Source organism: Diceros bicornis, chromosome 3, assembly GCF_020826845.1.
Source record: "Diceros bicornis minor isolate mBicDic1 chromosome 3, mDicBic1.mat.cur, whole genome shotgun sequence".
NCBI lineage: Eukaryota > Metazoa > Chordata > Mammalia > Perissodactyla > Rhinocerotidae > Diceros > Diceros bicornis.
Window position 1 is genome coordinate 87,248,022 of NC_080742.1, and position 220,502 is coordinate 87,468,523.

Sequence of the window (220,502 nt, forward strand, 5' to 3'; positions counted from 1 at the left end):
AACTGGGAGCCATCTCTTTGCGCCTTGGAAACTTGGCTTTGGGGTCAGTTAAGGACTCAGCATCGAGAATCAAACAATTAGGACCACCCTTTAAAACCCCATCTGTGACCAGATAGTCTCCCAACATTCAAGTGTTTAAGGGTAATTTGCTATGAATGGAGAGGCCACCCCCACCCCCAGCAGTGCTCAAGGCCTGAGAAAACTTCCAGAAGGTATCAAAGGTGCAAAGAGGGCAAAATTCTTTGGAAACTTAACTGCCCGTGGGAGTGTTTTGTTTTCCAAAGTGCAGTGTGACCCCCTGGTTACCCTCACAAATGTCCCTCCAACCTTCTGCCTACCAGACCCCTCTAAAACCAAACCTGAAAAAGTCGTGTCTTGGGTAGGCCTGGGTAGTGTGAGGAAAGATTCAGCAGCAAACAAAGGTTGATGGTCGTCTACAGAAGGAAGAATCTGGCAAAATGAATCTGGCAAAATTGTGAGAGAAAACACAGCTGGTGGAACCAGAGGAGAGGGGGCACGGCTGTGAGGGTGAAGTGTGAGGTGAGTCTGAGATCACGGGGCTGGGTTCCAGGCCTCCTCTCCACCCTGCAGATGGCGACAGGAAGGTTGTGCCGGGTCTGGAGGCGGGAGGGGGCCTCCTCTCCTTCGTCCTTCCATATCAGGAAGGAGGCAGCTGCCTGGCGAGGCCAACATTCCTGAAACAGAGATGGGACCTCTGGCCCCACAAATGGCAGATTTGGCCCCCTGGGCAGAACTGAGGGCAGAGAGGTGTGAGGGTACAGGGTGGGGAGTCTCTCTCGCTCTCTGCCTCCAAAGTTAAAGTCAACTAAAACCATCACTGTCATCAGATTCACCCACCCACCATCCACCTCCTACATCTCTCTCGAGATCCAGGGGCTCTCCAGGCCCCCGCCAGCTCCCTGACACTCCTCTGTTAGCAAACAGCCCGAGAAAGACAACATGTATTAAAATAAAATTAAATAAAGAAAAAAAAAAAGGAGAGACCAGCATAAAATGTTACAACAGCACAGAAGAAGGGCTGAGATGATGGACTCGCCTCAGCCAGCTTCTTGGAGTACCACAGAAGTCACCCTCACACTGCGTCGGTCGGTAGTCGGTAAGGCACTAGGAGGGAATGACGTGAAATCAAGACTGTGAGAGCTGTGACGGCGGTGCCAAGGGACACAGGGAGGGCGGCACTCTCGCTCACACCCACATGCTCGTTCACGCTCGCTCGCTCACGCTTACACACCTGGACCACCACATTGGTACATGCCTTCGTTAGATCACTACTTTTTGTGCAATTACATTGAGGAATAGTCTATTGGTATCATTGGAGTTGAACACAAAGTAGAAAACAGGGTGCAGAGAGCTACATTCTACTGGGGGTGTCGGCGATGGCCGCTAGCCCTATGCTACGGGACTAGGGGTTGATTCAAAGAGAAAACAAATCTTCAGAAAAGAAAGAAAACTAAAACTTGCAACACACAATATTAACGACATTTGAGGAATAACATTGCTTAGGGATTTATCCAGAGTGCTCAGAAAGAGAAAATGCGCCCTCTCCCAGGGGGGTCTTCCTTGCCCTGGCCAACACCCCCACCCCCACGCCCGTCAGTCCTGACGAGTGAGCCAGAACTGGGCTTTGCCAACCCCTGACCAGCCCCCGAATATCAGCCTCCTAGGCCACGGCCTGACCTTCCAGAGGGCTGCTGACCCTTTCGAGTTCTGGAAAGATCCCTAATTCTTATGTTCAATAATTAAAAATCTATTGGATTTCCATATCAGGTGTCCCTGACAGCAAATTCTTAAATGTCACTTGCTGCCATATGAAAATAATCTTTGAAAAGTTCATAGATAAAGTTCTTCAAAAACCGGGCCCCCCCACTTCCAGAATCTTCCGTTGCTCTCTTCTTCTCCTTTCCAGTTTGGTGCAGAATGGGTTCGTGAGCTGTGTTTTTTGTTACTGACGTTTTCTTTTTTTTCTTTTTCTTTTTTAAAATAAAAAGCATAGATTTCCCCCTCCTTAATCCCTTCCTTTTTAAAATGTTCTCTTCTCTGCTCTCAATCCTCCCACTTCCTAGTTCAAGTTTCATTTGTGTCCCGTCCCGTCCCCTGCCCCCCTCCCTGCCCCGTTTGCATTGTTTGTGTGCGGCATCTTCAGTATAAAAAGCCCAGCTCCCACCTCGGTCCCTCCTCCTCTCCCTCCTCCCCTCTGGCCATCCTCCCCTCCCCTCCCCTCCCTTTCCAGTGCTTATATGTAAGGGTACTGGTTGACCTTGGCAGGGCTCAGTGGGTATCCAGTGTAGACGGTGGAGGCTGGAGAGGCGCTGATGTAGGTCTGGTGGGCAAACTGGGCTGGATACTGACTTGGGTGGATGGTGGGTGAGGGCAGGACCCGGGGGCCCATGCTCACGGGGACCTGGTGGACGATGCTGGCCGGGTAGGCAGTGTGCTGCACGGTGTGACGTGCCGAGCCTTGGGAGGCCACCAGGTGGGCCACGGTGCCGGTGGAGCCCAGGGCTGCGGGTGCTGTGTAGGTGTAGAGGTGGGGCTGGGCGGGGAGGTGGGCGGTGGCAGCCAGGTGGGGGTGCACAGTGCCGTGGCTGGGGCTGTTGTGCGGGAAGGAGTACGGAGCCTGAGCCATCGTGGGAGTGATGTAGGCCTGCTGCCGTCGGTGGCTCCCGGCGCGGTCTGCGGTGATGTGCTGCTGAGCCTGGAGGAGGAGAAGCACCAGGAGAGGCTGCATTGGGGGCTGGACACACAGGAGAGGAGGGGGAGGAGGGAAAACAGAGAGGAGAGGAGGGAGAGGAGAGGAGGGGGAAGAAGAGGACTGGAGAGGAGGGAAAGGAGAGAGGAGGAAGAGTAGGGGAGGAGAGAGAGGAGAGGAGGGAGAGTAGGGGAGGAGGGAGAGCAGGGGCAGGCGGAGGAGGGGAAGAGGGAAGGGGAGGAGGGAGAAGAGAGAGGAGAAGGGGGAGGAGGGGAAGGAGGAGGGAGAGGAGGCCAGAAGCGGCAGGAGAGACGGAAGACGCCTCCCTTGTACGCTGGGAAAGTAAAAGTTCGCTTGGACTGAGAAAGGAACGCTGTGTCCTGCCGCTCCGCAGCTGAAGACACACAGATGAAGCCAGCTGCACAGTTAACAGGAGACAACATCTCCCAAGGACATATCACAGCCGCGAAGTGTCAAAAGAAGCCCCTCTTTGAGGGATGACTGTTGTCTCTCTCACTGTGAAATCATAAGCTCTCAGAAACTTTGCTGTTTGAAATTCTGTTAGTACAAATGAGACAGCCCTCTGTTACCTGGAGAACCTAAGCCACGACGACACAGAGACCCCGCCTCAGTGCTCATCCTAGGAGCACCGCTTCAGATGAGGGTTTCTGAGCACAAATTCCCCGTTTATCTCACTCTGGAGCTTCTAAGGAAACAGGTCTGAGTCCACATGGCAGTTCAGACCTGGTGTTGACCCCTTACACATGGGAGACTCTGCTTCATTGATGCTCCACCTAAATGCCACCCACCGCCTCCAGACCCTCTGACTCTTTCCCTGGGTTTGGGGTTTCTGATATGTGGCCCCCTCATGCAGTGAATCAGTAAACCCGACTTTGTGGGACTGCATGTCTGTCCCTGGTGTCCTGGCCTCATGGGGCCAGGATGCAGTTTTCTCCTTTGCTGGCCTGAAACAGCAACATGTGGGCCACCTCTTTTTTAAGCTCTGGCACCATGTCACTAAGCACATCATAACAGTGGACAAGTCAGGTGTCTTTGGGCTGGCTCTCTGTGAACCAGTGATTCCAACTTCCCCAAGGGTGATCCACGGTGGAAAGGAAACACCAGAGGTCACCCAGGGTATTTCCTGCCACCCTTAGAGGGGCTGTAGCTCTGGGAGGTGGGCGAGGGTCTGCCACAGAGACCCTCTCTGAAGCCGAGGAAAGTGGGCGATGAAGTGACGTGCTTGGCTGGTGAGACAGCCATTGGGTGGGGCTTACCTGGCTGAGATTGAGAGGCTGCTGCTGCTGGAAATGCGGTCCTGGCCGCTGCTGCCGGTAGGCAATGGCTCCAGACGAGCTCCCTGAAGAGTGACCGCTGGTGGAGGTCACATTGCTGGAGGACTTGGACTTGTAGGACGAGTGGTGACTGGTATTGACTGTGTGGGAGGAGGAACAGGTCACAGATCAGTCACACGTCCTCAGCTGCCCAGAAAACCCTACCCCTCTAGGGGACATCAGTGGTCTTCCAGGAAGGAACACATTCCTGAGACTGGCCAATCACAAATCAGCCTCATCTTCCCCAGACCCAGTTAAGATTCCGCCTTGACGCTGGACTGGCCACTGGGCTCTGGCTTGTTCTACTGGTTGGGAGCAAACCTTGCTGGACTTTACTATCTGGTGACAGTGAAAAGCATAAGGAGAGTCTAACAGAGAAAAGAAGGAGTTCTCTGCAGCTCTTCATGTCCCATCCAGGGCTGCAGCGGAGGCTCTCCGCTGAGACACAGAGACGCACAGTGACAGGTACAGCAGGACACAGATAATCGAGTTTCATAAAAAGGACCACAAACATCCTACAGGAAAAAGCAACAACTAGAATAAAACAAACAGGATAAGGAGGTTTACATTAAATCATTTTAGTCCATTTCAGTGTTGCGTGATCTGCGAATACTGGCTCCCAGCAGAGTGGGACTCGTGTCTCTGTGGGGCGGTCAGAGGACCACCACACACGGCACAGGATGTGGCAGACCCGAGAGTTATTGCTCACCCGCCTCTCAGTGTCTCTCTAGAAATCAAACATTTCTCTCCTGAAGCCTTTTCTAGCATAGATGAATGAAAACCAGGATGGAAAAATCCACAGGCAATAAGAAAAAGGCCTTTGGTATAGGGAATCCTCAGCAGCCAGAACACTGCGCTGTCCTTCCACAGACTCCTCGACTCTAAAACTGTCCACATTTGAGGGAGCTGCCCAGAGGAGGGGTGTTCAAGAGAAGGAGAATATAAGGTGTCTCATGTCAAGGGAGAATTGGCAAGGACATACACAGGACGCCAGAAGACAGCTCTACTTCTCGTGTTGTTCAGTATCAAGAGTTCAGAAGATTTATTGGGGCCTGAGCGTCTCTGGGAAACACACAAGCCTAATGCCATCTCAACTGGGTAGCCACAGTCGCTACTGTGAACTGGGTACGTCTGACTGTTCTTGGGGATCGAGGATGCTGAGTATTAACAAAGCACACGTCACAAGGACCAGGCCTTGATGGAACTGGGTTGGATCAATTCTATTACAAACCTCAGAGTGATGAAATCAAAGTCAGAGAGGAGATGCCTGAGGCCAGAGAGAATGTTGATTAACTGTTGATGGAGAGAAGCGTGAAGAGTGAAGGGAAACCAGACACCTAGGGCCAGGAGATCAGGGCACACGGGGCAGTCGGGCAGTCGGAGAGGAGTCTCCCTGCCCCCACAGGTAACAGCCCCCTCGAGTAAAGGGAGAGCTACCTCACTGGGAAGGGAGAGGGCGGGTCCCAACAGAGACCTCTAAATCTGACCACTCGCCCCGGGGGCCTCCTATCCCACCCACTGAATCAGAACCCGGCGGGGGGTGCCCAGGAATCTGTATTCTTAACAAGCTTCCCAGGAGAGCAGGAGCCAGCCAGGCCCTGTGTGTGTAGCTGACCTACACTTGGGAATCAGGGCCCTTTGCTCAAGCCAAAGCTGGTTAGACTCCCAAAGCCCTCCAAAATCTGGGGGCTGGAGGGAACTCTGGGGACCCATAGTAGGATAACTGGTGGAAAGTTGCAAACGCTGGCTACCAGGAGAACTTCAGCTTCTCTCCTTCATTCAGCCACTGTGCTACCGCGTTGGAGTCAAACTCCTTTCTGCTCTGCATCAGATCATAAACCGTGCTTGCTGTCTGGCCCGCGCTGGGGATGTCATCTCTCTGCTCCTATTTCAAGTCTCTGGGCATTTGTGGTAACTATATTTGAGGGAGAAACCCTGAGCTTCAGGTATCCAGAGCTTGAGTCTGCAAGTGAAGAGATGTGCGAGTTGCAGATGAAAATGGACATGACACAGCCCTCCATGTATTTCCTGCTACCATCATCATGGGGACAGGAGATGGGGGCTGGGTCACAGCTTGTCAAGCTGTCAGAACAGGAGACCCGTGTATAAGGGAGGGGGTTCTGAAGGGGACCAAGGATTAAAATAATAATCTCCTCCTGCAAAGACAAATCAAGTGACAATGGAGTGGAGCAGAAGGCAAGAGCAGAACGTAGAGCTCCTGCTGTGTATCTGGAGCTGTGCGGGCCATGACTGAGCTCTCTGGTCAAGCTGTGCCCAGCTGCTCTCAAAGATCTCCTGCCCCGGGAACAGCCCTCGGTTCATGGGCTGGCCTCCAGTGGCCCTGTCTGCACTAGGTGGGTGGGAGAGTGCTTCAGAGCACGGGTGAGCCCTGGAGCCAGACCCCTGGGAGGGCCAGCCCCACGGCCTCGGTCGAGTTAGTCAACCTCTCTGTGTTTCCATAATCTTATCTGGAAAACTGGGAAAATGATAGTAACTACATATGGAGTCATCATGAGGATTACATGAGTTAATGTATGTAGGATGCTTAGTATCTGGTACGTGTTAAGCTCTTAAAAGTGTTAGCTATTGTTGATGTCTTTATTGTTGAGCCCAGCTCCCTGGCTAAAGCTGATGCTCAAGGAACAGGTGCCTGCTCCAAGCTGGGACAACCAAGTCCTGTCTCCTGGAAATGGGAAACTGGGAGCCTGGGAGTCGCTAGGTCAGGGTGAAGCAGTGCTCCAGAAAGCAGGCATCAGGCTTCCAGTGGCCCAAGTCCCAGGGGTTCTGGCTCCTGCCCTGCCTGGGACCTAGCTGTTGAACTTTCCCTCAGCCCTGTATCCCTCTAATAAATTCTTTATTTGTCTTAAGGCAGTGCAGAGTTCATTCATTCATTCCAAAAGAACCCTACCTAACCCAAGAGGTCTGAGAGGGCTACGTGAGAAATCCTCAAGAATCCTTCCTGAGCTGGGAGCCACAGTGGGGGACAAGTACTGTGAGAAAATGGACTGTCACTCGCACAGCATTCATTCTGACTTGAGCGGGCTCAGGGAACCCCTGGAGCTCCAGCTGGGGTGGCTGCAACCATTCGTATCTTGGCCTATTTGGGCCAACCGGGCACCAGGACGCTGAGGAAGGCTGCTTTCCTGGTTCTTCTAGCCTAGGATGATTTTACAGCTAACAGTGTATCTTAGGGTTGAGAAACACCACAGGCTGGGGACGGGCAGGCACCAGAATGAAGTGCCTTCCTGCCTCTTATCTGTCACTAGAAAGACTGTGCAGCATGTTCTCACAGGGGAAAATAAATCTTTCTTTGCAGCAGAAAATTGTACCATGGGGTTCCCCAGAGACACTGACATTAGTTGCTTTAGAACCTGTAGACTTACTGAGAACGACCTTCCTTTTTTTTGTTTTTTGCTGGAAATATCCCTCAGAGATTCTTGGCCATCCCAGTAATCTTTTCTTTTACTTCAGATATAACGCAGTCTTGTGGAAACGCAGTGGGCTGAGTGCTCAAAACTGCCACCTGTCACACACAGTGCTAGGGGCTGACGATGGAAATGGTCAATGTCACCTGGAAGGTGGAAAATGTGGCTCCACAAAGCTGTCCTCTCTTGTTGCTCACCTTTGTGAAAACTGCTGTGTTATGCTGGCCATTTCCTCACCTGTCTTAACTAGGGGTTGAACAAAGTGGTCTTAAAGTTTCAGTGACTCTCGCCACAATTTTGTCACCTTCCACGGAGTGGCGCCAGCACCAAGGCTGACAAAGCCCCAAACTGGAAGATTTCTAACTTGCGGAAACTTGGCCACTGTCTCATGCATCCTCCATTTCATTTTAAAAGGCCAAAAGAAATTTAGCATTAACCACATTTTTTTTTCTTTACCAATTCCTAGACGACCTGCATAAGGCCTAGCATAAACCAGTTCTTATATACCAAGATCTTGCATGTCAGAGGGATCATGACTGTCACAGAGCTCCCCTGAGATGTCTTGGAACATGGGCATCCCTGATTTACAAAACTCACTGTCTCATCCTGTAGATCCACAATCCCTGATCTGAAATCCCTGAGGACGTTTGAAATTCAGAATTTCAAATTTTAGAAAGGTAATTTGGTACGTATCCAATACATTAGGTTACCCCACAGTGGAGCCTTGGGCACCACTCTATAATCAAAGACACAAATATTTCAAAATACAGTGATATTTCACTAAGTGGCACAGATATGACCACGACACAAATTTGGATATGACAAAGAGACTACGAGCAGCCTCTCGTTAGTTCAGGTCAGGTTTTACCAGCAACTGAGTTTGCTGTAAACTTAAAATTTGGTTTTCAGAGCTTTTTGGATCTTGGACTGCAGATGAGGAAGGAATATTTCCTTCTCTTCCTGCTCAATAAAAGGGCTGGTCTTCCCTAAGGAGTTCAACAACACAGTCTCGAGAACTTGACTGTTAATTAAGCAGGAGAGCCCTTCACCCCGAGCTGTGTGCATTTAAGGCTGCAATCTTTATAACTTGGGTACGTGAAGGGCTATCTGAGGACTTGAGGGCACATGGCAAGTAAAGATTTACGGGGTCAATTTCCAGATTCTCAACTTTCAAATGTATCTTTTCCTAACCTGATTTACCAGTACTGGGATCCATGGGTTTCCCTTCCCCACCTTCTCACTCACATTCACACTTCTCCCATTTTACAAAAGAAAGGCTTTCTTTTTTCTCTCCTGAATGTTAATATGGTGCACTGCCTCCAGGTGCGAGAAACCTAAGGGGCGCCCAAATGGGATATATCCAGAATGGACAGCTCCCGAGGGAGAGTCCCTTGAGAGCAAAGACAAGCCGTCTTTAGTAAGAAACAGTGAAGGTTGTCCAGTCTTATTTTAATCAGGCTACAAACTCTTTGCAAACTCCCTACCCTACCCATCCATTCATGAGATAAAATTCGGAAGTGAGATGGTTGTCACAGGGAGACTTTCTGACAGAGGTGACGTCAGCTCTGGCTGTCTGGGTGCTTGCTGGGGCACACGGCAGCATTTCCACGTACTGAATGAGTTGAACCTGTGGCTTCAAGGTTTGATGAACATATTTAAAGTACTTAAATTATGATACAACATACAACATGATAGAAGTTACAGCCCTTGCAAATATTTAAACTTAAAAATGCGTGATGGATATAGTTTTCAACAATCATTTAAGGGGTATATGAGCAGAAAGGTTAGAGGGCCACCTCTCTAAGGAATCCTGTCTCCTGCGTGAACTACTCCTGTAAGGAGCCTTCCAGGTTCCTTTGGTCCTGGAGAGTGTTGCTTCCTGCCAAGGTTTCCACTAAAATACTTGCCTGGGTACAGAAAGAGGGTTTTGGGAGAGAGATGTCCATCCTCATGTCCCACACTAGGCAGGCTGGCCTATGGCACTGAGCTGGAAAAGTCCCTAAAGATCCCATCCTGAATTCCACTCTTTACTCTCAGTGGCAGGACCGGAATCGCCCATGTCTAACAGGCGATGTCTACACATGGCAACCACCCCAAGAAGGTTCCAAGGTCTCTTGTAGAAAGTGACACAGGCAGGGGTCCTTCCTGATGAATAATAGCTTCTCACATGTAAACAAATCTTTTTGGCAGTTTGTATCCCTTTCCTTCTAAATGCTGCAGGGCTGTTGTGAAGGTGCTAACTGCCTGGATGGGCTGGTAAACAGTTTGTGGAAAAAAAGCAGAACGTGCAGATTTCTTCTGGTTTATTCCCCAAATTCTTCCACTAGTGAGCACAAGCAAGGAAGACACTGAAACGATGCTAGTAAATCTGGGATGAGCGGCTGAATTTATTGAGAAGGTTAAGTTCTCAGCCTTTACTCTAGGGGCCAGTTTTCAGGACCAGCCTTCATGGGGTGGAAGGAGTCCTTTGAATCAAGCAGCACAAGGAGAAACACGCTCGCTAGGATCGCTCCTCCCGACAATGAGTTCTGAGGAGACGTCGAGACGAGTCTGCTTCACCTCACCTACCAAGACTCAGAGCAGGTTCTTCCCTCACAGGAAGCCCCTCAACCACGAGGGCTCCTCGGAAGGGAGTGATGCTGAAAGTCGGTCAAGAACCCCCCAAACAGGGTGTCATTCCAGACAGCGGATAAGGAACTGGGGGGCTTTTATTTAATACTTATCAACCTGGTTAGAGGAAGAGCCATCTTAAAGGCAGCGAGGTATTAATTATAGAATTAAAAAATGAAAACATTGCTTATACAATGTGATGCTAAGCAGAATGCTACCTTGGCTACTTGAACAAATCCTTGGGTAAGGCTCTACAGCGACCCAGCACGTATTAGCCCTCACACAGAACTGCTAGCAGCAGAAAACGAGAAAACTCATCTCCAGAGAGACGCTCCAGGCCTGCCCTGGCCCCAAGTTACCTGGCACCAGGCTGTCACACTCCACCAACACTTCGCTGGCCTGGGTTTTCAGGGGTGGCACGATGATAGTTCGGGGGTTCCCAGTGCAATGACTCTCCAGGCTCCCCTTGGTATCAAAGGTGTTGGCGTTGTGCCCAGCACGGTGCTGCACAGAGTAGGGGCTGGTGTTGCTGGACGAGTCAGAGTAGGGAGAGTCGTGGACCGTGACACAGCTGATGACGTTTTTTCTCTGCTTGGAGACTGTGCTGAAAACGTAAAGGGAGAAATGAAGTGAAGGCTATGAAGTGAGACACCAAACCAGCATTTCAGAACTGGCTGTGTGAAAAGGCCTTCTCTGTGCTCTGGGGCAAGGGAGGGAAGCAGAGAGGCAGAAAGGGTAGGAACGTGACATGCACCACAACCCTAACAGGGAGGTGGGGCACACAAGTGTCACCTGTCTAACCAGTAGCAGGGGGCAAGTGAAGATGGGAGAAAGTGGCTGGAGCTGGGCCCACAGGTGCTTATGGAAATTGGGGTGTGAGAAGCCTCCAGGCAGGCCTGGGCTCTCAGCAGAACTGCAGGGGAGGCACCTGTAGCCTAGAGCGGTGTGGCAATGCCTCCAGAGCCACCAAAAGGCCACATCTGAGCAAACAGAGAGCCCAGCAATACCCCGGCAGCCTGAGGCCCCGGCTTGGGAGGACATGGCCGGGAAGCAAACAGCATAAACTTAGGCTCGAGGCCTGGGAGAGCCAGCAACCTTAGGCGAGGGAACGGAACACCCCAGAGGAACCAGGATGCCATGAGAGGGAAGGAAGAAAAGTGAGGTTCTGTGGAGGCTGCACAGTTCACATGTGCTGAGAGGGAGATCGGAGCTGGAATTGACACCCTGGGCCATCTCTGCTGGGAGAGTGTTCTGTGGGAAGACTTCGTGGTGCAGCTCCCAGGCCTCTGAGAGTCCCCTCCTCAGGGGAGGCCCAGCTCTCCTACAGCTTCCCCACTGCCTGGGCCGAGGATCAGGGAGGGACAGCACTGCATCTAGGTGAGGTCGGAAGGGGTCCGGCCGGGATGATGCCCACGAGGGAGATGCTCTGAATTGCTGGTCTTCATCCTCTAGGTGAAACTTAATACGCCGACAGGGGGGAACTGGCTTTGGATGGCTCTTGGCCAGCACATTTTTTTTCTGAGATATTTATGTTTGTGTGGTTACTTTGGGAACCAATTCTGTCTGCCTTCAAGCTCAGTTGAGAGGCTGGTGGGATGATGGATGTGGAATTTGTTGCTTATGGTGAAGGTTTTAAAAATGGGTTTTCATCTATTTTTATGCACTGATCATCTATTTTTAAGAAATATTGATTGCCTAAGCAAGATGGTCAGTTTCCAACTCATTTGCTAAGAGAAGAAGCTGGTATTTATAGATATCGTGGCCCAGTGGAGCCATAACAACTCCCCGAGGTGTCTTACTCAAGGTCACACAGCCAGCGACAGGCCAGACTCTTTCCCAGATTGATCCCTGCCACCCTAAGGGCAGCGGAGAAGTGGGCAAACTCCAGAGGCCCAGGCAGCTGGGCAGAAGGTAAGGGAAGGACAGCAGGGCTGCTACCCTACAAAAGGCAGAGGGGAGGGAAGCGAGCCCGCAGGAGGCCTGGCCCCCCGTGCCCTGAAGCCTGCCATTCCTGACACCTGGGCCAGACAACTCTTCTAGCGGCTGCACATTCCATCCTTGCTGGTTTAGGGTAGAAGCGTCCCTCCCTCACCATGTCTGTGGGTGAGAGCACGGGCCCTGCAGCCAGATGTGTAATGTCAGCATGTGCTGGGGTGTGGCCTTGGGCAGCTATTCAACCCGAGTGATTCAGTCTCCCTATCAGTAAATGTGGATGATAACAGTACCTCTATCAAAGGCTTGTTTTGAGAATTAAATGAGAATATACATGGAAAGTGCTCTGAACAGTGCACAACACATAGTAAGTATTCTACAAAAGCTGCCATTACTATCATTAGTTGTGTTACCTCATTTAACATGTGAAAACAGGTTTGCAAGAAACATATCTAAGCAAAGTGAATTCTATCAAGGCACAAACTTGCTGGAAAAGTTTCTATTCTATGAATAAACCAGAAGATATGAAAGAAATTAAAACTCATCAGTTACATATCTTGGAGATCTTTGCTAGGTGCTACAGGGAATTTTTGTACAAAGAGATATAACACGTGTCTCTGCCCTGGAGGAGACTGAAATCTCAGTGGGGGACTGTATAAAAACATGACAAGTTAAACAGTAAAAGCTTTGAAGTTATCAGTTAAAGAGAATAATGGATGTCACAAAGCCTTCCGTGACGAACTGTCAAATGAGTTGTACAGATGATAATTGTTAAGAACTCAAAAGAAGGTGAGGAATGAATTGACTGCATATATTTACAGCTCTTCAAGTTAACTTTGATAAAACAGATAAATTTTAATTAATAAAGACCTATACTTCCCACTTACAACAGTTTAAAATGAAAAAAATCCATATGTGTGTTCCTCAGAAAGCTAAACATAGAGTGACCACATGACCCAGCACTTTCACCCCTAGGTATACACGCAAAGGAGTTGAGAACAGGGACTCACACAGACACCTGTACGCCAATGTTCACAGCGGCATTACTCACAATAGCCAAAAGGTGGAAACAACTCAAGTGTCCATCAACAGATAAATGGATAAACAAAATGTGGTCTATCCACACAACGGATTATTATTCAGCCATAAAAATGAATGAAGTTCTGAAACATGCTACAATATGGATGAACCTTGAAAACATTACGCTAAGTGAAATAAGCCAGACACAAAAGGACAGATATTGTATGATTCCACCTACATGAGGCACCGGAACAGGCAAATTCAGAGATGGAAAGCAGACTAGAGGTTAGCAGGGGCTGAGCGAGGGAGGAATGGGGAGTTATTGCTTAATGGGTCCAGAGTTTCTATTTGGGGTGATGGAAAAGTTCTGGAAATAGCGGTGATGACTGCACACATTGTAAATGTACATAACGTCACTGAATTGTACACTTAAAAATGGTTAAAATGGCAGATTTTATATTTTACCACAATGTAAAAAATTAATGTAATATACCGAAACTGATTGAATTATACACTTTAAATGAGTGAATTGTATGGCATGTGAATTATATCTCAATTTTTTTTTTTTTGGTGAGGAAGATCAGCCCTGAGCTAACATCCATGCCAATCCTCCCCCGCCCTTTTTTTTTTTTTGTGGAGGAGGATGGGAATGGATATTAGCCCAGGGCCAGTCTTCCTCAGCAAAAAAAAAAAAAAAAAAAGCAGAGGACTGGCATGGATGTTAGCTCAGGGCTGAACTTCCTCACACACACACACACAAAAGTCCATATGCTTATTCAGAAACAAAAAAGCAAAATGGGATTAGCAACTGGGTGGGGGTTGGGGGGGCATTGAGATCTGTCACAAGAACTAGAAAGTGAGGCACCAGGAAAGGTCACTGAGCCTAGAAAGTAGGGAGAAGGGAGCATTGGAAGGAAGAAGAGCTGTCTTAAAAAGACAAAGACAAGCGAAATCTGCAGCTGTTTTCTGTGGTGGGTGGGGCTGGGCAAAGGGAAAGGACTGCTCTGTGACTAGTCTGTTGTGTATTAAGATATTAAAGGGAACCCCTTGCAAAAAGTGCTCCCAGGACCAGGGAGAGGCCTGGGAGGCTGTAACCATGCAGCTCCCAGGGCCCGAGGGGACGCGGGGAGACTGTGCTGCCCTGCCCTTCACTCTCAGCTGTGGTCACAGCTGTCCTGTGATTAAGTAACACGAACGCACAGCGCCTCAACTGGTCATCTCACGAAATGCAGACATGTTCTGACGCAGGTGCACGATCTGCAGACGGCGGACCCCACACGAAGAACAGAGGCTGGCTCTCAAATGTGTCCTGGGAGCTGGTGTTCTAGCCCTGCCTCCGCTGTCCATTTATTGGCGTGACCCTGGACAGTGGCCTGGATACTGGTGTGACCCTGGATGTCCCTCCAGCTCCAACCTGCTATGAAATCCATTAGGGAGAGTGGCATTAAAGGATCCATTCTGCGAGTCCCTTAAAGATTTATTAAAGACATTTAAAATAGGATTTAGTTTATTCCTAATTTGGAGAGGAAATAAATCCCTTCGGTAAGTGTACCTTACTTGGAGACCCAGACCCTGCCAATTCCTGCTGACCATTATCTTCCTTAGGTTCTGGGTAGTTTAGAAAATAAGGAAATGAAAAATACACACACACAACACTAATTTTGGCCAACCTGTAATAAAATTCAAATTGGACATATTTGGAATTCTTCACTCAAATTTGGAAATTGTGGAGAAGCTTTAGCTCACTATGAGTAAGAATTTCCTGACAACTGGAACTATTTGAACATACAATGGGCCATTTCATGAATCAGTGAGCTTCTTGTCACTGAAGGATGGCTTTCTGGCAAGAGCCTTACAACAGCTGACAGCTTGGTCTAGATGACCTGTGAAAATTTAGGGCCATCTCCTAATGGAAATCCAACAGGTAGTGAGCCTTTCCACCAAAGAGGCTGAGGAATCCTGCATGTCAGTGTCCTGACATCTGTCAAGGAGTGTGGGATAAAACCTGTATAAACTCTTCATGGGTCCCACCTCTTTTTTTGGAGCTGGGATGTCCCTACACCTAACGAGCAAATAGGTACAACAGTCTAATGCTGATTTATCTACCTTTTTGGATTTACATGTGACAGGTTTGGAAAAGGTGAATTAACTTGATAGGTCTGTTTTTAATCTCTTCTATCGTTAGAAACCTTTGTGCTCTACCTGAATATACTATGTAGATTAGAGAACAAATGGGAAGCTGTTAAATGAGTGAATTTAAAAATGAGCACACATTTGACGTTACTAACTACGGATTCTTTAGGCTCATCTGTATTGATTCTACCGAGATTCATTCCACTATAGTGTCTAATTACTATTGATAGCTTATCAATCCCATTATGAATTGGTTAATGGAAGTGCGAGAGACAGTGATATGAGTAGAATGAGAAATATTTGCTTAAATGGCCTTGACAGAACATTACTTCTGAATAAAGAACAAAGCTGTCAGAGTTCACAATTGCACTGTGTTGTCATGGCGATAGATGATTTTCATCATTTTAAAATGATAAGAAATTCGGTACATGTGTGTGGTGATGGGTTGTAATTAGTATTTTGGTGGTGAACATGATGTAATCTATGCAGAAATAGAAGTACAATGATGTACACCTGAAATTTTTACAATGTTATAAACCAATGTTACTGCAATAAACAAAAAATTAAAAATCAATCAATCAATCAATCAATAAAAAAAAAAAAAAAGAAATAAGGAGCTAAGAAGTAAAGAAATCAGCCCCAGTGGAGAAAACACTGACAGAGGATCAGACACAAACCTGTGACCTCTCCCTGTAGGGCCCTGTCTGGAATGTGTTTCTAATTTCTATTTCCCAACCTCAGTCAATTTCATCCTTCAATTCCAGGGTCAAAACTCATCTCCACCAATAAACGTTCCGTGACTTATTTCACTCCTCTGATTCCACCGTCAATGCTATCCGTAAAAAATACTACTCTTCTCTTACTACCACACTGATTACTAAACACAGGTCACATTTATTGGATGCACAACAACTCCTGTTCAAAGTGCTTTTTGTGTTATCTCCTCCAATCCTCATAGCAAGACTCTGCGGTAAAGAATGATTACAACTCTCATTTTAAGAACAACAATCTTCAGATGAGGAGAGCTCAGGTCACTTGCTTGCTCAAGGTCACACAGCTAGTTAGGGGCAGGGGCAGGTGTGAACCAAGAGCTAGCATTCCTTTCTTTTTTTTGGTGACTAAGTATGGTCTTAGTTTTATTTATTTATTTTTTAAAATTTTATTTTATTGTGATAAGAACACTTAACATGAGATCTACGCTCTTAACAAAGTTTTAAGTGTACCATACAGTCTTGTTGACTACAGGTGCAATGTTGTACAGCAGATCTCCGGAACTTATTCATCTTGCTTAACTGAAATTTATGCCTGTTGATTAGTGACTCCTCGTTTCCCCCTACCTCAGCCCCTGGCAATTGAGATTCCACTCCTTGATTCTATGAATTTCACTATTTTAGATAACTCATGTAAGAGGATTTTTGCATATTGCACAATTTCCTTCTTTTAAAGGCTGAATAGTATTCCATTGTATGCATATGCCACATCTTCTTTATCTATTCATCTGATAGACATTTAGGCTGTTTCCACATCTTGGCTATTGTGAATAATGCTGCAATGAACATGGGACTGCTATTATCTGTTGGAGGTCCCAATTTCAGTCTTTTGGATAAATATTTTTGAAGTGAGATTGCTGGATCATATAGTAGTTCTTTTTTTATTTTTTTGAGGAACCTCAATACTGTTTTCCATAATGGCTGCACCAATTTACATTTCCACCAACAGTGCACAACGGTTCCAATTTCTTCACATCCTCATCTATACTTATCTTTTGTCCTTTTGATAATAGCCATCCCACAGGTGTGAGGTGATACCTCACTGTGGTTTCGGTTTGCATTTTTCTGATGATCAGTGATGCTGAAGACCTTTTCATGATCTTGTTGGCCATTTGTATGTCTTCTTTGGAGAAATGTCTATTCAACTCCTTAGCCCATTTTTTAATCAGGTTATTAGTTTTTTTTGCTATTGAGTTGTTTAGAGCCAGTACTCACTCTTAATCACTATGCTATACTATCTCTTTTACCCCACCCCTGCTACCCACAAGCACTGAAAATGTAAACTAACTGAAACTCCTTCTTCTGGTCCCTCCAGGGGCATGATCAGTGATAGTGGTCTTCTCTAAGCATGGGGCATGGGGTGTCCCAGCTGACAGAGATGAGAGCTGTTGGCCTGGCCACCCTTCATGGGGCATGTACTGCTCGCTGCACTGCTTCCATTAGAAATACACAGCTGATTGCTTTTAACCAGCCCTTCATGTGAGGAGAGGGACCAGAAGCCGATGCCTCCAGGCCAATGTGCTCCTTCTGATGTATAATGTAGCTCCCAATTTAAAGTCACTAGTGAGAACAAAAAAAATCTACATTTTAAATCTGGTGCATACATTCCATTCAAATTATATTATCCACACATTTATATCTATATGCATGTCTCTCTCAATATACACACACATAGATACATATCATCAAGGTCATTCTTTTACATGACTACCTTCTAGAGAGAAGTCAGAAATGGCCTGGAAGGAACCATGAGTCGTCACCCACTCCTCACTCCATCACACTCAGCAGAAGCCGGAGTTCGTTCTCCTTCCGTCTTCTTCTGCAACCCAGCCTGCGAGTTTGCCTCATCTCCCCTACTCAGGTTAGGGCCACCCACTGAGCGCTGCTCTGCCGTGTGGTATCTAACCCTCTTCCACCCCCTCCTCCCTCTGCCCTGCAGAAGGCAACATAGGACACGCTGCTAAGTAAGGACAGTGTGGTGCAGCGTCTCTTCTTCAAAATGCACCCTCTTAACCTTACTACTCAAACCATCTGAGTGTTTTGAACGAAGCCCTGTACAGAGGACGCCGACTTGACAAAACATCCTTCCATCTCCTGAGATGAGTTTTATGACTGAAATTTTGTGGGGTGTGCTGTAACTTAAACCTGAGAAACAAAGCCCCTTCAAATGATACCGCGTGTCTAGCTTCCTTTGTTTCTTCACTCAAGCTTGAATATGACACCTCTACAGCACAGCACGATGGTGGCTGCCAGTAGCTTATTAACCAACAGCAGAAGTGGGGTGAGCGATACAGCTATAGGTAGCAATGAATACGGATTCCACTTTGAGTTGACTTTGTCCATATAAAGATAAATGAGCGAGTTCTTCCCTCTGTGAAGTGGATGTTAATTTTTCAGGCCAAACCCTTCTAAGCAGCAGTTAATCAGTTTCCTGACTGCGCCTTTACTATAACAATTTCTCTAGATTTTCAATTTAGCATTAAGAAGAACATTTTGGGTCAAAACATTTTTAAATAAACGTTTTAAGAGTGATCCAAGTAACTGTTTTACTTCTAAAACATTAAGTGATATTTGTGAATCCATTTTCTTAAAGTTCACATTTTGGTACCATGAGCTGTAATACCCTGAGCAGCTGCTCACACAGGCAGTGATGCAGAATGGAGCAGTGTGCTGATGTCCACGTGAAACAAAACCCGTCCACCAGAAACATCCAGATAACGAATGAATGAATGAAGTAATGAAAAATGGAGACTGGGCAAAATGATCTCTAGCTGATCAGCTGAAATGAGCCACTTCGGTCACACACTTTGAAAATTACCCGCATGACCGAGGCTTGTAGGATGTGACCAAATGGCCCCTAAAGGGCAGTTTCAGCACAAGGCAGGTCTGCAGAAGGGTCTGAATGGTAAAACGTGCATCTATAAACTTGGTCCACGGCGATTCCAAGGGAGAAAAGATGGCTTATTCAGCACGTGTAGACAGTCAAACGCTCTTCTCATCAAAATAATTTATAAATATTTAAAATAAGATCAGTTCTACCACTTAATCCTGGGGGATCCAGAAAAGTAACTCTTTAGTTTGTTTTCTGCCTTTAGGCCAGTTCTCTAACCATGACCATAGGCCCCCATAGTCCAAAAGCAACTCATTGAGAAAAAGGAGGCTGCTGGGTCTTTCTTGGCCTCCTTACTTTAAAAAATCTTCTCAAAGACTCAGAAGAGCTGACTTCTGCCCTTCTTGCTGCTAGAGCTCCAGCATTCTGATGAATGCCTGGCACCCTGTCAGCAGCTAGTGTCTGACACCCTGGACTCCCCACAGCCCTGGCCTGGTGCCCACACACAGTGGGTGTGACCATGTGCCTGGGCATGGCGGCGATGGTCAGAGGAGGAGGAGGGAGAAAATTTATATTTCTTGAATTAATGACTGAAGAGAAATCAGTGTTTGCCAGTGATTAAGATGGCCATTTCTTCAATGGCATGGGACCCGAATCCCAATTCTGCTACTTAGAACCTTTATCAATTTGGGCAAGTCACATACCTTTCCTGGGCCTCAGTCTCCTCATCTATCAAATGGGACTAGAACTACTGGCCTTGTACACCCCATCAAATGATGCATGAGCCAGTGCAGGTGAGGACACCTGGTGAATGTCATGGTTCCCCTCCCCTTTAATTCACTGGCTTCCAGCTTGCCCCTCATGCTCTGGAGCCTCCTTACAAGTAGGGGTTGCTGACCATCTATCTGCTCTGGCAACTCACGGGGCCACAGGGTGGGGTCAGGAATAATACTTTTGCCTTGGCATTCCTCTAAAAATTCTCAGCTATGTCATCTGGTCCTGGAGATTTAGTGACACCCTCAATTAGGTCTAAACACGTGGGTTGACCATTATTTGTCTCATGTCGGCTCTAGAAGACACTGGTGATGGAGGCGCTGCTGTGCGATCCCACGCCCCCATCCCCGTGAGCATCATCAGCTCCCTGCTGTGTGAGGCTGTCACATTAGGGGAAGTACTGAGCATTTCTGGCAGAGCTACAAGGCTAGCCCTGGGCGTGAGCAGCAAACAGGAACTGAGGTCGGGAACACAGCAGATCAGAATCAAGATGCTCAGGGTGTAGGAGAAATCAGGTTTGGGAACAAGAATGATCAGGGTCATGGAGGGCGGTCTCTACTGTTCAGACTGGAGCACTGACCGGCTAGAGAAGCTTCCAGATGGAGAGTGGCCGAGAGGCACCCCAGTGGGCTGTGCTTGGGGGCACGTGTTTGTTTTCCCAGGACCAATGCTTTCCCATGAGCTCCTTAGTGTCTCCTGACAAAGCTGACCACCCCCATCGAAGAGGAGACCCTCAAATCCCCCTTTCCATTCGGAAAGTCTGTTCGTAAGTCCCATTCTTCCTTGCTCTCCCTCTCTCTTTGATCACTGCACCACTGTGCGCTCGATCCTATCCCACCTCTGAGGCTCTGCCCTCCACCTGATAAACAAATGGCAAGCAACAGGATATATTGGAGCATATGAGGAAGCCATTTGGTGTAAAACTAATTCAGCCTGAGCTTGTTTTTCCAAAAGGGGCTGTTGCCTTTTAACATGCATTGTATATATGCTTTAAGCAATTAACATGTCCCAAAGACAAGAACAAATGCCCTTAAGACAACGATCCAACTTCCCCCACACTGGCATTTCCTTAAGGATAAGATTTCTCCCTATGCTAGGATTTGACTGCTGTGCTCATCCTGTGGCCACCCAACTTGAGACAACAGGCCTGCTACCTGCCGTGCCCATCGAGACAGGAGATCTGATACCTGCTGTGTCCATCAATCACTGTGCTGACAGGGCAATCTGACAGGGCACTCTTGTGACTATTGTAAAAGGGACATTGCAATCATATGTGATACATGCTCTTTAACGGTATATAACCGCTCTGTACACCCCAATTCTTTGGTGCCCTTCCTTCCTTGGGGAAGGCAGGCCCCGAGCTATATGGTCCTCAAATTTGGCTCATAATAAACTCATCCCAATTTTGATTTATAGATTGATTATGGATTATTTGCATCCACACACCTCTCTCGCTGGAATTTGCAATCTTACCTTCTCTGCTGTTGGTCCACACCTGGCCAGACCTTTGGCCTTGAAAGGCCCCCTCTCCTCTGCTATTTCCTCAAGCTATTTTCCCTTCGAATCTGCACAGTTCTCTGCTGGTTTTTATGGGACTGATATTCTGTTTTGTGTTATAATGATTTGTACGTGTCTTATCTTGCTCATTATCCTGCAATCTCCCGAGGACAGAGACTGTCTACCTTATTTATGTAACACCTGCAGTTCCTAGCACAATATCTTACACTGGTGGGGCCAATAAATATTTACTGTGTTAAATTTTACGATAATTCTGATTTCTAAGAATGAGCAATCACATTTCCCTCCCGTTTTTTTCTCATTCCAAAATGTCGTCACAATAATGTGACCACATTACACAGTGGTTTCTCCATAAATAAAATAGCTACTGGTTTCTGTTTTATCCTACTCAGACTCAAATACGCTTTCCTGTCTTCTTGGGTCCTAAAACACTTTTTTAAGGCAACAATCATTTGATCTCTCCAGAAAACCTTATCATCTCATTCTGTGAGCTTCCCATCACAACTGCTGACAGTCGAAACCCTGCACGATTACTCTGGTCTCAGCCTGCAGCTTCCTCCTTTTGGTGTAACGTCTCTGGTACATTTCATTATCCTGGGCAGGCAGGCAGTTCCCTGCACTTTTCATCTGACGAAGCTCTGGTACTCAGGAGCCCAGTGTCACTATTTGTGGCTGCTCCTCACACGTGCACCTGCCCATCAGCTCCTTCCCTGCCCTCCCCTAAGTGGTCTCTTAGAGTCATTTACAACAAGGTCTTCACACGCTGCCAAGTCCTCAGTTCTGTCTCTCTGGGGCCAGGGGCCTGCTGCAGAAGTCTGTGCCTTGGCTTTGCTTTGCGCTCCCAGCCCTGGCTGCTCTGGTTGGTGGCGAGACGACTCCTCATCCTCCTTTTCCTCAGGCATGCTATTCAGTTCTCTCCTGAGCACGTGTCAAGCCTGCGTCATTCCAAATCTCATATCTCAAAAATTATATTCCAATCTAGTCAACTGTCAGATGTTTAAATTGCTTTTGCTTTTTTCCAGTTGTGGCAAAGGGCTGTGTGAGGCTGCTCGGCTCATCTTATGCCCAATGCTACAAACGTGTGGACTGGCCGCTCCAGGCCAGTGGCCAATCTGGGGCTGGGAAGAGCCTTTCTCTTTGGGAAGGGCTGGGCTGAGCCCACAACATTCCTGGGCTGGGGGGCATGAGGCACTGGGGAGGACAGAGTTTTGTCTCAACTTGGGGCTCTTATTGAAAAGGAAACTGAGGCCAGTTCTGGAACAAGCAGGTGGGGAGTGAAGCACTGAGCCTGGTCTCCCCAACCCTGTGGCCCCTCTGGCACCCGGCACGATGCTAGGCCCAGAGGTGCTCCGTTGCATTCTTCTCTGAGGCACAGTGATGATCAGGCTGAGCCATGAAACAGGGAAAGAGGACACTTGAATGAGACATACACTGGCCCTATCACCAAAGAACGAAACAAGATACGGAGTCCATTATAAGGATGGAAGGGGACGCCCCGTGCAGGAACAGCTATAGTGAGAATGTTTTAATCAGTCTAGCTGTACATTTTGTAAGGATTTCATGTGCGGGGATTTACTACCCAATCAAAAGGATTTGTGATTACTAATTAGTAACATTGTATCCAATCAAGAATTAATAATCAGGGCCTAATTGCGAATGTTAAGCTTCGCATCTGGTCACAGGAAGCTTGCTGGAGGGTAGGCCTTTCTCCTCTGGCCCTCGGTCCCAATGCGGGGAGCCAGCAGGTTGGGGTCGTGAGGCTTTGGGATCTACAAGGCCCCGAGGCCCCTGGGGGTGCAGAAGGCCAAGGGAGCGACTGTTGTGGAGGGAAGTTCCAGGGGCTCATGAGGAGCCCAAGCGCACACCGCACTCTGCTGAAGCCTGGCTGGAAAGCGTAGAAGAGGCTCTGGCACCAGGATTAATAGTCTTGCAAATATAATAAATATTCCTTCCTTCTCCTCAGGAAGCACACAGAGAGTAAAATGGGTTCTTGCCACTTTGGAATAAATAGTAACGCTCTCTGGGTGAAGAGCCAACTGGCAGTTTGAAAGATTGGGTTAATCAGACACAGGGAAATTTCTGATTAATTGGACAATTACTTCAAATTTTGAGAGAGCCAAGGCGATGTTAGAGAAGTATTCTGACCAACTGGGAATAAAGTCAATAGCCTGAGGCAGAGATTTTTAAGCTTGAAACACACCGGCACTGTGAGCCTGCCTTTTATGGTCTCAAGTCCCCCAAATGTCTAGGGCCTATAACTATTTTTTAAGACCAAAGCGATTCAAAAGTACTTTGGCTTTGAACAATTATGGAAAATCTGTTTGACACTCCCTTGAAATCACTTTAGGACCCTAGGACGTGGCAAAACCAAAACTGAGTTGCCAGGAGAGAGGAATCATCATGTCTGATGATAGAAAGTGGCCCAGAGCCACAGACAACTGTCACTGTGCGTCGGCAGCACACGGCGCACCCCGTCCTGCTCCCTCCTGGAAGGCTGAAGGTGGCATGGCCTCACCTGGTGGGGGCGTGCTTCTGTTCCTCCTCCTCATCCGTGTCGCTGCTGATGGTGATGACGCTGACCGTGGGGCTGGGCGTGTCGGGAATGACAATCGTCTGCCGCTGCCGCTCCCTGGTGGTGCTGGAGGCCCCGTCACCCCACCCGCACGTGACGGAGGAGCTGCAGGCCGGGCTGCTGTGCACCAGGGCGCAGCGGGGAGGCGTGTTCTCCTTGACGCGCTTGGACCTCTGAGGGGAGCTGACAGCCTGTGAGGAGGACACCTCACAGGTGGAGACGTTTCTGTAACGACAAAGCCACACACACTCACAGAGGAAGGCCAGGCCCAGCAGCTCCTTCCAAGGAGCCCAAGTGTCTAGAAACACCAGCTTTGCCAAATCTCCGTTAAAAAGCCAGAGGGCCAGGGCACTCATATCACTCTGTAACTGCAGAAGTGGCCGCCTCTGGAGCTCTTTCTTTCTGTTAGTCACTACACAGATGGGGACAGCAGCCTGGCCTTCCCTGGGCTCTGGTGTGGCTCCATGTGCCTGCTCCCAGCAGGACAGGGCTCTAAGGTGGGGGAGACAGGTTGTGCCCAAGGATGGGGCTAGTCTTGTGGGGCAGACGCAATGCCCGGGATTTCAGGGGTGTCTGCCCCAACGCAGCCCTGTCTTCAGGGTCAAGCCCCAACTTCCCGAGTTCCATCTTGTCATCTTCCCAAACATACGTAGGTCTTGTTCTGGAGGGAGCTGGAGGAAACGGTACTTGCCACATAAAGCTTTGGTTTCTTCGCTAATGGCTGTTTTACTTATTCAACTAAAACTCTCATCTCTTAAGCGTTTCTGGATCTAACATTTGTGACCTTAAAGTTTAGTTTTTCCTCCTTCCTCCTCTGGGAAACGGACATGACCACGGAAGTACCCAAGTGTGTATAATGAAAAAAAAAAGATTTTTCTGGATTTTGTCCCCGAGCCTCATAGGAAGCTTATTAGTCTGTTTGAATTGTAATGAAAAATTGGGAAAACTGCAAGAAGAAAGGTGTGCTTAAAAACGGACCTAAATTTTAATCTTGATTTTGATGGACTCAAAATTCCTTACCAAAATAGCCAATGTAGTTTCCGGTCATGTTAGGGAAAAAATACATTACCTCTTCCCCTCCCCCGCAACCCCTCCCCACCGACTCTTGCTGACCTTGCTCGTATTTATACAGTGAGAGAACAAAGCCAAGTTGCAATGAAACTTAAGACTGATATGTCTCTAGAGATTCTAGCACCTTCTAGCTAAAAGGAAGGCAGGAAGATGAAAATTATTCTACAAAGGTGGGTTTATTTAATTTCCAATCTAGTTACTGTTAGATACGTTGCTTGTTCCTTTTTGGGGGCTGGTAATAAATTTTTCCGATACGATTGTTCCACTGTTTGTCTGTACCATAAACCTAAGTATTTGTTACTGCCAGTATCTTATAATTTTGAGATTATGTTTTCACTACTCCAGCAGTTAAAAATACCTCCACTTGGAGTGTTAAAGACAAGTATGCCTCGCTGCACCACCCGACAAGGGAGACCCTTCTGGTCTTTTAGACTGTTTTGCCTAAGGCATTGGTCTTAAAAATAGGCAAACGCATAACTTTCACTATAATTATACTGATCTTGAAATGCACTGGCAATAAGCCTTCATAAAGCCAGCTGGGTGGTGAGTGGGCACCAGAGAGGGACCTGGCAACAGGCTGGGAGGCTAAGAGTTCCTAATGCCCCTACTTGCCAAGGTGAGGCACGAAGATGCTAAGCTCAGCTCAGGCTCAGCCCACTGTTCTGTGTGACCTCCCACCTGGCTGGGCATGACAGAGCAGAGGATAGAGATGGTGGCCTCTGTTGCCACCCAATCTAATAATGACATGGATGTGTCATCACAGGGCTGCCACAGATTTGAGACGCATTTCCCCAAGTTGTCAGAAACACCCAAATAAGGAATCTTTAAGAAGGATGACAACTTTAGGGAAGTCAGCTTTTGTATTAATTTTTGAATGAGAATGAAAAAAGGCAGGCCTAATTTCTGGTGCCTGTATTTTATGTACTGGACTCCTTCCTCTTGATTAACCTATCCTAAATAAGGATTAATTGCCTCCAAGGCAGTGCCACTGGACAGAAATGTGGGAGCAATTCTGCAGCCGCACAATCTTGATCTCAAAATTTTTTCTTTTGATTTGGAAATCTCCTTTTTTTTTAAAGTCAAGTTTATTAAGGTATAATTTACATATAGTAAAAGTCACCCTTTGGAAGTGTTTGATGAGTTTTGACAAATGTACAAGTAACACCCAGCCACCCAGATACAGAACTTCTTCATCACCCTGAACAGTTCCCTCCTGCCCCTTCCCTCCTACCCTGGTCCCTGGCAACTCCTGATCTGCTCTCTGTCCCTATAGTTTTGTCTTTTCCAAAATGCCATATAAATGAGATCATACAGCATGTGGCCTTTTGCTGATCTTAATTTTTAAGAGTTCATTGAGATGAGACCGGATTTAAAGGGAATGGGAAAGATTATCCTTCTGCTGGTTAACATCTGGGATTAACCAAAGTTATTGCTTATATTTAAGCAAGCAGCTAAATGAGTTATATTTCTGACTTTACATTCCAAACAAAGCACATTTCTCTACTGTTTTTTTAAAAAAGTTATTATGGTTTCCAAAGTGCTACTTCAGAGGTGAGTCTGAGTGTTTTCTAGAGAAGTGGAAGGGGATGGAATCGCTCAAGGCCCAGGTACTGGACGCTGTGATTCCAGGATCCCACCCTTTGGGTGCTGGCAGGGCTGGGAGGAGGTGAGGCAAGAGGCGGGGCACAGATGCCAAAGTGAGTTCCTTTTTCAAATCCTAGCGCTAGCCACACCATGCCAGGGATCCAGACCACATGCTGACACTCCCCTCCTGGGGTCTCTCTCTTCCAGGGCGACTCTCACCACCTACCTCGCAGAGGACTGGTGCTGCTTACTCTTCCGGGAGGAGGTGGTGCTGGTTGGTTGCTGCCGCATCACGTGGGCCACGCCCACATTCAAGGGCTGGGCTGCTGGAAGGGTCACATGTCCAGTCAATAATGCAGGCTGTTGCATGATGGGATTGTAATGGCTGCCATGAGCATGTGTGTTCCTGGAAGGGAGATGGGAAAATAAGGCCCCTTATTAGTTTTATAAACACAGAGCTTCTTTTTAAGATAAAGGTTCCTCCTCAATTACAAGGCAAATTAAAACTAAAAGTTGGTTCTCACTAGCCCGTGGGGTTGTTGAAGAGATGAGCCCAGCCAGGCGAGCTCCTCCTTTGCCAGGTGCAGTGAAGTTGAAGTGCTGTCCTGATGGACTGGCAGGAACATACACAATTTGTTGGTGGGTGGGAAAGAGGGCATTGCAAGTGGGAAGAATGCCAAGTATGCAGGTTCAGCTCAAGCTCTGGGGAGAGGAGATAAATATTCCCTCCAGCTTTTAAAGTCTCCAAACAGGTGACTGCGCTGAGCATTTTATTTTAGAATTTACCAAGTGCCTTCAGTGGGTTATTCCAATCTGTGAGGTAGTCCAGATATCTTAGTATTTTATACCATTTTATAAACGAGGGAATTGTAGTTTATGTAAAAAAAAACTTCAAAGACTGGGAGCTGTATGTTTCTGGCGTTAGGCAGTGTTAACATTCTTTTGAATTCTCTCAGTGGCTAGCACAATGCTCAGGCAGGTAGCAGCTGATCAATTAATTATACACTTGCTGACTGAACAATCAGATTAACTGAAGGTTGACTAGACATGTGTAAAATTTGGTATTAAATCAAAATTAATAACAGTCAGACACATGTTGATATGGAAATACTGGCAGCCGTTATCCTGAAAATGGCTTATGTTCCAAAAGTTCTTATGATCTGGGTTGTATGAAGCTCAAAGATTTGTTTTCCCACAGAAATATTAAAAGTGGTGATTAATTCAGAGACTTGCCCATAAAAGCCCATTTAACACATAATAAAATTAAAACTTAAAGGATAATTCATATGAATTTTTAAAATATTATAAATTATCTTTGCAACTTCGGGAAAAGGATGAATAGGGAAAAAGTAGGCAGGCACTTTCGTAAAGATTTTGACAGAGTCTTTTGGACATTTACATGGACTTTAGAAATTGACGTTATGGCTTCTTTACTTTGTTGTTGCTCTTTCTTCTGCAGACTTGGCACAAGTCTAGCGTCGGTACTTCTCTTTTGTTTATTAGCCATCATTATGGATGCTCTTTGGCCCACACATGAAATGGAGAAGAGACTGGAAAGAAAGTGTGTTGACTTTAAGTGTTTTCTGTGGTAACCAAGTAAGGGAGGAGAAGGGGAGAGGAAGAAGAAAATATACATGAGTGAGTATGTGAGGACTGCTGAGATTAAATGACCTATAAATGCTGAAAGCAAAGGAAAAAAGGAGTACAGCATGTATGGTCTTTTAGGAGAAAAAGCGGTTAGTAAAAAACAATTGGTCAAACAGCTTTCCACTTGGTTGCTGTTCCTAAAGAGCTGGAGAGGGAAGGCGATCTCACTGAGCATGAACCAGTGTGATGGAGGAAGCGAAGGTAACAGATTTATTTATTGTCTGTCATGTACCAGGCACTGGTATAGTACATGTTAAATACAGGCCAAGTGCTTTGTATTGTATCTTAATTTAAACCTCCCAACAATCCTATGAGATACGCATCATCATCCCTACTTTATTGAAGAAGAAACTGAGGCTCATGAAGGTTAAGTAACTTGCCCCAGGTCATGCAGAGCCAGGACTGAACCCAGTTTTACCTGGTTTGAAAGTGCTTCCAATGAGTAGGGTGGACTTGGGGGGGTACTGTTAGTGGGAAGTGAGTGGGGCTGTGGGAAAGAGCCTATGTATTCTCTTTTTTTTTACAAGTCAGAAAATTAAATGGAGAAACAGAGGAGGCTGCAGTTGAAGCCTGACTGGAGGCTTCTATCTCCACCCCTCTATGTTTTACTGAAAGCTCTCAATTCACAATAGCCTTTTAGGTCAGAAAAGGAGCTGCAGGGGAGGCTCCAGGGTTGGAGTCTGTCAGAGGGTGAGGGTTGTGACCTGCTTGAATGTTTGGGCTGAATGAGAGGCAGCCCAGAGGGCCATGGAAAGCTGGGACAACGTAGAGGGTTGCCACTTAGCTCTGCACTAGTGAAGGGGGGCACTGTGGTGGTGTTGGGATGGGGTGGGTGGGAGGTACAGGAAAAGTGGAAAGTGGCCATAAAAACAATAGAGCAAGGTGTCAGTGAGGAAGCCGGTGAGTAGGATGGGGTGGGGTGCTGGGAACAGACGCAGGGGGGATGGCGTGCTGGTGGCTGTCAGCTGGATGCCTCTGGGGTCTGTGGAAAGTGGACTTCAATCTATAAGATATGACTGTTAACTGAAGAGAGACACTCAGCAAACATGCCAGAGCTTACCATTCCAAATAAACCCCATTCTGTCAAGCCTTCCTCTGGGAGGTCTGATACGACTCCAGTAGGCCCATGTCTCAAAACACCTCGAGAACACTTTCTAGAATTGCTTAGCAGCCATGGGGACTCTTCTGCATTCTTTCACTGGTGACAAATCTTTGTTTTCTGGGAGTGGAATTTAATTCTGAGAAACAACCAAAAATCATCTAGAGCCAAGTGTGCTGAATTACATTGGTGATCAAATGATATAACCGATTTTGGGGTTGAAAATGACAACTGACCATAAAGTAATGAAACTGATTTTCCTGTGTCCTGGTATATTTATTTAAAAATAACCTCTCATCACACTGTACTCATATTCCACATATATTCTTTTTAATTTAAAAAGCTTTCTACAAACCAGGGTATTCAGGTACCGTCTAGCCTGCAGCTCTCTGGGTCAGCGGTGGACACACCTCCCACACAAGCCTACTTTCCTGCTTACCTCCAGTCGGCCAACTGCTGGGTGCCTGCCATCGTCTCGGGAATGACAGTGGCGTGCTGCACCGACGTGTGTGTGGCCACTCCAGTCAGCTGCTGCCACGCCGGGGGAAGCAGGATCTGCTGGGTCCCACTTGGCCAGGCCTGCTGTAGAACAGAGGATGTTTGCAATCACCATGTTTGCAGTCACCATGTTTGTTAATCACCTGATCAGCCTGCATAAGTCAAGCACTTATTCTGTGCTCGAGGTTGTGCTAGACCCTCTGATGGGTGTGTGAATGGAGACCTGGTTTTTGGCCTCAAAAACTAAGTTAAGGGGAGATAAAATTAACATATATGAACTAAATAGAAGATAAGTACAGGGGTAAAGAGTTGTATGGAAGGGCTTCATTCGTGTTGAAGAATGATTTATTTACAAATTTGCTCTAATGAACAATGCTCAGTGCTTCTAAAAGTTCATTTGTTGATTCATTCTGGCACACAATTATGTGCATGAGATTGAGGTAGTTAAATTGGGCCATACAAGGGTAACTCCTTGCCCTCAAGAAGTTTTCCATCTAGTATTCTTTATTTAATAGTTTACTTTTTGTTTATCAATTAGAATCTAGAGTTCCAACTTGTATTATCTTCTGACTCTAAGTTAACCTAATTCTGAGATCAGCAAATATCTGGTACTTGCCTGCAGCTGAGAGCAGGCAAGTGTGAAGTGAAATTCTTAGCCGGGACCTTAAGCTTAATTAAGAATTACCTCAACTCCTCAGAGAAAAAAATGAGACATAGAAAGTTACAGCTTGATTCTTCATAAATATTAAGCTTTTTATAAGAAATCTAAAATGAACTTTCTTGATTCCTCCTTGGATAGATTTACTGGTGTGTGTGTTGTGTTTTAAGCTCTCTATATCCTCAATCACTTTTCTGCTTGCCCTTGGTTATTAAATGATTCAGACTGAACACAGTTGTCCAAAGTTGGACACTTAAAAAAATGCCATTATGGTAAAATCCTCTTGGGCAGGACAAGAATTTAAAGATTTGGGATCTTAGTTCTCTCTCTCTCTTTCCATCAGGCTGGATACGACTAACATTGGGTAATTTATATAATGTAGTGCTCCACCAACTGTGCATATGTTTAATGTGTGTGCAAAGAAGCACTCTGTAAATGGATTACAAATTTGAGTCAAGGCTTAATAAACAGTGATGTATATAAAAACAGTATAACCATATTTTAGAGCTGGGTGGACGGTTCACCTGGTCCATCCTTCTCATGCTGTAGATGAGGCCCAGTGAGATCTCCTATACTTTGCTGATATTGCCTGTTTGCTTACTGATCTGTTTTGATATAGGCAGAAAGTTCAGGGACCACACATTATAAAGTAAGTGCTTAAGAAATATTTGTTGATAAAATTAAAGAAGCAATTCTACCAAGGCAATTAACAATATTTAATTGTATTTCAGGTTTACTGAATTCAGACACAGTAAGCAGAAAAATAATTTAATTGATTAAAACAGTTATGAGCTCAAAATGTTAAGTCAGTAACAATTTTGTTGGCAGTAAGATTTCTACTGGATTTTATCTGGAACTCATTTCAGATCTCATGAAAAGCGTGTGTTTTGACAAATATCATTTTTAAATAATAAATCTTGATGTCAAGCTAAGCACATCGTTTTTTTTTTTTCCTATTTCCCTAACATGGATATTAACATTTTACCTCAAAGGGATAGAGTGAAAGACTGTTTTTGACCTCTTTCACTGACTGATATGTTCAACTCATTTGAGACGACACATCATCAGACATTTCTGTAATTTATTTTATTACTACTTTATAAGATTGGAGCTAATACTTCTTGATGCATATCGTGTGCCAAGCATAGAGCTATGACCATAAATAGATCTCTTACTTCATCTTAATACCCGCCCTTGAGGTAGGGACTATTATTTCCTCCCATTTCTCAGATGAATAAACTGAAACAAAGAGAAGTTAAATAACTTGCCCAGAAATATGGTAAACTAAGCATATATACTTATTGCTCTTTCTCTCTAAACCCAACTAAAATGATAGTGAAGAAAAAAAAAATATATATATATAGATCCATAAGGACAAAGAGAACCCGGGAGGGACAACAACAGTTAAAAAGCCAGAAAAGAGAAGGGCAATTACTGAGTGAGCAGACTGAAGGAATCTAACGTCGTCTTATTAAACCATGAGGTTCCTTCACCCCAGTGTTCCCAGATCCCTGGTATGTAGGCTTATACCCTCCCCCCACCCCGCTTCCCTCAAAGCAGGAAGCCAAAGAACTCTCTCTAGGGAAACTGGCTAATCTAAGTGGAAAAACCACGGATATATTCGAGGATCAGGGGATCTGCCAATGAAAATACTGGGCTCACTCCTTATCAGCCTATAGAGAAGCCCACTTTCAACAGTCCCCTCACTACCCTCAAGCTTTTCAAATAGTTTTTTAGTGCTTCAGTCTTAAATATGAATGAACAGCCAAGGATCAACAGATATTAAAGGAAGCTTCTAAAATGAAAGAGACTAAAACAAAAAAGAAACTCAGAGGAAACCAAAAAACAGTGTAGGAATCACAAGAAAGTTTCCAAAAATCTAGAATTAATGTCCTCACTGAGCTAAAAAAATAATATATATATATCTCCATGAAACAAGATGATATATAGGAATATATATCTATATATCCATAGCTCTATTCTGGGAAGAAGAAAGAACTCTTGGAAATGAGAACTATGACAACAGAAACTTACAATTCCATAGGAGGTTTAAAAAAAAAGTTGAGAAAAAGCTCTTAGAAAGCACAGTTTATAAAGAGAGAAAACAGCGGGAAAAAGATATGAAAATCATTACATCAAGTCAGAAGTATCAACACCTAATTAATAAGAATTACATAAAGAAAGAATAGAGAAAATAGAGGGGAAGAAATTAACAAAGGAAAAATAAAAATTTCCAGATTAAAAGGGCAAATAGGGTGTCCAGGACAATGAATGAAAAAAGACCCACAAGAAAGCATGTAGTTATGAAATTTCAGAGCACTATGGACAGGGGAACTCTTAAAAGCTTTCAGAAAGAGAAAAAAAATAACAGACACTGAACTTCTCAATACTATGCTCAGCACATGAAACACACAAACCTCTTATACCTCTGGAAGAGTTTGGTGTTGCATAATAATAGATACAGAGGAAACTAACCAATGAAAAGATGAGACAACCATTAACTCTAGGAAAAATAAATTGTACAGGAAAGGAAATAGAATCGTAGTATTTTATGAAGCTCAGCTGAGAATTATATTATATAATATTGATAATACTAATAATGTAAATAATGCAAAGTGGTTGAATAAAAAAATTATATGGGAGGAATGGAAGAAAGGAAGAGTGAGTGAGTGAAGGAGAGAGTGCACATGTGAGTGCCCTTGTGTGTGATGGGGGTGGAGTGGGTTAGACAGCTAAGTCTTCGTCCTCCACAGTAGGAAGTCAACTGATACCTAAAATGGAAAAATCAGTGAAGCAGTTGAAGCATGTTATTTGGAAACATCGAATTAAGTAACAAAATAAAATGGTTAAAAATTATTGTTTTTGGGGAGTGGAAATTGGGAACGGCATAGCACAGGAGACTACTATTTTCTTATAAGTTTGTGGTGGCATTTAACTTTAAAAATTATGTATATGTATTACTTTGAAAAAGAATTAAATTTAAATTAAAACATAACTTTTCCAAAGTCCTACAGCCAGTAAGTGGTGGGGCTGGCATCTGAATGTGGGCGATCGAATTCCAGAGCCCATGCTCTCAGCCAATACACTCCCTCTGTTTATGGAGATGATACACAAAAATGATGGCCCTACTCAGGATCAGGCATTGGTGGTAACTGCATAAAAGTGGTATGAAAAAGTCTTCCTTATTCATTAATATCAGGCACCAAGCAAGACAGAAGCAGACAGCAAGACAGAATGGTTAGAAAACTGGTTGCTGAAAATGTTACCAGATGAGGTTTTGAGTGAGAAGCATTGAAGTTTTGTATTTTGAACAGTTTAAAGAGTTCAAGCCAACAGTCTGTCTCTAGGGAAACATTTAAAGGGGTTCAGGTGATATGAGGTGATTGGCTAGAAGAATGCAAAAAACTTCTTCATGGAAGGGTGGAGTCTACAAAATGTGGCAAACAGAAATCTCTACCTCTTGGGGAGGCTCTGAATTTCTCTTCCAGTCTTGCTAGTCAAAGGGGGTTTTGGATCCTGTCATTTGAAGAGTGAGATAAGTTCAACACTGTCGCAACCTAGAACTGTACTTCCCATTTTTTCAGCTTTACCTACTCACTCACGATTTCTGATGGTGGTCAAGATGCTAGCTTGGGCGTGGAGCTTGGGAGGATAGAGGTGACAGCTCCTTTTAGGCAGTACCGTAAAAGCTTTACTGCTAAGGTAATCCATAAAGATCACTCTCATGTCATTGAAACAGGAGGGTGGCATTACACCCTCTCCTTCCACGCGAGCATCCTCCGGGTGCCCTAGACAGACTGTTTCCCTTTGAGGGACATGTGATGCTGCTAGGAGGTGGGGAGGAAAAGGTCAAAGCAAACAAAACTAGCATGAGGAATGGATTCAAAAGACTCCATCTCTAAACTTTCACAAATAAAACCCTTGAAAAGGTTTAATATTTAGATAAAAAGAACAGTGCCAACTTTTTGGATATATTTAGAGTAAATAACAGTATTTGGAGTGCCTCTGGCTGATACCTATAAATTTACCCCAAGAAAAATGAAGGCATCAGTTTAAATGTATAATTATTGCTTTTTTATAGCCACCATACTAGTTTTATAAGTTAGCTTATTTTTGTCCTTTGAAGGGACCATTTAAAACTATCTAGGAGAGAGCGCCACCTTCGTCTAACATATGGGCATAGATTAAGTGACAAGCAGAGAGAGAGGAAAAAAACAACCAACAAACATAAAGACGCAATTGATAGCGGATAGGGCAGGAAGTTTTTTACTTAATGTATCTTAGAAGTCTCTGCATGTTAAGACACACGGGTCTACCATGTCCTTTATAATGGCTACATGGTGTTCCATTTTATGTGCACATCAATTTATTTAACAAATCTCCTACTGATGAACATTCAGATTGCTTCCAGCAGTTCCCTGTTATAAACACTGCAGCAATTAAAATCCTTGTTCACGTATTTTTTGTTCACTTTCCCAATTACAGCTTTAAGTTAAATCCACTTGGAGATTTGCAGCACTCTAGAGACTCTTTTTCATGTAAGCAAAAAGTACAGCTCTTCCCTGCTATGATTAAAAGACTGAAACAAATTCAGAAATGCTGAGCCTATTGGTTTCCACCAAACTGAACAATGAATGTCTATTTTAGCAAATAAGAAACGCTAATTATTATTTCTTTCAGAGATGGTTCCTGGCTTACTAGGGCTAAGTGTGCAAACACAAAAAAGGATCTATAATTACTCTCTGAGGTACGTGTGAGTTCTATAGGTTTTGGCTCACAGAGGAGGAGCACTGGGAGACTGGTCTGGATTTCTGCCCCTCAGATAAAGTAGGAACAAGCTACTTTGCCTCTGGAGTGAGCTGTAGTTCTTTCTCTTTCTCTTTCTTGGCCCCTTCTGAACTCTCTACTACCAAACTGTGCAAAAAAAGGAAACTAGAAGGACCAGCGTGAGAGGAAGGAGTAGAAGGCCTACTTTAAATGCAGAAGGTTTTCTGTTTACAAACTTTCAGCAAGACAAAACTGTGTGTGCCACCGGAAGCTGGTGTCAGTGGTCACTTGCAATGTCAGTTTCGACATAAGAACAGAGATGAAGAATGGTTACTATCAACCTGAAACAAGCTGTTCCAGAAAACGGAAGAGATAATAATATCCAACATATTTTGTGAGACTGGTGTAACCTTGACACCCAAATCAGATAAGGATTCTATAAGAAAGAGAAATTATATGCCATTTCTCACTTATGAACATAGATGCAAAAATACTAACTATGGTATTTATGAACAATCCAGTATTTAAAAAAGCATACAGGGCCGGCCCCGTGGCTTAGCGGTTAAGTGCGCGCGCTCCGCTGCTGGCGGCCCAGGTTCGGATCCCAGGCGCGCACCGACGCACCGCTTGTCCGGCCATGCTGAGGCCACATCCCACATACAGCAACTAGAAGGATGTGCAGCTATGACATACAACTATCTACTGGGGCTTCGGGGGAAAAATAAATAAAAAAAAATTTAAAAATGCCAATTGTTCCTAAAGTAAATATAAATTCAATGCAAGTCCAATAAATACAAACCAGAGTTTTTTTGTTTTGGAACTAAAATTCTTATGTAAGAGTGAAGTTAAAATTCATAGGGAAAAGTGAAGGAACAAGAATGGACAAGGAAATTTTGAAGAACGATATGGGAGCAGAGCCTTCCCTACCAGATACTGAGATAAATATTAAAGTTATAATCGTTAAGACAATGCGATATTAGAGAGGCCAGTGGAATAGAATAGAGAGCCCGGAACAGACTTACGCAATTTGACTACATTAAAATTAAACCCAGGGGCCAGCCTGATGGCATAGCAGTTAAGTTCACACTTTCCGCTTTGCCGGCCCAGGGTTTGCCGGTTCGGATCCTGGGTGCAGACCTGCTCACTGCTTATCGAGCCATGCTGAGGCGGCGTCCCATAGAAGAGCTACAACTCTACAACTGTGATATACAACTATGTACTGGGGCTTTGGGGAGAAAAAAGAGGAAGGCTGGCAACAGATGTTAGCGCAGGGCCAATCTTCCTCAAAAAAAAAAAAATCCAAAACTTCTATTCAACAAAAGACACCATAACTAAAGTTTCTTTGGGAACACATTGAGAAAAGCCTTTGAGAACCTACCTTATTTATAAATAACAACATCTAAGTCAACATTTAAGCTGTCCTTGACGCCCAACAGCAGAAATGATTACACAGAAGCAGTATGGCATGGTGGTTAAGATACAGATGCTGGCATCAGACTTTTTGGGTTTGTGTCCTGGTTCTATCACCTAATTGCTGTGTGACTTTGAGACAGTAATTGTGTCTCATTTTCCCTATTTGTCAAATGGAGACAAATACTTTACCGTGTTGCTGTTGGGATTAAATCAATTAACAACTGTAAAGTGCCTGGCATAATGACAATGTATTTGTTACTAAGGTTCCAGTCTCACTAAGGATTGATTACTACTATCATTGCATCACTGTGTTACCTTAAATTTCCACAACACTTTACAAATTCTCAACCACTTTCACCTCTGCAATCTCACTCTACCATCAGAGCACCTATGTGAACACATAATGAAGGTTGCAGCTCACAGCTTCTAAGATCCTGGTTTTTCAACTATAAAATAAAGAGATAGTCTCTAAGGCTCCTTTTGGCTCTTAAAAAAACCAATTCTATTTTACAAGAAAGAAATGTGAGGCAAAGAAATGTTAACCGACTTGCCTTAGGTCACAGAGAGTTATTAGTAGAGTCAGGATTAAAACCTAGGTCTCCCATATTAATTTGCATTATAGAAATTCAATAATAATAATTTCCCCAGACTCTTCCTGTGTCTAAATTTCTTCTTGGAAGTGTAAGCTAGATACTTAGGAAGGTAATTCACCTGGGGATCATTCAGAATATTACTGATATATTCTAATGACTCGAAGTACCTAACTCATTGCCTGGGAGGGAATTAGCGGAGATATATCTCTTTTGTGAACAACATTAACGTGGATAATGGCAATACCAGTAATAATAAAGAAAGAATTACCTGGGCAAGCAGACCTGGTTGGATCTGAAGAGGCTGAGCTCCTGGGGCTTGAGTGACAATGGGAACTGCATTTTCCATTCGCACGGAATAGCCCGCATGCTTAGAGGGAGAGGCCTGCAGTCCTGTTCCGGACAAAGGGCAAGGGAGAGAGGGGCGAGGTGAGTGATGAAGAAAGCCTTCCTAGCCAGCTGTGTCAGCTCTCAACTCCCCTTCGCACTGGTTCCCCAGCAGGTACTGCCTGGTCCTTTGGCTGTCTCCCCTTTAGTTTCTAACTTAAATTAAAAAAAAAGCACAAAAAAACAACCTTGAATGTTGTCAAAGACTAGAAGGTCAAATTAAGGAGTCTGTAAAGCCAACAGTGGGACAGTTACGCTGACAAATTACAAAAGGAAAACAACCGCTTCTGACATCAGGAGAGATCTGTGTATGTCAAAGCTGGGGTGTCGGGGAGGGAACATATGAGCCGGTCTGGAATTGCACTGACTCTGAAACTGAGCAGCCACACTCATGCTTCCACCACGGGGTTTGCAAAACCAAATTCTTGAGCTTTCTGCTTACATTGTAACCAAGTACACAGTCAACCCGAGCTTCTTAGAGTTTTCAAGAGAAGGGTGTTGGGGTGCATGGCCAAAGAATCATTTAGGGTGGACTGGGAGGTTCTTTCCAGACAGATATACATTCTTCACGAGAACTGGGACTATGTTAGCTGTCAGAGACTGGCAGTTTTCTATAGATAAACCACACATGGGCTATTTCATGCAAGGAAACGTAGGAGCTGACATCAGCATAACAATGGGAGCACAAACAATGTGCTTAGACGAAATCACTGGCAGGTGGTGAGAATAACAACAAACTGACTTGGCGCTGAAGCCCAAGTCCTACTGTTTCTAGGCTGGCCACCTCAGGACGCGGGTGCTCAAGTTCACTGATGCCAGTGCTCCCACGGAAAGAAATGAAGAGGGCCTTATTCCAGGGAGGTCGGCATGACAGAACACTGCCAGCGCCCTGGAGGTCGTCTGGTCAGAAGTGGGTGCGAGGCTGTGTCTGCTCATCCTTACCTTGGAAGCCAGGAGGACACACGATGAGAGCTTGCTGGAAGGGGTCAGGCCGGGCACAGATCTGGGCTGCTCCCGTCTGCAGGGGCATGCTCCGCTGGGCCACTGCAGCCATGGATGCCGCTGAGGGCTGGTAGAGTGCAGAGTGGTAGTTTAGTATGGAGACCTCGGGATTGGCTAAGGAAATAGTGGCACTGGTGGAGGTGGGAGCCTAAAGGAATGATGGGGATTAAACAAAAATAAACAAAAATAAAAAATGAGGGAGGTGGCATGTTGGGAGGCACAAATCTAAATCAAATAAATGAACTCAAAGAAGAACAAACAAACAAAAACCAAGAGCAAAAAGCAAAAACAGAGGGGAGTGGAAATATAGTTGAAAAGTCTCAGGGAAAAGCAGGCACCTGCAGCCACACGAGACACAGAATCACCTTTGGTGCTTATACTCAGGCCTGTTCCTATCATTTGGGGGACAAGGACGAGAATGCAAACGGATGCCTGCATACCATAAGTCTAAATACTGCAAAGTTAAAAATTAGGCTAGAAACTATTTATTTTCTGCCCTTCTACTTTGACAAATACACCTTCATAACAACCTGGGAGGCCAGGTGTGAGTTCTGGATTCCTGGATTCCTTGGCTCTGCACTGAAGCATGGTGATGGGGGACAGCTGAACCCCTGCCTTCCTTCTCTCCCTGCCCCAGCTCTGTCCTGCAACTTGAGGGGCTTTGGGTGCACATACATGGACCTGCCAGCCCACATGTCCAGGCTCTGTTCACACTTGCCTCCCCTTGGGCCGGGTGGTGTAGTCCACCCTTGGGAGGATGAATCCAGGAGGCCTTTGCAGGCCCGGGCTCCCAGGTACCCAGCACTCAGCATGAAGCACACGTACTGGAGGAGGGCCAGAGTAGGGCCTGGAAGGGGCCCTCTTGCCCAGGTCTAGGGGCAGTACTGTTTACAGATACCCTTAGGGGGCTGCAGAGCACAGTTATTGCAAATAAATATGCTACAGAAATAGGCAGGGAGAGGGACCCGCTGAGACTGGGGTTACTTGTTTGAGGTCGGTGCATTCTTAATGCTGGTGCTCAGCTACTAAGGCTGGAAGGCAGAGAGAAAAGATGCTAGTGGGTCTAGAGAATTTAAATGGAGATGGCTTAGACAAATATAGAAATTATGCCCTCATTTCTCTTTCAGAAAGAGACATCATTTGAGACTGAACTTCCATGTGAAGCAAGGCTGCAGAAGAAAAACAAATTCTAATTTGGGAATTCTCCAGTTTCACTCTTAGTCTTCTTCACACTGATCCTTTAGCAAGAGAGGTGGAGGTTACCAATGGCCTCTAATTCATCATTGTTTACAAAAGGTTTTACCACTAGAGTTTACAAGGACTAAAGAATAAAGAGGAAAAGAGCCACAGGATATCTTGGACACATACAAAAATAGAATGTCAGGAGGGGTATGTATGTGGGTCAAATTTGATAAAAAGAATAAGGTCTCGCTTTACATGTTTTTTATACTTAGATTTTACGCTAAATTTCAGTGCAAAGCAAATGAATTTGTTTGAAAGTAATTACTAAACTATGTGGCGTACATGTTTGGATTTTAAGATACATATCATAACAACAAGTGTCTGTTTTTGCAGCACCACCACCGGCCTCCAGGTAGTGTGATTGGGAACACGTGTGCGACATGTCTGGGTCTGTGTTTTGTTATTGATGACATGATTTGCATTTCCTCTCTGTTCTCTCCTTGGCCCCATCTCTCCTGGAGGCTTCCCCACATGCACATTTCCCGCTGTCTGCTCAGACTCCACATGCCAAAGTCCAGACTCTCCTCAGGTCTTAGTGCCTCGGGGCTTCCCTCTTTGGGGCACCAGTATCCTCTAGGTTCCCACGCCGGCTCTCAACTATTCCACCTTTTGGTCAGTCACTGGTTCTGCTGATGCTTCCTTCGAAATGTCCCTGGAACCCACTGACTCTTCAATCGCTACTTCCTTGGCTGAGGCCTTCTTCCCTGGTGCCTGGGATCTGTAAGTCTCTGAATAGTGATGATATGGCCTCCACTTCTTCTCTTCCAATTCTTCTTGGGCACAGAGGCTAGAACATTCTTTCCAAAAGACTACTTTGTGCATGTCATCACCCCTGCTCAAAAATCTCCAATTACTGCCTAATGAACTCTGCACATGCCCCTTGGTTTGGCACTCTTTCTTTCCCACGGTTTGTCCAACCTTTCCTTCTAATTTTTCCTCTGTTCTCATGCTTTTGGCACCAGCCAGATAGTCTGTTCACTGTGATGGGGTTCTGGTGATGAGGAACAAAACCATGGTGATATTTTGTCAAGAAGCTCACATGTCTGGCTGTGGATGCCTTGGCCTGAGGGTTGGGCTAGGCGCTGGGAGGGGATGTTTGTTTCTTTGGACTGTAGTTGTTAAAGGGCATTAGCTCTTCACCCTAAGGAAAGCTTTAAGGACAGCAGATTCCAGGCGGCCTCTCCTACAGTTTAGGCAGAGGGAGAGAGGAGAGGCTGAGAAGTAAAGCTAGGTCTTAGCAACCCAATGCACTGCAGGAATGGCCTAGGAAAATGGGGTCAGCGACCCTTCAGTGACAGGAGGGGACTTGTCAAAAAAGAGTGGATGTATTCATTCATACTTCAGGATTAGAACATATACACTTCTCTCCTTTGGAGGTGTGTGTGTGTGTGTGTATACACACAAGAGTGCTGTTATTGCAGATTGATATTAAGACTGAAAAAAATCTAGGGACACTTCTTTGGGAGAAATGCTAAGACTGGAAGATGGGAGTAAAAGTTCCAGATTTCAGAGGCAGCCTGAGCTAGGACTCAGAGATTATTCATTCAATATATTTCCTGGGTGTCATCCATATTTCAAGCAGTGTTTTAGGTGCTGGATTCTGCTAATTTTCTGCAAAAGGTTGGAAATCGGTGGGAAGAAAACCTGTTTCCTGGTCCCTTTTAGTTCCAGCTGCTGGGATTCTGGTGACAGACTGATGAATTGATTTTCCCCATGACGTGGAGAAGGGACAGGTTTTATATGTCCAGAAAGGACATCATGTGGACCCAGCAGTGTGGGGACCAGGGGGAGGGGCCTGGACTGGATGAGTGCCAGCATCCCTTCCAGTTCTAGAATTCTTTACCAGGTAGATGCCAGATATAAAAGGATCATAGCATCTCTTTTACCTTTTTTCCACATCAGGACAGATGGAAGCAGTAAGAGGTACCATCTCAGAAACAACTGCCTTAGTGAGTTATTCCTGGGACCTTTCACTGGGGCCAGCAGTCAATCCAAAGAGGGCCTGGGTCTCTCAAAGGAAATAACCTTGGAAGCAAACACTTTCTCAGAGTTGAATATGACAACAGAGGAATTTTGTTTCAGGAGCAATTTTGTCTTCTGACTAGGTTTGGTGGGAAAATAGGAAAACACAATTCCTGATGCTCACGCTGTCAGCCCCGCCTGTCTGCCCCTCTGCTCCCCACTTACCTGGTTGTGGACAGTGTTCAGCTGGTTGTTGAAGGTCATGGTCAGGTTGGTGGACGTGCTAGGGGCCACATGTGTGATGAAAGGGGTTTTGCTCTGGTTCACCGTGTCATACATATTCACTCGTCGCTTGCAAATCTCCATGTTCTGGAAACATGATTTGACGCTGTTCATGTGAAAGGCAGAGACAGAGGCATAAGGGAAATAGAAGAGAGTAATGTGGGATAAAGGGGAGGAAACGGAGAGAGAAAAGCAGAGAACAGTTAATCTAGCAAACAAGACAACTGGGGAAACTTAACTTTACGTCTAAATTTCCTGGATTTCTCATGCAGAGTCTGCATTTGCAAGAGTTAACGTTATTTGGATGAATTTTCCCCACTGTCTTACTACTTCTCCCATCCTGGATGGGTGAAGGTGCTCCATAGCAGTGGACGTGATAGCTCTCACTGCATTTCCTCATATTGCTAATCTGCCTCCAACTTCACTGCTCATTCCCAGCTTTCAATGTGGTTTCTGGTCCATAAACAAATGTGTAAGCTCTCTGACTGGGAACATTTACATAGCAGCTTATGACCTACTCCACCATTCCCAAAGACAACTCGTAGCAGGCATCCTTCCCAGCTACTTTGGGGCACCAGCTCCATCTAGGGGACAGCCAGGGAACTACCCAACCCAGTACCAAGACTCTTGTCACTTTCTCCCCACTGGAATTGTACGTGTGATGAGAACAATAATATGAATAATTAAATAGTGGCTAACATGGATTGAGAGCTGTGGTAGCTGTTTGCAAGCACTCTTTCACTCAGTCCTACAACCACCACGAGAGGGAGATCTGATTGTTGCCCTATTTTACGAAAAAGGATGAAGTTTAGATAGGATGAGCACTCTGTCAAGGGCAAGAGCTAATTACTGGCAATCTTCACATATACATATGCATCCTCTTTAACTTCCTTCATCCTTCCTATTTCTTTTCTAATTCTTGCCCAGTTAGGTGAAATAAAAATTCTCTCCCTCCTTTTCTTCCATCACATTTGTGAATCAAAACAAAACGCTAATTATGCAAGTATAAAAGTGTTGCTGTTAGCTGAACCTATTGTGGTAATCACTTCACAATATATGTAAATCAAACCATCATGCCGTACGCCTTAAACTTATAGAGATGTATGTCAATATTTCAAATAACACTGGGGGAAAAAAGTGTTGCTGACACTAGCATCAAGGAAAAGGAAAGACACAAGTGGCCTCGATCATTCAAGTCCTTGAAAATCCAACACAGAGTGTCCTCCAGAATTTACACATTGTTTCTCATTCACGTCTGTGTCTTCTTCTAATTAAACTTACTTTTCCTCAAATGCTAATATTCAAGATAATAATACAGCATGTAAATTTCAATTTTAGAGACATTTTAATTATAAATACTGTAATAACTAAATATAAATAAAATAATAGTTTTCTACTATTTTAAGATTACAAATGTGTACTATAGGTATGCTATATTTGGGGCCAAGCAGGTGCTCGTGGGCCATCCCAAAACATCCTTTCCATGAAAGATGTTCCAAACTGACTTAGACATGCTCAGTGAATCCTCTTTCCTTCAGAGTTAATGACTACTTACATTGGCCACACAATGCACATGAAATAAACATTTACTGACCGATGACCCTGGAGAGAAAGGAAAATGTATTCTATGGTAACCAATAGCTAAAAGTACTACTAATAATGCGGGTAATGCCAACGTGTTTTGAGCCTCTACTAAGTATCAAGCACACTGTGAAGTGCTTTCACATGGAGACTGAAGGAATAAAACAATAGATTTTATATTCTTTTTGGAATGTATTTAAAGCATTCAATGGTTTTGTGACAATTTAACCCAAAGCTTTTAGATTCAGAATTTTCCAACTGAAAATGTTGAAATGGTCTGAGTTTTGAGTTTCAGGAAGAAGCAAGCACTTTCACTTTGGGTTAATTCCATGAGAATGGTTTTTAACGAATGTGTGTGCTAGAATCCCGGTATGGAGAAATGACTGAGGTCTCTTTTACCTATTAATCTAGATGTTGGGTCACCTCTAGCCCAGCCTCAAGGGTAGAAGACTTCAGCAGGGCGGGCCTGGAAGATTCTTCTAGCCCTGGAGTTCTCACGGTCTTCCCAGCGAGTTCTAGGCACCTTTAGGGATTAGGCCTACTTTCAGGTAAGCCTATGTGTGCTCAAAGACCTGTCTTTCCTTCTGAGGCCCATTTTCTGAGTTCTAAATCACCAGTGATCCTCTTGGGTCCCACACCAAGTTCTGAATTTAAGCTGATGCTCATGGTCTCCATGCTCAGTCTTCACCAAGTACAGTGGAGCATTCTACTGCTGTTTCCTTACAGAACCCAGAGATGGACAGGCCTCTGAGGCCATTCAACCATGCCCCCAACTTTACGTGGGTGACTGTCTCACCGATTTAGTGCAGATGGCTAACGGAGGCCCTCTAGAGAGCACCCCTCTGTCTCCTATCCACAGCTATTTCTCAATCATCCCACTTCACCCATGAATATAAAAAGACTGACCTATGGGAGCCCTATCCAGTAAATTGCCAAGTCTGCTTTCCTTCTGTGGTACAGACTGACACCCCCTTGATGTCCCCCTACCACAACCAGAAACAGAAAAAATCCCACAACGAGATTTTGCAAGGGATGGGTCCAAGTTCCTTCTTTGTACTGGAGTTACAAACATGGCTCTAAGTTAAAGACACATTGTCTGGTTGTTACAATGCGATTTGACTTGCTTAACATCAACTGATAAGGAACAGAACTAAAATAGAGGAAGCACCATTGGTGGTGGGTGCCACTCACTCATTTCTTGTATGCTGGTTAAGGTCAAATCCAGCCTTGAGACTTAGGCCCCATCTCAGTCTGGCCACGGCAGGGCCAACCGTGATCTGCAAATGTCTCTTATCCCCAGTCTCTTCTCAGGTATTTGCTTTTCCTTCTGATCCTAACTAAAATCTGGTGCTCTCATGAGCACACTGCTTCTCCCTGCAGACATCCAGAGATGTGACTATTCTTTCACATCCCACAAACCTCGGGGTTGAGAGGCTGAAGTGATATCCCTCATTATCCTCTGTAATGGGCTGAAATGTGTCGCCCAAAAATTCATGTTCAAGTTCTAACCCCCAGTACTTCAGAATGTGACTGAATTTGGAGATGAATTTTACCTCTCTTTAAAGAGGTAAAATGAGGTCATTAGAGTGGGCCCTAATCCTATTCCTTATGAGGAGGAGGAAATTAGGACACACACATGTATAAAAGGAAGACCATGTTAAGACACAGGGAGGAGATGGCCATTTACAAGCCAAGGAGAGAGGCCTTAGAAGAAACTCTGTCAAACACCTTGATCTTGGACTTCTAGAAATGTAAGAAAATAAATTTCTGCTGTTTAAGCCACTCAGCCACTCAATGGTACTTTGTTACTGCAGCCTCCACAAACCAATACTCCCTCCCATTCTCTTGCCACCGATGGCCTTTTCTCTCCCCCTCATTCACTGAGGCCTGTGCCACTGGCTCAGTTCTCCACTTTAACCCATTCCCTGCCCGCCTAGGGAGACTTTGGAGGTCACACTGATTACCTGTCAGTCAACCTGGCTTCTCAGTTCCTTCTCATCTCCAGTGACCTGCTGTCAATTCTAGCCACCCATTCCCTGGACTGTCAAACCGGAAACTGCTCCACTTCCCTAAACCACAAATTCAAGCACCCCATCCCCCAGCCACATTTTCATGGATCTGGCTCATTCGACTATTACGAAAATAACCAATCTTTGAGTTGATCAGACCATTCAGTCTATTTGGACCCCTCCTATCTTCACTTCCTTTCCCTTTCAGCTAAGCCTCCAAAAGCTGTCATTTTGGATTACCATCGCTCTACTGCCAACATCATAAGTCTGTCAGTCTGTCTCTTTCTTTTAGCAGCCTTGCAAAACTCCAACCTGGATAAAGCCAACTATCTGTTTTCCCCATGCCTTCACCTGGGGAGTTCAGTTACACCCTAAACTATTCACGTCCAACCACTATGCTCAACAATTCTACTGTATTTCTCTGTTCAATTTGCTCTGCCACCTTTTGCTCCAACTACCTAAACTTTTCTACCCTTCTTAAACCACCAACCACCTTGCTCTCAACAAGAGGAGACAGAAGCTGTCTGAAGAACTCCCTCAACTTTCCGCCGCTAAACCAGCACGCCTGCCAATATCCGCGTGCCCCTCTTCCATCCACCCTTCCCTGACGCTGGCCTATTCCTCCACCTGTGCTCCCAATCACAGCCCCTCGTGCTGTCTCAGGAATCGTATCTTCTGAGCATCTTTTATCTTTACTCTCTCTCTCACTTGTTGCCAGACACTTCCCATCAGCATTTTACATTGCTCAAGCCTCTTCCCTGTTAAAATCTTCCTTGGGCCCTCCCTCATCACCCTTCAATTTCTTCTCTTTCACAGCCTCCCTTCTCAAAAGGCTACTATCCATTTCTTCACCTCTCCTTCATTCTTCCAACCGGCTCAAGTGGTTTCTTCTACCATTCACTGAAACGGCTCTCACTAAGTTACCAACAACTCCCAAGTTGCCAGATCTGGTGGGCATTTTTTCCAGGCTCATTTGACGTGATGGTGCAGCAGCGGAGACACCTTTGTTAAACACAACTCAAACCAGCCATTCCCTTGCTTAAAAGTCCTCTAATGACTTCCCATCGCTTAGGATGAAGACCACAATCCTCACCACAGAAGGCCTGTCCCCAGCTCATCCTGGGGCCTCATCTCTCCCACTGCCCGGGCTGCTGTCTCCACACAGCAAGGCCCTTTCTGCTCTCGCGGGCCTCTTCACCAGTTACCTCTCCCTCCTCCTTCAGTGGTCACTTCCTCAGGGTCTTCCCTGCCCTGCCCCAAGCGAGCGCGGCTCCCTTGTTACCTGCTCGAGGCTCCCTTGTTACCTGCTCTCTTCACACCCTGTACTTTCCCTGATAACAGCCTGGTTAGTTGACTGTCACTTGTTTAGGACTCTTCTCGCTCCTACTGACCGTAAGCTCCAGTGGGCAGAGGCCGCACCTACTTTGCTCCCCACTGACCCCAGCACCTGGCACGGCACACAGCACGCTGAATGAATGAATGAATGAACGAACCCCAATCCAAACTAGACCGGGTCCACTCTGGAAGGGTTCTGGGAGTGACCTGTGGCACTACAAGTGGCTTTGCTTCATGGACGCTGCCATTCTGAGCACCTCCCTTCACGCACAGACCCCCAGAGTCCGGCCCCCCAGCCTTGCGCTCTCCCATGCTCCACCGTTGCCTCTTTTGTGGTGTAAAGCAAACTGAGACCCAGGGTCCCAATCTGGCCGCCACCTGTTTTTATAAATAATGTTTCATTGGAACGCAGCCTCCCTCATTTCTTTGTGTACTGTCTACGGCTGCTTTCAGCTATAACGGCAGAGCTGAGTGGCTGTGACAGAGACTGCACGGCTGCAAAGCATAAAATATTTACTATCTGGGGCTTTAAAAAAAAAGTTCATTGACCCCTGGTATAAAGCATCGAGTGGGACACCTACTGTGTACTATGGGGAAAATCGAGTAAGTGTGTCATGGTGACAAAGGGGTGGTTCAGGGTTTCGATCGGAGTGATTCTCTTATCAGCATCTATGGTCAGCATCTTCTTTAACAGGTCGATGAACTCCCGCCGGTCTGCCTTCTCTACCAACATGTCACTCCCTTCCAAATCCGTTGTCATGTTCACCTGGAAGCAAGTAGGGACAGGTTACCAAGACCCCACTGTGCCTCCCCTCTCCCCGACTTCCCTTATTCTCCGCTCTGCAACTGCACCCTAATCTCTCAATCTCCCCCTCCCAATGCCCAGAAGGCTGTGTCTGCCCCGCTGAAGGCACTGCCACATTATTACTCCCCACAGGATGCGGCTGTTCTCTCTGCAGGAAAGGCAGAGAGGAGGCCAGGCATGGGGAAGGGAGAGGGCCGCTGCTGGGACCTGCAAATATGTCTAGGGGATAGGACACACACTGCTCCCGCTTTAATCAGTTACGTTGAAATGCACCTCACATCACACCTCATTGAAAACCACCACAAGAAGAAAAGAGTTCTGCAGGTTGGCTGTACAACAATATGAGTGTACTTAATACTACTGAACTGCACACTTAAAAATGGTTAAAATGGCAAATTTTATGCTACGTGCATTTTACCACAATTAAAAAAAAATAACCACAATCAAGCAGTAGAAAATAAGAGGCAAAAATGTTTATTTAACCTGCAGAGGGAAATGTAGAGGCCTTAGTGCCCTCTTCCTGCATCTACCATTTATCAGTCTTGTAGCCCCCAGAGTTAGGGCCAGAGTTATTTAATCCCTGTGTTCACTGGGGTCACCTCGGGCCAAGATAAGCAGGATATCTGAACACAGGATTTTCCTTCCAAGAGCAAGACTATACCAGGATAGCCTTTAAAAGACTTGTTTTGTGGTGCTTTCTATATTTTCCAAGACATGCTCTGGAAAGCAATTTCAGTTTTCTCAGACAATCCAAGCTTCTAATCAACTGACAAGTATACTTTACTCAGAATCATGATTTTTGGTTACACTCATCTACAGGAAGAGGTGTGCTAAGTGTTTATTGGCCTATGGGTTTATTTCTCATTGCTTTCAAGAAAAACTCACTCTGGGTTGCCCTGATTTAGACTAGTTTTTACACTGAAAATAGTTGAAGTTCTAGAATTTTCTCTGGGCACAAAGGTAAAAGTCTGTGGCCCCTTAGTGAGCTGAGAGAGACTGTGTGCAGTGGGTTGAATTGTGTCTCCGCAAAAGATATGTTTCAGTCCTAATCCCTAGTACCTATGAATGTGACCTTATTTGGAAACAGCATCTTTGCAGATGTAATCAAGTTAAAACGAGGTCATACTGGAGTAGGATGGGCTCTAAATCCAGTGTCTGGTGTCTTCATAAGAGAAAGAAGAGGGACATTTGGACACAGAGGCAAGAGGAAACACAGGGCTAAAGGCCATGTGAAGAAGGGGGTAGAGACTGGGGGATGCAGAGACAAGTCAGTGAACACTGAGGATTGCCAGGGGCTACAGAAGCTAGGAGAGAGGCACAGTTTCTTCCAGGAGCCTTCAGAGGGAACATGGCCCTGTTGGTACTTTAATTTTGAACTTCTAGCCTACAGAACTGTGAGAGAATAAATGTCTGTGGTCTTAAGTCACCCAGTTTGTGGTACCTTGTTACGGCAGCCCTAGGGAACTAATATACTAAATCGTGGGCATTAAACTCAAATGTCCTAACGGGTTTGAATTCTTCTCATGAAAACATCAGTAAGACAGGCCAGTACTATTTTACAAATGGCAACCAAGAAATGGAAGCCATTTTTAAAGAGCTGGTGTAAGGTTTTAAAAATGTTTCACAGGGCCGGCCCTGTGGCTTAGCGGTTAAGTGTGTGCGCTCCGCTGCTGGCGGCCCGGGTTCGGATCCCGGGCGCGCACCGACACACCGCTTCTCCGGCCATGCTGAGGCCGCGTCCCACATACAGCAACTAGAAGGATGTGCAGCTATGACATACAACTATCTACTGGGGCTTTGGAGGGAAAAAATAAATAAATAAAATCTCTAAAAAAAAAAAAAAAGTTTCACAAACCAAATGGTATTCTTACTAAGGCTGGTATATTATTGTTTAAGGCTGAGGTCAACCACTGTGGTTGAGTAACATGGATTTCTACCCCATCCTATATTACTGTTGCAGAAGTCTTGCTGTGCTTGGTTGTTAAAGGGCTAACATTGCATACTCACCCACAGAGCTTACCTGGGCCATATCATCTAAACAGTTGAAAATGTACTTCCTTGCTTCTTTTGACTTAATGCCCGTCTCTGCTTCATGGTCATCTGGTGTCTGGTCAAGAGAGGCAAAAGCCGATTGGTAATGTGAATTATTTTCTAGTCACTGTGACTCAAGCCCTCAAGCTTCTGCTTCTCAGGCAGACTTTTTTCCCACCTTTCAGAGAAGGAGACTTTGATTCTTCCTAAAGTGACCTGCACACTAATTACTTTCTCTCTTCAACCTCCACACTAACTCATCCCTCTTTCTTCCTTCCATCCTTCCCACGAACACCTATTGGGGGCCTCCTCTGAGTCAGGTCCAGAGGATTTTAAGATGAATAAGATATGCCACATCCCTGATAACCCTACATTCTTCCCTAAGTTTAAGGGATAAGGTAAGATTCCCTATGTGGAAAAGCAGAAGCCCTTTTCCACACGTTTTAAAATTTTAATTTAATTTTACTTAACAAACCCTTATATATAGCTCTCACTATGTGCCAGCACTATTCTAGAGCACATGAACTCACTGAATACCCTTCACAACCATGTTGGGTAGGATGATTAACACCCCATTTTCCAGAGGGAGAAACAGGAACGGAAAGCTTAAAGAGCTTGCCACAGTCACATGGCCAATGAGGGGCCGTGGATTCTGGGCCGTCCCTCTGCCTGGGCCTGGGCTCACACATCGGTTCCCACTTTGGCCTTGGTCTCGGAAGCTGCTGTTTCCAATTACCATGGGTTTTAGGACTCATCCATGATCACAGGTGATTGATCCCCCAAATCTCACTCAAGGACAGCAAGCATGTCTGGAGCTGCTACGATCCAGGCTTTGACCCCAGGAGCAGCTGGACAAGTAGGACTGAGGCTCTTAACTGAGACACAGAAGTGAACCCTGCCTGGCCCGGCCTGACCCACCTCCCGGGATTCTGTTACTGGACCTGACCTTGAGCCTCTCACCCTCACAGCTGCCGAACACCAGCCTCTCCCATCCACAGCCTAAGAGTGCTTGCTTAGCTCCCAAATCGCTTTTCTAAATCTCTTACGACTATTGGCCACACATTATCTTTAAATCATATTAGAATTTGGCTGTGGTTTCTGTCAAAAAACACCCACCCACTCTCTTGCAAAAAAAGAAACACCTAAAATGGACATAAAACATACTTGAGGCTTGCATTATTTTCTCCTTCCCAGGAAAATACATTAATTTTAATTACTAGGCACAGATCAAAGAGAAAGCAAAATATGTTTCCGTTAAATAAAACCACCCGACTCTCTGCTGTGCAATGATGTGCGACACCGCCTGCCGGCTGGGACCTTCAGACTCCTCCCCCGCCTTGGGATGCCACGTTGCTCAGGTGTTTCCTTTGCCTGGAGGGCCAAGCTCAAATGCTCTTCCAGGACTCTCTGCCACAGGCAGTATGAAAGACTCCCTCCTCTTGGCTCCCACTCTCTGTTCCTACCAGGAACAGGGCACTGCTACGGGGAGTGCCACGCGTGTTCAGTCTCCCTCTGGACTGGGAGATCCTTGAGGGCAGGGGTGGTTCGTTTCTCTCTCTAGCACAAACCAGACAAGTCATCAGGGTTTACTGGATGAAATCCCGGGAGTTTAACAATCAGAGCTTGGGACTCGTGCTTTGCAGGCGGCAGCAGGCCAAGCAAAGCAGTGTTTTTGCACACGCAAATTCATCCATACCTCCCACCTATCAACAATAGTCGCCCCCCCACCCCCCATGTTGCTGTCTGAATCAAGGTGAGATCAGGATCAACGTGCTGATGTCAAAAGCTCCCCACTAATCGGACAGTGCCCTTCCTCCCTCACCTCCCAGGCGCTGGTGAGAATGGAGGGCACGCTCTTCCTACCTTCAGCCTCCACAAAGGATATGGCGAGTCTGTGTCACGGTTGAAAAACCTAGTTGTCTTTGTCCCTGCGCTTAATAAATATTCAGCTGGCAAACCCTGTGTTTGTGAAATATACCGAATCTGCAAGAAAAGATGAGAATGAAGTCAGGGCTTCTCCTGTCACTGTGCATATGGTACACTACTGCCGCTAGTGCCTTTGAGAAAAAGGACAATTTTATAGGGAAAGAAATAAGTAATCAAAGAAAAAGGGAAAAGAAAGAGGAAGAAAGAAAGAATCATGAGGTTAAGAGAAGCAAGGTTCGGGAGGCAACATAACACCCCATACCCCCATGCACATGTCATGCTGTAAATGAGGTGCTAACCCGGACAAAGAATGCATGCTTGCAGTGAGTAGGTGAGTACCTGTGCCACCTCCACTTACCTGATCATACTCTGAAGCTCCTGGATACAGTGGCCAGCCCAGGAACAGCTCTGCAATGACACAGCCCAGGGACCACATATCAATTGCCTCACAAAATGGTAAACCAAGAATGATCTCAGGGGCCCTGAAAAGGAAGAATGGAAGAAATCATTAGCAATTTGGAAATGCAGGCAGCTTTCTCTATATGAATTCTACATCAAATCCTATCTTTCTAACCCAGGGTACCATTACTGACCCCTCTGAAGGGCCTGTGGTTCTTGCACTGTGCTTCAATGAGCCCTCCGTTCTTGGACTTGGTTCTCCCCATTAGCAGGGAGCCCGGTCAGATGGCTGGCTGAGATGAAGGGTGGTCCATGGCTCTAGAACAGACCTACTGGGAACCACATCTATTGGCTTCATTGCCATTACACTCCAATCAGATGAGCTAATAGCCACTTTAGAGGAACTTGGGAGTTATCTTTTATAGCTGAAAACCCAGGACACCAATCTTTAGAGAATGCCTGGTTTTTACAAAGGAATTCTGAAATATTGGTGTTCTATTTTCAGTAATATACAAAACAAGTTGTCTCCACCCAGAACAACAGGATTAAATCCCATATCTGTTCATGCCAATGATTCTTTTCTTTGGAGTTTGTATCACACTTTCCCAAGGAAACACTGTTTTTTTCATTAGATTCTAAAAAGTTAAGTTCCTAAAAAGTTCTCGAATACACTTATAAGAACCCTGTTCATGAAAACAGCCTGGGTATCAATCAGAATTCCATTATAACCCCATCTCTGACTGTAGGAGTCATGTCCCTTCACACGAGAGACAAAGTTCCATGCTGGAGCTTCTGAAGGAAATCACCTAAACTCAAAAGGAAATTTCACATGTAGTTAGTAATCAAAACCAAAGAGACCACAGAGTGCATCTTCTTTTCTAAGAATTTGTCATAATTAGGTAGGGGTACGTTTTGGAGAAAACCAAGTTTGAAGTAGAAGATATGAACACAGCTTATGTTTTTAAAAAAATGTGGCTCAAGGCACCCTGCTGATAAAGAAATGCACTAACCCAACTTCTGTGTTCTCCGTAAATGTCCCAGTTGATTAAGCAATGCAAGAAGACGCCACTCTCCCACCTGCTTTCAGCAGCCTAGAGTGGGAGTGAAGGGAGCTGGGAGACTTTCCTGATCTAAGTTATCTTCACCCATCTAGCATGAGTGGAGGGAGGAGGCGTGTGATCCAAAACACCTCCCCTTGTCTCAGAGCTTCTAGCTGAACTTTTCCCTACTTAGAAAGCATCTCCCCAGCTTGCTGCTTTAAATTTGATCTACTGCAAATCTTTTTTCTCTATATAATAGTATCGAAAAAACAAAACAAACAAAAACCAAAATGTCTTGTTACAAAGTCTTCTGATTTTTCAGTCTCCAACTCCTTAGAGCTGGAGATTCAGCGCTGCTGCTGGGTGCTTCCAGAGCACCACCGTCATCGGTCTGGGCAGCAAGACATACCTTTCCTAAAATCCAAGACTGGGGCTTCCCAGGAGAGAGTTACTGCGGAGGGTGGGGGAGCAAGTTGCCTCGGCACTACTTACTGGGTTTTGCCTGTCCCTGTCCCCTCACTGCTGGGCATCTTCAGCAGCCAGTGCTCTGCCCGGCACTTTGCTCTCTCTTTGGTCTGTGTCTCCTCCAATCCTAGTTGCTGACCGTTCTGGTGGACACAGGAGGCTGCTCTTGCCCCCGGCCCTGATAACTGAGGAGGCCTGTGGTTGTCTTACGACACATCACTGCTGGAGTGTCCTGTGTCATGGGGCCTTGGATCCCACAACTGGCCTAGGTCACTGTGTCCAGCGCTGCCCACACACATCAGGGCTTCCAGAGTCACCTGATGACTGTGTATAATTGATGAGATTATTGCAGGTTGCCTCTAGCAATGCAATCTCTCTAGAGATGATTCTGGTTTATTTAAAAAACCATATCTCTTGGAAAAGAAGGGAATATCTGAAAAGAACATTACAGAGAAAACAACACACCTTTATTACATGTGTCAGAACCTGCTTTTCCTTCTGATCTAGAGTCAGGTGTGTCCACCTGCCTCCTCTCATATGCAGACTCAGGCCTCTTCCTGGGAGAAGAGTTCTGGTCCTGGTTCCTGAGAAGCCCCCCTTTAGCAAGCTGCTGACTCAGGATCAAGCACCTCTGCACCTCTGTCCCCGTATTCCTGTGACCTGTACCTTTGCTCTTTGCAGCCTGGACACTCCAGTCTCCAGGTTGGGTTTTAGGAACAGGCTCATCTGGTTCCAAGGGGACATCTCTGGACTTGACTATGGGCTGTCCTTCCTATCTGGTTAATCAACTGGTTCTCATGCCCCTACGCGGGCTGTTTGGAACCTCTGCAAACCCATTTCCCAGTTTCTGTTCCTTGATGATGTGCAAGGCAGAATCCAACAAATGAGGCCGTCTGTCACACAAAGGGCACTTCAGTGATGTTCTCTGGCAAGAAACACCAGACATGGGCTTCATCTACTGTATGTTACATGAACAGGGCCTGTGAAAATTGCTCTTAGTCTATTTTCCATTAGAAAATGAAATGGCAGCCATTCATGATACCAGGATATGTACAGCAGAGTATTTTTCTTGCTGTGATCATAATGAACAAATGCTCAAGTGTCAGGCTAGATGGTTGGGAGATGAAACAGAAGGCACAGTCCTGTCCCTCTAAAGCATACGTGACAACTGAAGTTGATTATGAAACGTACACAACACAAACACACAGATACCAAAGTAGAGCTAATTTAAGGACACGAACATGCTCTAGCACCTCCCATTTAAAAAAATAAAGCAGAACACAAGAATAAAACCAAACCCAAAACAAGATCAAGCCTTTCCTTAATCCCCTCAACTCCCTGCAGCTGCTGCCCTGTTTCTCTGCTCTCCCTCAGAGGCCAAATCTCTGAAGAGGAACCTCCGGCAGTTTCCACCACTTTGCCTACCATCACCTTCTCACCCTCCTCTGACTGGACTCCTACCCTCTGCTCCACTCAAGTGCTATGTTTGTCAAGAGCAGCAGTGACCACGTCGTCATATCCACTGGTCAGTGTCTAAGCTCTGTGACCCAAGAGCTTTTCACCCATTTCCTTCACACAGTTGCCCATCCCCTCCTGCTTTGAAACACTGAGTCTTGGTTTTCACGACACCATACACTTTCATATTTGTCCTGCCTCTCAGCTTGTGGCTTGTCCGTTTCCTTGGCTGGCTTGTCTTCTTCCAACTGCTACATGATGGCAAAGTCCTAGGACCCTTCTCTCCTCTCTTTCCATCACTGTTCTAGGTAATTGTTATGGGTTTAATTGTGTTCCCCAAAAAGATACGTTGCAGTCTTAATCCCCGGTACCTCAGCATGTCACCTTATTTGGGAATGGGGTTGTTACAGGTGTAATTAGTTCAAATGAGGTCATACCAGAGTAGGATGGGCCCTTAATCTAGTATGACTGGTGTCCTTATAAGAAGAGGGAAATCTGGACACAGATACAGAGGGAAGAAGACCGTTGGAAGACAGAGGCAGATACTGGAGTTATGCTGCCACAAGCCAAGGAACACTTGGAGCCACCAGAAGCTAGAGGAGGCAAGGAAGGATCCTCTCTTAGAGGCTTCAGAGGAAGCATGGGCCTGCCATCACCGTGATTCTAGACTTCTAGTCTCCAAACTGAGAGAATAAATATCTGTTGTTCTAAGCCACGCATTCTGTGGCACTTGTTTCTGCAGCCCTAGGAAACTGATATAGTAATCGTATCCACTCCCACAGTTTTAAATTATATTCCTATTTCCAAATGTCTATCCCCATCTTGGACTTCTCTCAGCTCCAGATCTATGTTCTGACGGCCTGACATCTCCAGTGGAATGTCTCACCATCACATCCAACTTAGTATGTTTACAAGGGAACTCGTCTCCTCTACTCCCGCGCCCCCCCCCCCCCCCCCCGCCTCCCCAGTAAACATATTCCTCCCTCTGCCTCCTTGTTTCACTAAATGGAATTACCACCCCTATCCACCCCTCTTCCCCACCTGCAGCTACTCATGCTAGAAACCTGGGGATGACCTCTGATTCCTCTCTCTCCCTCATCCTCCCACCCCACCCATCAATATGGCCAGCTCTAAAGTTGATCTCAAATTGGCCCCTGATTCTCCACCTCCGCTGCCACCACTCTGGCCCTGGACACCCTGGAGCGTCCCGTCTGGCCTTTCCACTTCATCTTCCCTACCTCCAATCCCCTTTCCACATAGCTGCCAAAGTGAACAGGTCATACCTCCCTTTGCTTTAAGCCCTCAGAGGCTCCCCACTGCACTCAGAATGAAATCCAAATCCCTCCATGGCCCAGAGGGACCCCCACAGTCGGGACCCTGCCCAGCTCTCCACCGTCATTTCAACCCACTCTCCTGGCTCAATATGCTCCAGTCCCATCAGTTTCCTTTCAATTTCCAGAATACCTAGGCTCCTTCTGGATCCAGAGCCTTCACGCAGTCTTGTTGCTTCTGCCTCGGATGCTCTCTCCGCTGGCTCTCAGATGGCTGCCTCCTTCTCATCCTTCAAAGCTCACCTAAATTGTCACCGCCACAGACAGGCCTCCCCTGACACCAGTTAGTCTCCATCTACAGTGCCATAAATGTCACTTTACAGCACTCTCCCAATAACCTGCTCGCTGTCTGTCTCCCCCTGCTGAGTCCACGAGGGCAGCACAGTGCCTGGCATTTAGGAGCCACTCAATCAATAAGGATCTGTTGATTGAATAAACTTTTATTAAATATAAGAAAGTGCTAAAATATGTGATTCAGATGGAAAGTTCTAAGGCAGTGCAAACAAAGGAAAGTAGAAGGGGTAAATCTTCATGAAGGAATGGAAGCTTGGCATGAGGAGGCAGGATTTAGTGTGAGGAAGAAAGGCCTCCATACGGGTGGGAACCACAGGAGCGGAGGCCCAGAGATGGGCGTGAGCGTGCGGTCCACACCCACCTGTGCAAGGCACTGGTGCAGGGCTAGCACTGAGTGTCGGAGGACACCTATCTGTAGGCTGGTCACAAAAAGAATTACAGCAAAAAAGCCAGAGAGAGTAGCAGGGGGGTTGGAGGTGGCACCAGGATAAGGCAGGGACTGCAGGGCAAAGACCTCTGAGATTCAGGCCTCTAGAGCCCCTCTCTTCTTAATTCTCTCTTGAAGCCAGGACCCTGCTCAGCTCCCACTGCTACTAGCTCAAGCCAGTGGCTTCAACCCAGGCCTCTACTGTAACCCCCTACTGTCTCCTGCCTGTAATTTCAACCTTTTCCATTACACCCTGAAACTCTCCCTCATCCCTGAGGATGTGTCCTTCTCTCTGCACAAACGATACACTGACCATATTTCTGACACGGCCCGCCCCTCTCCCCGCCCTCCTTCCTTACTCAAACATATACTGCCCACTTTCTCTGTGCTGGTATACCAGGTGATGAAAATATAAACATGAAGAACCAGATTGGTCCAACAAATATTAATGGAGCACCTACTGTTCTAAAGGCATGTTTGCATATCTGCTCCCTACCACACCTTCTGAAGGGCAGGGTCTGTGTCTCACTTATCCTTGATCCTCAGTCTGACACACGGTATATGCTCCATAAATATCTGCTCAACACCTAGCCCATGAGCTCCTGGGTAAGGAACGCCTTTCTCTATCTGGCCCCTCAGCGATCCTTGGGGGTCTGGAGACCATTCTGCTGTGATCTTGCAGATGCCTTGTTCCCTCTTCCGCTAGTCCACAAGGCTCTGAGCTCCTGGAAGTTCAAAGTCAAATCTAAAATCTGTTTCTTTTTATTTAGTGCACCTGAAGCACGTTCGATGGTTGCTAAGGCAGGTCTGCTCTGCAGTGAAGAAGAAACCTTTCTCACCAATGGTTATTCTAAGCCAGAATTTGATTCAAGCTCCACTCATTCACCCACTGATTCGAATAATCAACTGCCATTTCCCAAGTGTCTACTATGTGCCTGGCACTGTGCTGGGTGCTAAAGATGGAAAAATAAACCAGACCCTATGGCTTCTCCCGGAGAGCATGATCTAGCTGGCAGCAATGGCATGCCAACACATGACGTGCCGAGTGTGTGCCCAGTATGCGAAGGAGGGACTAACTGAGGGAGGAAAGGCAAAGCAGGGCTTCCCAGAAGTATGAGCTGAGTCTCGGTAAGGGGACAGGGGAGGGTGGCCTCCAGGCACAGGGCAGGGTGAGTGCATGTCCCCCTCAGCCCCCATGTCTCTGCTGTATCTCCAGCGCCCAGCACAGTGCCTGGGGCATGGTGGATGCTCACTGCACATTTGTGGAAGGAATGAATCTTTCTGTTTCAACCCCACACCCACAGCAGGTACCAGTTTTCCCTGAAGCTGGCACCATCTCCTTGGCAACACCTCCTATGACAAGAGGCAGACTACCTGGTCTTTCTGTTTCGAAGTTTACATGCTTTTAAAAAAGTCACATTCTGGTTTCTTCCATGGGGGCTGTTTCTGATCTCAGTCCGGTCCCACAGCAGGTAGGACTGCTGGCTTGGGAAACAGCTTTCCTGTTGGGCTCAGAATGGCCTAGGTTCTGTTCATGACTCATCCCTCACTCGCCACCTCACAGACTCATCTTACAGAGTCTCCTCATTGCTATTTTTGGACATCAAAAATACTTTAAACATACGTGAAGTGTCAGACAAAATTTGCACCTAAGAAAGAGAAGGATCATTCCTTTCCAACATTTCCAGAGCAAGACACTGAAAATTCTATTTTTCTATAGAAAGAGAATAAACAACTGTCATTTTCGACACATCAATTATTGAAACTTTGATATTGTGCTCCACTAGCTCTCCTTACAGCACACGCAGCTGACAAGGTACCCCCCAGAGCACGTCCAGATCATGTGGCCGTGCAGGGGCATGACTTCCAACAGAGGTGCGGCGACCACACAAGTTGAGTGGGAATGACACACACTCGGGAGCCCTGTGCTCACGGGCAGAACTCAGCGCCAGCAGGTTCCAGCTGTACACCTACTTCCTGACGCTGGTCTGAGGATGAAATTAAACAGAGCATCATAGGAACACCCAGCACAGGACCTGGAGACAGCAGGCAACCAACAGATATTAAGTCACTTATCTATAATATCTCTAAGTCCATGTGACAGCAATTAAAGAAACAGAGCAGCCCTTTTCCTCATTTTTAAAGCCCATTTTCCTCCTTGTAAGTTGAAACATTAGGAAAACTGTTTAAATACATTAAAGCACATACATTAAACATTTGTTTCATTTATTTATATAAAAAAGGTACAAAGATTAATATTAATGACCAAGTCCCTACCATGTAGCTTTAGAAAGAAAACTGCCTATCCACATCCCCCACCTCTTCCTTGCACACGGACACACTGCCCTAACTCTGAATTCCCTTTCATGGTACAGTCTCTTGTTCACCCAACCTCCCCGGCCAAGTATAAGAGCAGAGTCAATGTCCGTCTCATGTACGCAGTCCCCTAATGAAGCAAGTGCAAGGTTCACAGCCACTCCCAACTTGGGCAATAAATTTGCAACACTAATCAGAGCACAGGAAGAACTGTGCATTTCTGGAAAAATGTTACTCAACTTCTCCGAGTTTTTATTTCACCATCTATAAAATGTGATTATTAATCTCGCTCTTTTTCTTGTCTCTACAGCAGCTTATGAAGATAAATTATGGTCAGTAGGATTATAAAGCAGTTTGAACTCCTTGGAAGCAAGACACTCTATTAGTCCATGGCATTTCATAATCACTGATATTATAAGGTGTACTCGAATTGAACTGCAGTGAAAAAGCCCGTTCCCACAAATATATGTAGATTGAAAGTAACCTCGGTATGGCTGGGGCAGAAGCAATCAAAATGTAAAATTGTATTTCAGATGGGTTGTTAAATCTTATGTTTCCACTGCAAAAATAAGGAGACTTGGAAATGCTGACATGAGCTCTGAGCCACTATTTGAGCTGGAGACCAGGAGTGGGAGACAAGGGATTACATCAAAGCAACACAGGACTTGAGAAATGGCAGCAGAAATCTGGGGACTAGGAGGAGGCTATTTTAGAGAAATTGGACCCAAAAGCCTAAGGGATCCGCACAGAAGACAACCTGAAGGGTGAGGGCTGTAGAGTACCTCGGGGCAGCCAAATGGAGACAGAATACAGCCTCTGACTGTGGGTGAGCTACTAGGAAAACAGGGAGCAGCATCCCTAAAAGATGGACTCATACCATGTCTGGGGGACCCAGGAAGGCCCAGTGGAGATCTAAATGTGATAGAGTCTGGCTAATCCACGGCCAGCCTGGGATTTTTGAAAAAGACACAGCTTCCTTGGCAAATAGGAGATATGAGAGAAATAGCTTTGTCTTCGACTAGGGTACTAGGTAGATGAGAAGAAGGACAAAGGGGCCCAGGGACAGAGCTCCGGGAATGAAACACAGGGTTAGGTTGGCCAGGAGCACATTCATTGTCTCAGTTTGCACTGAGCCAAGGTGATAAGGAGACTGTCCTTGTAATGGCCTAACCAAACACCATGCACCCTAAGATCTCTAGACATGTTCCACGGTAGAGTATTTTTGCCTTGAATAAGCTGAAGATGACATCGTGGTGGAGAGCTGCTGCAATGGAGCACGGCTTGGACTCCAAAAGGAGAGCTAGGAAAGACACCACACTCTGCCTGTGGGTGGTTCTAGCTTGATGTTACACATGCAGCCAAACTGTTCTACCTCAGGGGCCAGTGCTGATGTCCATATAACTGTGTGCTGATGAGGATCATTTCAAGACCCTCACTGGTGGTGATTCTGTCATAATTGAATATCTCCAGCTATGGCCAATAGAAATCTTCAAGACATCAGAACGAATCATCATATCCATATGGAAGGTTGATTAAATACAATCGCAGTTTGGTCTAGATGCTGACATCATTCTCATGCCACACTTGGACAGTCTCCCAAAGGAAGCTGGCTTCCTTGATTCAACTGGCCATTTCCAGGATAGTGTGAGAATCAGAGTGGCAGATTTTTTGATATGTATTGGCAATGAACATCTTGGCTCTGAATAAGATTTTCCTGGTGTACACTAAAAACAGATATAGACCCACCTGCTGTGCTGATCCTGGGTTCCCAGCACTGCTTCAAATCTGCAAAGTGCAGTACCAAGATCTAACTCTCTTGCTTATATACCAGAAGAAAAGGTTAGATCTAGAACTTAACTGATTATAATCTCCAAAGGCTTCTAATGATGTTGGTATAAACTGGAAACCAGTTCTGAGATGTCCAGAGCATATTCTCATGCTAGCCTCTAAATGCCTTGTAAATCTCAACGAGAGACGTTCCGAGAAAGAACCAGCTTGGCCCCTACAATGGGTCATTTCAAAGATACTCACACACCCCGTAATTCTACAATTCCTTACCCTCTTGACATGCGTTGTGCCTACTTTACCCGTCCCCAGCCTGGTGGCCCTGTACCTCCCAGTCTGGTCTCTGGCACCTTTACCACGAAGCCAAGGGTTGCTGGAGAAAGCCTAGTCTTGCTTCCCACCACCCTATAGGACTATAATATTACCAGGCTCTATGCTCATACTTTTTGCCAAAGTTCATGCTGAATAAATGTCTGTAGAAGCATCCATCAGCCAGGGAAATGGAATCACAGGTGTCTGCATTTATCTACATATACCGATTCTTTTTACACATCTACTGCTCTAGCTTCTTTTTTAAAGTTTTCCTTAATCTTTATTTTTTTTTAATTATGAAAGATAACATACAAAGAAGTGCACAAAACAAAAACGTACAGCCTAATGACTTACCAGAAAGCAGGGACCAGTGTCACTACCAGCCAGGTGAAAAACACAACGTAGTCGGCATCACAAAACCCTTCTCATATTCCCCCCCTTCCACCATCCCTTCTCCGCACACGTGGTGACATGCAGCCTGCATGGGTGTGTGTGTGCATCGGTGGCATGGACCCCAAGCCTCAGCTGGGCTCTGCGCCCTCTGCCCAGATGCAGGCTCCTGAACAGGCGGGCTAGATGGGAGTTCCAGCTCAAATTGAGAGGGGCTTGGCACAACGGCCTGGAGCTGGGAAGATGACCCAGTAGCTGAGAGAGAAAGGAGACAAAACCGAAGACATTCTTTTTAGTTCCTTTTGTTGATTGCTTTTCTTCTGCTTTGTTGTTAGTCTGCTGACTGAAACTGAGGGTTGGAACTGTGCATTTAGAGCTTCCCTGGGAAGCCTGCCGATACCAGAAAGGACAAACCCAAGTCACACTGTCACCTTTCAGTTTCCTGGGGCCACTCCTCTCTTCTCTGCACTGGGAGGGAATTTGGAATTTCAATTCCCGTGGATCAACTGCAAATGCAGCCCCTTCCCTTTATTCAGAGTGGTCATTCCCTTTATTCAGAGTGGTCATTCCCTTTATTCAGAGTGGTCATACGTTACCTACCAACAGAGTGACAATGAGACATCAGGCCGGGGAAAAGGCTGGCCTCTCCCACCTAACTGATTAATTCCAGGCTCACCCTTGACCCCGGATGAAAGCACACTAAGATAGTATTACTGACTGACTTGCAACTTCATTGATTTAAATGCGACACTTCTCATCGGTTAACATTTAGCCTTGACTGGCTCATAGTGAGTACTCAAAAACTTTGTTGGATGAATGAATGAACCGAGAGGCTGAGGAATCATGCTACTTTCCTGCCGGGGTCCCCAGGCCAGCACTGGAGAGGCCTTGGAGTTCCCAACTGTTAGCAAAGATGAGGCTCATCCTTGGAGAATTCCTTGGAGAATCAGCGCCATCTGCTTATGTGGCTTGTGGGACTGAATCGTGAGGCATTCATTATGGCTGATGGCCTGGGATAAGAGAGACAGGGACTAAAGATGGAAACCTTCTCCTTCTTTGAAAGGGAGATGCATTCAGCGTCACTGACTGGAGACGTACTAGTTGAGAGAGCAGAAGCCAGAAACCCGAGATATGAAAAAGAACCCACCGAGTAAAGATGCCAAACACATATTGGAGGGTGAATTTCCATTGCAGGCACAGGGCTATTCCTACATTATCAGAGGAGGCCTCCCTCTTTGTACTGCGCTGTTGGTAGAGAATTACTGAGAAAGAAGGGCCAAAGCCCATTAATATGCTAACTAAGCAAGTTTTCAAATGAAGCCAGAAGCCATGTTGGCAGACGGAGCAGGTTTTGACCCAGGAAGTACAGGACACGTCCTGTCTCCAAGCAGGCAGGTGTGAGCAAGGTAAGGGGAGCCAGGTGGATGAGGCTGGCCTTGCTCCCTGGGGGAGCGCATGCCGTTCTGGCTTTGCCAGGAGACCAAACCCACAGAAGAGGACTGAGGGCACAGCCTTCACCCAGTTCTACAGCACTAAACATCAAGAGTGGACTTAACCATGGCCAGATAGGACCTGCCAGGGTCAAGACAGCGGGGAGCTCCCCTGGCGGCTGGTTGGTTGTTCCACAGGAGTTAGGCACAGGAGAGTTTTGCCAAACAAAATGGGCATAAATTCCAGGACTCCAGCCAAGGGCAGCTTAGTTAGGGAAAACCCTCCAACATTCAACTTTTCCTAAAGGAGTCGAAAAAACACAAAAAAACAAAAAACAAAAAAACCAACCAAAAACCCTATTTACTTTCTTGTGTCTGTTTGGGTCATGGAGGAAAAAATAGGCTGGCTCTTCACAGCTCACTCTAGAGGGCGCTGAAGTGCAGCAGACACATTTGAACTCCTATGGGACAGAGGGATGGAACCCACTGGGGACAGCCGCTGAACCTCACTGTAAGAAACCCACAGCAAGCCGTAGGAAAGCACAGAAGGTGTTTTTGTCAGGGGAAGGGGAGTAAGCTGTGCCCCCAGATGAGGATACCACTGTCCCATCTTCCCATAAACTGTTTTTCTCATCCTAACAATGGGCCTCTTTTTAATCCAGGAGCCGGGACTCTTGGATCTTGCCTTTGGAATGGAGCAGCCTTCAGTAAAAGAGATCGAAATGTTCATTTCGTTCTCTTGAGCACAGAACACTGCTCAAGCCAAGTGAGCTACCAGAATGTGGAATCAGGGAGTCGCCACACATCAGCTGGAACTAAGAGGAAGAGTAAAAAGAAAGCAAAGGAGGGAGGGAGGGAAGAAGGAGGAAGGGAGAATACAGGGTAGAACCCTCTAGACTCATCAGAGTGGCCGGGACGAGGCCACTGGACACTCCCAGGCGTCCCCTCCCTGCCTCCCCCAGTTGGCCTCTTTGGAGAGCATATCTTCTGGCTATGTCTCAAGACTTCAAGGCTTTCAACTCAAATCCTGCCTCCTCCAGAACTTTCTCTGACTGAGGCTCCCTCCTGTCTATGTTCCTATGACGTGTACTGTACCATTGCCGATTCAGCTCTTTCACGCACCCTCGCACTGATAGTTATTATTATTTTTTTTTGTAGATGATCAGCACTGAGCTAACATCCATGCCAATCCTCCTCTTTTTGCTGAGGAAGACCGGCCCTGAGCTAATCCTCCTCCTTTTTTTCCCTTTTTCTCCCCAAAGCCCCAGTAGATAGTTGTATGTCATGGTTGCACATCCTTCTAGTTGCTGTATGTGGGCCAAGGCCTGAGCATGGCCAGAGAAGCGGTGCCTCGGTGCGCGCCCGGGATCTGAACCCGGGCCGCCAGCAGTGGAGCGTGTGTACTTCACCACTAAGCCACGGGGCCGGCCCTGATAGTTATTATTTTTTAAGATGAGAATACTCTATAATCAGCTTCTCAGTGAGACTGGAAGCATCTCAAGGTGGCAGACTGTGTATTATTTACCTCTGTACACCTCGCAGCACCCAGCACAGCCTTGGGGCGGGGGGCGGTCCTCTACAGACATTTGTTGTCACGCTTCACACTCAGGAGCTGCAAGAGGCCACGGGTTTCACTACCTTTCTTCCCTACCACCAAGCACTGGGCAAGAACATAGGAAATGCTCGATACACAGTGTTTGCTGAACTGAAGTGATTATCTGAGGAAGAAGTAAAAAGAGCGATTACTGTTTGTTTATGTATCTATGTACGTCCGTATTTAAGAAAAGAGAAAGGATAGGGAGCAAGCAAGTTCTTTCTAAGAAGTTATTCTCTGATAATGCAGATTTCTGTGGAGAAATCTGAATAGAAACCAACAAAGCTCTATTCATTTTTAATGGGAGAAGCTTGACATAGGAAGTTTGTATCTTTAAAAAATACATAAGGGGCTGGCCCGGTGGCATAGTGGTTAAGTTCACACACTCCAGTTCAGTGGCTTGGGGTTTGCAGGTTTGGATCCTGGGCGCAGACCTACACACCGAATATCAAGCCATGCTGTGGCGGTGTCCCACATATAAAGCAGAGGAAGACTGGCATAGGTGTTACTCAGTGACAATCTTCCTCAAGCAAAAAGAGGAGGATCGGCAACGAATGTTAGTTCAGCGCCAATCTTCCTCACACACAAAAAAACAGTTAAAAAAAAAAAGTTAAAAAAAATAAGCTGAGGAGTGGTGAGTGAAAAAGGAGAAACTATCTATCTGGAGAGGAAGAAAAAATAACAAGTGGAGATGAGAAGAGAAGAGGCAGTTAAGGAGATTTTTAAAAATTCAACTAAAAAAACTACAAGCAATTATATGGACGTTTGAAAGAGTGGCAGCGATCACTGGTGTGAAGTTTCTTTATTGCCGAAGAAGAAAATTTTAAAATATCACTTAAAGCGACTGAGCGGCTGCTTGTCACGCTCGCCTCCGTAGAGCGCCAGCTAGGTAAGTAGGTCTTTGTCTGTATGTATTTAGACTTGCCCTGGATCCCCCATGAGATCAAAAGTTCCTTGAGGAGACAGAACCTATATTTGCATCCTAAGGAAGCACTCAGCTCCTGAGTGCAGCCCAGCTGCTCTGCATACAGCAGGTGTTCAACCAGCGTTAACCAACTAAACGGAGCTAACCAAATTCTGTCCCCACTCTGAAAGGCTCTGACACAGAACTGTCTAGTTCCTTTTCATTTGGCCTCAGACAGAGTTTGTTTTTCAAGAAACAAAATAACCCCAAATACCCCAAAGACTCAACTCTAGATGCCATTTTGAGGCTAAGTGAAACAATCCTGCCTGACTCTTCAACGATGCTAACTTGTGTGAAAATCAAACAGAAGTCTTCCTTCTCCCCTCTTCTGGGGTTCCCTGGCTTTACAGAGGCCAATAGACTTCAGATGATCACACAGCCCAAAGTTACCGGCCACCACCGGGGACTCACAGTTCAGACCAGGAAGTCAATACCGGAGGAGGGCCATGTGGAGGGTATAACACCGAGCGTTTCAGGTTGCACAGTGGAAAGGCTGATGAAAGACACACAACACACATTCTCCAGCCTTGTTGTCTTTTTTCCCCTGGGATTGGGTCAATAGCTTAACTGTGAGTGAGCATCGTTCCTTCGCGCACCTTATCGTCTGGTTAAACGAATGACTATTCTGCAAGCCGGAGCTTAGGTTCATCATCGGTTCCGTCATCCCTCCTACTGAGCAGCCATGTCTCACACATTTCTCATTGGCCTGTCTGCATCACTGGGGACCATTCTCAGGACTGTCTTGCTTGGCAGGGGGTGGGTGGAGTAGAGGGAGGGAAAGGAGACTGCAGGGGTATCTTCTTTCCCACTGTGTTTCCCAATACGTACTGTGTTCAATATGGACAAATATATGTGTAGCCTCTGTATTTACCATTAATACTGGGATAAGGTAATTAGCGACTAGATTCTTCTATGGGAAGCAGCGAAGCATTGGGGGGGGGCGGGGAGCAAAACCCCAAACGGAAGAACAGAAATGCTAAAAGCTGGCATCTACAGGTATTATTCAAAAACAATATGGGAAAAGGCAGAACTGTATTTCCTCTGTTCTTCTAGGGGGAAGTTCAGAAAAAGGTCAGAAAGAGAACAATGCAGGCCATCTATCACAGCAGCCTCTAACCTAGAAAGGTTACTTACATGCTGCAGCCTCATTTCTCAATTCTGTAATTACCACCCCCCCTCCACAGATCGCACGCCACCTCGCCGCCTTATGAATTATACATTTCATTTCCATTTACCAACACCCTGACTCGGTGACCACTGCCAAGGTGGAGTGGGCGGGGGTGGGGCGACACCAGCCCCTCCCCCAGGTGCACAGCAAACGCTCCGAGGCCCCGGAGAACCGGCACACGCTGGTGGATTCTACTTGTGTTGACCTTCAATTCCCAGCCTAAGGTTTTGTTTATTGAACAAATAAGCACTAGCAACCAGCGCGAATTTTCCTAAGGGAAATCACATCGGGGCACCTTTCCTTCCCCTTCATGTTTTTATTTGGGTGAAATCTGGTTAAAATGAATATGAAGGGTGGTCTTGAAGGAGGCAAAGAAAATGCGCAGCCTGAGTGTGTGTGTGTGTGTGTGTGTGTGTGTGTGTGTGTATGTTTGGAAGCATCAGCAGCACCCACTCAGTCCTGCTGTTTGAGTTGGGGTGGGGAGACTGGAAAGAAGGTTCCAGAAATGGATACTGTGAGGAGTAACCCCTCTCCCTGTCTGATGCCTCTGACTAACTAGCAACCTTCTTCTACCAATTTAGAGGGCCGCAAGGAATCTCTGGGGGCTATTTGTTTTCACAAATGCTATTAATATATCAAAAGGGGTGTTACTCTTTGGTCTGGGTGCTACTTCTTGGGGATTTTCCTTTCAAATCTTTAAAAAACAGGTTAGTAGAGAAGTGTCATCTCAGGAAACTGAGAGAATATGAGAACAAGGAATACCCCATGCAGCAGGCAGAGGGAAGCAGTAATTGAAAGAGTTTCCTTGAAAAGCAGATGGTACACCTGAATCTAAAAGGTGATACAGGTCGAATTTTTAAATTTATTTTTAAAAAATGATTTTAGACACATTCAGGGAAGACAGTTCTAAGATGGGCTATAAAAATAAGATATTTAATTTCTGAGGTTGATCTCAAGAACACAACAGTAAATGGGATGAATATTCGGTACGAGTCACTACGACATAAATATTATTCCCTTAGATTTTTTGAAAAATTACTTTCAGTGTTGGATCATTTGTTTAAAGAGGATTTACTGAGAGTCTATTGTGAGCACAGCTGTGACAGCCAGCCTCCAAGACGGCCCTCAAGGATCCTCGCCTCGTGGTATTCAACATCCTCGTGTGGTCCCCTCCCACACTGAACAGGGCAAACCTGTGTAACCAATAGGATATTGCAGATATGATGACATGTGACTTTGGAGACTAGGTCATAAAAGACGTTGCGGCCCCTGCCTTGCTCTCTGTTGGATCACTCACTCTGTGAGAAGCCAGAGGCCATGTTGTGGGGACACTCAAGTAGCCCTATGGAGAGGCCCACATGGCAAGGAACTGAGGCCCCCTGCCAACAGCCAGCACCAGCTTGCCAGCCATGAGAGCGACCCACCTTGGAAGATCCTCCAGCCCAGTCAACTCCTTAGATGACTGCAGCCCCAGCTTAACTGCAACCCTCATGAGAGAACTTGAGCAGCACTGTTCAGCCAAGTTGCTCCCAAATTCCTCGCCCACAGAAACTGTGAGATAATACATGTTTATTGTTGTTTTAAGCCACTGAGTTTTGAGGTCATTTGTTATGCAGTGATAGATAGCTAATACCCACGTGTGGCCATATGTCTGAGAGAGGAGGGGTCACGCAAAAGAAGTTTGAGATTTGTTCTTCCAACAAGCCTTAGTCAGGCATCTGCCTGGTGCCAGCACTGTACTAGACACTCCATCTGGTCCCTTCCTTCCCTGCAGGGACAGGTACTCTGGATGGGAATCACTTAAACACTCCCTTAAAAAGGTAGGTGGCTCAATGAAAATGATGCCCGAGGAGGACTTCCAAATGCCCAAAGGCAGGAAGGCCTGAAAGGATGGAACAAAATTTGCAAACGGCTATCCCACAGGGAGCATCCAACACAGAGACACAAACTATGTGGCCTGCCAAGAATTAAAAAATTTTTTTGAATTCGTTATTAATGTTTAGAAATCAGGTGACAAAAGTTTGCATTTCCAGCTTCCCCTGAAGTTCTGGCAACTCTGGGCTATATATCTGTGCTTGGCAACAATTAACTTGGGCTGAGAAGTGCTGCCCCTTAAATGGCGCACGTGTGCCATATGCTACCTCACCAGCTCACTGCCTTCACCTGCCTGGCCCTGCAAGCATGGGAGTTTGCAACACCTAGGAGAGCTAAGCAAAATTACTGTTTTTAGATGTATATTGGGGACTTTTGAGGCGAAGAAAACTAGTTTTCTTTTATTAAACAAAAAACGTTTAGTAAACAGCTACCCCAGAAACAAGGGACACCTCAGAATTCCTAAGGAATATAAAACAATTATTCCACTGTACATTAAATAGCACGAACTTTAATAAGAGAGCTCCCACATTAAGTTCAGGCCATGTTTGTTTATGAAGGTCTTCATTATAGAAGACCTCAGCCGAGAGGAAGTGCAGTGCTGGAGTCTCACTTTGCTGATTTGGCTTCTACTATAACAATAATTTAGAATAACAGAAGAAAGGAAGGCTCTGGCGCCATAACTCAGTGAATATCTGTCGGATTCTTCCCTCCTACAAGATACAACAATATATCCTTTTTTGGCCTTCTCCCAACTCTCCATTTGAAACAGGATTATAATCAGTTTTCAGAACGGCTTACTCAGGAATTAACTAGCCAACCACTGGATAACTGATTCTTGAACAATTCTACACAGTCCTTTGCAATTTTTAGAAGAGGAATGTAATGTTAACAGCATCATGCTCTTAGGAACATCCTTCCTAAATAGTCAAGTGCTGGTGGTGGTGGGGGGGGGCGGCCCTTGTGCTTACTTAAAACGCCGCTCAAGGGCTTTATATAACAGAGCGGGAGAAAGACACTCTGGCTGCCTCCCGGCTCCCACCCCGTGCTCAGGGAACATTATTGAGTGATTACATAGTCAACTTAATCATCAGTATTTATCAAGCTCCTAATGTGTTCAAGACTCTCCTAGAGGGTGATACAATGTCATGGTTTCTGTTCTCAAGAAGCTTAGCATGAGGTGTAGCTGTACAGAAAGATTAATTCAGACAAGGAGCATGTGTCAGATGCCAGCTAAGTTTACAGAGAGCAATCACTGTCTTGCACTCACCAAATATTTACTGGGCATCTACTATGTACTGGGCACTGAGTATTTGCCAAAGAACAAGAAAGACTATCTCTGCTGTCATGGACCTTGAACTCTGGTGGACTCAGTCCAGGCTGGGAAGAACAGGGGAGGATTCAAGGAGGTAGGATTTAACAAGACTGTTAGGGATGGGCGTACTTAAGAGAGTCCAGAGAAGGGAGAGGGCCTGCAGGTTGGAAAACAGTACAAGCAAAGGGGCAGAAGAACACAAGGAATGTTCAAGAGAACAAGGAAGGGCCGTGATGGGCCAGGGTGGAACGGGTAAGGGGCAATGACACCAGTGCAGCAAACATGAGCTTTGCCCTTCCTGCCCCCTGGCTTGAGGTAAGACAATAAGCTATTTTTTGATTTCTTCACTCAGAAAGTGCAGACATAGGGATGTTTGTCTCTAAACATGAGAACTGGAAAATGCGGGTACTGAGGACTGTAAAATGGACAGTGGGTTTAGAGACTTTATGGGACCAGTCACACCTCCCACACTGCCACCACATCCCGTGAAGGTCTGACACACAGACCTAGGGAAGGAGGCCTCAGCCTCCGTTAGAGACGGTGGTAAGTGAGTGAAGGAAATAAGCCACCACTGCTTGTAAAGGCACAGCCCAGAATGCCTGACCTGTGTGATGGAAATCCCCACGTTCTGTGTGGCGTTAGCAAACCTTTTCCACCTGTACAATGTTTTTTCCTGCCCAAAGGTGGGGGAAAGCAAACCGTGCTCCCTCGGCCCCCAACACTATGTCTTTAATAACGAAGGGACAGTTTCATGTACGTGCAGCCTAGCTGACAAAGATGCAAAACAGGGTCCCAATGGCGCAGAGACCTGATGGGCCCACATTCACATAGGTTTAATGACACAAGATACACATAAAAGTTGCTGCTCCACAAATGAGGCTCTTCAAGTTAAACATCATTAAAAATACATCTTGGGAACTGCTGACTGCATTTAGGAACAAGTGGAGTCCTTGCAAGTGGCTCTGTTATGGACTGAGGCTTCACTGAGCCTGTCATCTGGGCCCACTGGCCTCCCCTATGAAGCACCCAGTGCTGTCTCCAAGGGAGGGGGGACAGCAATTAGCAAGAAAGCAAAAACTCGGACAGGAAGGACTAGTCTTATAAGTTGCAAACTCTTATAAGTCCAACAAAAAATTCTGATTTTTTGAAAAGCTCGCTCATCTTGATATTCCTGGTAATATCCACTCTCAAACCACTCCTTGGATCACCCATCCAGTATTTATTTTGGGCAACAGTTTAAATCAGGAGAAAAGCTATTAATAAGTTAAACAAAAGCTGTTGAAGGAATTCCCTGTGAGTGGGAGGTGGGATAGGGTGATTTTACAAGTCCTTGCCAACACCATGCTTTTAGGATTCTATTAATGCCTTCCTTCTGATCACATGCAATTACATATTCACAGGAAACAAAGAGCAATGGAAGATAGGAATTCACTTGGATAAGAAAGTGTCTCTAGGAATGAGGGTCTGGAGCTGAAGTACTGAATTCTAAGCACCCACAAGGTGCAGAGTTAATTGCAATAACCACACTCAGTTAAGGGACCACAGTCACGATAAATGCAAATCAGGGTAATGGTGGGGGGAAGTACTGAGAAGGCAAACAAATCAAGAGCAAATGAAGCAATTTATGATAAATAAGCAAATATCAGTCTCTCCTTTGGAACAAAGGAAAGATTTATCATAAATTAAGCTGTGAGTTGCAGAACAAAGAAGGGTAGTAGGGAGCTCACGGGAGACCCCCTCCAGGTTGCAGAAGGCGAGGGAGGAGAGACCCGCAGAGCAGGTCTGTCTCCTCTGTGGCAGCGTCATCTGATCCCACACAGCAGTCTGCTTTGCTTTTGTTCCAAACACTTCCCTTCCCTTTTCCCCTTCCCTCCTCCTTCTTTTTAAACAGCACTGCTTGTCCCAGCTCTCCCTTTCGTTAACACTCTCTCTCCTCTCCACTGGCAGACTGCTCACATGCAGAGTCTACACAACCTTCCTTCATTTCCAAAGTAACCCACAAATCCAATTTAAAATGTATGATTAGATTTGTATTTTAGAAACATAACTATTAATTGATTATGATGATGATTTTAGAAAGAGCACTCTCCTGACAGGTCCCTGGAGAACCAATTAGAACCAAGAAGGCTCAGGGGCAGGGAGGCAGGAGCCCAGCAGACAATTTAATGCTGGATGGGGAGGCCCACCCTAAGGAAACTAGAGAAACTGCTCTCACCACCCCCACTGACCTCCTTTGCAGATCCACTGGCCTTTTCCTCAGTTCCCATCTTCCGCCTCCCCTCTCTTTGATGACAGACCCTGATGACCTCCAACTCACTTTCAAAATCCCTGTAGGTGTATTCTGTGTTTTGCTGGCTCTGTACTGATTTCTCCCACCATTCTTCTCTTCCTTTGCTGGCTCCTCTTCCTTACTCGGGACCCCTGTCCCCCTCCCATGGCACTGGCTCACCGTCAGGCATCAACAGTCAGCCAGCTGCGTCCCTGGCCCCAACCTCTCCTTGGGTTCTAGATCCATATTCTCAAAGGCTAAAGTTATCTCCATCTGGACGCCTCAGATTGAACTGTCACCTTCCCCCCTCCAAAATGGGGCTCCTTTCCAAGCCTCCCCAGTTATCCCAGCAGAGCCATAATTTTTTCATCTCCAAAATTAGGACCTCAAGAGTCATTTTTGCCCTTCACATCTTCTCCTATTGCTCAGGTTTCCGTTTTCTTTTCGGAATGTGCCTCAGTCACTTGTTCCTCTTCGTTCTCTACACTCCCATGGCCTCACCCAGATTACTGGGCGGTCTCCTGGCTGGCTTCTCCGCTTCCAATCTTTGCCCCTTTCTATTCCTATCCACAGACTGCAGCCAGACTTGTTTTCCTACAACTGCTTTCATCCCACCACTTCCTTCCTCCAGAACCAATTTGCTTATCATGTGAAATCCAAATTCTAACTGCTTCCCAGGCCCCACAGCAGCCATTCTCATCTCGTTATCCCACAGCGTTTCTCTCTACGTTCAATTCATAACTTCCTCTTCTTTCAGGCCTGAATCTTCACTACTTACGCCATACTTTTGTGTGTGCTGCCGTCTATATCTGAAATGCCTTCTCCCTCTGCTACTCAAATCTGAAACATCCTCAGAGTTCAGTTCCACTCCCACCTCTGTTAGCAGTCCCTCCATGCCTCACCCAAGCTTCTGTCCTAATCAAGAGCCCCAGTCTGCGCTCTGCCCCTCTTGCCCACTGCCACTCCCCAGAAGGTAATATTACACCAGCCCAGAGTCTTCTGTAAGACAACGTTTTCCTTAGCATTGGAGGTCATGCTGTTAGAGTGGCTCAGGTTGACCCAAATGTCCCTTCAGACCTTGTCTATTCGATTTTCCACTTTACTGGTCCAAATCCTCAGGCCTTACCTATGCTGAGCTTTCAGACCTCACCTTCAGCTTCCTCATCTCTAGACAGAAACAGGACCTGCACAATCTGCCTTCAACCAAATGAGCCCTGGCCACAATCCCAGCTTGCTAGACCCTCACTCTTGTTGGTTCCACAGTCCTATCTCTACCCAAGATTCAGTTGCAATTCTTCCCCCACAAACTTCTTTGGTACATTCCAGAACTCTCTTCTTTCCTTTCACTCACCTTCCATTAAACTCAGTTGTTTCTAGGTGTAGCCGTTTGAACTCTCCAATTAAGCTGTAAGCTCCCTGCTGAAAAAGGATGGCATCTTCTTTTCTTGCACACTCATATCACTGAACATAGTGTCATATAATAGGTGCTCACCAAAACACAACTGGTTGACTTATTTTGTCTCACACCATGCGACTGGCTACCATTCTTCTAGATGCCCTTTAAGAGTTCTGGACCAGGGATCAGGAGACCTGGGTTCCACATCCCACTTTGCCACTTACTACTTTGTGTTCCTAGTTGAGTCACTTAAATGTTATGAGCCTTAGTTTACTCAGCTGTGAGATGGTAGGAACGATTCCTACCTGATCACCCTATATATTGGCGTAGAGATCAACTGAGTGTCAAAATATGTGAAAGACTTAATTATAAGCTTAATCCACTCATTCACTCAATCATTCAGTGTATGCTATAGAAATGACCAGGCTATTAAGTGATGGTGAACCAAGCGTTTTCAATTCCACTGAATTATTTTCATTGAATAATTTCCATGAGAAATGGGAAAGCAAACACAAAATTTTCCTCCTAGAAACTAACTTAATGCCAATACTACTGAAAAGTATCTATTTTATTTTATTTTGGTGAGGAAGATTGGCCCTGAACTAACATCTGTTGCCAATCTTCCTCTTTTTGCTTGAGGAATATTGTCCCTGAGCTAACATCTGTGCCAATCTTCCTCTATTTTGTATGTGGGATGCCGCCATAGCATGGCTTGATGAGCTGTGTGTTGGTCCATGCCTGGGATCTGAACCAGCCAACCCCGGACCACCGAAGTGGAGCACGTGAACTTAACAACTATACCACTGGGCCGGCCCCTGAAACATACCTATTTTATAAAACAAATACTAGAAGTTTTGACAGGGGAGAGACTTTGGAAGCATAGCTTTGGCTTATTAATAAAGGATTTCATCCTAGTCAGAGATAAGAGATAGAGTTCTGATGGGTGAAGTTGGGAGACACTTCCAAGGTGGGATAAAATCTTGTTTTGTCCATTCCTAATTCCAAGTGCTCATTATTGCAGCTGCTTTCTGTGATCTTCTTCTGGCAGAACCCCAGTAGGTTGCTAAAATGCTTGCCGATTTTATACTGGAAGGCCAGTCTCAGGTCACGGCACGCCAGTCTTTCTCAAGAAGGGTTCTTCATTTGAACCACAGAACACAGAAAATTATCTGAGTGACTGTCACCTAGCTATGCAGCAGCCCAGGTATCCAGGAGAGAAACTGATTCATTACACACACTGGTGAGACAGGAACCAGCCTAATGAGACAGGGCCATCTGCAAAGCCCCTGGCCTAACAAGATAAGGCCCCTAACCAATTGGCAAGCTAAGAGAATCAGACAGAGTCCACCAAGAGCCACATTCCGCAGCCTCTGGACTTTCCGGGGCTTATGCATGTGCCCTAGCACCCAGGAGTCCACTGAAGGTCACCCTAGCCCCATTAGCATAGTAAAAATCACACTCAGGGGTGGAGAGCTGGCACGCTAATGATACGCGTGTCGCATGTAGTAGCACGCTAGGAGACAGCGCAGGCGCAAGCACAACCCCGCCTCTGCATGCCATGACAAGGCACTCCTCCCCAGCCTTTGCCTAATAAAAGCCCCACAATCCTGCTCCCTGATGAGCCGGTCACCTGCCCCTTTCCTTTCCACACCGGCTCCCTTGTGCCTCTCTTATGCACAAGCTAATAAACTTTTACTTTCCTACTCCCATTTGTTGTCTCTCTTGATTTCCATGGAGGGGGGGGCAACAAGAGCCCAATGTGCTGGTAACAATGGATGTCTTAGGGCAAAAGGGCTTAATTCTCCCCTAGAACCCTGGTTGGGGAAGGCTAGATGCTCACCGGTGGACATACTTCTCACTAAGGCTAACAGCACATGGCTGACCAAAAACAATAGGGCCCCTGTTTCTTTGCTACCACCAAGGGCAAGGGGGCCAGGAGGGACTTCACTGAAGAGCACTACCTTAACGAACTCAGTCCACATTTCCCTCGCCGCCCTCCTTCTTTCCTGAGAGGATCCCGTTTCCTAACCTTTTCCCTGCCGTGCATCACAATCAGGCCATTCAAACCAAACTCTCTACTCTATAAGCATGCTCAGGTAAGCATATCACGCAGCTGAAGATTTAACAGGCACAATTTAACAACATTCAATTCTTTCTGTACTCAAGTCATAAGCCATCTTTTTCAAGTCCATCCTTTTGCTAGGTTCTCTGGGCCCAGGTCAGAGCTCTGGTCAGTAAACCCAGCTCTGACCCTGGGCTGCGGTTGCAGCTTTGGAGTCTAGACTGAGACTCTCTCCTGGGCTCCTAGTGTCCCAGGTCAGGCCTCTGGTTAAAATGATCGTGAAGTCACCTCCATGTCATCCTAAAGCTTCTGTAGCAGGAATCCCGTTTTCTCTTTACTCCCTGTCTTTGGCCTACACCTCAGACCTTCCTTCTGGGGGTGTGTCTCCAGCCGGTGCACTTTTGGTTGGCTAGAGCGGTTTTCTGTCTCTTTCCTGCCCTTTCTCTCAGTCTTGCATTTATTCAGTTCTCCCTGACCCCTCTTCATACTCCATCGTCATTCAGGGATGTAGCTCAGCTTTACTTGGTTCAGCCTCTTCTAAAACAGACCTAGTTACAGGGCCGGCCCCGTGGCTTAGCGGTTAAGTGCGCGCGCTCCGCTACTGGTGACCCGGGTTCGGATCCTGGGCGCGCACCGAGGCACCGCTTCTCCGGCCATGCTGAGGCCGTGTCCCACACACAGCAACTAGAAGGACGTGCAACTATGACGTACAACTATCTACTGGGGCTTGGGGGGGTGGGGAAAGGAGGAGGATTGGCAATAGATATTAGCTCAGAGCCGGTCTTCCTCAGCAAAAAGAGGAGGATTAGCATGGATGTTAGCTCAGGGCTGATCTTCCTCACACACAAAAAATAAATAAATAAAAAAATAAAACAGACCTAGTTACAGCTTCACAATACATTCCTGCATGTTAAAAGCAACACCTATCCTCAGCTCTCTTATCTATAATTTAAATATTGAGAGTCAGAGGTGCTTGCTCCACAGATCAAAAATCACCTTCGAATGGGTTATTTTGGCAAGAAAACTTTCTATCAAATACAAACGGTTCACTGGCTGGCAATACAAACTTTACTGGAAGGGTGTCCCACAGTTATAGAAGCTCATATCTGGTTGTAGCCTAACCATTCATGGGCGCTTATTGTCTGTCTCCTGGGAAACCAATAAGGGGAGGCAGTGGGGAGAAAGTAGCATTGGGGAAAATAGAAAAGCCTTTGGGGTTTCAAACTGGCCATAGCAGACATATCAGAAAAGTAAAAACAATCAATTTTTTGACTCAGAGCAAACTCAAATAGAATTTGCATGACCATAGCTGAATCTGCCTGTCATGTCTACCCCAGGACATTTGCTCTTCCCTCACACATCATGATTCAGACTATTTAAATCCTCTCTTTAAAAAGAAATGAGAGAGAGAAAGAATAGAATTAAAATCATTGTTTGCTCTCTGCCTATGAGGCACAGGGACAGAGGCGGATCTGAGGTCAACCCACACAGCCCCATCATTTATTGCCATATGGCCTGCAGAGCCTTGTTATGTTCATGAGTTGGACCTTGCACCTGTAATCGCTTTTTCTCAACAGCCCAGGTGTTTCCAAATCCTTTTTCAATGGATGAATTCATTTGTGATTCATAGTTCTTTAGGCTAGTGCTGAGAATGGAGTGGGAGCCACCTCTTGCATAGTGCTAGCCAGTCTAGATACATAACAAGAAAAGAATTATTCCAAGAAACAGAAGATATCTGAGTTTCCCTGGCAGATCCAGTGACAGAGAAACTCACAGGCCCCAGATCTTGGCAGGAGATAGGAAGAGGTTTGAGCACCAACAAGGGGGAGCTGCGCACAATGAAGGGAAACAGAATCTGAGAAGTCCAAAGAACATCAACAGGGACGTTCCCCTCCCCAATCTGCTCTTTCACATTCCCAAGGATCACAGTTTCTAACAGACGCTCTTTATTCTGGACAATACCGGCGGTGTGGGGGTACGCTGACACTGGCTGGGGTGGGGTGGGGCTGATTTGTAATATTTGTGGACTTCTGTGGTATAAATACTGCCCCCATGGCTAATTTCAAACCACCAACAGTTTAATTAGCTTGTAAAATTCCTGATTATTTAACAATCAGCTCCTGCAAGCTGGTACAAGCCAGCTCCAGTGCACTGCTGCATAATGCACACTAGAAACCGCAGAGTACAACCCTAGACCCAACATAAGAGTCTCTTCTACAGAATCCCTGACAACTGTTCATCAAACCTCTGGTTAACCCTCCATTGATGAGCTGCTCGCCGAGTGAAAATCTGCTTACCCTCGAGTTCCCAAGTGTGTCCACTGGGGGAGTGCAGGGTAAATCGACCTGTCTGTGGCGCCTTCCACACGGCAGCCTCTCCACATCTGAAGACAGTCGTCATGAACCTTGAGGTGTTTCTTCTCCATGCTAAACCAATATCCTCAGATTCTTCATCCACCACCCTTCACATCAAAAGTAAAACTGCCCCTCAGCAATAAAATGAACATAAAATGCCCCATGATATGTGACCAAAATATGATACAATGAGACTATTGCCTCCCTTGTTCTAAACAGTGTATTTTTCTTACTCCATCCTAAGACTGCATTAACCCTTTTGACAGCCATCTGATACTGCTCACTCATCCTTACATAACTGTCTCCCCCAAAGTCTTTCCCCCATCCCAAAATCTTTTAATACGCTCTACAATTAATTCAGGTTTCTCCCATTAATTGATTTTTTTTTTTAAAAACATGCCATGACTATATTATTCTTACTAAATGTTATTAGTTAGCTTGGCTCATGCTTCTGTCCTACTGAGATCTTTTTCAACTTTGATTCTATGATCCACGAACTGAGTTATTCTTCCAAAATTTGTGTTACCCACAAACTTGATCAACAAGCCTTTTATCTTTTCATTCAATTCACTCATGTAGACAGAATCCTGCAGTACACTCTGAGAGACCTCCCATAGGTGGAATAATTCTTTTATTTATTTATTTATTTATTTTTCCCCCAAAGCCCCAGTAGATAGGTGTATGTCATAGTTGCACATCCTTCTAGTTGCTGTATGTGGGACGCGGCCTCAGCACCGCCAGAGAAGCGGCGCGTCGGTGCGCGCCCGGGATCCGAACCCTGCCGCCAGCAGCGTAGCGCGTGCACTTAACTGCTAAGCCACGGGGCCGGCCCTGGAATAATTCTTTAATCCATGCTCTGAGTGTGGTCCTCCCACCAGCTAAAGTCCGCCCAACTCTACCACTGTCCAGTCCACATTTCTCCATTCTGCTCATAGAATTTCAAACACTTGTCGAATGCGGAGCCAAAATGCAGAACATACTTTTAGCAGAAAAGCACTACATAAAGGTAAGAATTTGCCCATTCTCCCTCCTCCCCCTGCAGATCTATCCCTCCAAGAATGTCACGTAGAAAATAAATGGGAATCATCTGGCATGCCTTTTTCTCAGTGAAGTCACATGGGCACCTTAGGATCTTTCCATAGTTTCTTATAAACCACTTGCCAAATAATCCCTATTAGTCTTCCTGGGAATCAATGCCAAGTTCACCACTCAGGTCCTGACCTGGGTTCCTGCAAATCTTGCTCTAGCGCTCTCTCCTGTACACTACTGCCAAACCAAGTTTCCTAAAACGCAACTTTGCTTATTTTGCCCTGTCATTCCAGGCATTCCTGGCATCCTAAGTCTTCTCCCTGACTATCAGGGCCCTCTGTCATCTGACGCCACCACCCCACCTGGCCACCACACCACTTAGCTCTAGTTCTGGTAGCCTCCTTCCCATCCACTACCAGTTACACTAATTCCTGCTGACACCTCCCTCAGCCCATACACCCTGTCCCTGCTTTCTGCCTTGCTAATCTTCAAGGTGCACCTCAAGCCCCTTCTCCATGAAGCTTTTCCTCCCAGTTCTGCTCCCTACTGACCTTTGCCTTCTTGATACAGTATTCACTTAAACGCTTCCACTCACGTGTTCATGGAATAACGGCCTTTGCCACCTGGATGACTGGACTGGAGACCACCAGGTTCAGCTCTCTCTTTAGCTCTGAAGGGAGAGGACACCCACAGAGGCGGCAGCACCGTGTAGCTGGAGAGCCACAGGACCTGGGCCTGGAAGACAGCTCTGCCACTTAGGATCTGGATGACTTCTTGGGCTCCTTAACTGCCTGAGGTCCAGATATGAGACTATATTGAAAGTTCTTTAGGAAGTGAAAAGAGCCAGCAGCTGATGGCTAACAGTGTTATTACCACTACCCCTTAGCTAAAGGGTGGAGACCCTATAATGACTGGTGGGTAGAGAGGGGCTTAAGGCAGGCTTATCTCCACACTGTTTATATGCATTAGGGACCCAACAAACATTAAATAATAGCTTCAGGTAAAACTGCATTCAAGAGACATTAGAAACAAACAAACAAAAACCATGTAAAAGCTAAATTCAACTAGACTCTGGGGTAAAATTTAACCTTGAGAGATCAGCACTTTCACATTCCCAACCTTTGAAGCTTAGACACAAAGTAATTGATAGGAAGCAACTAGCCCAGACACCTCCTAAATTCTATCTCCAGGTTTCTCTCAAGCCCACTCAAGCTCGCAGATCTTCGTTCCACGAGTCCTCTGTCAAGCAAATGTCACAGCAGGCTGAAGCGGCATGCCCCCGGGGAACCTCTCTCCTCACACTTGGTCACTTGCTTCAGTGCTGTCACTCCTTCATGCCGAACCACCCAGACTTTCCCTGAACTGAAAACACCCTTGCCTTAAGCTCACCCTGCCTTCACCTTCCATTTTTTCCCTGTTCTCCTTTCTCGACTACTCCAATAAGCATTTTCCCCAGAAACTCTCTCCTTTATTCCTACAATGTGGCTTCTGTCTTATTGCTGTGTTAGAAAATCCCTTTAGAGGACAGTGAGCGTCCCCTCTGCTGGTCTCTGCTCCGGCAGTGAAGTGGGTCTGAGGCTCCCTGGTGGCCCTAGATTTTTCTGCTGCCCCTTTCCCCTCTCACCCATGACTTAATCCTCCCCTGGACTTCTGACTGCTCTCTCTTTCTGCATAGTAACTCATCCACAGCACAAACCAACACATCTAATCTCTGGTCCTAACTGCTCCCCAATTCTATACCTTAATTGTCCACATGAACATCCTACTAATACTGGATATTTACCACACACGAAACAAGCAGCTTGGAACCCCTCCTCTGATCTTATTACAGGTACCTGTTCCCCAGCTTGTCATCAACACCACATAACAACCTTTTCCAAAGGCTTAAAATTCCTTTCCCTTGGTCACCCTTCCTCCTTCTTATCTCACATTCGAGACTTTATGAAACCCAGCAGATTCCTTTTCTGTAAAAGATCTGACTTTGCTGTGTCTTCCCCATTTTCTCAGCAGATGCCCTAGCTATGCAGGCACTGACCTAGTTCTCCTGGCTGGACTCTTGTCTTCAGGCTCCTAGCCACATTAATCAGTCCATCCATCGCTTAGGCACACTGTTATTCCATTACCCACTTACCAAAAATCTACAATTGCTCTTCATTCTCATCACATTACCAAACGCATCCCCTTTAAACTAGTACCCAGGACTTAACTTTCTTTTACACGCATAGTCATTCCATCTGGGACACCCGGTGCCATCTGCTTAGCTAATCTGACTCTGTTGCTCATTTGTTCAGGATCAGCCAGCACCCGGTTCAGTATAAATACTTATGATGTGACCTGTTCTTCTTGAGCTTTAAGAATGTTCTTCAGTTGTTCTGTTTCCAACTAGACTATCAGCTCGTTAAAATCAGTAAGCAGATCTACTTTTGTTTTTTAAACATTAAGATGCACAGACAGTGCTTCCAATACAGCAATTACTCAATATGCTGCGTCGAAGGGCAGTGACTGTTAGTAGCCAGAAGCCAATTTCTATAAGGGCTAGCAATAACACACAATCAAAAATACATCAAGAAAAGGATAGTGATGACATGCTAAGCGTGTTTCTGGAGACTGCAATTTTTCAAAATAATTCATTGGTATACACGAACAGCAAATATTTATTTATTTATTTTTGGTGAGGAAGATTGGCCCTGAGCTAACATCTGTGCCCATCCTCCTCTATTTTGTATATGGGACACTGCCACAGCATGGCTTCATGAGCGGTGTGTAGGTCTGCATCCAGGATCTGAACCTGTGAACCCTGGCTGCCGAAGTGGAGTGCGCAAACTTAACCCCTACACCACTGGGCTGGCCCCTGAACAGCAAATATTTTATCTGTTTGAGCCCTCCTTCCTTTAATAAAAAGGTCAAGAAGAGTACTAGTTAAATCATAATTTTAAATCGGGTGGGAATGCCAAGCTATTCTTTAACCTGCCACCCAGCGACGATGGGTTCAGGCCTTCTGAGACTTGAGAAGGGGCTGACTACGGAGTGCCCTCCGCCAGACGGGCTGTCACTAGGGTCACACAGAAAACCCATGGCTCGCTGGAACCATTAAGGACTCTCTGGCACTTCTTAAAAGTCAAAGGTCTGGTGGTGAAATGTCACTTTATGTACTGGCAAATATCTTCCTCCTTAAGGTTTTTTTTGTAATTTTTTATTATTTATTTATTTATTTATTTTGTGAGGAAGATCAGCCCTGAGCTAACATCCATGCTAATCCTCCTCTTTTTGCTGAGGAAGACCAGCTCTGAGCTAACATCCATTGCCAATCGTCCTCTATTTTTTTTTTCCCCCCCAAAGCCCCAGTAGACAGTTGTATGTGATAGGCTGCACATCCTTCTAGGTGCTGTACGTGGGACGCGGCCTCAGCATGGCCAGAGAAGCGGTGCACCGGTGCGCGCCTGGGATCCGAACCCGGGCACCAGCAGCGGAGCGTGCGCACTTAACTGCTAAGCCATGGGGCCGGCCCCCTTCAGGTTTTAATTAGACAGATAAGACACTACAGAATGAATTGTCCCACTGAGTAAATAACTTTCTACGAGCAGGTAAGGGACTCTTAGAAAATGCAGTCACTCTTTCAGGACGCCACAAATGAATGCAGTCATTTGTTAAATGGCACAATAATACCATGAGACACCTTATTTTTGGTGATATGACATGCAATTATTGATTGATCCCTGCTGTTCCTCCTTAAAGTGCTATATAACAAAAACATGTTAGATAATGTATTAAACAATTTTATAAAAATAGAAACTAAATTAAAAAAATCTATATTTCTATTCTAAATTCAATTGTCTTTCATTTAAATTTTTATATATAGTTGTAATCATAGTGCACGTTCGATTTGTTGTTCCTTTGTCACTTGATAGTTTATAATGACTTGCATAATTTTGGTCTTTATTCTTATAATTCAGAGTCCACCATTAGCATAATTTTGGTCTTTATTCTTATAATTCAGAGTCCACCATTATTAATATTCCATTTTTCAAACTTTTATTCTTCTTTGCTCATTTGCTGATTTTGGTTGTCTCTAATATTCAGTTTTTAGAAACAATAGTTGGATAATCATATATACACATACAGCTTTAAAAAATTAATTATAATTTTAAGGAATGAGATTATCAGGTAAAAGGATATAAAAATATTTATGGCTGTTGGATTGATTTGCTAAATTGACCTTTGGAAGGACTGAACAAATATATAGTTTTAAATTCAATTTTATAATTTTTCATCTACCTCTTGCGCTGAGTCACCGCTGCAGGATCCTAAAATAGGATCTGCCATCTCAGAAAAGGCATTGACTTGTTGGCTTTTATAATAAAAAAACAACAACAAAGAATGAGCTCTTTAAAAAAAAAATTGCCATATTCCCAGGAAAAATTTGTACAACATCTATATACAATACATCTGTATAACATACAAAACATATTGGTTAACTTCCTTTACACATTAGAACAATCTGGTTTCACATGTAATAAGTAGTGAATACAGTCTATTTTATTTTGGGTTATCTTTTAGGTAAGAGGAAAGAGAGCATTTATTTGCATATGGTACACATCAATTAAAATCAACAACATGTTCTGCAATGATAGTCAGATAACCTCAATATTAACCAAATAAGTCTAATTAATGTTAAATGTTGTGGGAAACAGACATGATTTACTTTTTATTAACCAGGTGTCTGGTGAGGAGACATCCCTCACTTGAAATACCGATAAATGTGCTTTCTCACATTTATTTTTCTAACCGACTAGAAGAAATTAACAAACAAAATCAATTCTGTTAGAGTTTAATGCCATTAATTTTGTGGTTAAAAGTTACAAATGTTATTCAGATTTTCTGAGACTGTCTGGTTAATGTTAAAATTACACATTAGACTGGATATCTATTTTAGATGTTTTATTTAGTTGAGACAAAATCCACCTTTGAATCCAAGTGGTTAAAAATGGTGAAGTAAAAGAGGGCTCATGACTGTCTTTTATTCCTCTAAATGTAACTATTTACACTGATTGGGTTTTGTCTATATGCCTTTCAAATGTCAAGATATTTGGAAAATAATCAAATAACCACGGAAGAATTCAAATGGCAGGATCAATTTAACCGGTGCCTTCTTATGTAAGGTAGTGAATTTACAGAAGGGCCAATTCAATTTTCTTATCAAAAACAACAAAACCAAGGACATGGCCTTAAAATCCCTTCCTTTAAATTAATCCCTTTAGCTAACAACTACATTAAAAAATTGAGGGGTTATCATTCTGGGTAGGGAGTGACCTTTCCAGAAGAATCACAGAGCCCTCCTTCCACCCAGGCGGCCACAATCTATCCCCTAGGCCAGTGGGTCACTGTGTACTCAGCTTGCTTTTAAGTCATTTAACAGGATGAACCATAAACAGAAGCCATGATCTCTCACTTTGAGGAGCTGGTGATCTGGCAGGGGAGATAAAATCCAAGAAGGGAGATAGCTGTACTGTGATTTCACATATCCAAAGACAGAGGTAATATTAATAAGTCCACTTTTCTTTTGTAGACTGAGAAAGATTTTAAAAATTGTCTTCTTAAATTTAGCCTTTCAAGACTCATTTATGAATGAAAAAACAAAACTAACAGGTTCTCCAAAAATTAGCTGTTAAGTATGGTTTTTACATGGATGAAATTTGGCAAATGGAGAGATGATCATGAGACCACGTAAACGCAATGGGAAATTCCTAGGTCTCACTGAATTGTTTCATGAGCAACAATACTATCACAATCATGAAAAAACTGATGAAGTAAAAAGTACTAAAGCCTAGAATAATCAAATAGATTACATCTCACAAAAAACTTTAATAATGCTAGACTACATCAATTATGATTAAAAAAAGACTGCAAACATTATAAATGTGTTAGTATGGCTTTTAGAGGAAATGGATTAAATATAAAGAGCTATTGATGGCAGTCATATGGCAGTGAGGTCAACACCGCAGCCAGGCACAGGCATACCCACGGCTGAATTTTAAACTGGATAATTAAGCTTTATTTACTTCTTGTAACGGCCATCATTTTAACCTTTTATTTACGGAGATGCCAAAACAGAGAAAAAGGTAGCACAATTAACAGGTTAAATTTATTTTTCACTAGATATACTACAAGATTTGGTTTACATTACTCTCCAATTGCTTTCAGACATTTGGAAAGTAAGAACCGATACAATGAAAGCTAAACATCTTCAACTCTCATTATTGATTGGAGACACGGGCCTGAGAAGGTTCATAAGTCACACAAGAAGGCTGTTCTTCCACATGTGGACGTCCTTCATCACACGGCTGGTGGAGGGGTAAAGGGTCTAAGGGTTCCTCAGGTCTGCACCCTAAACTAAGATTCTGGACGCCCCTGCCCGGCTCTACGAGCATCATGTAATTATCGATCATTCCTACTGACTACAGCAAAGGAAGAGGATCTAGCTGCACCTCTGCATTCCTGAGATTCAAAACGGATTTTTCTTCAGCCAAGTTTAAAAGCTTTTAGTTTTGATCACAACTTGAAAAATAACACTCTTAAAACCTACAATTTGAAAAGTGAACCAAAAGAGTAATTTGCGACAGAAAGAACATTAAGATATTTTTATAATACTTGAAAACAAAGTATTACAACTGGAATTCAGTGAAGTGAAATTGGCACGTCAAACAATAATAGAAGATTATAAAAGTAAAAGGTAGAATAATTAAAAGAAATAGTAATTATACCAAAGACAGGTTTATAGAAAACAACACTGGTGAACTTTGTATTTATAGACTTACTTGAAAAGAACTGCTAATATGACATTTTCTCTAATATTGTGATTGCTCTGCACCTATCTTTATGTCAGTCTCTATAAACACCGGAATGCAGATCAGAAAATTAAAGCCGATTAAGAACTATTTATATGATCTGTATGTCAAAATGGATTAGACTCTCTTATAGTACTTTCAGCTGAGAATAAAGTTTTAATGAAGTGACTTCAATGCATGTATTAGAAATGGGCATTACCAAACTGTAGACATTGAGTGCTATAATTCAGATGGGCAATGCAAAGAATTTTTAATTACTCTCACTTGTTCACTATTTATAGGTCTAGTCCAAAATGACATATTTGAATTTCAATATTATAATATACTGTTCTGGATTTTTATAAAAAGATTTTTAATAATTTCTTATAGTTGATGTCTATAGCTCATTCATTCATTCAATATTTATCCAGTGACCACAGTGTACGCTGGGCATTGTTTTAGATGCTAGAGATAACACAGTGAATAAAATAGACACACTCCCTCCAAATATCCCCGCCCTCACGGAATTTACATTCTGCCTCATATAACACTTTAATGTTAACAGAATTGATAGCTACTGATTTGTGATTTGAAAATGAAATGTTACATTTATTTAAGTTGGCATGAAATTATAAAATATCTTTGATATGGGAGACCAGTGAAGTTTATAAGAACAACTGGGATGGTTCTGAATATGTCACATTAACTAACCATTACCTACTGTAAAAAGGTCAGCTCAAGTGCTGACTTCAGAACAGGAGGACTTCAAAAAAATCATTAAAAGTAACATTTTTACTAATTCTGGGGATTAAGATCACTAAACCAGAATCACAATTTATTTAATCACTGTGGGTTGTCCTCTACATGACTACCTCATCTTTAACTCCTATTATATTTATAAAGAATTTACACTTTTACCAGTTTCAGTCATGGTATGATTTAATATTTTATAACTTAGCATCCTCCTTGCAAAAAATAATGCTCGTTGGAACAAAGCCCATAGGGCAAAACTTACCAGCCGCAACAATTAAGACAAATATTTTAATAGCAATAAATCTAGAACAGAAAGTCCCAGTGGTTAGAACAGTGGTGTTTAGAAAAGCAGTGGTTGGAACACTTTTTATGAGAAAATAAAAGTGGGGGGGGGGCGGGGGGGGATGGCCACTAAATTATATTAGAAACCTACAGTCATCCCACCTGCTCTGGAGCCCATGGAGAGGTGAAGAGTGGGCAGAGGATGAACTGAGAACGCAGAAGCCTGTAAGACCATCAGGTGGAAACACACAGAAGGAGCATGTTGGCTAGCAACAAGTGAAGATAGTGGTGGCAGGCTTCTGACCTTGACAGTGATGTACTCTTGTTCTCATTCATATTCTGTCAGTTTTCTCTCTCTCTCATACAGGAAAAGTCAGTCAGGCACCAGTGCTTCTGAGCACACTGCCAAATCCCCCTTCTCTGAGCAGCAGCCCTGACATCTTCTGCTTCTTGTTGTTAAGACTAAACGGAGGAAGAGGAGGGTTGGGGAAGTCCCTAGGTCTGTGTGGGCTCCTGGGGCAGGGAAGGCCTCCTCACATTCTGGGGGAGGGAGAGATATAGGCTGGGCTGGCCCCAGATATTTACCATTTGAATTCTCTGTCTCAAGTGGGTCCTCTCGATCCTTCTGCCTACAATGGCAGTAGGTATCCTGAGTTAGTCGGTTTTTTAAACTTTTATTTCCAGAAAATTGTCTGGCACAGGGCAAAGCCCATTCATAAAAGGTGTTCAAAAACTTGCTGACTTTTGGTTTGGAGATCTTAAGTATAGAGTAGAGAAGCTAAGACATATACAGCCAACAATAATAATGATGCCAATATTGAACATTTGTGTGGCACTTCACAATTTATAAGGAGTCTTACACTATGTCATCTGACCCTCAGAGCTGTGCTGAAGAAGTCTGCTTATCAGCTCAGCGAGGTCAGATTTCACACACACAGTGAGGGGAGATTTTTGTTTTTAATCTTTTAATCCTTTTCCATTATCCCACGCATAAAGCAATAAGAAAAATTAAATGCTAAACTGTATGGTATTGATTAGGGAAAACGGTGACTTAAAGGAGAGATCCATAAGGGCTGAGACAGTCAGAACCCATCCGAGGATGAGACGTGAGCAGTGCCTGAACAAGCGAGATTTTACAGAGAAAGTGCTAAAGAGAAGGCCTCCGTCTGTGGACAGAGCAGGAACAAAAGCAGAGATGGGGCTCAGACTAGCTGTGTGGAGAGGAGTGACAGCTGACTCCAGGCAGAACGATCTAGACCAGCCTCAAGTATCAAACCTGGCATGGAACAAATACTGGCTCCTTTCCATGAAAGGAAGAAAAATGAACACAGTAATCCTATTAATCAATTAGTCTTCTGTTTTCAATGTCAATTCTCAGAGAGAATTAATTACTTCATTAAGTGGGAGATTCTCCCTTGATTTAGGTCATTAATGAATATTACTAAGTAAAACTTGATTTGTATTTCCCAAACTTTGAAATTCATACCCTTGATAGGGCTTAGCATCAAGATGAGAAAGCGTTGCTAGACATGAACTTGAGGCCCCAGCCCCAGCCATCACGTTCCCCCCACCCCTTCTCTGTGAGAGCCATCTAACTGAACTGGCCTTTAAGCCCAGATGCTTGAGCATCTGCCCCCATCAGTCTTAAAGTAACATTGGGATAAATGCTCTCGTCTTGACTGCATTTATGCTGTGTCTAATTTTAGTTTTATTGTACCAAAACAACTGACATGGGTTTAACTGCTTTATCTGATGGATGTTGGTGCATCAGAAAGACAGATGCTTGCTCTTACAATTATTAGCCTGATGTATTCTGACTAATTTATGGAACGAGATAGGATATGTCTTCTCCAACAACACATCCTGCTCAGTGATGGTATCATCACCAAACATTTAGAAAGGGCTGGTTATGTTCAAAATATTAGCTAACCACTGAGAGAGGTGTGGCGAAGTCCCTGGCCTCAGGGTATGGACAGGTTGTGAGATAGGACACACCTCTACATATAAACAACACTAGAAGTTAGGGTGTGACCAGTTAGCTGGGGCTGATTTGAGTTTTCTGGAAGGAGCTTTGAGGTAGACCCCCAAGCTAGTGGTGTGAACTAGAAGAAGGGCAGGGTTTCTAGTCCCGGGGACAAAGTGTGCCAAGCCAACTCACAGATAAGACTCAAAACGATGTATCTTCTTCAATGATGCCTGAACAGATGGCTGTAATATGCTCCTAAGTGGTTTTCCTACACGCAGTTCCTTCCCCAGTACAAATCACTCCCATATTAACTTTCCTAAACCATACCTCTAATCAGATCAGCCCTCTGATCAAGAGAACCAAATACACACTATCCCTTTACAACATGGTCCTAAGGTAACTGCACTCATCCTTGTTTATTCCTCTAGAGCAGAGGTCAGCAAACTCCTTCTGTAAAGGGACAGATAACATTTGCAGCTTAGCAGGCCATATGTCGCAACTACTCATCTCTGCCAACATAGCACAAAAGTAGCGACAGACACCCGGTAAAGGAGTGGATGTGGCTGGCCTGTGGGCCATGGTTTGCTGACCCCTACAGAGGAATCCCAAGGCTCAACATGCTGAACCTTTGGCTGCTCCCCTCCAGACCTTCTAGATGAAAGACTAGTCTCCTTACCCGGAGTCTCCTCACACTCATTATTGACTGTCAGGGTCCTACACTTTCTTCTGCCCACCTCACAGGCCCCTTCACCACCGCACCTCCTGCTCTCCCAAGCAGCCCCTTCAGCAGACTGTGGTCAGCTGCCCACTGTGTGCCAAGCACTTGCTAAGTGCTGGGTATCCAAAGCAAAAGGCAGGCTCCTGTGTGTGAGCATTAGAATCTAGTAGGGGCGACGGACAGGTGGAAGACAATTTCAATAGAAGGAAGGAGCCAGGTGAAGCTCCCCTCCTCTGACTTGCCATAGCACCTTTTCTCCACAATGAAACACCCTGTGCTTCTGTATTCACCCCCTAGAGTCAAGGCCCCTCAAGAGGAGATACCTCACACAATCCCTTGCACACAGTGGGTACTCAAAAAACACTTACTAAATTAAATTTAAATCAATAGTGCCTTATGTTTACCTGACAGATAAACACAAATTTCAGAACCTTAAAATTTCTCAATGTGTAAAATAACTATGTTAAGACGAGAGGACAGACTACTAAAGAGCGTGAAGGTAAAAGAAACAGGCAATAAATAGGAGATAGAGGCTGACAGACATTTTATATATATATATAACAACAACAAACATGTGACCATCCTTCTAGCCAGGTGAAATGACTTTTATTTAGTGGACAGGCACCTATGAAGATGACACTCAGGAGATGTGGCTACTCCAGCAGATGAGTGAAGTCTAAGTGGGCTATGGAGTCGTCTTACGCACACCATATTCTTGGAGGTACTGATCTTTAAGTTAATCACCTATCAAACCATCTTCACGGGGCACTGCTAGTTATGAATGTCCTACACCTGACTGGGAGAAATTTCCATGAGAGCTTGCTAGAAGCTTTAAAAATTCCTAGCCATTTCATAATTTGTCATTCAGGGAATGTTAATGTTTCTTTTTGTATTCCCACTGAAGCTTGAAATTAACATGGCTTTTTGTTTATTTCTTCATTTCTGCATCCTTGTCAGCTCATTTCAGGAATGCAGTCTGTTAGTTGACTGCTGCAGAGCCAAATAAAAAAGCCTGAAGACACTCACACATGGACTAGCAAAAGGCTCTGCATGCAAGTGCATTTGTTTTCTAAGCTCTCAGAAGTAGAACGTTTAGCTTAAAATAAATATTTAACACCTAGACACCTTTATCAAGAATCATTTTGACACGGACATTAGTCTTTTTCCATCCTCAAAGTCAGAGACCCTGGGGAGCAAGCTTGCTGCAGATTATGCCAAGGAAGAATGTGTATGGGGTATGAGAGGGTGGGAAAGCAAGGGTGAACATGGAATTTTCTAAGGGTACACCATCTCTGAAGAATGCCACTTCCTCTCCCCAAAGACTCTTTACGCAGGGTTTAGCATAAATTCAGCATTTTCAAACCACTCCGCTCAGAGGCAGGTCCCAGGGAAGCTGCCTCAGGTCTGTTTGTGTTGGATTCCAGCCTGCTTCCCGAGGATCTGCCTCCAGAAGGCCTCCTCCCCACTGGGAATCCTGATTTACACCTCAGCTTAGCTGGTGCCCCAACAGCTCCGGCAGGCAACGTGGGGCCTTCACAAGGAGAGCCCTCCCCCGGCTGAAGCACTTCCAGGGAGAAGTCTCAGTAAGATTGGCCTTAGGTACCTAACATTCAATTTACGTTGCTGACTTAAATTTCTGCCCCACAAGGTGCCTTGGGTGTTGAGGGGACATTGGTTTACGAGGGCTTCTGTGGGGCCAAGGGATAGACTGTGACAGACACGGGTATCGAATGTCCCCAGGAACAGGATAATCAGGGACTGTCCAAAATGGCCTTGAAGAAATGCCTCAAATGTGGCAAATCATCTTGACTTCATGTGAAGATCGACCAAGAGTCTTCAGGAGACAGAACCTTTTCCATGTTTGTGGGCGTGTGTATGTTTAAATGTGCTTCCTGAACTTCCCAGCAGGGACAAGAGCCATCTCGCAACACAGCCACCCGATACAGCTCGGAGGATGGCCTGACGCTGGCTCTGGGTGTCGTTTTAAGCCCGCTTCCACAGTGTCTCTAGCTTGTCATGAGGCCCAGGACCCCAGCTAGACCACATGGCCACTGCGTCACACAGCACCCCCCAGCCCCGGGGTGCCTGCCCCTAAATTTCCTGTGGAGAGGATGATGATGCTATATTTGTCCTTCCTCTTGGCTGACGTTGACTCACTCACTATATGATAAAGCTGCAATGAGTCACTTTAATGATAAAGCCTCTCTTCAATCTCTATTTTGGGTCGACTTTACACTTTGGGGGAGCTGGTAACACACCTTTTCTAATATAAATGTACAGGAAAGGCCATTAAACGCAGCTCTCTGACGGAGTCTACAAGTTTTAATTGGGTCAATGTCTTAACTGCCACGTCACATAACATCTTGAACACTAAACTTGCAAAGTTTTCTCTGTCTTTAGCTTTTAATCCGTCTCCTCCTTGGCTTGTTTTAATAATGGAAGCATGCGGCCACCCCAAATGAGGACTGAGGACTGGATGCAGGTAAATGGGGAAGGGGGAGGAAGCGTTCCCACTTTTCAGTCCTTCTGAGTTGTCTTTTTATTAAAAGCTGATTTCGAAACTCACAAAGTTTCACCACAAGTGAATCTGCAGAACACCAGGCACCTCTACATAAAACAGAAGCACAAACCCCCGTCCACAGCCCAAAGATTTCTGGATTATCTGCCATTTTACATAATGAGCCCCAGTGTTCCACCCACCCTCCCATCTCCTCCCACATTAGTGTGGATGATCAAGACGTGACTATGAAAAACTACCTCCAACAGTTGCTAAACACCACGTAAGAAAAAGCTATTTTCTGTAAATCCAAATTAAGCTTGTTCGCTTTACGTGAAAATTAAGGATACCATGACTACTATCAGGGAGCACATTTAAAGGTCCTCACATGAGAAGTCCTGGTACTCCAGGGAGAAAAGGTTCTCACTTTAAGGAAAGTCATGAAATGCAGCCTGGACTCTCCACTCGTCAAGTTCACTGCAGCAACCACTACTCCTGGGAGAGGAAGCCTGAAGTTCTCCAAGCCGGAATCTCCCCAGATTTCCTCCTCCAGTGACCCAGTGCCCAGTTCCAGGACAGCTCTCCCTGGACTTGGAGCTGCCCCAGACCACAATGGCTGGGCCTGGTGGGCTCTGTTCCTTCTAGCCCAGGAATCACAATGCAGTCCTTCAGGTCTGGTTCCTTCCCTTAATTTGCCACCTCTGTTACTGGCACACAGCTTACGCCACTTTGGTACAGATCTTGGGAAATGCTGGGGCTCATAGTTAAGGCACTGATGTGGCTACTGTCCCCGCTTCCACCCTTTACTTGGTGTAGACTGTAGGCCACATTGCTTCCACCCTAGAAGGAAATCACCCTTTACTGCCAATTGGCATTCCAGGCCCTTATAATTCAGTCCAAGTTACCTCTCCACTCTCATCAATTACCACACATGTTCACACTCACTCTCTCACTCACTCATAAAGCATCCCCCGAGGACGGACAGTGAGTCAAGCATTGTGCTCAGCACCAGGAACATTAAATAACACCTATCTCTAGATGAGTTTCCTCAAGAAACTCATACTTGAGCAGGGGTAGCCAGACCTATAAACATAAACGTGTAATCAAGTGCTAGAACGAAGGGTTCTGTTGGAGCGCCAAGGAGGGAGATGTCAATTCTGCCTCCCTCAGGGCCCAGCGCAGATGCTGCCTCTGATGGGAAGCTTCCTCTAACCACCCCTGGCTGTGTACTTGCTCCCTCCTCTGGGTCCCTTTGGTGGGCAGAGTAGTAATGAATGTGCGTCATTGACTATGGCCCCCACAAGAATTAATATTCCTCGAGAGCAGCAATGTTTTTGCTCATCTCTGTGTTCTCCGTTGCAACCGGCACCCCGCATTGTACATAGCAAATGCTCTCTGTATGTTTATTGTTGATTCAAATGCAACTAAGGGTAAATCTTAGAGTCAACAGCAACCTTCCAAAAGTATTGCACTAAGACACCATGTTCCTTTTTCTTCTGATGGGGGGAGAAGCGTGCTGGAAGGCTCCAGTGAGGATATCTAATGGTTGCACCCAGCTCTGCCACTCATGAGCTGTGTGCTTTCCAAAGACTCTCCTCACCCCTCCAGCCCCTGGTCCCCTCATCTGTAGGACAGCAGAGGGCCCCCTTTCCAGAGGCTGTCACGGCATTAGAGGGCGACAGACTGGGAGCGGGGTTGGGGAGGAGAGGTCGAGTCCTTTCGGGGAGGTGACATTGCAGCAGGAACCAGACTTGCTGGTGGTGGAGAAAGGAGGATGGGCATTTATGCTTAGAGACAAGGCATTCTCGCCACTAACACACATTCCTTTAAGAAGGTCACTCACTCATTAACGAACAAAACCTTGCTGTCTGTGCAATATTTAACATTACCCAGGAGGGCCTGGCTTTCAAACCCAGAGTCTGGACTTTGACCATATCACACTCATCTGTTTCATATACACACATATCAAGATAAAAATACTATAAGACAGTGTATTAGCTATATGTTGTAGCACAACAAATCACCCTAAATCTCAGTGGCTTAAAATAACAGTTATTATCTCACAGTTTCTGTAGGTCACAGATTCAGTAGTGGCTTAGCTGGTGTCTGGGTCAGGGTCTCTCATGAGGTTGTAATCAAGATGATCTGCTTCTAAGCTCACTTACATGACTACTGGCAGGAAGCCTCAGTTCCTCCCTATGTGGGTCTCCATAGAGCTTCTCAAAACATGGCAGCCAGAGCAAGTGATCCAAAAAAGAGAGCGAGACACACACAGATAGGTAAAAAGACAGACAGACAGACAGACAGACACACACACACACACACAGATAGACACATCAAGAGAGAAGCTACGTTAATCTTTTATAATCCAATCTTGGGAGTGACACACCATCATTTCTGCCAGATTCTATTGGTCACACATATCAACCCTGGTGAATACCAGGAGGCAAGGATCATTAGGGACCATCTTGGAGGCTGGATATCATAGCCATATTCTGGCCACGGCATTCATACTATCTTCATTACGATTGTTTATTTCCTTTCCAGAGTAAAATAAATAGATACATAGATCCATTATCCTGTATTACAAATACACCAACAGATTTTTTTCTCTTGTGGTTTCGAAGGCTGCAGATGCTTTACAGAATACTTGTGAAATATTTAAGAGGCCAAGAATCTGGGGAGGGAGATACATACATACATATATACATAGAGAGAGAGAGAGAGAGGGATTTATTTTTTTACTGTGGCAAAATATACATAAAATTTACCATTTTAGTGTACAGATCAGTAGCATTAAGTACATTCACACTGTTGTGCAACTACCATCACCATCCATTTCCAGAACTCCATTCATCTTGCAAAACTGCAACTCTGTACCCATTAAACAATAACTCTCCATTCTTCCCACCCCCCAGCCGCTGGCAACCACCACTCTTTCTGTCCCTAAGAATTTGACTACTCTACGTACCTCATATAAGAGGAATCACACAATATTTTTCCTTTTGTGACTGGCTTATTTCACTTGGCATAATGTCCTCAAGTTTCATCCGTGTTGTAGCCAGTGTGAGAATTTCCTTCCTTTTTAAGGCTGAATAATATTCCATTGTATGTATATAATATATTTTGTTTATCTATTCATCTGTTGATGGACACTTGGCTTCCACTTTTTGGCTATTGTGAATAATGACGCTGTGAACATGGGTGTTCAAATATTATTTTAAACATGTTAAATGTGTAAACATTTTCAACAACTCATGTTACTGATACAGTATCATTTCAAGACCTTAGCGGGCAATATTCTTGCTTTCAAGTTAATGCTGAGGTTGGGAAAGTTTAAGTAATGAGGGTAGATCTTCTCCAGATCCTCTTGGGCTGGGCTGTCGTCCACCTGGTTCAGGTTGGGGCGTGGCAACTCGGTGAGTGTCAAGAATGATCGTAAAGAAACTCAGGTTTAACTCTGCTCAAAAATGTTATATTTTTGGTTAAGTCTTTAAAAAAATAATATTCTATAGTAAAATATACATGTTCTTTCAAATCCCAAACCAACAGCTCTGAGTCAAGTTTACAACAGATGCTGACTTAGAGCTGCCACAAAGCAAATAATTCTAACCAAACTTTGGCTCTTATAAAACTCAGTTAATAATTCTAAACAGCTGGGGGTGGGAAGTTTAAAATTAAAAAGTCAATAAGGAAAAGTTCTTCCGTCTCTCCATCTCGCCTATGAAACTATTCCTTTAGTAGGCCATAGCTACCCACCACTGAGGTGAAGTCAGGCTACACGCAAAGGGGAAGTGAAAGACCCCTGCCTGGAAGAGCTTTTGAAGCCCAACTATCCAAAGCCCTGGGGCCATTCCACAGAAGATGGAGCAAGTGTATAAAGATGTAGTCTACTCAACTAGGGTTTAACTAAGCTGCCAAAGATAATGATTAAAACATAAGTGATTAGTGATGAAATTTTATATATTTTTCAAAACTCTAAATGGCTACCATTTTTTAAAATTAATTCACAACATTCAACAACATATTTATTGAGTATTTATAATATGGCAGGTATTGTTAGGTGCTTGGGATAAAGGATACCTTTGTGAAGAAAACGGACAAATAATGCTGAACACAGAACATTCAACGTTACTTAAGAATTTTGGTTTTAATTTTAACTAAGGGTATGGGTGGTAAATTACCCCCAATCTTTATCTCAATCCATCCCATCCATGTGTCAGGTCCACCAACAGGCACCCCTCACCAGGACCAGCATGCCAGCACCTGGAAAGAAGACTATTTCCCTGGATTCCTAAATGTGCAAACCTCAAGCAGTATAGGGCGGGTCTAATAATTTGCTCCTCCTGCCCCAAATTAAATAAAATTCTGGCTAAAACAGCTTAGATTTGTGCTTAATAATGTTCTGAGGCAGTCTGGGGGCTGGTGGATGGATGGGTGGGTGGGAGAAGAATCCAGACATGAGATGAAATATAATTTCCCACAGAAGGGGCAAAGGTCGCTGGGAAGAACCAGATCTAGCATCCTTCCTAGCTGCACTCTGAAAAGCTGAGTTTGAGCACATCCAGGGGTAAGTCTGCCCTTGTTCTCATCAACACGGGTTCTTGTCACCCCCAACCCACTGTAAGGTGCTGTCAAGGTCGGCAGAGAGAGCCCAGTGGACCTGGAGGGACAGTCCAGCGGGCCACCATGTGCATATGTACACACACACAAACACACCTGCACACTCCATCCGTCTCAATGCCCCAGAAGCCTGGCCAGATCCAGCCTGGGTGAGGGCCCCTCCTTCTCAACCATCATGTCTGGTGCTGATGACTCGCTCGTCCTCAAGGTGCTCCTCCCTGGCATTCTCTTGGCTCTTCAGGCTCCTCGCATTTCTCCACATTTCCAGCTCCTCTCCTTAGGCTACCCCAATAATTGGGAGCAACTGTCAAGTAAATGATAACTTGACCTCTCTCTGTCAATGTCAGAAGCAGTTGGGGGCAGCCAGAAACTGGAAGAAACAGGAAGGTATGGAAGAACTGGCTTCTTACTCTCTCACCTCTAGAGGCTGGGTCAGATATTAAGGGCAAGAAGGTAGGAGCTGATGGCTGCTGTCTGGTTCTCTTCCAAGGGCTATGTTGGGGCATCTGCTCCTAGCTATAGGTAAATTATCTCACAGGGCTGGTCTCCTATTTATCTTCAACTACCGCCTATAATTTTAGATTCAAATGCTTCCCTGAATAACACAGTATGGGATAATATTTGTGTATCAATCATTATGTCTCTGTTGACTACTATTTTTAACATCAGAGATGAATTCCCTTTCTCTCTTCCCACCTCCCACCCAACCAACATCCAGATAGCAAACTTAAAAATACTAATGTTAATTACAAGGAGATTTCTGCCTATGTGTATATTTAACATTACAAGTACAGAACCTGGAAAAAAAGTTAGTGAAAAGGACCATTAACTCATAAGACTTTGAGGTACTTTCAGGAGCTGATGTATATTAAAACATACCACAACTTTATTTCTAGTTTTATTAAGAGTTCATGTCTTATGGTATCATTGCAAGTCAAACCCCAATATTCGTAAGGCAAATGAAGAGAAATTCTCAAAAGGAAAACATTCCCAGGCCAGCCCCGTGGCTTAGCGGTTAAGTGCGCGCGCTCCGCTACTGGCGACCCGGGTTCGGATCCCGGGCACACACCGATGCACCGCTTCTCCAGCCATGCTGAGGTTGCGTCCCACATACAACAACTAGAAGGATGTGCAACTATGACATACAACTATCTACTGGGGCTTTGGGGGAAAAATAAAAAAAAAGGAGGAGGATTGGCAATAGATGTTAGCTCAGAGCCGGTCTTCCTCAGCAAAAAAAAGAGGAGGATTAGCACGGATGTTAGCTCAGGGCTGATCTTCCTCACAAAAAAAAAAAAAGGAAAACATTCCCAATTGCCAGTTGGTGACCCAGAGCAATAGCTAAAGATTAATCTTGTACATCCTGGAGATGCTCGTTAATGAAACATTTGCCTGGGGTATAAAGCCAGCCATGGACCCCGTGGTCTGCTCCTCAAGAGCTGAGGAGGTAACGGACTGCTGTCAGGGAGGCCGGCTCTGCTAAGGGGAAAACTTACCAAGTCGGGCACATGCAATCAGAGAAAAGTGGTCACATTTTAATGGTGTAAATGGGGCTGCCTAATTCAATCGCCACAACGAAGTTCAAGTGAAAAATAGAACCTTGAAGTTCTCAGGATTAAGGTTTAGCCAGCGCAAGTGCATCATCTTGAAGTTACTTATGTTATACACTATCCTATGAGAACGAATCGGCTTGCTATCCAATGAGGGATGAAAACAAATATTTCCTGTGAAACAGCCCAGAATTATTTTCACACAACATCACTTATACATATTAGCTAAATTGGTGAAGGTACCTATTTCTCTGCCTTCTACAGGGGAGCTGTTCAGAAATGTTTCTCACCTCAAGAGCGCAGACTGGATTTCACCCCTGTACAAACCCACCCATCCTGCCTGTTCCCAGCTTCCTGCTGGTCCAAGGCTAATGTTTGACCTCACACTTAGCTATGTGTCTCAGAACTCCAAAGTTATGGCTTGAATGTTGCTAGAGAAGAGTCAGGACTAATTGGGGTGTAGATATTTCTAACTCTGAAATTAGAAAAAGAGGAGGAGGAAGAAAGAGTTGGGAGAAATGAGCAAGTTATCCTGAGAGACAGAGAGCTTCTCTGATGCGGTCAGGGAGGAGGCAGCACAGGGCACTGGGGGCCCAACGCCAGGAACCCGAGGACCAGGGAGCAGCAGAGACAACACATTTTCAAGGGATGGCAGGGACAGTGCTTTGGAAAAGCTAAGCCCAGAGGGTGTGCAGAGCACCACAGAACACTTGTTCCCGGTTTAAAGGAACAGAGACCACAATAACCCAAGGTCCACCTGCTAGAGAACATCTGCCTACATTTAGTGTCATGAGCACTGGACATGGAGTCAGGGGAGCTGGGCTGCAGTCCTGGATCTGGTCCTGCTCACTAGTCAGGGTGGAGCAAAGGGGCGAGAGCAGGGACACACACCAGGCCCTCAACGAATGCCGGGCCCCCTACCATCCAGGTGTCTGAACTCAGCCACACAGGCCTTCCAACCGCTCCTCTTCAGCACCTGGCTGAGGGCCTGAACCTGGTATGCGCTGGACATAAACATGTCAAACAGGATCTGCGCTGAAGGAGGTGGGATTAGATTAATTGCCAAGACCGCTCTCAGTGCACAAGGCTGGGACTCTGTGGGAAAGGTTCTCTTCAGACAAAAGGAAAACTCCCCTCCTTGTTATCACAGTCTGGTATTGGCTGTATATGTGGTTGGCTGCACAGCCCGGTTTATATGCCCCTATAGTTCTATAGTTTCTATTGTGCAAACATCTGGCACTGTTGCTGATAAAGCCGAGCAACCAACAACGTGGCAGTTGCTGGTGATTTAGCACTCAGATGAGCCCTTCACCATTTTAATTAATAAACTTCAGCGTGCATGTCTGTGGAGGGAGTGCCAACGAACTTATGTTCTCTTTTTATACAATAAGACAATACTAGATAGCTAATGTAATTGAGGCTTGCTCTTTTGAGTTCTTTTCTTTCCCCCAGCAGTAATATGTTGCCTGGAATCATTTACACTCTGACCTGGCACCACTGTATGGAACACGATTTATGCATGAGAAACTGGACTAAAATGAAAGTGCAGGCGTCGGGAGAGCTGGCAGGTCTGGGTACTGGCTGCCCTGACTCTTTCCTGGTTCTGTGTCCTGGGGCAAGGCAGGTTCTCAGTTTCCACATGTGTGAGTGGGGATGAAACGGAGCAGTTCTGATGATTAAATGAAATAGTATACGTGATCATGCTCTGTAAAGTATAAAATTATATTTATATATTAAAAACAAATAATGAATTATAAACTGTGCCCTATGAAACAAATCCAGACAGTCTTTGGAACAGAAATATACTATGTGGTACACTTATTTCTCCTTTCAGGAAGGGTGTTGAATCTATGATAACTAGGTTGCATAAAAAGAGAAATTTAAAAAAAATTTTTCTGGGGGCTGGCCCCGTGGTGTAGTGGTTAAGTCCGGCACACTATACTTCGGTGGCCTGGGTGTGTAGGTTCAGATCCCAGGCGTGGACCTACACCACTCATCCAGCCATGCTGTGGTGGCAACCCACATACAAAATAGAGGAAGACTGGCACAAATGTTAGCTCAGGGCTAATCTTCCTCAAGCAAAAAAAGAGGCACACTGGCAACAGATGTTAGCTCAGAGCGAATCTTCCTTACCCACAAAACAAAACACTTTTTCTATTAAAAAATAAAATTTAAGAAAGGTGAAAGGTTTTTAATGTACCAACATGCATATCTACATACAGACAGTTTTTTTGTTGTTGTAAATTTTAAATAAACCAGTGCTCAGAGAAATGACCAATTTGGTGCAATTCCTAATTACAAAATATCTAAAAGAGTGTTTGTTTTTAGTAGAGATATATAAATTTAATTACATTTGGAGCTCAACTATTTGGCATCATCAACTACCTAGAACTGATCCAGAACCTGGAAGTAAACTCCAAAAGGCCTTTGAGCACCACAAACAGGTGTCCCAAAGTCCACACATGAAGCTCATGCACGCTGGCCCCGGGGAGTGCGCCAGGCCCTCTCCAAGACCCTGCTCCATGCAAACACCACTCTGCGAGGGCAGAGCCGTGGAGCTGGCTCCGTGCCCCCTGCAGTGATTCCACATCCTGGACAAGCACGGCAATCCTACTAAGGTGCAAAGGGCGGGGGCTCTCCCTGTGGTGGGGACCATGGCCTGGACATTAAGGGGAACTCTGTCCTCAGCTGTAAAATAGGGGGTGTGGTCAGAGCCACAGGATAGTAAATGTACTTTCACTATTATCCTCCAACTAAGAAAATACAAAATGCCAAAAAGCTATGGCAGCCAAGTAATGTTTTTCGATATATTAATCACAACAGCATCTATATGCATAAGAAAAAATAAAAGTTGTGTGCATGTGTACCAAACATAATTTAGTCTACACACATTATGTGGATGGAGCATAGAGATTCTCTTACATTTGTGATAAATGCCCAGCCTGGGCAGGGAAGCAGACACCACGGGCTTACAATTCTAAAATTCCATGAGTTAATGACTCGCTCAAGGTCAGAGGTCCAGCCCAAGGATAGCATCCAGGTACTTTGGCTCTTGAGCCAATATTTTTTCATTACCTCTAACAAGTTTGGTTACTTTACTCTGCAGCCATGAACATCACACTGGAGGGGGGAAGGGGCCAGCACACTGACAGCCGTGAGCAGAGATGGCTGGACCCTGCGAGGACCAGAGACCAAGCGCTACGAGACAGTGTGAAAGCTCTAGAGGCAGGAAGACCCGGCTCTATCACTTAGTGCTATGTGATCACAGCCAGCTTCCCTAACCTCTTTAAGCCTGTCTCCTCATCTGTAAAACAGAGATAATATCCAGCTGCAAGAGTTGTGCAGAATAGAGATAATGTATGTAAAGTTCCTGGCACGTAATAGGCACTTAATAAACGGCAGCTCAAGTTATTATTTTAAGAACCCAATGAATATAGATAACAGGAGCCTTTTAACTTTGGAGCAAAGAGAATCAAACATCTAAATAGAATACAGAAGTGCATCTCTACCGTTGAGCACATTTCATCACACTCATAATGATAACCCTGAGGGATTAAGAAAAGGCTCCACTGGAGGGAGAATACCCTTTGGTGGAAGGAGCGTGTGTCTGGGAGTCAGACACGTCTGGTTCAAGTCCCAGGAGCACTGCTTACCGGCCTGTGCCACTCAGCAACTGGTTGTCTGAGACTCAATTTTCTCATCTACTAAATGGGGATAATAATGGTTGCCACGAGGATTAAATGTAGGCCCTTGGCCTTTAGCAGGTGATGATTAAATGTCAGAGCCATTCCCCCTTTGTCCTCCACTCTGTATCAGAAGGCAGTGGTGCTACAGTGTCTTCTCGTGAGATTTCTGTCCAGAAAAATGAAAACATTTTAAGTATGGTATTAAAATGGATAAGTTTTAGTCACATGGAAAATTTATATACATAGGATATCCTTTATTCTTCAATATTGTGTGACGCATGTAACCATTTCTAAAAATATCTCCATTCATCAGAGACCTAAAATATAGCATCCAGCATGCAGTAGGCACTCAATATAAGCTTGCTGCAAACTGGATACATGAAAGGAGTGAAAATCCAACTCTAACAAAGAGCAACTTCTATGTGCATAAAGAGTGCAGTCTTTCTTTGAAGTAATCAATTCTAAACAGAAAAAAATCTGGAATTGAAAAAGCAGGAACATATTTTTCCTATTCAATAAATAATCAAGAATGGTTAAGTCTAAGTGTTCTGCATTACTCAGTACTTTAGCTTTCTCAGGTTTCTCTTTTGACTTGGCTGAAATAGACTATTTAATTTCTAGTGAGCAGAAATTCATTTGATCTTCCTGACTCAAAACAAATATACTCAGTTAAATCCCTCCTCCTACAACCCTCAGTCAGTCATACTCCACTCTCCCAGAGACATGTGCACTCACACACTCCATGGACACAGATACGTGGTGAGAGAGAGGTTCTGTCACTTAGCCCAGTGAGGAACACCCCCATCTCTACCACAGAGATAACGTGGACTGACAGTGACACATCCCAGCCACACTCGGCTCAGAACTCCATAGGGTGTCCACTCTCAGGGCAGGACCAAGGCACATGCTGAGGGGTCATTCTTGCCCTAGTGCAGGACCACCTCCTGTCTCTGGAGCTATGTAGGAACTACATTCTGGTCTACCTGGGTCTCAAAGGGCCACATGCCAGGGTTCAGTGGTCTGGACAAATCTACCATTACCTGCTGGCCTCATCATTCCTCCCAACCATTCCTGTAGGCCCAGAGCTGCCCACTGGTCACACAAGAACAGAGACAGACGGTAAAACGTGAGGGATGGGGGAGGTGGTGTCTGCTTTGGTTTGATGGAAAGATGTCGGATGAGCAGAGGAAGGTGGAGGATGAGGGCTGGGAGGCACAATGAGCGGGAGGAGGGCGACGTTCCTGTGTCAAACCCCAGGGGGAGTGACTGGGAATCATTTACGGGATTGGATGCTGCCACAGCAACACGAAAAATTCCCTGGAAAACTGCTGATCAATGGTATTATCTGCTTCAGCTGACAGTTACAATATAAAAATTCACCCGTTCACCCCATTTCATATGGCCTGCCATGGTGACCAGCATTTCTCCTAGCTAGCTGCTCCTAGACACACCCCTGCCTCTGGCTGTGAGGGTCGCCATTTTGTCAAGAAAACAAAATGCGTGTCTATAGCTCAGTGCACAGACTTCACTCACAAACACCATCTCCATGAAAACCTAATGAAAAAGTAATAAAAGTGAAATACAGTTTATTAATATTCATACTGTCTCCCACAGCCAGCAGCCACATGTGTTCTATCATTAGAGGAGGAGGCTGCTTGCAGCCCGGTTCCCAGGAACAGCGGTCCTGGCCATTAAAGTAACCATCACAGCGGGCAGCCCCAGAGCCGAGGGTAAGGCCTAAATATAACTGCACGACCATTAAGAGGCTCAGGGCCACCTTTCATCACAGGCTAGCTGGGTGGCCTTGGGGCTGGAGCCACCACACTGCCTCCTGGGGCCACCCCAATCATGAAATAGGGCTGATAATGCCAACCCAATTACCTGAGGTCAGTGCCATAGGGGAGAAAAGCTTCTGTACTCATGATATAGAAATGGATATATCTGAGCTTGAGGGCATTGAAAAGTTTTTCAAGAGGCCAGAGGAAAGCAAAGAAAAAACAAATTGGACTGTTCTATAGAACCATTTACAGGACAGTGTGTGACAACCAATACACACTTCCAGGAGGAGAAAGAACACACGCTTAAGAGAAAAATTCAGGGAAGGGAGATTTACAAATAGTCACAAAATACATTCCGCAAAAGAAGTTTTGGACAAATTACCCAAAATCACGGGTAAGTAAAATGGGGAGTAAAATGGCTACAGAAATAGAGTTTAATAAAATCTTATCCCACTTAACACAGCTTAACTTTGACCACGGTGATTTCTAATTTTCCTTACTGGATTCTCCCTGAGGGAAGGGCCCACTTCCGACTCATCATGGCACCCTGCCTTGCTTATAATGGGTGTCCAATAAACGTTTCCTGAATGAAGGGGGAAAGAAAAGTAATAACAAATCAGGATCTGGAGAAGAGCAGACATTTTATGAACGTTAAGACTCAGGACAACTGGCCAGAAGGGGAAAGTATTGCAGACTAACAGGCACCAAGGCAAGGAGAGGGCACCTGGAAACACACTGATAATGCAATGGTTGTTGAACTTTGGTTGGTTTTGTTGATAGCAGGGGAACAAAAGCAAATATGTAAATATACATGTGGTAATATGCAAATTTCTTTCTCATCTAAAGGCCTGTGAGAATAAACTATCATTATCTACGTGGAATCCAGGGGTGGGGAAGGCGGAAACGCAGTCTTGACTGATTAGGGAGGATAGTCATGAAGAAACCAAACAAAACCAAGGTACTCTGCACTTCCTCTAAATGGTAGTGCAAAGAAAGGGTGTGACACAGAGGGGCACAGATGTAAGGAAGGGTGAATAGGGTCGGAGGAGTCAAATCCGAGACTGCAAGGAACACTTGCATTTCCAGGAGGCGACACTCCACAGGTGACACACTTTCCCAGCATTTTCCTTTTCAGAGAGGTTAATGTTTCTGGGCATTTCCAAGGACCAGGCACTGCCCATGTGGATTCCATTTACTCCTCACACTTAAAAGACGGTGTAATTAGCCCCAGTGTAGGGACCAAAGCTGAGGCGCAGGACGGCTTAGTAACCTGCCCACGGACACACAGTGAGTAAGCTGCAGACCCAGAGTTTTATTTCAGGTTTGCCAACTCTAAAATCAACTATACCACATGCTTTGGGAATACTAGAATATCCTAAACAAAATCTTTTTTTTTCCCAAACAAAGATTAGTCTTCCTTATAAAACAGAGAGGGAGAGAGGGAGGGAGGAGAGGAGGACAGGGGGAGAGGAAGAGAGAGAGAGGGAGAGGGAGGGAGAGGGAGGGAGGGAGGGGAGAGAGGGAGAGGGAGGGAGGGGAGAGAGGGAGACAGAGGGAGGGAGAGAGAGAGAGAGAGAGGGAGAGGGAGAGAGAGGGAGAGAGAGAGAGGAGAGGGAGGGAGAGGGGAGGGAGAGGGAGGGAGGGAGGGAGGGAGGAGAGAGAGAGAGAGAGGCAGCGCACCACAGAGGCAGCTGGCCAGGCTCTGCGAACTCCTGGCGGAACTCCTGATTCACCGTGCATACTGCACCTGTTTTTCAGGTAATATCAGGTTCTTCAGAGCAACACCAACCTTTACTTTTACACACTGGTGTGCCCAGGGGCCTCAAAGAGAGCTAAGATAAAGCTGCTCCTTCTGTTGCCAGGTAAAGGAAGAAAAAAAAAAACGAACCAAAATTTACTTTAGTGTTTCAGCCTAGCATCAGAAAAGTATAAATCATCCTAAAAAATTTGCTTTTGTAAGGATTTTTGAATCAGCTCTTGTAGCTACTACACAAATACAGCTCTCAAAACTACTCATATTCTAGCTGGTGTTTTTTAACAATTCAAGGTCTCATGTACAAATAAACCAAAAAGGGCCTAAATCTCAGTTCCCACTAAAATCTCATCCCATTCTAACTTCTCAGCCTGAAAAAGCTTTTTCCTTTTAAAAATTTATTAGGTGATCTTCACATAACATAAAATTCACCATTTTAAGGTAAACAATTCCGTGGCATTTAGGACATTCACAGTGCTATGCAACCACTGCCCCCATCTAGTTCCAAAACATTTCCATCACTCGAAGTAAAACTCCTTCCCCTTCAGCTGTTTCATCTCATTCCTCCCTCCTCCCAGTCCCTGTCAACCACCAATCTGCATTCTGTCTGTATAGATTTATCTATTCTGGATATTTCATATAAAGGGGATCATACAATATGTGACCTTTTGTGTCTGGCTTCTTTCACGCAGCCTGATGTTTTAGACGTACTTCCACATTGTAGCATGTATCAGTACTTCATTCCTTTTTATGGCTGACTAATGTTCTACTATGTGGATATACCACAATCTGTTTACACATTCATCCATTGGTGGATATCTCAGTTGTTTCCACCTTTTGGCTATTGTGAGTAATGCTGCTATGAACTTACGGGCACAAGTATTTGTTTGAGTCTCTGTTTTCAATTCTTTTGGGTATATACCTAAGTGTGGCATTGTGGGGATCACATAGTGATTCTATGCTTAACTTTTTGAGGAGCTGCCGAGTTGTTTTCCACAGTGGCTGCACCATTTTGCATTCCCACCAGCAATGTATGAAGGTTTCTGAAAAAGCTCTTTTAAACATATCTAATATACAAAAAAAATTCCTGAAGTGATTTTCACTAACGCTGACCTTTGCGGCTTATGAAAGGCTTCGGGAATTCGCATTAAGAGCTTTTCTTCAACAGGCCTTGTGAACTCTCTAATCCTCAAACTCCCCTATCAAGTATGGAGAATACGTTCATCACCAGAATGGACACCTGGGACATTTACAATCTAGTTAGTTGCTCAGGACACAATTATAAAACAAATCTAAGTCCAAAAGTTCCGTCAAATGCAAGGAGGCATAAAACACAGATTTTAAATGCAACCAGAATTTATAGCAGATGAGAAAGATGCATGGAGAGCAGAATGGCTAAAGAAAGATGAACAGAGAAATGAAACCTGAGTAAGACCTTGAAGGATGGGTATAATAAATAAAAACAGTAACTGGCGAGGAGCGCTTAGCACCACAGCCCGCCATGATCCAATCCAATGTCCTGCCTCATCCATGGGAGGCCCCGGCTCTGGTAATGGGCAGTACCTTGGGCAGCAAACACCCCAAGTGGGAGGCGCTGAAGAGCTGGGATCCTTCACCTCCCTCACCAGCACAGGGCACTATCTCATCTCCCAAGCGCCAGAGGGAGCATATCTCTTGCAGGTGAGCTCCCCTCCTACCCACTATGAAAGGCAATGTTGTCTTGTTTAGTTAGAAATATTCAATTTCTGTGGCAAAACAAACCCAGCAATTCTCATGCTGTGCAGGCAAAATGGAAAGCATTTAAGTGTGGTGAGTCCTGCTTGCTAGATGGAATGAGGGATAACATGAATATGTACACTGGCCCTCCCCGCTTCCTCACCTAGAGAACGCGACCCTACTTGGGCTGTGCGTGCCCTCCTTCCTCGGCTGGAAGTTAGACTTTGTGCTGAGAAGTTTTACGCAAGAGGAGGTAACACTGGGCGCGCTCGGGCCACGGCAGGGCCGGGGTGGGGGAGCGCAGGTCCCTCTGCGCCACGCACAAGGTGGTCCTTCCCAGCGCAGAAGCCCGCGGCACTGGAACTTAAGCGAACTTATGAAACGATTGCTCTCTACCCTGGCATCGCAGTTATCTGCATCCGTCCTGCTTACGTTGTCAGGAGTAAGCTCTTGCGGCCAAGGCTGACCCGTGCCTGAACCCACTGCGGCCGGCGCGCCTGGGACCACGAGCGGACGTGCGGCACACGCCGGGGGACACGCGTGCGCACTGAGGCTGTCCACCCACGCTGCCTGGTCTCCACCCCAGACTCGTTCATCTCAGAGCGGGCGCAGGTGCCGCCCTGTCCAGCGTCAAGGACACCACGTTTCACTGCCACCAGGACAGGGAGGGAGCAACAAACAAAACCGAGCCGTATGCAAATCCAGTGTCCGTGCAGAACCAAGCACGGGACTCCGGGCGTGACAGGAAAATGAATCTCTCAGCGGCACTCGCTAGACGACAGGACGCCCGTCTTTACGAGGGTGGAGAGGGCAGGAGGCCAGAGAGGAGACTGCCCGGATCAAACACATTCCTGAGCCTGCATGCGGCACGGGCCTGTCTAGAGGGGCTAGAGGCTGTCCCTCTGCATCCGTCGGATTTCTAGGATGCCTCGGCACAGGGTCTTCAGTGTCCCCAGGGCACTCAATGTCCCCAGCTTTCTGCAGTCGGGCAGGAATTGCCTGGACAGGGTGGGACACAGAGGCTGTACTTGTGGCTTGGCCACTAACACGTGGGTGACCCTAGGCAAGGCACTGACCACAGAGTGAGATGGGGACAATAATGCTGCCTGAGCTACCCGCAGAGTTATGATGATGGTCACACAAAACCACGTTCCTGGAACACTCAGAAAATGTGAGTCACCATCATCACCAAAGGCCGGGTCAAATACAAACTGTTATGTTTAGTTCAGATAGGGAGCTATGTATCCAACTCTTTAAATGGGGTTGTTTCCTATGGGTAAATATGCACTTTATTCTCTGTAATCTGCATTTTTACCATTAAACCTCCCACCCATGCCAGCCTATAAATAATCTTTCTTCTCAACTCGTTTCTCACGTGAGACTTTCTCACCAGAACTCCCCCTCACAGGAGCGAGTCCGGCCCACTCGGCACTTCTGCTAGTTTCTTTGGTGCCTTCAAGTTCCTGAGACTTTCGTCTAAATGGGTAAGCCCATAAGAGATGTTCTTTCCAAACAAGCCGCAGCACATTGCCCAAAGCCAGGGACAGTGTCCCCTCGGTGTCTGTAGTGTCACACATACAGTAGCTGTTCCATAGCACTCGCTGAGAAGAGCTTATAAAGTAAAGCAATGAGATGAAGATAGGTCTTTCTATACAAACCATGACACAATAGAAACATGAAAAGTTGGAAAAAAAATTTTTAATGACTCATTTCTCAAAGAAAAATCTATCTTCAATCTTACTGTTTCTGTCAGGGCCAGCAGAAACCTCCTTTGGATCTGCATGGCCCCAAACTGAGAGTCACACATGAACATATCTGTTGCAGGGCAGCCGTGACATCTGACAGTAAAGCAATTAACTGGCAACACTCTGAAAGCTAAGCTCCGCTTCACCGTGTCCCCCAGAGCCCGAGTATGGGATGTCTGGAGACTTCTCACCCACTGCTGGTGTGCCCACCTGGATTAGCTCGGGAGAGCCCTGGGAATACAAAGTAGAGGGAAGAGAAGGAAAATGAAAATCCAGGAACGGAGAGAAAGGGGCGGGTCGGCAGGTCATGGTTAGAAATAATATCTTTACAGTCTCTACTATGTGCAAGACACAGAGGGGCTCTGTGAAGCTAAACACGTGCTTCAAACTTACCCAGACCCTCCCAGTTCCCAGGGCCCGAGTGTGGGGCATCACCTAAGCCTGTGAGCTGAGGAAATGGCTTGTCAAGGAGGTTCAGAGAGTCCTCCCAAGTCACACAGTTGGTGGGACACTGAGACCCAGGTCTCTGTCTCCACGTCACTTCCCTAGATAAAGCTGGTGGTGTGGCTAGTCTTTTCAGGTCGCTGTAAAACGGTTGAGAACATCAGCTCTGGTTCTTTCATGGGGACTAAAAGCCAGACCCTGGGCCCAGGAAGTATATAATTTCCTTGGAGATCAAGTGGATGAATGAATGACTAACAAGACAGATTACACTAAATCCAAATGTTTTGAGAAGGAAGAGATCACTTCTGGTTGTTACCAATTCGGCAGGTGAGTTTCATGAAGGGAGTGGGGCAGGGCTGGATGTGGGGGCCTGGGTGGGACGGAGGGCAGGGGAGGCATCCTGAGCCGAGGGAGCAGTGCGGGCTCATGGCAGGCTGGGCGCTGAGGTCACGTGGGGTGAGGGGTGGGCTGGGGCCTGCTGAACAGGACTCTGAATTCCAGGTTAGGAACTGGGATGTGGGAGCCAGAGCAGGGAACAGAGGAAAGAACAGAGAAGGAAGGAGCTTTAGGGAATGTCTTCTGAGAAAGAAAAGGGAACATTTAAGAGCCAGGAAGGATGATCCCAGTGCCCCTCAGAACTAATGCAGAGAGAGCAGCCTGAGGGGCAGGATGGGGTGGGGAGAGTGGAAGACGAGCAGGGTGGTGTGGCCGTGAGCTCAGATCTGCAAACAAACGGACCTCTCACTGCCAGGAGAGTTCCAGAAACCCCATGTCTTAAACCGGCTGCTCTGAGCCACACAGGACACCGCGAGATGACATTTACACGCTGTTGACTTTCTCGTTTCCTCCAAGGAAACAAGTGAAAAGCTCCTGTCAGTGGGGAGGGGAAGGAAGGAACGGCTCTGTGCCCAGCGTGTGGCCTTGGGCCACAGCCCAGTTACTGGGGGCATGGCCCAGGTCGTGCTGCTGCGAACCGGCCTCGTCAAGCCTGGGATCACTGCTGGGGATGGGGGCCCCTCTCCAAGGCCCGTCACTTAGGACGTAAACAAGATAACCCACTGCATCCAAAATGGCACTCAGGTGCCCTCGCTCCAGCAGGGGACAAAAGACCGTTCCTGCAGAAGCTGCGACTTCTCTGCAATACAATAAGCAGGAAAATTCCCTCAGATGGGAGGTTGGCTGTAGGAAAAAGCTGGTTTGGGGAAAACTATGTTGTTTCACACACAGGTGCACTGGCCATGGCCATGACAACGTAAGAGCCAAGGGCAGGACCCAGTAGACGCAATAAGTCTGGCTGGCTGAATTCCAAGAAGACTTAACCCTCTTTCTGGACTTTCAAAGTCTTGGCTTTTCAGAGGTAACAGTTCGTCACTTCTCTGTTTCTAGTGGTCACTGTCCTTAACTTTCAGAGGACAAGTCCACAACCTACACACGAAACAGCACAGAAAATAAGGAAACTGTGTGACAGCAATGCACCATCAGCAGCTGTTTATTCCCCAGAGTTGTTTTCATAGGTTCCCCTGTCTGGCTGTTTCCAGAAATGATTGTTACTCTACTGGCCATCCTGTGACAGGATGAACAAAGATATCTCTTTTACCCAAACACAACACAACAAAACAAAAACAGGAAGAAAAACTAGGCAAGATAAGGTTGAAGGGTTTACTATTATCAGCAATTTCCTCAGAGGTCTTTAGGGGTAGATTTTAAAATTTTATTTTTAAAATATTTATTTAATTTTTTGATGTAAGTTCTATGAGTTCTAGCCCATGTACAGATTTGTGGTACCACCACCACCACCATCAGGACTCAGAGCAGTCCCATCCCCCTAAGATGTCCCTGCTGCTGCCCAGGGTGGCTGTTTGACTTGCACAAGTGAGAATATCTGACTCTCGGGGCCACATCTATTTATAGTGTGGGGGCTCACACTTAGTGCATTTTTACTTGTCAATATAAGTTCTAAGCTACAAAAAGAAGACTAGAAATCCTTCACTGGAAGTCAGTCCAGTGGCACCAACAGTTTGTTCCTCATGTTCTAGCCAAAAAACTTTTATTTTATAGTCCACGTTTACATAAATAAAATAAGGTTGTGACTGGAGTACACTTCCCCAGTCCATGAATCAGGACCAGAAGGGGCTCCAAATATGGGGAACCCTATAAACCAGTCTGCTGCCACTGAACACATACACCCAACACACCACACATACAACACACACCAACATCACACCCAACACCCAACACACACCAACATACACGCTGCCTTAGGGGAATCTTTAAGTAGAGTCTTTTGCATCACCCCAGTCTTGGCTCCTTGACCCTTCTGAGTTCAGCAGAGATGGCGAGCAGATGCAGGAAGTCACGGCAGGCGTCAAATGCCATATAACTTCATGAGGCTTCCAGTACACCGTCCGCCACTCTCCTGAGGCTTCTGGGCCCAGCCAAAGACTGCAGGACTGCACAGCTTTACTCAAGTATGCCAGCCGCAGCAGGATGGTGACGGCCCATGTCCTCAAGTCAAGAACAATCACCCGCCTGTCTCACCACACCAACATAGTTCTGTCATGTCCCCCTCCCAGTTCAGGGGAAGAGATGTCACTCCTCTTCTCAAATGTTAACCCCTTCACTGCTGCACTGGACACTGTCCCTTCCTGACACTGGAGGAAATGCACTAAACACACTCCCAGCTGTTCATTTAGCACCTACTGAATGTGAAGTAGACTGCTGGGCCTCCATGTGTCTACAGAGAGGAAAAAGAAATGATACACGATCCAAAGAAGCTTGGGGATACTGGGGATGTCCATAGCTAATAATGATACCAGGCCAAATAAAATAAACGCTAAAACAGAGGCACGTAAACTGTGAAGGGAGCCCAGGTGAAGTGAGATGGTTATTAATGACATAGCGGCCAGGTGCCAGGCCAGGTGCTAAGTGAGTTACACACATGCAGCCATCTCATTTCGTCCTTTTAACAACCTCAGGATCTGCTGCTATTTTTCCCTTATAAGAGAAAAGAACAATGAGCCTCAGAGAGGTTTCAGAACTTGCCTAAAGTCACACAGCGATAAAGTAGCGGATCTGGAATTCAAACCCAGGTCTGTCTGCCACATACAGTAACAATGGTGAGAATGACGTCAATGATAAGAGTGGTAGTGAGAATGATAACGGCAGCTAACATTTACTGAGTGCTGACTGTGCCAGGCCCGTGTGGAGCAGTGTGTGGTTAGTCCTATCCTTGGCAGGAAGCCTTTGTTCATTCAGATCATAAATATGAAGATGAAGTTACAGGACGTATCTAGCATGTCCGTAAGGCCTTAAAAACAGAAAAGCAGGTAAGAGGTTAGAGGCCCCGAGGACGGCCTGTCTTCATGCCCTCCAGGTGCTCCAGTCAGGTCTCGCTGTGCTCGGCCTCTTCTTCATGCTGGGAAGTCGTTTCTAATTTTCTGCGAGGGTATAATGGGACGTGACAGATGTTGGCTGATTTCAAGGAACTAATCTGTTAAAAGCCGAGTCAGCTATCTTCAGGTCTTAAATTGAAATCTCACAGGCGGAAAGGCAAGACGGGAATGAACATTTTTGGTGAGATGTGTTTGCTCCCCAAGAGGCTGATGTTGGGGGCCCCCATGATCCAGGGTTTGGAGATGCCGGATGCCATGGGCCCAAGGTTTAGGTAAACAGTGAAAGGACCTGTATGAAAGACTCTAAGAAACTGGGCATGTGATGGTTTCTGGTGGGTGACAGTGTGAGTGGGGCTATAAACACATGAGGCCACTGATACCATTCATTCATTCATTCGGCCAGTCAGTCATTCACTCATTCAACAAAGCAGCCTCGGGGAATGGAATCTACAACATCTGTTGAGCATGAAAGCAGAGAACACGGAAGATGAGTAATTCACCTCCACTTCCCTCTACCGTTTCTCTTACAAACTCCTATTTCAGGCACTCAGGCACCCCCCACTCCTGCTCAGATATTCTCTTTTGGAGCCCAGACTACCTCCCACCTCCAGCTGCAGGCTAGCCAGATAAGAATTCAACTTTGAATTCTTATCCTATAGTTCTTCCATTTGCCTAAAAAGGCATTTTCTCATTATTCCCTTTCCATTTAAAAATGCCACACATGTAACTAGTGGGGAGGACAAAGATGGATGCCCTGGGCACGGTGCTGTAGCTCACACTTTGGGGCTTTTGGGGGCGCATGTCACATTCCCTCTGATTTCAACCGCAGACGTGGTGGTCTGCTCTGTGCACCACAACACTTTGCTTTTCTGCTTCACCGCCTCCCCTGAGTCAGCTCAAGCCCACCCAGTCCTTGCACAGCTCGGCCCAAACAAAGGCACAGGAGAGTTAACGCCCTCCAGGGCCCTTAACCTGGGGAGGGGGGTGGTGGTGGACCACAGCCCCAGCCACCTGCCTTTCAGGGCACGATCCCCTAGAGGTAGAACAGAGCAGCCCCCTAATTCCTTACAGTATCACTCTCCTATTCTCTTACTCTGCTTCCTAAGCTCTTCTCTCAAATAGACTCCCTGCACCCAAGCCCTGTCTCAGGCTCTACTTGTGGGGACACCCAACCTAAGACAATTGCTTCCACAACATCACCATCTCCATGTCTGCCTAGGAACCAGGGGCACAGCCCGATACCAATACCAAGAGCCCTGATACTCCATCTGGCTTTAAGACCCCGTGAGCCAGCAGCTGATGGGGCCAAGGGAGACAGAAGACTCTAGGCTAGTCTTGCTGGCTTGCAAGGCTGTGGCTGGGAGCTCAACCTCCTTCTCTGGGGAGCCTGGTGAAGGAGTGGGTGAGTATCAAGAGATCCAAGGGCAGGAAGGAGAGGGTCCATTCCCTGGGGAGAGCACCTGGGACTTACAAGTGGCTCAAAGAACCAGAGAGAACGGGCAAAGCGATTCAAGGGCGACACACTTTGCCTTCTTGGTTTAACGAGAGATGTCTACCGTGGGCAGATGAGGACAGCAGAGCCTGGCACGCTCAGCCCCTGGCTCCCCAGGGACAGCTCATTCCATTACAGATTTGGGGGCAGAACTGCATAGCTGAGGGCACTCCTACTCATTTCTTGAAACCTCAGCACAAAGCACAGTGTCTGGCACATCTTCGGAATTCAAACAATCACTTGTTCGATGCATAAATGAGGATTATAGCTCCAAACCCAGCTGTGGCGACAGGGAGAGCTCAGTAGCTACTTAGCTGTAAGTGCTACATCTGTTGTAAATTATGCAAAAAGTCACATATATGAACGTCTCCTCTGCTGTTCATCTGCTTTCCTGCTCTCACCCAACTCCAACCGCTCTCCGCCTAACCACCCAGTCACTCGCCAGTCCACCAACCCACGTAACCTCTCCTATCACACTCGCCAACTGTTTTTGAATCTTCACTGTCACCACCATTGGGGTATAAGGGGTTTGGCCAAGTAATCTAACAACTGGGCCCCACGGGGGGGCGGCTATCAACACTCAGATGAAAGATCAACAGCTCGATCCCAGGCTGTTGCCATGGCCTCGCTTCTCCCATCTTCACAGGGCATGTAGTACACTCCCCCATGGGGCAACAGACTCTGGAATCCAAGCCATCTAGAGTAACAGTCCTCAAAGGATAAAAATAATAATAAGTAATAAAGAGGGAGGGAGGAAACTTCAGGAGGTGATGGATCTGTTTAAGGCATAGATTGTGGTGATGGTTTCACGGGTGTATACTTATCTCCAAACTCATCAAGTTGTACACATTGAATAACGTACAGCTTTTTGTATGTCAATCATACCTCAATAAAGTAGGTTTTTTTAAGAAAAAGAATTAGGGGGCTGGCCCGGTGGCACAGTGGTTAAGTTCACGCACTACGCTTCGGCGGCCCGGGGTTCGCAGGTTTGGATCCCAGGCATGGACCTACATACTGCTTATCAAGCCATGCTGTGGCAGGTGTCCCACATATAAAGTAGAGGAAGATGGGCACAGATATTAGCCCAGGGCCAATCTTCCTCAGCAAAAAGAGGAGGATTGCAATAGATGTTAGCTCAGGGCTAATCTTCCTCACCAAAAAAAAAAGAAAAAGAAAAAAGAATTAGCTGCAGAGCTTGTTTACATGTATGTCACCTGGTCCCACCTCACCCCCAGGGAGCCTGTTAGATTTCTTGTGTGACCAAGGAATCTCCATTTTTAACAAGCACCTGGATGACAGTGGGGCAGGAGGGTCCTTGGATCATACTTCGAAAACAACCAGTTTATACCTGGAGCCCAAGAGTGGTTTTGGCCCTACTGTCCTCAGGTTTGGGGACATGTAGTGGCAGCTCTGCAGCAAGGCAGAAAACTGGGCCAAGTTTCCAAGGTGTTAACTCTGCCTCCGCACCTGGGCCCTCCAGGGTGGCTCCTGTGATCTGTGAAGGTGCACGGTATTTCAACGTCTTTGAAGGTGTGCGTGTGTCCTTGCGGGCATGTGCTTGTTTGTTGCGTGTCTGTGTGTCTCCCTTCATGTGGTGGGCATCAGCATCTCTGCTAGAGTTGAGCATTAGCTTCTGTCACCAAGGTGCTCACAAGCACGCCTATGTCTGCATATGTCATGCACGGGCTCGTATTGGGCTGAGTGTGTGTGTGTGAGTGTGCATCTGTGCGTGCAGGGGAGACTGGAACACCTGGGCAGAGATAACTCAAATACACACAGAGGTTCCCACTTCAATCATTTCATACTAGAGAAAATTTTCATTTCAAATTATTTCACCATACAGCTCGTCCTGGAGAGGAGAAAGGGAAAACTGAAGATAAGCTAAGAGTCCAGATAACTTATTGATTACTTCTCCTCAGAAAAGAAGTTGCAACTCTAAAAGCTTTCACATATTTATAACTGTCTCCCTGGGTGAATGAGATCGTCAGTGGGTTGAATATTTCACTTAATATCCTCAAGTGTAAACTAGCACCTTTTCCTGTTGTATCTAGTAATAAAAGACAAATTAACTTAAAAAGCTAATGCCTGCAATGCAATTGCTTTCAAAGTTGTTCTCAATCAAACCTAACTCCTAGTCAGGTACCTTTTATACTTTATAATCTGCACAGCTATGCAATTTTTGAAACTACTTATGTTTAGGGCTTTATAAAGCCATGCCCCTTTTTGAAGTGACTTAAGAGTGAGGCATTTTGGAATATGCCATGTTCCCTGCTGATGGGGGAAGATCATGGAGGGTTCCCAGTCTGAGCTAACGAGGTCAAGGTCAACCCACAGGTGAGGAAAGTGTCCCCTGGCTGTGACTGAACCACTAAGTCTGGAAATTTGTCTTGTAAACACAGGCCCTGGTCATAATGGGATCCAGATGCAGGAGTGTGGATGGCTCACAGTTAGCTGGGGATAGGCAGCTCCAGGACTGGACCTAAAGTCATCTCTCCTTCCAGAGCCTACGACTCGAGAGCAGTGGTGGGATTTGAAACCAGGGTCTGAAGAGACCAGAGCTTCAGAAGTGTGCCTTACAGAAAGCAAAGTCAATGAATAAAAGAGCGAAACAGACAAAAACAGTTCTCTTGAAGTCAATTCTGTAATCAAAGCACCAGAAAAGTTAAAAGCACTAAAAGTGTTCACATTTATACTGGGGGGGATCCCCCATTATAATCCAGGGCCTCTTCTCTTTATTCTTGAATAACTACTATTGTCTCCTAGCCTCTGGGTGCCCCCAACTTTTCTTTTTTTGCCATTCCAATTGATTAACTTCACTAACATCTTTAACTTCATTAAATTTCTCCTTTGTTAAATCCAAGCCCCTCAAGCCTACCTCAGAATTCTCCACTGTCAGACCTCACTCACTGAACCCTTCTTGTCAGCCCTTCCAAGCATCATTCCTTCCTTCAACTCCTTCCAGGTGTCACTGTGGTTCCCCCATCCTCCATTATTTATTCCAATCTCTGGAGTCCCCAGGCTCCCCCACCCTCCATCTCACATTTCCTTTAAGACCTACCTCAAGATTCCTTCAGTATAGCTCTCGCTCTGTAAACTTTCCCTATCAACCCATCTTGCAAAATCTTTCACTGACTTTGAATTTCTTTAACTGGTTTTTCTCATCCTTGGTTCCCCAGAGTCTCAATAAGTATCTGCTGAGTGATCAAATATGCACAATATCAAAGCATCAGAATTACACCCTAGGCAGTCTGTGTCTTTTAATCTCCTAAGGGGGCTGTAAACCCCTCAGGATTGGAGATCATGCCCTATCTTGTGCTGTTCAGTAGATCTACCACAGGACACACTGATGAGGTATGTAGGTAGGTGTGTAGGTACCTGATGAATTGAACTGAATTAAAATATCTCTCTACCCCCACCTAAAACAACGATGGAATCAAACAGAAGACAGTCTCTGCAACCAAAAGAATCAGGGAAGGTTAGAGTATTCTGGAAAAGTAGATTACTGGCCATTTGTTATGTCCTAAATTTTTATGCCCATTTTTTTTGTCTTAGTAATGGTCTTAAGTGTTTCAAATTAAGTCTAGACAAGAGCATTCTGAATAGCCCAGAAACAAAAAAATCTACACATTTTAATCGCTGACTATCCTTTGCCTGAATGGCATGTCTTTTCGTTTGTTCTTCCTGAGAGTAGAGCTTAATGTTTGGTCTTGTTTTTAGTTTGCTGGTCATGCTGATAGTGGAAATACCCCAGCATCAATGTACTACTTGCTCCAAAAACACTTGCATCAATGTAAAATGAAATAGGGAAACGGCAGGGACTTCCAAGTGAGGTAAAAGAAGTAAACAGGATGACCTACAATGCCATTCCTTACAGGTGAACAACTGAAAGGTGACACCATTAAGGAAATCCCTTTCTCCCATGAGCAGTGTTTCTCAAAGAGTGGCCATAGGGCCATCTGCACAAGCTCACCTCCAATTCCCTGTGGTGAATCTTGGTCTGTGTTGCGGGGAGAGGGGCGGCGGCCGTACTCCTCTGGAGATTCTGGGGCAGTGGTGGGTCTGGGGCAGGACCTTGGTGAAAATGTGTTCTTAACAAGCTGTCCAGGTGACTCTCATGCACACTAAAGCTTGAGAACCGGTGAGGTTTGACAGTTAACTACGTAACTGACCTTCAAGTTGGAAGGAAATACTCACGCACCAGACTTAAACTGAAAAAGAAGACTTCGTTTCCTGAAAAACACACAATCAGGCTTGCCTCACAGAATACCTACAGCAATATACCCCCAACCTTGTCTAAGCAAATGCCTAATAGCTGGGGAAACAGTTCACTCCCCGCCACACCACCTACTTTTCCAGGCCGAGGATAGGAACATCTCTTTATGTCATACTGTTTCCATGTCACTAGGGGATGAGGGTGGGATGAGACATTTAATACCGTCCAATTTAAAACAGAGAGGGACATGTAAGTGTTTTCCCCTTTGCAAGTGAGAGGGCCCCAGGGAATCACATGCGCAGCCGATATAGGGGGACGCTAGGGGAACCAAGCGCTGCCGACGCTGGATCCCCAGTGGGGTGACTTCTCTACCCCAGGCAGTTCAAACACAGGACATTCTTTCAAGATGTAGCTGAAGATGTCTTCCTTCTCAGACTAACAAAAGACAACTGAGGAGCTTTTATCCGCTCCCCCACCCCCATAAGAAGGCAAAGCAATCGGGAAAATCAACTTGATAAATGTGGCCTGGAGTTGGCTGTCCCACATAGCTAGGACTAACGCAGACAGAGCTGGAGACTGTCCTCAAACACTCGTCTTGCTCTGTATGGTAACAGAGTACTCCGAGGTTCAGACAAGGCTGGGGGACAAACAGGACGTCCTGACCAATTTAGAGATGAAGCATCATTTCAGGCAGGAAAGTTGGGCTGGCTTTCATGTTGACTGTGCCCTTGAACGCACAGCTGGGCACAAGGGGGCCCACCATGAGGACCCGAAGGACGCTGGCCTTTCTGGCCAAGGTGACCATGAGGAGGAAGAGGTTATCCTGCTCAGAACGCTAGGCAGCCCGTCGCTTACAGGCTAAAGAGAGGGGGTAATATCACACTCAGAGGGAGGGAAATGGGGGTGCAGGGGCCCAAAGTGGAGGACGGGGAGAGGAGAGCTAATGAGAGCCCTGGGACTGTCGGCAAACGAGCCTTCAACACCTGCCGGAGGTGCTTCTCCTGTCACCCCGGCTTCCTGAGCTGGGGTCCCTGCACCAGGGCAGACACGAAAGCACAGTAAAACTGGAGAGTCCATCTGCAGGAGACGGGTGGGGAGTGTCGCATGAGCACAAGGAGGTGAGAAGACCAGAGAGCTTAAGAATCCCCAAGTTGACTTCCTTGATTCATCAAGTTTTGCTCTAAGTACATGTTGCCTTTTACATAGAGTTTTTAAGTCTTTTTACAAGTTGCCATGCTCAATTTTTAGTAAACATGAATGAAGCCAGTATTTGGTCACTAAACAGCAATTCAGGATAACTAAACTATAAAAGCCCGAGCGGCCCAACTTCCCCGCAGTTCACCTTAAATTCAGGCCAAGACCTAGGAAGAAGTACCTTTGGCATGCTGAATTGGCACACCTAAATATAAAGTGACAACAGCAGTGGAGAGCTGGCCACGGCAGCGCTATCCCTCAGACGGCCTGGTGACCGTGATGACGCCACCCAGAGCTCGCTTTCAAAGAAGAGCACTATCTACAGAGGACCCGTGCCGTCCCAACCACCGCCCATCCTCCTCCTTCAACGCCTCCCTCTGCCTTCAAGCCCAGGCTCCCCCTCCCTCCGTGGCCACAGCACTGGGCTCAGGGCTCCCCTCCCCACTCAGCTCTGAGGAGAAATGCCTGACTGCAGAGCAGAGGGACAGAGAGCAGACCACCGAGGTCTAAGAAGCGAGCGAGTGGAAAGGCAACAGGTGAGCAGGAGTTGATCCCTCCCTCCGGAGCCTGGCAGGGAGGCAGGGGCAAGCAGGGGCTCCTCCGCAGAGGGGGAAGATGCTCGCACACCTGAACTTAGTGTGAAGGGAATGGCTGGTGAAGGACAGAGGTAAGACCCTAGAAAAAAGCTGTGGTCGCTCAGGAAATGCCTCCTACAGGGAGGGCAGGCCAAGCAGGGGAGAGAGCACAAGCGGAGGGGCCTCGAAACGTGTCTGAGTTAGGATTAAGATGAGGAAGGGGAGAGGGGCAGGCCGGGATCTGTGTCTTGTGGCTACAGACCTCCCAGGGAAGGAGGGTGTAAGGTCAGCTACCAAGACCGGTGACCCACAGCTGAAGGACGCGGCGAGGAGCACCGGGCAGGAGGGGTCTGCAGTGGTCTGTGCGGAGCCGGCCGGGGCGAGCGGTGAGCACACTGGGACACGAGGTCAGCCTCAGGAACGGGGGACGGGCCAGCCGTGCTGGCATGGCTCTAGCACATGTTCCAGCCCCTTCTCCATGGCCTGGAAGGAAGCGTGGAGAAAGCACATCCACCATCGGAGTGTCAGGGCAGAAGCGCTCAGGAACAGATGAGTCTTGGGATTCTGGTTTTACTGCCCTCGTGTCAATCTCTTACATGTGTATCAGTCCTATCTTCTCAGGGGAGTTTTAGTTTCATTTCTTGCCAACTTCCATTTTCACCGGTCTTTTCAACATCAACTCAAACAACCCACCGTAACCTCCATAGAACAGACTCGCTTGCTTCCCATTTCTAGCCACTCCTTCCTGAGTGCCGAACACACGCTGGACATCGACCAAAGCACTTAAACTGATCACAGCATTCCATCATCCCCACAGCTCCACAGGCTGGTGACCAGATTTTCCCAGGTTATGGGTGAGGAAACGAAGGTGTAGAGAAATGAGGCAACACGCCCAAGTCGCACAGCCTAGCGAGTGAAGGGATCAGGTTCAACCCCAGCTTCTCCTCACTCCAAAGCCAGTGCTCTCATCTGGGTCCCCCCAGTGGCGGTTCTCAATCCTGGCTGTGCACTGGAACCCCCAGAAAAGCCATAAAAAACCCATTTAGGACCCCGTTCCCAGAGATGTGGATGCAGTTTGTGCAGACTGGGACCCAAGCCAGCTTATGTTTTAAAGCCCCCCCAGTTGATTTTAATCTTGTAGCCAAGGCTGGGAACCAGTATGCTAGAGACACCAGGAGGGCGAGTGCCTAACCTCTGCTGTCGTGGCTGGTCCCGGTACCCAGCACTGTGCCTGGCACATGTAAGAAGTGAAATAAATCCCTGTTGAATGAGTGAAGGGATGAAAGCTTTGCACTTCCCTACCAAGGGTACTTCAATCCTTCCATCATCCTGACCCCAAACTTGGAGTTCGCTCACCACAGGAGCAAGCTGATTGGCTCCCAGGCTGCAGTCTCTCCCTTCTTCCATGCCTCATCTACAGGGATGTACAAGCCGTCTTCTCAAAGCATCGCCTTCATCCTGTTACCCTCTGTTGTTCAAACGCCTCAGTGCTTGCTCCATGTTTAAGGATACAATTGCAATCCCTTAGTCTGCTATTTAATACTCCAACAAACTGGTTCCAACCTATCCTTTCAATACCACCACCCACAGATCCTCTATTCTGGCCAACCGGGTGTTCTCCTTGTCTCCTATGTGGAGTCTTGTGCGTTCCTGCTGGAGTGACTTCAGGAATGCACGTCCCTTTCTCTCCTCCGCCTGTCTGGATCCTGCCCTTCCTGGAGGCTCTAACTGCCCTGCTCTGCCTTTGCTCTTCACCCCAGCCTCCAGGAATCCCTTCCAACTCTCAACATCTATGCCAAGACTCTTACTTGGCACCATTCTTACATGGCTTTTAATCATCATTTCAATGTGCACATCTCAATTTCCCAACTAAATTATGATCACTTGAGGGCAGCAACTGCAGGGGTAGAATTTTATCTGCCCCCAGTGACTAACACTGCACATTCTCTGTGAATGCCACTGGGCATTCAGTGTCTCCTGTCTTGGTGCAAATGGTCTTACCTGTAATATCTGGACTGCAAGTAGGTGGAACACACAGCCTTGGACACGTGACTGGCTGAACCAAAGTCGATGACCTTTACTCTGTATGGTTGTCTAGATGGATCTACCAGCATGATGTTTTCTGGTTTGAGGTCAGCATGGATAAGACCTAGGCTTTTTAGTTTCATCAGGGCTGTGGCTACCTGCTGGAGGACCGGGCGTATGTATTTGAGGGGCAAGGGGCTAAACTTGTTCTGCTTCAGAAAGTCATAGAGGTTCTGCTCCAACATCTCAAAGACCAAGCACGTGTGATTCTTGTGCTGGAAGCACTCATAGGCCCGGACAAAGTTGTAGTCATCAGCACTCTCGGTGCTCAAGCGGGCCAGGATGCTCACCTCAATCTGACCTTGTCGGGCGTATGACGGGTGGTTCTTCAGGATCTTGATGGCCACAATTTCATTGGTGCCCCGTTTCCAGCACTTGACCACTTGCCCAAACGTCCCTCTGCCTAAGAACTCTAAAACTTCATAAGTGTTGGTCATGGAGCACAGCACCTCATGCTGGACTAGCTGATAATCACCTTCACTGTTGGAGCCACTGTTTTTGGAGGTGGCAGTCGATGTGGTGGCAGTGGCTACAGTGGCCCCACTTGCATTATTCTGAATCATGGGGGGATGCTCTTCAATGATCTGCACGCTGCTTGTGTTCTCAATCTCCTCACTCTTACGCTTGAGTCCACATTTTTGGTAGGTATCAAGAAGGCTCACAGTGCTTCGACGCATTAGGTTATGTGGTCCGCCGAGGACCTGCCCAGTGACAGAAGTGCTACTTGCTGATGTTACGACTATGTGCCCGGTGCTTCCTGGGAAGATGATGGTCTGCTCGTAAGGTAGGCTTGGGTTTGGGATTGGCAAGGAGGTGCTGACGGTTGTGGTGGCTGGCTGAGAAGGTGGTATGTTCTTGCTCTGGCTATACACTTTGCTGTGCGAGCCGTACCCAGTCATGTCCCAGTTGGAACTCGGCTCTACTTTCAGTTTCTTCACACTACAGAAGGCACTTGATTGAAGGGTGTGAGGGGAGAAAACTTGCACATGTGAGGCCATACCTACAAGAAAAAGAAAGGGAAAATAAATATTTTAGTCACCGTTGCATGAGTGAACTTAACAGACTCATCTCAGTTCTGACCAGTGGCTTGGGTCCTACAGAATATTTTCCTCTCACTTCAAAAGAAGGTTGCAGAAGTGAATCTATTCCACTCCGAAACACATTCTGGTCGCTCAGTTTGTGGGGTGAAGTAGTTCCAGTGTTCCACCTACCACCATTAGGAGGGTGGGAGACTCGTAGAGTACAGCCAGGAATACAGTCAAGATCTGGATACAGAATTAGAATACTAGGACTTGTTCATTATTTATTTTTTTATAGATATCATTTGTGATAGACACGGATTTTTCCTTAATTCTCACTGCATTGCAATCCTACTAAAACGAAAGACAAGATCAGGCGGCCCAGTTAACTGTTATATTCTTCATTGTTCCACATGGTCAGCTACTCCTTGTCACAGACCCTGTCAGGTTCACTTGTTTGAGGAAACATCTTCCCACATAAGTCCAGTCACAGAGCCACTCATGATCTACTAGCTTCTGCATGAACCATATTTACCCCCTGGGATCTTAGTCATCTTAAATGAATTCTGTAGAATTGAGTAGACCAGCAGTTGGTCTGATGTTTTCATTTAGACAGTCTAACATTATATTAGCCTTTTTGGCGGGGAGTGGGTAGCACAATTCATGGGCTCTAATTACTCACTTTTCTGCTAAATTTATCTAGAAAGTACTATTTCATACCAACATCTCACCCACAATTTATATATCCTCAGAAATCTATAAGACCATAATTCTGGAATAGTCGTACAATTTATCATTTTGGTGATACTGAAAGAAACAAAAATTCATAGAAAATATATTAAGGAAAAATACTAAGACGATGAGGAAAGATAAGTTCTTAAAGGTGAAAGTACAAACAAACATTGCCCATCTTCTAAGCTGTAGTTGATAAACATTTCTTATAGTAGCACAAGGTAAGTGGGGTTTCTATCAAGCAGCGTTGGTTTTTAGCCATCCTAGTATCTGTGTCTTTCTGACCCCTTGGCATTACCTAGAGTGGTTACTTAACATTTTCCTTTTCACCCTGTCACCCATTACCCTAGTCCACCTTCTCTTAACAGACAACCCACCTTCCACTTTGTCCAGAAGCCCGAGGTCAGCAGCCTTGCTTTCCACCTTTATTCTCTTCATTTTAAAATATTCCTGAATCAACATCCATTCTCCATCCTCTCTCCCTTCTCTCTGGTCTCAGAGGAAGAGGTGTCTCTCCTTTCCAACACTACAAGTTGCCCCTATTCTCATGATTTATCCTCTCTCATTTTCTCCTGAACTTCATGCTCCCTCCACTGTCCTCTCTTTCTCTTACAGGTTTCAATTTCTCCCTGTTAACTGGATCCAAGTCCTTAGTAGGTACTTAATATTAATAAAGTTTTGCTAAACTAATCAATGACTTAATCTTTGTCTTCTGCTGTCATGTGCATGTGCACACACAAACTCCCAACTTGGAAGGCAAGAGAAATAACATAGTCTCCCTTTTAATTCTTTCCTTCTCACCTATAATCAATGGTTTATGCTCCCTTTTCTTCAAGATTCACTCCTTAATCCTTCTCTTCCCACATATACACACACTATGGGACTATGTTCTTAAAGGTAAACGACTTCCTAATTGCCTAATCCAATGGCCTTTTTTCAGCCCCTATTCTCCTTGACCTCTCTGCAACATCTGATACGGCTGACCACAACTTCCTTCTTGATGCTCTTATCTGTGCTTATGTGAATCTGTAACCTCCTCCCCTAGTGTCTGATTGCACACTCGGGTGGTTCCTTTTCCTCTTCCTCCTTTAAAATGTTGGCATTTCCAACGTTTTGACTCTGCTCTGTCTGGAAGATATCACCCATTCAGTTTAAGCTGTCATACCTATGCAGGTGACTCCCACATGTTTCTCATCGGCCAGGCTCTCCCTTGTAACTTCCAGTAATATATTTCTGCCTCTTGCTACATCAAAGACAATCTTCCAAAGCTGAACTCCTTATCTTTTCCTAAAAATCTAGCCATCTCACCCTCCACCCTAACATCCCCATTTCTGTTCATAAAATATTTTTCTAGTAACTTGGTTCCAAAACTGTGGATTTACCTTTGATGATTCTTCTCTGCCTCCATGGACAAGAAGGTGCCAATCTTATTAATTTCTCCTTCCTTCAAAATGTCTCTTGTATTCATCTCTTTATTTCTGTTCTTGCTGCCACTTCCATAGTTAAAGCATTTATCTAGCAGGACTAAAACAAATAAAGACATCTGATATACCTGAGCACTCTTTCTTCCTCCAATTTGCCCATCTTCAACCACCAAATTAATCTTTCTAGGTATTTCTAAGCGTGTCACTCCTCTGTCCAAAAACTTGCAACGACTCCTTAGTGTCTAAAAGATAAAGTTGAAGATTCTTTAACTTAACACCATCACATTTTGATTTCAACTACCTTGTTGGCTTCATCTCCAACTATTAACCTTCCTCAACCTTCAACTCTAATTAAGCTGTTTGACTCACTGTTTCTAGAATGTCTCTTATACTTTCTATCTCCATACTCTTCACCATTCCCCCATCTGGCATGCCTTCACTGTTCCTCTCAACTTATCCAAAGACAAGACAATTCAGATCCCTCTTCTTCCCAGACCACTCCAACCTACAGTGATTATTCCCAACCCTCTGTTCCTACGGCACTTACCATAGGTATCATCCATCTGGCCACAAATTGCATTTCTGCCTTGCAAAATCTCTTGTCTTATTGAAGTGAATGACTTATCTTTTATGCCATCTAACTTTTTACACTTTTACGTCACGTTTCCATAACCAGACAATATTCTGGGGGCAAGAGCTACAGTTTATACCTCATACTTTTTTGTGTTTTCCCCAGTATTAAGCTGAGTTTATTATACATGGTAGGCACTCAGGTGATGGAATAAAGCACTCTTTTTTTTTTTTTTGTGAGGAAGATCAGCCCTGAGCTAACATCCATGCCAATCCTCCTCTTTTTTTGCTGAGAAAGACTGGCCCTGGGCTAACATCTGTGCCCATCTTCCTCCACTTTATATGGGACGCCGCCACAGCACGGCCTGACAAGCGGTGCGTGGGTGCGCGCCCGGGATCGAAGCCATGCTGCCAGCAGCGGAGCATGCGCTTAACCGCTACGCCGCAGGGCCGGCCCCAGAATAAGACACTCTTTAACTCGCCAGGCCTCCAGGAGAGCTTAGTTCTCTGGCTATAGAGCAATTACCAGTCACAGGCACCTATGGAACCTGGCCTCGCTCTAGAAAGTAAAGAAAAACCTGCCAGCACTTTTCCACCCAAACCAAGACTTTTTTTTTAAAAAACAAAAGCAGAGGCTAGGCAGCTCTTGTCCTGGGGTCATCACTCATGCTCTGTCTGTACTTCAGCCTGGACATGCTCTGACTTCCCAGGGGCAGCCTCGGTATGTCTAACACCTGACACCTGCTCTGAACCCCACCTTGACGCTGATCCCACAGATCTGACAGAGGCTTTCTTTCTTGTTTGGTTCCTGAACTCCAATGTCTACCTGTGTAATATGACTACACTTCTGTATACATCCTTCTGCCTGACCAGACTATTTTGGCTTGCTTATTCAGAATCCACACTTCATCTGTTTTTTCCTCCTGCCTTTTTTTGTTCAATTCAACCTCCCTTAATTCCATGACACAGAAAATGATTTTTCTGTATTTATCAGTATTAATATCCATATTGCTCTACATGTTGTACACAATATAGAAATGACCAATCCCTTCACTTTTAGTAACTTATGCACTGAAGAGGCAAAGTGAAACAAGCATTTCCTTTATCCTTCAGAATCTAGCTTGCCCCTTACTCCTGGATCCTCAAGTACTTGGGGTAGGGGGAGGGTGTGGAGGGGTCAGGGGTGGCAGTAGAAGAAATACGCTGATCTTACATAAAAGAGATGTGGCTCTATTTTCTATTTTCAGTGTTTCAAAAAGATCTTGGTGGAAAGGCCATGGTGTAGAAATGGAATTTTACAGAGGGGAAGCGGACGGCTTATGACTTATTTGTTATTGGGATGACAGCCAAGGGTCATAAAATTATGGAAATCATCACTGGCTACCTCTGGTGACCAATGCCCAGGATCAGAGAGGAGGCCTGCATGGCTAGAGAAGCCCTTCACCACACCAGCTGCCTCAGACTCTGGCCTCGCCTGGTGTGGCCACTGCTGCTCCTTTACAAGGTCAACAGCCACTATTCCAAGAACTAGATGCAATTCCCAGTACAGTCTTATTTTTTTCCCCAACTTTATTGAGATATAAGTGACATATAACATTGTGTAAGTTTAAGGCGTACAATGTGATGATTCAATACACATTTATATTGCAAAATGATAACCATAATAAGGTTAGTTAACATGTCCATCACCTCACATAATTACCTTTTCTTTTTGGTGGTGAGAACATTTAAGATCTACTCTCTTAGCAACTTCCAAGTACACAATACAGTATTATTGACTCCGGTTACCATGCTGTATGTTAGATCCCAGAACTTATTCATCTCATAGCTGAAAGTCTGCTAATATAGCCTTATTACCTTTATTCCGTAGTGGAGGCCATTTTGCTCTGGGAAGCAAAATGCTCAAAGAAGATATAGCTAAAGAAAGTCTTCCATAATAATTATTATTACTATTATTATTTAAAAATGTCTAAAATATAAGGAGTAAAACGCTGCTGGTGGTTGCACAGCTTAATCTTAAAATAATCCTGTGACAACAACCAAATTTATTTCTAACCATTTCTCCTTGAAAGTATTTTTCTGGAACTAGCCCTCCCGATTGGTTCAGCTCTCAGCGAGTGCAGCCCACATCTTATACACTGTATTTGTTCAGATGCCCCAGGCCGGGGATGAGGAAGGGGATGACATTTATGTTTTCCACTCTGAAGGAAGAGCTAAATGTTTCCTCTCATTTCTTTCTCTATTGGCCTCTGTACTCTTCAAGGCCTGCTTCCCTCCTTACGTGTCAATTTTCTTTTCAGAAAAGGCAGAGGCTTCCTGGATCTTTTCAGTTTGATCCTTCAGCAAAATCTCAATTGTTTCTTAAGTCATCTCTGCTCTTCCTCTTTGGCTCTTGAACACAATGACGAGGGTGGGGTGTGAGCCCATGGGGAGCCACATGAGGGTCCCGGGAGATCACTGTAGAATACACCTGGAGTAATCGTACCTGCTCCCTAAAAGGGCCACAGGGCCACAAAAGCCTAAGCAGCCTCCCAAGATAACGCCTGACAAGGTGGCCGCATCTTCATCCCTATGGAAGCACAGCAGGTCACCACAGACTAGAACTCAAGCTTCTAAAAGGCAGCATCCCTGTTACCATGCCACTCTGTCCATAAGCTAGTTACAGCCATCAGCACTGAATATCAGCTCTACCTTGGAGCTTTATATGCTTGTTTTTTTTTTTTTTTGAGGAAGATTGGCCCTGAGCTAACATCTGTTGCCAATCTTCCTCCTTTTTTCGTTTTTTTCCCCCCTCCCCAAAGCCCCAGCAGATAGTTGTAGGTCATAGTTGTACATCCTTCTAGTTGCTCTATGTGGGATGCCGCCTCAGCATGGCTTGATGAGCGGCGAGTAGGTCTGCGACCAGGATCCGAATCGGCAAACCCTGGGCCGCAGAAGCAGAGCGCGCGAACTTAACCGCTACGCCACCGGGCCGGCCCCCTCACATGCTTTTTAATGTTACTGACACAAGTTTATGTGGATGTTATAAAAGGGATCAGTAAAAACCATTTAAAAACAAATTTATTAAAATTTAAGACAACTTACATCATACAACTGTAACATCTTCCTTGCGTATGGCAAATGAAAAACAGCTCCTATAAAATGGACATTAAAATATATCCAATAGTGGGCAGAATTCAAGTCCGTTATTTGTAAGAAGTCATTTCTTATTACCACAAAGAAGAAAGAGACTGTCTCTTTCATGCCCCAAACAAATCCAGGTTCCCCATTACTTGGGGTGCATTTTGACAGCATGTACGCTAAGGCAATGCTGGCACTGGGCCCTCTTTTGGCTACTTTATTCAAATGCTCATTTTGCATTTTTTAAAAAACACGCCCATAAGTCTGCATTCAAAATATTATTATTATTTTTTGTGTGTGTGAGGAAGATCAGCCCTGAGCTAACATCCATGCCAATCCTCCTCTTTTTGCTGAGGAAGACCGGCCCTGAGCTAACATCTATTGCCAATCCTCCTCCTTTTTTCTCCCCAAAGCCCCACTAGAGAGTTGTATGTCATAGTTGCACATTCTTCTAGTTGTTGTATGTGGGACGCCACCTCAGCATGGCCGGACAAGGGGTGCATTGGTGCGCACCCGGGATCCGAACACAGGCCGCCAGTAGTGGAGCGCGCACACTTAACCACTAAGCCACGGGGCTGGTCCCCAAAATATTATTTTTAAAACATTTGCCTCCTACTCTTTGTTATAGATGCTATTTATGTCCATAAAACGCCTTCATGCTTGACTTCAAACCCTATTCCTCAGGATTCTCATGACTCTTCAGATTTTAAAATCTTCAGCACCTAGTACATACCAGGCTCTGGGCTGGATCTTTTACCCGGACAGGGTAGGTACGTCTGACTTTGTCTGGGACAATCCGGAATTACCCTTGTTATGTCAATACAATTAACAATAAGAGCACCTGCCTCACTTTCATTCTCACAAGGGTCCTAGTTTGAAAACTATGAAGTCAAGTGATGGGTAAAGGCTCCTATGATAAGAGGAAAAACCAGACCCTGACCCTAGAAGTTCAAACCTGGGTAATTCTACGTGCCTCTTTGTCTTGATGGTTTAATGAGAAATTCATTTCTCTAGAGTTAAGAATAATTTTTTCCACCTAAAGAAAAGAAGAGCTAAAATTCTTCATGATCTTTCTGAGGTCTTAACTCACAAGATTTTTAAAAAAGTCATTTGTTAAAGGATTGGCTCATTTAGTTCATTTTTTCCCCCCACTTATTTGCTTCGTTTCTTGATAATTTCATATTTCACAATTAGATGAACTAAAAAGTTGCTTCACATCTGAGTACATTTCCTTTCCATTTCACCACCCCAAAATTATCTACTGGAAGATCAGACTCTGGTGAAACTACAAGGATGAGTGAGGGTTCAACTATATCAAAAAAAAAAAATTAAACTGAATTTAATTTCACTGAATTCTATCAAAGCTCGAGAGAAGGAATTATAAGTAAAATAGTGGCACCATTTTTATCAGCATATAAGGTTTAATTCTGGTTTGGCAGATGTGAAATAGATTATCACTCAGAATCCAGTTACATTATTTAAAGAAAACAGAACCATGAACACCTTAGTTTAAGAGGTACCAACTTCCCCACTTCCCAAAGTCCTTTGGACACACACTTCTACTGAATAATGACTGCTTGATAGAAAATAGAGATTTTTTTTTTTTTTTTTGGTAATCAAGAACTCAAAGGAACGATTAATTCTCATACCTAGCAGAACGCTGTATGTATCTTATATATCATATTATGTGCATAAGATATAGTAAAATTATAGAATATATGTCAAAAATATATGAATGTTAGAAATATGCATCTGAATGGACATTTTAAAACAACTAGAAAAGGGTTAATCTGTATAACCTCTGATTACCCTGTATAACATCATAATTTGATGGCTCAGGAGGTTCAAAGTACTAGAAAAAATTTCTTCATTGACATACAAAACAATATTCATAAAATTTTAATGATAGTCATCCTGCTTATCAAGTTATATTTCACAAATAATGCAAAGATAATTTCAAATTAGCCCATTTCTAAATGATACATTTCTAAAATGGTGTATACTAAATGTCTATGGGGCTTTTATATCATTTTCAATCAAAGTCTATTTATCCACTAGTTGTGTAATGTTAAATGTACAGTATATTCCACCAGAGCACAGTTTAGGATCAACCACAAGCTCAACAGAATTCTTTTGTCAATAATGACAATGATAATACTACTGATTGCATTAAGGGTCTTCTATATAAAAAAGACTGGGGTTGGGCACAAAAGGAAACACAAAGACATCTAAGACATCAGCACTGCCCTAAAGGAGCTTAAACTCTTATGTTGTTGCCAAGTTCAATGCAAATTAAAAAGGAAACCAGCAATTCTAGGCAACATAAGCAACTTGCCAAAGTAAACACAACTGGAGTTCAGAGGCAGGAATCACTATGGGTTGTGGTTAGGCAAGGCTTGACAGAGGAGCTAAGATCTGAGCTGCAATTAGAAAGATGGGGTATCTTTTGAAAGGCAAAAGCACAGTATTCCTGATCCTGCTAACTGTGTGTAAGCAAGTGGTGGTGGTGGCGCCCATAGAGCCAGCGCTATGGCCTCTGCTTCAGGCTTTGCTTGGCGACAACAACCTAGGAGCATTTACATAGTAGTAATCTATTAACAAACACTAAGCCAATAAATAACCACCAGTCTACACTGTGTGTACCAACAGCCTACTTATCCAGAATTGTCACCTTCTGATAACTTCAATTTTCTAGAAGTAACTTTTATTTTTTTATAGTTTTATTTATTTATTTATTTTTTTCCCCCAAAGCCACAGTAGATAGTTGTATGTCATAGCTGCACATCCTCCTAGTTGCTGTATGTGGGACGCGGCCTCAGCATGGCCAGAGAAGCGGTGCGTCAGTGCGCACCCGGGATCCGAACCCGGGCCGCCAGCAGCGGAGCGCGCGCACTTAACCGCTAAGCCATGGGGCCGGCCCTAGAAGTAAATTTTAAATAGTGAAAAAAGCTGGTGTGAAGCCCTACCACTAAAGTCATTCGCTTTACTCCTTGAGCCTTCACTGGTCTTACTGATTGTCATCTAATACCCAATTAACAACAAGTTGTGGAGGGACTGTCGTCATTGAGTTTGCTTTCTGTGTCAGGCTCAGGTGCTTACAGCCCACAACTGTAAGCTAAGGAGCATTTTCCTTGCTTTACAGATGAGTAAATGGAGTGTAGGGAGATGAGACAGTTTGTCCAATGTCACTGGGCTACTACCAGCAGGGTGGGAATTTGAACTAAGGGGTCTGCCTGACTCCCAAATCCGTGCTGTCAAACATTGTTCTTCACTCTTTAGGTTCTCAGACTAAATGCACCAAATAAGGAAACAGGCACAATAACAATCACGGAAAATTAAAGCTGATACCTGAGAAGGGACAGATGGGAAGTATGGGGCACACCTGACTTTATACCACCTGTAAAATAATGGATACCCACAACAATGATCCCAAGTCATCTATCAATTCTGTACCCTCTGGTTATGATGACATTTGAGAAATATAACCATTTGAAATTGTTCAAATAAAATAAATTTACCTCCTTAAAGAGGTAAACTTCACTTATCTGATGCATAGTGGCACAGTGGACAGAGCACTGGTCTTGAGTAAGATGATCTGGGCTGTCACAGCAGTCCAGGGGTGAGTTAATGAGGATCTGAACTAAGGAACTGCCTGAGAAAATAGAAAGGAAGTAGCAGAAACATAAGACTTTGCAGAGAAGAAAAGGCAAGACACACTGACAGATGGGATGTAAGGGCAAAGGAGAGAGAGGAATCAAATACGTCTGGGGGACTGAAAGGAACAGGGATCCATGGCTGGCGATGGGCAAGATGGGAAGTGGTATTAAAGTTATTTATCTCTGGGGGATGGGAAAATGGAATAGGTTTTCAACAAGTTGAATTACAAGCACTGCCAGGATATCCAAGTTGAAAAATTCTGTGTTCAACTATTCATACTGAAACTCTGAGGCAAGGACTTGCTTAATTTACCAACGTTACAGTGTCAGGAGATGCTGGTCATTGACAGTCAGCATCTAGTTCCCACTGGCTGAGTTGAATCTCGAAGGAAGATAAACCATTTTGACAAGAGAATGGAAATCAATAGGATGGGCTAAGCTTGCCCAGGATTAATAAGGGGGGCAAGAGGACAAGGTGACCCTGAACCAGGTCATGCGTAAGGCCAAAGGTGAGGACATAGCCAAAAATACTGCTAAACAAAGATCAGCAGGACAGAGTGACAAATATACCAAAAGGAAAAAAGACTGAAATCAAAGGTTCATATCCCAAAGAGACCAAGAAAGGAACGGTGATGTGATTGTGAGAGCAGAGTCCAGCTAGAAGAGCTCTATTTTGGACAGATTTCATTTAAGGCATTAGTAACAACAGAGAGGAAATGTTCTATATGTACCAAGAAAAAAACCAGGAAAGGAGAATGGGTGAGAGGTCACGGCTGGAGACGCTGACCTGAGGGCTGTCGTCAACACCTAGATGAAAATGGAATCCATGTGGGTAAAGCTGTTTCCCAGGAGAAATGGTGTAGAAAGTAGAGCAGATGGCAAATAAAGTAATCCTTGGGGGCAGAGACATTGTCAAATAGTTTGAGGAGGACAGTATGAGTCACAGGGAAAAGGCAAGGATAAAATGATGATAAACACAATTAAAGGATTGATCTAGGAGAATGAAAACAAAGAGCTCGCTGGGCCTGGCTGGGAATAAGCCAACAGCCCTCTTTTCCCACAGGGTCAGGAGGAGAGAAAGAAGGGGTGCCCTCCTGGGAAGAGAGCCAAATGCACCATGGTATACCCCTTGCTTTCCCAAGAAATGTGATTCTCTTAAGGACTTTCAAAATCTTTTATGTCATCTTCCTTGAATCAGCAAATTCTACCGTAAACTGTATTTCTTCAATTGAGAAAACATCCTTTTCCTACCACTTGCAAATTCTCCACATATCTATCTACCTACTGGCTCGTTACTTGTCAAAATCAGCCGCCTTCCATGTTCAGACTTACTTCTCTTTCGGAAAGTTGCTAATCTCACCTATAACACCTTTAGGCCTCTCTCCAATTCACCTTTCTATGACTCCACCATGTTGCCTTGAACTAAGCCATAAATCGCTAAGGATGAACCAGCCTTTCACTGCAGTGGGTAAGTACATGTAGTCCATAAACTGATTACCTAGAGGCCATGTTACCAAGTGTTGATAATCAATCTGAAAATTAACAATCTAACATAATTCTGGTGAAGAAAAGAATGATACCAATAAGACATGTGCTTTTCAGTTTCTTTCTCCAGGAAATTGGTGGAATCAATGAAAAGAAGACAAAACAACTCAAAAACTCCTTTTTAAAACAATATTTGCATGAATTAAGAATCTTAATTATTCAAAAAAAAAAAAAAAAAACCTAAACATAGGTGTATTAGTTTGCTAAGGTGGCCATAATACGGTACCATAGACTGGGTGACTTAAACAACAGAAATCTGTTGCCTCGCCGTTCTGGAGCTGAAAGTCCAAAATAAGGTGTAGGCGGGGTTGGTTCCTTCTGAGGACTATGAAGAAAGGATCTGTTTTAGGCTTTTCCATGGAGTGTAGGTGGCTGTCTTCTCCCCATGTCTCTTCACATCGTCTTCCCTCTATGTATGTCTCTGTGTCCGAATTTCCCCTTTTTATAAGGACACCAATTGTACTGGATAGGGCTGACCCTAATGACCTCACTGCAACTGGAGGAGCTCTGTAAAGACCCTATCTCCAAATAAGGTCACATTCTGAGGTACTAGGAGTTAGGAATTCAACATGTGAGTTTTGGGGGAGACACAATCCAATAGGCTTAAGGAAACCAAAAACATTTTATGAAAGTATAATTTCTCAGGATACACAGTCATGATATTCCAAAAGAACTTGCTTTGTTTTTCCCTCCTTGGAGATAAGACATTTCATTTTGTGATTTCCTTATATTTTGCCTCAAAGGATCTATGAGGGCATTTCAATTAGTCAAATGTTATATATGGAAACAGGCAAAAGCAAAATGATTATTTTAAAGCCTCTGTCAGGGCTTCTGGAAAGGCCACGCAGGAACGTATCTGTCATGTTTATTACAGAGGAATAGTTGTAGTCACTTCTGCACAAAGAGAACTGGCAGTGACATGTTAATAACACCAAAAAGGGAAAGAGCAAACTAAGTTTCCAGTTCTGATTCTGAGCGGTCAAACATTTCAGAAGTAGAACATAAGTAAGCTGAATGGACAAACCAGCTGTGGGCTGGGCGTGGGATGGGTAAGGGTTAGGACGTTTCCTTCTTCAGGTCCACTCCGGTGTTAACAAAGAGCCTCGGATCAGTCTTTTCTCACGTCACTCCAGTTCTCCCCTGCCACCTGCATTGTCCTTTCAGTGCAAAGCCTGGAAAGGCTGTGACATTTTCCACCTTTGCAGTTTCCTTCCAATTGAGGATCCCAAGAAGATAACCTTTTAAACAAACTTGGTGGGATGAAAAAGGCAAACATCCACAAACTATAAAAGCAAAACCAGCTATACTTCTGGTTTCAACCCAGATGAATTCCAAGTAAAGACAGATTTTTCAAAGATCTAGAAGGCTGCTTTGTCCCTGAAAAGGTCTAAATAGGTGGTTAAAGTTTCAACAGTACTAATTTGCAGGTGTTTGAGTCACAAATCTTTACAAAAGCATTGTCCCCGAATCTTTTGGCCATTCCCAATCACTGGCACACCAATCCTCCTCCATTCGCTGTTGTTTCAAAATTATTACTGACCACTTCAAGACAGCAGTGAGCTGGAGCTGGAGCAGGTACTGAGGGGCTAGATATGTGTCCGGCAACACTAAGGTGCCTCAGATTGAATTTTCCTACCATTTAGAAATGGTTTATAAAGCCCAAATCAAGACTAAAAATCTGGTAGGCTTTTTTCTTCTTTTATGCAAAAAAAGAAAGTTATTCTTAAATGCCTGGTACTATATTGGTAAAGCAAAATTGTGTTTTACTTAACCCCCACCCATCCCATGCCCGGCCCACAACTGATTTGTCTTTTGAGCTTACTCAGGTTCTCCTTCAGAATTGTCTGGACACTCAGAATCAGAACTGGAAACCTACTTTACTCTTTACCATTTTGGTGTTGTTATTACTATGCCACTGCCAACTCTTTTATACCAAAAAATTATGTAAATTCTGTTACTCTTTGTTACCCTATTACTCTGTAAATTCTATTACTGTATGTCCCCTCAAAAGATACGTTGGAGTCTCACCCCAGTACCTGTGAATGTGACCTTATTTGGAAATAGGGTCTTTGCAGATGGAATTAAGTTGAGGCTGTTAAGGTGAGTCCTAATCCAATATGACTGATGTCCTTATAAGAAGAAAAAAGAAAAAGACAGACAGGCACACAGAGAGAACTCCACGTAATGACAGAGGCAGAAACTGGAGTGATGCAGCTGCAAGCCAAGGAATGCTGAGGATGCTGGGAGCCACCAGAAGCCAGCAAGAGGCAAGGAAGAATTCTACCCTGTCTCAGCGGAAGTATGGCCCGGTGACACTTTGATTTCAGACTTCTAGCCTCCAGAACTGTGACAGAATAAATTCCTGTTGTTTTAAGCCACCCAGTTTGTGGTACTTTGTTACAGTAGCCCTGGGAAACTAATACACTCTGTAATATAATTCAGGATGTATTTCATTGAAAAAACTTGTTTGCACTCAAGCTGTGATAAAGGATTTATAACAATCGCAGAGTCACGCTGGCCAAATGGCAGACTGCCCTTACAGCCTGTCTTCACTGTCTCTTGGTTGAAAAGCAATAGAAGCATCCTGAGCCTTACTCCCACATCATAGTTCCGATTCTTGCCAAGGGGGCTAAACATCTCCTCTCTTCATGCAAATATATTTGTTCGTCGTGATCGACGAGTGACTTCCAAACAACACAATTTCTTAGGAAGGCATATGAAAGTTTAGTCTGTCCTCACTGGCTACATTAACACTTAAGGAGTCCTGGGACGGCATTTCCTTAGACCTGCCCTTTCTACACCTCAACTTCTTGCTGTTATACAAAGAAACCAGGACAAAGGACCATCACCTGCATTGTGCCCTCAGCGCAAAACCTGTTTGCTGCCACTTGTTCTCATGTTTATGTATTGCTGTGAACGTTTCTCTCGTAGGCTGCTGTTATCTACCTGCAAAGGAAACTCTGTGCAAGATGTCATACAGATGCAACGATGCCTAGCATGCCAAATGCATATAACTCTTTCCCCTGGGTTCTCTTCCAAGACAGGATTCATTCCACTCTCCTCTTAAAGCACAGAAATACATCCTTCTTACTTGATTTAAACGGCAACTGCTGTTTACAACAGTAACTCCACATTACAGCTCCTGTGTTCCTTGGAGACTGTCTTCATTACTCTCAGTTACCTTTAATTGACATTTGACGGAACTCAATTAGAGATAGCTTTGGGAAGGGCAGAGGAAGTGCCACGCCCACAGCGTAAAGAGAAGAAGGAAGGGTGGGAAGACCAAGCCAAGGAAGGTGGGGGGGGGGGGGGGAAGCAGGCAGGGAGGCTGGGAGGGAGGGAGGGAGGGGAGGAGGAAAAGGAAAAAGAAATAGAAGATAGGAGAAAAGAGAAAACAGACAGTAAGTGAAATGGTATTGGGAGCACACTTAGAATAATAAAGGAACATTGTAATGTGCTTTGTAAACTATAAAGCACAATAAAAATGCAACACGCTATTATTTACAATATTTCAGTAGGTATTTGTGTGTTAACGTTGTGGATGTGAACACCAGTTGGTACAAGGATCCCTTGGCAGTGCAACCAGTAGCCCATTCCAAGCTGTGCAAATTAAAGTGGGTCCTTTGGTCTGTTGCAAGGACATTTTTATGCCGTGAGTTGCTGTCATCACACTAGTCCTGGTGTTGTTATGACCCAACAACTCCACGGTGCTAGGCCACCAGCACACAGCTAAGGGGAGGTGCCTACCCTGATCATACCGGATCTTGCAGTGGGGCGCCTTCCTCCTGGAGCACAGCTAAGATGTCAGATAGCTCACGTGTCCTGCTTTATAACACGTAGGATGGCATTTGGTGGCACAGGCAGTCTCCAACTTAATAGTGGTTTGTGTTCTCAGAGCTCACTTGAGATTGTTTCTGAGTTCCCAGTAACTATGTTAGACGGGGGCTCTGCCCCTTGCTGGCGGCATGGTCTCAGCAAGTGATGCAGCCTCTTTGTGCCTCAATTTCCTCACCTGTAAGATGGAGACAGTAGTAGTATCTCAGAGGGTCCTGGTGAGGATTAAATGAATTAGTTTATATAGAGCACTTAGAACAGTGCCCAGCACAGAGCAAGCCCTAAATCAGCGTCCAATGAAAGATGAGGAGAGCGAGGTCAGCCTGCTCACCAAGGCCTATCCAACCAAGGCCAACACACTGGCTCTTTGCGATGAAAACTAGTGCTCACAGTGCTTAGCACAATGCCTGGCACATAGGAGGGATTCAGCATGCTATTTCTGAATGACTGGACAAAGGACACAGAAAAACAACGAAATGAGATAAGGGCTCATGTGTACTTATCGCAAATGCTATCCCCCAAGGAGATGCAGGTTTGGTCAGGAAGAAAGCAACTTCCAACGATTCTGAAGAGGATGGCTGGGACACTTGAAGGGCTTCAGAAGATTCAGTTACAGATTCTATATTTTACCTACTTTACCTTAAAAATGTATGAGTTTCTTTTCCATGTAACACATTAATCCAAAGCACTACCTTGGTCATAGTTGGGACTCAGTTTCTAAGGACAACATGCTTATTGCAGATTTCTATCTACTGTATAAACTATGATCTAAACTCTTGATTGAGCGCTTAGAAAAAACTGAACACTCCTAATACACGTGATATTTATTTTTAATAAATTATATGTTCTACTTTACTGTTATAGTATGTTTACTAAAAACACAAAAATAGAAAATTTAAAGGATGAGATAAAATATACATATTCCAATATTTTATTCTGTATCCCAATAAATTGTCCTGAGCCCTTCACTTTGAAAACCCCTGTTATAACTCAGGTAACCCAAGCCAAGTAACTTAAGAGTTAGTCTTAGACCTGTGATTGACCTTGGCCAATAAAAAGCAAGTGGGAAGTGTCATTTCTGGGCAGAAGCTTCTCAGAGCCAGTGTGCAAGCTGCCTATTCATCCCTCTGTCCCTCGCTAAGGTAACCAGCAATGATCCAGGGAGCAGGAGCTCTTTAGCCTAAGAACTGAATGAGGAAACCAAGGAGCAGAGACCCCAGCTGACCCAAAGTGGACAGGCAGCATGACGGTGAAACAAACCTTCGTTGTCTTAAGTCCCCGAGATGTGGGCGTTGTTTGCTGCTGCAGTACAACTTAGCCCACCCTAACTAGCAGTCATTTTCCTGAATGCTGCTAGCCCTAATGGGTCTGATTTAATGAGGTTTAATGTCATTATATTTTGATGTTCAGCATGCTCACTCATCAAAACCAGAGCACACATTTCCAGCGACAACTTTAAAAATTCTGAATAGTTCAACCCCATGTCTCCCATATTTAGGCATCACTTCTGTGCCCTGGGAAAATGCTGAGTGAGATCAATGTGTCAAATGACGGAACAGTTCCGGCCCTCACAGCTACTATGATTTCAAGTGTGCACACTCTCATCACCACCCAATAACTCTCTCGAACAAGTGGAAGGTATAGGATCATCTGTCACAAATGCCTCTTGTTTGGTTTGGAAACTTGAAGACAAACAACTTTCTGGTGACCCAAATGGGAAGCTGCTCTTCAAACTGACCATAGGAGTTTGGCACTGCTGAATTCAGGCTTATGTGCCCTAACAGGAGAATCAGCTTATGCCCTGGGCTGCTGTTTTCTCTGGGGAAAATGACCTTTTCATACCCTGCCCCCAGCTGCATGATGCAATGGTTATGTTCTCAGTAAATATGCAAGTTCTGACATCATAATAGCCATGGGTATTACTCACAAGCCTGGCAGGGCACACTCTGTACCCTCCTTATCACTGAAGTCAGCAATGGGTTTAAAAATAGCATTGCTCACACGCCCAGGGTACCACTGATTCATTAATGACCGAACAAACACTACTCTGGACTCCTTACTTACACGGGCTTTTACACCGAGACTCCTAGAATTGAGGCACAGCATATGTCATTTTCCAAGTAGGCGTGCTATATTGTACTAATTTATAGAGCTGCAGATGCTAAAAGAAGGAAACTTCAGAAAGTACAAAACCAGGATTTAAGATGCCCTCTTATCTGTGACTCAAAAATGATCAACCTAAAATGTAATTAACGAGAGTATCTATAAACTTTGGGACTATAATGTGCTGAGCACACCAGAATAAAGAGGGATGGTGTTACAGTGAGAAGGGACAGTCGTCTGAGTGAAGTCTATAAATAAGGGTCAGATGTTTCCTTGTTAAGGGGGCAAGCGAGTATTTGATGCTAGATGCCTGATCCAGGTTCTTTAGAGAGAAACATCCCTAGAGGAGAGAATGTTGTCACAATTTATAGGTGTCCTTAAAAGCACATATGCCTTTGCTCAAATTCTGTGCTCAGTAAGCAATCTCTAATCTCTTACTGATTTCAGAAAGAACCTTCTAACTAGGGAGGAAATGCCCTTGTGTACGAATGCCTAGCCTCTCTGGGATGTTAAGATTCTCTCTCTCTCTAAATGATTCAGATTGATCAGTCTTCTATAAGCTTAGTTAGTACAAATCAGTCCTTCAGAACCCAATAATCTTTGATGAATTTATGACATCAAATTTCCAAATCTGCTGAGCTGAGGATTCTAGAGGCCATGGTGAGCATGCAGAAATATCTGCAGAGTGCATACCTTGTTCACGCAGCACCAAGAGTTGTAGGAAGGCTGCAGGCATTGTGAAAACAGCACTACTGCTTTTCAAGAGACCAACATGACAAGACGGGTAATGTGAGAAAAGATACCACATAAGGCAATGGTTACCGTTACCGATTGAATGCTGCAGGGTGTGGAGGCAGGAAGGAGCCCAGGAGAGAGCAGCCCAAGAGGAAGAAGGGGTAAGGTGAAGCACAGGGGCCAGGGGACACACATCAGGGTTAGGGAATAAGATTAGGTCTGCTTTTATTTGTGGTTTATAAGCCATCTACTTCCCATAGGACCTGGGGTGGTTTGCAGATACAACACAAAAATAAGATAACTTAAGATAAAACAGGACCAAAGTCATCTGAAGGGAACACAACGGAGAATAAAGATGCGAGCGCAGATGAGGGTCCTGTGGGGAGAGCGGCAAACGAATGTGGAAAGATGGGCTGCAGTCAGGCATGGGAGGCCTTCAGCGCCTGGTTTCAATTGTATCCTGTAGGCAGCGAGGAGTCGCAGGAGGTGTTTGCGAGGGGAGGAGAGGATTAGTTGGGGATCTGAATGGAAAATGGACTCGTGGGAAGGGCCTAGAGGATACCCGTCCACCTTGGAGATGCATCTTTGAGAGGAGATCCCGCAGGAAAGGTAGTGTCAGTGGGAATGTAAAGCAAGAGACTGAGAGACAAGAGACTGAGGAGCAATCTAAAGACCTTGGCAACTGATGGGGGAAGGGAGAGGGCAGGAGAGGAATTGTGATAACTGGAAGTCATGGTGACAGACAAGGGAAGGCCGGTCCCTTTCGGTGCCCTCACTGACTTGGAGTGGCAGAGGAAGGCACGCCCTGGTGTTCACGGCCAGGCCTGGTGGATGGTGGGGCCTCTGAACAGGGGTGCTCACAGGGGTGCGGCAATTCTGCTGCTGGAAGGAGCTCGGACAGCCAGGGACCAGGTGGCTGCAGTGCTTCCCCGAGGGAGGGAACCCAGACAGCAGATGCAGAGGGCACAGACTGCCCCCCTACCGCCTCCCGATTCTCAGTGAGTGTATCACCCAGGCCAGAGTTGATGTGAAACTGAATCAGCTCTCAGCTGGTTCTGAGTTACTGTCTTATGACGATGCCCTCCTGCCAAAGCTGGGAGGACACCATCAGATAACATAAAACCTTAACCCCTAGGCTGGGGGTCGGGGAGGGACAGGGACCTATACCTCTTGAGTGAGAACACACAGCAACCCTTATAGAAGTACACTGATCAACTGAAACAATGTAGCCAATGAGGGCACCTCTTGTTACACATCAGCTATTGATGGAGAACATCCGAATTTATGCTTTCCTTCTGACGGCTGGATGCGACGAAAGCTCCCTGGTTCTTTCACCAGCATCCAATACTCTCCATTTACTCCTCCAAATGAGCCAAGTGGACCCAGGGCTGCAAGTCCTCTCTGTTGAGTTCTCAAAAGGTGGTGGTGGCAGAAACCTCACTGCCTGTCCTACACCTCATGGCGCTCAGCTGCTCGCCTTGCGGTCTTGACCCTGCCGGCCGAGCCCTCTGCATTCTTTTTCAGTTAAGCAGAAAATGAAGCTATCAGCTCCATTTCCACTCTCTCTGCATGAATCCATTTCCCTTTTCTTTCTTGGCTCAAACTACATGGCTCATACAGGATTCCCACCAAGTTCTTCACTCTTACCTTGCTAAATATTTTTATGTTCTAAGAAATGCTGAATCTAAATAAAAGGTGGGAGAAAGTGTGAGAATACTTATTTTAAGGGGCAAATGGAAGTATAAGAAAGGTAACAGAATAAGCCTGTTGATTTGTTTCCCAGCTTTTACTCCCACAAAATGCAAAGAATGACTGGGGTGAGGGGACCTCTATGGAAGTGAAGTCAGTAGCCTCGGAATCTGTTTTCCACACTTACTCACACCATAAAATCCCATTAAGTCACCAGGAATTCCTTGGAGGATAAGCTCTAACACCAGTTAGTTCAAAAGTAGAAACCACTCTGCAATTTGCTCCTTTCCCTGCTCTTCATCCAAAGCATGGCTGAAAATTGCCAGGAGTCCGCTTTTCCCTGGACTGGAGGAAAGTGAGCTGACTACGGCCAGAGGCAATAGCACTTGGAAATGTGGACGGGCAGCCCAGGGCCCTGCAGATCTGGCCTCCACCACATGAGGGATCTGGGGCAGGAAGCTCTTCCTTGCCCCAATGGTCCCGGGCCACACGAAGTGATTCAGAGCTACGGGATCACAACTCAGCCATAAAACAGAAAACAAACGAGGAACAAGATGAGCCTCTTTTTAGTTGCAGGCTAAAATTTGGGGAAAGTTATCAGAACAAAGAAAAATACTGTGGTTGCTGGGGAGGCCAATTTCTTGCTTCTCACAGGGAATCTTCCCTGCTGCTTGAGGAGCAGAGCCACACCTGCCCAGAGACTGAATGTCAGTGCAGAAGGAAGGGGAAGCTGCACCTTGAGTTACTCCACCAGTGACAGACACCAAGTCAACTGTGAGCTAGGGCAATGCAAGCTGGCCCCAGCACATGAGTTAGAGACAGGATTCGAGTTTGTGGAAACCAGTCTACTGTCCACACGCTCCCCCTGGGCCACAAACAAGACTGAAGAGCTCATTCCAAAAGGAATGAGAACATTACTGGGTCAACTGACAAAACTGGGGTACGAACTGCGGTTAGATAAAAGTACTGTGTGAGTGCCAACTTCTCTAAGGCTGGTAAGTGTACCGTGTCATGTAGGAGAGCACCCTATTCTCTCCCAGGAAACACACATAATCACCCCTAAGGAAAGCAGTGCTGTCCACCAGAACTCCATGTGACACTGGAGATGCTCCGTACCTCTCTGGCCAGCGCAGGAGCCACTGGCACAGGTGGCTACTGAGCACTTGAAAGTGTGGCCATTGTGACTGAGGAACTGACTTTTACCTTTCATTTAATTTGAATTAAACAGCCACTTGTGGCTAGTGGCAACTGTATTGGATGGTGCAAAAGTAAAGGGCCATGACGTTTACAACTTACTCTAAAATCATTGAGAAAAAGAGGCATTTATATATATAACTATATATGTGTATGTACACAAATACACACATGACAACAAAAAAGAGTGAAAGGGCACGCGCGCAAGGGCATGCCGATGACAAAGCAAGTGAGTAAAACGATAACTGGCGAATCTGGGTAAAAGGTATGGGGCTATTTCTTGTGCTATTTTTATTTTTGCAAATTTTCAGTAAGTTTAAAATTATTTCCAGACAAAACGTTTTTTCAATGTATGAGGGTGAATCATTAATTCATTAATCACTGACTCTAACAGGGTCCAATGGCAACTTATTTGCAGGTAGGAGGTTGGAATTAGGATGTTCAGGACATTCCAAAACTTTGAACAGACATCGTGGATCTCACAGAATACTCGATGTGCCCTCAAAGCTTTGCTTGTCCAAACCCACCACTTGGTGCTTCTTTCCAGCAGCAGGATCAAAGCTTCTCCTCTCCCCCCATGGACCTTCCCACCTCTTTCCACTTGATCCCTGGCCTAGATATGTCCACAAAGGGCTGGACTGCAATGGCAGGTCCAGGGCAGTTTTTTAAATAACAGCTTTATTGACCTATAATTCACATACCATAAAGTCACCCTTTTAAAACGTACAGTTCAGTGGTTTTACGTACATTGAGTTGTACAATCATCATCACTATCTAACTCCAAAACGTTTTCACCACTCTGAACAGAAATCCACACCCATCAGCAATCACTCCCATTCTCCCTCCCCAGGCCTTTGGCAACCACTAATCTACTTTCTGTCTCTATGGATTTCCCTATTCTGGACATTTCATAGAAATGGTATCATACACTATGTGGCCTTTTGTGTCTGGTTTCTTTCACTTAACATAATTTTTCAAGGTTTATTCACATTGTAGCATGTGTCAGCATTTCATTCCTTTTTATTGCCAAATAATATTCCGTTGAATGGACAGAGCATCTTTGTTTATCTGTTTGTCAGCTGACGGACATTTGGGTTGTTTCTACTTTTTGCCTGTTATGAACAAGGCTGCTGTGAACTTGTGTACAGGAGTCTGTGTGGACAAATGTTTGCATTTCTCTTGGGTGTAGACCTGCGAGTGGGACGGATGGGTTGTGTGGTAACTTTAGGTTTAACTTTTGAGGAGCTGCCACACTGTTTTCTATAGCTCCTGAAGTTCCCAAGAGTCAGGCCATATAGCAGTCCCAGATAGAGCCCACAGAAGGCAATTCTATAGAAACGGCTGCCCTTCTGTCATCCTGTGAAATACCACAGTCTACATTCAAAGCAGGAGTCAGGGTTTGTTTGAGTCGAGGTAAATAAATTAGAGAAGCTGTGACTTGCTCCGTGCCAGCAGCACGCTTAGCCTTGTATCGTCCTGGAGAATGCGCCAGCACCTGGCATGGCAGACAAGGTCTGGCACATCGTGCGCTGGTGCCAGATGAAGAGGCTCTCTGTGCACAGCACAGCTGCAGCAGGATGCAAGCTAGCACTCTCTCCAACTGTCCCCTCACCGTGGCAAAGCTGTCTGTGCTGCTGGTCAAAGCCCCGGGTAGCGTTCATGCTATCACTCACAGATTGTGCTCCTAAAAGCGCCTGCTGAGAAACTGGCAGAGAGGAAACCTGGAGAAGGGAGAGGGCCATGAGAAATCCAGAGCGCAATTAGACGAGGAAGACATCAAAGAGGCTGGTCCTCTGGGGCCTGTCGCCTGTTAGTCCTGACATATTCCAGCGCAAGGACTAAGACCGGTACACACGTGGACTGAAGCCCAGGAAGGCGGCCAGGCCCACCGCCGATGCAACTGGTGATTCAGTGTCAGGCAGGTGGCCCCTCTAAGCTGGCAGTGAACAAATGCCTGAGCGTCATGTTAGGGCCCTGGACTGAATTCCTAAGCAGAAGTGCAAATTCCACAGCTACACAAGCAAGTTTTGAGGCTGGGGTGATGGCCTGGTAAGAGAAGGGTGACTTCTACAGAGAAGGGAAAGAGAGAAGCTCTGGAATGGCTGCCTCCACATTCAGCTCCTTTCACAGCCCTGCAGAAACCTCTGCTCCATCACAGACTGAGAGGCCCGTGGGTCCCCTCTGCCATTCTGAGCTCTGTGCCTTGGGTTGTCCCATTCCCTGGCAACGTTTCATTCATCTTTCACCTTTCCCACCTCGGGACAAACTCTGTTGCCAAACCTTTTAAAATAAATTGTATTCCAAAGGCAAACTGGTGTCTATTTAATAGAGAAACCTCAACCACATTTTTGTGTTGTGTTGATGGAGAAAGGGGATGCAGGTAGCTTGAGATCCTGAATACGTCCTACCTCAGACACAGTTGTCCACCTGGCTCCAGTTAATCTACACCTTCCAGACCATCCCTCTGTCATTTTCCCCCTTAATCCCATGAATATTTAGCAGTTCAATATAGCTCTGACTTTCCACAGGTAATTACTCCTGTGCATTCATTCTTTCAGTCATCATTCAATAATTATCCATTATGATCATCATTAGTAATTTCTTGGTGTCTGTAATATACTTGCCTTTTTTATTTTTGTAAGGAAGATCAGCCCTGAGCTAACATCTGTTGTCAGTTCTCCTCTTTTTGCTGAGGAAGATTGGCCCTGGGCTACCATCCATGCCCATCTTCCTCTACTTTATATGGGATGCCGCCACAGCATGGCTTGATAAGCGGTGTGTCGGTGTGCACCCAGCACCCGAACCTGCAAACCCTGGGCTGCTGAAGCAGAGTGTGCGCACTTAACCACTGTGCCACGGGGCCGGCCCCCAATATGCTTGCCTTTTGAAATCATAGATATCTGGGCCCAGCACCTGGTATAATGGAAAAGTCTGAGGAAACAAAGACGTGAACACAGACTTGATTTTTACGTATACTGTCTCATCCAACCCTCCCAACAAACCCGTGAGGTCGTTATTATTATCTTAACTTTACAGAAGAAGAAAGACACTCAGAAAGACTAACGGGCTTCCTGCCCAAGGTCATAAGCTAGCAAAATGACAGAACCAGGGTTTAAATGTATGTCACTATTAGTCTAAAGTTTGTATGTTTTTCATTGATAATGTAAATGACAATATTTTAAGCATCGTATACCCTCTTTCAAGCATGACATGGTTATTATTTGTAAAAAGAACAGTGGAATAGGGGTTAGAAAATCTGGTTTCAAGTCTGGCTTTGAGCAACTCACTTAATCATTCTGAACATAGGTTTCCTTGTCTGTAAAGAAGGCAATGTTTCCCAAAGTGTGCTTAGAGTCCTGTGAGCTGTTAATACCTATTATAGAAAAAGAAGAAAACAGATTGAGATCAAAACAGCTTAAGAAATGCTGGATTAAATCAAATTAAGCTGTCGTCTTTATTGTATGACTTCTCAGAGCCTTTAACATACTAGCACACACTGTGAATTTCAAGAGGGCCACACGATATACTCTTTGGTTAAATTTATTTATCAAGGAAAAACCTTTTTTTCCACACAAAGCATTTATGGTTTTTTGTCAGGATAGGAGATTGGAAAATATTGGGTAGGATAATCCCCAAGGAATCTCCTAGCTCTAATAGTGAATAATTTTCTGATTTATCTCATCCTGCCAACTAGGTGGCACACTTTCTGAGGGTAGAATGTGCTTTTCTACGAAATTAAGAAGATGGCAGCCAGGTAGAGGCAGGTCCAGATGTTCTGAGGAGCAGGAGGCAGAGACAGCTCCAGCGTGGACAGTCGTTCCTATAATGGACTCATATAACCAGAGGTACCTTCTACCCTTTTAAAATAAGTAAGCATCATCCAAATGCAACCGGGCTGGCTTTGTCCTCCAAAGCAAATTTCCCGGGCATTAAAGAGATTTTAAACTGTCCTGACTGACTTAAGAGGAGGAATCAATAATGTCTGTCCACAACCCTTCAAATCCACCTCTCAGGAAAGGCCAAGTCTTTAGGGCAGATCTGTGGCTCAGTAGTTTCCCAAATTGGTGGAGAGGGTTCTCTGGGGGACAGTCCAGGCAGGACTGCCAAGGCCTTCACTTCTCTGTAGGTACCTTTTCCCCAGGTGTCCAGGAAGAAGGTTCCCTAACTATAGAGACCCTGAGAGGCTTCTGGGAGGGGCAGGAGACCCCACCAGGCCTTGAGGGATGGTTTGGATTTGAATCAGCAGAAAGAGGATGGTTATACACACTAGGCTGGAGGATGGAGAAAGAGGATGATGGCTGCAAAGGCAAAGGAGCAGCAGCAAAGTACAGAACATGTCTCGGGGACACTGAGTACAGCTCTGAGAACAGAGAATTATTTCCAGGTCCTCTTAGAAGCTTCAAGGGTTTCCCATAATACTCCCTTCTCTTTGAAACAGACCCATGATTTTCCTTGGGACATTTTTATACATGACTTAAAATTGCCAGATCACTCATGGAAATATGTTACTCATCTTGGCAGTGACACTGTGGAAAGACGACAACATTCTCAGATATATCTCCATGTGGTCCTCAGCCCCAACATCCAGATGCTCACAGCACAGGATGGAGGATACCCTGGTGCAGCAACAGCAAAAAAGCTGTACAATTACCCCCTAAGTCCTCCATCTGGAAAAAACAAGACTTAGAAATAGCCACTGCCCCCATAGATTCTGCCAGAGCTCACTTCCAGACCTAAGCTATCCCCTGCCGTTCCAGGTTCCAGATTTGGGCTCCAGGATCAGAATGGCTCAGGGATCTGTGCCAAGAAGAGCTCTGGACAAGACATAGGGGTAGAGTTTAAGACTCAGGATACTGCGGATTCAATGTCTGGGCAATTAGTTGTAGATGTCACCTAAAAAGTTACAGACTTTTGTGAGAAACCTGGGAAGAGGAACCAACATTGATTGCATGCCTATTGAAAAGCCAGGCACAGTATCTAGAGTATAATAAGAACTCTTACAACTTAACAACAAAAAGAGAACCCAATTTTTAAAATAAGCAAAGAATTTGAATAGACTTTTCTCCAAAGGAGATATACAAATGGCCAATAAGCACATGAAAAATGCTCATCATCATTAGTCATTAGAGAAGTGCAAATCAAAACCACAATGAGATACCAAGAGAACTGAAAACATATGTCCACACAAAAACTTATACACAAATGTTCACAGCATTACTCATAACAGCCAGAAAGTGGAAACAACCCAAATGTCCATCAAGTGATCAATGGATAAACAAAATGTGGTACATCCATACAGTGGAATATTACTTGGCAATAAAAAGGAATGAAGTGCAGATACATGCTACAACATGAATTAATTGTGAAAACATATGCTAAGCAAAAGAAGTCAGACACAAAAGACCACATATTGTATAATTCCATTTATATGGAATGTCCAGGACAGGCAAATCCATAGAGATAGGAAGTAGACTAGTGGTTTCCAGGGACTAGGGAGAGGGGAGAATGGGAAGTGACTGTTAATGGGTATGGGATTTCTTTTGGGGGTGAAGAAAATGTTCTGCAATTAGACAATAGTAATCAATACTCAACTTCGTGAATATACTAAAAACCAATGAGGTATATTTCAACAGGATAAACCTTATGGTATGTGAATTATACTTCAATAAAGCTGTTGAAAAAAACAGGTACAATGGTAGATGTTTGATACAGATCATCACCCAGTGAAGCTGAAATGCATATTCTCATCTTCTTTTTACAGGTGAGGGAACTTGGTGAGGATCAGCTCATTGCCAAGAGTTGCACAGCCAGCCATGAGACGGAGGGAGGATTTAAACTTGAGTTGCTGGCTCCAAAGGCCATGTCCTGCCCACCTCACCATGCTGCTTCTCGCCAAGATGACAGCCAACCAGCAACTGCAGAACGGTTCCTACAGAAAAAATAGCACACCCTGGACAAAGAATCACTGACCGAGATAAAATGCTAGTGTTGGGAGTCGCGTTAAAGGGCATCTCCGCAAATCCCTTCATTTTACAGATGAATAAGTAGAATTTCAAGGCAGTCAACTGACCTGTCCAACCAAGGCAGCAAGGCTGGTGGGAACATTCACCCCTCTCATGTTACAGAAGACAAACAGGTGTATTGTTCACTGCGATTAGTTAGGAATCAAAAGGCAGATGGAGTTCACCCAGTTGGGGGACGCAGGTCAACAGGTATTCACCAGCCTTCAAACACGCCAGCCTCACATCCAGATCCAGCCAGAAGATCACTCAGCCAGTTATAGCTCACATTATTCTGCAGTTTCCCTGAAATCTCTCTCCCGACCCCAGGAGTGCTCTGAAAAGTCCCACCAGGGTGCGACTGTTCCAAGGATCCCTCGGAGCTTTTGAACTACTTAGCAGGAACAGGGAGTTCTGGATTTAGCCTTCAAGTGTGAGAATAAAGGCCAGGGAGACTTCGGAAAAAACTTACTCCCCCCTAATCTAAGGCGACTCCATGGGGAACCACTTGAGAAGGGAAGGGAAGGAAAGCTGAAGCCAAAGGAATTCACACTGTAACTATGGGGTCCTGAGAACTCTAAGCTGGGGGTCTTTTTAAGGCCTGCTTAATGTCTCCACAGGGATGCCCAGTCTCAAACTTAAAATGGCCCAAATCAAGCTCATTACCCCGTTCTCCATCCCACAAAGCTACTCTTTCTTCTGTTTTCCCTTTCTCCCATGACTATACTATCATTACCTTTCTCCCAGTGGCCCGAGCTAAAGACTCCGCTAACCTTTCACATCCACCGCCAAGCCGGGCAGTGGCTGGGTCTGCTGGCTCTAACTCCTCATCCACCGGAGGGCTAGAGTCCACCTCCTCTTTCGCATGCTCACTGCAAGCACTGTTGTAGACTCAACAAATGTTTACTGAATCCAGAGGTCAATCCCACCCACTACTAGTTAAGCCCTTCACAGCAAGTAGTAGCCAACACTATTTAAACACAGAAAAAGAGGAGATGGATGACCTCACATGAATAGGTCATAGAGAGGTTATTAAATAAAAGATAGAGCCAGGAAGAGCAGAGCAGATGGGGCTGTGAGCGCTCTTTACGTGTATTCTGCTGGAACGGAAAGGCACGCTGAGACGCCGGAGCTGCTGACTGCATCTGCAAATTATTAATTATTTCAGTGTAGTCCCTCTGAATTCTCCATCTGCTGACGGCTACTACAGTCAAATAATTACATTCAAATGGAAAAACCTGTGACCTGTAACTTGTTCCAGTCATACCAAGTTAGACACCCACTGTCCCCTAGTTGTGCCTCGTGCACCAACCACTGCCTGGAGCAACCTCGGGCTCCCTGGCCGCCCATCCAAATCAAGGCCATCCTTCAAAGACCAGATCAAATAAAGCATCCCTGGTCATTGGGGCCTCAGGGCTTTCTCTTTGTGCCTCTCTGATGGTGTTCATAACATATTACCTTGTACCACTTGACATCTTTTGTTGTTTTGTTTAATCTTGTCTGCAATGAGTTTAGAAGTTCTTGGAGAAGAGAAAGCTTGTGCTTCAGTGGGCTAATACATCATAACCATCTATATGCGCATTAGCTACTATTAGCCATCACTGCTTGTTAATGTCCCCTGAGTCCTCAAGCATGATGCCATGCACATGGTACAAGCACCAAATGTGCTGAAGGCTGACGAGCAGGTTTCCCTCAACCTCTTTTCTCTCCCTAACCTCTTCCCAAACTAAAACCTCTGCCCTCCAAGATCCAGCAGTTCTGGCTGAACATCCACTTGCTCCCCGCTCAATCTGGGGAAGCCACCTCTGCCTTCCACGACACCCCTACGTTGGGTAGAGTCCAGGCTGCCGGAGTGAAGGGGGCAAGTGGAGAGGCGGGCACCGTTCTGACATAAGGGGTCTCCACACGACACCCCTCATCTATCTCGGGGTTTAGAAAAATCATAAGACTTGATGAACCATTTACTTCTCTGTGAAATCAAAATAACTAAGTAGAGCCGGAAAAAGAAGCAATTTTAAAATTATACTGGGCACTGAGCCAAAGCCAGTGGTGATACAATGACAACAGTCATTTGTCCAGGGCTGGCCAAAACATTCACAGGGACTCGTTCTTTTCCAGTGTGAAACTGCATCTAATAATGTTGGGCTTCCATTTTAGATTCTGAAACATCCCACGTGCACTCTCTCCAAAACAGCATCCTCTGGTCACACATTCCACGTAGCAGGCGTCCACGTCCACGCAGGGGGTGGGGCAGGGGCCTGAGCTCCAGCAGCTTTTACCAGGCGTCTGCATACGACAAATCTAGTACAAAAACTCCAAGGGCGCCCTTCCTGCCTTCAGAGAAGGAGGTCTCATCTGGACACCCCCGCCCTCCTAACATTGGGAATGCAGGTCCCTCAGGGTACATCAGGGGCCAACGCACACAACCTGAAAACCAACTTCTCAGTGCACCTAGACCCACAGAGCCACAGCCCCAGCTTCCCCACCTCCTCCCCACATTCATTCATTCGCCCCATCTCTCTACTGAGTACTAAACAGTCTAAGATAATTTGGGCTCTGACAAGCAACGGCAAAGAAAGCCCTGCGTTAAGCATCTTTTTATAGTAAAGCATCTAGAAAATTCTGCTTGTGTTCTTTACTTTTACTCCCACCAGAGCCCTATTAGCTGAGGACAGGACCACACACAAGAGCACTGGCAAACCCATGGTGACCAGTTAGCCCAAGCTTCCCGTGAGCTCACTAAAAATCCAGGTACCTCAGTTTTCTCCTTCGGGCCCTACCCCACTGCTATCCTTATACTCTAGGTCCACACTGTCCAGTGTGGTGGCCACTAGCCATGAGTGGCAATTTAATTAAAGTTAAATAAAATTAAAAATTTAGTTCCTCAGCCACACTAGCCACATTTCAAGTGCTTAATAGCCCCATGTGGCTACCATTTTGGAGAGTGTGGATCTAGAATATTATAATCGGTACAGAAAGTTCTATTAGACAAAGCTGTCCTAGATGGTGAAGTTTAAACTTATAGGCGGCCAATTTTTAAAAAGTCTATCACCTCGTGGTATTGAAGAAAATATATTTCCAACCCTAAAGGACAAATTGCTTTCTCGAAAAAACCCAATGAGGTAAAAAGTCACCTCAGAGCCATGTCCCTCAGACAACAAACACTCACGTTCTTCAGAAGCTGGTCTGCTTGTCTGTGCTGCTTCTCTTCTTTCTACTTCCAGAACTCTCGGCCTTACATCCAACTCCCACACTCCACTGGAAACTTTAACCAAAGCATATGAGTGACGCTTATTTCTCTTCTGGAGTTTATAAATCACTATTTCTCCACAGGTCCTGTATTAGTTTGCTGGGGCTGCTTTGACACAGTGCCAGAAATTCAGCGGCTTAAACAATATAAATTTATCGTCTCACAGTTCTGGAGGCCAAAAGTTCAAGATCAAGTTGTTGGCCAGGTTGGTTCCTTCTGAGGCTGCGAGGGAGAATCTACTCCATGCCTCTCTCCTAGATTCTGGTGGTTTCTGGCAATCTTTGGGGTTCCTTGGATTGTAGAGACATCACTTTGACCTCTGTCTTCATGTTCACATGAAGTTCTCCCTGTGCGCACGTCAGTGTCCAAACTTCTCCTTTTTACCGGGATAGGGTCCCCTCATTCCACTATGACCTCATCTCAACTAATTACACGTGCAATGACCCGATATCCTAACAAGGTCACATTTTGAGGTACTGGGGGTTAGGACTTCAACATATAAATTTTTTGTGTGTGTGTGAGAAACAATTTAACCCATAACAGGCCCTCAAAGCCTCCATAAGCAAGCACTCCTCCTGGCCCACCATCTGTCTTCCATGATTCCATTAATCTGAAAAGATCTGTAAGAAATTACTAGCTACTTAGCTTTGTGGGAGCAGGTGGTGACCCCAGGCAGAAGCTTATGCCACATAAGGCTATTTCTATTCTACACCATGTCAATTCAAGCCCACTCTACTAGATTTAACAAGGTCTAAAAACAAAAACCTGGACTTTGACAGAAGTACGAAAGGAAAACTGTCACGACTATCACTGTCACAAAATATGGTGCTGGTAAGTTCCTACCTGTTCACCTAGTGGAACTGCCTCATTGTACAGATGTGTTCTCCAGGTAGGATGGCAAACACAAATGGGAAAAATCTCTCCAGACTCCTTACCACGGTCACGTGGTTGTCACGTGATCATCATACAAATCACTGCCTCAGCTCATCAAATGTGATCACAAAGAACGGAGAGTCACCCACCAGCACAGTGCACCCAGAAAGGTGGTCTGGTTCACGGCCCACACATCTGAGTTGTAAAATACATGAGAGTTACATATAAATTCAGGCAGCATGGAACAGAGAAAATCAACAGGCTTCAGTGCTAGAAAAACTGGTTTGAATCCCAGCTTTGACACTTACTAGATGAAAGATCTTGACAAGGTAATTAACCTCCTTAAGCCTCAGTTTACCCATCTGTAAAATAGGGGAGCATGAGATCCACCTCATTTTACATTAAGAAAGACCTATTGATGGCCACCATTCTAATAACTAACATTTACTGAGCACTGACAATGCATTCATGCCACCTCCCGAGTCTGTGGAGTAAGGCACCATCATTATCCCCATTTTTTGAATGAGGAAACTTGGGCTTAGAGGCTAGAGCCAGGTCTCTCTGACCGCAGAGCCACACTCCCAACCATTTCATGATATGCCTGGTACACAGGAGGAGCTCTATGAACGCTTGTCCCCTCTGCTTCCCACCCCGACCTCCTCCTCGGGTACTGTACACACAGTTTAACAATCCATGCTGTGCTGCCATTTGAGGAGACCACTCCTCAAACCTGCATGAGGATGGAAGGTCATCAAAAGTCATTTAGAATAAATATCGCCTCTATCAGGACACAATTATCTCATTCCCGAAACCCTCTTCCATAACCTCTTACTACAGAACATTCCTGGCAGCCGGTGGTGGTATCACTGACCACTTCCCCTCTTCCCTACTGTCCTGCCCCTGTTACCTGCTCATCCCCACCCTCCATTCATACACATGAGACATTACCGTGGAACTGAATGGCCTGGCTTTCAGCTTCCCCACTCTTTTTAACTAGTTAGCCTGTATACAGATGATGCTGTCCCTGGGTCAATGGTGGTTTCTTGGTTATGGCCTCATGGTTTTAACAGTTAGGTTTTGTCCCCGGGAGTGATTAAATAAAGACAGATATTAGCACAGTTTTCCACCCAATTATCCTATTTACGAAAATAGAACTCTCCTCTGTGAATGTCTCAAATAGAGTCCTTAATTTCTACAGAAGATGTCAACCTTACCAGGTCGATTCCTAAAGCCTCAGTCAGTGAGCTAGAATACAGCATGGTAGGCAATGGAATATAACCTCAGACCAGCTCTTCCTATATGTATAGTATTATATGAGTACATATGTATGTATATGTGTGTATATGTATACACACACACATATCTATACCTATTCACACATACACACACATGCACGCACAACGCACGCACAAGTTAAAAGAAGTAACGGTTATAAAGACCATCAGATGGACAATCCAGCAATTCTGCTGGGTGTTTTGGGTTCTGGCACTGCATCAAACCACACCAGGAAAAGGCTAGAATTCCATTCGCTGAGCTGCATTTTGATGTTACGCCTTGAGCTCCCATCGAGGACTGCTGTGAGAAAGAGCTATAAGAACCCAGCTGTCATTCGCTGGGGATCTTGAACATCCTGATCCTGAGACCACTCAGTTCTCCCTGGATGAAAATCCACATGCAAAATTTAGTTTAAAGGAACTAAAAAACTCTTTGCTTCTATTGAGGACTTGGAATATCTTCCTTCTCTGGCAGTAAGAATTACTGAAGTGGCCACATTTGCCCCTTCTCTTTGATCCTATGAAGCTCAGAGACAATGAGCTTCTCTAAAGCTTTTGCTCCGCTAAAGCAATGTAGGGGCCTCAATGTCTGCATATCTATGACTCTTTTTCCTCCTGGCTTTGAACTTCTATATTTATTTGTATTTTTCCTAGTCCTATTCTTAAATTCTTCTTTGTATTACATTGGTTGTTATAGTATATGTGTTTATACTGTAAAACAAATCAATTTGTAAAACAAGGTGAGGTATAACTAATTGAATAGAAGTCAATTAAAATAATTACCATAGTAAACATAGACAAATTTAGAGAATGCTATAGTTAAACATGACACAATCAGAGTAAAACGTAAAAAAATTAACATTGCAGCAGACACTATAAGTTGCCTTCTTAACAGCCATTCCCACTTTCTCCTCTGGCAGAGCCTTGATTTGGTTCCAATGTCACCCCCAACACAGCCACCACCTCCAACCACTTCCCACCTTCCCCCTCGTGACTCAGGAGCCAATCCTGATTAGTGGAAGATAACCACTTCCTGTGCCTGGGAGTCACTGATCTGGGCTGGGCATGTACCCAGCTCTACCTAGAAGAAGAGAGAGGAGAACAGCTGGGGCCCTTCAGGGAAGATTTCCTCGTCTGATGAATGGTTTATTTGGATGGATGGATGGTCCGACGGACAAACATAGACTTCTGCTGGGCCGACCACATGTACTAATTTTTAACATCACTAAGTGCTAGGCACTGAATTGCACACTTTGGGAGATATAAAGATAAACGAGAAACGACAAAGGGGTAGGCAGATGTCATAAGAACGGCAGCAGTGCTGAAAACACTCCTCAGAACGCCGCTCTCCAGATTCTCCCCGGGGCCACGGGAGCCTAAAAGGTTACTCTGATGCACACTTAGAGAAACTCTACGTACGTGTCAAATTTTCCACCACTATACACAATAGCTCTTGCTCTTCAACAAAAGACACAGAAGAAAGAGAGGCATGGAAGGCAGGAAAGCTCACGCCCCATTTCAAAGGTATACCTTGTGTTTTCTCTGGGCTCGGTAAAATTGCTTCCATGTTTAAACGTGACTGCTCTCAGGTCACCAATGATGCTGCCTTTTCCATTTGCTTTTTCTCTTCAAGACACTACACACGCATGGGCACACACGCGCTTAGAAACTATTTTAAATGTTCTGCAACCCACCCCCTCGCCCACCCCTCCCACACACAGACACGTCGTCTTCTGGCTGAACAGGGACTGCAGTCCAGCTGCTGCTGCGCCTCCCTGGCCCTCTCCCTGCTTTGCTGCCCCCAGATGTCAGCTGGTCCCCCGAGTCTCTGCTCCTCTTGCAGTCTCAAGGACACCTACACAGATGGCCCGGAGCCACCTGAAACGAAATGCATCACAGTGCTCTTCTCCACTCTCCCGATGATCCTGCACATGGCAAAATAAAATCATGTTCTTTTACATACTAGTAACCCCCACTGCCAGGCTCTGCAGGCGCTCCCCTGGTGTGAGGTCTGTCTCGTGCCTTGTCATTACTCGAGGTGTCTGCATGTGATTTTCTCACCTCCACACTCACCTCTCTCTGTTTTGTACCAAATCATGTCCGCCTCCCTTCTAAACTGCTGAAAACCCCAAATCTTCCGGAAGCACCCAAAGCTAACTTCTTGGGGTTAGGACCACTACACCCATATTCCCTCAGGACTCATATCTTTAGGCTTCTTTTACTTTTGAGGACACAATTCTCCAAAGCCATCTTCTGTAAAGCAAATCCTATTTCTCACTGACCCATATTTCCTCACAGCAGGAAAAAAAGCCAGTAAACTCTGTCGAAGCACGTGGAGAACGGGCCGCACCTGCTCTGCTGAAACGTGAGGGACTGTCCTTTGCCAGACTTTCCAGGCTGAACAGCCTCTAACTTCCAACATTAGCCCAATGCCACTGCTATGGACGGAACTTCTACAAGTCAGATTTAGTCACAAGGGGACCTGGGTGGCAAACAAGGCAGAAGTGAGCACAGGTTTGTCCCCACGTCCAAGTGCACGTCCCACAGAGATGTCTCTGTCTGTGCTTGAGAGAAGACAGGTGGGCATCTGTCCCAAGGTTCTTCTGTCCCTTTTAAAGTGATCCAGAGCCATGGAGGTGTTTTCTATTCTGCACTGAGCACAGGGCTTTTCACAGAGTAGGCCTCCGATGCTGCTGAAAGACTGACTTCTGAGAGGAAGTGTTTGAAACAGAGGCTGCCTCCACGGAACAGAGGGTAGCAGCAGCCACAGGCACGCCCTCAGAGAAGCCTCTGGTTGAGGCCAAGTGGCAGGTAACAGAAACCCAGATTCCAAAGGAGCTCAATCCAAGGGGCTGCCTTGTCAGCTGAACTGGAAATGAGAGGAAGAACCACCACGGGAGCCTTCCTGTGCATCCTGCCTTTTGCTGTGATCAGCCCGGATTCTCTGTGGATGAGGAGCACGTGGCACTCACCCGAGACTAGGCACGTAGCAGAAGACAGACAGATTAGTGGAGAAAGATACCCGATGTCATGAGTGATGAAGCAAATTCTGACTTGGGACCACGCAGAGAAGAGAATATTTCTCGGCTCAGCATGCATTTTTTCCAGCAAGACACAAAAAGCCTTGTGCATCACAGCAGCTGGGCTGCTTTAAAAAATTTTGAGGGGGAGCACAATAGGGAAAATGCAAAAGTAAAGCTTACGCACGCCTATGACTCTCAATACTTCTGAAAATGACCACTTTGCGAGTTGAAGGACGGGATAGTTGTGCACCTGTGCATGCAGGCACACACATACACACAGACACCAACACGGCCCCCAGCCACCCACCCTGATCCAGCACAGCACAAGCAGTTAAAAAGGTGAACCTGCTCCTTTAATTAAGCCAATCATGAGATGGGAAGGAGCCAGCTGAGAAGGCATTAAAGCAGATTGCCCCATTTAGGGAGATATGGTTCTTGGAAACGAAGACTGGCACTCTTCCTAGACTAAAGGTTGCACTGAACAACCAAGGAGCAGGAGGGCAGCAGCCCTGCCTGTTGGGCTTCCACCTGACTTCAAAGACAGGCGCCACGCTGGAGCCAGACGTAGACACACAGAGGGAAAGGGGGAAGCGCTCGAGGCCCCAGGCTGCTGTCTGCTCTAGTTTAGGATCAAGTCCTGGTTATCTTCGCGTCTACTTCTTCCTGAGAGACACCCTTAGAAAGTGGGGGAAAGCTGTGAAATAGTCAGGCCTGAACTGAAGGGCTGGACAGCGGAGATATGGTACATCAGGCCTCTGTCCTTTAACTTCAGAACCATTTTTAGAACAATAGTTATTCTATCTAAATCTCTCACAATAGAAGGAGCACAAACGATAGATGTTCAATAAATGTTGTCATCTAGCTTTGGGTGAAGGAAACACCCAACTGAACCTTCATTTTGCATTGATGGAGAATGGAACTGGGTGTATCAGAATCTTTCTGTGGAGGTCATGAGAAACAGAACTACAACCACATACTTCAGATATAGTCTATCCTATCAGGACTATTACATTCTCTCTCAGAAGAAATTTTAAAGATCACCCAGTCTAACCATCCATGTTATGCTGGATCCTACTCTCCAGCAGTCCCACCAAAAGGCGATCATCTTGAATGCCTCCAGTACCAAAGGAATCTGTTCCTCAGGACTGCCCATTTGTGGAGAGATTTCAGCATTCTAATGTTCCTCCTTCCAGTTTGATTAAATCTGCTCCCTACGGCTTTCAAATCATCGGTTCAAGTTGGATCCACAGCTACCTTTTCTTTATCTATCTGCCCTTCAGATATTGCTTCTCTCTCATATAGTTCAATTCTCAATTACTTCTTTTCAGACAAATGGTTCCTTACAGCAAACGCACATTCTTTTGAACCATGTTCCATCTTCCCCATCTCTCAGGCCCAGACACTCTAGGGAAATCAATCTTGTCTCAGTTAACCAATGAATTAATGAATCAGCAAATTTATCAATCTCTCTCTTTCTAGTCCCAACCCAAACACACCTAATAATATAACGGTAATAATCAAACTAAAAGTCACATACTTTGAACAAAATTGGGGCAATATAAAACTACACTATTGTCAGCCTCTAAATCCTTAGACAGTGCCCAAAAGTCCCCTGCAAACACACACACACAAAATGTCACCTATTTCTATAATTAAAATATCTTTCTTCATACACTGATAAGAAAAATAATCATTTCTTATTCAATATTATTTTTCTGACATTTCTCTTTTCCTACAAAATATATGTATTTCAACTATGCTCTCTTTTTAAAAATTTTTTATTAGACTTATGTTTTAGAGCAGTTTTAGGTTCACAGAAAAACTGAGCACAGGGTACAGAGATTTCCCATGTACCCCTTGCCCTCATACATGCATCAGCTATGCTCTCTTAAATATTCTTTGAGGCTAGCTTGAGACCCAGTTCTTAACGGATACTGCTTTTTTCCTATTGTTAAATGTGACCTGTGTTCACACAACTACCTTACAAAAGAAATTTTGGAACACAGCCCTTGGTAAACCTAGGACTTCTTAAATATACATGAGCTGATCGAGCTGTTTCAAAACGCCCTGTTCCCAGGCCCAGAACACCTTTACCTAATTTCTCATCTCTATATGTTACCAAGTAGTCTCCAATAACAATAGAATCTAGGGCTTAAAATCATCCTCCTGAAAAGATAATGAGTCTCCTAAACATATGTACCAGCAACTTTCAGTCATTCATTTTTTTTTTTTAATTTTATTTATTTATTTATTTTTTTCCCCAAAGCCCCAGTAGATAGTTGTACGTCATAGCTGCACATCCTTCTAGTTGATGTATATGGGACGCGGCCTCAGCATGGCCGGAGAAGCGGTGCGTTGGTGCGCGCCCGGGATCCAAACCCGGGCTGCCAGCAGTGGAGCACGCGCACTTAACCGCTAAGCCACGGGGCCAGCCCTCAGTCGTTCATTCTAATGTAAGAAAAAGTAATGTTGATCATCACAAACCATATATCATAATGAAATTATTTTTACTAGGCTAGTATTATTTTTACTAGGCTATTTACTAGGCTATTGGCTATTACTTTCCCAGAACAGGGGGAAAAACACTAATTACGTTTTGCTTAAGGTAAAATAAAAATTAATTTACATATGCAAAACCACATTTTCGCTTTAAAAAGTAGAGGTGGCTTAGAACTATAACAGATCCAATCATTCATTCAATAAGCATTTACTGAACACCAAATATTTGCCAGGCACTGTGGCAGGCACTGGGGATTTAGAATTGAAAGCCCATTCCCTGCCCTGATGAAATCTCACCAGAGTGGGTGGCAAAGGAAACTACACATAGAAATCAGCAAATCAAAGCCACAATGGGATACCACTTCACACTCACGAGGATGGCTACGAAAAAAAAGATACACAAATGCTCTAACATGGACGAACCTTGAAAACATTATACTAAGTGAAAGAGGCCAGTTGCAAAAGACCACGTGTTACATGATTTCATTTATATGAAATTCCACAATAGAAAGTAGATTAGTAGTTTCCAAGGAATGAGGGGAGGGTGGGACTGGGGAATGACTACTAATGGGTACACGGTTTCTTTTTAGAATGATGAAAATGTTATAAAATTAGATAGTGGTGATGACTATACAATTCTGTGACTATCCTAAAAATCACTGAATTGTACACTTTAAATGGGTGAATTATATCTCAATAAAGCTGTTAAAAATACATATGAAAATCAAGAGTCTTCATATATACAAACAACAACCAATTAGAAGACAAAGAAAGACTTTATTTATAAGCATAAACTTGAGAGAGAGAGAGAGATTTATAAACTATACACAGAAAACTTAAAACATTACCGAAGTACACAAAAAGAGAACACATGGAAGGAAAACAAGATCTTAGATAAGAAGACTCAACTTCATAAAGTTGTCCATTCCCTGTAAATAATTTATAAATTTAATGTGGCCCCAAGGGAAATTTTCTAAAATCAAGTCATGTTGATTCTAAAGTTCATATGGAAAAACAAACAAGGAGAACAGCCAGGAAAACTCTGACAAGGAAGAGCAATGAGGGAGAACTAGTCCTTTCAGATATTAAAAGATAATATAAACTTCAATAATTAACAACAGACCAACCAATGGAAAAATATATAGAGTCTAGAAATAGACCCCTAAGCCTATAGTAATTTAATTTATAATAAAGTAGACATTATGATACTGTGGGAAAAATATAAACTTTTTAATAAATGGTGTTGGGACAATTGAGTATTGGAAAAATATAAAGTTGGCTCCAAACCTCAGAACACATCCTAGTATAAACACCAAATGAACCAAGATATAAATGGAAAAAATGAAATGACAAAAGTACTAGAAGGAACTTTAAAACTTGAAATAGGAAATGTCTTTCTAATTCTGACTCAAAATACAGAAGCCATATACAAAAAGATAAATTTGATTACATAAAATTAAATAGACTTTTGAAGGGCAAAAGACACCCCTATAAGTCAATCAAAGCACACATGACCAACTGGGAAAACATATTGCAACTCATCACAGATAACATATAACAAGCTCTTAGAAATAAAGACAGACCAACAACATAGTAGGAAAATGTCTAAAGTTCAAAACACAGTTCACATAAAAATAAATATAAAATGACATTTAAACAAATAAAAAGAGGCTCAACCTCACTTATAATAAAAGAAATATAAATTAAAACTGCATGAAAATACCATTTTTCACCTACCAGCAAAAATCCAAAAGTTTCACAACAGATTCTGTGGGTAAGGCTCTAGGGAAACTAGCACATGCATATATTGCTTGTGTGTGTGAAACAGGGTACAAATCCTAACAGGAAGAATTTGTCAACATCTTTAAAAAATTACAGATGTACTTACCCTTTGACTATACAATCCCACTTACAGGATTCTATCCCACAGATGCACCTGCATGAGTATGAATGACCTGTACATAAGGTTACGCATTACAGATGGTTTGTAAATAGCAGAGAATTGGAAACAATCTAGGATTATGTTAATGTTCCATAACCCATGGTATGTCAACAAAATGGAGTACTTTGTGGCCATATAAAGACTGAAGATAATTTCTATGTACTAATATGGAGAGAGGTCTAGAATACATTGTTAAGAGAAAAAAGTTAAGATATAGAACAATATATACGGCACACTACCTTTTGTATAAATAAAAGAGTAAGAGTACACACAAAACACACACACACAATTTGAATCTGCAAAATGAAAGATTCAAACGGGTTAAGCAAGACACTAACAAAAATGGTGATCTAGTAGGGAACAAAGAGGGCAAGACTTCACTGTGTATATCTTTCTATAGTTTTTAACTTTCAAACGTAAAGAAATGTAGAGAGAATAACTTAACAAATTCCCATATACCTGTCATCTAGATTTTAACATCTACATAGTTGTGACCTTTCAGTCATGTAAATGTATTACCTATCTCAAAAAAGTTAAATTTAGGGGGCTGGCCCAGAGGTGTAGCGGTTAGGTGCGCGCGCCCCGCTTCGGCGGCCCGGGGTTCACAGGTTTGGATCCCGGGCATGTACCAACGCACTGCTCGTCAAGCCATGCTGTGGTAGTGTCCCACATATAATAGAGGAAGATGGGCATGGATGTTAGTCCAGGGCCAATCTTCCTCAACAACAACAAAAAAAGCTAAATTTAAAAATTCTTGAAACTGAATAGAAACAGAAAGATATGCACCTAACCTATGTCAAACTGGTGCCACAGTCACTCCCAGGAAGAATTTATTTTTAGGGACTTTGGAACACAGTTTTTAATTATATATCCTTAGCTGGATGCATTCTAAGGACAAGAGAAAAATAACAAAGATGTGTTAAACTTTCCTCTGTAGTTTCAGTATTTGTAATAATATAAATATTGGTATTTTGAAACCTTATTCTTACACTTACAGGTTAAAGAAGAAATCAAGATTTTCTGTAGAAGAGAAAGGAGTTACAATGATAAAATTGAGGAAACTAAGTGACAGCACAGGCAAATTAAAATGAAACTGAACCTGTCAATCTGAACTCAATTTTTAACAATATGTATTTTCTAGCTCTATCCACTGAAATTCCCTAGAAACAAGTCACCTCTGTAGCAACAACCACCCCTAATGCCCAGATTGTGATCTCTGATACCACTGTCCAACACCACTGAAAAGTCCAAGATGAGCCTGGGGCATCTTGTGCCATTTGGCAAGAAAGCTTTTTGAGATTATGGAGGTCCTGGCAAAAGGTCACAGGAGCTGGCTGAAGGGGTCCCACTGCCTGAAGTTGTAACAAAAAGATTAATGATTAAAACATACCAAATCAATACAAATTCATGACTGTATAACGATAAAATTCTTAGAGGCAGAAAAACTCATTTCCCACTATCTGAAATGGCTATTACACAACTCTTTACTTTGAAAATTAATGATTAAAGGGAGAGTATTAGCAAAGCTCTTGCCTTCCCAGTTGGAACCATTACTTCAGGGTAACCAGAGAGCCCCAAATCAAAGAGGGAAAGCTCTACTTTATACAAGAAATTAAAAAATTAGAAAAACATCATTTAAAAAAACCTAATGAACCTATAAGTCCAGGTGAGAATTATCTTTTGGTGCTAAAACCATTCAGTAAATGGTCTACATGCCAAAGTTACACCATACAGGTCACTTTTTGGTCTCAAGGGGAAAAAGGGAACTGGACAAAGGAAGGTTCAGGCTGCCACAAGCCTTATCCTGGGGGCTCAATCTTAGCTTCACTAACAGTGGCTCATGGGAAGGTCAATTAAGTGCAGAGAATCACCTCTGGGGTATTCTAGCCAAAAACGATGAACCTGAACCCATCAAGCCCTTAGATATAGGAAATTCAGGGGATGGAGAATTGCTCAGTGCTGCCCTAAGGAAGCAACCCCACACATCTAGAAGGTGAGAGCTTCTACAGGCAACCGGCTCATTTCTTCGTGAAAGACTGTGCCAGATTGAGACACCAAAAGCAAGTTACAATCAAATGCAGTGCGTGGTCCTCAATCAGATACTGATTCCAACAAACTAGCTTCAAAGGACATTTTGGGGCCAATTATAGAAATCTGAATATGGACAAGCAATTAAATAAAAAGAACTGTACTGAAAGACAAGATTAGAAACTGTTCACTGAAAAAAAGTAGATTACAAAACAGTAGTATAGCATTTTGGTTAAAAAAAAAGAATCTGTACATATATATGCAAAGAAAAAGACCTGCAAAGTATAACAATCATCTCCAGAGAGAGAAAAAGAGAGTGTGTGCGTGTGTGTGTGTGTGTGTGTGTTTTGCTTGCCTTTATTTTCTAACCTTTTATAGCACAAGTGGTGTTTCTATATTTTTTTAAAAAAAGAAGTTAAATAAAACTTTAAATTTCACCACCGCTAATCTACAAAAGGTCATAAAAGAAAGAACATATTATCTTTCTAAAATATGCTAAGTGGTCTGTCGATCTACAGCATGCAGGATTCTTGGAATGACTTGGGAACAATCTCTAATTTGGAACTTCATTGCTAAGACGATTCTCTGACACATCAAAGATTTCTTCCCCAGACTAACGCTGCAGAAAAAAACTAATACTAGTTAAGGTCTCAGAGGGATGGACTGATGGTTTAAGAGGAGAAATTAAAGTCAGTTTCTAAAAGGGGTGTCAAAATGCCGCCCCCAGCACACTTTGCCCCCACCTCCCTGTGTGAAAACACCACCAGCAACATTCACCAAGTCTCTCGGAGAAAAGGGAGACCAGCAGACTTAACGCAGCACTCAAGTCCCAGGGAGAAAACACTGGACTAGATATATCTGTTGGTGGGATACACCCTTTGACAATACAGACACAAATTCACACCCATTTACTAACCCACCTATCAGGAGGACTTTTCCTCTTTAATCATCACTCTCTATTTTAGAAGATATACTGAATGCTCTGAAAGAGTGACTTTTTCAGGTTTCTATATGGTAGCTTCATACAAAATCTGTATGAACAAAACTGTGCTGTACAATCATTCACCGCTTCAACAAGTTTTAGGAAGTGTCTACAATGTGTGTAGAGAACAAAGACACAACCACAGACATGTTCCTATCTTTGAGGGGCTTGCAGTCTAATGGGCGAGGCAGGTGGCAACAAACACCCCTGAATAACTGGGTACCTGAAAACTGTCATAAGGAAAACGACAGAGTGCCCTGAGATCAGAAGAGGGGCGTCTAGTTTACACTGCAGGAAGTGACATCTCCCTTATGACCACAGAGTGGGTAGCAGTTGGCCAGGCAGAGGGGCAGGAGAGCATTCCCTGAAGCAGGGCAGTGGGGACAGTCACAGACCTAGAAGAGGCCAGGGAGGGGCAAAGACGGGCAGACTGGCATAAAGTGAGACTGGAGAAATAAGCCATGATGTTCAGGATTTGGGAGTTTATTCAAAGTGTGATGGAAAGTGGTTGGACGTCTCAAGTGGGAGAGTCATCAGATCTAATTTACACTTAGTATCACCTGGGAAATCAGCTGGAGGCTCAAGAATGGTGGTGGGGGTAGGTCAGGAAGGCAGCCCAGATAAGACACTACATGGGTCCAGACTACAGCCTGAGGGCCAACCAGACGAAAGCCTGTTTTTGTAAATAAAGTTTTACTGGAACACAGCCCCACCCACTCACTTATGTTCTGTCTACAGCTGCTTCCAGCACGACTGCAGAGCTGAGCAGTTGTGTCAGAGGCCATCTGGCCCGCAAAGCCTCAAATACCTACTATCTGGGTCTTTACAGAGCAAGGTTGCTGACCCTGGACCAGGGGAAGGCAGTGGAGAGAGAAATGGATAGGTTCACCATACCCAGTTGGTCTTCATTCTTCACGGATTCTGTATTTGTGAACTCACCGACTTGCTAAAATTTATGTGTAATCCCCAAATCAATACTCAGAGTGCACTTCCACAGTCATTCCCAGGCATGCGTGTCTCGAGAAAAGGGCTGCCTGATGCACGTGTTCCCAGCTGAGGTCAAACGGGGTCATGCCCTGCCTTCTTGTTTCAGCTCTTAACTATAAGCAAGTATACTTTCCACAGTCTATTTGGTACCACGTCTTTTGCATTTTTTGTTGGGGATTTTAAAATGACTCCCAAGCATAGGGCTGAAAGGCTGTCTAGTGTTCCTAAATGCAAAAAAGCCATGATGTGCCTTAGGGAGAAAATACATGTGCTGGTAAGCTTCGTTCAGGCATGAGGACAGACAGTGCTGTGAGCTGTGAGTTCAATGTTAATCAATCAACAATATATATTAAATGCGGTGTCTTTAAACAGAGACACACATAAAACTAGGTTATGTATCGATCAGTTGACAAAAATATGACCATAGGCTCACAGGAAGCTAACCTAGGAGCAATAGTTCAGTATTCACTAATTCAGTGTTTGCAGCAACTTTATAGAACACAACCATGACGAAAAATAAGGATGGCTATATTTTGCAGGCAAAGTCAATAAAATTGGGGGATGGATTAAATGGGAAGTAAAACAAAGTCAAGGGTGACTCTCAGACTTCTGATGTGAACTACTGGTCAGAGATGACGCCATTTATGGAAATAAAGAATTCTGGGAGAGGCACATATTTCAGAGGGTTGACTGAGATTTTTGCTTTGTACGTGTTAAGTTGGAGATGCCTGTGAGACGTCCAAATAGAGATGTTAAGAAGACTGTTGGCTTTACGACTTTGGAGCTTAAAAAAAAAGTCTAGGTAAAATGTAACTTTGGGAGTCACTGCTACACACAGACAGTGTTGAAAGCCCCTGGAAATGATCTGTCCCCTGAGAAGAGACGGCCCAGGCCCAAGAGCGGTGAGGAACTCGGTTCCTTCCTGAATGAACAGGTGGATGAATTTAAATCTTTATCTGAGTGGTATGATTTGTTTAATATAAAAATACTTCGGGGAGGAATGTAATCTGGTGGTATACACCTAGAACCCAATAAATGTTCATACCCCTTGACCCAGTTAATTCTGCTTCAGAGAAACTTTCCTTAATTCAGACGCACCTTAATGTTACCCTAACAGTGAGAAATAATTCACGATAATAAAACTAGAAATAACCTTAACATTTGGGGAATGTTACACTGACAAAACTATTGATATTTCCCTCTGTGATTTCTTCTACAGATTCTATGCTTAGAAATTTCAACCTCTCCAGAGGTTTAATAAATATTCACTTCTATTTCTTTCAAGCATTTTTTAAAAAATTGATTCTTTAGCTTTATCTACTATAATACACACTGCTTCAGGGTAGGAGTTTTCACGTTTTGTTCATTGCTGTACAGCCAGCACCTAGAACAGTCCCTGGCATACTGAATGTGCTCAACAGACTTTTGTTGAATTTAACATTTTAATCATGTAGAATTTATGTTGGTATAATGATGTGAGGTGATAACATCCATTGAAGTTTTTTGAATTGCTATTACACGGTCCTTTCCCATTTGTTACTCAGCCTTCGTTTCCCCACGGCTTCCTGGCATCTCCTTCATCATTTATTAAATGCTCACAGACAACAGGGCCTTAAACCCGGCTCACCTGTTCCGCCCCTCTGATGGGTCTGTCAAATTTCATGCCAAATGTGAAGCTTTATGGTTTGCTGTAACACGTGGTAGAGCTAGCCCCCTCACTACTCTTATCTTTCAGACCTGACTGTTCTAGCCCCACTAACTTATCTTTCAAGAAGACCAAGAGAAATCAGTTTCTCAAATTTTAAAACTATTTATTTAGATTCTGATTGAAACAAAGAATATTTGCATTTGGAGAAGCACCACAGAAGAACATATTTACAAATTCCACTCCCTTATCTAGGAAGGGACTTGTAGCTCTAGCCTGGCAGTTAGGGTACGAGCTCTGGATCCAGGCTGCCTGGGGTCAATCTCAGCTCTGCCACTTCTGAGCTGTGGAACCTGCCTGTGTCTCTGCAGAACACAACGGAAGCAGAACCTACCTTGCAGCATTACTGCAAGGATTCAATGAATTAATATATGTGAAACCTTAGAACAGAGCTGGCAACTGCTAGGGCTTGATAAGTATTAGCTGTTATTAGTATCTTTTCATAACATTTTTTTCTTAGAGGTCCCAGTAAGATTATTCTCAGATATTTTATCTGTTTTGCTGCTCATAGGGGGTTCAAAGCTTGGCTGTCCTTTGCTACACTCGTCCCACATGTCAGCCACTGGACTACGTGCTTTACACTCACTAGGTCACGTGATCCTGTTTGATGAAGAGGAGGCAAATGGGACAGCAGAACCTCGGGGAAATGTGTGTTGGTGACATTAACACTCTAGCACCATCAGCCCCCACCGTGGTTGCCGCTTCTCCAAGGAGGATCCCAATCGTGCATCTCCTTGTTATATGTTGCACGGACTACTCCAACTCACCTGTGGGGAGCAAGGCAGCCTCTCAGTCAAGACAGAGCATGCTCAGCTATCAGGTGGGGCTCAAGCCCTTCTTACCAGTTACTGCTTATGTTATTTAATATCTCTAAGGCTCAATTTCCTCTTCTGTAAACAAAGAAAATCAGAGCTCTTTATGTTAGTTAATAATGATATATTATTATGAGAATGATATCTACCCACTCTATTCGGGGATCCCAGGGCCAAACAGACTGGTTGGCTCTGGAAGAACAAGAGAGAGTAGCTCCGGCATTTTCCAACAGGCTCTAGAGAAGATGGGCTTCCTCTCTCCTGGAGCCAGAGGCAGGAAGGCTGGAGGCTGGGTCTGCACAAAGTCCTGTGGCTTTGGGAAGCTATGGCCACAAAAGGCGGCAGAGCAACAAACAAAGCTGATGCCAGGTCCCTACTCTCACTATCCAGGGAAAGTTTTAATCAAAACAAAAATATTTACTGATTTTTCATTCTGAATGCATTCCTCTACAACAAGGGTTCTCAATTAGAAATGCAAATTCTCAAGCCCCACCCCATACCTACTCAAACAGAAACTCTGAGGGTGGGGCCCTGTGACCTGTTTTAACAAGCCCTCCAGGTGACTATCATCACCAAATTTGGAAAACCACTTCTCCAAAACAGTTCCCTACACAAACACACCCAAAAGAGAGTTCCACGTGTACCTCCACCTAGACCCTCACACCTACAAGTGTAATAAGGCAAATACATAGCCAAGATACACGAAGTCAAAGAAGAAACAGGGAGGTGAAGGAGCCTGGCTGTGGGTGGGTGAGTGGGCAATGACAAGTGGGTGGAAGCAGAGAGGTGCGATGACATCAAGGAAGGTCAGCAGGAGAGGCTGTATATGTCAGTGCCTGAAACAGACAACACAGAAAAGCTGTCCAATTAACTAGGCTCTCTGTCAAGTTTCATTGTGGGGGGACATACGGGTTATTGAGCTACCTTAGCAAGCAAGAGGAAATGGGTGAGTTTCATGAACTATACTTTATGGAGCAACCACAGTGTAAGATCCAGATTGAGTGGGGAAAGGAGAGCAGAGCATCCAGGCAACAAGCACCAGCCATGACTTGTATCAACGGGAAGCATTTCAAGCTGCCTTTGTTGTCCAAGTCTTTACAGCAAGAAGTCCCCTTCTCAGCACTGCCCTTAGAACAGCAGAGCGGGGGCTCCAGGCCTGGACTCCATACTTTCCAGGCCCCAGCCACATGGCTCCTGGGGAGAGAAGTCCCCAGGGTCACAGGCTGGGCACCCGCCCTCCTCCAGACCATGCTCGTGGACCCTGGGACCCCGGGAATCCCTCTCCAAAAGGCCTCACACCTGCTTCCAGAACTTCCCCAGGGCCTGTGCATGCAAGCTTTGGTTATGTCCATGAGAAAGAATGACTCTAAACCATACCTTGGGAAATCAGCATTTTTTTCCCCAAAAAGCCGCTTAATGACTGAAAGGTACTCTGAGGTTCTGTGAGACTCATCGCGATTGTACTGGCTTCTCTTCTGTGATTTTTTTGTTTTTGTTAATAAGTAGCTCATGGTGACAAGCTGTGAACTTTCTCAGGGAAACATAAGGAAGAAGTTCCTAACAGAAGACTCTGTAAACACTGAGCTGAGGGCATGTGGCCTTGGTTTCCTTGGGAAAGGGGAAACCCTCCCTCCAGACGGGCTCTGTGAGGCACTGTGGGCTGCGAGGGGACCCAGGAGAAACACAGCCGAGTAGCTCCCTGACAGGTCTGGGGAAAAAGGGCAGTGACTCTGACGGCCCTGCAGGAACCATCACCCCTGGAGCTCCATCTGGGGCACAGCTCAGTGAAGCCCCACTTAGTGTTCTGAGGCTTTTACGCACACTGCCCCGGGGGACAAGAACCCCAGCTCTTACTCCCCCAACTCTCTAGGCAACGTTGGGGCAGCCTCTTCACTGTCCTGGGCCTCCGTTTCCTGCTGTGTCAAAGGCTGATACTACTTGTGAAAGACTCCACTGGGGTTATACCGTGACCCAATGAGATCCTGAGATACTGTGATACCAATGTGGAATGTGAGAGAGCCTATAAAAAGAAGAGATTCTTTAGAAATATCTTTAGAATATTCAGAATATTCTTTAGAAATAGAAATATCATGGTATTGCCAAAACCAGCAAGCTCTCCTGATCCCTGCCATAGGTATGAGGAGGACAGCGAAAAAGAACAAATACTTATGGACCCCTTGGGTCAGGCATGCTGATAAGTGCTCTACACATGTTCTCCTAAGCGACCCCAACAACAGCCCAGTTCCATCTCCATGGTGCTCACACCTCCCACTACACCACAAGGCCTTCCAGCGTGGCTCATCCTCTGGCTGCCTCATTCCTTCTATTATACCCAGGCCAGGAAAAATTACCTTATTCAAGTATCATTTTGATTATATTGGTCTGCTTCTCCACACCGTGAAATGTCTCCTGAATTAGAACCCCTTTTAAACCTTTCAGCAACTGATCCCAAACACTTACCGTTCTCCTCTGCTGGTCTATTTTGCGCTTACCATTCAAGCCAAGCAAAATCTACTTTGCAAACGAATTCCATTATGCACTCTGCTTATTCACCTTGTTAAGCCAGCACAAGAGCTTTGTCTGTTTCTGCGTCTCTTCACATAGGAATACCTCATCTATCCGACATCCTCGGAAATAAGCTGATCCAGAAAATTGATCTACATAGATTAACTTCCCCTCTTCCAGAAACTTAACCCGTTAAGCGGCCTTAAATCCTTTTTGGAGTAAGTCCCAATATAATTAAATGAAAGACTTTCTTTATTTTAACCATTTTCTAATGGCAACATTTCTGTAATCCATCAGAGAACCTCCCAGTCTCTGTTAACAGAGTTAACAGAACATAATGAATATCAATTAATCTTTTCCTGATGGTACAGGTCATAGTTAATGAATGACAGTTATCATACCGCATTGGAGCTGCAAGTGTAAGGGGTTCAGGCGACAGAGCTGCAGGCACGGGTGTGCATGGGTGCGCGTGTGCGCGTGTACGTGCTCTGTCTCTCTCCCCCATCTGTCACGAGCTCCCCTGAAATCCACTTTCCTGCAGAAGCTCCTGCTCTCAGCCTGGATTCCACTGAGAAGGTGCAGTTACACAGAACTCGGGAGGGTGTAACTTGCTGCCTTTCTGCACAATTTCAAGAATTTACATGCTGGTTTTTGTCAGAGCTCTATAAATTCTTCATTAGAGAAAAAATAAAATAAACACACCTCCAAAACCAGCAACATACCAGAGTTTTCCAAATCTCCTTACTGTGTGCCTTTTTACAGGATTCCAGGCACACATACCACTAAAATTTGCTTCTTTAATGCTATGAAACTAGAAGTTCTATAAAGAACTGACATGATGGATCCCTTTCCTTATGATATGCTCTTGGAAAAATCATTTTATACGGTGAATAATAATTCCATAGGTAGAATCAATGAGGTAATATTGATATGGAGGAAAATGGTAAAAATACAGGAACAAACTTTATTTCATCAAGCTGCAATCTGTAACTGCGTGAACCAAAAGTGCTTTTCCACCCAATGTTACGGCAGGTTCTACAGCGATCTTTCACCGAGGATGAACAGCACAACCTGGGGGAAATGCCCTTGTCCACCCATATATAAGCTGTATTCTTTCTGTGACAAGAAAGGTTTTATAAAGTCTACAGCATCAGCACATGCAAGAGTGAATCAATCTTAATTCTGTTTAAACAGTGGCATTTAATTAATCAGAACCTACTAGAGCAAAAGTTAGGCAAAAATTGCTAGAACAGACCACTTTCAAAAACACTACAAATCTCTTCAATGCCATTTTTAGAAATAAGTGGCCGTGAAACCACAAAATTATTTTGCAGTTTTAAAGGTTTGCTGTTTTTTTTTTGGAAAATTATTTTACTAGCTTACTTTCTAACATCAAAGTCACCCACCAGAAAAATCACAAGTTGAATGGCTTTGTCCATCAAATCTTTTGCCTTCTCCACTGGCTTTAGACCCAAAACAGGGAGGAACAACCACAGCAAAGCTCACTTGTAGCCACTCTCATGAACACCTCGCTCACTAGTCACAGGGAACCTGGAAAAACAGGTCTGGCTTTAGCTGACTCAGAATCTGTTAAGAATTTGACAAACTGTCCTTTCTAAACCTGGATGAACCGATACTACACTGAATCATCAAGACTCTCCTGTGTGCTCTCTCTTCTTCTTTCAAGAGTAGTTCAACTTTTTATACTTATGTCCGCTGCATTGTTTGTCAGATGTGCAAGAGAGAATTAAGGTTCTACAGAGCTGGAACTAGAGGGGTGAAATTCAAAGTGACCAAGCAGATTCAGAGTCAAGTGGAAGATGTTGGGGTGAGCGATGGCTAGACACGCATACAGGAAAAACGGAGACTCACGACTGAGGTGAAGGCAAGCTAACTGAGTCCCCACGCCAGGGCAGGTGTCATGTCAGTTATGACTTAGGTACATTAAAAGGAAGAGTCAATTCAACAAATATTTATGAAGCGCCCACTAGGCCTCAGGAACTTCACAGCCACTGTGGGGAATACAAAGAAGAATCAGATTTGGTTCTCACCCTGCAGGGGTTCCAACCAATGATGCAAGAACCCTGAAGTCGTTTTTCTTGTGTACGCTGTACTAATGAGACCATTATTAAAGAACTGTATTCAGTTTTGATCACCACTATTTTTTTTATGTGTAGAAACTACAGAGAGTTCAGTGCAGGGAGAGGACACAAAACAGGCTCTGTGAGGAAAAAGCTATAGAGACCCAATCATTATTGTCAAGTATATGAAAGGTTTTAGAGAAGGGAACTGAGTAAAAGAAAGCAGGTTTCAATGACAGCAGGAGAGATTTCAGGCGAGCCCAGGAATTTCTTGACAATCAGGTTAATAGAATACTGGAATTGGTCACTGAGGGAGTTTCTAGTGTGGCCTTTTCCTGGAAAAAAAATTTTTTTTTTGATGAACTGACAACTTCAAGTCCTGGACGTCTACCTTCCCGAAGGCAGGCGGGAGAACTATGTTTCTCCCAAGGTCCTATCTTGCTCTGGGCTCCATGCTCCCGAGAGAAAGAGCTGGGTTTTCTTCTTCCTCAACTCCCTGAGCATCTGCTGAGTGACCACTCAATCTACACCCTCACCAACAAGTACCACAGAACTATCTGAAACACAAGATCTCAGCCAAACAGCAAAGCCAGGAATTAATTCTCCAACAGCCACATATGATGCCAGGGTCCATTCACAACAGAGCCTGTAACGCTCAATACCAAAAACAAAAAGTCTCCCGGCAGCATGTGCAAATTAGCAATGTATTTGCATTTACAAGGATATAAAATGTAAGTAATGGAAGAGGAAGACGGATTCTTCTGCAAATCAGAGAAGATAATTTCTAAGGAAATTTGTAATAGGTATTTTCTACATTCAGAAATACTTTTCTTGATTCCAAATAAAGAAAACATTTAAAGAGAAAATAGGGAAATGGGGTCTTCCCTTTACACTGTAGGAAACCACAGTATGTAAGAATTAAGAACCGGCACACACATACACAAAAAAAGCATCCCATCTTCAGTCAGAGACGGTCCAGAGAGCCCATGTTTAGTTTTGATTTTCACTTCCCATACTCTCTGAACTCCTCGAGGACAGGGACCCTACATAAATGCTTGTTAAATGAATGCTTTAAAGATGTGCCCTGTCTGTAAAGCAGGGGTGAGAGTGCCTACTTCGTGGGTCTATTAGGAGGACACGTGCGTTAATGCGGGCAGAGGGTGCAGCATAATATAAATGGGGACTAAGTCACAATTATCGCTATGAACTTCAGGCACCTCAGTTTCTTTTAGAGGAAAAAGAAAGACCTTCCCATACTCCAGGTTTTCAATTTTCTTTTTTCCTCCCAACAGAGTATTGCTATATGAAATGGAACTATTAAGAGTTTGGGCCTTTTGAGTTCACAGTCTATCTGTGGCTATATAAAGTCAGCTGGCATTATTCTGAATCCCATCTTTGATAGCAGCCAGAAGTGCGTGAATTGTCATCATAAGACTATCAGCAAGCACTGGCAGATTACGTGTTCAGAGAACAATAAAAAATGTTCACGTATCATGCCCTCTTGATCATCGTTACTTTGTTCCATATAAACCTCAAAGGTGGTTCCCCAAGACTGGTCTCTATGGGAGGAAGGAAGGGGGAAACGAAGAAACATAAAAAATAAAATAGGAAGAATATGAGCAGCTGTAACTTGCAGAAAGCACCAAATTTTCTTTTGTAGGAAAATTATGTTTAATGCATGAGGAGCCAGACCCTGGCTTGTGGTTGGGTGGGTGTCTTCCCTCTGAGGAGGTCCTTGGTGAGCCACCTCTGGGGGCTCCCTCTCTGGCCTGCCACCTGGGAGAGGAACGGATCCTGGCTAAGGGCAAAGGTTATCGTTCATACCTGGGGATACTTGCCCAGGGGCACAGCTGCAGCCCGTGACACTCTGCTCTAACAGTTTGTTTCCTCATTTTTAAAGTGGCATAGAATGTGCCACTATAGAAGAAAAATTCTCTACCTGAAACCATCAGAAGCTCAGTGGGAATAAAGCATCTGGAAAAGTCACAGAGGGGGTCAAAAAAGGCTCTTTCTTCTGTGGCCATAGGGGGTTTATTGTTGCTGGTGCCCAAAATGGAAAAGGAACAGCAGGAGATTAATAATTGAAATGTTGCTATTATTGGTTTTCTAAACTATTTGTGGGTTAGTCTTTCCCTGGAGTCATCATGTCTGTAAGCAGCTCAAAAGATAGAGGGATTTAACACGTCCTGAGAAAACGTCTACTACAGCCAGGGACTTAACATACACTTGTTTTCAATGGGGTCCTCAGACAATCCAGTAAGACTTAAAAAAAAAAAATAAAGCTCAGAGAAGTTAAGTAACATGCCCAAAGGCATACAGCCAGATTCAAACCCGAGATTTCTCTGATTCAAGTATTATACCATACCGTCCGGAATTGAGGACACAATTCATGAGCCTTGATTCACTACTCAAATGCAGTGAGAACGAAAACAATATTTATACTTACTCATTTTAAAAATATAAAGCATAAACACAGGAAAAGATATTTTAGAACATGTGTCATCAAATTCTTTTAATGGAAGATGATTCAGAATCCATTTCTTGGTAGGTATCTTGGTAGGTGTCTTCAGGCCCATCTGATGATAGATTTCAGCATTATAGTTTTGGGGAGCCTCACTGTGTAAGCCAATACTAATCGACAAGGCACATCTCAGGTACAGTGGAACAGAAACAACTTGGAACTTAGGGTCCTCTCATTCAGAGCCCGTGGCAATACAGACCTTTGAGGCTGGCCTTTGCACTACATATTGAAAAAACCCTTGCTAAGCAAGTTGATGGAGTAAACACAATTGCAAGGCGAATATTTAACCTTCTAAAGAAAATAAACCTTTTTAAAGAAGTTTAACTTCATCAGTACCAAGCCACTGAAAACTATGCGCTATTTGTAAACCTATCCTTAAAAGCAAGTTGTGGAAGACTGATTACACTTTGCTGCCCATTAATTCGTATTATCAAACATTCCCTGTTTCAAAGACAGCACTTCTCTCTAAATATCCAGCAGTTCAGACTGCTCCACTAATGCATTCAGGCCTTCACCCAGTATCCCAACCGGGGGCAGCTGCACCCCGTTTAAACAAATGAGTACACTCCGGAATTCCAGCTGAAATGCCTCACCTGTCATTATACTTCTCCCGAGGAAAACCCCATGATCGATTTTTTAGTAGCTGGAAAACTATTAGAAATCACTCTTCTTGGAGCCTTCCACAGGAAAAGCCCTGCCTCTTCAGGACACACAGGGAGTCCATGTGTTCTGACTGGGATGTGGTAAAAATCAGGTTCCCTGAATCCAGCAGATGTCGCCAAGGCGGGAAAAAGGAGGTCACTGGAGTCTTAGAAGCTCTCATGACAGTAAGTGAATGCACGTTCCAGCAGCACAACCCTTGATTAGACAGGTCACCTGTCTGTTCTAGAGCATGACCAACAGTCTCTTTCAAAAAGACCCAAGGCTGGGCTTGTGCAGAGTGATGCTGGACTGGGTGAGGAGGGGCGAGGAGAAAGACTAGGAAACGAATGATAAAGATGCACAGAGAAACTCAAGGAGAAGCGAAAGCTTTAAAGGGAGCACGCAGACAAGACAGAGGGAAAGAAACCCAGGGCTGAAAAGGTGACCAGGTAGGTCACCTAGGGCAGGGAAGGCTTGCAAATAAAACCAGTGCGCTCCGGAGACCTTCCAGATCCATGATTATTCTGAAACCATAACACCTTACACGTCCACAGTGCTTTATCTGGTGTAATACACTCAAAGAATACAGAAGTAGGAACAGGAGTGCCAAGTCTTCGCCTCGGGGGCATGGCCTACATTCCATATGGATTTTGAATGAAAGGAACAGGAGAACATCACAGTTCCCAAGATGGCTTTCCACAGAGTTGACAAAATACATCCCGACCCACATACCCAGCCCCTTGTGAAAGGGAAAGCAGCCGTTGACTATAGTTCTGAATTCAATGCCAAGTTCCTTCTCTAATGCTCACCCTGAGTGTCCAGCAGAGGGAGTCTCAAGGAGGTACTTAATAAAGAGAAAATTGTTTCATTTTAACACTCCATAGACAGTGGGAGCATTGACTGTAGCCCCCTCCCATAGACACAGACGAACAATGAATGCCCGACATGGGTTCTCTGGGCCTGTTCACAGAGCCACTGGCTCCTTCTGGTCTGTGTAGTGGAGTGATCAGAAATTTCGTTTTGTTTTGTCGAATGGTTAAATGGACCTTGTGTTCTTCAGAATCAAAGAGGAAAGCCCCTGGAATAACATCTCTCTGTTGCCTTCTAAACAGCCCCTTTGTTTCTGAGAGAGTCTGAAAAAAAATATTTACAGTCTATAGGTTATTTACAGCCTCGTTACCCAGGGCCTGACTGGTAACTTTATTCCATCCAGAAACCTAATTCATTTGGAGCCCTAGAACTAATAACAGATTTTCTTTTCAGATAAGTTTTTTTTTAAATCTGCTTCTTATAACAGAGATAAAACTATTAATGCGTTCCCTGTCTCACTCGCCTCGACTGTTCTCCGGATTTATAGAAGGATTAAAATCTCCCCTCCGCGCCCCTCCTCACCGTTCCACACAAACCCTTTCCCCTCCTTTGCTATTTCACCCACAGAATATCTGAACAAAACCGAAAGAAAGCCAGATGGACTGACGCTAAAAGTATGTAAAGCTGCTATTTCAATGATTTCATGAGAAAAACATTTTCACGATTGAAATGACTGGAATATCAGGCACACTTTGGTTTAAAATTCCTCCTACTACAAGCACACAAAAACACACCGAAGTGTAAAAACTTAGTTGATTCTGGGTTGATTTCTGGCTGGAAGCTGACAGAACTGACTGAAGAGAAACGAAAGAGAGAAGGGAGAGTGAGGCGAATGCGGGGCTCCCGTCTTCCGTTCTCTCCTTTCTTCCTAGAGACAGTCACATCAGAAGAATGACCCCACGCCAGGTGAAGGTGCACACGGCAGGTTTGCCCAGACCGACGGAGAAAAACGTCTTGGCCGCCTCCCCGACTTGAAAACCTAAACTACATCTTCCCTTACACACGCTAATGCGGGGAGATCGTAGCCTATTTCATTGTTCTGGCTGGGTCTGAAATGCACTTTTCCTCTCTGCCCTCTCTCATCACCTAGCCCGAGACGTTCCGATTCGACAGCCCCCCCAAACCAGAGGCTCGCCAAGAATAAAGGAGTGTGGGGTGGGAGAGGAAGGCAACGGAAAGGGGAGCTGTGAAGCCAGAGTGCAAAGGAGATAATCCTAATTTTTTTGGAGGGGGGTGCAGGATCAAAGCCAACCGCATCACCTTTATTTATTGCAAATAAATAAAAAGCACAGTCATGGATCTGTCTCTTCCCAGGCGCCCCCTCCCAATCTCTTTTCTTCGGGCAGTAGCCCACCCTCGCACCCCCCGCCCCCCTTCTCCACCCTGGAAATAAGATCCCGTGAAATTCCGGATCCTGGTCGTTTCTGGGCAGGGGAGGGGGCGGCGGGGAGGGGTCGGAGCCGGGGAGAGCCCGGGGGTGGGGCGCCGGGGCTGCGGGCCGGGGGTGCCGGCGAGGGGCCGCGGGCAGAACAAAGCTGCGGGGCCGGGCGGCCGGGGCGCGGGGGCGGCGGGCCGGCGCCCTTACCTTCGTACACGGGGGCCATCGGGGCCGGGGTGTCCGCGATTCATGGCAACGGAGAAGGGAACGCGGCGCGCGGTCTCGGCCCCCCCAGCCTCAGTCGGCATCTGCCATCTTGAGCCTGTGTCTCCGCTCTCGGCGCAGCCCGGGCCGCCAGCGCCCGCATCACCGCCTCGCTCGGCCGGCGCGGGGGAGGGGGCCGGGCGCCCCGCCGCCGCCGCGGCCCGGGCCCTGCGCGGGGGCTCCGGGGCGGCCGGGCGGGCGCAGCGGCCGAGGCCGAGGGGCCGGGCGGCCGCGGCCCCCGAGCGGGTCCGCGGTGGGGCTGAGCCGGGGCGGGCAGCGCGCGGCCAGTCCCCGGCCGGGGCTCAGCTCAGCATGGCTGTGCGTGGGGGCTTCGGCAAAAGTTGCACGGGCGGCGGAGGAGGGGCGGGCGGAGGGGGGGCGGGGCGGGGCGGGGCGCGGGCGGCGGGCCGGGCGCGGGCGGGGCGCGGGCGGCGGGGAGCGGAGTCCGCGCGCAATCGAGCGCCGATGGCACGGATGCGAGGCGGGGAAGGCCGAGCGGAGGGCAGGAGCGGCGGCCGGGGCGGGGGGATGGAAGGCAGCGAGGGAGGCTCGGAGCGCAAGGTGTGCGCGCAGTTCGATTCCGATTGGCAAAGGAGAGCCGGGCCGCAGAGGGAGCAGCCAGAACTTTGTGTGTGCGCGCGTGCCGGGGCGGGGAACCGACTAGAGAGGGAGCACCGGCTAGTGGTGTCTCGCCCATCCCGCACCTGGCTGGCGCTCCCCGAGATCGGGGTGGAATGAATGAAGGAAGGAAGGAAGGAGTGGGCGCACGCCGTCCTCGCAGTGAGGCGTGAAGTCCATTTGAGGCCAGGGATGCAGAACCCATTCCGTGCGCGCTTAAGAAATGCAGCACCCGGTGGTCGCCGGGTTCCTGCGGGAATCGGGTTTCCACGCTGCCCTCACGTCTAAGGTCCTGAGAGCCTCCCCCTCCGTTACCTACTGTCTCACCGTCTCGGTCCCAGGCCTCTGCTGTCCCCATCACTCTCTCTGATCAGGGCTTCAATTAAAACATTCTCCAAACTCTCCCTAGCCTGGAGCCTCTCCAGATTCGCTTCTGCTCCCTCCTGGGTTCTTGATAGGATGCCCTGCCATCGCCTCCAACTTAAGAAGACTTGAGTCTCCTCTTAGTGTTTTTAAAACTGTGGGTCGTGACACATTAATTGGTCATAAAATAAATACAGTGGATGGCAACTAGCTTTTTTTTTAAAAAAAAAGAAAATATTAGGATCAATTGCCCTTCATAAGGGTGACTATCGTTTCATAAACTTTTGTTTCAGTTCTATATACTGGACAACTGTCCTGGACCATGATGTAAGTTGTATTTCCTACTGTGGGTCATACGTCAAAAAAAGTTTAAAATCTATACTTTCGGGGTGTAAAATAATGATTTATAACACTGTACAACTTTCTTAAAAACAAACCCATTATTTTCTCACTACCTCTTCTCCTTCCCAACCTCCATACCCCATGACCCTTCCCCTCCCCAAGAAAAAGACAAGCCCTTTCATGCACTTAATAGTTTTGTCCCTTTCATGCACTTAATAGTTTTGTAAGTGGCTCATCATTTCCTCTTCATCTCAGGATGACCTTGGCCTCTGCCATCTTCCTTGCCCCCATATTCAATGCTACACTTCCTACTGCTTCTCTGAGCCTAATGTCATTCACATTTGCAGAATCCTAGCTTGCTGTTGCTCAAAGGGGCCTCAGAGATCGTCGGGGCCAGCCCTGCTTAGAATTGAAAAACTGAGGCCCAGAGATGTGAGGTATATTGCTCAATGCCACACAGTATTAACTTTTAGGGTAATGTCTCTTGGCTACCACTCTGGTGTTCTTTGCTTCACACCATTCATTCATTCCTTCCTTTCCATCCCCCCTACCATCCTTCACTGGGCTCTGCCCGGTTCATCCTAAGCACTGCCAACTTCATAACACACAGTTCTGACCATGCCAGGCTCCTGCCAACATCCTTCAAGGACTCAACGTCTGCATGTAGGGCTGAGTTTCCTAGCTCCTTGGCTCTTAATCAAGGCAGGCAGGCCCTGACTTACCTTTCCAAGCCCATGAGTTCAGCAAGTCACTGCCTCTCCAGCCAGACTGGTCTACTCGTGGTCCTCTGCCAGCCTTGCCCATCTGTGCCTTTGTGTCTTTGCCCAAGCTTCCCCTTTCCCACCAAGACTGCCTTCTCCATCTTCTCGCTTTAACCAGATTCCACCTGTGCCTGGCTCATTTCCTCCACAAAATAGCCTGAGGTAGCATGAGAGTAAGACAGACGTGGGTTCAGATCCCAGCTCTTCCGCTTAGTAGCTGTGTGAACTTGGTCAAATTGCTTCACCTCTCTGAGCTTCAGTTTCTGCATCTCGATTATTAAAAAAATAGTAATAAAAATAGTAATGTTCTTCCCTTGCACCTACAAGTCTCTATCATGACCTTTACCTTATTGGTATATAATCGCCTATTGTCTCTCTACCCCTTTCCAGTGCTGCCCAATAGAACTTTCTGCAATGATGGAAATGTAGCCGTTTGTGGCTGTAGAGCACATGAACTGTGGCTAATGTGACTGAGGAACTGAATCTTTCATTTTAATTAATTTTAATAGCCACATGTGGCTGGTGGCTACCATACTGGACAGAGCATCCCTAAACTGCAGCTCCACAAGGGCAGAAACCATGTGATCTTGCTTGACATTGTATTCCCGGCAATGAGCACGTGCCTGGCGCCTGGCAGGTACTGCACCAATATTTGTTGAATGAATGACAGCTGCCATTTATTGCGTGCTCACTTGTGCCAAGCATGACACTAAGAACTTGATGTCAGATATTTTGTATAGTCCTCACCACAGCCCCTAGGTGGGATTACATTAGAGATAGAGTTTGTACAGGGTGCTGGCAGATAGTAGAGATTCAATAAAAGGTGGTTATTATTATTAGCAAAACCTCCCTGTGACCAATCCAACTGATTTTTGTCTCCTCTTCCTCTAGGCTTACAGAACAGTTCCTGCCTGTCACACACACTCTGTTGTCCCATGGCACACCCCGCCGGAGATGGCTGACTCTCCTCTTCTATATAGCTGCCCTGTCCCCACAACTGGGTTGGTAGCGTCCTAGGGCAGGGTCCATGACATGTTTGGATGTCCCGGCTCTGGCTTCCACTGACTAGTGCTTAGGAACAGCCTCTAACTCCAACTCACGTGCTGTCTGAGTGATTCTTGGCAGTCTCACTCCCTGGAATACTGCTCTGTCCTCCCCAAATTCATATGTTGAAGTCCTAACCCCCAGCACCTCAGAATGTGACTGTGTTTGGAGGTAGGGTCTTTAAAGCGGTAATTAGGTTAAAATGAGGTCATTTGGGTGGGCCCCAATCCAATATAACTGGTGTCCTTATAAGAAGAGATTAGGACACAGAGACACACAGACGGAAGACAATTTAAAGACAAAGGGAGAAGGTGGCCACCTGCAAGCCAAGGAGAGAGGCCTCAGGAGAAACCAACCCTGCCGATGCCTTGATCTCAGACTTCTAGCCTCCAGAATTGTGAGGAAATAAATGTTGGTTGTTAAAGCCACATGGTCTGTGGTACTTTATTATTAGTCAGCCCTAGCACACTAATATACCCCCACAGAATGTGAATTAAAATGAAGAAAGATCACTAGTGTGAACTGAAAACACCCTGAGGGTGGTCTCCTTCTCTTGGGAAAAAACCGTCTCAGGCATGGAAATGGAGTCCCATGACAGGAGGACAAGATGGAGCCAAAGAGATAAGACCCCCTGCCCCTTCAGACCACCATGACTGAAGTGATATCTATGTGATGCCCAGCTTCAGTAAGAAACCTTCAGTTGAGCTAGCACACTTGGCATCATATAGATGGAAAAATGTTATTTAAGTGAATTTAGTTTTCTCTTCATGAATTGGTAGATTGAGTACACCTATTTGTCTCCATTCCCTCCAGTGACTGCAGTCAAGTAAGAGCAGGATATAAGCCTAACTGTGGAATGCCATCAAAGGAGAGCGTGAGAGCAGGAAGGGAGAGCATCTGAGACAGAGCCCCGAGGAGCACCAGCATTTGAAGTACAGGAAGAGGAAAAAGGACTTCTTGTGGAGGAGAGGGCAGGGAAGGAGGAGGACAACCAGGATGGACTGTACCTGGACGTCCCAGGGCAAACACCACTGCAAAAGGAGGTGTGATTAGCAGTGCTGCGTGCCAATGAGAGGTCACATAAACACGAGCGGGAGGCAGCCATTGGATTTAGCAACAAGAGTTACATTAGTGACTTTGGAGACTAGTTATGAGCAAAATGTAGGGTTCTTAAATTCAGCCTGAAAAGAATGTGTAGTGTTGCGATAGGTGGAGGTGGGGGTGAGGAGAATTAGGGAGTTGCCAAAAGAGGGCGCTAGAGAGTGAGTGTTCCAGGTAGAGACGCGCGACTGGTCACCGGGTGAGACAATGAGATGGGTCCAGCAGCTCTCACATTTGCCTAGATTAGTATGCATTGTATTTTATTTATTTAAGAAACACATTAGCACTTAGATGGTGTTCTAAGAGGTTTACAAGTGTTAGCTCATGTAATAAATCCGATTCTGTGCACTACCTGGAATTCTAGGTTGCCAAAAGACCATTTAACTTTGCTGTTCTATGAGAAACATCACAAAGGCAAGAGAGCTGGAAAGGAATTAGTCACCATCTATGCCAGGTACCTCCTCTTAATTTGCCTTTCTACAAAATGGCCCAAGTAAGATCTTTCTCAGGGGTTAGTAGAGTAAACACGGGGGAGTTTTGACCTCATTTCAAGTTCATTTTGCTTACAGGACAAGTGACAAAGGGTCTTTTCTTCATTTATGCCTATAGTTGTGAAAATGCACAACATCACAATGCCTTCAAGGCCACAAGATGGAGATGTTTCTCTTTGGGGAGTATATATTCAGGTGCATGTCTTGCTATTACTCTCAGGGTGTTCGTAGTACAATGTCAGTGCAGGTTGTATCTTATGCAAACTTGCTGTGAGTTGCTCCCGTTTTCCTGCCTGGTCCTTATTTCTGTGTCAGAGCCTGTGGTTTTGCCTTTGGAGGATGTGTCTTTCGAGATCATGCTTCTCTTTTGGTCTCTCGCTGTGTGTGTGTTTTCCTCTCTCTTTTTGACAATGTCTCATTTTCTCTTTCTCTGTATCTTTCTATCTCTTCCACACATTATTTCTTCTCCTCTCCTTTCCTCTTTTTTATGATTCTGTTTTAACAAGTCATAATACAGATCCACATTTGTTTTATTCTTAAGAAATTATTTCATATTTCTGCTTTAAAACTTTTATCATCATAAATGATATATTTTTTAATAGACTGATGTTTAATAATTACAGGACTCCTTAAACAAAAGCTTCAGGGACAGGGCGTTACATTCACAGAGGAAGAAAGAGTAGATATTGCATTCAAATTAGGAACCATAGGAGCTGTGGCTTTAAGGACAAAGGGTAGAGCGGGCTTGGCAGGGTGAAGGGAATCTGACTGTGGGAATGGCAGTCTTGGAGAAATTACACTGGCAAAACCAGAGGAATAGGGAAACATCATTCATTATCTGCTTCTCCTCCTAGAAGAAAAATGATCAGACACCTGAACAGGGATATAGGAGAGGCAAAGAGAGACCGCAATGGCATTCAGCAGAAAGGAGTTAGGGCAAAAAAATGCAATCAGTCTATGGATGTAAAAGAGGCTGTGAGGCAGATGCCCAGAAGGTAGGGTGATTTTGTTGGAGGTTGCAGGAATGGCACATTAGGACAGATCTGTACATGAGAAGCAGTTCAGAGAAGCAATCCATCCCTGCAGAAAAATTTCTGTGATGAGAGGAGATGGGTAATAGCTTGGTTTGCCTGACATGCAGTCCAGGCTGAACCTGGACAAAGTAGGCAGAACGGCACAGAGTGAAGTCTCCAGCTTGAGAGTGGATGTAGAAAGAAGGGTAGACACTGAGAGCTTTTTTAAAAGCCTGAGGGTCCTGTTAAGCCAAGTTAAGCCTAGCTCAGTGATTAATCAGTGGGCCTGTGCATTTCTGTGCTGTGTAAAAGTTCATATGGTAAAGTTTCCTCCCACTGGCATGAAAGAGCTTGCCCCTATGTGGCAAACCCTGGAGGAAGGGTGACCATAATGGCAGAGGGCTGTTAGGACTGACTCTTTGCTCTGATGCTGCAGCGACTGCATTGATGCCAAATCCAGCACCCTTTTTCATCCCCTCCCCTGCTTGATCTCTAAACAAACATTAGTTAGACATTGTTAATCCCTTCATCCTTCTTGAATCAATACCTCCCTGGACTTTTCATAACAATGTACTTTTTAAATTTCCCTTTAACTTTTCTGGTTATTCCTTCTCTCTCTTTCACTAAGAAATTTAATTCATCAAATGTTCAATGATTGCTTACTATGTGTTAGATTCTATAGCAGGAGCTGGGAGTATTAAAGGGAATAAGCCACAGCCCCGGCTTTCAAAGAGCTCAGGTTCAAAACCGCCGGGTGAAGAGCACAATACATGATGAGGGCAGCACTAAAAGGATGCACAGGGTCAAAGGCTTGTGCAGAAGGACAAATGGCAAGGAGCAGGTTTATAGGGTGAGAGTGGGAGGAGATGGCACATCTGTGCCCGGCAGCGTGAATTCTGGCAGGAGGACACCTAGTAGAACAGTGTGTGTGTCCAGGATCTGTAAGAGGTCAGAATACTGCTAAACACAAAGAGCAAGGCCCAGGCAGTGGTCGGGGATAAGGCTGGAGACAGAGGCAAAGTTTTGTATGCCAAGTCAAGGAATTTGTGCTTTATTCCAAACTCACCAGTTGTGACGAGAAAATGAGTTCAACTTTGAACCTGTTGGGTTTAAGGTTCCTATGAGATATTCAGCTAGGGATGCTCAATTGCCAACTGGTGTAGGGGGCTGGAGCTCAGCCAAGAGTTTTTAATGGGAGATAGAAATTTGGCTGAGTCCTCAGTACATAATGGGTGGCTAATCCATAGGAGTGAGGAGATCACACTGGGAGAGGTTACATGGTGGCATTTCTCAAAGTATGGTCGTTGGGTCACCTGCATCAAGACCCCACAGGGGTTTTCTAAAGATGTAGATTGCTCAGGCAGAACCCCAAGCCCACTGACTCAGGAATCTCTGGGAGTGGTGCCTGGGAAACTGCATTTTAAATTTACTCCCTAGGGGATACAGTTATAAGAGAGAAGTTCAACAGCCACTTGTACGGAACAGTCACTGGTGTGAGGAGCTAAGAGGCTAAAGGATAGAACTTGGAAGGGGGAGACCCAATCATTTAAGAGGCTCTGTGGTTTCCTCTAGGGTTAGAGGTGCCAGCCCAGAGTCCTGACATCTTGGAGATGAGCTAACCTTGGAACCACTGACTTCCAGGCTTCTTGTTAAGTGAGAGGATTGAGGTCTTTATTAAGCCACCTTTAGCTGGGAGTCCCATTACTTGCAGCTAACAGCATCTTAATTAATATAAGGAAGAATTTAATTTTGTGATTTCCAGATAGTGTTTTATCATAGTCCATGTGTAGATCTTTTAAAAATATTCAACAGCCTCAAAGTGTAATTTTTAAAAAACAAAGGATCTTTTGTCATAGAATTCTGAGGATCTTCACTGTACGTGTGAGATGAATTTGAATTTTTACAGAATTTCTTTTAAAATACGGCAGAATCTTCAGCTCACATTCCATTTGCCCTAGGTGATACACTTAATCAACATTCAGAAACTGCTGATTTGCTTATCTTTTCTTTAGGAGACATATACTGCCTGGCTGATTTGAGCTAGTTTGTCTGGTTGAGTTGGATGTTTAAATAGAAAGCCAAACAACAACAAAAAGTAAGATTTTGAAAAAAAACTCTTGAATTCCCTTGTGTTCTTTCGACATTACTTCATTGATTCCAAACTTCTGAATGGTAAATCCTGTGTGAAACAGCCACTGAGAGGGGAAGGTGTTGAGTGGCAGGGAGGGGTCAGAGTTCTTTCATCAGTGAAATGGGCTGGTGAATAACAAGATGGCACCACTGGATGCCTGAGTCTGAGCTTTGGGCAAAGCCAGGGCCATAACTGGGGATGGCCAAGAAGACCATGTGCTAGAAATGGGTTCAACAGGCATTAGGTGTGAGACAGACCCTGCTCACCCTTGCAACCTGGTCCCCATCCCCACTGTCCTCCACTGCACCCCATTTTCCCTTACCCAGCGTTCGTAACCTTTTTTGTTCTGTGAACTCCTGTGGCAGTCTGGTAGAGCCTGGGAAACCCTTCTCAGAATAATGTTTTTAAATACAGTAAAAAAATACATAAGTTAAAAAAGAAACGAATTATATTGAGATACAGTTACCAAATACATGTTTCTTTATTGATACGTTAAATAACAAGATCTAACTGCAGGTCCCACAGTTACAAAGTAGTGATGAGTATAAACAATAGTTCAAGAACCTGTAACAACTGTCAATACAATATAAAAATATCTGTGACTTCCACTGGTAACAAAATCACAGGTCCTGCAATTACTTGGGTTGTTGGTTGCCTACAGTCAGATCTGAAGGTTTAAGGTTAATGAAAAGAAAGAAGTCACTTTTTTCCCCATCCAGGTTCACAGATCTCCTGAATTCTATCCATACCCCTGTGGATAGGGGACTCCAGGATAGGCATCTCTGCCTTTATTCTATTCTGCTATTTTTGCATAGTATTTATCATCTTCTAACATCGTATATTATTTACTTATTTTTTTAAGTTTATATTTAATGTGTAATTCTCCTTATTAAAATATAAGTTCCACAAAGTCAGGAGTCTGTGTCTATTTGTTCACTGACGTGTCCCAAGTGTCTAGAACATGCCTGGCACTTACTGGAGGCTCCATAAATACTGCAGGCATGAATATGCCCAGAACGCATCAGCATCAGAGTCTAGGCAGGGAAGCAAGGAGTTCTCTGGCCTTTTCTCTTATTTGCCTTTCTCCCCTCTTCCTTCTCTGTTTTCTATCCTTTGTCTTTTACCTTTACAATCTCTCTCTTCTTTCCTTTCTCTTTTATTATCCTCTTTTCATTTCTCTCTCATTCAACAAGTATTTACAAGAATACCATTGTGACAAGACAGATCCAGACCTGGGACTCCAGAGCTCATCACCCACTGGGCAGTGGCTAAGGACATGGCCCTTGGAGTTAGGCCAACCCAAGTTCAACATCTGCCTCTACATTGCACTTGCTGTCTGACCATGGGCACATTTCTTAACATCTCCGTGACTTAGTTTCTTTTACATCCTTTAGTCATTCATTAGTCAATCACTAGAGGGCTTACTATGTGCCTGGAGCGGTGCTAGGTACTTGCGGTCTAGTGGGGAGAGAGACAAGTAAACGCACAATGACGTGCTGTGACAAACACTCTGATGGACAAAGGAGAAGTGCCATAAGCGAGTAACTCTTGAAATCCTGAGCGCCATGAAATTTGGTCTTAGCACCAAATTCAAGGACAGTCCATTAGCTCCAAGTAATTTCAAATAAATTCCTTTTTTTTTTTTTGGCATTTCTGGAACAACACAAGGGGAATTCAAGTTCATAGTTCATGACAAGAATTATTAAGCCTCCCTTTACTCCACCCCGGACTTTATTTCCTTCTCCCAGTCACCCCAGGATTCCATTGTGTGGACTGACTCAAACTCTCCTCTTCCTTTTGGGGCTGAAGGAAGGTGGCAGGGCAGAAACTTCAGGGCTGGTGATTTCAGGGTTCTCTTTGGTAGGCAGTGGCGAAGAGAGGGTTGTGGATGCTCCCTTAGTGCTAATTTTGCCCAGACACAGGAGCACAAGGGGTGGAGGACATCCTGAAGGAAGTGATGTGTAAGCCAAACCCTGAAGGATGAGGAGGGAAGGGAGAACAAGAGATCATGGCCCTTAACTGGGGGAAATCCAGTCTGCCTAGAGCATAAGCTATGAGTAGGAGACTGGCAAGAGAAAGAGTGATGGAGAAGGTCAAATGGAGGGAGGTCAGAGGGTAAGCAGGGCCAAGTCATGCAAGGCCTGATGAACCTCATCAAAGAGTTGGGATTTTTCTAGAGATAATGGGAAGTTAGGGAGTGGCAAGATCAACAAGAGGTTTTAAAAACCCTTATTGGCTGCACAGGGGGAATAGACGAGAGGGCCACAAGATTAGGAGGCAAAGGGTGAAGGAGACCTGGGCTATGGTGATGGCAACAGTTAGGAGAAACGACTAGTTTCGAGAGACATTTCAGAGGTGGAACCTAAAGGACTTAATGACTAATAATGTGTGTGTGTCGGGGGGGGAGGGTGGGAGTTGGGGGGGAAGTATTATGCGTTACATTGTGTCCCCTCCTCCCAAAAAAGATATGTTGAAGTCCTAACCCCTAGTACCTCAGAAAATGACCTTATTTGGAAATTGGACCATTGCAGATATAACTAGTTAAATTAAGATGAAGTCATACTGGAGTAGGGTAATCCAATATAACTGGTGTCATTAGAAGAAGACAGCATGTGAAGACAGAGACACAGGGAGAATGCCATGTAAAGAGAACTGGAGTGATGCATCTACAAGCCAAGGAATGCCAAAGATCGCCAGAAAACCACCAGAAGCTAGGGAGAGGCAAGGAAGGATTCCTCTATAGGTTTCAGAGGGAGCATGGCCCTGTAGACACCTTGATTTCAGACTTCTAGCCTTCAGAACAGTGAGACAATAAATATCTGGTGTTTAAGCCACCTAGTTTGTGGTACTTCACTATAGTAGCTCAAGGAAACTAATACAGGAGGAAGTTTAGCTACATCAATATGGTGACCATTTAGGCTACTCTGAAATTTTATTGTCATAAGCATTACAGAGCAAGAGGAGCTGGAACATATGAACAAAAAATTAAAAGAGAAACCAGAAAATGCTTTAATCTATTCAGAAATGCCTAAAGACTCACAGCAGCTGCTGGAATTCAGCATCCTCACTTCACAGGTTTGCTGGGTGGTTTAGATGAAGTGGTCCATGTACAACTGCTTTGTACTCGTAAAGTGCTCTAGGTACGTTAAAGCTTTGTCTTTATTTTAATTAAATAAAAACACAAGGCCATGTGTTGGAGCTTTCCACACGAATAGCTCCCACATGCAGGCATGGTGACATGATTTGTGGAGCACCGTGCAAAATGAAAATGTGGGGCCCATTGTTCAGAAATTATTAAAGAGTTTCAAGACAGTGACAGCAGAGCATCAAACCCAGCACACAGTCCTGTGCACCTGCACCCATGAAGCCGCCGTGCCCTCGGGACCCAGGAGCCAGACATACGCCAAGATCTTAGAATGCTGAGCTCCGCCCACAGCACCAAAGGGTTGGATGTGTGGAAGGAAGAGAGGCGAGGAGGAAAGGCTTAGGGCTGGGAATGAAGGAATGAACGTGGGGCACTGAATGGACACTGCCCTGCCCCAACAGGGGACAGATGTTAGGCAATAATGAATACAAAATATGCTTAGACAGTTAGATGAGCCTGGATTGGGGGGGGGCCTTGGTGCCAAGCAGAGGTATTTGACTCTGTTTCTGTAAGCAATAGAGAAGCACTGGATATTCCTGAGCAAGAGTCTAAGTTGGTAGAGAGGGAAAAATGGAAAGGAAGGATTGGAAAACAAAAGTTATTAGATTTTGAGTCTGGGTAAGTACCTATCTTATAAATTATCAAAAGAAGATATAACCCCTCTCTCCAGTTCTGTACATGTGACACCCACCTGTTTGCTCAATGACGGTCCTTGGCATGATGGTGTGTCATTCTGACCTGGTTTAACACCCCACAAGACATACATATTCACCTTTTTGTCTGTTTTGTATAATTTGAGAAATTTTAGAAAATGCCTATACTTTTAGTATGTTTAATCTCTTTATTAGTGAAATGTCTGACCTAGTGGCTAGGATTTGACAGTCTTTTTACTATGATCTCAAATCATTGTATCCTGTAAGTGTATTTTTTTCTAGAGTATTATTAGGTCTGTACATGTAGTTCTAGGTCAATTTCTCCAGAAGCCTTGCTGAGCCCTAACTCTGCTTTGTAATCTGAGCAATATGGTTAGTTAGGCCCATGGATGAAATGCCAAAGTCATCTTGTGTATATGTTCCATTATTTCCTCCTCACCACAAAGCATACATATCTCTCCACGAGAAGTCCCCTCTATCCCACATACCTGTGACCAAGTGGCAATCATTCTACCCCAGACTGCTGCATCGAGATCTTAGGCTTACTCAATGACGTGTCTTAGGTATAAAATCAATGTAGCTTAGTTTAAATGCAAGTAGGGACCATGAAGATCCTTTGGTTCCATGTTTGAATGAAACAGTCAAACTTCTTCTACCATTACTACTATTAACAGTATGGTGATGATTTTTGAAAACTGGAATGACCCAGTCCTGCTAATTTCCTTAAATCCTCCTTTCTTTCACTTCCCCAACTGTTTTCTATTCATCCTTTATGCCACCCTTAAAGCAAGAAAAACCGAAATAATTACTTAGAAAGTTTCCACTCCTGTCAAGACAACAAAACTTATATAGTGTGAGTGATTAGGCAAGAACAACTGACAAAAAGACAGTGCTCAAAAAGAAAAATGAGTCCTCAAACTCTTGGAGAAAAGAAATCAAGTTTGCACTGTGATCAAACTAAATTAAGTTACATGGTAGTAAGGAAAAATTTTAAGGTCAGACCATTTTTTTTCTTGCTTCTATGTATTCATTCTCGCTCCTATGTATTCATTCTCCCAGATAAGGCAGGTGGTTTAGGACTCCATCTTAAATTTGAATTAATTAGTGGACATTAAGAGAATGTGTAACAATGATGCACTACTGATTGATACAGGTTCTGGATTTCATATCCAGTTATTCATTAAAAAAACAGAAACACTAATCCAGTGGAAGCCATTGCCTCAGTTAAGTAACACAAGCTGCTGTAACAGATAAAAGCTAACAAGGGCCTAACACAATGGAAGTTGATTTCTCACTCTTGCAACAGTCCCGACTGGGTGTTCAGGAGTCGGCCTCCCACGCCGTGATCCAGGGACCCAGGCTTCCCCTACCTGTGTGTGGGCTGTCAGACTCTGCCTCCAGCTGCAGACAGCAGGAGAGAATGGAGGATCCCCCGGGGGCAGGCCTAGGAGTGGTATCCCTGTCTTCTGTCCACACTCCACGGGCAACAACAGTGGCTACCTCTAACCACAAGAGGGGCTGGGGAATGGGTCTATCTGAGTGTCCATGAGGAAGAGAACAAGTTTTAGTGGACACCACACAGTCCCTGCCACTGCTGCATAAAGCTGAACTGCCAATGGTCCAGTTTCTGCACTGGGTCACATTCAAAGAAACATAGCTTCACATTTACTATATAATCTGTTTCCTAGCCTACTTTTTCCCATTTGACCACATATAATGAAAATCCTTCACACTATGACCACCTTGATCATTGCACAGTATTTCATTACATAGATGTACCATAGTTTCATCTTGTATTTACCAATTCCCTATCTCAGGCACTTAGGTTGTTTCTACACGTTAATTATAGTCTGTAACTACTCTACTTTATTTTCTATAAAAAAAAATAATATATTCCATTCTGGAAAATTAGAAGTCTGTATATAGACAATGTATAAATCATAAAGAATAAAACAAAGGGGATCTGTAATCTCATCAATCCAAGATAACCACAATTAACATTCTGGTATAATTTCTTTCAGTATTTTTTCTATTTATTTATTGTGGTTATTATTATTATCTATTACTTCCTGTAACATTATTGTAAACATTTTCCCATGTCATTAAAATATTTCAAAACTTGAAAAAAAAAAAAAAAAGAAACATAGCTTCAGTTTTAAGAAATAATTAAAATAAAAAATTTAAATTTAAACCCTGGCTGCAGTCACTCAAGGAAGCTTCAAGGAAGAATTATATTCTTAATGCACAAACTTTGTAAGTCTTCTTCTCGCATCTCCTTTCTATGTGTGCATCCTCCCTCCCAGAGTCCCCTCCTCCCTACTCCAAGCTCCCACATCTCTGCAACTTAGGTCACTCAGACCTTTTCCTCCCTTTCACCCTAATTGTGCCTCATTTAACCCTCTGGGTTCAATGTTCCCATCTGTGAAATGAGAAACTTGAACCAGATGCCCTTGGCGTATTGAACACTCGATGAATATTTATTAGGTGCCCACTGGGCTAGGCCAGCTCAAACATTCTCGAATGCTATGAAAAGGGAAAAATGCTTAAATCAGGGACTTTCTCCTCATGGCTGAAGTTTTATAAGAATCCACACTCCCTGGGCTTGTTTAACAGCCCTTTCATGTGATTAGAAGATACATTTTTCTGATGAAAGTAAGAGCAACTCGGGGTTCGCTGGTTCGGATCCTGGGCACGGACCTACCCACCACTCATCAAGCCATGCTCATGTGGCATCACACATAGAAGGACCTACAACTAGGATATACAACTATGTACTGGGGCTTTGGGGAGAAAAAAGAAAAAAAAGGAAGATTGGCAACAGATGTTAGCTCAAGGCCAATCTTCTTCTTCTTCAAAAAAAGTGATTGCTTATTAAAAAAAAAAAAGAATTTGAAAGTCAGCCCCAGTGGCCTAGTGGGACACTCCACTTCAGTGGCCCAGGTTCGGTTCCTGGGCACAGACCTACACCACTCACCTGTCAGTGGCCATGCTGAGGTGGCGGCTCACATACAAAAAGAGGAAGATTGGCAGTGGATGTTAGCTCAGGGCAAATCTTCCTCAGCAAAAAAAAAAAAAAAAAAAAAAACGAGTTTGAGTTGTATCTGTTGACCTAGGGGGAGCATCCATGGTGCATTAAGTGAGAATGGTGAGTTTCAGAGTAAAGTGCATTGTATAATCCCATATTTATAAAAGAAATTTGAAAATCCCTAACTATGCTGCATATCTTTGTATGATCTTGGTGAAAAGTGCAGAAGGCTGCACACCCCAGTCTCTCCACATCTCTTACTACAAGGGCTGGGAATGGACACAATGGCAGACACGTGAGATTAACAACTTTTTCTTCACACATCTTTGGAGTGTTTTTTTCATTTCTTGCAATGATCACATACTTTGGAATTAAAAGAATTTTAAGCATGATTTTCAAATGTTGAAACAAAGAAGCATTTTATAATGACATACGTAAATGGGTGGTAGTCCTCATGAAATTTAGAAAAAAGAAGCGAAGAGGAAGAATGTGGCTGTGTGTCTCCACACCGTAATATTCTTTTCCCTGGGAAGGTATTTTCCAAAGCAGAGCAGGGCTTGTATGTGTACCAGGCTGTGCTATTCCCCACAGAAAGTGTGCCCCAAGACTCTGATTACATGCTTAGCAAGCCATCTCCTCACTAGAAATGTAATTTATTAGTTTCATGTATATCAGAAGGTAAGTGCTCCGAACCTAAATATTTGGACCCTAGAAGGATATATCTCTCACTCTAAATTAATATATTTGTGTCGTGATTTGGGGGAAAAATGAAGCTAGTCTGCGGTTTGGTTAGAATGGACTGACTGATCAGATCCTGATAACTTTTGGATAAACTGATACAATGGAGTTACAAAAACCACAAGGCTGACACAGGGACCTGAGGTTCCACAAGACTCTGCAGAGATACAATTCTCATAAGGCTGAAAGAGTCAGCCAGCCTCATCCATGATCTGTTTGGTGGCTGGTTTATGGCCTGTGTTATCACCCACTCTTGTCTTTATTCTCTCTGCAGTTCCCAGAGGTTGAAGACCCTATCTTTTAAGACAAATTTACTATGGAACTTGGCTCAGCATATACATACAGTTCATTGACAATAAAAACAAACAAATTAGCAAAACAGTGATAGAGATAGAGGTGGTTATTCTTCAGGAATTCAAGAAGCAAAGTTGAGTGAATGGTTAGCCAGTCCCCTTCAGCCACCAGGGATGTGGGGCAGTGGGAGGAGTCAGACACCTTTTCTATGAGACAGTCATAGCAGCCCGAGTTGGCTCTTAGCCGGGGCATAGGCTACTAAGTCAACTCTGCTGCAAAGGACGAATGAGGGAGGAGAGAAGGGATTACTTTTGCTCCTCTCCTCCAAAAAAGATGTCTTAGAAAATGCACTTTTTAAGTGGTAAGCATCATTTAGCATCATTTAAGGCCCAGATAAGAGAACATCACTAGGAAACAAGGCTGAATGGTAAAGGAAAAGAAGAGTAATACGAATACTTGGCATGACATGATCTGACATCCACAAAGATGGGCCACGTGGGTGGTTTGTCTGCAGCCTGCCCAATTTGTGGCTAAATAGGCAAGATGTTCCGACCAGATCACCAGTTTCTAGATATGTAATTGAACGGTTGTCTACTATGTGAATGGCATAAACTAAAACATTGTGAGGAAGAAAAACAGCATAAAACATCTCTGCAGGAATCCTATTATTAGTCATTAGTGCATTTTAAAAGTATTTATTGAACACCTACTGTGTGCCAGACACCGTCTCAGAGTGTGGCATACATAAGTGAACAGCTTTGTCTCACAATCTTGTAATAAAAGACAAAACAGAGGCCCAGAAGAAATGAACAAACAATATAAGGGCGTATGTGAAACTGGCTAAATGAAAGATTCTTATTATAAATTCTATTGACTTTTAGGGAATGGAAAGATCACAGTCTGCTGAAATAGTCAAGGAAAGCTTAAATTTTGAGCCAGACATTTAGGGATGGATTTGATTTAGAAAAGCGGGGAAGGAAAGGAAACATATTTCGCATGAGATGGGACAGCAGAATAACAGGAACATTTACAAAGTGCTTTCCAGTTTGCACAGCATTTTCTCATCCATGCTGCAGAGGAGACAATGAACAAAGCTTTTCGGGGCCGAGTGCTGAGATCCACCTGACATAGCAGAAGGTAGTCAGTCATCCTTCCTTCCTTCTCCTCTGCCCTTTCTCCTCTTTCCTGATCAGGGTTCATGGTTTCGTATTGACTTGATAATCTAAAGCCCTTTTATAAGGGAATTTCTCCATGCAGAAGTGGCAAAGAGAACCAGGGGACAGTGTTTCTTCTGTATATCGTGTGTGTGTGTGTCTGTGTGTGTGTGTACATGTGCACGTGCGCCAACCAACCAACAGTTGGCATGGGACACTTTCTGTCTGGGGTAAACGAGACACTTTGTAGTTTATAATCCCAAATTAAATATCTCCTTGACTTTGAAGGAGTTCCCTTTCTTAGCCAACCTACTTCTCATCCCATTCCCAATTTAAAGGAAATCTATTCTTCCTCCCAATTTGACAGCCCCACCTAGCTCCTATACCTCTACCCTGGCTGTCTGCTCCTTGCTCCACCTAACCATGTCCTACCATCACCCTTTGGTTTTCAGATCGAGCCTTACCACTTTTATGAGCTCTCTTCCAGCTATAAATGCAACTGACGATTATTTGCACCCTTCCTCATCTCTGCAGTGGTTACTAATATTGGGAGGAGCTGTAAGATATCCCTCTGATAATGATGAATGCCTTGGACCTTGGACACATATACACAAAAAATCTGTCTAATTTCAAGAGATTCAAGTTCCCTTGAAAACATCAATTTTCTAGATCACATTTCTTTGGTGCAATCACTGCTTTAAAATATATTCTTATATTATCTTGTCTAACATATATCCTATCTTCATAGACTAACCTTGAAAATAAAGCTATTTTAGAATTTTTTGGTATCCCTCATAGGTAGAATGCAGAGCACATAGCGGGTATTCAATAAAAAAAAAATGAGTGGAGGGCCAGCCCCGTGGCTTAGCGGTTAAGTGCACGCGCTTCGCTGCTGGCAGCCCGGGTTCGGATCCCAGGCGCGCACCGACGCACCACTTCTCCGGCCATGCTGAGGCCGCGTCCCACATGCAGCAACTAGAAGGATGTGCAACTATGACATACAACTATCTACTGGGGCTTTAGGGGAAAAAAAAAGGAGGAGGATTGGCAATAGATGTTAGCTCAGAGCCAGTCTTCCTCAGCAAAAAGAGGAGGATTAGCACGGATGTTAGCTCAGGGCTGATCTTCCTCACACACACAAAAAATGAGTGGATAAACTGTGGTACATCCATACAATGGAACATCATTCAGTGATGGAAATAAATGAGCCATCAAGCCACAAAAAGACGTGGAGGAACCTTAAATGCATATTGCTAAATGAAAGAAGCCAATCTGAAAAGGCTACATGCTATATGATTCCAACTATACGACATTCTGGAATAGGCAAGGCTATGGAGACATTAAAAAGATCAGTGGTTTCCAGGGGTCTGAGGGGAGGGAGGGATAAGCAGGTGTAGCACAGGGGATTTTTAGGGCAATGAAACCATTCTGTCTGATACTGTAATGGTGGATACATGTCACTATACATTTGTCAAAACACATAGAATGTACAACACAAAGAGTGAACCCTAGTGTAACTATGGACTTTAGTTAATAATAATGTATCAATATTGGCTCATCAATTGTAACAAATGTACCGCACTAACGCAAGATGTTAATAATAGGGGAAATGGGGGCGGGGGCAGGGGATACGGGAACTCTCTGTATTTTCTGCTCATGTTTTTCTGTAAACCTCAAACTACTCTAAAAAAATAAAGAGCACTAATTTAAAAAAAAGAAGAGTTTCAGATTTTGACTGTGGCCTCTAATGACTATTGGGACAAAGAATACGCAACTCCTTAATGCAACGCACGTATTTCAGCTTTTCAAAGGTTGTATCTATTGGTGTTAAACTCAGTTAAATTTACTGCTTGACATTGTGTCGACACAGTATCCAGGATTTTTAAATGAACTACCTGAATTAGTAAGATATGTTCTCATGATATAGACTCAGTCCAATCCCAATGTCAATGAAAGACAACAAATTTCAACATGAAAAAAATCCATTAAAGTATAATTAGCGAGTCTTAGACATAAATGGAAAGAAGGCCTCCAAAGACATTGTTGTCATTTAAAAAGAGTTCTTTCTTCTAGGTCTGTCTTTAAATTCTTATCAGAAGCTTTGAGGAAAAGCCATATCTACCTGGAACAAAATGAATATTTGGAGCCCCAGAAAATCAGTTCAACGAGTAATGAGGCCAAATTCAGTTCTTGTTCTCAACTTTAAAGGAACACAGTTAAGGGTGACTGACCCAGGTAACTCCTCCCACAAGGTTATACCTGAATTGGTTATTCTGAGGTCAGGCAAGGATTTTGGCCATAGTATTAGCCATTTGCCCCACATTGATCCTTACATAATATCATCTTGTTTGGTTATTAAAAAGGCTGAACTGATGGCGTGAGCCATTCCAAAGTCCTATTATTCTGTCCATCTTAACAAATAAATTAAGTTACTCAGGTAGTGATTCAGCTGGCTGGGTAGAAAGTGCTTCACGATGAGATGGGGAAAAGGGAAAGCTTTTTTCCCCTTACTCTGCCAACCTTTCCCCTCCTAAACAAATGTCCCAACTCTCACCAACTCTTTACCCGCCTGTCTGCTCTTTGGCTTTGGGGGGAAAGGAGGGAAAGAGAGAAGAGTTAAGTAAAGGGTCAGCAAACAAAGGCTCCCAGGTGGTATGTGGGGTGCTCTGAAGCCCCCGTGTCCACTCACAATTGAGGACACAGTACTCAAGCCTCCTAGAAAGGGCCACACTGCCATCCCAATGACTCCTTTGACCTCACTGATCTGGCCACGTGATCAGATTTGATTCCGTTTATTACTTTCTTCAATAATTATAAAAATAATGTTTTCCAGATGAAACCAAGAGACTGCTTGCTTAAATTCTCCTCCTTGGAACACTCATGATATGCATCAAAGTGCATAGCCTGGGGTTGCCATTGTGTACTCACAATAAATCTTAGTTTGTCTGGAATCCAGGCAGTCATGAAGCTTAGATGACAAGAATTTTTTTTTTAACAGACAGAAGTCAGGGGGGGCAGTCTTTGCTCAGACAATGAGATTCAAGCAAGTGCTGTTCTGAATCTGTGAGCTCTGTAGGGGAGAAGATGGGTAAAGCAGGCAACCTGAGAGAGAAGACGAGCAAGTCAGAGGGAAAGAAAGAAGTCGATGAAGCAGGAAGAGAAGAAGGCATTAAAGGGGAGGAAGATAAGAAATAGAAGCCAAGGGAGGGGAGAAGGAGATTGTCGGTAGGGGAGGCAAACCAAGGAGAGAACTGGGAGATGAGTGGGTGGTGCCAAGTTTTCACCGCACTATGAACAGCGGAGCCAGGTATACTGTTCTGCAACCACATTATTAGCTGCCTACCAAATGGCTTCCAAGATACGTGGTAACAGCAAAGGCAGAAAACAAAATGCTAGTCAGTTGTGCTAACACTGGAAAAAAAGTCTGTGTAAATTTGGAGAAGTGTGAGAATAGAAATCTACTAGGCAGGAGATCAGTGTCTTGGTATATTTCATATATCAAGTCTCAAAGAGAACATTTGCTCCAAAACCATTGTAGTTCTGTTTCAAATATACTTGTTTCAGACCAATGACAGCTCATGTTCCTAATGGTGACCCTGAAGCATGACAAGAACCTAAAGGAAACTTCCGAATTTTCAAGGAAAGATTAATTGAGTGTGGATTGACTAGTGAATGCAGTTAGACTGTGAAGTGTATGTTGCTGTATTCTAATCTTTGGAGGATTGTGAATCTAGGTGTGAAAGATGGAGTCACTCTCAATCACCTAGCATGCGGTCCATCTGACAACCAGTCTGGACCTCAGATCTTAGTTCCGACTCTGTAACCATATTTATTGTCTGATGGACATTTCTGTCTAGGAGCCCTGTCGTCACCTTAAAACATTATCAGAAATAGCCTCAACTCTCCACTTGTCCTTTTCTAAGACACTGGCACCATTTATCACTCATCTCACCTTTGATTCTCTCTTCTTTACCTCCATCGGCTGCCAAATATGTCTTCAAAATATTTCAGTTCCTTCCTCACTTTTCTCATCGCCCTGAATTAAGCCCAGATCCTCATTTACTGTCATCCCTCTCTACTCCTTCTATTTAGCCAGCACACACCTCCTAGAACAACTTCCTTAACATTGCTTTCATTTGGATCAGGTCTCGAGCCTAGGAGGTCTCCCTGGCAGCCAGCCTACTCGGCCCTGTCTGACTCATTATCAAGTCTTATCTACTAATTTCCCAGCATCCTCTAACCACATCTCCTTCTCCACTGGGGAGCTTCCATGGCTAGCTTCCAAGCCAGAAACTTAGGGATAACCCTGTATTCCTCCCTCGTCCTTAAACCATCCATCAGCAAACCCTGCAGATTTTACCCCACAGCATTTACCCCTTCTCGTCTCCATGGTCACCAGCCTAGTTCAGGCCAACGTCAGGTCTTGTTGAGATTCCTGCAACAGCCTCCTCACTCTTCTCCCCACTCCCCCTTGACCCCCACAACCGATTCTCCACACAGTGGCCTGGGAGTAAGCTTTAAAAGTGCAAATCAGGTTGTGCCATCCCTCCAGTGGCTTCTGACTGCACTTAGGATAAAAACCCTAAATCTTTGCTGTTGCCTCCAAGGCCCTGCAGGACATCCTCCCTGCTTCCATCCCCCAGAGCTCACTTCACCTGACCACACAGGTCTCACCGCCCCTTCCCACCCCACCCAGGCCCTCTGCCCACAGTGCATATTGACCACCCGCCTCTCTACTTCTTGAACAGCAGGCTCCTTCTCATGAGGTCTTGGCTTCAACATCACATCTTCAGAGGAGACATTCTGGACCTCCTAAGCACTGTCATTCCCACTTCCCACCATTATTCTTATTACCACATTTCCTCCAAATCTTTTCATCCCAATTTGCAATTATTTTGTTTGTTTACTTGTGTTTTATCTGTCTCCCCACCAGACTCTTAAGTTCTAAGAGGGCCTGGACCACATCTATCTTCTTGATCATCGTTTCTCTAGCTTCAGCATAAGGCCCAATATATGTTAGCCATTATAATTTCTACTATTTATATTATTATTATTTTGTTATTATATTTTATTATTATTATTTATGTTTCTTGATGATTCCAGACTTTGTGGATGGAACATCCTCCCTTCTATTTAGGGATACCCTTTTCCTACTTCCTCTTGTCTCCTCTGGTTCTCCCTCCAGCGGGCATCCAGTCTGTCCTAAATTTTCAGTCTTTTTCCATTGACTGTTTAACTTTTTCTTTCACTTTTAAAAACTCTCATCTGACTCAATCCCATCTTTCTCTCCTTCTTATACAACCTGCCATGGAGTAATTTACACCTCACTGTATTTCCTCACTATCATTTATTCCTTCCCTATATTCAACTTCTTCCTATCAACTGCTTTTAATTACTTCAAATTAACTTCAGAAACAGTGTTCAGAAAGTTTCAGAAATGAGCCCACTGCTATTTTACTTGGGAACATTAACTTCAGTTAGTTTAATTTAGTTAGTTTGAGAGAAATTAATATCTTTGCAATATGGAATTCCTCCTAATCAGGGACACGATACATTTTTCCATGCATGTGTTTTTAAATAAAATGATGTTTTCTTTGTATTGGTCCTTTTACATTATTGTTAAATTTCCCCTCCACATTCAACAGTTTCAATAGAATTATGTCTAAATCTTGGACTCATTTTATGAATTTTGCCTGGCAAATGATGAGCTTCGCTCTATGGATGCAGGTCTTACTGCAACTTAAAAAGGTTTTCTTTTCTAATATTCTTATATTATTATATATTATCCTTATATTATTATTAGCAGAAGAATATTTCTTCTGCTCTTTTTTTCCCCTTCTCCTTCAAAACTGGATTTCCATTGTCCATCCTCTACACCTAGACCTTGTTTCTGGCAATTCTGGTCTGTTTATCTTTCTCTTCTGTATTGTGGAATAAAATCCCAGGCTTGTCTTTCTTTCCACTGATTGAATTTTCTTCTGTGTCAGTTCTAACCATTATTTATGCTAAAGTCATTTAAAATTCCACTATGTCATTAAATGTTTTCTTTCATTATTTTCTTAACTCTGACGACTCTCTCAAAGCACTTTGTTGTCTTATCTCATTTTTACCTTTTATTTCACGGAGATTATGATTTTTCTTTTTCCCTCCATCAGACATAGTTTAAATGTTGTTTACATTTACTTCTGCTTTCTATAGTATTTTTTTCTTTAAAATATGCAGTTTTAACATTTCTTGAGTGCTATTTTTCTTTTTTGTGAGGAAGATCAGCCCTAGGCTAACATCCATGCCAATCCTCCTCTTCTTTTTTTTTTTTTTCCTGAGGAAGACTGGCCCTGGGCTGACATCCGTGCCCATCTTCCTCCACTTTACATGGGATGCCGCCACAGCATGGCCTGACAAGCAGTGCGTTGGTGCGTGCCCAGGTTGCGAACCCGGGCCGCAAGAAGCGGAGCGTGCGCAATTAACTGCTATGCCAGGGGGCCAGCCCCTTGAGTGCTATTTTTATCTTTGTTCATGTTACAGAATTATTTCATATGTGACATGTTTTTTATTTTCCTCTTAATTTATCTTGGAATGGAGAAAGATCTACCTTAACTATGCATTCACCAAAAATTAATGTGGGTGGATTTTTCACTGTTTACCTGAAATCTACTAGAACCATCTTTTTAGAATGTTAAATTGGTGGATGGACTGAGACCCAGCCAATGACCCAGCAGCCGGCTGGGTGTGGAAAGGAGGCCGGGGCTGTGGGCTGTCCCAACAAGGAATCATAATCATAATTGTCAATAGCTCCAATCATGTACCAGGCCTTGGTCTGACCATTTTACATGTATTTCCTTATTTAATCTTCACAGTAACTCCATGTGGTGTATTTTATCATCATCCCCATTCTGTAGACGAGGAAACTGAGGCTCAGTTAAGTAAATTATCCAAGCAAATAATTAGTAGAACCAGTAGTCAAACCCAAACAGTCGGGCTCAAGAATCCATATTCCTACCTATTTTATATTGCCTCACTTTGGTATATTTTCTTCATTTATGTCTGCTTCTTCCCTGTGTCTGTTGGTTCACAAACTGGCTCCCAAACACGTTGGGCAGGGAAAGACTGAAGAAAGAGGTCAATTGGTAGGTGGCAGGTTTAATAAGCAAGGGAACTTACTCATGAGGCTCGTCTTGGGCGGCAAAGACGAGTAGATCTCCACACCCACCCGCCAGAATCTCAACAGTTTATACAGAGGCCTTAATGGGTTCAGTCACGTATTCAGTCCAGATGGTCTCAACAAAACCTTACTCTCTCAAGCCTGTGTCCTTGAAACAGCTCCTAGTTGGGATGGGGGAGCCTCCAATGGTCTGGATCCAGCTTGCGGTTCAGCTGGGGTCCCACCCTCTCAATGACCTCCTCCAACTATGTGGGCTGAAATCACCAGGTCAGCTCTCTCAGATCGTCCAAGGAGGATCCCTGCCATGTCTGTGAGAAGCCCAGTTGCCCGAGGGCTTCCTTTTTGGGGTGGCCATACCTCGTTCCTGGGCCTGGGACTCAAATGCTGCTGATCATGGGGGTGGAAGGATGCTCCCTTCTCCAGAGCTTCTCCCTGCCACCATCACTCAGCTCCAGAACCTGGAGGGTCTGTCTGTCCACTTCCATCCCCTGACACATGTCACTGTCTGCTGAGTTTAATTTTAGGTCTTCCTTCTCATTTTGATCTCCCCTTTGCCTTAATATCTAGAACATATCCCTAGGTTTTTTGACACTTATGTGGCAGATTTTAGTACTTCTCTGCCACAGAGCAGGACTTCCCCCTATTTTTATTTAAAAAAAAATTTGGTCCTTTCAGTGGTTTCTGGGGGCCAGGGGTTGAACACCTGTTCTCTGCTCCTTTCTTTCCACGTCTCTCTCCCTCTCCCTCTCCCTTCTTCCCTTTCTCTCTCTTTCCCGCTTCTTGAAACACTCTTCTCCTTTGTCCCCCATCATGCTTTGTTCTCATCAGAGATTCTCCCATGAGCCTCTTCCTATACTCCTTTTCCATCTGCACCTTGATTTTCTCCTTTGCTCCATCCTCAGCCTGTTCTCACTCTAGACACTCTCCTTGGTGACCTCATGCACTCTAAAGGTTTCACTACCACCCACAGGCCGATAGTGTCCAGTCCAGGGCCCCAGCCCAGGTGCCTCTGAAGCTTCCTTTAAATGACCAGTTATCTGCTGGCTATTTCCAGCCGGGATCTCCTAGACCAGCCACCACAAACTCAACATATCGAAAGCCGCACTAGTCACCTCTTCTCACAGAATGTGCCTCCTGCACGGTGAGTGATTCCCTCTAACCTGGCAGACATCCTTCACTCCTGCCTCTAGTTCGGCCACCCTCCAGCCAATCCAAGCTCCCCACTTCTGCAAGGATAATGACCCCTCCTCCTAAAGTCCTTTGAAGCTTCCAGCTCCAGCTCCTCAACGTGCCCTGAGGGTCAGGCAGGGTTTGGTCTCGTCTATCCCTGCTCCCTGCTGCATTTGGTTTCCAGCTTTTTGCACAGCTTGGAGTTCCCTGACTCGATCTTGCGTGGTCTTATCCCTGCCTGCTGGTAACGGCCCTCTGGGGAGGAAATAACCCCTGAACTGTAGCATTTGCTGATTTCTCTGGTGTAAATACTCCTGCCATGGCCAATTTCAAACTACTAACACAACGTCATCGAATGTGGAGTTGGGAAGAGATGGGCAGTAGCCGTCATTAGAGAGTATTGTCACCTTACAGATACAATAGACCTAAAAAACCCTCAAGAGCATAGGTAATAGTAAAATATAGTAAAACAATTGGGGAGTAATACATTTTTAGTATTTGTTATCTTTGTTTTTAATATGATTTATTTAATTGTAAACTTATATAATTTAATCTTTAATAATGACCATGTTTAACAAGTAGCTTGCAAAATTCCTGAACATTTAACGTCTGGTCCTCGTGAGCCTGTTTGAGCCAGCTCCAGTGCACCCTTTCCCAGAGAGCCCTTCCATCTGTCGGCATCTGGTCAACGTTTATTCTTCCTTTAAGACTTGGCTCTGCTCATGCTGGGAATGTGCCCCTCTTCTGTCTCCATCATTGCTCTTACCACATTGCAATGATCTACTTATACACCTGTCTCCCCTCCTATTCCATGAACTTCTTGGGGGCAGAGGCTGTGTCTCATTCATCTTTATAATCCCAGTGCAGTGCCTGGTACATAGTAGATACTCAGTGAATTATTGTTTAAAAAATTGACAATGCCTGTCCTGTTGGCACCATCCTTTCCTCATCCATCTCCCTTCCCATTCACTCTGGGGAGGGCCGTTGGCTGTATGATGGAACAGTGTTCCAGGTCTCAATTAAAACAATGCTTGTTGAGTGGATTAATTGACCAAGTGGACTAGAGCATTTGTAGGGATGAATAGTTTACTCACATATATTCGAGGTAGGAAGAGGTGTGCTCTCCCAACTAGTCCCCAGACATGGGGTCCCCATGCCTATGACTGTCATGGCTCATGCTAACAGTCTGTAGGAAGCAAAGTCATCACTTGTGGGAAAGTGATCATTTAAGACACTTGTATGTTTGACGTCTTTCAGCCCTCTCTGCTCAGCCCTAGCAGAATCATCATTCTGACTGACAGAAAATCAGAGCAGTCCACCAGGAAGTGTCATCTGTTAGACTGAACAGAACAGTGATCAAGTATCTATTATGTAACAGGTATTGTATTAGCCATGGAGATGGACCAATGGAAAGGAGTCTTTTCCATTAGTTAATATACTGATGGAACTGATGATATTGTTTCAGTTTTTCAACTGAATGCTTGTCATTTTGATGACAGGATCTAATTTCTCAGCATTTTTAGAGTCATTTATATTTGTTGTAGCCAATTAACCACATAGTCTATCTCGGGCGCCTAATTTACCGCACATGTGCAGAACTGAGCTCCTGCTCACTGAGAAGGGGTAGCAGTCATCCTCTAGAACTGTCATTTTATACTTCACTAGGATGACTTGTTTATATAACTGAATCTTTTTGTTTTCCAAGAAGATTCAATGGTTCCATTAAGCAACAGCAAAAGCAGTAGTCGCTTCTCCAGAACAGACTTCAATCTTAGCAAGATTTATATTTCACAAATAAATATTTAAAAGCAAATCATAACAGAGCAAAACCCAACACCATCGCACATACCAAACTACGCCAGTTAGTCTGGGTCCATTTCTCATAGGCTTTATGTGTTTCTGAACCCTATGTTGATTTTACTCTCTCCCTAAAGAAAGTTTGGTGTCTTTAAGATTCTATCTACACACGCATACCAGTTTGAAAACCAAAATAAAAAAACTGAGGTCACTTGAATTTAATTCAGATTTGAGTAAGAATTTGAAAAAACTTATTTTTTGACTGGATTCAACCTGAAAAATGTGGTTTCTTAAAAATTTCCTTTTACAGGGAAACACTATTTCTTGTCTATGATGGGTACAAACCTATATACATGTGCACATACAGTCACTCTTTGTCATGTTGGATAATGGGTCACATCTGTGGTGAACAGATGTTTCCCAAGAGTCTAAGATTCATGGGCAAAGGTGTGGTGTGGGTGACAGTGGTGAGCTGTTCTCGAAGATATTTCAAAAGAGAGCTGTGCCTCACCACTGGTCTGAAAGCCAAATTCTCCCCATTGGAGAACGACAGAATGGTCTGAGCAGGCTCTCTCACATCTTTGGAGATCAGCACCCTAGGGGGATGACTCTGTCTGTTCTTGATGATTCTGGATTAGAAATGGTTCCATGGCATGATTGGGGCTCTTGGAAAGGGACAATGTGGAAATTATTTCTGGAAGAAAAATTTAGACATGGTCTACGGACTCAGTAACTAATTGTTAAAGGAAATAAAGAAGGGAAAGAGGAAAAAAGGAAAAGGAGTTTTTCACTCAGACAAGAACCACCGGAGTAATTAACCCTAAAGATGGAAAAAGCAAATGACTTTTGCTGAGGGATATTTTCTGAACATTTCAAGCAGGATTTGACTGCTTTATAATACTTCAGATGGCATGGAAAGTACTCTATCGTGAATGAGAAATACCCCATTTAAAATGAGCAAAGCCTTAAATTAGTCCACACAACAGTGTCTCTGGCCAAGTGGAATATTTCAACCCTGCACTTTCTGGCCTATACCCTTTAGAGTGATTGCATTTCATAAATTTCAGGAATGTGCCTGGAGCAGGTGGTTGAGACATAAATCGGGGACTCAATGGCTTCTAGCCCCCAAATTCAAGGCTCTCAAGTGCTGGTCTTGGCACAACTGGAATTCATGCCATAGAATAGTCTTCTGCAGGTGGAAATTCAGTATCTTATGTTTATTTCTTATTGCCATCCTTGAAAAGCAGTAGGGTTTTGGAATGTTAAAATTTTCCAGCACTCCATAAAAAGCTAGATGGAAGCTCTTTCCAAAGCAAAGACAATTAGGTTGAAACATTCTACACTTTGTGGCCAAGGCTGAATTCCTTCTGAGCAAATATGCACGAGTGTGGAGAGATGATATTGACCCCACATCATTGGGGTGAGCTTCTCAGAGGGATGGAGATGAAGGGAACAAACACATTCCATGCACAGTTATCCTCATACTAGATGCTTGTACCCCAAATCAAAAGTTTTTCCAGAACTTTTTTCCCTATTACAAAAGTAATACATGTTCATTCGAGATATTAGGAAGTTCAGATAAACAAAAGGAAAAAAATTTCCTTTGCTTCTCCATGAGTACATGCAAACACATGTCTTTGCCTTCATTGCATTTTGTGGACTAGGCCTAAATCATGACAGTACTCTTCTTAGAGACTGGTTTCAAAATGAGTAGGAGGAACACAAAGGGAGTAGAGGTGGAAAATATCATTTGTCTACATGCCCAATCCCATTTTGGGGGGAAAGGATGGAGAGCCCCAGTGTTCCTGCATTGATTAACGTGATACCCGACCAGTTTCCCATGAAAAATGGACAGTTATTCTACCTCATTCAAAGTGCTTTGAACTTCCACAAAGAACCTCATGGATCACTTGGTTAATCTTCTGAGGAAGCGCCATTTTGTTTGAGGACAAGTGGAGAAGAACATCTTGGGCAAGGCATGGACCTTTCATATCCAGTGACGAACTGGATGAACTTCATATCCAATGAAGAACAGTGAAGAACACTTCCGATACGCAGTGTTCCAGAAACCTCCCAGCACTGGGTCAATGACGTCCTTTTGGGATATGTTTGACTACCCACCTTGGAGGCATCTTATCATTTCCTTCCACACCACTACAGAAGGACAGGCTACACACTGGCCAAGAAAACATGTTTCCGGTGAAAGGGCTAAGGAAAATTTACTGCCCACTGGACTGCTTATGGCTTCCTGAAAAGTGTTAGAGATGGAAGAATAAGTCCAGGTGTCCTTAGGCTTGTCCAAATGTTTAGTAATTTTATATCCTGCTTCTTTTAAATAATAACACCCATCATTGACTTATGGACCATGGCCACCCAAACTGTCCTCAGATCCTGGATTGGGTCCCTGAATCCCACATAATTGTTTTTCTCTAATTATGTAATTGAAGCCACCTTATCAGTCAGTGTCAGGAACCCTAGAACTCAAGGACTATGGATATTCCAGATCTTCTTTATATTACTGTTAAATGTTAACAGATACTAGGTTCAATGGTGACAGACATAGATTGTACACTTTTTCTGCCAACAGCAGGTGTTAATCAGAGGACCCAGTCTCCAAGTCAGCCGGGATGAATGAGGTGAAGACAAAATGGGAGCCTCCCAGGTCCTGCCTCCTCTATACTCTACACAAGCAAAGTCTCTGCTGCCAGTCTGTTGCTGTGGATCTGGTTCTCATCTCTCTGTCCAACCCCCTTGGGTTGGTGTTTCTTGTGGACTGTTCATTGTGACTTTGACGCTGCCCTCCTCCAGGACCACCTTGTTCCCTGTCTCTCCTGGATGAAGCCACAACATCAGGATGGTGTCATCCCTTCACCACAGAAAAATCATCTAAGCAGAAAGAAATAGCCTCTGACTCCATATCTCTACCTAGCATTGTGAAGCGCAGGCTTCCCTTTGACTCTTAGCTCACTTCCTGATTGACTTAACCCATGGCCTGGGCAATTGGTTTGTTCTTCACAAAGGCAGAAAGTCTGGAGCACATACTTCCAACCCTCATCTTCTCACTCAGGTTTGTTGGGAAGGTTAGCTGGTGTGGTACATTTAAGATTCAGAAAGCTGGACTCTGGACTGCTCTCAACATGATGGCAGAGCTGTATGATGAAAACACCATTGGGCCAAGAGTTGAGTGGTCTCAGGTCTTGTCTTGTCTTTGCCAAGGTTCACCGAACCTGGCCGAGCCTGAGCATAACTGCTTGGTCAAGTGGACACTCTATGGTCCTGCCTAAATCACAGGGTGGTTGTTACTATCAGATAAAAGAACAGATGTGGGAGTCCTGGTACAGGTGGGAAAATATGGCCTTGGAGAAATGTGACACAGGTTCTGGAGCTGGGCAACAAGAGAAGGGCTGCTTTACAAGGAAGTGAGCTCCCCAGAATTCGAGGAATTCAAGTAGAGACCAGTTGACTAGGTGCCAGGGATGCTATGAAAGTGGAAGGCTAGACTAAGTGCCTGGAGTCTCTCCTTGGTTTCCCAAAGGTTGTGACTTTCCAGACTTTTCCAAAGAAGATGATTCTTGGCACTGACCTGGAGTCCTCACACAGACTCTGCATCCTGTGGTCTTGACTGGAGTCTGGTGTCCTGGGTCACTGAGTGGCAAGCTCCCTGAGCACAGGGCACTTCTCTCCTCTCTCCTCCTCTCCTAGCCCCTGTCCCTGAGCTGCTCACTTACAGGATGTTCTAGAGTGTTTTCAGAATGGTGATGGCGTGCTGGCTCCTCCGACCCCAGGAATAAGCCTAGGTCCTGTCTCAAATCCAAACTGGCTTGACCAATTTACAAAACTTTTTGGGAGAAGGAGAGATGTCTACATGATACTGACAATGAACGTGACTTGAATCTCAATTTTGCCATCCAGGTGTTTTGATGTAAGAGAACGCGAATTTAAGGCAGATATTAGGACTGTGAGTTTGAGATGAGAACTCTGGCCCTGCTGTTCCCAGGCTGTGAAAGGAGCACAGGCAGCAGGACAGACAGAAAGACAGGATGGACAGACAGATGGGGAGGTGTTCAGCAAAGCAGCCATGGATAGAGGAGCCCCCAGGTAGCTCCCAGGCCTCACCTTGGCAATTTTCCTAGTTTCTAGGTACCCTCACCAAGCAGACAGAACAATCACTTCCATCAAAAGGTTGCCTCTTTTAAGACGTATTTTTCTAATTCATGGCTCATTCGACAAAGCAGAAGCAGGGAATAACACACCCCAACTGATTTTGTTGGTAAACATCACCCAACTGTTTTCTTATTAATTTACCTTGGCAGTCCCTCTCCATTATGTAATTATGTGGGATTTCAGACCCATATTTACTTCTATCCCACACACACCTTATGTTACCTCATCTTTCCACTACCATATTGTGAGAAAGGACACACTTCTTCTCTTAATTCCTGCAGAAGCTCAAATAATCCTACTGGGAGATATGACAGACATTGTCCAAATAGTTGGGTGGCTGTAAAGGGCACCACAGGGCTGTGGTGCGAGAAGGTCACGTCAGAGAAGGAGCCAGGGGAAGGGGTAGCCCTTCTTTAGCAGGTGAGCAGGCCTGCAGGAAGCAGACATGTCTCACCACGGGAAATGCAGAATACATATTTCTGGAATAAGGTCCAGAAAAGGCAAAGTGACAACTTTAGCGTCAAAGAACCCAGTTTGAAACAGTTCGCATTGATTCTTAGGGAAGATTGGACAATTCTGGCCAGTTTGGTACTCCCATCAGGGAAAGGGGAGAAGTGGAAGCCTCTCCTAGGGAAAGAGGAGAGTGTTTGAGACAAAATGGGAGAAATTCATAAATAGAAACCAAAGAATTTGGTAATACACTGCAGCTGAAATACAGAAGCATCTTCAGGCCTGAGGTGTCCACAGAGGTGCTGTCTTTGAATCTAACATGTAGGTGGAGGGAAAACCCTCTTGGAGACATTCTTTTACCTGGATTCTGATGCATTTGGTTTGGGTAGGGCTCTGCCTTAAAGCATTTAAAAAAGTCTCCACAGTGTTTTTTTGTGTGTGTGTGTGTGAGGAAGATCAGCCCTGAGCTAACATCCATGCCAATCCTCCTCTTTTTGCTGAGGAAGACCAGCTCTGAGCTAACATCCACTGCCAATCGTCCTCCTTTTTTTTCCCCAAAGCCCCAGTAGATAGTTGTATGTCATAGTTGCACATCCTTCTAGTTGCTGTATGTGGGACACGGCCTCAGCATGGATCCGAACCCCAGCCACCAGCAGCAGAGCGCGCGCACTTAACCGCTAAGTCACTGGGCCGGCCCTCCGCGGTGCTTCTAAATGCAGAGCTAGGGTCCAGAAGCGCCGTTCTCAGAGAGTGGTCCTGCAGCAGCAGCGTTAGCATCACCTGGGAATTTGGTAGAAATGCAAATTCTCAGGCCCCAGACCTGACCTACGGAATCAGACACTCTGATGGTGGGGCCCAGCAATCTGTGTTTTAGCAAGCCCTTCCACGTGTGCCTGACGCCTGCTACAGTTCGAGAATTGCTGCACCAGAGATGCATGAAACTCGGGATGCTCCTCTTAAAAACAGCTCTCCCTCCATCGTCCCCATTTATCTCAGAAACATGACCCCCGTCTCCCGCACCCAGGCTTGGAACCTTGGAGTCGTCCTTGCAGGGCTGCTGTGGAGCGGGGTGGGCATGGAATAATTAACTCCAGGGGCGCTATTCACCCAGGAGCTTTGTAGACAATCTTACGGCAGGTAGAAGAAAAGTGTCCTGGGGAAGACGTTTTTCTAATTTGCACAGTCAAGGTTTAGTCCAATGGTGGGGCTTCCTCTCTCCCTCTCCGTCCCAATCAGTCATCAAATATTCCAGTTGTTCTACCAACGGAACATCTCCTGAATCCATCCAGATGTCCGCCATCCATGTCCTCCGCTTGTCTCACGCCTCACCCTCCTTTCTAGATTCCTGCAGTGGCCTCCCAGGGGGTCTCCCCTGCTTCAGTACCCCCCATGTGCCCCCATCATCTGTCCTTCTCAACACCATTCGGTACATGTCCTACTGAATCAGAATCCCTTCCCATTCCGCACCCTTCCACTCATGCACGCCTGCCCACACAGGCACGCACACATTTGCGTGCCACGGGAATCTTTGCCAGCTTCTCGATTGCGTGTGGGATAAAGTCCACACTCCTCAGCCTGGTATCCAGAGGTCTCCTCCCGCTGGCCCCTCCCTACCACTCCAACCTTATCTCTCACTAGCGTCCTTCATGAACCCTCTGCTCCAGCCAAACTGGTCTACTGGTAAAACCCTGATAAGATAAGCAAGTAAAATTAGAGCCAGTGAACCCCGAACAGTTAAGACAGCCACAAGGGTGTCAGGCTGGGACAGCTTCAGAAAATTCAAATGCTCAGGAGTCTGAATGGATGCTCTCGCGTCTTGGAGTTAAGTAGTACCATCCCGAGACCACATGGAGAATGGTACCAAGGACTCAAGGACTCAATGGTGCTTTCTCTGCACCTCTTCCTTTCTTTATGGTATTTCACTTGGTATATTTTTCTTAGAAGCCAGCCCTGGTGGTCTAGTGGTTAAGATTCGGCACTCTTACCATCCGGCCTGAGTTTGTTTCTCGGTCAGGGAACCACACCACCCGTCTGTTGGTTGTCATACTGTGGTGGCTGCATGTTGCTGTGATGCTGAAAGCTATGCCATCAGTATTTCAAATACCAGCGGGGTCATCCATGGTGGACGGGTTTCAGTGGAGCTTCCAGACTAGGAAGAAGGACCTGCCACCCACTTCTGAAAAAATTTACCATGAAAACCCTATAAACAGCAGTGGAGCATGACCCAATTATCTTCCAGAGTGCTGGAAGGTGAGAGGATGGTGCAAAAAGACCCAGCAGGGCTCCACTCTGCTGTACAGAGTCGCTAGGAGTCAGAATCCACTCCCACGGCGCTAACAACAAATATTTCTTAAAAAGTCTAGCTTGAGAAATGATTTTTGTGGTTATTTCAATAAACTGATATATTTTATAGAAAATTAACCAAGTGCTTGGATTCTGGGAACAAATCTCAGTTTATTTCAGGTGTTCTGGCACAAAGAGCATTACCACTTACCTTCGTGACCCAAAGAACACTGTTGCCATCTGGTGGCTGCTACCTGAAACACAGGCAGAAGTACATTCATTCATTCAACAAAGATTTCATGAACACCTACTGAGTGACAAGCAGGCTTTCTCCCAGCCACTGGGGATACATTGTGGAATCAGACACAGTCTCTGTTCTCAAAAAGCTTACATCTAGAGTGTAGACATACAATTAGGCAACTTCAATGGAGAAAACTTGAGGTGCCATGGCAAGACATGGAGGTACAACTCATCATCATGGGTGGTCCTGGAGGGCTTCCTTGAGGAGGTGACATCTAGCCTAAGTCCTGAAAATGCACAGGAAGGAATTTGGCCTGTTAGGGAAGGGTGAGGCTATAGGATGACATAGGGCCTGTCATAACTCAGGTGGGCACAGGTATAAGGCAGGCTGGGACCTCAAAAGACAGGGGCTTGACAAAATGTTCAAGGTACAAGGTTGACTTCTTCAGGCAGAGCAAATATTTCTGATTCACATTGTCCACTGGCGTGTGAAGAATTGAGGCTGATTCAAGTCACATCATATTCTAAGAGGGTCTAGTTGGGTGGATGCATCTAGTCTAGTTGTGTCTTGATGAGCATCACACATGGATGGCTCCAATGGCTCCATGGAGCTGAGGGCAGGCTCCTGGCGGTGAATTTAGAGCAGAACTCCAGCTAGCAGCTAGGGCTTTGGGAAGGAGGCTCAGCCTCCTGGGGGGAGAGCTGGGAAAACCGGGTCAGATGTCAGCATCTCGTCATCTTAAAGGCTGAACTCTCTTTATCCCTGATTCCAGAACTGACTACCGGGCTTTGGCGTTTGGAGGGGCCTCAGTTGCCACCCTCCGCCCTGTTCTAGTGCCTTGTGTCCTATGTAGGAGTTGTTGGATTGAGAACATACCCAGGATGGGACCCTACCTGTAGCAGGAATGCTATGTGTTTGCCAAACTTGTTTCTTTTACCTCCTGGGCCCTCTCCATTTCCCAGCCTCCTTTGCAGGCAGGTGTGGCCCGTGTCTGAATTCCGGCCAGGGAAATGAGGCTGGGAGTGTGTAAGCCACTTCCAGGCTTGACCTTCTTCACACTCTTTTCCTCTTTCTTTTTCCCGTTTGCCAGCTGGTTGCAGATGATCCAGCAGAGGCATCTGAGGGTTAGTAGATGGCAGAGTCACAAGATCGAAGGACCCTGACTTCCCAAACCACCGCGTGGAAGGCTGCCCACTGAATGCCCACATTTGGACTGTTAGGTGAGTGAGAAATAGAATTCTATCATGTTAAGCCCTTGAGATTTGGGGGACTCCTTGTTACAACACTTATTCTATCCATTCTTCCCCCCAAGACTCAATTCTTATTTCCATATTGCTGTTCTGGAGATTGGGATCCTACTACCCACTGACATACACATTTCCTTGAAGGCAGCCGCTGCCAAAACTTCTGATTATCTTCTGCTTTGGGATTCCCTATTATTGGGCCCCATGCATATGTCACAGTGCCCTCCTGACTCTGTGTTGGGACTTCGTGCTGCTGACAACTTGCCTGAAATACCATTGCAATCTGCTGTCAGACCGTGGCTTCTGAACTCTGCTTTCTGGGCGTGCAGTCTGTCTCAGCAATGCCTGTCCCGCCCCAATGACTGGGAGGTGAAAAATGGCTATTCTGGGCACTAGCTTGCCTGGAAGGTCCAAGACTTGCCTTAAGGCAGTCAAACCATCTGCTGACTCTCCACGTTCATAAGCAGAACTATGCCCAACCATCAACATGTAGTCACATTCAGCCATGAGCAGGGCCAGGAGAGATTCGATGACAATTTAGAAAGTGCCAACATCTGACAAGCTGAGATCATGGGTGACATAAACTGATAGAGAGGCTGAAATGTGAAGGAAATAGGATGGGCCATGTCTGATTAGGGTCAAAAGCAGCCTGTAGTTGAGAAGGCCATTTCCCGCCTCCTGATGACGCATGCAGCCAAGGTCTCAATGGCAGCACTGCTTCAGCGTCCTCACTGTGTGGCCGGGGCACCTGGATGACCCTGGCATGCGGATGTTAGGCCATCATCTGATGAGCTCCATACTCATTTTAATAACGAAACCAGACTGGATATAGTTGGCCTAGACAGAACCATGTCACTCTCCTGCTTAAAGCCCTTCCTTTAACGGCTCCCCTTTCCTTTTGGAAGGAAATAGTACATTTTTCACGTGGCCCACTAGGTCTTAGGCGTGTGGACTCCTGCCAATCCTTCTACATCATCCAGTCTTGCATTTCCCCTTGCTCAGGGCCTTCCCAGCCATGCTGGTCTTCTCTACATTCTTCAGGCACACCCAGCACAGTGCCAGGTGCCTATCATAACTCAACAAGTAAATGCTGATGAATGAACGAGAGGCAGGGAGGCTGCTAGGAGACTGTTGCAATCTAGTAAGAGATCGTGGAGCTGTGATTTGGGTGGATCCCTCTTGAGATACAGTTCTATGAGTTCAGAAAACTAGCTTGTTCATTGCCCCAGTGTATTCCCATTGCCTAGAATAGCATCTAACACAGAGTAGATGCCGATACATTTATTGAACCAATGAAATGAAGTGGAATGAATGAAAGAATGAACGGATGAAGGGAGTAGTGGCCAGAAGGAGAGAGACTTAGTAGATCTTCAGTCTCTAAGTAGATCTTAGGCAGAACCAACAGGGCTTGCTGGTTACCCAGATGTGGAGATGGGGGGCTGGGAGAGAAGGAAGAGTCAAGGATGAGCCCAAGTTTCTGACTTGGGAGCTGAGTGGAAGGATTTACTGAGCCAGAGAACTTGGGACATGGATGATGAGGTTAGGTAGAGGAAGGGGGCTGCATGATGAGTCTAGGTTTAGACATTTTGAATCTATGGGATCTGTGGGAGATTTGAGGAAAGAGGTCCAGTGGGCAGCTGGACATTTCTGAAACTCAGGAAGGAGAGCTGCACTGGAGAGAAGAGATTTGGGAGTGATCAGCCTGTGGATGTTAATTAAAGCCAAGGGAGGATATAAAATCGCAGTGTGACAGGCGGTGCGGTTGTACAACAATATATAAAATATGGTCTCTGCCCTCACAGCCAACACAAAATCAAGATTTGACATAGAACTTTAAAACTGTTTATGAACCCATCGACGTCTCCATGGCAACCCCTACACGAAGAGAGAGTTCTGTCCTTATCACAGGACGGGAAACACACACAGATGGCTGCCGTCTCTTGCAGGTCTCCTAACGCGGGAGATGTTTTCGCCTCATGCGGCTCCCACAAACAGTGGCACCTGGAAATTCTACTCCAGCCAGTCCAAACCTGTGTCTTCTCCCACGTCTCAGCCATGGGGCCAAAGACACGGACGGAGAAGGTTGAAAGCAGTCCATTCTAAACCTCCTTTTCTCTAGTTCTGTCTCTCCACACCCACCACTTCACCAAAGCCATTCGGGGGGAGGGGGGTGCTGTAATGACCGAATTGCCAAATCCAAAGACGCTTCAGTAACTACCTCCCTCGGCTTCTGTAATGTTCACATCCTTGTTCATTTCCTGCTTCTTACAACTGTCCACTTGTGGCTTCGGTGAGAACAACGACAGACCACATGTACAAGTGCTTACTGTGTGTCCGAGCTCTGCAGAGCATGCTACACGGGCACGTCGTTTTCCTCACAACAATCCTGTGAAGTATCCCCACTTTACAGACGAGAAACCGAGGCTCGGAGAAGTTAAACAGCTTTTCAAGACCATCCAAGCTAGAGAACTGAAAGTGGCTGGAACCGAACTCAGGTCATTTGAAAAGAAAAAGCCGTGTCCTTAAGCACTAACATAGGGCCCCTCCGCTGGTTTTCCTGCTCTCTCTCTCGGACCATCCCTCCTCAGTCCCTTTTTAGGCTCCTCTTTGCCCCTCCCCTGCAAGGCTGCTCTTGCTAGTGTTCTTTCCTGTGTTCCATTCTCAGCACTCTACCTGTTCTCTGTGGCCAATTTTATCCTCATGGCTTCGCCCCACCCATATGCAGATGGCCCTCAGAACTAAGACTATCTCCCTACTTCAGATTTCTCTCCTGCCCTCTCCAAGTCTGGCTGCCTCCTGAGCGTCTTTACCCGTGTGGCCACCAGGGGCTCAGCATGCTCAGTAATTTCCCTCCACTTCTTCCTTCTCCCAAGTCCTTCTTGTGGTGTATGGCACCACATGGGCTCAGTCAACGGAGCCAGAAATTGGGGAGTTATCCTCGGCTCCCCCCATCTCCCCCACACTCAATCAGTGTTGAGTCTGCCTTCCCAGTAATCTCAAAACCCAGTCCTCTCGTCCCCACCCCCAGGTCTACTGCTGTATTCAGGCCATCATCTCTTACCTAGATGACCAGCACCCTCTTTGCTGGGCTTCCCATCTCAGGTACAACCTACCCAATCTGCCTCCTGAGGGATATTTCCTAAAGCAAATCTAATCATCTTGCTGCTCAATTTTAGGTCCTACTCTGGCTTCCCACTGATCCTAGAATACAGCGTAAACTCCTTGGCCTGGCCCTCAATGCCTTACGTGACTTGGCCTCTGAGTATCTCCCCTCGTCCACCCTCACCCCCAGCTTCCCATGCCTTGGAGCGAGCGTTAGCTGTGCTCCCTCTCCAAGCACATCTGTCCTACTCTCATCTGCTTGGTGAAGTCATCTGTCCAGTCTAAGCTCAGGTGGCATCTGTTCAAACCTTTTACCAATCTCCTTCCTCCTATCTTTGCTCCCTCTGTGCCCTGTACGTATTCGTGTCCTAGTACCTATAACACTGATGGTACTTAGGTGTTTACATGTCTGCTTCCCTATCCTAGAAGCTGAGTTCCTAGGTGACAAGACCTGAGTCTTGTATGTTGGGATTCTACTCCTGGTGCCTAGTGCCTAGCAATTGTTCAATGAATGTTTGTCGACTAGAAGAATGAAGGAATGGATGAGCCCTGCTAATCTGACCTCATGTTCTCAGAAACTAGACAAAGAGCCCCTAAGATGTCGGACGATGTTGAGGAGACTGGGCTGACTTGGGGCGAGCTGAGGTTTTCAGCCTCCTGAAAGGGGCCCTAGTGTCTTCTGCAAGGACATAAAGCAGCTCACAGGCACGCACCATCCCTCATCTTCCTTAACTGCAGCAACTCTGCACCCCAGCGGGGTAAACATAAAAATAAACTATAGCACAACCGTGGGCTGACTTGGTCAACTATTATTTAAACCAAGATGTGACTTTAGATTTAGTGGGAAAAACACTGGGTTTAAAACCAGACGATTAGGGCTTGAGCCTGGCCTCTAGAATTTATTAAACGTATGATTTCAGATAGTCACGTAACATCTCTGAGTTCCAGTTTCTTTAGCTTGGAACCTAGGAATGAAAAGTCCTGCTCACCTACACCCCAGGTTGCTCCGAGGCTGAAATGAAGTGATATGTAAACGTTCTTTGAACTTCTTTGGTGCTGAGTAAGCCCGACTGTCCCTTACTGGTGGTCCTGCGTGGCAGAGAGAACATGCCCCATGCCTCAAAGCTAGCCAGAGACATCAGGTTTCACGCAGGCCAGCTGGGAACCTTCGGCAGAGGAGGAAGGCACCGCTTAGACATCTGCACAGGCAGTTTTTAAACACAGGGAACATGGAGGAAATACCACAGAATTTATGGAGTGAAAGCTTTAAAAAGAAACACAAGACTTAAGTCAAAACAGTTGACTCAACTCTGGGGGAGGTGTCTGCCTGGATGTAGGAGGAAAAAAAGGTAGACTTGAAGAGGGTTGAGACAGAGGGGAAAAGCCCCGGGGGGGTGTCCTACCAAGTAGGGTAAATGGGTACCTCAAGCCACAGCTTGAGGGAGGGGAAATCGAAACGGCCTTAATGGAGGGCAGCCCCTACCAGCATTTTTGAAATGCATACCTTTGGGCCCAGCAATTCCACTTCTAAGAATGTTGCTCAGGACAGCCTCACACAAGGCCATCGTGACACGTTCAAGGATGTTCACTGCAGCCTCATGTGTAGTTGGGAAAACCTAGAAACAACTCAAATGGCATTCAGTAGAAGATGGGCTAAGCGAATTACAACACATCCGTACGGTGGCATCCTAAGTAGCAAATGACGTGTGTCTCCAGGGGTGAACATGCAGAGCTATTCATGATACACTAAGTGAAAAAGGCCAGTTGCAGAATGGCATGGATATCATGATCCCGTTTTTATAAAAACTAAAAATACACCTATGTCTGTATATATGCAAAAAAAGATATAGGAGGATATACATTAATTTATTAACAGAGTTTGTCTCTGGGAGTTGGGATTATAGGATATTTTCTATACAGTTCTGTAGAGTTGATTGTTTTTAATAGATACATATTTAAAAGAAAATATCCAGAGAATAGTTAAAGGCCTCATGTTTAATTATGGTAAATATCATGGCAACAGTCTGCCCTTCATCCCGGAAAAACCTTGGCCAGATTGTCCCTGGATTGCATCGTACATATAAAATTGTAACACATCCTTAATAATGTTACTCTCCTGATGAAAATCCATAATCTCTCTCATATCTGACCCTTCCACTCCATTCCGGTTAATCTACCGTCCACAGTTCACTGAGTGTTATCTCTGCTCTGAGGCGAGTGTAGAAAGGGTGCGATGGTCTCTCCACAGCATTTACAGCTTCCACAAATCACAAATCACACAGGAAGGGCT

General features: G+C 44.9%; 1 protein-coding gene across 3 annotated transcripts; it reads right to left on the reverse strand.

The window, feature by feature from the left end:
• Positions 1-2,232: 2,232 nt before the first annotated feature.
• On the reverse strand, positions 2,233-179,939 carry HIPK2 (homeodomain interacting protein kinase 2). 3 transcript variants are annotated; one of them, XM_058531210.1, is made up of 16 exons: positions 179,670-179,939; positions 125,604-125,745; positions 122,387-123,470; positions 51,876-51,999; positions 51,455-51,574; positions 49,581-49,667; positions 47,337-47,521; positions 41,774-41,936; positions 38,285-38,492; positions 37,227-37,348; positions 29,469-29,611; positions 26,510-26,689; positions 23,572-23,853; positions 10,439-10,683; positions 3,988-4,145; positions 2,233-2,716 (listed from the first exon to the last, which is right to left on the reverse strand). In XM_058531210.1, the coding sequence occupies exons 3-16, from the start codon at positions 123,466-123,468 to the stop codon at positions 2,255-2,257; spliced, it is 3,561 nt and encodes a 1,186-aa protein (XP_058387193.1). In that variant the 5' UTR covers positions 123,469-123,470; positions 125,604-125,745; positions 179,670-179,939; the 3' UTR covers positions 2,233-2,254. The 3 variants fall into 3 exon arrangements, with proteins under 3 accessions (XP_058387193.1, XP_058387203.1, XP_058387183.1); XM_058531220.1 differs by lacking the exon at positions 125,604-125,745 and having other exon boundaries at positions 38,285-38,411; XM_058531200.1 differs by lacking the exon at positions 125,604-125,745.
• Positions 179,940-220,502: the final 40,563 nt, after the last annotated feature.

Coding starts and splice junctions, on each gene's coding strand:
- HIPK2 (XM_058531200.1), bottom strand. Junction 51,575..51,875: donor GAGCTTCAGAGTATGATCAG/GTAAGTGGAGGT, acceptor CTTTTCTTGCAG/ATTCGGTATATTTCACAAAC. Junction 10,684..23,571: donor CAGAAGCACGCCCCCACCAG/GTGAGGCCATGC, acceptor TTACGTTTTCAG/CACAGTCTCCAAGCAGAGAA.